This window comes from Nelumbo lutea, chromosome 2 (assembly GCF_056320005.1).
Source record: "Nelumbo lutea isolate HS-2025 chromosome 2, American lotus-T2T, whole genome shotgun sequence".
Taxonomy (NCBI): Eukaryota; Viridiplantae; Streptophyta; class Magnoliopsida; order Proteales; family Nelumbonaceae; genus Nelumbo; species Nelumbo lutea.
Genome location: NC_142685.1, coordinates 106,795,355 through 107,083,712, shown reverse-complemented (window position 1 = coordinate 107,083,712; position 288,358 = coordinate 106,795,355). Strand labels below are relative to the sequence as shown.

Below are 288,358 nucleotides of genomic sequence, written 5' to 3'. Positions count from 1 at the left end.
GCATGGTTAGCCCAAGTGTTGGGTGCACCACGCAAATCATAGCAAAAATTAACTGTGTGCCCCTCTAAACCACAATGTGTACACTTTCTCTGAGTATTACTCCTTCCTCTTCCCGGGCCTCCCCCTGAGTCTCGGCCTTCCGGCCACTAGCCCTGCTAAACATGTAACCACCACGGTTACTTGGGAATCCACTCCTGACACTACCACTTCTATTTCCACGACCACCCCCTTTAGTCACTACCAAACCAGATTTGTCAATGAGAGAAGAATGTTCTCCCGACTCAATAGATATCCTCTTAAGACGAGCAAAGACTTCTTCAAGTGAGGGAAGAGTAGATCCTCCCAATATTTGTGCTCTAATAGGCTCATACTCAGCATTCAACCTCACAAGAAACTTTGTCACATCAAGCTGCTCACGTTGCTATTGTTGGATCTGAACATCTGATGTTAGAGGATGATACACATTAAACTCCTTACGAATGTTCCTCAAACTTGCATAGTACTCTTCTAAGCTTTGACTCCCTTGCTTTAAATTGAAATACTCTTGGTACAATTGATACACCCTAGTTGTATTGTTTTGTCTAGAGTATGACTTCTTAGCATGATCTCAGATTTCTTTAGTTGTATCTAGGAACATGAAGTTCACACTAATCTTTGGTTTCATGTTGTTCCAGAGCCATGTCATTATCTGTGCATCTACTTATTCCCAGTCACTAAACCCAAGGGTATCAGAGGGAGGTTTCTCCTCTCTTACATGTTTTACCTTCCTCTTGGCTTTCAAGAACACCTCAATAGATTTTGCCCATGGTACATAATTCTCACCATTCAATTTGATGGATGTCATTTGAACACTTAAATAATCTGGAGAAAGCATGACACCTATTTTGTTATCATCCCCATTTTCAAATGAAGCCATCTTAATTATTTCACCTTCAAATATATAACAAAACCTCACACTCTTTCACAAGACTTATCTCACTTATAACACCACCAATTCCAGCTTCTTTAAATACATATTACACACCACACACTAAGGCTGAAATCACTCAGTCTTCACATCAAACACCTGGGCTGCACACTACAGGACTATTCACCACCAACACACTAAGACTGAAATCACTCAGTCCTCACATCAAACACTTGGGCTGCACACTGCAAAACTGATTACACACAAGGTATAGGAGATCACTTTTAAATATTTTGAAACATAGATACACCAATCACCATGACACAACCACCACCAATCTACTGCTGTTGTGAACTTCAACAGTCGACAACTCTTCTTTCAACATACATACGAAGAGAAATGCAAAGAAACACGATTAAGATCCATATCAGTCACACTTAGCATCACCACAACCAACTTTTGAAACAAAAGGAAACATTCGCAGTTCCTTACTTGGACAAACAACAATAGTGTTCATACCTGTACACATTTAGCCCTCTTCGATACTGAATAGAGGGTTTAGTATACCACTCCAACGGCCACTACAGGAACGACCGGAGGCATCCTCACCTCCAGGCCCACAAAACGACAACTCCTTTTCAGCCCCTTATTGAACCTCCACTCAGGTCAGTCAAAAAGGAAGAAGATGACTGTGAAAGTTGGCGGCGAACCCAGAAAGAGAACAGCAACAAGAAAGAAATGAGGATACGACCTTACAGCTCTGATACCATGTTAGTAAACCCTAGCAGATTCTAGGTTGAAGTAGAAAAGAAGAGAAAGAAGAAGGAGAAGAAGAAGAAGAAAGAAAGGTTCGGCCAGACTAGAAGAGAGTCTAAATCTCCCTTCCCTAGCTGACCCACTTGTATTTATTCAAAAACTTAGAGTTATAGGAAAGACCATTTTGTCCCTCATAGAAGATGGGACACATTACTTAAGCACAGATACAATAAACCTTTCACTCTCAAGAAGATAATCCAGAATGACCAAAATACCCCTGACTCAAGCATTCTAACACCAATAAAAAAAGTCACATGTTTCTTACATCCACATTGCTCTGTGTAGAACCATAACAGACTAGTATGATCCATTTACTGATTTTTTTACCTCCAGAACTCCCTGCTGCTATGGGTGAATTTGGTGTCTGCAACAACATCATTTTAAAATTCATCATTTCCTTGTAGAAAAACTTCATAGTAGTGATGAGAAATTATAGAATGCAAACCAACCAACTTCTTTAATATAAGAAATCACTTCTGTAAAATATAAGGACAAACACTGAAGTCTAAATTCACTAAGTTTAACTCATGTTCATGTAGATATCCACAAGTTTGGCCTATATTCATTCCCATTGCTGACATAGATGGTTGAGATACTAACAAACTAGATTCCTACCTTAAGCTATAATTTAATTGAATGATATAATTTCTATTGCCTTGCAATATTTAGTAGATTCCAAGAATGAAGTCTATTGTCACCATGACAACTCCGACACAACAGATTGTCAATACTCTTTTGCAGTCTCTGTACACATGGCTCTTCATTCTTTCTCATCAATGAATGTTATTAAATCAACTCAAGGGATGGGTGGATAGCAATTCATTAAGGCAAATAAGAGAGTTGAATAAGTGTAAATTATTCAAAAAAACTTAGTGATGACAAAACAATTTGTTAGAGAATATCGGAATTATCACAACCTATAGTATAAGATACTTATTCTTTCTAAACCTTAAAACTTGGTAAATAAACACCATATTAGCACTAAAAAACATGTTTCCAAACTCACATTTGGTTGGAATTCACCAAATTGGTTAAGAATCTCAAAGAAGATGCTAGCAAAATAAAAGGTTTTCACTGTATTCCTGTAAAAAGTATAACATACTTAGTAACAAAAAAAAGACAATTTCTTATAAAAGGATTATCAAAGGTTTCATCTTATAAAATGCATTTCAGTGGACATTAAACCATCTTCAACTAACAACTCACCCTTAATCTCAACTACTCGATCGGCATTGTTCTCTATCGAGAGCCATCCTATCCCAGGATTTTGATGAATCAATCACCATTTTATTTTATTCTTTGCTGTATAACTACATTATGTAAGCTCCTACTTAACCTAACAATAATGTAATTGGGATCAATATAACAATGCTAAGTCAAGGGCACAGAGTGCCACACACCTTTAGATTACAAAATATGAAATATAAGCAAGTATTGTGTGCAAATACAAATAAGATAATGAGTGTTTAGTTTTGTCCCTATCATGGGACAGAGTGCCACAGACCTTTAGATTACAAAATATGAAATATAAGCAGGGATTTTGGGCAAATATAAATAAGATATTAAGTGCTTATTTTTGTCCCTGAGCTCCATGACAAACACATCCTGTGAATATTTATGATTCCCAACATCCTCCAAAACATGCTTCTTGGGACCACAGAAGTCCAAGATATGGTCCCATTATACTGCCCTTAAGAAAATTTGAAAAAGAAATTTACCTACTACCTCGAATTTGTATTGACATTATTCATCTTATCGACTTATCCACAATTTATCAAATTCTATTCAATGTTGCTTTCAATGACAAAAAGCAACTTAGACAAGACTTCTTACCAGTTCAGGCATCAATTTAGACAAGACTTCTTACCTTGTCATTTTGTTTTAGAAAGCATTCTGTAGGACAAACTTGCTCTGATACTAGTAGGTCAACCAAACTAAAATAACAATTTTCAAAATGTGGTGGTGTTGCAATAAAAATCAAGATGCAAAGAATCTTTACTGGTTTAAATCCAGCTAGTCTACTAGATTCTGAACAGATTCAATAAGTTGCTTTTGGCTAAATATGGATTGTCAAAATATAAATGAGACTCAAAATTAGATTTAGAGTTGACAAGTGAATTTTTTAGAAGATGTATATTGTTGTAATAAAAAATTAAGTTGAAGAATCTCTAGTTATGAAAATTCAACTATCTATTGGATGTCCAATATATTCAATAAGCTGCTATTGGCTAATATGGGGAATAAAGGCTATACAGAACAACCAAGGACTGAACATTGAATGAAATAGATAGAAATTAGACTTAGAAATAAATGTTGAGTTGGCTAGTGAATCTTCAGGTGGATTCGACAGCAGCTCAGTAGTACTAGAGATGCTAAAAGAAAGGTTATTTCCAACCTGGGGGGTCTGTTAATCCAAAAAAATGAAGATGGCTTGACTATCTACCATATTAGATTCACCCATAATAGATAAAAACTTACCAGATATTTATACATGCAAATATGAAGATATTGGATTAGATAAGGTTTCCCGAAGGTTCAATCCGACCCAATCCAACTTGACTCTGGGTTAAGTTTAGGTTAACCTGGCCGAAATTCGAGAGAAGCAATTATTACAGAAATGAGGGATTAGATAGCTTTGAATTGTAATATCTTCCGTTATCTCCTCAATTGAAATTTCAAATTAGCCAACATGGTCATTGTCACTCATCAGTCATCACACCCTCATCCATCCAATAAACCTGAAAACTGCTCTCCCACCTCAATGTGAGAGTAACCCAACAAGAGCATCAGATTTGAGAGTTTGAGTCCCTATAGCAGTGCCATAATCTTAATGCAAATGGAATCTCCATGTCTAGTAGGACCTAAGAAGATCAAGTCACACTATAGCAGTGCCATAATCTTAATGCAAATGGAATCTCCATGTCTAGTAGGACCTAAGAAGATCAAGGTATTGACCCAAGTAATGGTTCCCCAGGACTTGATTGGATCATAGGTCAATTTGCTCTAGTGCAGATGCTCACACAGTTCAACGACAAGGTTTTGTTTCTTTATAAACCTAAGGAAATTTTGATTCTTAAAGCGGAATAAAGCTTTTCTGTTTCTCAATAAAACCAACTAGACAATTTTCAATTCTTAAAGAGGAATGAAGCTTCTCCTCAGCAGTGTGTGATTCAAATATAAAACTTAATTATAACTGCGGAAGTTCTCTCTTCCCCATTGTTCACAGAATAGCAGCTACAAATCTAATTAACTCAGCAAGAATCTTTTTTATCACTTAATTCAGCAATTACCTATACTTAATTAATTTATGACACCTACAATATTATAAGAAAAACATAAAATAGTCTCAGACTCCCAGACTCTTCAATCCCAGGGCCTAATATATAGTGGAATCCCAACAATAATTCATTTTTCTTTTTACTGCAATTCATCTTTCTAGTGAGTCTACCTGGCTTCGCCATACTCACAAGCCTAGTACTTCTTTCTTCAAACACTTCTGTGTTGAAGCATTTTTGAAAGTCGGGAAATTGATTAATGACATTTTTTCTTTAAATGACAATAGTTGATTCTCAACTATCTAAAAACCTGAAATAAATCCATGCATTTGAACCCAGAGACAGCCCAACAGAGGGCTGACCCCTTAAACTTACCATAACTCATAATGTGTAAAATAAAATATTAACCAGATAAGTATTTGGCAGATGTATGACAGTCATTGTTGTTCATATTACTTGAATATTCTACTATTACATTTACAAGATCTCTGTATCCAGTAAACCAATGATGTAACACTCAGAATCAAACCCTTCCCCAGCTTAAACTTTAGAACCAAATAACTCCATGTACTTGTTTCAATCTTGTTTGGGTGTTATTTCAAAGAATATCTATTTCATTGGCTTTAGAAATTACCATGACCAAATATTAGCAATTAGAGTTGTGTTTAAATGAAGCACTATAAACCATATATAGAATGTAAAAATTAGGTCTCAAAATGTGTTGAAGCTTATTCAGATAAGAGGCTCAGAATAATGAAAAATGTGCAGAATCAGATGAACAAATTAAACCCATAATTGCCATTAAAAAAATCACTTGCTTGAATCCAGTTTACTCACTCAATGTATGCAAGAAAGAAAACCTAAAGAAAGCTGTAACAGCTAGTTGAACAGGTCTGCAGAACTAAAAGAAGAAGAGTATATTTTCATATACAATGCAAACATTAGTAAAGCATATACAGATACATTATACCAAAAAACCTGCCCAAATCCATTAGCGTATGCATCACTCAGGCGGCGAAGAGAGAATGGCCTTCAAAATCAGCCTAGTGTGAACATGAATCAACTTAAACCGCTTAGCATGAACCTCAGTTTCTACAATCTGTTGCAATCGCCATTCTTCGTTGAAAATCTTCAGAAGTGACCCGTCCAGATACCGCAACCCCTCTTTCGTGATTGCCCTCCCGGGAAAGCCAGACATCTCTTGCACCAAATACGTGAATTTCTCCAAATTTACAGAAGAAACGGTTTCTCCATTTTCAGTTGGCCTAACGACCGTTTGCATATTTACAGAAGAAGTGGCTTCCCCGTTTTCAGAGGACAGAAAAATACAAATAGTAAAGTTCAAAAAAGGAGCAAAACTCAGAGAGATTGAAGATCAAAGCAATGTAAAATGTACCATGAACAAGCATGTAATACACGAAGAACAAAAATGGCATCTGAGCTAAAATTGAAGAGGTCAGGCTAGACATCTAATTCACAAGATCCTTGAGGACTAACAAGTTTCTTCCATCGCTCAATCAAGTTATTGCAACTAACAGTGAATGTAGTGGAGGGCCGGTGTAGTTGGATTTCGAGAGCGCGCGCAAGAGAGTAAGAGGGCGGGAAGATAATGGAAAAAAGGAAAAAGGAGGAGGGGAGAAAAACCTTAATTTGCGGATGATGTATTAGAGGCAGTCGCTATACTCTATAGCGGCAGTTTTAAATGAATGCCTTCTAAACTATTAGCGGCTTTTAGGCCCTTTCTAAACTACCCTTATTTTTTATTTTTCCTCGACTATACATTTCAAATTATAAAAGCCCCTATAAGCCATATAAGACTCTTAACCCATATTGGACATAAAAAAAAGTTTATATCGAAAAATAGGTTTTTAGTTTCTCTATCGCTCCCTCCCTTCAATCACTCAACATTAAAGGGTATTTTCAATATAAGTTTTTTATTGTGTCCAACATGGATTAAGAGTCCCATATTAGCAACAATTACATAAGCCTCCGATAACATGGTAAGGTTTATATAATTTGAAATTTAGATTTGATTGTTAGAGTTTTGTTGGTTTTTGGATTAACCTATAGCCTAATTTTCAATGTACAACCGACTTTGATTATAATTTCTTTACCTTAAAACTAATTCAAAAGCAAAGTTATTTTCTTATCTAGATGGTGGGTTAATGATCCAACTTTTCAAAGAAACCCATGATATCATAATTGAATTATAAATATTAAAAAAAGATAGAATACCCAAAATGAAAATGCATAGAATTTTGTCAAAAAATTTGAGAACATTTCTAATGTTATAAAAAATGGAAAATAAAATTTAACAATAAATAATAATAATAATAATAGTTGTTATTTGCTAGAAACATTTAAATTTATTTTTAATCATATTGTTACTTTTGCTAATTTTCAATTTGTATCTTAACTATGAGATATGTAAAATTCAATTACGTAAAGAAAATTTTCTCACATGTAACACGTGCTGATATATATGTGTGTGTGTATGTATCATGTAGACATGTATTTATATATCTATACATGAATGTGCATGTATATTGTATGTTAAAAATTTTAAATTTAAAGGCAATTTTATTTTCTGGAACATAATAAAATGTTTCTTTAGACATAAGAAATAATAATGACAACAGGAGATGTTCAGGGCGGGATCATATTCTCTATCCCTGGACCCTGACCACGATTTTGAAATAAATCATTATCCCCGACCTCAATCCTTTCTAAGAGTCAAAGCTATCATCCATCCCTAATCACTAATGGAGAAAGGTCCCCCATGGGGAGTTCCTAGATAGGAGGAAATTACTTGTAACAAAAGGAATACCCTTTTCTCCAACAGAGACCATCATCAAGCTAATATTGGTTATTTCTGGAGTTGAAAGGAGACTCTCACGTTGCTGGTGTTTGCTGGGAAAACAACTAGATTTTAACAGTGGCACTGGCATCTGGAGTGATCCATATGGCCAAGCAACATTGGAATCGATCAGAGCAGGTCCTCCTGAGTCCTCACCAATATTGCTTGTTAATAAGATAATTGTGTGTAGTTTTATACCTATGCTAGTGGGTATTGGCAATGCTAGATGTCCCAACATGGTTTGGTTGTAGGTTGTATGCTTTATACCCACCATCCTTAAATTCAAGAGATTTATTTCAAATTTTTTATTAATTTTCGTCGTCTTTATTTATTTATTTAATGCTGGAGTTGTTTATTGGGTTCTATATTTAAAATACCGATTTTGGATGGCATTAATGAAATCTAACAAACCATATTGGTGGAAGCAATTAATCCCACCATTAACATAGTGGATTATCGTAATTTAATTATGCTTTGTGAAGATCATCAATTAATCCCACCATTTCTACGTGACAGCACCATCACGTGCTAAGAATTGGTCACAACGTGACCTGTTGAGGAGTGTCCATCATGGGCGTTTAATCACCAATCACCATGACTAACGCTAAAATCCTCCATTCACGTTTTCCACGGATGGAATATTTTGATAATCATTATGGCTTCCGTTTATTTTTCGGAAAATTATTTATTGGTCCAAGTGTTGGTAATTTTGTCCCTGCGTGGGTGGGAAAGTTATTTATTTGGAGATGATTATCAATTATCCTTATAAGTGATTCTATAAAATCTATATAAATCTGAAAAAAAAAAAGAATATCTTAGTTAATGGGAACCAAAATTCAATTGATTAACTTTCACCGATATTAAAATCTAAAAAAGAATGAACCCTATATATTATATTATTTGTTGGTATAGGACAATGTCAATTCGAATTGACAGATTTGATGTTTGTGGCACCACCAAATTAATCTTGGAGAAACATGGAAGCTGCTTTCTCGATTTCTCCATCAGATGAGGTACACTTGAACCATTAAAAAGTAGATTGCAAAGCATGGTCTTAAAAACTAAATCAGACACGAAACTTTTTTGGGGATCATTCCCGGGTTAAACGCTTCGATCATCTAGTTTGAACGGATGGTACTTTTTAATTAAAAATTAAAATAATAATTAAAATAAAAAATGATCAAACCTGTTGTCTAGGTCAACGGTTTAATCACCTGGATTAATTAGTGGTTTTAAGGTTAAACAAAACTGGTTCTTGGGTCAATTGGTCTGGTCCATTTTCAAAAACCATGTTGCATGGTACTAATTGTTAGAGAACAAAAACCCATTCAAGGAACTCACCTGATAGTTTCAACTATCAGCTCGAACTCGCTTTTTGAAATGGTATTAGAGCCTATTTGACCAATTAATTAATTTACTATTAATTCAATACTTATTGCTCCATTATAATTAATTACATTTCAGCATAAGGTATGAATTGTGCTTGTAAGCCTATTAAAGTTCCCTACAAGCAGGCGTGTTAATAATATAAACCATTCCTCACATTTCCTAATGTGCAACTTAAGCTTCTAGGTTGAATGGGTCTTTGAAATGGTACATATTAGAACCTGTTTGTACAAATTGTTTAATATTCTATTCTTGTTGGCCCCATTATAATTAATTAAACTTAAGCATAAGGTATGGATAAACCTGTACTTTTTATTGTAATTCCAATAGACTTCCCAGAAAGGGGCGTGTTAAAAAATAGGGGTGAGCAAACAAAAATAAAAAAATCGAACCAACCAAAAAAACCGACTGAAATTGAACTGAAAAATCGGTTAATCGAAGGTACCAATTCAGTTTTGATTAACCAATATAAAAAATTGATGATTAATCAAACCGACCGGTATACATTTATTTCTATATATTTTATACATACTTATGTATATTATATATATTTTATATATCATAAATTAATAAATATGCATCATATAAATATATACTTATAATATATTATTTATTATTTAAAATACAGTATTTTATATATATTTATAAATTTTTATTATATATTTATATATATGTTTATAATATATATTGTAAAAACTAAACAACCGAAAACCGATAGTTAATCGAACTGGTCAACCGATTAACTGACTAGCTTCGATTTAGTTCCAGTTACCGGTTTTCTAAATACCGATACAACCGGTTTGGTTCCAAAAAATGCCCCCATGGTTCGGTTAATAAAAGCCATTCAACCGCATCATGTAACAAAAATGCATCTTATTATTTTTCACTACGACTTTGTCTGGAAAGAGTACAAATACAAATATGTAGAGTGTAAATATGTGTATATATATATATACTCACACACACAAATATGGAAATGAAATATCATAGGCACACTGAATCATTCGATGTTTATTTGGGGTATGTTTGGTTTGTAGTCGGAGTTGAAAGCAGAATCAGAATCAAAATGGTTTATTCCTATAATCTATTTGGTTTAGACAGAAATGGAAATAGGAATTCAAATTAGTAGAAATGAGATTTCATTCCCAAGGGAGGGGTAGGGATTGGCAATTCCCTCAAATGGGGAAATGCCATTCCCCATAGGAATGAGAATGGGATTCTGATTCTGCCCAACTAAGCGGTTGGAATTGATATAACCCATTATGATTCCAATTCTAAGCCCCTATTTCTATAAGCCAAACAGGGCCTTAAACCCCTATTCTAAATCCAATTTTTCCAAGCCTTGATTAGTTGGAGACAAAATGTTGCACACTGGGCTGGGTTATTTATCACGATTGAGCATGCCGACATTTAGTATAAATGGGGCCCAGATGGAGCCCACATTGAACACTGGTGTGTTCAACCGTGATAGCTAGCCCTGCCTGGTATGTATTATTTTTGTCTCCAGCTCATTCAGACTGGTTGTAGATGAGTCCAGATCTCCTACACTCGAAGTATGTGGGTAGGGGTGAACTTCCAATAACAAACGAACACGTCTTGTGTTTAGAGTGTGGATCCACCCACATGCGTGGAGTGAGACTAAATGGTAAAACTTCCATTAGATTAATATTTTATTTTTTTAACTTAAAAAAACAAGAGTAAAAGTAAACAAAAAAGGAGTGAGAACCGATCCTGGACTCCATATGATGAAACCCTCCTTCGAGCTAATCTTGAAAGATTCAAGTTCGAGATGAAGAAAAACCTATGACTTGGTTATTTGAATCTTGCTCTTGACCGAAGGTGGAAGAAGAAAACTCGGTCTTGACTGAAACTAGAATAAGACTCAGATTTGTCTTGAATGTTGAAACCTCCAAATCCCGCTCTTGATCTTGATCGAAGATGGAAGAGGAAAAACCAGATTTGAAGAAATATTTAATCGCACAAATCAAAAGGTTTCACCATTAAGATTCTAGGAAGCAACTCATAAACGAGTGCTTTTATATAGATTTCTCGCCCTTCGCTGATGCTTGAAAAAGGGTTTTCTCGTTTGGAGTCCAACTTCTTTTTGTTCACTTAAAATGTTTTAAAAAATAAAATATTAATTTAACAGAAGTTTTACCGTTTGGCTTCACTCCACGCATGTGAGTGGGGTCCACACTTTGAACACAACAAGATGTTCATTTGTTATGATTGCACCCCCGCCCACATATTTCGAGTGTAGGAGATTCATACTCGCAACCGGGATCTCCATTTTTTTAGAGCTTTGGAATTTGAAAATGTTCAGGATAGTCTCCGCACAAAATACAATGCATAATTTTTTATTTTTTATTATATATTAAATGCAAATTAGTTTCTTGAGACTATTCTTACTTTACTATCGGTTTTTCAAAATGTGCCATTAATAAACTCTTTAAAACTATCAATTTAGTCCAAAATCGTTAATCAAGCTTAGATGACATGTGAATTGATAAAAATACCTTGAGTTTGGATAGGCAATAGAAGCATCATTTTGAAATGGCCAAAATAGTCATGTTTAAATCCCTTTTTTTCACCATGATTGAGCATTATTATTCACTTTATGCCCTAACCTTTCTTCCTCTTGAAGAGGCTAATATGAAAAAACATTGTTAGAGAGGACGATGTTGTTGTTGGGGAAGAGGGATTAGACTGTTGTCATGGTAATCATTTTTTTTTTAATTATTCAATCCATAACAAAGATGGGTTTAGATTGTTGTTGTTGTCGAATTTGAATATGCTAGTGCAGTAGGAAGTTTGATGTATGATATACTTTGTATTAGACTTGATATTGCATTTGCAGTAAATAAACTTAGTTGATTTATATATAATCCCAATGTAGAGCATTGGAAGAAAATTGGGAGAATTCTTGTGATTAACAAACTATACTAGAAGGGTACATTGATGCAAATTGGATTGTCTGTAATGAAGATAACAACTTCACCTCTGGGTGGATTTTCGTCCTTGGTGGGGATGCAATATCTTGGGCATCCAAGAAACAAATTTGTATATTTCACTCGACCATGAAATCTGAATTCATAGTCTTGGTAGCTGTTGGAAAAAAGATTGAATGTATTAGGAATTTATTATTGGATATAAAACTTTGGCCTAGTCCTATGCATCAAATTTCCATTACTGTGATAGTGAAGCAATTCTGTCAAGAGCCTATAATGGTACATACAATGATAAGTCCAAACATATGAGTTTGTTAGGCAACTGATTCAAGATGGAGTCATCACTATAATTTATGTGATGTCAAATAAAAACTTGATTGATTCTCTAACCATTGGTTTTCCTAGAAAATTGGTAAGAATGACAACTAAAGAGATGAAATTAAAACCTTTTACTTAGTCACTTGTAATGGTAAGCCGACCTGAACTGGAAACATCAGCATTGGGTTTAATGGGTAACAACGAGTTACAACAATGTGACTATTAGTAGACTTCGAGAAATTTCCCATCACAATATAAACAGTGTTGTCCGTTATATTGAGAGGTTGACTTAAACTCTTAATGAAGTGGTGTCACTTTTCCTGAAAGTTTGGGTTTGCTTTCAGGATTGTTCATGAAACCAGGAAAGAAGCACGAGGTCGCAACAATGCTAAGCAAAATTTGAAATTCATGTAAAGATTGAACATTTTTTATATGTATCTCCGGTTTGTCTTGAGTGTAATTGGTTTAAGGTTTTATCACCAATAACTTTGACAAGACTCTAGGATATCTGTACTAATAAAAGGTTTAAATTATAAAACTTATATATGCATAACTATATTATATTAATTTGAATCGAGAGAGGCCTATGTAATTGATCAATCAAAGTGGGGGATTGTTAGATTTTAATCTCATTAGAGATTAAATCCAATAGGTTTTAGAGGAATGTCAAATGGAGATAAGTCCTTAAAATAACGAATGTCCAATGCCCCCAGTGAATACCGAGTTTTTAACTGTATAATTGAGATAAATCCTTAAAATGTCAAATGCAGCTTAAATCCTATAGGGGAAAAGGCAAAGTTGAAAGAATGGACAGTCCAAAGCTGGGTTGTGATTCCTTGCTGTGGTTAGAGGATTCCAGTTCAACTATTGCTTTTTCTTTTTTGTTGTATTTTTATTGGGTGTAGGGGATGAGGTTTTAGTTTATGTAAAAGTTGCAGAGTATGTAGTTCTGTGAGCGTTATTTAGCTTGTATTGTACTTCTTGCTTTTTAGTTTTAATAATTTTTTATTTATCTTCAAATTAAGAAAAAAAAAATACTTTGAAGAGACTTTCACCGGGTGAGATGATAAGTATACATCTTATTTCCGGATAGCTCTCTCAAAGTATTGGGTGGATACTGAAACGGAATCTCCAAGACACACTCAATCCGGAAGGATCTCGGCTCTTATTTAACCTTGCCTTTATTATAAAAGACAAATTATTATACATCAGTTGGATTGAATCTCTAGACCATGGTTTTTAAAATCTGACTGGGCTCGATGGTCGGACTGGAAAATCTGGGAACCGATTTCCATTTCACCCTAAAACTATTTTTCACGAAAATATTGATTTAATTAGTGACCCGCTTACCCAGACACTTGAATCATCAATCTAGATAACAATTTTGGCTATTTTTTATTTTGTTATAAATCAAAATATATTATTCATTTGAATTGAACGATTAAACCATTTGATTTAGGAATCAATTCCTATAATGATTCTCTATCCGGTCTAATTTTAAAACCTTGCACCAGATACATTGATTCGTGTGTCCCTCTCTCTACTAAACACCATTCATTTTCTATCATAACCGCTTTTTTTATCATCCATGTACGTATTATAAAATCAAATGATACAAAGAAAATACCATAGAAAATTGTTTTCATACAATACTCCTGCTGCCAATCTTTTTGCTTTTGTTTACATTAATTGTTCATTTCTCATCCATTCCAAACCTAATTTCATGACACCATCTAAACAGATGAAGGTTATAGATTTCTGCAAAATCGGTCGATCCACCACCTGGCTGTCTCTCCAGCATCACTCCCTCTAAAACAATTCCTCTACTACTGTTAGAATTAAAAAACAAAAAATAAAAAAGAAAAACCAAATGGGTAGGATCTGGATTGTTGCCCATAATAGCAGCCATGATCTATATGGGACGATCCTAATTTCAACCGCCCTTAGAAAGAGCTCATATGGTAGGCGGTAAACATTAAAACTCCCCCCACTGTAAGTTCCTTAGGGGATTTTAAATTGGAAATTTAAAATTTAAAAACATCTCCGTTCGGTTGAGATCATGGGAAAGGCTACAACTTGAGCCGAGTTACCTCAAACCCTACCCAAAATGGTAGGGTTGAGTTGGGTTGGGTTGGAGTTTGGATTAGAGTTAGGGTTGAAAAATACAAACCTGACTTAACTTTGGGTGGTTTAAGGTTGAGGCCTTGACCAACCCAACCAAACCTGAACCCAACTTAATTTCATGTTTGCATTTATAGATATCATATAAATATGTATTTATGCATGTAAATACTCATGCATTTGTGCAGTCATTGTTCATGCAAGTATGCATATGCAACTATGCATCCATAAATTAATATATGTCACTTTGCTGCTCCTTATTCCATTACCCCAACCCTGCATTCTCTTTGACTCTTTCTCTTTTTCCCATTCTCACCATTCCCAATTTGTCATCTCAGCACCCTCTCTCTTCATTCTTCTCCTTTGCATTGGTTCTCTCTCTCTCTCCCCAGCAACTCACTTGTCTCACTTTCTATAACAACCTAACTTATTTCCTTAATTATCTCAATGTATGTTTAATCCTTTCATTCACTTCTATCTATAATTCCCCTCTATTCTCTCTGTTTTCCCATAAAAATAGGGTCATAATTTATTAAGATTTGGTTTTCCAAATCAAACAATATTTATATCTATAGATGTGATTTCAAGCAAGGAGAGGGGAGTTAGGGGAATTTGATGTTTCCTATATATTCATGGAATATTCCATTATTGTTAAATAATATATTCTTAAATAATAATCTATTGTTAAATAATCCACTAGTTATGAAAATTATTAAAAATTTCTGGAAAAAATTCTACCAAAAATTATGAAATAATTATTTCAGAAACAATCAATTATTTAACAAATATTGAATACTTTAATAATCTACTAAAAATTAATAAACAATCCATTATTTAATTAATTTTTGTTATTAATAAATGTTCAAAATTCAATGTTGCATAATTTACATTAATCATTAAAATTTAAAAATTTTTCATTAAATTTTTGCAATAATAATTTATTGATAAAAGATATTACTAATTAGCATAATTTACTAATTTCTATAAAATCAAGAATTATAGTTAACAATTATCAAATAATTTAGGGAAACTCATTAACTAATAATCCATAATTATTTTTAAATAAGTAATTAAAAATTAAAAAAATAATCTATGAAAAAAAATCTCCAAAACTATTTAAATAATAATCCATTATTAACATTAACTAAATAATTACTAAAAAAATAGGATATTAATCTATTTAAAATTACCCCAATTGGGGATGGGGTTTGCATATAATTCCCTGAACATGATGTAATGTAATAAAATATCCATAGATTTAATATCGATTTTTAAAAAGGTTTCTAATAGATAAGGGCAACTTTTTGCCCTTAAAATCAATAAAAAAATAATATTTTTATATATTAATCTAAATAGGATAGCTTTTTTAGAAAAATATCAAGAAAGGGCAGTGTGACATTGTTGCTTGTCTTCCTCCTCTTGCCTTTGTATTCATGCAAATGGATAGTAAGATTCCGGTCAAATAATAACCGAAAACGCTCTTCACGTCTTAGAAAGCAATCTGGTGGTGGGGCGTCTCCATCGTGACGTGGAGGAGGAGTCGAACTCTTCGTCTGCACAGAGCAAGACAATCAAGGGTCTTCCAGGTTTAGTATCGGAAGCAATTTCAGAAAGATTGAACCCTTCGCTCATGAGAAAAACCCGGTGAGGCTTGGGCGGAATGCCATGACGGCATCGAGTGGCGATGAGTCCTCTGCTCATGTCCCATTTTGCACCACCGACATGGGCGAACAAGAGAAGAAAGAGGAATGAAAGGACAATGGATTCATAAGGAATGGCCAGAATCTTATGTCATAGAACCTCCAGAGGTTATGTGAGTCCTTGGAGATGGACACTTGGACATGGCTGCTAGTTTAATTTCTGGGACACAGAGCATTTTTTGTTATTACTTGCTGAAATCTTATGATTCATTTGGATGAATACAGAGGCAGAGGAGGAAGACGAACACCACTGCCCTTTTTTGATATTTTTCTAAAAAAGATATCTCATTTTAATTAATATATAAAAATATTATTTTTATTGATATTAAAGGCAAAAAGTTGCCTTTATCTACCATTCTCCCTTTTTTAAATATTTCTATGTTTTCTTTATATTCTTATAATACTAGGGTCTCATAATTTCATTCATAATTTCATTTAGTTGATTGTCTTAGGTGGAGAAAATTTGGAGATTCCCCATCCTGACTGGAAATAGGGGTTTTTCTCAAACCCACCTTGCCACTAGGGTCTGGGTGGGGATAGAGTAGAATGTCTTGACTTAGAAGTGGAAGGAAAAGGAAGGGTGCCCCATGCAGTGCAAATGCACGGGTCCTGCTAGTATGATATAAAGAGAGAGAGAACCTATGTCTAACCCTTGAATATTACATATAAATACAATCATCCTTCCTCTCTTGATATTATGGTAAACACCAAGCTCATGTTAATCACCTGACATGAGATACACTCAAAACAGAGTGATTACTATATTCACCTAGGATTAATCTATCTATCAACTCCAGCAAATGCTAATTTGGGTGCTTTTGAACTCTTTGGGTTTCTGGAATAGAATATAAGGAATCCTTTGGTAGGGACTACAAATGCCAACTGCAAAGCTTTAAAGCCTAGAGAGGTAGAAGGCATTATCTTCAGCGCCAAGACCATTAAAGAACATAAAAGCAAAGAGATCCATTTCGTGCTTCTTGAGTGTCAAACTGATCTCAGCCCCACCCCGATCGTTGGTCCACGGAACTAAGGGTTCGCATCTGCCCACCACAGATTTGCCCCCCAAATACATCCCACACAATTGGAACTCAACGCGTGTCATGAAACACGCGCACTAGGCGAGACATGTGCAAGTGGGGTTGACGCCGTTTTCAGCATCCCCGTTAATGAAACATGCGCGCCTAAACGGGGGTTTCTTCTCCATTCACTTCGAACCCTGACCCTGAAACCTTTGGCGCCCTCATTCTTCTCCGTCCACCCATCGGTCGAGTTCCGCCGGCCGACGACCATACCGGCAAGAAGTAAGTAGTCTGTAATGTAAATTTTTATCATATCTTTTTTTTTTAATGTTTTTTCTCATTCGTTTTCTAATATTCACAGATCTGAACCTACCAGAGTGGGAGCCCCCTGACGCCGCTTTATACCCCTTCGGTGACCCACCGCTTGACGCCGACGACCATACCGGCAGGAGGTAAGTTTTCTCATTCCTACACTTTTTTGGAGAAAATATTCAATCCAGTACAGATGGAAATGGTCCACGAAACACCATTCCTTATCTTTGGAATTGGCAACAAGTAACCACATGCCATCACCACATTGGCTCATGTATAACCACTATAGTTCTTTTGTAAACAATCTTCCCATACAAGTAAGCTGTGTACGGATTTTTTTTTAATATTTTGTAAAATCATATTGCTTTATAATTGGAAATTGTTTGTGTAGGTAGAGGTACCCAGGAATGTGTCTAGCCAAACCATGTTTTTTCCTGTTTTGATGTTCCATCAACTGGAAAAGTGGAGTTATCATTTGCTGGGTTATTATTTTTTCATACACTTTTTCTGTTTTGACGTTTTTTCACATTGAGATTACTTTTCATCTTCAGATTAATCTTTCGGTTCAATAAGCTTTCAATCGATTAATGTATTATCTTTTTTTTCATTATTGTTTTAGTAGTTATTTAATGTTCAATCGTTTATCTCTATTTGTTCAATAGTTATTTCAATCTCTGTTTCTCTATATGTTAAATAGTTATTTCAATCTCTGTTTGTTCAATAGTTATTTCAATATCTGTTTGTTCAATCGTTTATATAGGTATATGCTATTTCAATCTTTGTTTTAATGATTGCCCACCACCGGCGATCATTTATGGCCAGCCGCAATGGCGTGGTGTTAATAGGATAGAGTCATTTATGTTTGGTCGGATGAAAGCAGAATTTCAAAAGGTGATGAAGTGAAGTATCAATTTTTTATGTTAAGTACAAAGATTGAAATAACATTTATGTATTGCGTGGTATGCTTTCAAGTGACCAATGATTTAGAGGACGAAGTGGAGAACTTTTGTCGGATGAGGATTTGGATGCCGAACTGACTAGGCCAAGTTGGGGGTAGTTTGGGTGCCAAGCTGATTGAGTCGAGTTGGGCAGGTTAGGTGCCGAACTGAAAGGGTCGAGCTAGGCAGATTAGGTGCTGAACTGACTGGGTTGAGCTGGGCAGATTAGGTGCTGAACTGACTGAGCCAAGTTATATATTAGGTGGTGAGCTAACCAGAGTGTCGAGCTGACCAAAGTGCAGAGCTGCCTATTAAGTGACGAGCTGCCTGGTGGCGAGCTGGATTGATTGTCGAGCTTCGTAGTTTTTTAGAGACCTGCAAGAAACCAATGTCAGAGGACCCGGGTTGGCTAACCCGGCAAAGTCGCTCCGATGCTTAAGTTAGTACTTTTATAGTAGATTGTGAGCTAAAAACCACAAAGTATGAGAACTGGAATATGCTTACTTGCCCCCTATGCCATTGGGGTTGGTGCCTTTCTATAGGCATTGTTTGGCGTGGGTTTCACGCACTGCATTCCAGATTTTCAAGAGGTCGCCTAAGTGGTCCGAGATTCCCTGAAGCAACTGCCATGCACATTGACCACCCTCCGGATCGCGGGAGTGTTATGATATGCATATCGAATTCGTTGGCGAACACATCTTGCAGGTCGCTAGGTCAACGCCTATACCAGGCCGCCAAGTCACGCCTGGGTTAGGCCACCAAATTGCACTTGGGCTAGGCAGCCAGGTCGGCATTTGTGCCAGGCCGCCAAATCGGTGCCTATGCCATACCGCCAGGTCGCACGTGGCCGGTCGAAGGCGTTTATTTTGTTCTTCATTTTTTTTTACCTTTTCTTGGCAAAGTGTTTGGAGATTAAAGGGATTCCCCACTAAGTGCTTATCACACACACATTCAATATTCATCGAACCTCTACTTAGTACGTCTAACTTAAATTCATGGCATTTGTACACAACTTTTTTCCCTTCTCTATTTGAATGCAAATCTTGGCTTCTTTTTTTTTTTTCAAATGGGTGATACCCATTTGTGGCCAGTCGACGGCTAGCCAATTAAGTTTTCAATTCGCTGCTCGATCGACCGACAACCTACTATGGTCGGGTTAAGAAGGTGACTCCATTGATTAAGTGGTTCGGGTCGGGTTGACCCGGGGTATAGTGTTTCACTTTACAGAAGTATCCCGATCCGGTTTGTTTCAACCCGGGTTTATTTCATTTAAACCCATATCAGATAATTTTAGTTTATGAAAAATAATAATAAATATTTAATATTCTTATTAATTAAGATTATTAATTGATAATTAACTATTACAACTAATGTTAAACAACAAGTCGGTTTACATTCCTAAGAGACCCAAAATTTAACTTTTAATTGATAATTAACTTTTAATATCAATTTACATTCCCAAGTGACCCAAAATTTAATGTTTTGCTACATTAATTACTGCTAATTAATAACTTATACTTAACAACAACAATTAATTACTGAAAATATTTAATTACTGATAATATTGATACATATTAATTCTGACCGATAATTAATAACGATTTTAATAATGACAATTGTTATTTCGGATATATTCATTTAATATTTATAGTAATTCATAATAAATATTACATAATTATATAAGTAACGTTAATTATTAGTACTATAATTACCAGTAATTATAACTAATAGTATTATTATTTTCCATTAATTATTTGATGTAGTGAAAATTATTAAACTATCAATTATTCAACATTGTTAACTTAATTAAAAATAAAATAATTTTTTATTTCATTATTTTACAAAAAATAATAATTATAATAAATTTATTACTTTATAATTATTACTTCATTAATTAAATAAAATATTTAATTACAACAAATTAATTACATAATAATAATAATAACATAATTATTATTATTACTATTACTATTAAAATTATGAATTTAATCTTATAATTATTTCTGATTTTATAATTAGTATAATATTAATAATATTTTAATAATACTGATTTTTATTAAAATATCATAAGAAAAAAATTTAGTTAATTAAAATTAATTGCCGAAAATACTGATATCAGCAATTAAAATATTATAAATAATTTACCTATTGTAATTGACAATGTTATGCTTAAAATAGTACACAAATAGTATAATTACTATAATTAATTATTATCATATTAATATTATTTCATTGTAATTAATATAAGTAACTATGGCTAGCAAATGTGAATTCATTGAATGAATATTACTATAATTACTATAACTAATTAATATTTATTTTTGTTAATAAATGCTGTTAAATGTAATTTATTACACTTTATAATTAATTTCTGTTAATTATATTACTATGAATTAATAAATACTTTATTTTTAATGTATTTACATTAATTTATTTAAATACTGTAATTATCATAAATATTAGATGTATTTTTCATTATACTGTTAATTACGTTTTGCTTAAATACTATATTTATAATTACTGCTAATTTCAATTTAAAAATAGTTTCTTTACAATTGAATTACTGTTAATTGTTGTTAATTAATACTATCTTTATAGTTTATTACTGTTAAATTTAAGACCAATTTAAATATAATTACTGTTAATGCTTTTAATTACTGATAACAGGTTTTCGGTTTGATCTCCTAATTAAACTGATTTCGTTTTTTACTGTTAAATAGAGTAGTTATTTACTCTTAATTACTGTTAAATAATTATGGTTTTTAATCAATAATGTTAATTATTTAAAAATACTGTAATTATTAAATTTAATGTTAATTACTGTTAATTATTAAATATAAGGTTATTTATTTAAAAATGATTACTGTTATTTATATTACTGTTAATTAATAAATACATTAATTTAACTCATACTAATTATTTTAAAAATAAACATTTAATGTTAATTGTTTATATTATAATTATTATCCGAAATTATAATTCATACATTTATATGAAATAAATAATTTTAATAATATTATATTAATTATTATAATTATATTACTATCAAAAATTATAAATAATTATTACTAATGCTAATGATGATAATTATTACTTTAGATTGTTAATTAATTAATGATAATTAATAAGAATTTTAATAATGTTAATTATTAATTGGGATATAATCATTTTATATTAATATTAATTCATATTAAGTATTTTATAAATATATAATTAGTTTTAATTATTTACATTATTATTTTTACAAGTAATTATAATTAATACTATTATTACTCTCCAATAAATACTTCAGTTAGTGAAAGTTAAATTATAAAACTTTCAATTATTCAATATTGTTAAACTTAAAGAATTATAAAAGCAAATATTATTTTATGAATTAACTAAAAATCATAATTATAACAAATTAATTACTTAATAAATGTAATAATAATAATAATAATAATAATAATAATAATAATAACGTACGGAAAAGTCAAAAAAAAAACTTCACCCACCTAAAAAGGAAAAAAGCGGGACCCACGCCACCAGCCATCGAGATTTGACCGTCGAGACGCGCAAAAGAAAGAAAAGTCACGTTGATGCAGACCCGACAACGTTTCGGTACGGGAACCCCCAGGGGGTCCACCATCCCCAACGAGATTTGATGTATCGGCCGCTAGGATAGGGAAACGTGGGAAGAATCAGCGGGGGTGAGAGTAGTAGTAGTAGTAGTAGTAGTAGTAGTAGTAGTAGTAGTAGTAGTAGTAATACTTTAATATTACTGAATTCATAATTATGAATATAATGTTAATCTATTAATAATATTGACAATTATTAAAAAAATTTAATTACTTAAAGCTATTAGCTGAAATTACACGTTTTATTTTGGACAGATAATTAATTATTAATTTGAATTTCGTAAAATTTATTATTTACTGAGTAATTTTAATTACTCTTTGATTTAACAACCTTATTTTTGAATAATTGGTTTTTTATATTCAATAATGTTTTTGTAAAAATCCAAATAATTTTTCATTTGCAATGCTAACCGCTTTATTTTTATCTTATTCAGTTTTCCAAAAGATAAAAAAAAAATAAATTAATGATATTTACCTTTTTATCAAATTATGTATTTGTCAAGTTGTTGTCATTGATGATAATGATGATTGTGAGCCAACTTTTTGAAAGATAGGGGTACTAATAATAATTATAATTAATTACTAATAATAATAACTTACTAATAATAATTAATAATTGATAATAATTTCTTATAATAATTACTGCTAATACTTAATTACTAATATTAAATAATTACTAATAATTTTCTCATTATTAATTCGGAATGATAATTAATAATGATTTTCATAATGGTAATTAAAAAATCGGAAATAATCATTTTATATTTATATTAACTCATATTAATTATTTTGAAAATAAATATTTATTGTTAGCTATTTATATTATAATTATTATAAGAAATTATTATTCATACATTTATATGAAATAATTAATTATATTATTGTTATCAATAATTATAATTAATACTTATATTAATTAATATAATTATATTATTATTATCAATAATTATAATTAATTATTACTAATAGTAATGATTTTTGATAAAAATTAATTACTGATTATAATTACTTATCCTTAATTAGAAAAATGATAATAATTACTTCAGAATGATGATTAATTAATAATAAATAATAAGTATTTTAATAATGTTAATTATTAATTGGGATATAGTCATTTTATATTTATATTGATGCATATTAACTATTTTATAAATATATAATTAGTGTTACTTATTTACATTATTATTATTGCTACTGTTATTATTATTATTATTATGAGTAATTATAATTAATACTATTATTATTATTATCCAATAAATATTCATTTAGTGAAAGTTAAATTATAAACTTTCAATTATTCATTATTGTTAAACTAAAAGAATTATAAAAGCAATTACTATTTCAGGAATTAACTAAAATTCGTAATTATAAAAAAATAATTACTTCATAATAAAAATAAAAATAAAAATAAATAATAATAATAATTTAATATTACGTATTTCAAATCAGCACATACATAATAAGAATATAATATTAGTAAATAATAGTTTATTGATTTCATAATTATTAATATATTATTAATCTATATTACTCAATAAAGACATGGAATAAAAAAATATTCAAATTACCACTAAATGAATGAACTAAAAATCTATGAGTATTCTAATTGACTTGAATTTGACACATCAACAAGCACAAAATTATAATTTCAACCTACATTTCCTATTTCTATCTCCCAATTCCCATAATTCAAACATACCATTAGGTTATGTACAAGTTTCCCTACATTTTTCCTAAAGATAAATTATAGCAAGGCTATGTGCACCGTGGGGAGATTAGACTTAAAATCCATAAGCATGATTGACCAAAAGAAGTGTTGCCACCTAACTTGGAGGTGACTTCCATACTCGGGATGGTTCCATTATTCTCCTTTCTTTCGTGTTTCTTCTGTTGGGTGGGCTTTGGAGTCCTGATTATATTATCAGTTGATTGTAGCCGTACATGATGATGATTTGATTGTAGTAATATATTTTTCATCTCTAACTTCAGAGGATGGATGCATCTGCAAATGTTGTTTGGCATGGATTGTTTTTCTTAGCAATTGTTTGAGTGATTTTCTTCCTTCTTTGCCTCTTTAAATGGATATCATTTAAATGCTTTTTATCCATTCATATATCCCTAAATATTAAGCAGTGTTGGTGATATTGTTGTGAACATCCATCTAATATTACTATTTTATAAATAGATTAATGATTTCAAAGTTATCGATACTTTTTTGGGGGCGAGTTGCTCAACAGGACATCAATTTTTTGTTGTTAAATAGTAAATTTCAAATTAAATGATACCGTAGTTGCCCCTTAGTATGGGGCCATTGTCTAGATAAAGCATGGTAAGTCTCTTAAATCAAATAAAGAGCCTACCCTAAATGTCTATTATAAATAATTAAAAAAATGAAATAATTCAACTTAAATCAAATAATTACTTGCTGAAAATTACTAGATTAAGTAAATGTTAATAACAATCAATTATTTACAGAAATAATTAATAATAATAATAACAATCATCAAGTACTTAATTAAGTAAATAATAAAAAATGAAATAACAATCATCAGTTATCATTAATGTTTATTCAAAGCATGCCCCATAATAATTACCAAATATAGTCATTAAACCTTAAATAAGAAACAATTTTTATTAATAGTCATTAAAATTGTTAAGCCAAATCATCAATGTTTATTCTTAAATGCAAAATATGAATTAACAAATCTATTATATAATAATTATACTCGATTGGAAAAATTTATTACAAGTAAATATTTAAATAATTATAAATTTGGTTTTTATTATTACTATATAACAAAAATTTAAAATTAAATACTAAAATAATAATAATAATAATAATAATAATAATAATAATTGTTAAATTAAAGTAATAAACGGTTCAAGTTGAATTTAATGACCCGTATAATTTTACGGGTTTGACATTTATGGGTCAATTTATATGGACCCGTAGACTGTATGAATGTCTTAAAAATTGGTAGCTTATAAATAGTAATAAAAAATAGTGATAAAAATCATTAATGTTTATTCATATATATATATATATATATATATATATATATATATATATAACTTCCCAGTACTTAGTACGGGGTCATTCACTAGTTGAAAGTAAAAGCAGAGATAAAGAGAAACAAGCACAAAGAACACACATGGATTTACGTAATTCAGCTTATAGCCTATGTCCACGGACGAAGGAGGAACAAAAATCCACTATGAAGTTTGCAATGGAGAAGAAATACAGAGTTATGCCTTCACAAAGAAAAAAAAACTAAGCCCCAAATGAACCCAATGTCTCACTTGTCTCACACAAGTAGAGGTGCTCATGGTTCGGTTAACTGAACTATGGGATATTTTTTGGAACCAAACCGGTACTACCGATTTTTAGAAAACTAGTAACCAAAACCAAACCGAAGCCAGTCGGTTAACCAATTGATTAGTTTGGTTAACCATCGTTCGGTTCATTGTTTTTCGCTTTTTTAGTTTTTACAATATATATTATAAAATATATAATAAAAAATTATATATTTATAAAAAATATTATTTTAAATAATAAATAATGTATAATATGTTATAAATATATATTTATATATAATGCATATTTATTAATTTATAATATATAAAAAATATAAAATATATATAATATACACGAATATATATAAAATATATGTATACCGGTCGATTTGGTTAACCACCGGTTTTCTATATTGGTTAACTGAAACCAAACCGACTGGTTCGGTTAATTGATTTTTTGATTTTTTTGCTCACTCCATGTAAAAGAGAAAAAACCCCCAAAATACATAACTCTTTGTATTTGATTCGAACCTATAAGATGAATATAGATTGGGTCCATAGTGCCATGGTACGCTTTCACAACAAAGCACTATAAAATTGGGAGAATGACCATTCAGCCTATACTAGAATTTTATAGCCCCAAAGTACAAGGGGAATGCATCCTAATCGTGAATTGATGCCAAATTCACGGGTAGAATGTGGTTTATAGGGGGGAGAGGGCTAATAGTAGGGGGGCTGGAATTCAGAATTCTGCATCATATGTATCCGTAGTTGTCCCCTATAAAATTTTGTCTTTTTCAAATTAATTTGAAGTGTATTCATAAAGCGGGTCACCACAAAAAGTTGAAGGCACAAACATAACAGATGTTGACTCAATCAGCATCGTAAAAACCCAACCGGTTTGACCCAACAACTACAATCTTGAGGTTGCTGCTCCCTGCAGATAACAAACGTGAAATCCAGATCTCTATCATCCAAAACTCCACTCTCCAGCGGTCCAGTAACCTCATCAATCAATGTCGCAGCTATAGCAAGCGCATCGTGTCTGTTAGTATTCTATCGACATTACTATCCTAGAATTAAGGAGAGATAATTCTATCAAAAGTTGGTGTACCTATCCTCCTTGTATTCTAACTTAAAGCCGACCTTGTATCCCTGCCCTATTATAAATAAGGGCTGTAACCTGGTTGAAACATAGAATGAAGAAATATTATTTTCTCTTGTCTTCTTTATTGCTTTGTATCATGGTATCAGAGCCCATAGAAACCAGAGAATCAATCGTCCGTGCACTGTACAGTCTCGGGTGATCACTCTCCAACCCGTAATCCATCATCGGACAGTACTCCAGCTCCTTGTCGTGATCATACACGAAGTCAGGGATCTCGATTTCATTTCTCAGGACGTGTTCCCACAGAAATCCCAGCCTGCTAACTTTTTTTCAACTGACAGCGCTCCGTAATCAAAGTGGTTAGGATGACTCTAGCTGCATAGATGAACAACATAATCTGGAATGAACCCATGAGGTAACCAGTGACAAAAGCCACCGTGGCAAATAAGACGAGCAAGATCTGCATCAGCTGTTCCAAGAGCTTTTGTCCTTGCCAATCCATCTGGTTTGCGGTTGTCAATCTCTATTCTAATCTGTTACTCTATTGGCTACAACTGATAGCTGCCGCAAGCCTTACCAGCTCTCAACTCGTTGAACGGTTTTTTCCCGATATTCCAGTCTCAATGCCGAAGATCCATACTGGCTGAGGCTTGGGATGGTGCTCGTCTTCAATAGGATCCAACAACTAGAGAGGATGTCGGTTGAAGAGAACGACTGAAGGTAGCAAGGAAGCCTGGAATTCTCTTTGACATTGACAGGGAGAGCCTCGTAGACTGATCGCAGAGTCGAAATTCTAAGGAAGTGTTCCCTCCTCTGAACATTGGTGTGCACATAAAAGCTTTTCCTTGCAGCTTTTCTTTGCAACTAAGGAAAGATTTTCTCCTCCAGATACTTGTTAAGAGCTCCTCTCTACAAAAGCTTGTCAGTATTAGGTTTTCCCTGATTCTTGTTGCTGCAAAGTTGTGTCTCTCCTCATGGATTCATTTGAAGCTGCTCAACATATTTATCATCATATCACTGCTATCTTCGATGACTCAAATTTTGATTTATGGTCCTAAGAGATGTGCAGTTTTCTCAAGGGACGATTCCTATGGCGATGTGACTGGTGAGATTCCTAAACTTACTAAAGTTGCTGATGAAACAGAAGATAAGTTTGCTGAACCCGTAGAAAGATGGGACGGAAAAAATCATCAAATATTGACCTGGTTTTGCAATACTTGTATTGCAAGCATCAAGTTATGATTTTGCAGATATAACTCTCCTAAAAAGGTACGGGATTTCTTACAAGCTCGTTATTCTATTTCTGGTGATGTACAACAGTTTCAGTTCTATAGGCGTCTTCACCGTATAAAGCAGCAACCTGAACAAACCATTCATAGTTATGTCTCTGAATTACATGTTCTTTAGGATCAGTTAGCACAGTGTGAACTTGAATGGGATAGTATCTCTACAGCCATTACTTATTCTAAGCTTTGCGATCGCCAACATGTTTGGCATCTTCCGATGACTCTCAGGGATGAGTATGAATCTATTAGTGGTATTCTACTTCATTGTAGCCCAATGCCTTCCCTTGACGTTGTAATCAAAGATTTGCTCTCTGAAGAAACCCGACTAAAAACACTTCGAGATGAGCGATCCTTATTATCTACTGATGCCGTTCTTGCTACTTCGGGTACATCTACTGCTTCTTCAACTTCCTCTAAATCTTCAAAACGGACTTTCTGCAATTACTACAAAAAGACTGGTCATACTATCTTCGAGTGCCGCCGATTGCAAGCCAAAAATGCGTATGAACAGAAGTCCTCGTCCGTGGGTTCTCAGGCTTCGAGTTTTACTGTAACTACTGCCGCAGATGATTCTTCTGATAACACCTCTTCAAAATTTTCTCTTCGAGAACTCCAAGCCCTTCTTCACTAGCTACAACCTACTTCTGGTATGACTTCTGATTCAGTCTTGTCCATCATTCCAAGTACTACCTTATCATGGTATTTTGATTCTGCCTGTTGCCATCATATGACATCCAATTCATCCCTCTTTACTTCCAAGTCACATCCCTCTATTGCACCAATTGTTCATACTGCTGATAGTTCCACCTTAACTGTCAAAAGTGTAGGAACTATTTCAACACCTCGTTTATCACTTCCTAACACCTTTTTGGTACATCAATTATCTCTAAATCTTATATCTGTTGGACAATTATGCGAACTTGGTTTTGAAATACATTTATCAAGTCGTGGTTGTATTGTGCAGGATCCACGGACAGGGAAGATCATTGGGACAGGCCGTAAGGTTGGGAGACTGTTTGAGCTATCATCTCTCCAATTACCATCCCTTGCTGCTGCTGTCACTTCTAGTGTCTGGCATGCTCGTCTTGGTCACATTTCTACCTCTAGGTTAGGATCTTTAATTTCTAATGGGTGTTTGGGTCCTGTTAAAACAACCTATTTTGATTATGTTTTATGTCATCTTTCAAAATATCATGCTTTGCCTTTTAATGCAAGTGATTCTATTTCTTCTGCACCTTTTGATCTTATTCATTCTGATATTTAGGGACTTTCGCCTCATAATACTATGGGTGGTTCGTGTTATTTTGTGATTTTCATTGATGACTTCTCTCGATATACATGGATTTATCTCATGCGTAATAAATCTGAACTACCTGCGATTTATATTCAATTTGCCACCATGATCAAAACTCATTTTTCCTCTATCATCAAATTTTTTTGCATTGATAATGCCATGGAATATTGAGATTCTACCCTTATCCAATTTGTTTCACAAAATGGGACTATCATTCGTAGGTCTTATCCCGATACCTCTCAACAAAATGGACGTGCATAACGAAAATATAGGCATATTCTTGATATTGTTCGAGCTCTTTTAATCTCTTCCTCTTGTCCTGAACGATTTTGGGGGGAAGGAGCCCTCACTATGGTTTATACCATCAACCGCATTCCCTCTCCTGTTATTGGTCACATTTCTCCTTATGAACGTTTGTATGGCCATTGCCCTGATAACCAATCTCTTCGTGTGTTTGGTTGTGATTGTTTTGTTCTATTACAATCTCTTGAACATACCAAGTTGGAACAAAAAACACGTCTATGTTGTTTTTTCGGGTATGGTATTGAACATAAAGGATATCGGTGTTGGGATCCTCTTTCCCAACGACTTCGCATATCTCATCATGTTACCTTTTGGGAACACAAAATGTTCTCAAGTCTCTCCCCATTTCGAGTTACCACGACACCTTCACATTTTTTACTAATCCTACTATTTCGCTTTTTTCTAATGATTTGCCTACAGGTTCGACTACTTCTTCTTCTGATAGCTCTAACAGTACTGCACAACCTGCAACCTCTTCGACTTCATCTACCTTGGTTGTGGATCCTCCAACCCTACCCTCTTTTGAGCCCTTGATTGCTCCTGACGAGTTCAACTCTGACCGTTCTGATGCTCCATTCCGTCGTTCTGGTAGGGTCACTAAACCTTCCGTTCTTTTGAGCCCTTCATTGTTATTCTACCATTGTATCTTTATACAAGCCTTGCACCTATTGCAAGGCTAGTACTGACCCTCTATGGCAGAAAGCAATGGCAGACAGAATTCAAGCTCTTACAAGCACTCACACTTGGGACTTAGTTGACCTGCCTCTAGATAAATCCGTGATTGGTTGTAAATGGGTCTACAAAATCAAGACCCGGGCAGATGGTTCCGTTGAGAGGTATAAAGCTAGATTGGTAGCTAAAGGGTTCACACAGGAGTATGACATTGATTATGAGGAGACTTTTGCCCCAGTTGCTTATCTCACCTCTGTTCGCAGTCTTATTGCAATTGCTGCAGCGAATCACTAGCAGCTATTTCAGATGGATGTTAAGAATGCTTTCCTCAATGACGATCTTTCTGAAGAGATTTATATGCAGCCCCCTCCTGGTTATGATCATCTCCCTAATCAGGTTTGTCGTCTTTGTAAGGCTCTATATGGACTTAAGCAGACACCTCAAGCATGGTTCTCCAAATTCAGCACTATTGTTTGTCAGTTTGGTTTTAAATCTAGCACCTATGATCATACCTTGTTCATCCATAAGACCTCTCAAGGTTGTGTACTTCTCCTCCTTTATGTGGATGACATGATCATTATTGGCGATGATTTGTAGGGCATTTCCGCTCTTAAGACTTTTATTAGCAAATAGTTTGAAATGAATTCTTTCTTGGAGATTCTCTTATATCTTGGCGTAGTAAGAAGCAAACAGTTGTCTCCCATTCTAGTACTGAAGCTGAATATCGATTTCTTGCTAACACTACCTCAGAGCTGTTATGATTACGATGGTTACTCCATGACATGGGACTTGCTCATTCATCTGCAACCTCACTTTATTGTGACAATCGTAGCGCCATACAGATTGCCCACAACGATGTCTTCCATGAGTGCACTAAACACATTGAGACTGATTGTCACTTTATTCGTCATCATGTGCTCGAGGGTACTATTCGCCTTGTTCCTGTCTCTTCCCAGGATCAATCTGCCGATATATTTACCAAAGCTCACCCTCCTCTTCGCTTCCGTGCTCTAGTTGGCAAACTCCAGATGACTGACACATTACCATCTTGAGTTTGAGGGGGGATGTTAGTATTCTATCGACATTACTATCCTAGAATTAAGGAGAGATAATGTTATTTCCTTAATTCTAGGAGAGACAGTCCTATCAAAAGTTGGTGTACCTATCCTCCTTGTATTCTAACTTAAACTAGCCGACCTTGTATCCCTACCCTATTATGAATAAGGGTTGTAACCTAGTTGAAACATAAAATGAAGAAATATTTTTTTCTCTTCTCTTCTTTATTGCTTCATATCAGTGTTTTAGTAGTTCTGCCCTCTCTGCATTCACCATCCTAGTTCCAATGTAGTTACCAAAGTAGGTTGCAAGAAGTGGAGGATCGAGACGAGATCTACAGCCCACGTTAATCAAGAAATGAAATCTTTTATTCCCCGCCTGAACTAAGCAAACCTAGGTTGCTCCTTCTAGCGCATTGACCAGATCCTTTCACTTAGGTGGTGTTTGGGATCCATACCATTTTCTGAGACCTATTTTCTCAGAAAATGGTATTGTTTAAGCTTGTTATTTTTCTAGTTTCTTAGCTTTTTTATTTGATATTATTGTTGTTGCTGCCATGTAAGCTTTTTTAAATCCACATCAACACACCTTACTATCAACAATAAAAAATTAGGATTGGTATTTTCTCATACCACACCTTTTCCCATTTCTAAGATGTGATGTGGCGCTGATGTAGCACCATTTTCTGAGGAAACCGTATTAATCTCAAACACTTAGTATGTGTTTGGTTCCGTTTATGTTTTTTCATTCAACGTTTGTACTTTATTTTTTTGCAAAAATGAGAAAGGTACGTAATAATTATAACCGTTTATGACAACTAGGTGCCATTAGACACCACATCAGCATAACAGTGAAAAACCGATTAACCATTAGGGGAAGCTTTAAAAAATAATTTCCCCAAGCGGCAAGCGTGTAGAGAAACTGAAGTCACCTTTTACTATTCTCGATGCATACGGAAGAGCATGAGAGAGAAACTACTGAAGTGGCACCTATATGGTAATGTTTATTGAATAAATACCCATAGTACCAAACACCCTCTTAACCTTGCAATATTGGCTCCATTTAACTGTAACGTGGCTTGTAACGTGGCTCGGACTACGTTCATAAAACGGTCTTTTGTAACTCTTCTTTCTCTTGACTGAGAATTGGTCTCAGAATGGAGGAATTTTACTAGATGGCTCAAGAATGCCATCTCAACACCATTTGGGTCCTTGATCAGAGTCCTATCATAGATTGGGAGAGATTTAGATGGCAAAGATGCCTCTCTTAGCTTGCAAATTGAAGCCCATGACTATAAAATAAGTCTCGATTCAGTAGACCCTTACGTTCACGGGTGCGTGAACCCTCCAATTGGAGGTGTGCTTCTTCTACTCTCTGCCTCTCTATTCCGTTACTCTAAATAATGTTAAATAATCCGTTTAATTTGTCAACTGGTTCAACCGTCACCCAAGCCCTAGTTCAAGCACACAAGACCATTGGAGGTGTCCTCATTGTTTGACTAAGCTCCGACGGCTTTTATTCAACTAGAAACAAGATTCAACCTCCAGTAAGCATCCCTTCTCCTTTTCCTTGAAACATTGTTATTCATCTCAAATCTTATTATCTTCCTTTCTATAGACCACCAATGGTATTCTTCATTGTTTCACCAAGCTTTGACAACGTGCAATCAACTGGCAACAAGATTTAACCGTCGGTAAGCACTCAACTCTGCCTTTCTCTTCTTCTAGCAACAGACAGACTTTCGGCTAGATAAATCCATCCTTTTGTCTACTGTATTTGTTTCTAAAAAGAAAAAATATAATCGATACATTTCAAACTTACTAGTTCTTATGTATAAAACCAAAGCTTTTCTGGTTGATTCTCTCTTGTCTGTTTATTCATTGAGAATTCATATATATATATATATATATATATATATATATATATATACAGCCATCGAATCTCCTAAGTTTATAGGGACTCAAACCTATCTTTCCTATCTGAACTATACAAGACAAGGATAAGAAGATATATCGAACGGAGACTCCTAATTCAATCCCAACACCCCCCTTAAGTTGGAGCATGCAGATTGTGAATGCCCAACTTGCAGAGAAAATACTCAAATTCTTTGCGACCCAATGCCTTTGTAAAAATGTCAGCCAGTTGAACGGTAATCGACACATAAGCAGGATGAATGCAACCATTTTGAATCTCATCACGTACAAAATGACATTCAACTTCAATATGTTTCATACGCTCATGAAACACTAGGTTTGCTGCAATATGCAAGACTTCCTGATTATCACAATATAATCGCATTAGGGTTGAATGCGTAACTCCAAGAGCCAATAGTAATCCCTTTAGCCATTTCAATTCACATGTGGTAGTGGCCATAGAATGATACTCTGCTTCCGCTGAAGAACGAGCCATAGTGTGTTATTTCTTAGTTTTTTAGGAAATAGGCGATTTCCCAAGTAGAATAAACCATCCAGACAGAGAACATCAGGACAAAGGATAGCTTGCCCAGTCTGAATCACACAATGCATATAACTGTAAGTAACAATTTGAACGCAAGAGAATTCCTTGACCAGGATTTCCTTTCAAGTAGCACACCACCTGCAATGCAGCCTCCCAATGACTTTCTTGCGGTTGCTGCATGAATTATGATAGAACATGCACACAATAAGACAACTCTAGAAGGGTTTTTGAGAGATAAATAAGCCTGTCCACCAAGCGCCTGTATCGCTCAGGATCGGATAAGAGAGGCCCATCTGTCAAGGTGAGATTGTGATTCTGCTCTAGAGGAACAGGAGCAGGTTTTACACCAAGTAATCCAAGTTCAGAGATAATATCCAAAGCATACTTACGTTGATGCAAAGAACATGCTCTAAAAAAATAGCATCTCTTGATGCAAAGAACATGCCGGACTCTAAATCATACAAGCTCCATCATTTCTTTCCAAAAGAATACCCAACAAAAACACTTCGTCTGCTTTGACTGACAAATTTATCCCCTCCATGTCCATGATTGTGCGTATATGCTAAGCAACCAAAAACTCGCACGTTATCATAAGAAGGAGGTCGCCCAAATAACATTTCATAGGGAGTCTTTCCCTTCAACAGAATGGATGGTGTCCGATTGATCAAATAACATGCGGTCAGGACACATTCCCCAAAAAATCAATAGGCAAGCTGGCTCGAAAGCGTAGGGCTCAGGCAACATTGAGTATGTGGCGGTGCTTGCGTTCAACCCTCCCATTTTGTTGAGAGGTCCCGACACAAGTGGTTTGATGAATAAATTCAGTCCCATTATCAGTACGGATCACCTTTACTGGTTTGTTAAATTGCCTTTGAACCATAGCAAAAAAATTTCAAAGAACTCGTCCCACTTCCGTCTTACCAACCAGAAGATATATCCAAACATCTCTAGAAAAATCGTCTACTATGGTCAAGAAATAATGAGCACCACAAGAAGCTGCAATTCTATAAGGATCCCACAAATCACAATGAATTAACTCAAAAATATCGGATGCCTTATTATTTCTAGAAACAAACTCTTCTCGACATTGTTTAGCTCGAAAGCATACATCACAACCCTTAATACTATCATCATTATTATTCTTAGTACTAATAAAAAGGCAACAATTTAATAGTTCTATAAGAAGGATGCCCTAACCTTTGATGCCAAATATCACACGTCCTACTCTCTGTAGTCTTTATTGCTCTTATTGATGCAATGCTCCAGAAATAATAGAGCCCCTCTCGTTGCTCACCCGCTCCAATCAGTATCCTCATAGTGTGGTCCTATATCACACAAAATTTATTAGTGAACTAGACAATACAATTCGATTCCTTAATCAATTGTGATACAAAAAGTAAATTGCAATTCAAATTAGGCACATATAAAACACTAGTCAGTTTTAGATGATCGTCTAGTGTAGCTGTGCCTTCTTTCTATGCTATTGTCGCTTTCCCGTCTGGTAGCCCGACAGAGCACAAAATGACATTCTTTATGTCTCTCATCGACTCGAGGCTTCCTATCATATGATGAGAGGCCCCTGTGTCTATTACCCATTATGACAATTTTTGCTTACCACTTAGTCGTTGACTCCCCTCTTTCTATGTGTTCAAAAGGTTGAGTAACTTGTTCCATTGCTCACTATTTAGTCCATTTAACCCAGTCTTGGCTGCATCCATTGGTTCTCCTTGAGACGCATTGCTTTGTGCAGAGGCTTTGGCTATATTGGCCTTGACTTGGCCGCCATGACCTTTTTCTCTTGGCCCTGCTCCTTGTTTCTGTCCACCACACCCTCGGCCTATTCCACGGGCATTATTTTTTGGCCGATCACCCCACCATTTGGGGTAGCCGATTAGTTGGAAACAAGACCCTACAACGTGGCCATGCCTTGTTGTAGTGAGTACATACCACGTTCTTGTCTTTGCCTTCGCATTGCCTCTTCCCTGCGTGGGCTGCGAAGGCTACAACTTCAGTCTTCTCTTCCTTTGTGCGAGTCATGGTTTGAACTTGCTCCTCTTGAATCACTATGGCATAGGCTCGATTCAAACTTGGCAAGGGTTCTATACTTAGTATATGCGAACGCACACCTCCATAGACCGTGTCGTCTAGCCCCATAAAAAATTGATGAAGTTTCTCTTCATCTCGCTTCTTATCCCATGCCTTGCTTATGTCACAGCTGTACTTACCACATTGACAAGTGGGATATTGCTCATAATTTCCCAATTCCTCCCCAATTGTCTTGAGTTTGCCATAGTAATTCAGATTCGTCATACCTATTTGTTTGCAATTCACCAGCTCTGATTTGAGTTGTTGAACTCATGGTCCATTACCAACAGAGAATCGCTCTTTTATGTCGTCCCAGAGCATCTTCGCAACCTCAGTGTACGTTACGGTTGAACGCAAATTCGGTTCAATCGTATTTAGAATCCATGACACAAGCATGGAATTCACCATCCACTAATCTTCCAATTCCGCCGAATCGTCCGAAGGTTGTTTCACCGATCCATCGATGAAGCCGAATTTCTTCTTGGCTCACAACGCCGTTCTTATTGCTCGAGCCCATTCATCATAGTTGTCACCTCTAAGTTGGATCTATGTGATAATGCTACCTGGATTGTCATTGGTTGATAGAAGGTAGGGCGAGATCACGTTCCTTGTCAATTGACCGCCGCCTTGCTCTTTTTCTCTTTTTTTAGCCATGCCGACTATTGTGTCTGAAATCCCACGATCGGTGGCAGAATCGCCACAAACGATAAAAAAACCGATCTCTGGATCTTCCGTAGAACGTTGACTCGCCGGAGACTTGAGCCCTTGTTAGGAAGGTTGTCCGATCAACAGTTTCATCCAAACGAAACTTCTGTAGAAAGAGAAGAAGACCGAAGAACTCTGCGAAAAACACAACTCATAATGGAACCGTCGGTTGCAGCCTTGGTAGGATGAAGGCGAAGATCGAACTCTACAGAAAACGGAGTGCCGAACTGAAAGTTTGTCCTTTGCCGGCGGGAGAAACCGTTGACATTCTGCGGAGAAGGCCGAGAAGACCGTAGCAACAACTCCTGTAATACCAAAATCAAAATGGGAGAAAATAGGGATTTGGGTGAGCAACCAATATTCTCACCAACACAAGAGAGTGTCTCATCGATCCCGTTTAAGTCTCCAGCCAGTGCAACAGCGTCAGAGACAGAGCCACCACCTCCGTGACTTGCAGGGTTGAAGAGGTTTGCATCGGATTTGAGATCCGAAACGTGGGTCACTGATGACCTGGATGAATCGTTCGGTCATGAGAGTATATGGAAACGACGAAACCTAGACCAACCCAAGGAGGCTTGATTGCCGTCGAAAGTGGGATTTGTGGGACCCGCTCCATCTGATAATTGTGCTGATTACGCGGCAGCAGCGTTGGATGAAAGATTGGCTCTGATACCATGTAAAACCAGAACTTTTTTGGTTGATTCTCTCTTGTCTGTTTATTCATTGAGAATTCAGATATATATATGAATACAACCATCGAATCTCCTAAATTTATAGGGACTCAAACCTATCTTTCCTATCTGAACTATACAAGATAAGGATAAGAAGATATATACAAAGAAGATATACTGAACGGAGACTCCTAATTCAATCCCAACATTATGTCTGCATTGTTTTTAATTTTTTTTTTTATCAATAACAGTTAAGATTCTACAAATGAAAGGGTGAAATCTCACTTCCCACGTTTTGTCTATGTTTTATCTACTGCATTCCTTTCTTAGTAAGTGAAATCTTATCATTTTCAATTATCCAAAACGAGGAAGGTTGAAGGGAAATTGGGTGGAGGATATAGAACTATCTATGGAAAAGGAACAAAAGGGAGATATTTACCTAAAAATAAAAAGCGGTGGATGTAGACTACAGACCCTCCTCTAATTGAAAATGATGAGACAAAGATTATATATATATAAAACTATAAACCAAATAATTTTACTTCACCCCAAGCAACAAACACCAATTTGATGTTTTTGGCTATCAACAACCTCTCAAGACAGACCCTCCTCTTAAGCGATGCCTATTTCAACTACAAACAGCCTCAAATAACAGTTGTATGCCAATTTATATCGATCAACCCAAAATGTTTTGTGTAGAAAAAATAATGATACAAAACACAGCCTAAATCGTATAATGCATTTGTGAATTGTGAGACACGGCTCTTGTTTTTCTTCATTGAATTTTGGTTTACTTTCAAAATGTTCACTCCTCTGTGATAAGGTTACATTAATATATTATACAGATTAGTTTTCATCTGGTTCTTGCTTGATCATCTCAAAGTAACTAGGGATGGCAATTTCTCTATCCCCATTAGATACTTAGATCAATTCCCCAACCCAATGGGGTCAAGGATGGAGATTGTCTTGGTGGGGATGAGGATTGATAGTGATATCCAATCGAGGATGGGGAATGAATTCCCTACCTTGCCCCTCCTCGACCCAGATTATATGTATTGAATATATATAATATTATTTATGATATTATTTATATCAAAATATATTTAAAATAATTTTATATTTAAAAATATCCCATATTTTAAGTAAATCCATTTTTAAAAATAATTTTAGTTTAAAATTTATGGATACTGTATCTAGCGGGAATCGGTGATGGAGGGTCATTTTTATCCCCGTCTAGGATCAGGGTCAAGAACAAGGATTTGTTTCAAAGTGAGGATTGAGGATCGGGAATATGGTCCCTGCCCCGAACATGCACCAAACCTACCTCATTGCCATTCCTAATATTAACTATTAAGGCTAAGTTTGGAAAGAATACAAATGCAAATACATACAAAATAATACAGAATATAGGGATTTGCACTCTATATATTTGTATTTGTACTCCTTCCACACTAAGCCTAAAACAAAAATTAGTAGAGAAAAACTTTTAATTCAATGAATGTCATGTCGCCATTGAGAGAATTCAAAGAAATGTGAAAGACTTTTTTTTCAGAGGAAAAGTGACTTTGGGTGGAAGAAAGAAATTAGTAGAGATTTGACGCAAATTAAGATATGGTGGAATTTAATTAGACCCAACCAAGCAAGTTAAGAGATGGTACGGGATATTCTTCCCGTGAGTCATATGTATCGTAGTGATACAAATCTGTATCGGTCTGTATCACATTGTATTGGCAGACACGCATCGATAAACAGTGTTTCTTTACAAAAAATTGCAGCCCCAATGATTCAAACTCTGGTCACTAAGCGCACCCAAAGCTTGCACCTTAAATGCACTTACAAGCCACTAATCCATGTTTATCCTTGTGACAAAAAGTAAAATAAAATAGACTTCATTAACTTCTCTCTAAATGCGATTTTGTCAATCTCTATTACCAAAAAAAGAAAAAAAAAGACTCTAACTAAAATTTCAAAAGAATAGTATTCAAAAACAGTATTTTATAAACTAATACAATAAATAATCTATCAAATCCATGTTTATTTAAAAAGATGATTTTTAATATCAAGAAAATTATAAAAATAAAATATTAAGATTAGAATAACTACTTTAATCCTTAAAATTTATAAATTTGCAAATGATATGCATATTAAAATTATTATAAATTTTTACCAATTATAAATAATATTTCAATTTATATCAATAAGTAATAACAACATATTTATTACTTATACAAAAGAAAATTATTGTTTATAAAATATTTAAGACTATAACATTAAATTGAATTTATCAAATCCATTAATCTACATTTATCTCAAAAAATTATTTTTCATATTAGAAAAATTATATAAATAAAATATTAATAAAGGAATAATTGTTTTAGTAATTAAAAAGTATGAATTTTTATATGATATGTATATTATAAATTTTAACAAATTTTATATACTTTAAAAGTTAAGATTAGATTTTTATAAATTATTAATTAATATATTAATTTGTATTTAAGAATTTAATATTAGTTGACTTTTTTAATGTTAAAAAGTTAAAAAAATAAAAATAAAAATAAAATAATTTATATAATAATTAAAATATAATAAGTCCATATGTTTAGTGCCTTGGACTCATGATTGATGCATTATAAATAAAATTATATGATATATGTGATCCTGATATATTAATTATAATATATTTCTTCATATATATATCACTAAAATATACATTTCGTATGTATTTATATACTATTTGTGATTATTTTGATCTTAAATTTAATGATATTATTGTATTTATGAAATTTATATGTATTTTCCTAGTATATCCATTCATTTTCATATTTTTCGTCCATATCCATGCGTTTCCAAAGTGTATCTGTATCCGTATTTGTATTCGAATTGTCCAATACGATATCCGATACTAATACTTTAATCATTGATTTGGAGTTTGGACTCATTGGACCCAACCTGAGTTGCACCCCAAGTTTAATCTACTAATTATTTTGAACCATTAAATTCGGACCGGACCAACCCAATTCATTATACTGGACTAGTACAATCTATTTTAATTGGATTGTATTAAGATTGGGTCATATATATCCTACTAGAAAGAGCTACCATACAGCCATTCCTAAGCGTAGAAGGCTCCTCTATCACTTTGGTTCAATTAAAGTCTCTCATACATATCTTAACCTTGTCCAATTCAAACACCCCATATCTTAATCACACAATCTTGTCTCTTTACAATGTTTCCCTATGGCTAAACAAACATGCCATAACCTAGCTAGCTATTATTAAAATATATATTAAGGTGAATTGTTGAAACCTCCCTTAAAGTTTTTAGTTGCTGAAACTTTTTTGAAGTTTGGTGATTGTAATTACCTCATATAGACTTTCTAACATGGTTTCAAGTAGACCCTCTTTGTTAGAATTCTCTAAAAAGATGCATGAAAATCTCCAAAATATCTATGTAATTACTTTTGATGAAAATATTTATTTCCCAAATTTTCTTTTCAAATTGCTAGCCCAAACCATTCCAATATCTTTTCAAAAATTGATTTATTTTTCAAACTTGTCATTCATATCAACGATTCAAAGGTAAAGCTAGTACATTTTAACTGAAAAAAGGGGTTTTAACCGTTCAATCCACCCCTAGGGTGGAGCTAAGATTTCTAGGGGTGGACTGAATTCTGACCATGGATTGATGCCAAATCTATGGGTAGGATGCAGTTTATAAGGATTGGGGGGGGGGGGGGCTACTAATAGACTAGGAGGTGGCTGTAATTTCAAATTTCTGAGGGGATATACAGCCTACTTATCCCAAAAAAACTGCAACTTTAATTATTTTTGTTTATTAATAAAGAAACCAGTCTCAATAATACTCATGAATATTTTGGACATTTTTGTACCTCTTGTCAGAGGATTTTAATAAAGGAGATCCACTTACAATTATATCATATAGTTTAGGGGAAATGATGGAGATTACAACAATTTACCCTATATATTAATTTTTATGATTTTTTTTTCTGACAATGAGTGATGTTACTATACAGCAGGAGCTAGTGGCGGTTTCACCACGGTTTAGAGCTATAGTCACTTGATATATTGGCTGAACTATAGTCAGGAAATGAGGAATCACTAACTAGGGTCAATTCTCATGCTAACTGGTTAGGGTAATAAAATTTTGGTCTGGAAATGAGATTCTAAGTACGCCAAACACAATGACAACAAGACCTAATTTATCTTAGGCTCGAAATTCATTCTAGAATTTATTCTTAAAAGTTAAAAAATTTAGCTCCAAAAAGAATTAATTTTTGGGTCAGAGCTCAGTCACATGTCTATTAAAGGGAGTCCACTTGTTAAGATATTAGGTAGTAACTTTGAATAAAGGGATAAGATTTGAAGGTGGTTAGTTCGAAGTTTAGTATTTAATTTCATGTACTTCGAGGGAGACGAGAGACCTCCAATAAAATACCAAAGGTAAATTTCTTTAATTCATATACTCAAAACAATACTTACATATAGACTCCGATTAACTCTCAAATCTCATATTACCATGACTCCCTGAACTAACTAACTCCCCTACAAATAAGGCATTAAACATTAAACTCAGCCATGCACTAACACAATTATTATAGATGTGTTTCACATACAATTATAGAAAATCAAATTAATCTCTATACATCACTAACAACGTGTCCCACTTAATTTGTCCTATTTAGGGGTGCAAGTCAGTTGGTCCGAGTTAACAGTTTACAATGTTTCAGGCTTGGGTTTTGGGTTAGGCCTATTGAAATTTTGACAAAATTCCAATTCTAAACCGGAAAAGTTGCACCCCTAGTCCTACTTTTACTCCTCCGATTTTACTTACCCACTAACCACCTCCAACTCTCATCCCATCATTCAAAGGTACTATCTAATATCTTGACATGTGGACTCTTTTTAATAGACACTAGAGAATGACCCTGTACTAAGTACGGGGTAACTAAATGTGTTTATAATTTAGGTTGAAGTTTACTATTTAGTACTTATCAAAAATTAAATTAAAGAAAAACTAATATGGGTCTTGCATCTTTGTAATTGACAATCTATTCTGGCCTATTTTATTTGAAATCCACTATTAATTTATATTTTTTTAATTTGATTTAAGACATTAAATGAGATCTTATTGGTAAACAATAACCCACCTTATTTGGTATTTATTATTTATCTAATAAATCTATTTTGAGTTATTTATTATGTTAAATTAGGTTGCTTCCTAAAAGTTAAATCAAGATTGTAACTATAAAGTATTTTCTTTTTGGAAAAAATTCATTTAAAAACAAAGTGAGTTTATGGTAATGTTTTAATGGGTCCCACCATTTGTATTTATTAGATTATGAATAAACATGTGTTAAGTTAATAAATAACTGTCTACCGAGAATGTTTAGGAGTAAAATTATTAATGTTTTAAATCCTATTTCTTGAATTAATAAGATGCCATGTGTTTGAATGGTGGTAGTGGGTTGTGAGATTTAACATTAATTTATTAGAAAATGACACATGTCTAACTTTTCAGAAAAAATGAGAGGCCACATGTTTGAATGGTGGGGGTTGTAACGTAGTAGTGGACTATGGATTTTAACATCGTAGCCACACATGGAGAATATCATATCCTCCTATATAGTATTATAAGGGGGAGATGTTTCCAATTCACAGGGGTAGTATATATTATGAGTAGACGTGGGGAGAGTTCTCGTGCACAGGAGATCCAAAGTCATATAAAAAGGCTACGTATCTGAATAGTGCTGGTGGGTTGTGGGTTTTAACAATTTCTCAGAAAAAAGCCATGTGTCTATGTTTCTATAAAAATGAAAATGCCATATCTCTGAATGGTAACTTAACACCTTACCATAATACATATTAGATTAGATTAGATGTGACAAACTCATTCAAACAATAATTTATTAGAGCTCAATTTTAACCAAACATGGCCTTCTCTTCTCTGTCAAAAAGAAAAAAAAAAAAAATCTAAAAACAAAAACCATGTCCGGCTGGCTGTCGCTTAACGTGAATGGCAAATCCGGAGTTGGCAAGCAGAGCCAGCTATAGCTTAACGAAACCAATGCAGCTTCGCCGAACCAAAGTATGGAAGACAAACTTGAGTTAACATATCAAACACTTGGGAATTTGTGATGCTTAGGAAGGGTCTATTTAGTGGACAGAGATTCGATTTATTTAAATTGGAAAATAGTATATAATATATACATCATGAGAAAGTAACATATAAATCCATGTCATCGCACAGAAAACAAACTCATTTGCAAGCTTCAAAGTCTAGAGGGGTTAAATTCAGTACCCGTAGCCCTAAGACCATTAACGAAAACAGAAGCAAAGGCATCCATTTCCCCCTTTTTGAGCGTCAAACTGATCTCTGCCCCACCTTCTCCATTGGGATTCTCTGTGATAAAAATGGCTCCTGTTCTGTCATTGGATGTCAACTCCACCTTCTTAGGTCTCCCCCATCCGAAATCTGCTTCGTAAAAGCCCAACCGATTTGACCCAGCAACTGCAATCTTGGGGGCGCTGCTCCCTGCAGATAACAAACGTGAAAGCCAGAGCTCTGCATCATCCAAAACTCCATTCTCCAGCCGTTTAGTAGTCTCATCAATCAGAGTTGCAGCTATAGCAAGCGCATCGTGTCTTAGTAGATCAGCCCTCTCTGCATTCACTATCCTGGTTCCTATACAGTTACCGAAGTAGGTTGCAGGAAGTGGAGGATCGAGACGAGATCTACAGTCCACGTTAATCAAAAAACGAAACCTTTCATTCCCCGCCTGAACCAAGCAAACCCAAGTATAAGCGCAGACCACCGTGAAGGTCGACAGTCGAGGTTGTGGTAGTTGCTCCTGCTTCTTGCGCATTGCCCAGATCCTTCCCCTTAGCCTTGCAACATTGTCTCCATTCAGCTGGAACGTGGCTCGGACTACCTTGGGTGGGCTCATAAAATCCACCACTTTTAGTCTTCTTTCTCCTGACTCATGAGAATCGGTCTCAGAGTGGAAGAATTTTACTAGCTGGCTCAAGAATATCTTCTCGATGCCTTTTGGGTCCTTGATCAGTGTCCTGTCATAGATTGGGAGAGATTCAGTTGGCAAAGATGCCTCTCCTAGCTTACAGATTGAAGCCCACGACTTCATAAAATGGATAATTGTTTTAGCGTCAGCAACTGAATGGTGCAAAGCGATTCCAAAGCATATACCGGAATTTGGGAAAACGGTGGCTTGCAATTCCAGCAGCGGGACGACCGGTCCAGTTACTGACAACTGAGGGACAAGAGGATGTGATTCATTTGCATCTCTCACCTGGTTGCCGGAGAGACGGTGGAAATCGTCGTCGGACTCGGCGATAGTTAACGAGACTGCGTTGCCTTCCACATAGTGGAGCATGGGCTCGGGAGAACCCAGCGGCCATGACAGGCTTCCGGCTAATTGGTAGAAGTGCCGGAGGGTGAGGGAGAGCGAGTGTTTGATGCGGGGAAGGAGAGCATATGTGAATTGAGTAAGTGGATGGGGGAATTCGTAGAAGTAGAGGAGCTGGGGAGGTGGCAACGGTAAAAAGAATAGATCAAAGAAGGTGGGAGGAAGGGATGCCGGAGCGACTGAACCAGGTGGTGGAGCGACTTTGCACAACTCCATCACCTTCACTTGCTTGGATGGCGCCATGGGGATGGGAGTGAAGGTAATGAATGAACTCCGGCAACTGGGGTATGATCAGATCAATGGTTTCCAATAATACTGTCACTGTCAGTATTATTGGAGTAGGTGCCAATTCTGTCAGATCAATGGTTTCCAGCTTGGAATTGATACTAATCCACCGAATCACTGGTGGACTATTGTGGAAATCAGAAATCTACTTACCTTTCCCTACATTTAACCTGTTCAACCTTTGCCACTTGTCCCTGTCATCTATCAATACATTTAAGAATTTATTTTTAGAAAGGGCATTCCCAATTGAATTCATTCAATTGAAGCCCAACAAAAGCATTTATTTTTGGCCTATAGTCTTAGTGTGCTTGCCTCAAATATAGGGACCAGTAGTGCCTTAGATCATGATGGTTCCTTTAAAATATTGAGTGGACTGTAAGGATGAATATAATAAGGCTCATACTTGATAAGGACTAGTTTAACATATTTGAATGAATAAAAGGAAAAAAGTTGAGATAAATAGAGCTTAGGAAAAGCAATATATTTGTGATTCCACTTGGGCCTATTTTGCAACTGACATGTAGAATTTGGATGGTTCAAAGTTAGATTCCATGTTTTTGCCCTAATTCAAGCACAACTCATGTGGTGCATCAACCAAGTGATCTCACCATTCACTACTCTTCCAAGATCCTCCCTCTTCTCGTTCACATGTTCTAAGGTCATTAAAGCAAAAGGTCAAATTGAGAGCGTAACCCATAAAGAATTAGAATAAGAAAGATTATAATATTCCAAACCTAGTGAATAGAAAGGAAGATCATAGTATTATTATGTTTCACTTCAAAAGAATTAAACACCCTATCAACAAACCATCCCAAATATAAATTAGAAAAATTCAAAGTAGAGCTAGGGCTGTAATCGGATCGAACTCAGATCTGATGCAACAAAATCTGCATCCGATCCGATTACTATAGCATATATATGAATCCAGTTTGAAAATCGACTGGATTTGGATTTGGATTTAATCTGCTACAAATTTTCTAAAATATTATAAATGATGAAAATTTATTTATTTTTAATCTTTATAAATAATAAATTAATATAAATATAATACACAATTTATTATATATATAAAAGTTCAGATATAATATAATATAATATATAAAATATATTTTTTATAATTTTAAATATAATTATATAAAATTTATATATTAAAATTAATAAATGTTATATTATAATCGAATTCGGAATTTAATCGAATCGGATGGGATCAAATCCGAATCTGAATCGATCTGATTATTAATTGAATGTAGATTGTATCATCTGAATCTGATCCAATTAAATATATACATCATCCGAATTCAAGATAATCAGACGATATACCAGATCGGGGCTTGGATTTTCAGGTACCAATGATAGCCCTAAGTAGAGCTAAGGACTAAGTAAGAGTTAAAAGAATCACCAGCAATGCCCAAGTTTCATTTTTCTTTTTTCTCTGTTGTTAAGGGGGTCCTCCAAGGTTTTTAGAATCAAACTGGACAACAAATCGTTTAAGGGTCTGGTTCTCGAGTCAACCTGTCTTACTATTTGAACCGAATAGATGACTATTTTGACAAAAAAACAGCCAAAAATCATTGAACGGTTTGAACACCCGGGTCAGCGATTTACTGACCAAATCGACAGTTTTTTTTTTTTGCTAAAAGACGATTCTGGAGTGAAATGGAATTGGTCAGATGACCAATTACTGTTTTTTCCCGTCCGACCATCCGGTCTGATCTGGTTTTGAAAACCATGGATTCTTATAGTTCTTTTTCATGTATAATTACATATACATTCAGCTGTTGCTTGGGAATTTCTCAAATTTAGGATATGTCTAGAAACATCACATGGCCATCATTCGGCTAGGCCAAGCATTTTGATAGTACAGATTTATATAATAGCAATCGCCGTCAAACATAGAAAATTCAGAACCTAGAACCGAATAAAAAAGAAGAATAAACAAACCAAGCATCTCATACGGCTATAAATTAACAAAATATGCAGATCCATTTATAATTGTTAATACTATAATTCAGTATTCGGTGGATTCATGTCAAGAATCAAGACATGTACTAGATGCCAAAATCCACAACCCCAAAACAATATTTCTTAGACTGTTTTATCCCTTGTGCCGTAAAAGAATATTAAACTATAATTGATCTTATTGCTTCTTAAAGTGGAAACAAAATGTTTCATTCAGTTAAAAAAGACTCACTTTGTTTCTATAGAAAGGAATAAGCTCTCTCTCTTTGTTCACCGAATCTATTAAGCTTTATTCTCTAGATCTGGTATGCAGGTTTCCAATAAGGAAGAAAGAATGTCTTATGTGGTGAAAGTAGGGATCTATTTTCCCAAAAGATTAATGCATAAAAAATAGTTTAGTTATTTAAAAAAATTAAAAGTTAAAAAAGGGTTAACCTTTGTTAGACCTTTGTTGGGAGGTTGGACCGGTTAAATGTATTGACAAATGGATAGGGACAGTGGTCTGATTTAGGTGGCTTAGTAGAGAAGAGAGGAGGAAGAGGTTAGTGGGAATTCTGAATTGAATTCTCATCTCTATGAAAATTTTTAAACCCTCCAATAAAAAACTTCCACGTCTTTATTTAATAAACTTAACGGAATTTTTACATGTGGACTAAAAAATTAAATTTTGTTGTTTTTTAGAAGAAGGTGGAAATCTGAAATCTCTATTTAAAAAATAAGAATAAATTAGAAAAAAAGTTGAGGCTAAACTATTGACTTCTCTACCAACAAGAAGCTAGCAAACTAAACAAGAAAGGGGCCATTTACTAGAATACCCTTTATAGTTTCATGAATTTATTTCAACCTACCTTATTCATTTTACCAAAACACCCCTTATAAAATGCAACTTATTTATTTGATAGACATTTCATTAAGGAGTGCTTGTTTAGCCATTGGGCCCATTATTGTTTACTTAAAAAAATTCCTAACACTTTTTTGGACGAAAAACAAATTGACCAAATAGAGCCAACAGAGAGGTTGCTTGTGTTTTATTAGGGGTAAAAGTGGCATTTTCATTTCAATTTTCTCTTGATTAAATTTATTCAAATGGACATTAGGGTCAAAACTGTCATTTTCCACTATCATCTAATGGAAGGTCGATTAAAAAAATCCATTGCAAACTATAAGGGGTGTTTTAGTAAAATGTAAACTATATGATAGGTTTTAGTAAATCCATGAAACTATAGGGAGTGTTTTAGTAAATGACCCAAAAGAAAGCTACTAGCAAAAGAGTTCCAAGTATGCAAATCCTCTGAAAGAAAGGGCAAGGGCTAGGTAGGGGTGTTGTAAACAAAAGCACCAGAAGCCACAAGACCTTGTTTTGCTAGTCTATGGGTTACAATGTTAACCTCTCCTCCAACCAAGGTTTCAAAAGGCTAAAGGTGTAGTTGAGGTATAATGAATGTCCCAAGAAGGAAAGGCTTAAGCCTAAAGGTGTTGTGAGTGTAAGCCTGAAAGTTAAGAAAAAATTAATTAAAGTTCATAAATTATAAAAATAACATGTAATATACCATGTTAGAATGATAGAGGGTACAAATATCCATAAAATAGAAGTTTATAAGCAATACGTTTTAATTTTAAACATTAAATAAAATAATAATTAATCATCTAACAATTATAAGCATTCTACGTTTTATGTTTTAAAATGCAATCTTATGAAATTATTCATATGAAGAATCATCTATATAGTGGACATTAGATTTATGGTCATCCAACAGTTGGGAAGAAAAGAAACAATTTAGTTGATTTGACCTATGAAAAAAAATCAATAAAAAGAAAAATAAATACATTAAGAAAAGAAATGAGAAAAACAACAAGCTTGGAATGTTAAATTAGAATATTAAGAAAAAATTCCACTTGATTTATCCAAGAGAAACAAATAACTTGATTGGCTTGATTGGCCCTTTTTTTGCTTTGGACTCTCTTAGGCTAAAAGACTAAGAGTTTAATAGAACTCAATTTGCCTTATGGTTTTTCATTTTTATTTTTTATTTTTATTTGGCCCATAAGTATTAACTAAATAATGTTAATACTTGAGGCTTACGCCTTTGAGGCTTGAGGCTTATGCCTCATTCTTACAAAGGCTTAAGCCTCAAATCAAAGCTATTAGACTTAAGCCTTGAGACAAAATCTGTCCACCTTGCCTTAAACGCTTTCTCTCACGCCTCAAGGCTTAATCTTTGAAACCTCTAAACCATTGCATAGAGCGTGCCTAAGCGAACAGACTACACAATCACCCTGACTGAGTCCAGCTACAACACCAAAAGCAGCCTTCCCTTGGCTGACAAAAGCACCACTAACAATGATTTTTATAGAGACTTAGGCTTTGGCGGCTTCCAAAAAGGCTTTCCTTGACTTGAGACTTCGGAATGGAGCACTATTAATTGTTCCTTCACCGCTATTTCCTTCTACTCTGTCACCAACCTGTTTAGTTTAGACAACAAAGAAAGCATCATTGTGAATTTCACTCTTAAAAATGCAAATGCTTCCGAAAAGCCAAACACTCCATATCACCAACATACTGCATTAATCGCCCACACCACTTCTGGTTTCAGTAGTGTGGCTTGTTCAAGTCAATTGATAAGCCTATTTCACAAGCCCAAAAAATAATGGTAAGGTTGAACTGTTGAACTATGTTCTAATAATAGCCATTGGAACACCTTAATTTTTTACAGGCATTTGATTTTATCAATGCATTTGATGGCCATCAACACATTAGTGTCCACTTCTCTTTGTGAGTCAAGAGATATGTACGTGGATTTAGGGGTTAGGATTCCCTTAGGGGTACCTCCCCAAACTACTTTGTGTTCTATCTCTTGGTTCAGAATATGAATTTGCCTTTATTTGATCTACCAAATCATTGGGCAAGAGTCTATATATAGCATTCATGTGATCCAAATATGTCGAGAATTGAGCACCTATGAAAACCAGACACATACCACCAACTCTTGAGACCAGCTTCAGTTAGTGCAACGTCGATTCCAACAGCCTTTACAGCCTTGCATTAGCAATATCTCCATATTTGTGTGAGCATGGACTTGCGCTGACTAAAGCCGAACTCAGCTCAAGAACCACCCTGTCCATGTCGCCCTAACAATCTCCTCAAATCTTATGCTAGCAAGACCACCTCAGTGCCCTTGGGGATTCCAGATCTCCTATCCATACAAACTCTGCCCATGTCTACCCACATAACATCACAACCACACATGGAGTGAAAGAATGGTAGGATCCATCTAATGGATGCCATAAAAGTTGCGGAATGGGTGGGTGAATTTCAAAAATTTCCTACCTTCTCCCAACTGGGAATCATATTCCCTAAATTTAGAATACAATATTCAAGGATCCTACTTGAACCATAATCAAACCAGATCTGTACCAAAAGATAAATGGGAGGAATATACCTGATCCGGAGAAGCAGTATCTCCCAAAATTGGTGTTCACGCCCAAAGAATGCTCCAAAATCCGTTCCTGCTGAAGATGACACAGCTGTGGATGGAACAGAACCAGCAGGGTGCGTCCTACACACTGGATCCTTCACAAGAATCCTCTGGAAACACTAAACACTGAATCCTTTTAGTCTTTGTTGCAAGACTAATGTCAAGAACAGATTTCTTGACTTTCTTTTTCTGCAAAGATCTAATCTTGCAAAAAACAGATGGCGGCGGCAGGAGGAGAACTCTAAAGGCGAAAAGGCTGAACTGCCTTTTTCTTTTCTGGAGTATGAATGAGATCCTATCTCAATTCGCAGGAGATATCCTATATCTCTTCAAGGTGGTTCGAAATCTGATATTTCTCTTTCTTGGTTAGGGTTTCTCCTCCTTTCTTCTTGATTAAGAATCCTCCTAATTAGGAGTTATCCCAATCCAAATCAGTATTTGGATAGGGGATAATCTTAATCCTATCTGCAGATAAAGTTAGCTTACTCCTGATCTTATCAGGAGGTTACCAGATTCAAATCTAATTTGAATTTGGTCTCCAAGAGTGGATAAGGCTAAATGTCCAATCCTTTTACTAACATTAATCTCAGATTCGCCCCAAGGATGGGTGATCATATCAGCCCACCTCGAAATGGGCTTCTGGCCCATTAAGTGTTCAGTGTCTAATTACATTCCAATCTGCTGCCCAGTTGGGCTTCTTTGTATGGCATGGGGCCCAAGCATTGATCTACACACCAGCCACATGGGTTTGGCCCAGCTTTTAATACAAGGCCCAGCCGAATTCACTGAAAAACTCAATGAACCCCTTGAGTCCATCATATGGACCCTATGGGCCCAACACTTACATTAAGTGGTCCCTGGGCCAAGCCATCTTATAAAAACCCAGGGACTGTGAGCAGGTGCAAGATTAGCCCATCAGGTATTATCCTCAATGGTCTTACACTTAACCTCTCAGCCCTTAATGATCAAGCACTGCTCGACAAGAGAGGACCTCTCCCTCGGCTGCAAGGAATAGTGCCGCACTCTCCTCTCACATGGATCCCGGGAATTAAAACCATTTGCAAACAATTTGAAACCGTACATATATATAAATATATTAATTTTGCAAAACAAAATTCCAACGATTGAAATCAACTGCCGGCAGTTTGGTTTCCATCAGAGAGAGTGCATTCCCGATCATTACCCTTTGTCCGACAAAGTGGCTGATTCTGTCACTATGATCACCCACTCAGATGAATTCTCAAACTGCCCCAAAATACCTAGGTTTTGATCCCCGCTAAGGATCTCACTGAATGGCATATCAAAGGCAGCTTGATCCAACACCTAGTGAAGTGTCATAAGCGAGTTTAGGGGTCATGTGTAACTTTCCAGTTTTTGCCCATCTATCTCCAAGGTCCAGGGCAATACTGGAAATCTGGTCCGGTTCAAGGATTCAAGTAATCCCACACTGCATGTGCCTCGGGTCTTACCCTGGTGGCTGAGACAGGCCATCCCAACACTTGGTGGCACACCAGTATCAGCCTTGGCAGGATAAATCTCCCCAGATTTATCCAACGGCTGTGAACATTTAAAACTAACACGAGTCTCTATAAATGTCCAGTTTTAGGGTTTTACACAGAATTAAACCAAACAACATGAATCAAACATGCACTTTATTTATTTCCACTAAATAATAAAAGCACATCAAATCAGATTGAAGCTAAGGGCATACAAAAACTATCTAACAGCTCCCACTTGCACTTAGGTCCAATCTGGTACAAGCCGGAGTCCCATACTTTCCACGTGTTTCTCAAACACCTTCTGTGTCAGTGGCTTAGTCAATGGGTCTGCCACATTATCCGCTGATGCTACCTTCTGAATCAGGACGTCCCCTCTACCAACGATCTCCCGCAGTACATGGTACTTTCTCTCGATGTGCTTTGACTTCGAGTGAGCCCGAGGCTCTTTAGCCTGGGCGATCGCTCCATTGTTGTCACACAACAACGGGATGGGAGATGTGCTGGATGGAATCGCTCCCAATTTGTGTATGAACTTCTTCATCCACACGGCTTCCTTGGCAGCTTCACTTGCGGCAATGTACTCGGCCTCGGTTGTGGAGTCTGCAGTGGACCCCTGTTTGCTGCTTTTCCAGCAAACAGCACACGATCCTATCGTGAAAACATACCCAGATGTAGACTTTCTATCATCTGGATCCGACTGGAAATCGGCATCGGTATACCCTAGAACTTGTAGTGAACTACCATCGAATATCAGACAAAACTCTTTTGTCCTTCGAAGGTATTTGAGTATGTTCTTCACAACAGTCCAATGTTCCTGCCCTGGGTTTGCCTGGAATCTGCTTACCACACTCACCGCCTGAGCAATGTCCGGGCGAGTGCACAGCATGGCATACATGATGCTCCCTACGGCTGAGGCATAGGGAACGTCCCTCATGCTCTCAATCTCCTCAGAAGTCTTGGGAGACATCTTCTTGGAGAGAGTGACTCCGTGCCTGAAAGGAACGTTTCCTTTCTTGGAGTTCTCCATGCTGTACCTCTTGATAATTTTGTCAATATAAGCAGCCTGGGATAATCCAATTATCCGCTTCGATCTATCTCTATAGAGTCGAAGACCCAGTATGTATGAAGCTTCTCCAATATCTTTCATGGAGAACTACTGTGATAGCCATACCTTGACCGAAGTCAACATTCCTACATCATTCCTAATGAGTAGGATATCGTCCACGTACAACACCAAAAAGGTGATCTTATCCCCACTGTTCTTCCTGTAAACACAAGGCTCATCCGGATTCTGCTCAAAGTCAAACGTTTTGACTGCAGATTCAAAACGGATGTTCCAACTCCTAGAAGCCTGCTTAAGTCCATATATGGATCTATTAAGTTTACATACCATGTGTTCCTGACTAGCAGCAATGAAGCCTTGCGGCTGCTGCATGTAGATATCTTCACTAAGATCTCCATTTAGGAACGCGGTTTTGACATCCATTTTCCAAATCTCGTAGTCATGGTACGCTGCTACAGCTAGCATGATCCTAATGGATTTAAGCATGGCCATGGGCGAAAAGGTTTCCTCATAGTCGATGCCTTCTTTCTGAGTATACCCTTTCGCTACCAAGCGAGCTTTAAAGGTCTCAATCCTGCCATCGGGGCCCTTCTTTCTCTTGTAGATCCATTTGCAACCAATTGCTTTTACCCCGGGGGGCAGATCCACTAGAGTCCAGACTCCATTGGTCTCCATTGAGTCCATTTCAGCTCTCATGGCCTCCACCCACTTCTGGGAGTCTATGTCTAACATAGCTTCCGCGTAAGTCACGGGATCCTCTTCACTAGTCAAGGTTTCCACCAGGTAACTATCCTGGTCATAACCATATCGGACTGGTGGTCTAGATACCCGGGTGGTTCTTCTAGGTTGGTCATTACCTGGAATTTGTGGGACATCTCCCACTGCTCCTGAGCTCTCCTCATCAAGAACTATTTCCTGACGATAGGTGTCCAGGATGTAATCGGATTCTAAGAACTGGGCGTTTCAACTGCAGAACACTTACTCGGGTCATAGAATAGATAACCCACCGAATCCTTTGGGTAGCCTATAAACAGGCAACGACTGGTTTTAGATTTCAACTTGTCCACACTTGTTCTTTTAACGTGTGCAAGACAACCCCAAATCTTCAAGTGTCTTACACTTGGTTTCCTTCCGGTCCAAAGCTCATATGGAATTTTCGGAACTGATTTGGTTGGAACCCGATTCAGCACGTAGATAGCAGTCTCTAATGCGTATCCCCAAAAGGATGTGGGTAATTGTGAGCGTACGAGAAGCGACCGGACCATGTCCAACAAGGTCCTATTCCTCCTCTCTGAAACACCGTTGAGTTGAGGTGTAGCAGGAGGAGCTAATTGTGACACTATCCCATTGGCCTTTAAGTAGTCCCTGAATTCGTCAGAGAGATACTCACCACCTCGATCTGATCGAAGGGCCTTAATTTCTCTCCCTAACTGTTTCTCGACTTCCTGTCTGAACTCTTTGAACTTTTCAAATGATTCAGACTTATGTCTCATTAGGTACACGTAACCATATCGTGAAAAATCATCTGAAAAGGTGATGAAGTACACGTGTTGATTGCGTGTCCTAACACTCAGGGGACCACATACATCAGTATGTATCAGGTCAAGTGTGCCTTCAGATCTTTCAGGCTTATCGTCAAATGGCCGCTTAGACATCTTACCTTGAAGGCAAGGTTCACAAGTGGGTAGATTTTCTACGGTTAGAAAATCCAAAGGACCATCCTTTACCAGCCTTGTGATTCGGTCAATACCGATATGGCCAAGTCGGTAATGCCAGAGGCACGTGGGATTTACTGTATCACGATTCCTTTTCTTGGGATTTTCGACTGACGTAGTTTCGGTTAAGTTAGTTTCCAGAGAAGGATGTAGAACATAGAGACCGTTCTCTAGTTCCCCGCATGCGATGAATTTATTATTCCGTTTAACAGTAATCATATTACTAAAATAAACAGTATATCCATCAGGACACAGTTTTGGAACAGAAATTAAATTTCTTCTCAAGTTCTGTACATAAAGGCAATCTTTAAGTACAAGTATTCCTTCTTTAAAAAACTAATTCTACGGTTCCTATTGCCGCCACTGCAACACTTGCAGTTGTTCCCAAGAATAGTGTCACTTCACCTTCACTCAACCTTTTGCTAACTTTGAACCCCTGCAGTGAGTTACACGCATGAGTTGAAGCCCCAGAGTCAACACACCAGGACACAGAAGTAACTAACATGTTAGTTTCTATGACACAAGTTTCGATGTTACCTTTCTTAGATTCTAGGTAGGCAAGACAATTCCTCTTCCAGTGGCCGGTCTGCTTGCAGAAGTGACAGACATCAGATGCCTTGTTCTTCTTCTGCTTCTTAGGTTTGGCAGCCTTCTTCTGAGGCTTCTTTGCCTTTCTCTTTTTCTTGCCCGATTTGTTAGCTTCAGCAAGCATAACCACAGGCTCATCCTTCATGAGTAGATCCTCGGCTCTCTGCAACATATTGCTGAGTTCCTGGACGCTGACATTCAGCTTATTCATATTGTAGTTCATTGTGAACGCATTGAAGGAAGAGGGCAAAGAATTGAGGATGGCATCCACTTGTGTGCCAAGATCTAGCCCGGATCCAAGAGCTTCAAGTTCGTTAATGTATCCCATCATCCAAAGACAATGGTCATGAACTTTCTGCCCTTTGGTCATCTGCGCGGTCATGAACAATTTCAGGACCTACTGTCGAGTAGAACGGTTCTGCTCTTCATACATTGTTCTTAGACTGTCCAATATGTCCTTGGCTAGTTCGATCTGATCGAACTGCCTCTGTCTTGAGTTGTCTAATGAGGCAATGACAAAGCAACGGGCTAGGGAGTTCTCATCCTCCCACTCTTGGTAGTCCCTCCTACGGGCCTCAGAAGCCCTATCACCCGGACGTTCCGGGGCAGGATTTTTCACCACCTTGTCTAACTTTTCAAAAGTTAGGACCAGCATAAGATTTCTGTACCAGTCAGCATAGTTTGGGCCCTTAAGCTTGTTATTGTCTAGAAGCTTTGCTAATTGACCGTTTGCCATTTTTTGATAAAATAACAAAATCATTAGTCCACAACCTTAGTTTGATTCATGTTACCTACATAGATATGGCTTTTAATCTATGTTCCATTACCATTTGTTCATCTCTGAGATTTCCCTCCTTTCTCAGTGACGGAGACGACGAAATGTCTCTGAAAATGTGGGAAATCACATGGGGTGCGTGAAGCCAACTGTTTCAGCTGCAAAACCCCACCACCTTTCTGTGACGGATCATATCCACTCATCAAATGAGTTTCCTTTTGGCCTCTGTCAGACAAGGTTTAGAGCTGTTTTCAGGTAAACCTTTCTGTCTAGTGAGTGCACACCCATCATATTCAGGTTATGCCAAGGTACCGTGAGAGAGTTCCCATTTTTTGGTGAAGCCCCTCCCACATCGGTCTATGACGCCCCTATCATCTTATGAAACACTCTAATAGATCCAACAGCAAATGGATAGCCCAATTTTATGGTGCGTTTCCTCATTACTGAAGGACCCATCATTGTGCTAATGACGGAAGGCCTTTAGAGAGTCCATCATATGGGTCTCCCTATCACATGCATTCATATTTGCTGGAGGGAACAAAAAAAAATGCCCTAGTTTTAATTTAGGTCAAACCAGAGTGGCTCCCACCGACTTTCATAAAGTTAGATTTGTGGTGGGCCTTAATCGGCTAGGGGTTCCGTACGCATCCCTTTTCAGGGTTGTGGGGCCCACCAAGCAATGAGGGGTCATCCAATGACCTTGAAGGACACCATGGCAATGATGTGCATTTAGCCATGGTGTGCGCAAGAGCCACTAACGAGTCTTCATGGGCCAAGTACTTATGGCCCATGGGCGCAGCACATCAAACATCCAAACATCACATGTAAAGGAGGAATTGATCCAATCAATTAACTGCTGTAAAGCCCATTGAATAGCCCATTTAAAATCTAAGTCATTAACAATTAATGACTACTAGGTGTATGGGCTGAATCGCAGATAGCAGTTCGGCCCATACAGCTTATCTCACAGTAATGGGCCTTTTGCAGTTTTAACCCTTTAAAACTGGGCTTTACAGGTGGGCCGAATTAATCCTTGTAATTGAACATCAGATTTGGAACAGCAAGTGTGAGAAATACAGACTGAAAAACAGTCCCTATCGAACCCCAGATTCGGTCCAAATAGTTTTGGTCCAATCTAGTCCGAGAGGATCCAAAACTGATTTTCAATTCAAGAATTAATTCATGAAAGATCTGAAATTAATAATTTTGATTTCAAACAATCACAAATCAAACTATGGACTGTTCGCACCACCTGCAAAACAGAGGTTAATCACAAGGGTTGCAGTTTCACAAACTGCAAATCGCAGAAAGCGATTTCTCCAACTGCAAATCTCCAGCGCCGCCTTCTTCTTCCTTCTTCTTTAATCAAGAAAAAATAACAGAAATCCTATTTCTATTAATTACATTCTTGATAAAATCCTATACATTTAGTCTAAAAACAAAAAAAATTATTTACAAACCGAATTAAATGAAATAAAAAAATAGAAAGAAAAGGGTGCGCAGACTATCTGCGCCAAATCTGCACTGCGATCTCCAGGTTCGAACAGTCCATTAAATCAAAATAAAAAAAGAACAATTCTAAATAAATTTTGGATTTAATAAAAATTAATTTCAGATCAATCGCCCTTAACAAGAAACGGTTTCTTGAAAAAAAAAACAATCTGCGCAAATCTTGAAAGAACACCTTCTATCCATCTGCGCAGGGTCAGATCTGATTTTCTTTTGGTTCAAGATTTGAACCTGTGGCTCTGATACCACTGAAAGAATGGTAGGATCCATCTAATGGACGCCATAAAGGTTGCGGAATGGGTGGGCAAATTTCAAAAATTTCCTACCTTCTCCCAACTGGGAATCATATTCCCTAAATTTAGAATACAATATTCAAGGATCCTACTTGAACCATAATCAAACCAGATCTGTACCAAAAGATAAATGGGAGGAATATACCTGATCCAGAGAAGCAGTATCTCCCAAAGTTGGTGTTCACGCCCAAAGAATGCTCCGAGATCCGTTCCTACTGAAGATGACACAGCTGTGGATGGAACAAAACCAGTAGGGTGCGTCCTACACACTGGATCCTTCACAAGAATCCTCTGGAAACACTAAACACTGAATCCTTTTAGTCTTTGTTGCAAGACTAATGTCAAGAACAGATTTCTTGACTTTCTTTTTCTGCAAAGATCTAATCTTGCAAAAAACAGATGGCGGCGGAAGGAGGAGAACGCTAAAGGCAAAAAGGTTGAACTGCCTTTTTCTTTTCTGGAGTATGAATGAGATCCTATCTCAATTTGTAGGAGATATCCTATATCTCTTCAAGGTGGTTCGAAATCTGATATTTCTCTTTCTTGGTTAGGGTTTCTCCTCCTTTCTTCTTGATTAAGAATCCTCCTAATTAGGAGTTATCCCAATCCAAATCAATATTTGGATAGGGGATAATCTTAATCCTATCTGCAGATTAAGTTAGTTTACTCCTGATCTTATCAGGAGGTTACCATATTCAAATCTGATTTGAATTTGGTCTCCCAGAGTGGATAAGGTCAAAGGCCCAATCATTTCACTAACATTAATCTCAGATTCGCCCCACAGATGGGTGATCATATCAGCCCAGCTCATAATGGGCTTTTGGCCTATTAATTGTTCAGTGTTTAATTAGTTTCCAATCTGCTGCCCAGTTGGGCTTCTTTGTATGGCGTGGGACCCAAGCATTGATCTACACACCAGCCACATGGGTTCAACCCAACCTTTATTACAAGGCCCAGCCGAATCCACTGAAAAACTCAGTGATCCCCTTGAGCCCATCACATGAACCCTATGGGCACAATACTTACATTAAGTGGTCCCTGGGCCAAGCCATCTTATAAAAACCTAGGGACTGTGGGCAGGTGCAAGATTAGCCCATTAGGTATTATCCTAAATGGTCTTAAACTTAACCTCTCAGCCCTTAATGATCAAGCACTGCCCGATAAGAGAGGACCTCTCCCTCGGCTGCAAGGAACAGTGCCGCACTCTCCTCTCACATGGATCCCGGGAATTAAAACCATTTGCAAACAATTTGAAACCATACATATATATATATATATATATATATATATATATATATATATATAAATATATTAATTTTGCAAAACAAAATTCCAACGATTGAAATCAACTGCCGGCAGTTTGGTTTCCATCAGAGAGAGTGCATTCCCGATCATTATCCTTTGTCTGACAAAGTGGCTGATTCTGTCACTATGATCACCCACTCAGATGAATTCTCAAACTGCCCCAACATACCCTGGTTTTGATCCCTGCTAAGGATCTCCCTGAATGGCATATCAAAGGCAGCCTGATCCAACACCTAGTGAAGTGCCATAATCGAGTCTAGGGGTCAGGTGTAACTTTCCAGGTTTTGCCCATCTATCTCCAAGGTCCAGGGCAATACTGGAAATCTGGTCCGGTTCAAGGATTCAAGTAATCCCACACTGCATGTGCCTCGGGTCTTACCCTGGTGGCTGAGACAGGCCATCCCAACACTTGGTGGCACACCAGTATCAGCCTTGGCAGGATAAATCTCCCCAGACTTATCCAACGGCTGTGAACATTTAAAACTAACACGAGTCTCTATAAATGTCCAGTTTTAGGGTTTTACACAGAATTAAACCAAACAACATGAATCAAACATGCACTTTATTTATTTCCACTAAATAACAAAAGCACATCAAATCAGATTAAAGCTAAGGGCATACAAAAACTGTCTAACCTGGAGAACATCTCATCCTCCTACATAGTATTATGGAGGGGGAATGTTCCCAATTCACTGGGGTAGTGTCTTGTGTGTAGACGTGGGCAGGAGATCCAGAGTCGCCCTTCGGTACTATAACTTGGTGACAGCAACACAGAAATCCCATTTAGCCAATAGTCCAACATGTGAGACTATGAACAAGGCCCATCATCCTACTATGTACACCAAATGTGTCAATGTGTGGAGAAACAAGTGTCTCAAGATCTTAGACACATATTATAGATCAATACAATGTTTTTAAAACTGGACCAGATAGGGAACCGTTTTGAGTCTGGTTCCCAGGTTGAACGGTCTGACCATTTGGACCAAATGGATGACCTACTCTGACAAAAATAAAAAGAAAAATAAAAAATGACCAAAACTCGTTGCCTAAGTGATTTGTTGAGCAAATCAACGATTTTTGACGAAAAAGCGTTTTTGGAATGAAACAGAACCAGTCAGATGACCAGTTTTCAATTTTTCTGCTCCAACCATATGGCCTGGTCTAGTTTTGAAAACACTGGACCAATCAGTATCAAGAGGCAATTATTCTCCCTATAAATATAGGTATGCATTTACTCCTTTACCCGGATTATTAATTACACTTTCACTTCACCACCTTGTACCTACTCACCTCATCTGTAGACATATATGACTTGATTGTTGGAGTTCTCATGTCAAGATATCACCTTGGGGGCCTTTGACAACTTAATTGTGCTTGCAAGAAGCGACTACGTCTGAGGTGTACACCAAATTATCTTCCAATCATTGGTGACTTTTTGAATGTTACCAAAACCCTACTTTCTATAATTGTCATTTTGGAATTGAAGAGGAAATGATAGAGTTTCGGTTGCTACTTCTTCAAACTTCAATAATTAATAATAATTGTTGAAAGATGTAATTATGTATCAGAGAAATTGAAACAGCAACCTTAGATTATTTTTAAAATTTGATCAACCTCAAACTCAATTTTCTTTTTCGTATTATGCTGAATCGAATTGTCAATTATATGCACTGTCATGCACAGTAATGGTATTTTGTGTCTTATACATTATTATTTTTTATTTTGATAGGTAGCTTACTTGGTCTTGGTGTGTTCTTTACTTTTAACTATGGCTTCAACAATTCATTCCCTTTTTTACTTTTAGGTGTGATATGGCTGGGCTAGACCACTTAAGGTTTGGTAGTGTTAAAATACCATGTTCAGCTAAAATACATCCATAGTATTATATTCTCATGTTGTGCTTAAAATCATCTTAGTTGATAGTGTTAACATCATCTGTGGAACAAAGAGAAACCTGAATGAGGGAAGAACTCAAATGATTTTGTTTTGAGTGGCAAATATTGGTACAATACAAAGGATAAAAAAATAGAAATATAAGTATAAGATTATTCGGCCACGTACCAATGTTTTGTGATGTAAATTTTTTTGGCAAAGTACCTCGTTATTCGAACCGGTGGTGGCGTGCCTTAGTGACGAGCTACTTGGTGGCGAACTCCCTGGGGGAGAACTGCTTGGTAACTAACTACTTGGTGGCGAACTGTCTTGGTGGCGAACTGCCCGGTGGTGAACTGCCTTGGTGGCGAACTGCCTGGTGGCGAACTCCCTGGTGGCGAACTGCCTGGGGGCGAACTGCCTTGGTGGCGAACTGCCTTGGTGGCGAACTGCCTGGGGGCGAACTGCCTGGTGGCCAACTCCCTGGTGGCGAACTGCCTTGGTGGCGAACTGCCTGGGGGCGAACTGCCTTGGTGGCGAACTGCCTGGGGGCGAACTGCCTTGGGGCGAACTGCCTTGGTGGCGAACTGCCTGGGGGCGAACTGCCTTGGGGCGAACTGCCTTGGTGGCAAACTGCTTGGGGGCGAACTGCCTTGGTGGCGAACTTCCTGGGGGCGAACTGCCTTGGTGGCGAACTTCTTGGGGGCGAACTGCCTTAGTGGCGAACTGCCTGGGGGCGAACTGCCTTGGGGGCGAACTGCCTTGGTGGCGAACTGCCTGGGGGCGAACTACCTGGGGGAGAATTGCCTGGTGAACTCCCTACTAGGCAGTCGATGCCTTAGAGAATGTTGGAGCTCCTGGTGCGGCGCAATCCGACTGCCCTCAGCATGAGGTGGTCTTCTTTCCTTTGTAGGCTGCGGGAGATGAGGGACCTGCGAGAACTTCATCTTTTCCTCCTCTTTGTAGGTGACGGGAGCTGAGAGACCTACGAGAACTCCATCTTTTCCTGCTCTTTGTAGGTGGCGGGAGCTAAGGGACCTCTGAGAACTCCATCTTTTCCTCCTCCTTGTAGGTGGCGGGAGTTGAGGGACCTCCGAGAACTCCATCTCTTCCTCCTCCTTGTAGGTGGGGGGAGCTGAGGGACTTCCGAAAACTACATCTTTTCCTCCTCTTCGTAGGCGGTGGGAGCTGAAGGACCTGCGAGAACTGAATCAGAGGTCCCGGGGGTACTTTCCCGGTGGGGGCTCTCCGATGCTTAAGTTAGCACTCTTATTGTAGAGAGCTTTGAAGATAATATGAGAGAGCTAGAGAGTAGGGTTACTTCCCTTTCTTTTCCATCCCCTTCCCCTTTGGGGGGTGAGGTCTTTATATACCGAAGTCTTCGCGGGTTAGGTGGGTGAAAAGCCTCCAAACGGTAAGACTCGTCGCATCCTGTTAGAATCGGGGTACGGTGGTCAACTCCTCGAGGTCGTCAGGCTGGCGCTTGTGTCAGGCGGCCAGGTCAGCGCCTGGGCCAGGTTGTCTGAGGAGTGCCTGCATCAGTTGGCGGGTCAATGTTTAGGCCAGGTCGTCAGGTCGGCGCCTGTGTCAGTCGGCGGGACAGTGTCTAGATCAGGTCGTCAAGCTGGCGCCTGTGTCAGTCGGCGGGTCAGTGTCTAGATCAGGTCGTCAAGCTGGCGCCTTGGCCGGATCATGCGCTAGGCTGGTCCAGGTTGGCCAGGTCGCGCAGGCCGTGCGCAGTTCGCGTAGGCCGCGCAGGTCGCGCCAGGCTGGCCAGACAGGTGCCCGGGTGGGTCACCAACTTCGTAAGTTTGTTGGCTGGGTGTTTTCCTAGTTGTCACGAGGTGCCACGTGTCACAATTTTACTGGAGGGCCAAATCTTCCCTCATCAGAGATGATAGAGTTGAAGTAGATCAACATTCTAATTCTCCAATTGTGATGGAATTCAAATGCGATAAGGCTTATCTTTGTTATGAGCTTTATCAGCCCCCCACAAGTTGACAAGGGATATACACCGTCAACTTGGATTTTAGAGTAGAGAACGGGAGGCCTATGAGAGGCTTGGTAAAAATGTTGGCCAGTTTATCAACCGAGGAGATAAATTTCATAATAATATTCTTCTATGAGATTTGTCCTATACAAAGTGAGTCAATCTTAATGTGTTTTGTATGCGCATGGAACACAAAATTCACTACAAGGAAGGTAACACCTAGATTGTTGCAACACAAGACTAGAGGATTATCTATACGAATACCAACTTCACAGAATTAAGAATGAGCAAAATCAATTCTTAGGTAACAAGAGCAATGTTGTGATACTCCGATTCCATACTGGAGTAATGAAGAGGAAGGGAGTAATACTAAGCCATGGTGTATTGTACCCTTAAGGTAACCCAGGATATGCCATGGCCTCATTGAAAGAAGGGTAAGATCCATCTAATGGACGTCATGAAGGGTGCGGAATGGGTGGGCGAATTTCAAAAATTTTCTTATCTTCTTTCAACTGGGAATCATATTCCCTAAATTTAGAATACAATATTCAAGGATTCTACTTGAATCATAATCAAACCAGATCTGAACCAAAATGAAACAGGAAAGATTATACTTGATCCGGAGAAACAATATCTCCAAAAATTGGTGTTCACGCCCAAATAAGTTGTCAAGATCCACTCCCACTGAAAATGACACAGCTGTTGATGGAACGGAACCAGCAGGGTGCGTCCTACACACTAGATCCTTCGCAAGAACCCATTGGAAACTCTGAACACTGAATCCTTTTCAGTCTTTTTTGCAAGGCTGATGTCAAGAACTGATTTCTTGACTTCTTTCTCCTACAAAGATCGAATCTTGCAAGAGGGGTTGGCGGCGGCTGGAAGAGAACTCTTGGGACGAAGATGGCTGAACAACTTTTCTTATCTCTGGAGTTCTTGAGATCAAATCTCTGTTGCAGAAGACTTTCTTCTCTCTCTTAGAGAAACTTAGTTCGAAATCTGGTATATTCGAATTAGATTTCTCCTCCTTTCTTCTTGATTAAGAAATCCTCCTAATTAGGAGTTATCCCAATCCAAATCAATATTTGGATAGGGGATAATCTTAATCCTATCTGCAGATTAAGTTAGTTTACTCCTGATCTTATCAGGAGGTTACCATATTCAAATCTGATTTGAATTTGGTCTCCCAGAGTGGATAAGGTCAAAGGCCCAATCATTTCACTAACATTAATCTCAGATTCGCCCCACAGATGGGTGATCATATCAGCCCAGCTCATAATGGGCTTTTGGCCTATTAATTGTTCAGTGTTTAATTAGTTTCCAATCTGCTGCCCAGTTGGGCTTCTTTGTATGGCGTGGGACCCAAGCATTGATCTACACACCAGCCACATGGGTTCAACCCAACCTTTATTACAAGGCCCAGCCGAATCCACTGAAAAACTCAGTGATCCCCTTGAGCCCATCACATGAACCCTATGGGCACAATACTTACATTAAGTGGTCCCTGGGCCAAGCCATCTTATAAAAACCTAGGGACTGTGGGCAGGTGCAAGATTAGCCCATTAGGTATTATCCTAAATGGTCTTACACTTAACCTCTCAGCCCTTAATGATCAAGCACTGCCCGATAAGAGAGGACCTCTCCCTCGGCTGCAAGGAACAGTGCCGCACTCTCCTCTCACATGGATCCCGGGAATTAAAACCATTTGCAAACAATTTGAAACCATACATATACACACACACACACACAGATATATATATATAACCAATGATTGAAATCAATTGCCGGTAGTTTGGTTTCCATCAGAGAGAGTGCATTCCTGATCATTACCATTGTCCGACAAAGGGGCTGATCCTGTCACTATGATCATTTACTCAGATGAATTCTCAGACTGTCCCAACATATCCAGGTTTTGACCCCCACTAAGGATCTCACTGATTGAATATCAAAGACAGCTCGATCCGACACCTAGTGAAGTGTCATAATCGAGTCCAGGGGTTAGGTGTAACTTTTCAGTTTTGCCCATCTGTCTCCAAGGTCTAGCGCAATACTGGAAATCTGGTCTAGTTCAAGGATTTAAGCAATCCCATACTGCATGTGCCTTGGGTCTTACCCTGATGGCCGAGATAAGCCATCCCAACACTTGGTGGTACATCAGTATCAGCCTTGGCGGGATAAATCTCCCCAGACTTATCCAATGGCTGTAAACATTTAAAACTAACAAGAGTATCTATAAGTGTCAAGTTTTAGGGTCTTATACAGAAATATACAAAACAACATGAATCAAACATGTACTTTGTTTATTTACACTAAATGTCAAAATAACATCAAATTGGATTGAAGTTAACGACATACAAAACTGTCTAACACTCATGTCATTTCAGAGCAGCAATTTCCTCCTTCATGGCCTCACGCCATTTTAGGTGCTTGTTAGTAGAGGAAATGGAACTTGGTTCAATAGTGAAAGACAAAGTATGGGTAGATGTAGTGTAAACCTTTGGTTTGAAAATACTATTTTTCCCCTTGTCACCATGGGATGCGTATTCTTAGGTGAAGAAGGAACATCATTAACAATTGAAGGAGAGCAGCACTATTATGAGAGGAGAAATTACAACTGATTTTGGGGAAAAATGAGAGGAAGAAGTGTTTTTATCACGTAGTAGTGATGATGTGGGAGTAGCAGGAGGAATTTGTAGCGGCACACTAGAATTGAGTGGAGTTCTGGACTGAACTATAGAAGGAAGACCCACCATGGATGAAGAATAGTGCAGTAGTAATTGCTTAGATGGAAAACTCATAAATAACAACAAGGGGAAAATTCTCTTCATTGAATCAGACATGACGTGATATATAAACTCATCTAGTTGTCATATCTAAGCAGCAAAAACCACGATATTCATCCATGTATCCCAAGAATACACAACTGGTATAGAACAAAAGTTCAGCTTATGCTTAGAATATGTGTGTATCAATGGGAAACAATGACACCCAAACACCTTTAAAAATTTGTAATTTGGTGCAGAACCAAAGATAACCTTCCAAGGAGAACGCATTTGAAGGATTCTCATAGGTAATCTATTTGCAAGAAATGCGGCTGCATGAAATGCTTCCCATCAGTACTTGTTGGGTACAAAAGATTAATGTGCCAAGAATCTTAACCCAATTTCTATTATTTGGCAATAACATCATTCAACAAAACCATATTGTTCATGTGTATCAGGACAGGAGAGACGGTGAGTAGTAATTCCTTGTTCAGCCAAGAATGGTTTAAATTTAGTGTATTGCCCACCACCATCAGATTGGAACTGCTTAAGTTTGCAATCAAATAATGTTTCAACTTGTTCCGTGAAAGAATAAAGACACTCTGTGCAACTGACTTCTTGAATAATGGAAATATTCATGTGAAAAGGCTGAACGGATCAATAAAAATTATAGTATTTAAATCCATTCACTACTTAAGTTACAGGTGTTGGATCCCATAGGTCTGAATTTATCAACTCTAATGGATGCTTATAGATAGTGATACTAGTACTAAGGTCTCATTTGCTTTTTGGTAAGTTATTTATCCGGGTAAATGCAATTATCTAGGTAAATTTTTCCTGAAAACACTTATTCAGATAAGTGCATTTACCCATGTTTTTTTTATTTCTCATGTAAATAATCCAATGACCATTTAAACCATAAAATTCCATTATTGAAAAGGGCAATTTTATCCCATTTAAGTGCTAACAACTTTTACCCCTAGGTGGAAAAGTTATTTACCCACTTAGGAGAAGGGTATCACTTACCCAAAAAAATAAACTTATCCTAATCCCTACATAAATTCGAGAAAAGAACATAGGATTCTTGGTCAGTGGAAACCAAAATCCCATTGCCCAACATTCCCCCTCTCAAAATCCGAAAAAAAAAGAACACCCCCTAAGTGGCAACTTGTGTGCCTTGCCAAGAGCACACGAAAAACAAAATGAGAGAGAATGACTAACTAATAATCTATGTTGATGTATGACATGTTGAACGATAGGAGAAGTTGAATAGCCCAATCGTGCATGCTAATTATTCATGGAAAACTTTTCACCTAGAAAGGCTGAAGGAGATGAAGATAATGAGGGATCTCGAGGAGCTGGAGAAGACACTTGTAACATGTAAAGCTCATCTTCACTTGGTCCTGTCAACATTACTTTCTTTGTCTGTAAATCCATAAAAAAAAAATCTAGAAGTATAAAATTCAAAATAGTAGTTATTATCTCTTGTAAACTTGGCAATAGAAAGCAAATCTTTTGTAATTTCAGGATCATAAAGAGAAAAACTTCTAAAAGAAGAGGAAGAAGAAAAATCAGAAGTCTCTAGTATGTTCTATGGTCAAACCTATGACGTTCCCCACTTTAATTTGATCTGGGCCAGTGTAATTAGAATAGAGATGAAGATTTTATAGATCTTATGTCATATGATAGTTGGCACCTGAATCGGGATACTAGCTATTATAAATGATTGGAGATGAGGATGCTATGTATGCAACAGGTGAGGTGATCTCAGGGCGAAAATCTTTGTCATAACGTGTCTGACATTTCAATGCCTTGTGATTGTGTTTGTGGCAAATGTGACATTGCATTTAACCCGGGGTTAGGTTTAAGGTGCTTAGAGTGATCATATTGTTTCTCCTTATTTTTGAAATTTTCAATCTTCGGAAAACCAAATTTCCCCCGAGCAGCTATATTATTTTTGAAGGTCAATAGGTTTAAGGCGGAGTGCCTCATAACTAAATTCATTAATTCAACTGCTCATGATTACAATCTTGAAGATAGCAGAATGGAGAAAAGATGGACATAAAGACCATGCATGCATGTGATTAATAGTTAAGGCATGTTTGGCCAACATATGAGCGGCCACATTACTAAAATGAATAATCCAATTTATTGAGTAGTGAAGGAATTTTTTAATAAAAAGTCTGCAATCTGTGATCAACATGTGAATCCACCAAGGAGCGTGAGAGCCAAACTCCAATGGACTTATAGTCACAATTCCAGAATCTCCCTCAAGAATGATGGAAGAAAACCCCAAATCTAAAGCAAACAAAAGGGCCACATGAGCAGGTTTAGCTTCTAGTTCTTCTGGGGAAGCTTTAGGAACTTTAATGGATCTGCCATAAATAAAAACCCTTGAGTGATCACGAATCACAACACCTTACCCCCCATCTCAAGATGAGGGATAGGTTTTTGCCAAAAGTGGGAGGAGTCATCCAGCCTTGAGATGGTAGTATTAGAAATATCCCCATTAATCGATAAAGAGCACTGAATCTCCTCCATTTGGGATTGGGCCTTGAAGATAACTGTCATAGGTTCAAATGCCCGATTTTCCATGATTATATTACATCTAAATTTCCATATCCGCCACATGACAATGCTTCCAATAGTAAAATAGGATAATTGGCTTTCATTAAAAGGAGAGTCAAGTTTAAACCAATGAAATAGCCAATCCTGTAGACTCCAATCTATATGTTCATCAACTTTTAAGTTTAAACATGATGCAAACCAAACTGATCTTGTCATTGAACAACCAAATCATAGATGGTGAATGGTTTCAACAACAGTGCCACATAAGCGACAAGTAGGGTCAATACCAATAATATAGTTAGCTAATCGACCAGTGGTAGGAACATCATTCGTTAAGCATCTCCAAAGAAAGAATTGTACCCATGGTGGCAAATGTTTAATACACCGAAAGCTCTTCCACGTTACTATGCCAAAAGCATAACATGCATTAGAATGGTGTGCATCATCAGATGACGAGATTGCATATGGTTGAAATGATTTAAATCTAACATATGTATTGAAGGAAGATTTTCAGGCTACAATCCCATCATTTATATACATGGCATTTTCAAATTTAGACAATTGGTCTTTTCTTAGAAGTTGTTAAAGTCCACGATTTGTTTCTAAGAAATTCCTATTAAAGTCTATAGCCACCACCAAACTACAGCCCCCCACCATTCAGATATATGGTTTTTTCATTTTTTCTGAAAAACTAGACATATGGCATTTTCTGAGAAGTTACTACTAAAGGCACAACCCATTATCACCATTTTTAATTCATTCCTAAAGAAATGCAGAAAATGCAAAATTAGTTATCCGCAACCAATTCTACCTACATTCTATGAAATCTCAATTAATCATTAAACCTCTACATATCATAATAAAGGATAATTATCCATATTCTAATAATTATTAAAAACAAAAAAAGACCAATTATCATCCCATTTCCGGTAATGGTTGATATTCTCTCCGTTTCATCGGTTCTGGAACAATTAGAAAACAAAAATATAAAGAAAAAATTATTATAAGGGATGCAAAGAAGAAGAAGATGATGATCAAGATTGTCTCTGGTGGCCAGTTGCTTTGGCTACAAACTGATTGAAGGAAAAAGACAAAGGGGAGAGATACAGTTCGATAAATAACATCTCAAAACTTTAGGAACAGGGGCCAAAAACGAGGAACTACCGTGAAGAGGTAAGTTCCATTAATTTTTGAAAACTATAGAGATTAAATGATGTGGCGAGATTTTAACGGAGGGTGCCTATATCCCGTGAACCAATAGGCAACAGGTCATGCAAATGCAAGTGTAATTCTTTTAAAGATGAATAACTTGCAATGTTGTCTCGTGTATGTATAATGTTCGATCTAATTTCGGTTTTAACCAAAACGGCTAAAATAACACAAAAAAAAAAAAAAAATCGGTTCGGTTTATTCGACTTTATCGAAGTTCGGTTTTCCAAATTGATGAATTCGTTTTTAATCGATTTGTTAGGTTCGATTTTGAACTGAATAAATTGAATGCTAAGAAATGAGTTCCAATTTGTAAAATGAATGAACGCCTCCATCCGACCTCTTGTTAGGGCTGTTCATGGGTTGGGTTGGGTCTGCTTAACATATTTTGTTCAATTAATCCAATCTAATCGGGTTATTAAAGGAGTAAATCGAAACCGATTTGCCATTAAACAAAACCGATCTAAACATGAAGAGTTGGTCTGGATTCTTTTATTGGCGTAATCGGTCAGTTAATCATTGGCTTAATCAGTCAGAAATATATATAAACCAAAGTATATATATTTATATTTTCTAGAAATATATATTTTGAAAATAAATATCTGATATATATTTATTATTTAAAACTGTAATATCTATATCTAAATAATTATATATCTATGTATATTTAAGTTTATTTCTTTTCAGTTTTTATGCAAAACCCAAATATCTATACTTAACAGTTTTAAATATAAAATATATATTTAAAATAATACCGAAATATATATTTAAATAGATTAGGTTTTTCATACAAAACTAAATTTTTTGTGCAAATTTATCATAAATAACCTGATTTTTTCAAAGCTTAAACAAGACAAAAATAAAATATATCAACTTTTAACATGCATTAAAATTTAAAAATATTAAATGAAAAAACAAAATACTAACTTATGAATGTGATGCTTGAGTCTTGAGAAGTTGGAAACTTCATGGAATGAGAGTTAAGAAGATGGGAGACTTGTAGTTGTAATGGTGGTGGATGAAACTCGAAATAAGCCTTAAGAGTGCTTGAGGAGGCAAAACAAGAAAGGATGAAGATTGGAATTTAGAAGAACCAAAGAAAACTTAGGATTCGAAACTCTAGACTCCTATTTGCTTATTTAGTCAAGATGCAAATGGATCATATCGGATTCAAATCAAGGTATATTTGAATCGGATTTGACATTGTTCATGTCAGATCCGACTGGATTTGATAACTCGATCTGAATTCGAATCCTATCGGATCTTCTCGGATATGATTTTATCTGACTTGTTTTCTTTAAAAACTAATAAATTATTAAAAGAAAAAAATAAAATATACCAATTTAAATAAAGAAAAAACAAAAAAAATACAAGTATTTTTAATTATTTTTATCATATATATACATGGTTTTTATAAAAAATAAATAATATAAAAATTTTATAAAAATACAATATTTCAATGTTTCCTATTTGGTGTAAAATTTTCAATTTAAAAAAGGAAAACAATCCTAAAGATAAAAGTGATTCCCATTTAGCTAATTTTTATTATTTTTAATGTTAAAAATAAGTAGATAAATAGAAAGAAGAAACTAGGATAGGGGTTTCTTAATTAGGGAAAGACTAAGAAATTAGAAAGTAACTAACTCAGTTTGGTTTGGTTCGGTTTCGGTTTTCATAATTATGAATTATCGGTTTATTTCTCTACACAACTCAAAATTGATCGGTGGTGATGAAAAATAAACCAAATTGGATTGGGTCGAGCTGGCATGCAATTATATAATATATAATATATTATATAAATTATAATTATATAATAATATATAGTATATAATATATTAATAAAATAAACAATTGTTTTCAAATTTATTATATTAATTTATTTAATTATTGCATATATAATCAATTATATATATCAAAATTCATATGAAATTAAAATTTTAAGATTTTTTTTTTAAATAAATAACTTTGGTCCAATAAACAGCCTGTTCTGGCCTAAGGCATGGCCCATGGCACGGCACGACACGGTACAGACCCGCATGGGTTGGGCCGTGGACTCTGCCGGGTCAACACCCCAAATTATCGCAGGGAGAGCGGCACGCCGGAAATTCTGATGGTTGCACTTGCAGAGAGTGAGTTTCCTGAAAGCCATAACAATGTCGATGGAGAATAGAAAACACTGTTCTTTCTTGGGAAGCTATTGCCGGGAAGAGCTTAATGGATTTTCTCCAACTGAGAATCGGGTGAAATTTTGCAGGGGTTCATTCATAATGTGCGTCTGCTTTTGTCATTTCTTAGTTTCTGATTTCATAGATGGAGATCCATCATCTAATTGATTCCACTTTTTCTTCTCCACATAGCTTTACATCTAAGCTGCAAAAAAGGTCAGCATGCTTGCAAAGCTTCTCTCTTCTCCTGCTCCAAGACAACTGAATCAAATCCGTGCAATCGTCATAAAAAACCCTAAGCCCCATAAACTAAATCCCCTAGTAAGATCACTGGCTGTGTCCAATACCCCAGAGATTGCCCTTCTTCTCTACAACCAAATGATCTATGATCCAACCTCACACGACCATTTCACATACACCTACGCCATTAAAGCCTGCTCTCAATTGTATTCTATTCAAAAGGGTCACGAAATCCATGCGCGTGTTATTACATCCGGCCACCACTCCGACGTTTTCATTCAAAACTCTTTGATTAGCTTCTATGCAGATTGCGGTGACATTGCCAGCGCTCGCCGGATATTCAACTCCATCGTTAACCCGGAGGTTGTGTCCTGGACTTCAATCATATCAGGGCTTGCCAAGAATGGGTGTGAAGCGGAAGCTATTAAAGTCTTTGTGTCCATGGATGTTAGACCTAATTCAATGACACTTGTTACTCTTCTATCAGCTTGTTCTCAATTGAGAGCTCTTCACTTGGGAAAGGCTGTTCATGGGTTAAGTTTGAGGAATTTGACTGATTGCAACATCTTTGTTGACAATGCTTTATTGGACATGTATGTGAAATGTGGGTCTTTGGGCAGAGCGCGCAACCTGTTTGGAAGAATGAGTAAGAGAGATGTGGTCTCTTGGACTACTGTTATAGGTGGTTATGCACAAAGAGGCTGTTGTGAGGAGGCAATTAAAGCTTTTCAGGCCATGGTACAAGGAGGTGAAGCTCAACCCAATGAAACTACTATAGTGAATGTATTGTCTGCATGTTCTTCACTTGGGGTCTTGAGCTCAGGCCAATGGGTGCATTCTTACATTAATGGGAGACACGGCCTTACAGTTGAAGGTCATGTGGGGAATGCTCTGGTTAACATGTATGCAAAATGTGGAGACATGGGCATGGCCCTTCAGGTGTTCAATTGTCTATCATGCAAGGATTTGGTGTCTTGGAGCACTATGATAGTGGGCATGGCCATGAATGGGTCTGGCAAGCAATCTCTGCAGTTGTTCTCCCTCATGCTATGCCATGGTATTGTACCTGATGGTGTAACCTTCATCGGCTTGCTTTCTGCTTGTAGCCACTCCGGCCTGGTTGATCAAGGATTGGCCTTCTTTAAGGCCATGAATGATGTCTATGGGATCACCCCTGAGATTGAGCACTATGCTTGCATGGTTGATATGTACGGGCGTGCTGGACTGTTGGATGAAGCAGAAGCTTTGATTAGAGGCATGCCTGTGGAGCCTGATGGCCCAATATGGGGGGCATTGTTCAATGCCTGCAAGATTCATGGAGATGACAAGAGACATGAGCGTCTGTGGCAGTGTCTTCTTAATACCAGGGGTGTAAGTGGAGGTACTTATGCACTCCTATCAAATGCATATGCTACTTCAAACAGATGGACTGATGCCCACAATGTGCGAAGTATTATGAGATTCATGGGGTTAAGAAAGACACCTGCATATAGTCGAATAGAAATCGATTCACTCATTCATAGATGACCATATCCCTGTAAATTAGTTAATTGGACACCATTCATCTTAATTTTCTTCTTGGTATTGTAACATGATCAAATTTCAAATACAATGAAAGGGCAAGGGTCCAATGGGTTTTTTTATTTATTTATTTTTTATTTTATTTTTTTATATACTCATTCATAGATGGCCATATACCTGTAAAGTAGTTAATTGGACACCACTCATCTTAATTTTCTTCTTGGTATTGTAACATGATCCGTTTATTTGTACTGTTTCACTTTAAGCATTTATTTATACTTTTCACTTTAAATGTTTTTTTTTTTTCTTTAAAATTTTCTTGTTTTTGTTGTTTGGTTGGACTTCACTTTAAACGTTTTTTACTCTCCACCTCAGATTAATACCCACGGAACCAAACACAACCTATAACTTGTCTGGAGAAGGTGTGGAGTATGCATGATATGAGAACTACTGGGGATATTTTCAGAATAAAAATCTCTAAACCCATTTTCTCTCACTTTTTTCATTCTTTTTGAAATACCACATGACCATTTCCGGATGGAAATGCAAATGGTTCCTGACTAGGGTTGCAAGCAACTCAGGTTGGCCCATTCAAATTTTGGCAAAATCCCAACCCTAACCTGCCCAAGTCGCACTCTATTCATAATGGGAGGTTGACTAAGTAGTTGTATAACTAAATATGTGAAACCATAGGGTGTCCAACTAAAAGACCCTACATCAAGCCCGTCTAAGGATTAAGGCCCATCAGAAAATTTAACAAATTTCCAACACAACCCGACCCAAGTTGCAAGCCAGTCCCTATCCATTATATATCTTAATTCCAGCTTTTTCTTAAATATTATTGACCTAATTTAAAAGGTCTTTTTCTTATGGGGTTGCAAACCATTTTATAGAGAAATCGACTGTTTACTTTGATTTTACCTGAAACCAAACACAGTGTTAGTCAATACATAATGTTTTAAAATATGGTATATTTAAAAAATAAATCTAAATTCAGCCTTAACCATAACTATTTGGGGTTGGTTATATGAATCTTGCCCAACCGTTTTTCTTTATAAAGAGTATTTGGCTTTGGCAACCCCTGAATTTTGTGAAAAAGGCCAATTTTGACCCAAAAGAATAAAAAATGTCATTTTCAACCCTAGACTTTGGTGAAAATGCCAATCGTAGCCAAAAATAGATGGCGTTCGAAATGACATCAACGGATCCACTAAACAATGTTATGTGGCACCGCTAAAATCTGAAAAGGGCCACATTCAACCCACTTAATTAATTAAATTAAATAAATTACACTAATTAAGACAATTAAGTGAATTAAGTAATTAATAATTAAGTTAAACTAAATAGGGAAATGAAGTTAATTAATTAAATTAAATAAACAAAGCTAATCAATCTAGATAAGTGAATTAAGTCAATTAAGCAGGGTTTTAAAAATCAATCCAAAATGGAACCACTTTGGCCACCAATTTTTTGGTCAATGGTTCGACTATCTAGTTTGAACGTATCAACCTGCCATGATGTTTTGAAAAATAAAAAATTAAATTAAAAAATGACCTAAAAACTATTTACTGGATCAAACAATTTAGTGATTCATCCATTGGGATCAATGGTTTTTTTTACCAAGTTAAAAATTCTAGGTAGTCAAACCATTCAACCTTGGAATCGGTGAATCATACAATTCCATTTTATACCCGGATGGTTGAACCATTCAACCTAGGAAACTGGTCAATTGTGTAATTCCATTTTATACTACTGTTCCAAATGGTTGAACCACTAAACTATTTAATCCAAGAAATGGGTTACGGGTCATTTTTTATTTTATTTCTGTTTTATTTTTTATTTTTAAAAACATCATGGGTTGATCTATTCATGCCGAACAATCATACTTTTTAGGTGAATTCTTAAAATCTTTCTTAATTGGCTTATTTTACTTATTTAGATTGATTAGCTTTATTTATTTATTTAATTTAATTTAATTAATTAACTATATTTCTTTAATTATTTTAATTTACTTAATTATCTTAATTAGTGTAATATTGATATCATTTCAAACGCCGCGCCTGTTTTTTCCTACCAATGGCATTTTCATTCTTTAGGTACAATCGATTTTTTTTTTTTGCAAAGTTTAGGGGCTGCAAGAGTAAAAAAAAACCTTTAAAAAATTCTTTTAATCAATAAATAAGAAGTAATTGCATAAATTCATATAAAAAGAGAAGAATAAATTGCACTTTTGAACAAGTAATGTTTAGAGTACTTCTATGTATGTATATTTTCGTATTAAAAAATGTAAAAATTTGTGTTTTCACATATTATTCATGATATAAGCTAATTATGTATTTTCTTATATTTTTATATAAGAGTCAATTAAACCATTGGCGTTAATTTTGTTTATGTATTTATAAGATTTTATAAGGGTTTATTAAACATATAATAATGTCCTAATAATTCTCCATAGCTTTCCAAAAAAATATTCCCATATGTCTTAAGATTGCCTATGCACAACTTTTTGCCATACCTTTGAGTTTTGACCTTGCTTGTGGTCTATACTCTATAACCAAAAATAAGCTAAAAAAAAAGAAAGAGAAAATGCCTTCTAGATAACAAAGTAAAACTATTCTAGCCAATAACTATAATCCCATCATCATCATTATCATCATCTAAATCTTGTCCCAATTTTAAGGGGTCAGCCACATGAATCCTATATCTATTTCACCATTTGGTTCTGCTCAATGTTGTATCCATCGTTAAATTATGGGTGCTTAAATCATTTCTAATTGCTTTCATCAAATCCTCTTTGATCTACATCAAACTCTTTTGGCCCCTTTCAGCTTGTAACAGATCACTTTTTATGACAGGTCAACAATTATAATATATTCACCACAAATATATATATAATATAATATTTTAAAAAGAAAAGATAAGTTCCACCAATGGGTCTCAGACGTGAATAGGGAGCTTTCATGCCAAATACAAGGCGGAGCATTTTTCTTTTAACGATAACTTCAATAAAATCAGAGAAAGCTCCCCTTCATATGGAGGGCCCTCCACGGTCGTAGATGAAAAGGAAAAAGCAAAATAATGCCCTACAAAGAACAGCGTGAAATGGGCTCTGGATCTAAATCTAAATTTACATTTAACTGGGTAATTTGGTATTTTGGGACTATGGATCAAAATTCAATTGAAAGACTCTATATCTGAATTACTTTTGACAAGTCAACTAGAATTATAAACATGATAGCCAATTAGGTGTTATTTATCAAAATTCATGGGTGGGTTTTGAGTGGTCAATACTCTTTTCATACCATGTGTTTCCCGCATCATAGATTTTCCCCTCCACTCTCCATCCACCTTATATTGATAGAAAAAAGTTTTGACCCACAACTCCTCCTAATATATGCAAAATAGGCCCATATTTTAGATAAATCTTATATCAAAAATTAAAGTTTAAAATCACTAATATTAATTATAAAAATTACCAATAGAAAGTGGACCATATGAATGATAAACTGTGGGACTGTAGATGTGGCCAATCTAGGGCACGTTTGGGAGGGCTGAGCTTAAGATTCTGCTAAGAAGCTTTTCAAAGAGATTGAAGCAGACAACCCTTCAAATGACTGACAGCCCATTTGGGCTCTTCAGTATTTTCTCCCTGCCAGCTAAACACATTCCAACTCCCTACCAACTTGATCCAATACCGCACATCACACCATGAGACAGGGACCCACCATAAAAGTAGGATCCACTATGTATGAGATGTGCAGGGTCAGATCAAATTGATAAGTTGTTGGAATGTATTTTATTGGCAGATAATCCGGACTTATAAGATCCACCTCAGAAAGCTAGAAGCCACTGCACTTCAGCCCTCCAAACAAAGGGGGCACCCAGTCTCTCTCTATCATATGTATATATATATATATATATATATATATATATATATATATATATATTGAAATGGGCCTGGGCCAGATATCCAATATCATCCACTCCATTTCGTTCAAGAAATGACATAACACCTGGATTGGTCTGGGGCCCTATAATAAATAACTTAGGGCCCAAAAGAGGAAGCCCAGTGAGATAGAAAAAGGAAACTTTACAAGTAGTGGGCCTAGTGACCAGTTTTATCTACCTTCTCATCTAATGGCAAATGATGGGCCTAAAAACGAGTGACACGTGGCAAGTTAAGAGTAGCTCAGAGCCATCCACGTGTCCTATCCAAACACCCAATACAAAATCCCCCTACCTTAATTGGGAGCTGCAAATTTATCTTATGGATAACACCTCTCTCCAAATTCAAGCACTTGTCAATGCAATACTTCCAGAACCTCCCAGGGCTCCCCATTTCAACCGACTTACCTAACAGCCAACGAAGAAGCTGACTCCAAATCTACCAGTCAGATTCAGACCGTATTCAGTATGAAGCCAAAAATACGTATAAAAACCCCACAGAGCCACAAGAAAAATGCATCCATCCCACGACCAAACGGTACGACGCGATGATGGATTGATGTCTTCTTTATAAAAAAACGCGGAAGTGTGAACTTGAATCAAAGTCGTCAGTCATCTTTCTTTCTTTCTTTCTCTGATTCTCTCTCTGTTTCTCTCTCTCTCTCTCTCTGGTTTGGTTCGTCGTTCTATCAGATGCTGCAGTTGTTCTTCGCCGTGGCCTTCTCGGCGGTGCCTTTGACACTGTACCTACCGCCTTTGCGGAGCTTGAATCTGTTCGTAGAGACAATAGAGATGTTTCTACGGGAGACATCTGTTTACACGGGGAGGGTTTATCCGCGGCTAAGGCTCGCCTGCTCCAGGGTCATGGCTTCTTTCGCTGGAGTTCGGAGGTAGATTATTGGGTTCAGAAATCAGATCTTTAAGTTTTCTTTTTTTTTTCTTCTTTGTTTTTGGCAAGTAGTTTTTTCTGGGATTTTTTTTTCTTCATTTTTGTTTTCTGGGTGGAGAGTGTTGGTTGGATGGGAAACTGTAACTATGAGATTTGAGACGTCTCTGTATACGGTTTATGTAAATGGATGTGTTCCTCTAAAAGAATAACACAAAATTGAGATCAGACGTGTTTTTCTCCTTTCCTTGAGATAGGTTTCTGGAATGGGTTGTTGGCTGTATCTCTCTATTCCCCTGTTTTTTAGAGGATATTAGAGATGGGTTCATGAAATTTAATGGTGGGTAGTGTTTAAAATTTCCCAAACTTGATCTTTGGTTGTTTCTCTGATTTGGGTTTTGGTTTCTCCCCTATATTTCTTGTTCAGATTACTTCGTTTGGCGATTTGGGTTGGTGGATTGGCATGTTTATTAATTAGATAATTTTCCTTAAAAAAATTGGGCATTTTTATGAGATTTAGCTCTAAAATGTTGGTACGTGCTTTGTTTTCTTATCTAGCTAGCTCCAAGTCTCTAACTTGTAAATACTGGTTTGTTTGTTAATCTTCTCTTTTGTGATCTCCCCTGTTGCTGGTATGATAAGTACTGGGGCTAGAATATCTTTGAGGTGTAAATGGGCTGTGCTGTAATCCTTCTCTCTCCCCCTAGCTCAATTCTACTTTGGGTTGAATGTTTGTTGAATCTTGAGGCTGAGACAACAGTGGTTCTGATGCTGTATTGGGAACTCTAGAATTGCTCAATATCATCATCATTAAGTAATGGTCCTCTCAATCTCTCATATGCAGTATTCATCTATTGATAATCTTACATATTAAGCATTGAGTCTGTTTTTTGGCTTGGATTGCACCTGGTCTCTGGGCTAGACACTCGATTGCCCTTGCCTTTCTGTTCATAAAAATTTGCAGGTTTTTGTTCTCTTTCAGAGCAATGTATTGAATTTGATTAATTGGAGAAATAGGACTAACGATGGTTATCCACTGCTCATGGTTGTCTCCATTGTGCATTAATGTGAGATTTGACCCACCCAACCATTTCATAAATCATAACCACATCTTAATCTATTTCAGTTTTGTGTTTAAATTTGACCATAGAAAAGTGGAGAAGTATACGTACGTGGGGTTCGACCCAACAAATGAATTATCTCTCACACACACACATCAACCCTGCTGATTGATGTTGCCATTTAACTAAAAGGAATGTATGACAGAAAAACAAAAAGACTCCCTGCCACATACTGGAATGGTTTATTTAGGCCATCCATCGAACACTGAATCCTCACTACTAGTCGATCTCATGGGTGCGGCTTGAGTCCTGAATTTCAGGGAAAATCAAATTATTCGATCTGATTGGATATGTTAAATGTTTTGAATGAAACAATGTTGGGCGGTGATGTAGTGTAGACTGTGTAGTATCTTTTGGATTAAGGCAAAATTAATGGAGCTTCCAAGTGAGAAATTGGTTTTACAGGTTGAATCTTTATCTGCTTGGATAGTGAGTTAAACATGTCGACCTATCATTGTTAGCACACATTGATTGAACGTTTTTTGGGCAATTTTCCTTATAAACTGGGTTTGTTGCAATTTCTCTCTCTATATATATAAGAAAGAGAAGGACGATTCGGGCGGAGGGAGACCTAGGGGAGCCATTTCTCACCCGATGGTTGCCCCCTCTATGGCCCATCCATAAGTTTTGAGTCCCCTCATAAAAAATTTTTGGCTCCGCCCCTGATCACACCTGTGGGTCTTACTCTATCTGTCTCAAACCATTAGGAAAGTTGGAATGGCAACGGGGCAAGGCAGGGTGGAGTGGGGATGCCACTCCCCATCTCCATCCGTTCCTGCCAACTGGGACAAAGTTTTCCCTTCCCTGTCTAGGCACGAATAATTGTAGCATTGTTTTATGATGTCAAATTCATTTTATTTTCCATTCTTTTTCATTCTAGATTTTAGAATAAAATAGTTACAATTTATAAAAAAATATATTCAAAAATATTTTAAAAAATACTAACATATTCATAATATATATTACTAGGTGGGAACCTCACGGAGCAATGCATACTCTTCTGTACCCTTCTATCAGGGGTAAAATTATAAAAATTCTCCTCCATTATTGTCCCATAGGGATCTGCGAAATGGGAAAAATTGTTATCCCTACAAACCATTTTTTTTGTTTTCACTACAAACCATCAATCGAGAGCCAATGACCCACTAGTAACTAAAATGATCGCTTGCTATCCTTCAGAATGTGGAGGTGTGGAATCAAACACTCATGTCTATAGGCTCTCTGGGGTAAGGTCAGGTGATCTCACTTACTCATAGAGGAATCTGAATTTTTTCTTCCGAGTGCATCTCCAACTAACGTCACAGTACATCCTACCATATATTGAGTATATCTCCCCATAAATAATACACAAACGTAAAAGATGTTCCAAATGTGCGACTCATATGTGATGTGAGGATGGTGTGAAGCCCATAATTCAAGTTGATTTCATTTAATTTCATGGGTTCCGAACTTCCAATCCTTTGAAAATGGGATAATGAAGGGTCCAAATTATTCTACCGTTCGTTTGGTCTGAAAAAAAAAAAAAATTCTTTTCCATGTGATAATCTTATAATAAAAATAATTAATTTATATTGCTATCCGTCAAGGCTATGATGGGTCGCTGTCTCTTTCCTTCTATCTTTTATCCAATGTATTTGTTTTCTTATCCCCTTCTCGAGTCTACAATTATTCCATCCATTCACACCAGAGACAACCTTTTCTTGGGAAATAAAGATGAGAAATATGTAAAAAGGTGTATCAAAAGCTATAGCTTGGTTCAAAATATGGCAATTGTATCATTTACATATCGATTTTCAAGGTCATTGATACATACAATTCTGTACTAGAATTAAAATCTTCACCTCAATAAAACCGTGTTGACCCAGACGGTTGGACCTTTTGGCCCAGAAACCGGGCAGAGTATTGGTTTCAGAAAATGGTTTTCAGAGAAATTGTTGATTCAGGATGTCGAACTGTTAACCTATTCAACCCAGACAATGGTTTTCAGAGCAATTTTTTATTTTAATTTTTTAAGATGTCGTGGGTTAATCCTTTTGGATTGGATGGTTGAACCACTGACCCAAAAACTTATGTTCAAAGCTATTCAGTTTTGGATCGATTTTTAAAACATCGTATCACCTTACAATTGAAAAATAAAATCAAACTTGTAAGAAAAAATAAACTTTTTTCATATTCTTGCCAGAGAATCTCTTTTCATATTCTTTTTCAATTGAAGCTAGTTTTGTAATTTTTATATAATATGATTTTGGTACTTTCTGAGTTTTTGAAACTTAACTTTATTTTGGAGTCTTAGGAACAATATCAATTTAGAGGGTCTAATTTGTCCAAACAGTCTTATTGAAAAAATGTAGAATTTTGTTAACTATGGGTCAAATGTAATCGCATTTAGAATTTTCTTAGGAGTCAAATTTTGCTCACTTTGCTTGATTATGGGGTTCTTAGGAGTCTTTAATGGTAATACACCTTATGAAAAGTAAATAAGCCATGTGCCATCTTTAAATTGAAATTTTGAATTATTATTTAAGAAATAAAGTGATTTCATCCATATTAAATTAAAAAAAATGATAATAATTTTACATGCAGCAAATATTTGAAATGCACCACAATTAGACTAAATAATAATAATTATCTATAGTCATTTTAAAAGTCTTGAGTCCTTATTTTAATGACGGTTGTTTTTGGAGTTGGTCTTAGGTTTAAAACAATTATTAATTGTTTCTAACAAGTTTATTCATTACAAATGGACCTGGTTTAATTTAGTCTAATGAATATTTTGGACCATTTTGGACTGGTTTAGAGACTATCCATTTTAGACCTGATTTAATCTAATCCAATGAATATTTTGGACCATTTTGGATTGAAAGCCAAATTCATTGACCAGTTAACAGAAAGGATGGCAAAGCAAACAATGGACCCTAGAAGGGGGAGTGGTTTCTTCGGTGATTGATTGAGGGTGAAACCTGAAGAAGACAGTTTCAAATCATTAACAGGGACCAACCAAAGTCAAGACAAAGACAGGCCAATGCCTGAGAAGAAAAACCCAGGCAGTCTTTTGGATGCGATGCTTATGAGTCTAGCATTTTTATTAATTAGTGGTTAGTTAGCCTCCAAAATTCCGAGTTTTACAAGTGATTAGCCCCAAAAATTTTGAGGAATTTTAATAGGGAAGGAAAGTTGGACTCCAACTTGGCTTTTGTTGTTCAATGAAACTCAATCAAAATAAAATGAATTACCTTTTTGTTGACAATTTGGTAAATCTTCATCTGAATAAAGTTTCTCATGGACAAAAATGAGATTTTAGAACATTACATCAAGTATATGTCTAGCATCGATGCTGTAGTTGCAGCACCGTTTTCTCCCTTTTTTTTGTTTGGAACTGTTGATGCCAGGTAGGACATTTCCTGGAGCAACAACCACTTTTCTGTTTGGTACCAATGCTCCAGAAAACGTTTTCTGCACTGATACCTATTATGAGAAAAATGGAAAAAAATCTGAAAATTATATGGAAAAAAGCCAAAAAATTCATACATTAATATAAATATATATTTATATAAATAAACATAAATTCTAGACAAATGTAAAAATATAGAACAAAGTATGAAAATCAGAAAAATTGAATGAAATTGCATGGAAAAACAGAATATATATATATATATATATATATATATAAATTCTAGACAAATGTAAAAATATAGAACCAAGCATGAAAATCAGCAAAATTGAATGAATTGCATGGAAAAAAACAGACTATATATATATATATAAGTATAAATATATATTTATATTTATATAAACATAAGCATAAACATAAACATAAATATAAATATAAATTCTAGACAAATGTAAGCATATAGAACAAAGTATGAAAATCAGAAAAATTGAATGAATTGCATGAAAAAAAGAATATGTGCATATATGTAAATATATTTATATTTATATAAAATATATATAAACATAAACATAAATATAAATATAAATATAAATTCTAGAAAAATGTAAAAATATAGAATAAATTATGAAAATCAGGAAATTGAATGAAATTGCATGGAAAAAGCAGAATATATATATTTATATATAAGTATAAATATATTTATATATATTTAAAAAATGTAATAATTTAAAAATAGCACAATTTCGCAGAAACAAATGAACAAAAATTAATAGATGTTGCATGGATTAATAAGGTTGACAGTGCCATAAGAATTCTGGGCTGCAATGATACCTTACACACCTTTCTCCGAAAGCAACAAAACAAAGTCGGATGGAATCTCTGACTGGTGCAGCTACTTTGCCATTTCCCATTTCGATCCTAATCCAGCTGATGACCATGAAACCTTGAATTTTTATTAACAGGTAATTAAATTTCAGTATTATTTTCAGACCCAGCTTTATGAATTATGGTAGCTTCTATTTGACATTCTCTCATTACATTTCAGTCTTTTATAGAGGAAGATAAGTGGGTTTTGACTTTTGACTCAAGTAAGCTGTTAGGATGGAGAGAGCTAGCCCTCAAACAGGTTGTTGCCTTCTGAAGGTAAAAAGCAACCAACTAAACTAAACGCCCAAACTTGAATTAATTCGAATACTAGCATTGAAATCAAAGTCATGAAACCATTAATTTGTTGCTTCTTCTCTGCCATCATTTCTTTCTTGGGTAAGGTCCATTGCTTAATTGATCAGGAGTATATGGAAGGATGAGAAGAATAGGTATCCTTCCTATCTATGCACATGGGATTTATGTAGAGGAATCTGAATCAGGTTTTAACCTGGGAAAAGACCAGACCCACTATTTGGATGAGCATTTGGGGTATGAAGGTTTTAAGAGTTGGGGTATGAAGGTTTTAACAGTTCCACATCCTCAGTTCAAAATTTAGACTGGTATCTCCACCAAAACAGAGCAAGCATCACACTATTCGACCCAAACAAAAAAGAACAGAAAAAAAAAAAAATCAGAATGCTTGAAGAATACAGACCTGGTATCTCCGACGAACGAACAGACGGTGACTGAAAAAAGGGGACTACAGGTGACCTCGGTGACTACTTGCATTCGACCTCCAACTCCAACGGCTGACTGCTTGCACTTCGGTGACTGGCTGTGCGGATAAACCTCCGGTGACTGCTTGCACTCGACCTCCAACTCCAACGACTGACTGGCTGCACGGATAAATCTCCGGTGACTGCTTGCACCAGACCTCCAACTCCAACGGCTGAAAAATTGAAGAAGAGAGTTTAGGATTCGTTTAAAGCAGATAAGAAACATTATTGATATGGTGCATTGCGATGCACCATATCAATTCAAATTAGAACATATAGGATGCCACGTCACTGCCATTTTAGCGCCCTGTTGGCAGCAGCAAACTGCAGCTTCAAGAAACGCCAAATCTGGCATTGCACCAAGTCATGGCTTCCGGATTTCTGAGCCATGACTTAGAGCACCGTTTTTATTAAAAAAATGTTTCCAAACAAAAGGCCATTTACTAGAGCACCACTTTTCCGACGAGGTGCTGATGTGGCATTCGTTGCTCTAGAAAACAGCATCGATGTCAAACAGTTGCCAAGTGTTTTCGATTAAGACAAATAAGGGCAATGGTGCATTTGCATATTTATTTGAAACATGAATTGAAGATTTTGTAGAGCTCAAAATGAAGAGAAGATTTAAGCATTTGTCAGAGAGCACAAGAGCACAAGGGAGGTTTAAATAATTTTCCCTTATTTAAAAGTAAAGACCTTCCTTGCCTTAATTAACGACAAATCTAACTTGCAAAGAGATACTTGGCTAGTAGATTTGGTTAATAAAAGCAGGTTGAAATGCTTATAACTAATTCCAAATAAATTAAAGGTAAATTGCTGAAATCTTTCCGGAAGTTTGGTAAGTGCAATTCTCCCTTGAACTTTATGACATGGTTGCAAGTAAGTCCATTCTTTGAAAAATTATCTAAAAAGAGGCATGAAAATATCTAAAATACTCATACAAGTAATTTTGACAAAAACATTTATTTTTCAATTTTTTTTCATATGAATAAATACCCTGCTAACTTTTTTTTTTCTAAAATTGATTTATTTTCCAAATTTGCCCTTCACATCAATCACTCAAAAGTAAGTAAAGCTGCAACTTTAAGTTCTCTTTGTTTTTATTGTTCATAAAGTTTGTATTGATTTTTTTCCTCCCATAAAAACCAGCCCTAATAGTAAGTTCAGGGGAGGTGATTGTAATTAATAAACTTGTGTAGAGGTTTCAGCAACACTCCAGAAAAGGGGAGGTTTGAGCAATTTACCTTAAATTAAAAAACACTGTTCAGGTACAATTCACTTGCTACTAGGGAAACCAAGCTGAAATATAGGGCCCATTTGGGAGGGTTAGCTCAAGATTCAGCTAAGGTACAGTTTCATGTTACTGGATTTTGTCTTTCTGGCAGGAGTGCAACTTAGGTGGGCTAGAATTGGGTCCTTGTGATAATTTGAGTGGGCCAGGCCTAACGCCTAAGCTCAAAGCAGTATAAAATGCAAATTTGCATCAACCCAAGTTATACCTTTTATTTACAGTTTTTCACCAAACCTAGCTTATAGGTTGTTCATTGGGGCCCACTTTGAAAATCTAAACGGGCATGTCTTTTAAGAAGAGGTGTAACTTGGGTGAAACTGGGGTTAAGGTAGCTTCAAGTGATAGTTCATTGGCTCCCTGCCCAAGGCATGGTGGTATGCTGGCAATAAATTGAAGTTAATATCTTCTGCCAACAAAACACATTCCAACCCTGATCTACCAACTTGATTTAACACCATATATCTCACCATGAGACTGGGACCCACCATAAAAGTGGAACTAGTCATGTATGAAATGTGTGATGTAAGATCATGTTAGTAGAGGGTTGGAATGCGTTTTGTTGGCAGGTGATCCAAATTCAATAAATTGAAATGCTTACATAACCCAAAGTAGAATCCTTGATTCGGCTAAATCATGCTTCTCGATTATCATGGGGATGTTTTCCAATGTAAATTGTTTTCCCTGCTGCAAGTTGCAAAAACAAAACAAAACCAGTTGGTTTGAAAATAAATTGGTTTTTAAAACAAAAGAAAAAAAAAAACACACAAAATTAGTTTTTAGCTATATACGCGTTCTTAGTTTTCAAAACTGAAATCTAGTTTAAAGAACATGTTACACTTTCGTTTTTCATCTGGTTGTTTAATATTTTTCATCTCAAAGGCTTATAGACTATGGCATATATAGAGGAAGAACACAAACAATTATATATAATTAGAAAAAATCAAGTGTTAATCCACACATAATGGTGTGTAAACGGATGTGGCCTTGGAGTCAAGGACAAAGTCGATCAAATTCTGTGATTTTATTTATTTTTCAAATTTTTATTCGCACCTCTCTACTACGATGTCAAGGTGGAGATCACATCTCCACCCCACAAATGCTCCACATGCACATCTCAGTGTGCATTGAAAATATCTCCCAAAGTTATGAATGGAAAATATTCCCAATATATAATTAGAATATGCTGCGGGGCACAGATGTGAATTCCATTCTTTTATCTTTTTATTGGATAGACTTGCTATGAAGATATGCAGGTGGTCCAAAATAAATAAAGATAAGCAGTAAGGGGTGACCTTCTTGTAAGTTTGGGCTGCACCCCTAACCCAATCCACAGTTTTGAGTTGGGTTGGGTTGGGATGCTCCAGCTTTTCTAATTTTAATTTTAACATGTCAAATGTTCTTTTATCTTTCTTCAGCCAATAATGGTTCAGGCCAATTTCATCTTCACATTATTATATACAAAATGACATAATTATCGTGCTTTAAAAAAAATTGCCTAAATTATAATTGGCATAGTCATAAACAATCGTAGATACATGCGTTCATACATGCATTATTATTATCTACGATTTGCTGGTATGGTCAGTGGGCCTTACATATTATATAGGGAAAATTCCAGGTTAGTACCATGTATAATCGTAGATACATGCGTTCATACATGCATTATTATTATTATTATTATTATTATTATTATTATTTTGATGCGGCACGATCCGGGCACTCCTTGTTGGCTGCTGACTGGCTCCTTGCTGGCAACGAACGATACCTGAGAAGATGAAGAAGAAGGCTTCCCGGGGACTTGCCTGACGGGAATACTCCGAAGCTTAAGTTAGAATGCTGGGGAGGAAGAAGAGAGAGTATAAAAGGCTAAGAGTTTAGATCGCGCTAGATCACTAGGTCTCGAGATTAGCTCGTGAGCAAGTAAGAGTGCAAGTTCATATCTAATTTGAGAGAGAGAGTCTGTCTCTCTGCTTAAAGGGCTTTTATAGGGCCGTTCTTGTCAAATCAGGCGTAACCGCCATTGGGCTCCTATCGCAGCCGTTACCTGCCAGGTCTGCGCAGGTGGTCGTTATAGTGTACTATTCGCTTGGATGGATGACACGTCCTAAAGGAGCAGGCACGCCTCCGTCTGTCGAGAGACGTGGGTGCAGACTTTCGAAAGGACATGGACTATGCCGTCAGTCGAGAGACGTGGCACAGTTGCTGACTTTCGAAAGGACATGGACTGTGCCGTCAGTCGAGAGACGTGGCACAGTCTGATCAGTATGGTCTGGTCAGACAGAAGCTTCTTGAGAACATCGCGTCACTCAGACGCAAGTTATTTCGTAGCGAGCTATCCTTGTCGCGAGCTACTTTGTATTAAGCTCTTAGGGGTACTTCGAGGTGACCCTCATCAAGGTTGGTCTCTAGGGCAATTCTTCTGCCCAGGTGCTAGAGTGAGCTAGTTTCCCTAGCTCACGAGCTGAAATAATCTTGGAGTATTCCCTTCTCAATAGCTTGGGGGACCTGGAGCTCGCGCTGTAGCGAGCTTCTATAGAGAGCTATGACGCGGCGAGCTGTTCTATAGACTCGTTACTTGGTCGCAGTCAAGCCATGTTACTGAGCTATTGCTCATGCTGAATCAGGTCCACGTGTCATCATCTCAATAGGTCGGGTCAAATCATCCTCCATCAATTGCCCCCCACTCCTCAAGTTAAGAGTGTTTCCTTAGCGCGAGGAGTTAATGGAGTGTGACGGATTGATTCGACCGAAATTGAAACTTCATTGACTGCGTTCCCCATCACTCTGCTCATCATCACTTAGCTTGGCAATGAGGGCATTCAACTTCGCTCGCTTTGGGCAATTCCTGGTCAAGTGCTCCTCCCCACAAATGTAGCAAGTAGGAGGACGACTAGGTCTTCCTTGATATCTGTTGTTGTAGTAGCTTTGACTTCCTTGTGGCTGCTTCCCTTTGTGGTGCTCGACTGGTCTTTCGGTTGAAGTGTTGCTTCTTCTTTGGGGGACTCGGTTGTCTATCTCCCCCACTCGAATGTGTGGTATGCGGGCTGGCTGGTCTGCTTCCTTCATCATTCAACAATCTTCGTTCACTAAATCGTTTGCCATGGCCATGGCGGAGGCAAGGTCCTGAACATTGCATCGTTGGAGCTCGAGCTCGGCCCAAGGCTTTAGGCCATCCATGAAGTTGAACAATAAGTCATTGTCTGACATATCGGTGACTTCCAATGTGAAGGCTGAAAACTCTTTGACATATTCATGGAGGGAGTCGCCGTGCTTGAGAGTCTTCATCTTGCGATGAGCGAGGTACTCCACGTTCTCTGGGTAGAATTGTCTCTTCAGCTCTCGTTTAAAGTCATCCTAGGTACGGATAACACACATACCACGTTCCATGTCAACACACCTTCTACGCCACCACAACATAGTGACATCAGTCAAATACATAGTAGCAGTACGCACCTGAGTCATTTCATCAGTCACATTGGCGGCGATAAGGTACTGCTCCATTTTCCACATGAAGTTGTCAAGCTCTCGTGCATTGTGGGTGCCCGAATAGGGAGTTGGCTCCCTAATCTTGATGTGGGAGGGAGTATGTGCAAATGAAGTGCTGGATGGGTTGGCGACGACCCTCTTTAGGATTGCACATTCGGCTTTGAGTTCCTCTAGTTGAGCTTGGGTGTTGGAGGAGGCACATGCGGCTGCCTTCATTGAGGCCCACTTTGCTCTCATTTCATCTAGTTGGGCCTGAACGGCCATTGATGTGGAGATGGTTCTTCTCCACATTGCCCACTCTTTTTTCGTCTCTTCGAGCTGGGCTTCAAAACTGTCAAGCCTGTCTTGGACCTGCGAATTGGAGGAGCTTGCTTCTTGTTGGCGCACATTGCTGCAAATTTCCTTGAGTGTGCTATTGATTATGTCACGGACCTCGTCCATGACTCCACTCAGGCGACCTTCTATCTTGACTAGTGTACTGTCCATGGTTTCCATATTTTGATGCATCTCGTCTATCGAGTGCCGCATCTCACCTACGGTGGCTTTACAGCGCAGCATGCGCAAGTCAATGGTTGCATGCTTGTTGGAAGATTTCTCCCATTTGCTGGGCTTCGGTGCCTTGTCCTTGCCAATGTCGTCGGCGGGCGCATCATCGACCTCATGGGCTATAGAGAGTCCATGCTCGATCTCCTCCACGATGTCCCTATTGTGCTTCATGCTGTAACTCGTGCCGCGGGTCAAATGGTTTATAAGGAGCTCTTGCTCTGATACCAATTGTTACGGGGCTAATCGTCAAGGCCCCGTGTGGCACTTGGATGGGGTGAGTAAGCCTAAGCAACAAAGCAAACACACACAAAAGGCAACAAAATGGCACACGAATTAGCAAAAGGCTACTTGTATTGTATTAATAGGCGGCAAGCACAAGCACACAGTTCAATGTCGAGGGGATCTCGTGCTTAACCTTTACATGCTTATAAACTCACTCGACTACCTACCTCCCCTCAAAGAGTACGTTAAGCTTTTGGGGGAGTAACAATAGGAAACATCAAAAAGATGAAAAGTCATACTACAGAATTACAATAATGCCATTGACAATCCCCCCATACAAAATACATGCAATGTCCCACCGAAGACACACAGATGGACACTCAGATGGTGGCATGTGGGCATGGTGATGGCACTTGAAGGCGCGGAAAAAGTCCCTTGTGACAACTTTGTCAAATTTTCCTTTTAGCCTGAGGCCTGAGTAATTCTCCTAGGACATAGGATTATGGATACATCCTCTATTTTGCCCATTCTACTACTTAGGAGACGTTCTTTTTTCGAATTTTGAGAGGGGAAAAGTTGGTCAATGGAGTTTTAATTCCCAATAACCATTACTATTAATGAAAATTTTGTATTTTCATTACTCTTTCCAAATTTAATCATAGGTTTAGTTTGAAAAGAGTAAAAATACAAATTTATAGAATGTAAAACCTTATATTTTTTATTATTTTGTATATATTTATACTATAGATATTTATATTTATATTTTTTTCTCCTTCCAAAACTGAGCCATAATGACAAAAGACAGCAATGCCAATCATCCTGTAACTCAACTCTGGAAAACAGTATATAGTCAAAAAAAACAATCTGACACAAACTGCAAGGCCAACCCTAAGTGTGAAAGATCCAGGCCAAGTTGAGTCTATCCGGACTAAACCCACGTAACATCCGTAGACCTCACGTGCACCCTTTTCTGTCCGCACCCCTTAAGACAAACTTCAAAAGAAAACTAAGGATTAGTAAGATTAATTTAATCCAAAAGATAATTTGACGCCTTGGTATTGAACCAAACTAGTCGATCCGACCTTAATGATCGAATTGGGTTGATTGGGTTTGGGTGGGCTTAAATCCCTATCTTGTATCTTAGATATGGGCATCATATAGGGTGCCGACGGACGCGTTTTGGATTGTACTCCATCCAAATCGAAATCAATTTGTATCAATTAATAAGATATATTGAATTGGATCAGTTCAAATTTAATGGTCAAAGCATGGTATTTAAAACCGACCTAGTGACAAAACTGGTCAGGGGTCTGGTTATCGGGTTGAATGGTCCGACCATTTGAACGCTCGATTCGTTCTGACAAAAAATAAAAACGGTCAAAACCATTCAAATGGTTTGAATGGTTAACCACCCGGTTCAGCGATTCACTAATCAAATTCAATGGTTTTGGGGGGAATCCGGTTTTTAGGGAAAACATACCAGTTCCCGGTTTTTCCAATCCAACCATCCAATTTGATTTGGTTTTGAAAACCATGGTTCAAAGTATTTATTGAATTAGATTGGCCATGGTCTGTCCATAATGAATTTATATTAGATTGGGTTGGATTGAGCCAATAGCTGATTCATTGATAAGTTCTTATAGGTGTCAATAAATTAGGTTTTATTTAAAATTAATTTAAATTAAAATAAATTTAAACAATTTGAATGGTCTAAACATTAATTTGAACTGACTCAAAATATCATTAGATTGAATTGGACTTGATCCATTTGTCACATTAGACTGAATCGGATTAGACTAAATCCAGTCCAATTGACTGAGAGAGAGTCTCTCAGTCACTACGTAGTGCGTATTGAGGGTGAGAAGGGCCACCTCACAACATTTTCCATTTTCACGAGCCTTAATTCACATGTATTTTCTGACATTTCCAACCTGATTCCCGGGTCACCCATTAGCTTTATCCAGTTTTTATGAGAAACGCATGTGAGGAATCCTATGTAGCAAGTTGGTAGGAAGAAAGAGGGTGAGACGTGAGATCTTCCATGGCTGCACTAGAACTACAAGATTGGAATCTGAAAGTCAAGTCTGTGGGCCCATTCTTCTTAACTTTGAAACATTCTTTCATGGATACAATACAACAAAGCCATATCCTTCCACGTGGCAATTTTTGTGGGGCCTGGCACACAAAGGAGAGCTAGCATGGCTTCTTGCATCGTCTCCACTACTAATCCACTTAATAGTAGGATATCAATGTAGAGTTCAAATGATCTGCTAGTTACAGCACTAGGCACCTATCCATTTTGACTTTGTGCCACCTCTCATCAACGCATGCACGAGAAAATGCATTTATGCATATTATTTTTTTTTTTCTAAGTTGAAACATGCGTTGAGAACTACAGGTGTCGCAATTTTACATGCGTATTCGAATTTGGAAATGGGTACTCACTACCCAATGTAGCAATGATTGGCCGGGTCTGGGTCGACAAACCCTGGACCCTATTGGATCTACATTTTTTTTTTTGTAAATAAACAAATTTAAACCTTGATAAAAAGGTTTTAAAAACTTAACTGTACGGTCCTCGGGTCAAACGATCCAATCGTGTGTCACGTTTTGATTTAAAAAAAAAGTTCCCACTATGATATGGAAAAAATATGATAATTGAAAATTTTTTGATCACTCAATTGGATTTACTTAATCAGTTGTTATTTATCAAAACTTATGGGTGGATTTTGATTGGTCAAAACTCTTCCCATACCATATCTTTTCTGCATCATAGATGTTTTTTTAAAAAATAATAATAAAATAAAAAAAACTATTGTCTGAGTTGATAGGTCAATGGTTCAATCACCCAAGTCAATAAACGGCTAACCAAATAAATGGTTTTTGGTCAAAGAATAGTTTTAGGATGAAATAAAACCAATGGTTGGTAGGATCGTAGAAATGCAATGTGGCATTCCCCGTAAGCAAAAGCTCTCTATAAACTATGGAAACATGGGAGTCCCATTGCACATTGGAAACATCATCATTATCCATTCATTAACCCAACTATATGGAATCGATTACATGAACCTGCTTTTTCCAATCTATTCTATTCAATGCCATATCTACCGTTAAATTATTAGTGCTGAAATCATTTTTTAATTATTTCTATCCATACTTTTAAGGTCTACCTAGAGTTCTTCTAACCTCTTCTATGCATGTGCCTAAATCATTCTAGTCTATTTTATTACTTTATCACCTATTGGAATTATTCCCTAGGTTACTAGTGACTATTTCATTCATAATCCTATCCTTTTTATTTTTCCCATTCATCCATTTTAACATTCACACATGGGAACACCTCCCTATGATTTAATATAAATGTATGAGAGATATTCCTAATATGTTATTGAATGATATATAAACATATTTTTTACGTGTAAGTATGAATATGAATGGCAACGGGGCAGGTTCGGGGCAGGTGTTATATTCCCCATCCCTAACCCTGACCCTTAAATCATCCCCATCCCCATTGAGGAAAGGAATCCTCCTCCATCCCCGACCTCGATGGGGAATTCCTCCGCGTCGAAGACCCGAATCCCCGAGACTGAGAGAAAGAAAGAGAAAGAGAGGACTGTTGTGAGTTGAGGTTGGCGATGAGAGAGTCCGACAGGCAACGGCGATGGCAATCGATGACGATAGACGAAGGAAGATTGAAGAACTGAGTTTTAGTTTTCAATTCTTTCTTCTTTGAGTATTTATGTCCTCTATCTAGTGGTAAACTAGTAGTCAGTGACGATAGGCATCCGACGACGTCCGATGTCCAACGAATGATTGGCAACAACAACGGCGGTCGGCAAGTCAACAATGAAGATGATGGAAGAAGAAGAGTTGGGTTCAAACTTTAGAGTTCTCTATCTGTAGACGACTCGAAGTGTCGAGTGTTTTTTAAGTTTTAATCTTTAAAAAATGAATAATATATAATATATAATATTATAATATAAATAATATATAATATTTTATATTATATTATATATATATATATATATATATATATATATATGTATATATTAATCGAAGCCGGGGTGGGGCAAGGATTGCATTCCCCATCCCCGTCCTGAACCCAATCGGAGATTCAAGGATAGCCCCATCTCTGACCCCAACCCCACCAAAGTATCCCCCATACCCGACCCCTTCGGGTCAGGGGCCTAGGTACCTGTTAGGGATGGAGAAAATTGCCACCCCTAAGCAAGAATTAGTGAATCAAACTTGGTTAGTAGGTAGGGAGTGCAACTCAGGTTGGCCCAAGTTAGCATTTTACACTGCATTGGGCTTTAGGCTTTAAAGCCTACTCAAGTTACACCCATAGTATCAACAAGTAGGGGTGTTCACGGGTTGGGTCGGGTCAGTTTGAATCATTTTCTTCAACTGACCCGACCTAGTCGGTTTACTTATTGACTAAATCGAAACCAACTAACCTTGAAGGAAAACCGACCAAAACATGAAGGTCGGGTTGGGTTGGCTTATCAGTTTTTATATATATTTTAAACTAAAACAACTATTTATTTTTAAGTTTATTTCTCTTTGGTTTTTATGCAAAATCAAAATACATGTTTAGATCGATTAAATTTATACAAAACTGAATTAAATATTGTACCATTGTATTATATTTGTATTGGTTTTACGTTTTTAGTTTTTATCATAAATAACCATTTTTTTTTCAAAGTTCAAACAAAACACAAATAAAATATATCAACATTTAACATATAAGGTAGGGACTAATTAATAATTACTTAAACATATAGGATTGGTTCGATTTCAGTTTTCATACATGAAAACCAAAAATGAACCGAGTTATCAGTTTATTATTTTATACAAACCGAAACCAACCTGTAGTTTTGAAAAACTAACCAACTCAGGTTGGGTCAGGCCGGTTTGGTTGATTTGACATTTAATGTGAACACCCCTATCAACAATCATTCATTTACACTATGTTTAGTTTGAAGGAAAAAGTAGGGAAAGGAAAGGTAAGGAAATCTTTACAAATCATATATGGTTTTCTTATCTTTCCCTACCTTCAAATGAGCATTGCCCTAACAAAATCTGAACTCATTAGGGACTCACAATGACACAATTTTCAACCATGTCTACAATTCACATATACTAAAATAACATTATAGCTGGTATCATTAGTGAACAATATTAGATATGCTAGGACTAGCATTGTATCGTGTCAGTCGGGTGTATCAATACAATATGGTGTTGTATCAATGTGTATACTGATCATACGAGTTGATACATGTCGATATATATAAATGGATGCTTGCACAACTCCAATATTAAAAAGGCAGCTGACACAATTTAGACCCGCTTAAACGCTAACCACTTAGCATCTTAAGCCACTAAGCCACTAAGGCACTCTTTAATTTATGATAATAAGTGAAATATAATTATTTTTTTTTTATTTTAATTGTAATCATGCAATCTAAAGAAATATCATATTAAATATTAACATGCTCAACAATTTTAATTTAAAATTAAAGAGAATAATAAAAAAATTAATAGTTATATTTATAAATGAAATAAAAAATCTGTCAATTTTATATTTATATCAAAAATTGATTTTTCACTCTCAATAAATTTATACAAATAAAAATATTAATAATAGAATAATTATTTTAGTATTTAAAATTCATACATTTGTACATGAATATATATTATATTATATCATATTTATTTTAGTATTTAAAATTGATATTTTAATTTACACTAGATAATAACATATTTATTATTTATAAAAATTAAAAAAATTGTTTACAAAATATTCTAGCATGCTATATTATATTATATCTATCAAATACAATGATTTAAATTTATATAAAAATGATTTCTTATTTCAGAAAATTTATGGAAATAAAAATGTTAATAATAGAATACTTATTTTAGTAATTAAAAATTATGAATTTGTGTATGATATGTATTTTAAAAATTTTAATATATAGGAATGAAATATTTTAAGTTAAGATTATATATTTTATAAATTACTAATTGATATTTTAATTTACATTTTATAATCAAATTTATTATTTACAGAAAGAAATATATTGTTCATCAAACATTTCAAAATTTAATATTTAGTTGATCTTTTTCATTAATGTTGAAAAGTAAAAATAGTAAATTAAAAAATAATTGATATAGTAATTAGAATATAATAAGTTTATATGGTTTGAATGGTTTTCAAAGCCAGACCGGACCAGACAGCCTGCCCAGAAAATCAAGAACCGATTAGGTAACTAGTTCCATTTTTCTCCAAAATCGGATTTTTTTTTCAAAAAAAAACATTGATTTGGTCAACAAACCACTGACTCAGGCAGTTGAACCATTCGAACCATTCAACGGTTTTGATCATTTTTTTTTATTTTTTTGTTAGAGCAGGTCGATCGTTTGGTTTGAATGGTCGGACTATTTGACTCGGAAACCAAATCCCTAACCGGTTCGTTATCTGAGTCAATTTTAGAAACCTTGATGTTTTGTTTCTTGAACTTAAATAGAATATTACATAATAATGGTTTTATGCATGTCTTAATTTGTAAAGATCTATATAGTATGAGTCTTGGAATCTTGATTGATGGGTTATCAACAAAATTGTATGATATCTATACATTAATATATTTCTTTATATATACCATTAAAATATATATTTTTTATATATTTATACCTTATTGGTCTTTATTTTGACCTTAAAATTAGTGTAATTGATATAGTTATGAAATTTGTATGTATTTTTTAGCGTATTAATGTATTTTTATATCTTTTATCCATATCCCTGCATTTCCAAAATATATCCGTATCCATATTTATATCTAAATTATCCGATACCAATACTTTAATCCTTGATTACAATCATACATTGAGAATATATCCTATGTTTAGATGTTATCATTTATGGGTCCTTTGGGTAGGAGATCCCGATTGGTGTATAATGGGTTTGGTAACCAATCACAAATAAACACGTCACTATTCCATAAACATGAGACCCTCAAACAAGACATATCTATTATTTTGTTCATTTTATTTTACTGTAGCCATGCAATAAATTTTGATTTAAATGTACTTTTCAATAAATTTTTTCTAATTTTCATTTAAACATCCAATTAGCTCCGACCATTTGATGGATCTGGGTTTGGGTCTAGATATATAATGTCCCGGCTGAACCAATCCGTTTGCTTTCTGTTCTGAACTTCAAATCAGAGGTCGAAAACAGTTCACATATGAAGACAGTGAGATGTGAAGACTGAAGAGTCCACATCAGTTAGGAACCACCAATCTGAATCCACACGTGATGACGTGACCCTTCGAGATCTCTCTCTCTAAGCAAATCCATAACCCTTGACTGTCTGATGATCCTGATAAATGGGACCCATCAGATTCATTGAACAAATCACAAGATTACTTCTATTGTGTGGCCACAACTCACAAGACGCCTTCCTAATCAAGGTGGATCAAATTTTCCCCTGTACCCAAAACAAGATGCACATGACCATGTACAACGATCCATGCAGCTCAAGCATGCATACAAGAAGGTGGAGGCACTCTAATTCCCAAGCACCGATACTTACAACCAAAATTAATGGTAGTTCACGTGATTCTTAGAACTCTCATCCATGGTCAATGCTTACTTCATGCATGCATACATCGATACATCGATACATCCATACACATACACACCCATAAACATTTCAACATTTATTTCATAATAAATAAACTATTATCAACAACACAAAATCAAACGTCTCAATTAGGGGAAAGGTTTTTAAACCGTTATTGACCCAGATGGGTGGACCATTCAATCCGGAAAATGGCCAAACTATTGATTCTACTTTACTCTTGAACCTATATTTTCACAACAGTGATTGAATTGGTCAGTGACTCATTAACTGGGCGGTTGAACCATCAGTCCATTTGATCCAGACAAGATTTTTATGTCAAAGTTTTATTTTAATTAGTTTTTTAATTATTTTAAAACATCATGGGCTGATCTGTTTGGACTGAACAGTTGAATCACTGATCAAGAAGCTGCTGGCCAAAGTGGTTCCAGTTTTGAGTGGGTTTTCAAAACATTGATTACGGGTGTTTATCAAGGTTCAAAAAATCAACACGTATCAGTCCATACAAGCTAATACGTATCATGAGCTTCCCGATACGCCCCTACAAAGGATGTATCAAGGTTTTACCGATTCAGAGGGTGTGTCAAGATTTTGACCGGTTCAGGGGTGAATTAAACCAGTTCGGTTTCAAATATGTGCCCACAGTTGGTTTACCAAACTGTGAGAGCTATCTTACATAATAGCATCCTGCATATTCACCAACGGTCACATACTCACATGTGCTTGAAAATCCTGCGAACGTGACAACAATTAAACCAAACTGCATTCTTACTCGTTACATATCCCGCGCCTTTCACACTCCACCAATGCACTCTCCAGTCTCACCCATCCACACTCCTCTTCAGCTCTCTCTCTCTCTCTCTCTCTCTCTCTCTCTCATCCAAATCCAGTATGGAAAGTTACAGAAAAGGTCCACTGAAGCCATGGAAGAAAGGCCCCGCAAGAGGCAAAGGCGGCCCTCAGAACGCCTCCTGTGAGTATCGTGGAGTTCGACAAAGAACTTGGGGCAAATGGGTTGCAGAGATCAGAGAGCCCAAGAAGAGAACCAGACTCTGGTTGGGCTCTTTTGCCACCGCCGAGGAAGCTGCCATGGCCTACGACGAAGCGGCAAGGAGGTTGTATGGCCCGGAAGCTTACCTCAACCTACCACACCTTCAACCCAGCAATTGCTTCAATCCTCCTGATAAATCCCAGAAGTTCAAATGGTTCCCATCGAAGAACTTCCTTTCCATGTTTCCTTCATGTGGGTTACTTAACGTAAATGCCCAACACACTGTTCATGTTATTCATCAAAGACTGCAAGAGCTCAAGTGGAATTCTTCCACTCTCAATCAACTGCCTTCGTCATCTTCGTCTACTTTTGACATGAAATCTGAACCCTGGATCACAGACGATAAGAGCTACGTAGAAAATTCAGTAGTCAATCAAGAAGAAGTCGTGCTTTCATCGGAGAATCCAGTACTAGTGAGTCATGAAGAGAAGCCTCAGCTCGATCTAAATGAATTCCTGCAGAAGTTGGGCATTCTGAAAGAAGAGAGAAGATTGGACAGCAGCGACACCCCCGAGAGTTTTCCGCTGCCAGAATATTTGCCGGAAGATGACGAGCAAGCAGCTTTTGGTGAACAGACTTTCAATTGGGATTCACTGGTCGAGATACATGGACTAGGTGGACATCAGGGAGCTGTAGACAATGGGTTGCAGGTTGACATACACGAAGAGCTGACAGTCCCTAGTTCCATTTGGAACTTCTGAAGTGTCAACTAGTTTTGGCGGAGTATGGTTCAGCTTTAGCAGGTAGATTTCAGTAGGGAAAAGCAATAGGAAAGAGAAAAAGAATACTTTGACTAATCTCAGAGTAGTATGTATGTAACTTGTCATCTAATGCAGCTGATTTGACAGTTGCTACTACTTATACTAGTTCTATTTTCCTTCGATGGTTGTAAGACATGTTTATGATAGTTCTGTCGGAGGAAAGCAAGAGATCTGTACTGTTTCTAGAGGGTAGCCATGTGTACTTTTCCAGTATAAAATCCATGACTTCATGCATGAATGAATACTGAGTAATTTTCAACTGGAACAGATGATTCTGGTCATGGCACCAATTTAAATTTCTATGAAACATAAAACATCTAATTAAGCTGCTGAGCTTGGGTTCAAATAGGAAATAGCTAGCCAGAGAATTACCAGCTTCGTAGGAGAGTAAATTAAGCTGAGGAAATGAAGATCTACAGTAATAAACATTCTGATTCTGTGCCTGAAAACGACTCCACCATCTCCATTGGCAAACTTTTTCTCTTTTTTTTTTTTTCTTATTGCAGAGGTTAAGATAAGGCATACACTAGGATTCTTTGAACTTTTTCTTTCTTAATTTCTGTACCAAGTAGCTCAAAAGTCACATCTCGTGAATAACTCAACCAACTGATAAGAAGCATCTCTTTCTTGGAGGATCAAAGAAATTATGGCAACAGTCGAGAATTAAGAAAAGTGCACTAAGAGGACAGTTGCTTTTTGCCAAGATAGTGACTTCTGGAACGAAGCTAATACCATTTTTAAGTCTCCAAACACCTTATATAAAACATGGGAATCAAATCCTAAGAAATGGAAGCAAGAAGCACAAAATTCCTTAGTTTCCTATGATAAGATCAAAACCTGAATAAAAGTTGTGTATTCCACTTGCAAGTTGAAGGGGCTAGAAGACCTAGAGGCATAGAAAAATACTTAGCCGGTGATGACGATGATCTGATGATCTCGACCAAGATCTCTGCTTGGCAGCAGGAATTAAGTCTTTTGATGAGATCACTAATCACTATATACAATTATCCTTTTTTTTTCTACCATGATAAGGGAACCACGATACAGCTTCCTAATAGTTATAACAAAACAAGCTCATCAGCAGTTTCACCTAGTATACATATCCCATGAAAAGAACAAGGCACAAGATGCGGAGCCAGTCTGAGCAACTACTGATGGAACAGCTAAGAGCCTTCACAAGTAGCAGAATGGAACCTAAACTCAGTCTTGTACTAATGCCAGTTATGTTCCTTGCTCATTGAATTCCCAATGGTATTGAACTCAATATACTCACCATGCTCCTTGGAACACTTGATTAATTGCTTCAATAACCAATCACCATTGACCATTCACAGTTTCAGTACTGTCATAGACAACATTGTATTTCTGCCTATGTTACAGCCACATTCATTCGCCTATGGCTGCTTAGAAACCTCACCTGAATTTTAAGTGGAAACTTAGGATTCAAGCTTGTTACTAATTTAACAAAATTTCATTTCTACCACCTAATATAAATTGTCATAAATACCAAGAATGAAATAGCTACATCTTTCGAGATTGATCGGACCATGGATAATGATGAGTGGTAATTTGGTCCTCCAATGATATCATGACAAATGGCATCTTAGAACAACTAGCTGACACCTTAGCACCACGTAAGCATATCACCTCAAACACTTTATAATTGCATTAGTAACATTCTAGCCACCCCAGGAGACCAAACTGCAAACAGCTAGATGGGACCTCAAGTCGATGTAAGATATGACCAATTTTCACCAAACTACCCCGGTCCTGTCAAAATGTCAAGTTGGCATGAGAGGCAACCTGCTTCTACCGGCCTGACCTGAGTTCAGCTAGCAACCTGTCGGGTCTCCCCTTGAGCGAGTTAGTCTCCGACTTCTCCAGGATCATAACACTCGACCGTTAGACCCGTCAATCCACATCACCCGCATCAGAGTTGACCTTATCCCTTTGTATTGGATAACATATCTGGCTAAGTGATCTCCTCTGGACTTGGTGGGCATGATTTCTTAGGAATTTCAGCCACGTTATAAGAAGGTTCTGGTTCCTTATGTCTATATAAAGGTATCCCCTCCCTTAGAGAAGGTACACGCGATTCAACTCTCTAATACTCTAGCTATCTTGCTGTCTAACTCTCTCCTAAATCTCCAAGTCACTGACTTAAGCATCGGAGTGCCCACCTCAAGCAAAGCAGCAGGGAGTAAAAGTCTTGCTCTCGCATCCATATCTCCAAATGGCATCCTCTAGCAACCCTCCCATCAACAACTCAGCCACAGGGCGGTAGGACCAACTTGTAGTACATCACGAGGTCCCCTTTGTGACTACCAATCAATTCATAGTGCCCCTAACCTTGTCAGGCATCCCCGTTATGCCAAACCCCACTTTTCCCTACACCAAGTAAACGCGCCTCTCCCTCCAATCAAGCCCTCACTGGCTCCTGTTGGGATCAATGTGTGCTAGTTCAATGAATTGGTGTAGTACGTTTGTGAAATGAATTTACAAATGAGGACATGGGAAGAGCGACTCACAACCTTGGTAGGGATACAACATCAACAACAGTAGAACTAGAATGCTGGCCAGAATCAAAATGCCGAGCAAAATCAAAATTAGCATCCCACCAACCAAAACTAGATTCTTGACCCACCACATTGCTCTGATGGCCAAAACCAAGCCTCGATGGAAGAATTGAGCCGAGCCATAGAAGCAATTGGGACCGAGGCCACTAGTTCAATTGAAGGGTCCTGAAGGAGGCGCCGCAGACACATGCTGCACCACAGGAAGGAGCCACCTCGCTCCAAATGCAAATGAAGAGGAGAAGAAACGAGAAGAGGAGGCTAGCCAAATTGACAATTCGCTGACATAGCCGGTGCCTCGCACCTCGCCATTGGCTGCCGAGATTCTCATGGCCCCGTGGCCTAAAGACTTTAAAGCCCTTGCCTAGAATCCTAGAACGAGACAACTGACCTCATCGACCACCTCGACAGTTTCTAGGCCCTAGTGCAACTACACGGAGAAAATGACACAAGCCTTTGCATGAACTTTTTGACCACCTTCCGGGCCACAACTCGGATGTGGAACTAGTTCTCTAACCTATTCACTATGCACTTCGTGATGAGTAAGAAGTGTTCGAAGTCGGTGACTTGTCTACAAAGTGTCATCTAGCGACCAAATGAAAAGCTCTAGGACTACATCGAAAGATTTAACCTAGAGCGGTTACAGATTCCTAACCTCAACCCAGCCATCCATCTCACCATAGTAGTCAACGACATCCGGCATCCAGACTTGCACTAGGAGGTTGAGTTGAACCCGCCAGCCTCGATGGAGGAGTTCCTTAACCAAGTGACCAAGTTTATGAAGGCCAAAGAGGCAATTGGATCCTGGTTAGAGTTGAGTAGCAAACAGAAAAGGACAGAAAAATAGTCGGGAAGCAAGAAGCAATATCGGAAAAGTAAGTCACCAAGGTGTAGTAGGTCTCCTTGGAACCGGTGCAGTAGTTAACCACGGAAAATCAAGTCTCCACACAAAAGCAGCCGGTCTTCTAGACAGCATTTGTGCACTCCCCTTATCCAGAACAAGAACTACACTGCGTTGAATGCAAAAAGGGGGGAGATATTGATGCAAATCAAAATGACCGAGTATGTCAGATGGCCACTGGATGAGAGGAGACCCTGCCAATAGAAATCCCAACAAGTACTGCCACTTTCATTAGGACATTGGCCATGATATAGAGAACTATCACAACCTCAAGGATGAGACCGAGGAGCTGATCCGCTGAGGGTATCTAAAATAATTCATTAAGAGGGAAGACAGAAGCTAACCTGTTGAACAACCCTGAGATAGTTGAATAGGGACTAGGATAGAAACAAGGATCAGCCTCCCTGAGACCCACCACCGGTAGAGCAGCCCATCTGTCGTATCATCAACATTATCACAGGTGGGTCTATAGTAGTAGAGTGCACCACCTCAGGAGGCATAAATTTAGTTCAGGAGCTCGAGAACAGAGACGAGAACCCGCTGAAGTGCCCTCGTATGTAATTTACTTCACCAAGAATGACGCTTGTGGGATACAATATCTGCATGACGGGGCCCTCGTGGACAAGATGCTTATAAATGACTTCAAGGTAAGGCAGATTCTAGTCAATTCTGCAAGTTTGGCCAACATCATCTTCTTGGAGGCATTTAAGTGGATGGAGCTCAAAAGGAAGGATCTACAACAGATCAACGTCCCCCTGGTTGGCTTTAGTGCAGTAGTCCGGCCCCTAGGCCGGGTGAGGGTGCCAGTAACAACTTGCTCAATGCCAAATTCAGTCTGATTCCACCATGACTTCCTAGTGATCACAACCCCCTCACCCTACAACGCCATTTTGGGCCAACCTATCTTGTATGCCCTTCAAGTCATGGTATCAATCTACAATTTAGCGAAGAATTTCTCAACTTCTTATGGAGTAGGAGTGGTGCAAGGAGACCAGCTTGAGTCTTGCAAGTGCTACATGGCCGCACTGAAAGACAAGGGATTGTAATATTGTTAAGAATTGTAACGAAAATCTTGTGTGTCCATACTCTTGAAGAGAAGCTTGTTGATTAGAACAAACCTACAATCTATGATGAAGAACCAATTACTAAGGAGGAATATGCCATCATTCATTATGAATTTCAATATGATGCTTATCATCTTGGGGATTATGATCAGATTGTCTATATACATGTCTATGAAGATCCTTATTGGCAAGCACTCTTGCAATGTTCAAAAGGGTCAATAAAAGAAGATTCAGGTTCTGTGAAGTGCAAGAAATATACTTCAAATTTTAAGATATACAATGAAAAAACCTCAATTTGTATTGGAGGTTTACATCACCAATTATCTATCAAAGGGTTAGAAACAAAGAAGTACTATGTAAGTGCAACAACATATGTTGGTGGCCTCTTAAATGGTAACATGAATCCGATGTTAGATTCCCTCCAACCCAAGGAGGATGATGCAGTATAGGATTCGAACCAACTGAGCAAACATTTACATAGTTGATTTTCGAAAACCCATCTTAGTACATATAGGAGGAAAGTAGGATTTGATATAGGAGACTATGTTTGGGCCATTTTAATAGAAGAACGCCTATTGGTTGGGCAACATGGAAAGCTGGCACCAAGGAAAGTTAGACCATAAGAGATGGTTGAAGTCATCAATGAGAATGCTTACAGACTAAAACTACCTATCTATATACATACCCATGATATTTTCAATGTCAAACACTCAGTACCATATGTTGGTGATCAATCAAATGATGATTTGAATCCGATGACGGATTCCCCCCCCCCAACCTGGGGAGCATGGTGTAGTACAGGAGAAGGCTAATAAGTTATATGCAAGTTGGGACCACTCTAAAACACATAAGAATCTTGGATGACATCACTAATCCAATCGAGACATCAATAAATGAATTAGCACCACCATGAAACTTCTTAGTTCGAGATTACTTAGTGCCAATGCAGAACTTCTATTTTGGTTCAAATTTACCCAGTTAGTGCTAGCACAGAATTTCCATCTTTGTTCGAATTTATCAAGATAGAACCAGCATGGAATTTCTATCTTAGTTTGAATTTACTAAGCTAGTGTCAGCGCAAGACTTCTATTCTAGTTCATAATTACCAAATTAGTATTAGATCATGATTTCCAAGATTTTTTTCAATTAGGATTTTCTTTTTGAAGAGTTTTAGTAGGATTCTATTATGGAGTATTTTCATAGATTATGAAGCTTTCTTGTAGGAGCCATAAGAGTGTATGCCTATATAAATAGTACTAGGGGAAGGGTAAGACAGTTTTTTATATTGAATTTTCTCTTAATTATTTAGTGAAGAATTCTTCTTCCTAGTAGTTCAACTTCTGCTCTTTTCTTTGAAGCTTTTCTTAATGTGTTTTGTTTCCATATTGTGGCACTCTAGCTCTAATGAGGTCCTTTTTGGCCAGTCTCGCTCGACCAAGTCGATGACAGGTACGACCTCTACAGTTTGCTCTATGGTCTTCGAAGCTACTACTTGAGGTGCCTCTTAATGAGACACCCTCTTCTTCTTCTTCATGGCCTCAAATAGCCCGAGAGTTGGCACACCCGACATGTCTCCTACACAAGAAATTCAATGATGAACTAAAGTGTAAGAAAGAGAGAAAGGAAAAAGAAAAATACCCAAGTCTGAGGTGACAACCTACCCAAAGTACTCAACCCCGACTTGAATCAACTTCTCCTCGGCTAAGTACTTTCTTAACATAGACTTCTAGTCCACTAGGACCTGCACCCTTTCCAGCAACTGCTCACTCAGAGTGTCCTCCCCAGAGTCCCTAACTCCCTCTCTCCAAGTCATCAGGAACGGTCATCCGCCATTCAAGTCAAGAAAGAAGTACTTCCTCTTCCAAGCTAACACCTTGGAAAGGAAGTTGTTCAATAGTTTTCACCCAGGTTGGTAGGACAGGTAATAACTATAAATCCTAAGAGTGCTCGAAGGGTTCTTTATTTGGCACAGGTCGGCGAAGGTCTTTACATTTAAAGGGAAGCCAACATGGTGACAGAATGAAATGGATGAATGGATGAAGGGAGAGATGATCTAAATTAATGTTATAGTAATTTAGCACCTCAGGAATCAATGGATGAAGGGAGAAATGGAGACCTACTTTTAAGGCATCCTTGAAGACAGCTATCTCATCGTCGTCATGCTCCAATGGGTACCTCTCAAGAGGAAGAGAGTAGCCGAACTCATTTGGGATTTTGTACCGAGCAGTAAGTTCATAGGCATTATCAATAAAAAGCTCAAATGGACTAAAATAATCTAGGGCTTTAACCCTACAAGAAGATGAAGCCCTCTTATGAGAACCTCGCCGGTCTTGGGCCGAACTATGGATGATTGAGATTAGTCGAATCCAATGGTTCGCAAGGGTGGGATGGTTCATATTCCGAGGTGAAATCAATTTAATGCATTTTTTACATCCACGCAACCTAATAGTTGCATGGCGTCTGCATGTCCCTAGTATGCTACTTTGCTTCTACGTCGGACTGACTGAATCGACTTAATCCCGAGTCATTAATCAAATTGCGAGCAAGGATGGAGAATGGACCAAATCGCCTCAAGTCACAACTACTCTCTCATCGGATTGACCACCCTGTACTCAGAAATGGGGGGCAATTGATGAGGGATAATTTGGTCCTCTAATGATATCATGACACGTGGCATCTTAGAACAGCGAGCTGACATCTTGGCACAATGTAAGCATATCACCTCAAACACTATAATTGCATCAGTAACCTCGAGGCCACCCCAATAAATCAAACTACAAACAACTAGATTGGACCTCAGGTCGATGTATGATATGGCCTACTTCCATCAAACTACCCCCATCCCGTCAAGACGTCAAGTTGGCATTAGAGGCGACCTGCTTCTGCTGACCTGACCTGAGTTCAACTAGTGACCTGCGGTCTCCCCCTTGATTGAGTTAGCCTCCGACTTCTCTAGAATCATAATTCTCGACCGTTAGACCCATCTATCTGCATCATCTGCATCAGAGTTGACCCCATCCTTTTGTAAGGATAACGTATCTGATTGAGAGATCTCCAAACTTGGCAAGCGTGGTTCCCGAGAATCTTGGCTGCGTTAAAGGAAGCTCTCGGTTCCTTATTCCTATATAAAGGTGTTCCCTCCCTCAGAGAACGTATGCGCAATTAAGCTATCTAATACTCTAACTAACTTGCTCTCTAGCTCTCTCTTAAATCTCTAGCTCGCTGACTTAAGCATCGGATTGCCCTCCTTAAATAAAGAAGCCCGTGCACTTTCATATTCTCTCTTTGCAGGTCAACCTAGCAAACTAGCCGGCTCAGCTTTTGAATCACCTTCCAACAAGGAACAGCCAAATCGTGCATCATCACATACAATGACTTCTTTCTGCCGATATAATATTTCAGAAGATCAGTCTATAATAAGCTCATGCATGCAGTACTGAATGGTGAGCATAGATGTGACTTCATCTCTGTAGAATTCAGCAAGACATTCAAAAAGGTTTCTGACTGCCATTCATCTCAACTCCAACACTTTGTATGCCATTCATCTCACCCTTTGAAACATATACATCTCATTTCTTACAAGACATATAGTTAATCTGTTTGTGTATACATGTTCATCAGCTCTGCCTCTAACGACGACAGCCCATTACTAGACAATTGGCTTTTTCTTCTTTTTGTCAAGGACAAGGAATGCACTGGCCCTCTAGTATCAGCATGACAGTGTTTTGATAAAATATCTAGGGGCATATGTTGTATCAGAATACCATTTTGGATTTGGCATGTCAGTAACAGAAAGGGGAAGAGTGAGCCTAATATATAAAAATATGCATGGGAAATTAATATCAAAGATTAGATCTCACTCAGCTGCAAGAACATTTTGGAAAGAGAATCAACCAAATAGTAGCCAACCTCAGAGAGTGCAGCAAAGAACAAGTACTGCACCAGCAGGAATGGTCACGAGCAAACTGAATCTTCTAGATGGACAAGGCAGGGCAAGGTTATATTGAAACAAAAACTTGTAAACTTTGAGTTAACAGAGAACATGAAACAGGATGTTCACATGTGGAAAAGGAAACAATGTACCTAACACAGATTTCTAGATAATGCTTAGAGAAATAGAGCTTCTTTTGGATAAGAAGAGACTGTTAGTAAAATTGACAGAATAATAAACTTTCTCCCACCCTACAATATGGTTTAAAATAATCAGATTAAGGTAACCAAGGTTTTTAAAATAGAATCGGACAACCAATCGCTCAGCTAGTTTCTGGGTCAAACAGTCCAATCCTTCAAATCGAATAAATGGCCCATTCTAACAAAAAATTAAAAAATAAAGAACGGTCAAATCGTTGGATGGTTGAACGATTCAACCACCTGGGTCAGCGGTTTGCTGACCAAATCAGACCAAATCAACGGTTTTGAGATAAAATGGAATTGATCACTTGACTGGTTCTCAACTTTTCTACTCGAACCATCTGGTCCGGTTCGGTTTTGAAAACCATGAGGTTAAAAATCCAAAAAAAAGAAAACAAGGTTACAAATTTTCAATAATGTAAAAATTCATGCACTCCCCATGGACAGATATATTTATTTACAGAAGAAGGTAAATATATTTTCCATGCATGCAAGTGTTGACATAATACGTGGACACATATCCAAAGAAAAGGGAAAGCTATTTCGAGTGCTTGGGCAGCTTTGTTAATAATAAGCAAATCAAATTAAGGTTGCCAGGCTTCTGAAAAAAATGCATTGGTTGAAGTAATCACAGTTCACAATTTCCTCTAAATACAGTAAAAATTCCCCATTTCTTATATATGGGGCAAAACAAAAACATTCTGAAATATATAAAAAAAATCCAAATATCTCTCAATAGTTTCCTAGTGTTTCAAAAAATAATGGTAAATCAATGTCTTGAAAAACCATTCAACTAAAAGCTTTAGCTAACACAATGAAATTTTCATTTTGTCATGTGAAAATATTTCCAAATTCTGACAAAATATCAGGGAAAGCTCACCAGTTTGCCAAAACCAATTGGAAATAATCATGAGATGAGACATAGAAAATTCTCAAATTTTTGCATAAAATTAAGAAAAAGGCATTCGGCTTTATTGATTTCACTTTTGAATCAACAACTTTAATTAGGTTTTCAGACTGTAAAGCTCTACCTAAAATTTTTAATTAAATAATTAATTCAAAAACTAGTCAACTCTTTATAATAATCAGAAACTAATATAAATTATAGTAATACTTATTTTATCTTAATTCAAGAAGTAAATAAAGTTGCAAAAACAATAAAGAATGGAAAAATAAAATGTAAGAGTCAGAAAAATGTAGAGATAATGTAGAAGAGAAAAGAGAAAGATTGGTGAAAGATTATCAGATCTGGGCAGCTGCCCTTTCATTCATATATTTATAGTAGTCATTGCAAAATTGAAAATGACAAGTTTGCCTTGGCATCCAGCTCTCAATAGTAATATACTAATATTTGATAAGGAGTCACAATTTAGGACAGTAATAAAATACTATTCTTCTGAACTGCAAATATTCCAAAATAATCAAATCCCCAACTTTAGCTTAAATATGGTTATGAAAATATTTATTGCATTAGTTACACTTGAATCAAAGAAGACGACGGAAAACATACATGTGAAAGTTTCCAAAGTTAAGTAAATTATATACCAAATGGGCTCCCATTAAAATAAAATTACGAGTATTTAGCACAATTTAGACTTGAGAAATTAAAACGTTGCACACCTCTAATGCTTTTGAAAATGGTCAAGAAGCCCTTCTTTTAAACATATTCAAGAACCATCCAGGACTTCTAGGCAGTTCAATGTGACAGAATAATTTAAACTGAATTTATGAAATGATGGTACAGCTACAACATGATACAAAATATAATGCAAGAGAAAGAAACCAAGATGCAATTTTTTTCCTTTTCCTTTTCCTATTTCAGGTTCAGTGAATTATCAAAGGCAATGCCAAATGCACCTTTGTCTACAATGAATCAACATATTTTACATCTCTTCTAGCTTCGGTTTCTACGTGCCATCAAAACCAACGCTATATATCTCATTAACAAAGGATTGGATGACAATGGGTGGTAGGTACATAATCTTAGTAAAGATTGATGGTAAACAGATCGAGATGGTGGCAGCTCGCCTAGCTCAATAAACCAACATTAGCAAATATCTACATCATGTGTGGGCTCCTTTTTTCTTTTTTGCTTCAACCAGGCATCGCAGAGCCTTGCAGCATCCAAGTTATCCCTAACATTATGTACTCTTATAATGTTTGCACCAGCCAAAATCCCAGCAGTGACAGCAGCAACAGTTGCAGGGTCTCTCTCAGAGGCATCTGGACGATTGCAAATCTCACCTAAAAACCTCTTTCTGGAAGGTCCAATTAAGATAGGAGCATGAGAAATGGCCAAACTCTTCATTGCAATCTCTCCTCGAATGGTTGGTAGACCCATGAGAATTTCCAAATTGTGTTCAGTTTTCTTTGAGAATCCAATTCCAGGGTCAATAATAATCCTCCAAGCTGGCACACCTGACAACTCTGCTTCTCTAGCCTGCATATATAACTCAGAAGCAACCTGCTTACAAAGGTCTTTATAATGTAGATTTTCACTATTCTGCATGGTACATGGATCCCCTCTCATGTGCATTACAACATAAGGAACCCCAAGAATTGCAGCAACGTTAAGCATGCTGGAGTCTAACTTCCCACCAGATACATCATTGATAAGATGAGCACCTTTGTTGACTGCTTCAGATGCAACTTTTGAATAAAAAGTATCCACAGATAATAACTTCCCTTCTATCTCGGGTATTTCCAAAACAGCTTCTAGGACAGGTATTAATCTATCTAGTTCTTCTTCTGCTGAAATCCTAGAAGCAAATGGACGTGTAGATTGGGCACCAATATCAATAATATCTGCGCCTTCTGAGATCATCAAGCGAACCTGAGAAACTGCTGTCTCTACAGACTGAAACTTTCCTCCATCACTGAAACTATCCGGAGTCAGGTTGAGAACACCCATGACATGGGTTTTCTTTGACCAGTCCCACAACTGATTTCCAATAGGTAAAACCCGCCTCAATCCTTCCTTTCCAACGAGGGAGTCGCCACCAAGTTTCTTCCATAATTCAAAAAGCCCTCCAGTTTGTTTTGAAAAAGAATGCCAGCTCGCAACCATATCACTCTCTATGGCAGAACCCAGTAGATCTATTAGTGGGGCCACTACAAAGGGTCTTTCCCAAATTCTTTCATGTGGAACATTAAGAACCTCAGAAATGATATTAAATTTTCCATAGAACAGTATATCTAAGTCAATTGGCCTTGGACCATACCTTATTCCATCAACTCGACCCATATCCTTCTCAATTTTCTTAAGCACACTCAATAGTTCATGGGGCCCAAGTTTTGTTACACCTCTAACTGCAGAATTGAGAAAGAGGGGCTGATCGGTCACATATGCAGGCTCTGTTTCATATAAACACCCATGTCTTGTGATCTGAATCCCTGACATCTTCATTAACTGTATAGCTTCATTAAAATTATGAAGTCTATCACCCGCATTGCTTCCCAAGGCGATTACTACTTCTTCCTCTGGAGTATGGACTTCCACTGCAGCATCTGACGAGAAATGGAGAAAAGGAGAAATTGCTGCAAAGTAGGAGGAAATAAAGATGTTAAGAGAATAGCTTGGAGATCTCTTTTTCTGCTTTCTAATATTGCTTTGCTTCAATATTTCTACAAATTGTCAATGGTCTTCCGCATCTTATGTTATCATGCAGTAAAATCCATAGACAAAGCATTGGAGCAAAAACTCCATTTCACATGCCTCACCATTGATGGGTCCCATCTGCAGATCTTATACCAAAATCTGCAACCTTCAGATGATTCATGACTGTACCATCTATTAATATGGAACCCAGCAACTGGTATGTCCTGTACATCTGAATGATTGCCTCATAAGTGATTTGCAATCAGTTAAATGGCCCCTTGCAATCAAGTAGACTTGCTGCCAAAAATTCCATATTATATTCTGAGTGTTAATAAAATGATATAGAGATGACAACTTTCCAGGGTCTAGGTGTCTAATACATCACACTTTACATTAAGATACACCAAATCATTAAAATAGAATGGAGATTACCTGTACAACACTTGGTGATTCCTTTAAACCCATATTTAATGGGATTTAGTTGCTTGAAAACATTCATGCTGCTAGTGGTTCTCTATGTCCTGAAACAAAAGTAATAGGAGTTCAAGATTCAAAACTTACTCAGTGCTGCTACTTGCACTTTGGAAATAATGCATTTAACTCAAACCTTAAAAAATTGTTCTGATATGATTATAACAAGTATTAAAAATCATGTAATACCCAACTTGAGGATGCAAAGAACAAAGGGATTAAACCTTCATTCACAGACAGAGATGGGTTGCTTAAGAACTGCACCACTTTCCAGAAAATCATAGATACTAGCAACATATTTAAGCAAAACAATGGAGACTTTGGGTGTTTTAGATTCTATTAGTAAGATGAGGAAAGTGAAAATATTATGACCTGGATGACCAGGGCTCAAATCTTGGAAACAGACTCTCTGTGTATCTGTAGGGGTAAGGCTGCATACATATGTCCCTTCCCAGAACCCACATTAGTGGGAGCCTTGTACACTAGGCCGCCTTTTTTTAGGAAAGTGAAAAAAAAATACCAATGTTATGATTTTCCACAAATGACATTCTAGAATACAGAAATCCATTTAATAGAAAATTAACCTTTTGTTTTTCTGTTGACGCTTTGGAAAATGGCTAGGAAAAACCTTTTCAATTGTATGAATTTGAGAGAAATAAATTAAGGAACCTAATGTATAAATAACCTGAAGATTTGTTGTCATGCTCACACAATTGGGCTTTTTAAGTCTGACATATTCATTGGTGGGGCCTGCATTTGGAGAATCCTACTTATTAAAATGCTAAACTAAAACCATCATGAAAAGAGAATAAAATTAACAATGACTTAATACTTTAATTGGGTATAACCCGAATAAGGCACCAAGAAGATGGCCATAAGCATCAGCCAATCATTTTTCCATAAGTTGTCATTTCACTTCCTGGGTATTATCAGATCACAGGGGTGTTTCTTGAAATCCATGCAAGTCTTCTTTAATAGTTGGCAGATAAAAAATTGAAATAAGGGAGGTAAAGCTCTTTCATCTAATGAAGGTCCTATTGGCTCTTCTAACAATCAAAAAATTTACAGGGAAGAGCAGGACTTAAGGAAATGAAAATGGTCCAAGTCCAATCAATTTTCAATTAGCTCACCTCATTCTACCATGGATTATTGGTTAAGCAGGACATATCCATTCCTTCCAAGGCCATGTGGGGGTCAGCAGCACCATCAAAAGTTAAATTCTTTGCATGGATAGTAGTATGGGTGAGGTGTTTAACTAGAAAGGGAGTCAGTCTTCCAGATAATGAATGCCCTCTCTGTAATGGGGAGATAGAGACAGGGAATGCTTTTCATGTTTTCAAATTTTCTTGTGAAGTGTGGCACCATTTCAGAAAGGCTACCCCTGTATATGCTTGCTTGCCTGCAATGGCATTTTTTCAATCACTGCTGCTTTTGATGATATATCCCAGAAGAGGGATTTAATGGATATCTCCTGAACTAGCTAGCTAGCTAACCTCAAATATGTGAATTTCCTCCATGCCATGCTATCCAAAAGAACAGCAAATGGAATCATAGACCAAAATTCTTTCTTTCTTTCTTTCTTTCTTTCTTTAATAAGGTAAAGTATGATGTATTACTATTAACTGAAAAAAGAGTATACATGTATGGTCCTGTATAAGATCAATGTCCTCTCTTGTCGATCATTTTCACTTGCTGCCATATTGAGTGGTATATATTGTTCAATCACTGTTGCTTTTGATGATACCCAGAAGGGGGATTTTAATGGTCCTCTCATTATTGAAAAAGTTGCAAATGAGGTAATCTTCTTTTTTTCCCTAGTTCATTCCCTTATTCTTGTTCAAGTAAGTTGATATTATTTGAATGAGCAAAATACTGAACTGGCAAAATCACTGATCCAAAGGGCTTTTTGTATATTGACAGTTTCTTTACCTTTATAATGTTGTCTAGGAAGAAATGCTATTTAACTTTTCTTTTGTAGCTTCGTACATCCTCTAATTTATACTTTGCCAAGTACTTGTACAATAAATATTGCACTATTGTAAAGAACAAAAATTATGTATATTTCTTAAATTTAGTGGAACCACTAGTGGTTTGCAACATTTTGTTGAGAAGTTCATTTTGTTGGCTAAGACCGACAAATTCAAGTGATAGAGCTTCATTGACATTCCAAAGAAATAAGAATATGATAGTCACTTGATAGCAAAGTCTTCCTCCCTCATATGTGCATGACAGATATTGTAGATACTGTAAATAATAATTCAGGAGAGAATTGGTTATATTTGTTTGTCTATCAGATCCTTGCATCCTTCTCCAGGATGGGAAGCTTTATTTGATTTTCTAAAATATCACTAAAATAATAAGAGCGAAATAATATGCAGATTGCAGATAATACATCCATCAACACTTCCTTTTAATTATTTATTTATTTTTCTTCATTCATATTGACTACCACTGTTCATACTTATAAAAAAATGCTGTGCTCTTCCAATTTCATCACCCCATAGCTCGTGTATCATAGGATGAAGGATGCCTTGCACAACTAAGCAAAAGTGTACAAAAGGAGTCTGTTGCTTTGGAAACCGTTGGAATCGGAACTGCTTTGGCCTCTGATTTTCGGGTCAGCAGTTCAACCATCGGGTTAAACGATTCAAACCATGATGTCAGAAATAATTAAATATAATAATAGAGATATAAATATTCAAATATATATATATATATATATATTTAATAAGTTAAGAGGGAAATTGTCCACAACCCACCATCACTTTTTATGAATTCTCTTAAACTCACCATAACTTTTCAAAACGTCCAAAACTCACCATGTCAGTGAGATAACAGTAACTTGACTAACGGGCATCGTTAATTTACTATTTTACCCTTCTTCCGTCACTGAAATCTTTCTTTTCTATCTTCGTAGTTTAATGCCAACATTATTTCCCTTTCTTTTTCTCACTCCAACTCCACCCTCTCTCTCTCTCTCTCTCTCTCTCTCTCTTTTTCTCTCTCTCTCTCTCTCTCTTTCCATCTGCAGCATTACAAGTTTTGAAACCATGGTGATATCTTCAAACATGTCTCCTTCTCCCATTTCAAATAGAATTAACCCTAACTCAAGGACCTAGGAAAGCAGCTGTGGAGTCAGGAGGAGTTTCGGTAGAAATTCTTTCACAAGACCCTCAATCGTTCCTCATCAGAGAAACTTCAATCCGGCCACTCCAACTAACACCACCACCACCGTTCATATCTCCAAACAGGGGAATTCTCTTTTTCGCTTTTCTAGTGGTGTGGCGACTCTTCTAAAAGCCGTCTACTCTCATTCTCAATCTCAGACACATAGATAGAGTTCATCTTCTTTTCCCAACTTCAATATATCATATCTTCTTCTCTCCCTCTATCTCTCTCTCTCTCTAGTTTCCCTTCACCTCTTTTGCCCCCCTAAAGAGAATTGCAACTCCATGTATGATTACTTCCCCTCCTTCACTATTTCTTTTGTTTTCATTTCAATCTTGGTGAATGACAAGATGGCTAGTTGTATTGGGTTATTTTCCCTCTGTGGTTTGAGTGTCCTTTGGGCTCAATCTGTATAGCTTCCTTTGTCCCTGTAGATTGTTTTTTTATCGACTGTGGGGGAAATGAAACACGAAAACTCAATGATGGTCGAACAGAAGGAAGATGATGGAATGAAATCTCATGAGCTGACAGGATATTAATAAATAAAGCTTGCAAATCTTGCTACGGTTGTCATTCCCTATGGACGAAACCAAAGATTAATATCCTATGTTGAAAGTGTTAAAATAATTGATTTTATGTTTGTTAGGGTCTGTTTTGCTGATTAAAGCCTTTTTTATTTTAATCTATTATTGTACTTACTTAGTAGGGGCACAAGGGTCATTTCCCTTCTTATTTTTTCGCCCAATATATTATAATGAAGTTGGCACCGCAAATACTGTCCCATTGCCTCAACACTTCTTCCTTCTACTCTACTCTTCTCTTCTCTTCTCTGGTTGAAACCTTCAATCAGATTTACTGTCAAGATGGTATCAGAGCGTGGCCATCGAATCTGGGCGATCAAGTGTCTTCTCCAAGCTGCTGAATCTGGGCGGAACAGAGGAGTACATCTAGGTTGTTCGAATCAGACCTGCAACTGGTACCGCCCCATTTTTTTTTCTTTTCTCTTCTTCTCTTCCCTTGGTCGTGTAACAAGAGGAAAATGAATGGACCTGAACCACTGAATGTTGGCACACCCTTGTGAGGTTTTTCCTTTGCTTGTTTTGGATCGTGTGATCTTGTACCTGTGAAGGGCTGTTGTAGGTCACGTATGACCTATTTTCTCCACTTGTTGGCTTGATGCCTTGTGTGCAAGGATCTCCCCTTGTGATTATTGCTTGTAGACCTATTGAGAAAACTAGTAGGCTGGGACTGCTACTCCGTACAAGCTGAAAATCAGATCTGTCATCTTGCTTATCCTGGAAATTGGTGCTGGTCTTGTGCTCAAATTAAGTCCAAAAACTGCAATGTGGGTAGACTAATCACTTGTTGTGTGTGGAGTTTTTTGTTCTGATATAAGGAGGGATACTAAGTTGAAGTTTTTTGATAAAAAAATTCTGTGTTGACCATGTCTTCTGAGAATTCTGCTACTTCAGGAATTTCTGGAAATCAAAATGGGGTAAGTGGGGGAATGGATATGAGTTTCCCCATGGCTGTCATTCCCTTTGATGGTCTGAATTACCTTGAATGGTCCAGGGGAATAAAACTCTACATCACTGCTAAGGGAAAAATATGATACATCAATGGGAAAGTGAAGGAACCGAAGTGCGGAAGTGCTGAATATGATAGATGGAACCAAGAAAATAGTATGGTGATGTCTTGGCTCTTGGTTTCCATGCTGCCACAGGTGAGAAAAACTTTTATGTGGGCTGAAACTGCTTGTGAAATATGGGAACAAGCAAAGTTCACCTATTCAAAGCAAAGACACTATGCCAAGATATACCAACTGCAAGCTAAATCGTCCACTTCTAAGCAGGGAGAAAGGAGTCTCTCGGTGTACTATTCGGATCTGACATTGATATGGTAAGAGCTTGATCACTATCAGAATGTTAACTGGAAGTGTGATGAGGATGCAAAGGCATACAAATCACTACTATCTCAGCAACGGGTATTTGCCTTCCTCTTGGGGCTAAATCCTTCATATGAGTCCATTAGGGTGCAAATCTTGGGAAGTAAAGACTTGCCATCAGTTCAAGAGGTTTATGCCTTGGTTCAGTCAGAAGAAAGTAGAAGAAATGTGATGAATTCTACAGAGGGGGAGCCAGTTGATCTAGCTGTCCAAGGACGTTCAAATACCAATGTTGGAGGTGGTTCTAAGAAGGGTGGCTCTCAGAAGAGAACAGATGACAAGAGTAAGCTTTGGTGCACTCACTACCAGAAGGCAAGACACACCATAGATACCTGCTGAGATACCCATGGAAAACCTAAATGGGCATAGGATTTGAGTAAGAAGTCAACAACTGATCAGGACAAGAAACCAAGTCAGCAGAATCAAAAAAGGAAAACTCAGCTAATATGGCATCTCAAGAGACTGGTCCCATGGTAACTCAGGAAAGGCATCCCAGTTCTGACCCTAAGGAAGAGATCATCAACTCCATCCGTGACCATTTGGAGTTATATGGTAGGACTCTTCTCCAAATGGATATTGGTCCTACTCCTTCTGCCGCTTCTGCATCTGCTTCAAGTAACATTGCCACTGCCTTCCATGTGTCATCTCGTACCTCTAATTCCCCTTGGGTAATTGACTCTGGAGCCTCAAACCACATGACCGATAAGTCAAACTTATTTCAGGCATACAATCTTCTCTCTGGGAGAGATAAGGTGAGACTAGCTGATGGCTCTTTCTCCACCATAGCCGGCCAATGAACCATATCTCTCCCATTCGGCCTTACCCTTTCTAACGTACTACATGTTCCTAAGTTAGATTTCCATTAGTAGTATTACTCACTCCTTGAACTGTTAAGTTACTTTCTATCCGTCTTCATGTGTGTTTCAGGATTTGGCCTCGGGGAAGACGACTGGTAGAGGAAGCATGGTGGAAGCCCTCTACATGTTGGAGAATAAAGCTGGTTTTGTGGCTACAGAATCTTTGAGTTCATCCAATGAGAGTCAAGCCTATTTATGGAATAGTCATCTTGGTCATCTTTCTTTTGAGTCATTAAAAGTTATGTTCCCAAAGTTGTTTGAGTCTTTGTCAGTGAGTCAATTGAGTAAACATTGTAGAAGCTCTTTTCCTTTGAAAAATAAAAGATCTAAATTTCCATTTCATATTGTTTATTCTGATGTTTGGGGTCCTGTTACTCTACCTACTGAGGCTGAATATAAGTACTTCATTACCTTGATCGATGATTACTCTAGATACACCTGGGTTTACCCTATGCAATCTAGAGAGGAAGTGCCTAAAATTGTGAAAGACTTTCAACGGATGGTGTTCACTCAGTTCAAAATTGAAATCCATATTTTCTAGTCAAACAATGCAAAGGAATACTTCCATAGTGATCTCACATAATTCTTTGCTTCGAGTGGATCACTTCAACGAAGCTCTTGTGCTAGGACACCTCAACAAAGCGGTATTGCTGAAAGTAAAAACTGTCATCTTCTTGAAGTAGCTCGTGGCTTGTTAATCCATATGAATATTCCAAAGCGCATTTGGATGGATGTTGTTCTGTGTGCTACGTACATCATCAACCGCATGCCCTCTCGGTTACTAGAGTATAAGGCCCCACATTAGCTTTTGTTTACTACAGCTCCGTTGTTCCCCATTCCAATGCATGTTTTTGGGTGTCGTTGCTTTGTTCATAACTTGTCACCTACTCGGGGCAAACTTGATCCTCGTGCTATTCCTTGTGTCTTCCTTGGTTACCCTCTATCTCGAAAGAGGTACCGTTGCTATGATCTCGTCTCTTGTAAGTACTATGTCTCAATAGATGTGTCCTTTGAGAATCAACCTTTCTTATCGATTTCTCCTCAGGTGGAGAGTAGGGTTGAGGAGAAACTGGCTCAGATTCAACTACCTCCTCTACCTGACCCTCCTCCATTCTGTGTCTTTCTTTGTCGCCACAAAAGCCAATAGAGTTCAAGAGCCGTGGAACCTGACACTATGCAACCAACATCATCAGCTCCACCGGAGGTTGATCCTTCCCATCAACCAGGTACACTTGCTTCTATTGATATGCCTGCTCCTCTCAATGTTGATTCCCCTGTCATTAATGATCTTGATGTTCCTATTGCTAAGAGAAAAGATGTTAGATCTTGTACCACTAACCATCCTATCTCTCACTTTGTGTCCTATGATCATATTTCATCTTCATATCGTGCATTCCTCTCCTCTGTTAACAGTATCCCCGTTCCTAAGAATGTGGCAGAAGCTTTATCCAAACCTGAATGGACAGATGCAATGATGGAAGAAATTGATGCATTACACAAAAATGGCACTTGGGAGTTGGTGGATTTTCCTGAAGGGAACGAACCAGTGGGGTGCAAGTGGGTGTTTATAGTGAAACACAAGTATATGGAGTGGACTATGCAGAGACTTTTGCCCCAGTAGCCAAGATGAACTCTATCAGAATTCTCCTTTCACTGGCGGCAATTTTTGACTGGGAACTTCACCAATTGGACATCAAAAATGCTTTTTTGAATGGTGACTTAGAAGATGAAGTGTACATGACCCAACTTCCAGGTTTTTGTGCTAAAGGCAATGAACAAAAAGTATGCAAGTTAAAAAAATCTTTATATGGGCTAAAACAATCTCCTCAGGCCTGGTTTAGTAAGTTCCACTCAGTAGTTCAACAGATGGGGTTCAAACAATGCCAGTCAGATCACACATTATTTGTAAAGAAGGGTAAAGGGAAAATTGCAACTCTAATTGTGTATATGGATGACATAGTGATCATAAGAGATTGGGAGGCTGAAATACAAAGATTAAAAAAATTCTTAGCCACTCAATTTGAGGCAAAAGATCTAGGCCCCTTATGTTATTTCCTTGGAATTGAAGTTGTTCGCTCTCATAAGGGCATCTTTATTTCCCAACGGAAATATGTACTAGATCTACTAGAAGATATAGGCAAACTAGGGGTGAGACCAATTGACTCACCAATTGAACCTAACCATCATCTAGGAGATAGTTAGGGAGAGTTCTTGAAAGATGTGAAGAAGTTTCAAAGACTTGTAGGGAGACTCTTGTATTTGTCTATGACTAGGCCTAATATTGCTTATGCAGTGGGTGTCCTTAGTCAATTCATGCACAATCCTAAGACAATTCACCTTGAAGCTGTAGAGAGGATCCTCAAATACCTCAAGAAGTTTACTAGAGCTAGTTTGTTGTTCCAGAAACATGGACATTTAAAAGTGGAGGTATATATTGATGCTGATTGGGCAGGGGCAGTTGATGACCAAAAGTCTACCAGTGGATATTGTGCCTTTGTAGGGGGAAGCCTAGTCACATGGAGAAGTAAGAAGCAAAGTGTGGTGGCTAGGTCTAGTGCTGAAGCAGAATACAGAGCTATGTTTCATGGAGTTGCTGAAATCATGTGGATAAGAAGTTTGTTAGGAGAACTGGGTTTTACAGTTAGCAACCCTATGTCACTCTATTGCAACAATAAGGCTGCTATCTGTTAGACAGTTTTGTATGCCCTTAGTTTCAATCAAAATTGATGTACTTTATGAGTTTATTGTAAATGAATAAAAGTACATATTTGATTCATGTTCCCTTGGTATGTTTCTGTGTAATACCCTTAAACTAGACACTTAATGAGACTCGTGTTAGTTTAGAATGTTCACAGCCAGTGGGTCGGTCTGGGGAGACCTATCCTGACAAGGCTGACACTATGGTGCCACCAAGTCGGTTGGGGTGGCTTGTCTCAGCTACCGGGGTGAGACCCTAGGCACATACAGTGTGGGATTAATTGAATCTTTGAACTGGACCAGATTTCCAGTATTGCCTTGGACCTTGGAGATTGATGGGCAAAACTGAAAAGTTACACCAGACCCCTAGACTCGATTATGATACTGCACTAGGTGTCGGATTGGGTTGTCTTTGATATACCAATCAGTGAGATCCTTTGCGGGGGTCAAAACCTGGGAATGTTGGGACAGTCTGAGAATTCATCTGAGTGGGTGATCATAGTGACAGGATCAGCCCCTTTGTCGGACAAAGGTAATGATCGGGGATGCACTCTCACTAATGGAAACCAAGACTGCCGGCAGCTGATTTCAATCGTTGAGATTTGTTTTGCAAAATATATTTTATATGAGATATAAAAAGCATATATATATATATATATATATATATATATATATTATGGTTTTGAAATGTTTGCAAAAGGTTTTAATTCTCGGGATCCATACTTGAGAGAGTGCAACACTGTTCCTTGCAGTCGAGGGAGAGGTCCTCTCTTGTCGGGCAGTGTATGATCATTATGGGCTGAGAGGTTAAGTGTAAGGCCATTGAGGATAATACCTGATGGGCTAATCTTGCATCTGCCCACAGTCCCTGGGTGTTACAAGGTGGCTTCGCCCAGGGACCACTTAGGGTAAGTGTTGGGCCCATAGAGCCCATCTGATGGGTTTCAGGGGGTGCACTGTCCACAACAGTGTATTTGGCCAGGCCTTGTAACAAAGGCTGGGCTGAACCCATGTGGCTGATGTGTAGATCAATGTTTGGGTCCCACGCCATACAAAGAAGCCCAACTAGGCAGCAGTTTGGAATGTTTAATGAATACATAACCCTAAATGGGCCTTAAGCCCATTTCGAACTGGGCTAATTTGATTAGTCTTTAAAGGGCGAATTCTGAGATAAGATCAGTTGATAGGATTGGGCCCACACCCTATCCACTCAGAGAGTCCAAGATCTAAATGAGATTTAGATTTGGAAACTTCCTAATTAGATTAGGAACTGGCTGATCTAATCTGCAGATAAGATAAGGTTTATCCCTTATCTTAAAGGGACTTCTAATCCAAATATGATTTGGGTTAGCAACTCCTAATGGGATTAAGAGTTGATCCCTTTAAGTCTATAAAAGGAAGAGGGGGCGGCAGTCTTTAGACACACAATCACCAGCAACAGTCTTGTCTTCAGAGTTGAAATCACAGAGGAAAGAACTCTGCACCCTGCAAATTCTCCCTAGCCGCCTCCTTCTTGCAGCCGCCACCTATAGCAGTTCGATCTCCATTGCTTGGGAGAAATCAAGATCAGATCTTGATTCCAATCTTTTGGAGAAAAGATTGGTATGAGTTGTATTCACAAGCCATCCAAGTGATTTTTGGGAAGAATCAAGTTCTTAGGAAGGACACTGCTGATTCTGCTCCACCTCGCACTGTGCCATCTTCAGTGGGAGCAGATTTTGGTTTCTACCTTAGGCGTGAACACCTCCGTTGAGAGATATTATTTCTCTGTATCAGGTATTATCTCTCTCTCCTCCTTTTGGTTCAGATCTGGTTCAGTTTATGGTTCAAGAATGATCATTGAAAATATGATTTTCTAAATAGGGAATTCGATTCCCAATTGAAGGGAAAGAAAAATTTTTGAAATTCGCCCCCCTTTATTCCGCAATCTTGGGCGTCCATTCGATGGATTTCCTATCCCTTCACTATCAACATTGTAGCTAATCTAATCCTCCATTATAGGATGAAACACATTGAAGTGGATAAGCATTTTATTAGAGAGAAACTTGTAAGTGGAGAAGTGTGTACCCCATATGTCAACTTAGAAGAACTTGCAAACATCTTCATCGAAGGCCTTCATCATGTGCGGCATAATGAATTGTGTGACAAGTTGTGCATGATTGACATCTATGCTCCAACTTGAGGGGGAGTGTTGGAAGTGTTAAAATAATTGATTTTATGTTTGTTAGGGTTTGTTTGGCTTATTAAAGCCTTTTTTTATTTTAATCTATTATTGTACCATCACTTAGTAGGGGCACAGGGGTTATTTCCCTTCTTATTTTTTCGCCCTACATATTATAATGAAGCTAGCACCGCCAGTACTGTTCCATTGCCTCAATACTTCTTCCTTCTTCCTTCCTTCTTCTCTTCTCTTCTCTCCTCTTCTCTTCTCTTCTCTTCTCTTCTCTTTGTTGTAACCTTCAATCAGATTTACTGTCAAGATCCTGCAACAAAGAAAGCACTTGTGATATCCTTTAAATGTTGAATACAAGATGTCAATATCATATAGATCTCATCGCTTTGGATATGTCTCTTGTCTCCATTAACAAAAAAATGAATATTGTTCTTGACCTCAATCCAACTACTACCAAGGTCTCTCTTCATTCGTTTCTCTCTCATCTCTCTTCTTATCATCGACACACTCTCCCACCTACCAGTGGCAGAATGCGCATTTGACAGCATGACATACGATGAAACGTCTTTAGGATCCAAGGCCAGTATCTTACGAGATGCGAGCTCAACCAATTATGTCTTAGAGTGGGTTTGGCAACCACCAAGCAATGCTTTCCAAAACCCAACTCTCGGGTCGAAGGGAAGTTCCTCAAGGAACCTCTCTACCCGGAGGAAATGCCCAGAGCAAGAGTGTAGATCAACCACACAGGCATAGTGTCCAGGTCTCAGAAGGCTAGGATTTTCCATCCTTATCAAGTTGAAATACGAATAACCTTCATCAACAAGGCCTACGTGGTTGCATGCCAACAAAAGACAGAAGGGTGACACTGTTGGGTTTAAACCCCGAAGCTTTCATCCTTTGGAAACAGTCTATTGCTTCTTTCTCTCTCCCATTTTGTGCATAACCGCAAATCAGAGAATTCCAAGAAACAATACTTCTTTGAGCAAGTCTGCCGAAAGCTAAAAGACTATCCTCCATGCTCCCACATTTGGCGTAGAAGTTGATAAGAGAATTACCCACAAACACATTGTGCTTACCCAAAGACTTGATAGCACAGGCGTGGAAGCTCTTGCCCATTCCAAGAGCAGCGATATTGGCAATTGCACTTAAGACACAAGGAAAAGTCGATTCATTAGGCCTTAGGCCTTCTCTAATCATCTCAACGAAAAGGTTTACGGCCTCTTCGTTGTGGCCCATCTAGCTATACCCACCAATCACCGCATTCCATGACACCACATTTCTGTCCGGCATCTCCTAGAAATATCGGAGAGCATCCTCGAAGTTCTCGTGCTTGAGGTATGCAGAGATCAAAATTGTATAAGAAACCACATTGGGGTTGTCAATATCTTGGAAGGTTCTTTGAGCTTCTTCGGTTGTAGTCAACTTGGCGTAGCTGTCAAGGAGCGAACTACCCACAAAGACATCTGAATGCAGACCCATCTTTGTCGCGCAAGCGTGAAGCTGCTTGTCTGTAATGATATTCCCTGTGGCAGTAGAGAAATGAATGACTGCCGAAAGTGAACCCATTGGATCTGATGTTGAGGTCAAGCATGCGAGAGAAAATATCAATGGCCTCCTTATGGCGATTGTGCCGAGCAAAGAGACCAATTATAGAGGTGGCCGAAATTAGGTCCCAGTGACACGTTTCGTCGAACAACTGCCGAGCATACGAAAATGCCTTGGACTCACAATAGGTGGCAAGAGGCCCGACTCGACAAGGTTTGAACTTCCTAGTTTGAGTAGACGGATGTGAGCTTGCTGGGCCTCAGCGGCGATATGGATTGAAGCTAAACTGTGGACACGCTGTCTACGTAATTTTCGAGTGAAGGGCAAGATATTGGGCAAAACGCACATTTACATAAGCTACTACTGTTTCTGCTTGGCGAGGGTGTGCGCAAAACGCACATTGAGCAGCTTAGAGTCAGAGACTACCACCACCACAAAGAAAATTTAAAAACCATCAGGTGGTCGGACAATGTAGGAACAAACTAAAACCCGGTTTCCTTCTTACATTCTCAGGTTTTGTTTTACGATTCACATTCAGTTAAACATAATATTTGGATCACAACTACAAGTTTAATTTGGTTACTTGGATCCATCTAGAACTCAGGAATTACACTTCAAACAAAAAATAAATAAAAGAAAAACTAGCAATCATAAAGTTTTTAGATGAAATGGGAAAGGGGTGAATCATCTATCTTCACACTATTTGAAAAATCTAAAGAGTCACCTGGTGGTCGCCACTGCAAATCATGGTAGCTGCGGCAAGTGGTGGCCGCCGGCGCTAATCCAATAGCCCTCAACAGAGAAAAAAAAAACTTGAGAAACAGAGAATGCTAAACTGAAAAAATCCAAGTGGTGTTTGCGGTCTCACCGCTACAAGTGGGGGTCGCCGGCACTACTCTCCCAAGACTCAAGGAGTAAAGTCATTTTTTGTCGAAATAGGTCTTAGCCAGTTAGGACAGAATATAATCCAGACCGAACAGGCTCACAGCATGTCCCAGCCCAGCCGCACATCGGTACTTTGGCCAGTTCCCGAGCCGACTGGAAAAACGTCCGGGTCAATGACGGTTTTAAAATCTTGATAGAACCTTGATAAAAAAATACTAAATTATGTATATTTTAATAAATTAAGACTTTAAATATTATTATCTTATATACTATTTATCAAAATTATTATTTCAAGTATAAAATATGATAAGAATTATAAGAATTTTAAAAAAATCTAATATATTTAATAAAATAATCAACTCTTGATCTGAATCAATTCAGAATGGGCAAGAACCGAAATTGACCCAATTATAAATCAGAACAAAATCGTGAAACCAGAATCGTTATAACCAGTTCGGTAAGTACAGGTCCGTGAGATAGACCCAACCCATTGTCCATCGAAATTCATCATATATAGTTAGGGATATAAACGGATTATATAGCAAAATCTGAATTCAATCCAATTATTTAAAACATCTAAATCCGATATGAAATCCAAATGGGCTTGAAGACCTTATATTCAAATTAAAATCCTAATGTATATTGGATGGAATTTGAATTTAATCCAATTCTACTTTAATTTTTTAAAATATAAAAAGTTAAGAAGTTATTTGTTTTTTAACTTTTGAATATAAGAAATTAATATATATTATAACATAAATTTTAAATATAATTTTATAAAATTTATATATTAAGATCAATAAATTTTATAATATAATTAGATTTGAATTTAATTGAATCAGATAAAGTCAAATCCAAATCCAATCTGATTAAATAAATACATCATCTGAATTCAAGATAATCAAATTGGATGTGAGATCAGACTTCAAATATTTAAGTATCATTAACAAGCCTAATCATGCTAGGAAAACTAGGTGCCTAACTAGAACATTTAAGCCTACAAGTCAGACTCAAATGAGTTGGTAAAGATGATGCATATTGGGAGAGGATACATGACTCGATCAGATAATATACAATAAATATCAAAACAAACCAAATGCAGGTATGAGTAGTCATGTAGATACATTTGACAATTAACAAGGGTTCATTCAATTGGCAGACAACCAGCATGAAATTGGAATCAAAAGTAAAATCTCCTAGAACCATAATTGTAATCATTTACTAAAGGTGATCTAGGGTTAGACCACGAATTTTGATGAATACCATCTGATTGTTACCACTTTTATGATACTAATTGACTGGTTATAAGTTTTTTAGATATTGTGCCTTTTTGGTAACATAATGAGATTTGCATCTATACCCCGATATCCTAGGTTCAAGGTATTGATACACCCCAATACGGCAAAAGGAGTGTATCGCTATTTTGAACCCCACATTTATATTTTTTTTTGTAGTTTTTTTCAAAACCTTTTCAGAGGGGTTGGTTTGAAGGAAAACCTACCCCCTTCAAATGGGGTTTAACCCCAAAACATGTGTATTTTTCGCATATCAATAGGCCACTTATACAATATCGAAATTTTGAACCCTGTCCCTATTTTTCTGACATATTCATGTAAATGTGCATCTGATGTTGCCACGAATAGCAATGAGGTTAAAGTTGGAATTCACAAGGTGATGAGGCCAAAGGTCCCACCTATAAGCACAGAAAAGTTGTCAAAGTCCCTCAGGGTGTAGTCCCAAGGGCAATGACTCCAACGGTCAAAGTTATCTAAGGACTCAAAGACGCCGAGGTGGTAAGAGTGCAAGAGTAGTTAAGTGTGTTGAAAAGTGTAAGAGAGTTACCTGAGTGCTTGAGTCCGTACTTATAGTTGAAGTCCCCCTTGCATTAGTGCAATGTGAGCTGGTAACGCCTCTAGATGTCAGTGCCATTAAAAGAGGGGTTATTAAGGCAATGACCACGTGGCCGAGTGTTATCCTACCATAAATGCATCAAGAGGGGCTCAACCAAGGATGTAATGTTAGTTATTAAGGCTCAACACGATGATGCCCCCATGGGTGTGCCACGTGTCCTCATATGGTTGTGAGGATGATTTTGGCTACATCACAGTCTTGAGATCGGCTTCGAGCATTCGAAGTAGATGAGTCAATTGGGTGTGTTCACTACTTCATGTGAGTCCTACTACAATTTTATTTGTCGATAATGACAGTGATTCAAGGCCTGTGGGAGCATCTGGATCGTAAAGGGGTGATAGATTAGGATCATCTCACTTTGCATCATTTCAGTTTTCAAGATGCACACCATGTAGTCCTCATCGATGTGGAAATTTGAAGAAACACGATAATGACCATTAGATGGGGAAGATCATAGTCATTGAAGTTTATTATAAAAGGAGAGGTTGAGGGACTATAGGATTGTCATTTATTACTTTAGTTATTGCTAGAGAACTCTCAAAACATATCGGCCTATGCTTCTACATTCATTCTTTGAGGCATTCGCCATCTCTGTCATCCTTGTCTTCCTTTCATACTTGTTAGTAAGTTCCCATCTTCCTTACCATGTCTTCCAATTCAAGTAGAGAGGTTTATGATCTCCCTTAGTGGTCAACCCATAATGAGATTTTTTTTCTTCTAGTGAGTCTAAATCGAACTCCAAGGACTCTACTCAACCTCTAGAGGTGGAGGTCTTACAAAGAAGAGATACAGCTTTGTAGGGCTAAGTGCAATGTAGTAGCCAACTTGTCTTTGGAGTAGAGAGAGGGAATCGGTATGTCGAAGGTTGAACGGGTCAAAGCCTTTGGTAGACCTGTTCATGGGTCGGATCAGGCCGAGCTTTCACTCTGTATTAATAGAATTTTCTAAGGCCCAAGCTTGAGCCCGGCCCGACCATCGGGCCTACAACTTGGGCCCGAGCCTAGCCCTCATAAAAAGCCTGAAGCTCGGGCCTGGGCCCGAACCCGAAATTTAGCCCATACTGTTAACGACTGAATAGAGAGAGAGAAAGGGAGAGAGAGAGAGAGATTATAAAGAAAAGAATAAAAATGTATATATTAAATTATAAATATATATTTTAATAAATATTATATTATTTATATATTTTATATAATATATAAAAATATATAATGTTGAGTCAGGCCGGGCTATTTTGACAAATCCCGAGCTCGGCCCGAAACACACTCGGGCTTACTGTGTTAGGCCCGAGGTTAGGCCCGTGGGCCTAATTACATGACCAAGCCCGATCGGGGTGTGGGCTGGGCCATCGAGCTACCCGGCCCTTGAACAGGTCTAGCCTTTGGCCATGTCCCTAGAAAATTTCCTAATGAGGTTTTCGAAGGTGAGGGGTTTCCCGATGCTAAGGAAGTGGTATTGGAGTTAAAGTGTATACTACGTCCTTCAACTGTAGAAAGGCTAGGCCGCAAATATCACATTCCCAACCACTTTACTATTAGGGTCCCCAAGGTTGGTGAGAGGCCCTAATCGATCGATAAGGGTGAGATTTGTGGTCATGATCATTGCTTGTAATTTATGTTGTATTTTCATATGTATTTAGTCATGCCTAAGGTCTTGAACCATTACAAAATTACCCTCTACAATTTGCTCCTAATACCATTAGAACCATCATTGGTGCTCCCTCTATGGCTTGTCTTCGAGGTGTTCATCCCACCTTAAACTTGTTTAGGAATCTTTTCATCTTAGACATCATCTCTTTGGTAAAGGATGGTAGTATTTTCAAAGCCGAGAGCCCTGGATAATCCATCTTTTATGCACTTCTAAAAGTGCAAATACTTCTTCTTGTCATGTCTCAAGGACTAGCCCTTTAGCACACAACGGAAAAATCCATCTTCCACTATAAAGAATGCCAAGCCATTTTGTTCTAAGGAAGGGGGAATACTATTGAATTGCCTCAAGCTTGGCAGGTTTTTCAAGGTCAATAATCTCTTAAAAGAGGAGGCTCTAGTGTAGGCTGGTCTCAGCCCAATAAACCTTAGCAAAGACATCTCCTTAGGTAATTTTCATAGGTTGTAAAGTATAGTTAGATGACTCTCTTTTCCTTGCATAGATACGGATTCAACTCAGAGGAAAAGGGTTGCTCTTGCTCAAAAAAGGCTGAGGGGGAGGTTGTGGCTAAGAGGGCAGTAGCTGAGGCTAGGATGAAGGGGCATGAAGTCTAAAAAGACAAGATAATCATGGTGGAGACATGTAAGAAGAATGACGTTGAGGTCAAGGTTGCCCAAAAGAAAAAGGAAATTGCAAAAAAGTGGCTCACCAAGGGTGTAGTGGAGGACAAACCACACAAAATATAAGCAATGAAGCCTACCATTCAAGGAATCTCACACTAAGGGGAAGGCCCTCTACTGTCACCCCATAACATCCTCTCTAGCTTGTCCTTCCCTTTAAGAATGGCAACAGGGAAGGGCAAGGCAGGGTTTTGCATGCTTCCATGTCTCATCCTCAACCCCAAACTCAAATGCCCCACCACATCCCTGCCCCGAACCCCATCAAGGCTTAAAGTCCTAACCCCATCCTTGTCCTTACGCGGAATGGGGCTCCCCAAATTTGTCCTTAACCAATCATTTATACTTACATACTTACAAATTTACATTTTTTTTTGAAACTTACATAGAACTATTTTATATTATGTAATATAATATAGTATAACATAAAATAAAATATTATAATATATATTGTCATATAATATAATTGGGAAGGGTTTCCCCGATCCCTAGTGTTTTGGGTTTCCCCAAAACCCATCCCAAACCCCGATTAGTGGTCAAAAAACCCACCCCAATCAAGGTGGGGTCTCATAAGAATGGGTCAAATTGCCATCTTTACTTCATTCCTACTAGCTCAGTTAAGAGTTGGATAATGAATTGCTCATCCGACATATGAGTTAATCAATGAAGGAAGAATATTCGGTCACCATGGACGGAATTGGCTAATAGCTTTCCATGGGCATTGTGCTTCCAAGTGATCGGAAATCATTAGCAATGGAGCTAAACTCTCCCATCAAGAACTTGGCATTGAACAACATAGTCTTACATCTAGGTGAGTATTTACTCTATAGCTTTTCTTTTTGTTGCTCCAACTTTTAATGTGTTGTTATTGCAGTTGGTCTTGTAGTTGGACACCTAGGAAAGGATGTTGGGGCAAAGTGAGACCAAGGTAAATCATCTAACCCAGGAGAGGGTGGAGTTAAAGGAAGAAGCACTCCAAATGAAGGGTCGTGCCAAGAGAGCGAATGTCGAGCATCGTAAGGCCTTTTTTGCCTTGAAGGAAGTAAAGTCTAAGATGAAGGTGGCCAAGGCCAAGGTGTCTACTATGAGGGGCCATTTGAAGGAATTGAAGGTAGTGGTCCAAGGGCTAGAGAACAAGTTGGAGGAGGTCATGGTGAAGGATGTTACAGAGTACAAGGCACTAGAGGATGAATTGGTTGAATTTACAAACAAGTCTTTCATTGAAGGGTTTTCCTTGTGCCAAGGGCAACTTTTAGCCATTGTCCTAGACTCTGATATTGGTAAGCTTGAGCGATTCATGAATATCCAAGAGGTAGAGCCAAGTCAAAGAGTGGCTAAGGATGTGAAGATGATGGTAGAGACAAGACGAAGTAACTGAAGGCGGTGCCCAGAGGTGAAAGTGGTAGTAGATAGGGCTGAGGGGGAGATTGAGGGAGCTTAGTCTTGATCATAGCTGTTGTTGGGCCTTCGTGCTCTTAAATGATGTCTCTTCTTGGGTTGAGGGCCCTTTCCACCCCCACTTCTTCTCATTCTTCCTTCTGATTTCTTTTATATTTTTTGTTTTTACATAAGGGGCTGAAGTGCCCCTCAATCCTTTATACTCTTATAACCAACACAACCAATGAAATTTATTTTTTTTGGAAAGTATGATATCGTTCTTTATTTTGAGCCTTTGTACTAACTGAATAGTAAGCCAAGGTGATGAAGTGTTTGATTTGTTATGCTTAGAGGAGTTTAAGGCCTCGATTCACAAAGTCCATTCTCTTTCGCTTAGCTTAGCCCATAGGTGGATAAGGTATCCAACTTGAAGTGTATAAGGGTTGCTAAGTCATTTTCGCTTATTATATTAAAATTTGGCCAAGTCCTCTACGTCTTATGTCCAATCAAGGTGACCTGTTGTGCATGTAACCAATTAGAAAGTATGCCTAAGGTCTTAGTCGAGGTTAGGTGAGGTTTATATTCAAGGCTTAAAATAACATGTGTGACAAAATTTGCAAGACAAGTGTGTGGCAATGAGGAACTTTTAATTTCATTATACAAGTGAGTACACTTGCCTTACGTCAATGGTAGTACATACATAGGTTGTTGGAGTTTCATGTACAAGGCACTAATCTTTTTGCAAAGGTGTTATAGCCGATGAATTCTTGGCCCCACCACCTCGATTACTTTGTATGGCCCTTCCTGTTGGGGTTGAGATTTCACAAGTTGGGTTCTAGGATAATGACTTTTCTAAGAACGAATTCACCTTCCTTGAACTAATGTCGTTGGACATGAGATGTGTTATACCAGGATACCCTCGAGGTGTGGTCACATGGGTGAAAACTCTAACAATCAAGTCAATCTAACGATCAAGTCAATCAAAGACTCAAAGAAGCCAAGTTCATTGGTGCAATTGAGGTGTGGTAAGAGTGCAAGAATAGTTAAGTGCATTGAAATGCGTAAAAGAGTTTACCTAAGGGCTTGAATTAGTTCTTATAGTTTTAGTCCCCTGCATTGGTGCAATGAGCTCTTGGTAATGACTCCACACGTTAAGCACCATTAAGAGAGGGGTCATTAAGGCAATGACTAGGGTTGTAAACAAGTCAAGCTAAGCTGAACTTTGGCATGTCTTGGTTTGACTCGACTAAAATACTACTAGGTTCAAGTTCGAGCTCAATTTGATTAAATATTCAATGAGCTCAAATTTAGCTCAAAAACTCGAAAATAAATATATTTATATATTTATGTATGATATTTTTTATAATATAATGTATGTAATATTTTATAATATATATGTATATATTTATGTATGTATGTTTGTTTTAATCAAGCCAAACTCCAAGCTTTCAAGCCAAACTTTTTATTAGTCAAGCTTGAGCTCAAATATCTAATCGAGCTTACTCCAAGGTTTGAGCTCAAATCGAACTTAATCGAATTTGATTCCAAACTGTTCAATTAAAGCTCGATTTCATTGCTGGCCTAACAATAACCACGTGGGAAAAAGTTATCCTCTCATAAATGCATTATGAGGGGCTCCACCAAAGTCATAACATCTATTATTAAGGCTCCGCATTAAATTGAGAAGGAAATAGCGAAGATGCCCCTACATCATGACAATGATAACCCACGTCGACATGCCACATGCCCTCATATGTTTGCGAGGATGATTTTAGCTGCATCAGCATCTATCTCTAACTTTACCAATACAATGTATTTGAACCTTGCCTTTTTGCATTGTGTTTCATCACACAACATGATACATTCCAGTCCCAACATCCAAAATTTTAAAGAGTTCTAAGTCTGCACAAAGAAGCTATTAACATTAACCAAAACCAAGCTCACACAAGCTCTCACTAATTGTCACTTTAGAGAATTTTTTATCGCAACAAATATTTTTAAAGTGCCTTTAAATACCCAAAAACCATATATCATTTTTGCTTGAATGGACAATGGAATCCAAGTCTCAATTTAAACCTTCTTTTGCGAGCAAGTCTTGTGGCCTTCTAGACTCTTGTGGGGTTTTAAATGTATTCTTCACACAAGTTTTTTTTTTCTTTTTTTTTTCTTGAAAAAAGAAATGCCTAAAATTAGGATTATACTTTGCGAAGTACAAATGGTATTTCAATGGAGCTATTCAAGAAACAACAATAGATCTAATACCACAGTAAAGAATTGGAACCATTAGTTTTCATGTTTAATTTCATCAAACCCACAAGGAAACTCAAATGGCTCTAAAACTCCAAACCTCATTCTTATAGTGCTAGATATGTAAAAAATGCAAGAAAAAAGTGTGAATCATTAATGCTTTTTGAAGTATTTTAAGTTTTGAAAAATATGGCAAAAATAAGCAAGATTTTTCAAATTTTCATAATATCTTGTGATTTTTTCTTGAATTCCTGAAAATGTTTAAATCTATGTTGATCTATATTTCTTATATTAAAAAATCACAATTTTTTGTGTTATGAGTAGATTTGTGGAGATTTTATGAAGAGATTTGGGAAAAATATAAAATAACAAAAAAGTTGAAAATGTAATTTTTTATTTGCCTATAAAGACTTAATATGTTTTAGATTTATGGATTATCTAACACATCCACAGAGCAAATGAAATTTCTTCTTCAATATTTTTATATTTTAGAATTAAAAAATAAATAATAATCAATTATATTTTATGATTGAATCACAATGATTGAATATATTATAAATCTATGGATGATCTATCATATCCATAGAGCAATTGAAATTTCTTCTGCATTTTTTTGAATATATTGTACAATGTTTATTTCTTTTTTATTTTTGTAATTTTTAAAATAAATAATAAATAATTATTATTTAAATAATAAATAATTATTAACAATATTCTCACTTTGAAATTGTGCCAATGCATGTTTTATGGTTGGATAAGATAATTAGATTTTTCCATTCCCTTAAAACTTAAGAATTAGAATTTATAAATTATAAAGCTATATAGGGTTTTTTAATGAAATTATAATTAGGTACAATGTATTTCTTCATAAAACCATGAAAATATTAATTTAAATTAGTTAATGAATGTATAACTCACTAAAGCTTTATATTTAGTGTTATTGATATACCTTTTATGATTTATTTAAAAATTTAATTATTTACAATGTTTATAATGTTTCAGTATTTCCATATGTATCTGTGTATCTTCATTTTTCTCCGATACACATGTATTCAAGATGTATCCCGATACATTTCTTAAAATTGTCTTTCCAATACATTAAAACGCTGATGGCATATATAAATTTTAATAATCAAGTATTTTTTCTTTAAGGCTCAGGTTGTAAGGAGTACAAATACAAATATGTACAGTACAAAAACTTACAATATAATATAAAATGCATAGTTTTGTACTCTACATATTTGTATTTATACTCCTTCCAAACTGAGCCTATGGTTTGATGATAATAAGAAAATGCTGGTAAGCATGAACTTAGTATAGTACATATAAGTTAAAATTTAACTCACATAATTATGACAAATAATCGAGTTCTGGTAGATAAGTTGCCTAGAATCACCTTTGTAAATTTAATGGCAAGTTAAAGAGCGGATGTGTATGAGAAAGCGAAATATGGAAGTTAATGAGAAAATAAGAGTTCATATTGGAGAGTCAAATGGCATGATTAGTGAAAATTAATGACATGAATTAAGAGGGAGAGATAATGGCCAGTTAATGAGAGGAGAGACTGAGAATTTGAATTTGATTTAGAGAGGTCATAAAGGATGGTAGGACTATATCGGACCACAGAAGGAGTAGGAAGTGTATTTGGCTGATACAGACTTGAAACGTATCATTAGTTTAAACCATGGCTTTGGTAGAGCCGTGAGGCATGAATACTATTGAGATTTGAGAAATATTACATACTAGATATTACAAACAACACAGAATCATGTTTTTTCAAAACCCCATTCGGTTATGAAAATTTCATCTTTATTTTCAAATCTTAACCCCTCACTGAAGCTCTGTTACCCCATCAGTAGGTTCAGATTCTGTCACTGAATCAATCATATCAACTACAATAGTGAATCAATTGGCTGAAAGGAAGGGGCCTACGTTTTTCAGTATTTTTTTCCCTCCTACCTTTTCCATTTTTTTGGTACAAGGAGAATACAAGCAGCTAAGAGGCCCTCATCAGGGTTTTCGATTTTCATAGACCTTTGCCGCAGCACAACTCAAATCACACCATAGAAAGCGAAAGACAGAAAACCCAAAACTAGCATACACCAACTCCCACAGTCCATCTTCAGTTTCCTCCTCTCAGCTGCTTTTTTGGACAATACCATTCTCAATTAAATATTCAACAAATTCATCGATGAGGTAGGGCCAAGCACCTTCTGCATCATAGTTCGATAGAGTGGAATCCACCGTCTGCATGAGCCAAGACAAACATCAGTGATGTGTTTGCACTCAGCATCCTCCAGGCAAATACAAAAGACATCCGCCCTTCTTACAGTCATATCTACGCTCCGAGTTTTCCAGATTTTACAATACTCCCGGGTGTTCAAAACAATTCCTAGTTAGCAATGACAAAATGTGATATCTAGGGCTCTCCTTTTCTTCCCTTCTATTCTTCTGGTTTTGAGGCTTAACTTGGAGTTATATTAGGGGCGGGGGGTTACCAACAACAAATGAGCTAAGCAGCTAGTCAACTCATTTTTCTATAAGCCATAATTTACTTTGCTCCCCGAAGCACCAAAAAGTTGTCCCACTTGAACGTTACTGAACAAAATCAGTCGGTTCAGTTAGAACCAACCGGTTGGAACCAAGGACTTAACAGACTATTCGGTTTGACCATCTTCCCCAACCAAACCTAACCAACTATTTGGTTTGACCATCTTCCCCAGACAAACAAAACTGAACCAAAACTTGAATTAACCAAACTGAACTAGCTTATTCAGTTTGGTTTTTGGTTATTATCCAAATTCGAACACCCATACAATTTACCTTATATATGAAATAAAATAACAAGTTACAGAAGAAAATTGGGCTGAAACATTGAAAGTAGAAGAGCACACAGAAAACAAGAGTGCATATGGAGAAAGTGAGGTGATGGGATTCAGTCACTGCAAGAACCGTTCAAACAACCATCATAGCCTTGCATTGGGAATATCTCCCCATGAAATAAAACATAAAAGTACAGAGATGTTCCCGATGCAAAGCTGAAAAGGCTGTTCGAACAGTGTTCGAATGGGCCTTGCAGTGACTGAAGCCGATCTCGAAAGTGAGAACTTTCCAGAGTTGACTTTTGAAATTTGCAATTTTAAATGTGTATTACCAATTATGGCAACAAAGCATTTCTTTCTCTCATATAGGATGCATCAATTTCTGCTTGAGAATGCACACAGCAAAAACAAACCTAGGATCTTATGCTGGTGAATATACCAAATGCGCAATAACACATTTGTGCAGCACATGCAGTTATTGAATATCAGCTGTAATACTCAGCATGGCCATGATACTCATGGTACATATTTATGAATCCTTACCCTAGCAAACTCCAGTAGTTGAGACCAAGTATCCCTTGGGATTGCTTTGTTATGCCGGGCCTAAGTTCAAAGGCATAAAAAAATTAATAATATGAACAACTGTATTGAAGTCAAAGAGACTGGGCTTGTCAATGAATCAAACCCAAAAATTAAATAAAGCATATACTATTAAGACTGACTGCTATAAAACACCAAGAAAATGCACATTCAGAAGCAACCAGATTGAAGTGATAATTCTTAGGACCAGTAACAATGAAAAAAGACCCATCACACGTTCAGCAAAATGCATTACTTTGATAAATCATCAGTGTTGAGAAATATGTAAACAGGAACATTAGTATGTTTTTATATAACATGTCTTATTAGTAATGATACAGGTCAGTCCCCACATTAATGCATCTGTCCATACTAATTAGGTGCAGATTGGTCCCTGTCTATTCATTCTACTAACTTCTAGTGTGAGTGCATGTGCGGAATGGAAGTAAAGATGAAAGAGTAAAAATGAAAACTCTTATACAATATGATGCTAGTAAATATGTGCTTTAACTTCTTTTATAGTATGCATGGGAACCAAGGAAAATATCCACTTTATATAGTATAGATAAATAGATCTGACCACCAGGGGGAGGGGATTCTGTCTTTTTTTCATCTCTCAGTTTCTCTTTCATGCAGGTTGATACTATTCACATGGTATCAGAGCAGGTCAGATTACTCCAGAAGAGATGGCAGACCTGATGGATGCTATTAGGACGAGTTCTCTCCATTGTGGTCAGGTGTTTTTAGTTCCCAGGTACTGCAGATTTGCGGATCTTAGGGTTTAAGACTGCATTTTTTTTATCAGCAAAAAAACTTTCATTAATAACAGAGAAATTAAGCTACAATAGATAAAGATTGCAGAGGAATAAACTGCGATCTCCAGCAATCAGTTACAATTCTGCCCAATACAATGAAGATCTATTTTCTTGTTTTGCTAGGGTTTAAGACTGCAATTTTAGTTAGAAGCATTCTTCATTGAAGTTCTCATCTTGTGCAAGTAGTCCTTACTGCATGTTTTTTAATTAATAGAATGACATCATCTGTTCTGCATAATAATACTCCCTCTGTTTTGTTCCTTAACATTTTCTCAATATCTTTTTCATTTGACTCCACATATCTTTGGTTGTGTCTAATTTTGTTCAACTCCTTGGTCCAGGTATAAATTGGATGTCAAGTGTGTAAAATTTATTTTTCTTGGCTATCCTTGTACCCAGAAGAGAAACAAGTGTTAGAAACCTACTTTAAGAAAGCCCTTTGTCTGTTACAATGTTACTTTCTTTGAAACTATGCCCTACTTTGCTCTTGATATTGTTTCTGCTGACGATTCTATGGTGTCGTTTCCTGTTTCTCTATGTACTCTACTATTCTTATTTCTAGCACTTTTCCTACAGAGAATCTACCAACTGAATGAGTGTATACACAACACAATACTCCAGCTCTTTTCCATCTAATTCTCCACCAAATGGTCCACCTTCCCCACCTAATCTTGATCTTCGTATTGCTTGCTCTTTGAAAAGGTAAATGCAGTTGTACTGCCCATCCACTGTCTAGTTTTCTTTGTTATGATCATTTATCTTTTGCTTTTCATCACACGATTTCCTTGTTATTATCTTCTATTCATGAAGCCCTTCAATCAAATGGTTTGAACAAGCTATGCAAGAGGGATTTTCTTGCTCTCCACAAAAATCCAATGTTTTAAAAGCACAAGGCGTAAAAGAAGTGCAGAGGTCATTTTGTGCCCAAGGTGCAAGGCAAGATACACACCTTTTTGAAGCAAGGCACAGAATTTAAAAAAAAATATAAAAAATGCAAAGAATGAAAAAAATCTAAAAACTCAAAATAAATTAAGAAATTACTAAGAATAAAAAGTCAAACTTTAATTTTAAACTAAATGCTTTGAAAGAGCCTATTAACTCAAATTTAAAACACAAACATAACATATAAAACATATTAAAGCATGTTAAATTTTTAATTCTTTATTTCTTTCTCTGCTGCATTATTTCAAATAGTTTATGTGATGTTACATCTTTCATTCCTAATTCTACAAGTTGCCTTTGTACCAAGCCCCTTGAGGCACGCCCAAACAAGTCTATGTTAGGGTCTTAAAATTCTTAACCCCTAAAAAAATGGTTTTATAATTTTAATTATATTTTTGAAATATTTTTTATTAGGACGAATGAATGAACAATGCCAACAAATAGGGGGGGGTCATTGAAGCTTTGTTGAGTGGGTGAAGTGAGCGAATGACACCAAAAAGCGCAAAAAATAAAGTGCACACTTTTCGAAAGTGGTGCACTTAGGACATAGCCGAGGTGCATAACTTAAAATGCGCCTTGCTATGTGCCTAGGTGTGCATTTTAAATAACTGCAGAAGTCACACATGGGATCTTTTGTAGGGCCCACTAGCGATTGATTTGTATAGTCATAGTTGTGTTTAAAATTTTAACATCATTGATTGAAAAGTTTACAAGCTATTGACTTTTTTGATGATAGTGGCAGTTCTGTATTTTCATTTAGTTCTAATAGGATTGGCCACCGCATCATTGCAAAATAATCACATACCATATAGTAGCACCCCTACAACCCACCAAGATCAAGAAAACAACTCTTCAGCATGACCTTGTGAAACCAACATGCAACAAATTGCAAATAAAGGTAATCTGCAGTTTCTCCCAAAAAAATATAAATAAATGATCAAAGAGAACAAAGAAGCCAGCAATTCATCACATAGAATTCATACATGAGCAAAATGATAATATTTCTTCAATAACCGAAAATGTACTAATCATGTCTAATGTTATGGAGCATTAAAGAAGAACTGAAGTCACCTATACTCATGGAAACAAAAACATCCACAATTAAAACCAACAAAAACCGGAAAATTCCCACATTTAACTCCTTAGATAAAACTACTATAAACTTGGTAAGTAGAGATCAGACATCACTTATAGACATATTACCTGCAAGAACTGGCACCAGTGATCGCCCACGCTTTTCAGCAAACAACAGCTGCCACATCCCAATGGATGTATCCAATGCCAACGATTTCTGGCCCTGCAAATAATTAGCAACCAAATTTGTGAATACCCTGCAAATAACCAAATCTCTGACAGGGTAGCAGAATTCTGAAGTTACTTTGCTAGTGACAATAACAGTGGGGAGGTAAGGGAAAGGTCATTTCAAATAAAAGTACATAAAATATTTTATTAGCAAGATTTCTGTTCCAAGATGAATAAATGTGCATAAAAACCACTAAAACAATTCTTCCATTTTACTTGCATTGATTCTGTGCAATCAAATATGTCAGGAGCTTGAAAATAGAATTTCTACAACTACGTCATATTATAACTAGAAACCAAATGTAACATCCAAAGAACCATACTGAGATATCCTCATTCTCCAATATTATTTTGAAAATAAATAAAAAAGAAATTTCATTAATCATTGGCTATGTTAATCCTGTTTCACTAATCCATTCTATTTAAAGCCATATTCACTGTTAAGTTATCAGTACTTAATCATTTCTTACTACTACTACCCATGTCCTTTTTGGCCTGCCCCTAGCTCTTCCAGCCCCTTTGATTTCTAACAAATCACTTCTTCTAACTGGAGATGTTGATGGTCTTCTATGCATGTGGCCAAACCATCTAAGTCTACTTTCTCTCATTTTATCACCTATATACAAAATAAATTACAAGATATCAAAATGACAAGGCATCACCTAATACAAGATAGAAAAACATAGCAAAAAAGATAACAAATAACTCTTCACTTAAGATCACTATTCTAACCATAAAGTAGACCAAAACTGGATACAAAATCCTCTTTTTGAATTCCCTTAAATTCAGGTAATATCAAAATCCAATCCAGCAGCTTGGAACCAATTCCCACGTAAAGCTTCTCCTTAGATCTTGATTTTCCTTCAAAACCCTTCTGTTTCTTCCTTCCAAACCTCCCAACACACAGCTCCAAAAAATTATTGCCTTTTTATTCCCGTTAAGAGATGGCCAGTAAGCAAAGATGTCATTAAGACTTCACCAGTGACCACATCTCCATGTTGACAAGCTAGTAGAAGAATCCCCAATCTCAATAAAAAATAAATATTGATCCTTCAATGCATGATAATTTCTTTTTTAAGATAGGTGATAGTTATATTATTAAGATTCAAAATAAGAGATTTTTTTATACCCCAAAGTTAACTCCAGGTGGAGGAGTGGCCACCTAAAAATTTTATTAACCATTATCAAATGAGAAGTAAATCAAAACAGGGAGGGTGTAGCCCGCCTTGCCCACAAACCCAACAACAGAACACACAACCTCACCCTCTCATTCCAATCCAATACAAGGCTCAAAAAGCAGAAAAACAAAAATAATCACGACCATTAACCTATACAAAGTGACGGAATCCCAAAACAGTCCTCTTTAAGCAGTAATCTCGCCTCTCTTGGAACCTCATTGGTGGAATTGTAAGCATAGTGGTTTCCTTCATTAATACCCTCATAAGCAAAGAAGTCGGTGCATTTGTTCCCTTCTCTTAATGTATGAGAGAAAGAAAGGTGCATAATATAACATGTTTTCTCTATTTTACGAAGGATATAAGTTAGATGCCAAGGGTGGGGAATTTTTCCAAGGGGAATATCAAACAAACATGATTATCACTCTCAATCTCTACCTCCAAAATGTTGTGAGATAGGCAAACCTGAAGGCCATCATAGAGAGCATTAAATTCAGCTCTGATAGAGGTGCTCTCACCATAAAAATGTTGGGAAGCAAAGCAAACCCCCCTGTAAAGGCTTCCCACAAAGAGGCATGGGATGTGGCCTCAAAAGTAAAAAAACAAAATTACAATTTAACCCAAAATAACTGATTCTTATGCATCCCTTGCTTAGACAAACAATCTGCCAATCTTCTTTCCCATTGAAAACTATCATATATGTGGTCAGCCACTTGATCCTTCAGAAAGCCCCCTATAGGACCAAGCTACTGTCTCTGGTTACTTCAGCCACCCAATTACCAGTTTAGAGTCACCTTCAATTAGCAATCTCTCATAGCCCAGCTCTCTAGCAATCTCTTGCACCCTGTAAGACTGCATAGACGTCCACATTACATCCCCCACTCCAATGGGAGCAGAGAATAACACAATAACCTACCCTCTTGCATTTCTGAACACTCCCCCAATACCAGAGGGCCCAAAGTTTCCTAGACTACTGCAATCAAAATTTAGCTTGATAAAGCCTTCTTCAAGGTGCCTCCAATCTACAACAGACTTGTCAGTGATAGAAGGGCCTTTTGCCACCAGTTCCCAATTCTGCAAATGTCATCAAAGGAGAAATATGAAAACAAGTCCGAGGCTTTATCCCAATTTATAACCCTGTTAATTATACAATAACAAATAGAAGCCTCATCCCTGTCCTTTAGACTACCAATCTACAGAGGCTCATTCTACTTGCATCCAAAAAGACCCAAAAAATTTCCCGAAAGCCTACAACAAAGGGGCAGGAGATTAGTAAGTGGTAACAACTTAGTCCATTAGCTTTGTAGAGTATACACCAGTTAGGAGAAATACTAAATCTAGGCCTTCTCTTTTGCAAATTGTCCGAAGTGTTTAATTTTCCAAGAGAGGCTTCCTAACAAAGAGCTCCATCTTAGGAAGGATGGGTTTTGATCAAATTTCCTTACAGTGGAAAGGCTGAGGGTTAGGAACATAACACAAAGAAGAGAATAAAGAAGTACAAGAGAAAAAGCCCAGAGTTTAGGAGTCCAAATGCTAGCATCAGGTTTAGAAGGGTCCAAACAAACAGGGTCAAGAATTTTAAGGAGCAAGGCAACCCAATCGAATTCAAGTCTCCCCCAAAGCCCAGGTTCCAGTTGATACTAGAAGACTATGAAAAAGAGACAAACCTTTGAATGTTTATAGAAAGAAATAGAATACAAAGAGGGAAAACAGTCCATGAGGGTGGAGTTACCAATCCAAATATCTTCCCAAACAGAACCCAATCTCTAGAACACACCTCATACTTGATAAGGCTTGAGAATTTGGGAAGAACACCAATTATAGTCTTCAACGGAGAGTTTAAAGTAGCCCGCCAAGATAATACCAACATCCCAACCATTATCTACGCATCCATGGATACTTCCTATAATCTTAATGTTAGAGTCTCTCCCTCTCCAAAGGCCATCTCCACAACCATTTACCCAAAACTGGGTTCTTCCTCTCTCCTTTGCAAACCCCCTTTCTTTTCCTTTGCTACAGCCTCTACTTGTTTTGTTTTCAGCTGCTGAATAAAGTCACTCAGTACCTGTGCCACTGCCTTCCAACCATTACCCCTTTTACTTTCTGGGAAACAGACCACCTGCTTCTTTCTTCCTCCAAAGAATTCCTGCAGAGTTATGTAACAACCTTTTGCATTCCTTTTGCATTCCAACCCATACCTCTTTCTTCCATCAAGGTTGAACTTCGTAAAGTTCATTTGTTTACCTTTAGAACTTGCTTCTTAAACAAACTTCTGCATCCATTCGGTCACTTCAAGACTTTCCAGCAATATTGTAGCTCTCTTTGCCTCCCTAATCATCAAGCTCTGCTGGCCTCTGATCCTTATCTCTTCAAGAATGAAAACTTGTGCTCCAATCATTATCTCTTTCCTCCATTTTGCAACTTCCACAAACCTGTTCTCCATCTCTCTTCTCTCCTCTCTGGGATGCCTAAAATGATTTCTGCTGCGATTTCGACCGCTGGTAATAGATCACCACTGCTGGAATGACTCCTGCCTCTCAATGTTCGCTAAAGGGGAGCAACCGCCGCTTCCGCTGGTTGCAGAGAAGATTGTGTTGATGGGCAAAAGTATAAAGGGGAGAAACCGCCACTTCTGCTGATACAAGCATCCCTTGCATAGGCGTGAGCTGCGACTTCTCCTGGCAAAGTATAAAGAAAGCACAAAAAAAAAAATAATAATAATAATAACAACAAACAACAAAATACACCTGAGCCCAAGACAAAAGTTCCCTATTTTCCCCTTGCTTGGCTAGACAATGAGCTACTGCATTTGCTGATCTCCCCCACCCATTGTATTCTTACAGATATATTATGTGTTAGCCACTTGAACGTTTTGACTTCATTCTTGTAGGACCACACATCAGTGTTTGGGTCCTTCAATCAGCACACTACCACCTTGAAATCCCCTTGAATCAAAAGCTGCTCCACACCTAAAAAGGTTGCAAACTGCACTCCTTGAATGGCCGCTAGTAATTCTGCCCTACTAGAGTCTCCAACACCCAAAGAACCCTAGGTAGAAAAGCACAATATCTCCAAGCTCGTTCCTCACAACTCCTCCCAAACAAGAGGGACTTGGGTTGCCTTGACTACTCCCATCAAAATTCGGCTTCAAAAATAAACCTTCAGGAGGGGGTGCCTAGCTTGATTCCACCCTAATTTTTTAGAGGAAAACACCTTGCTACTACTGACCAATTCCTCCAAATATCATTAAACGAGAGTTGGTTAAATAAATCCATCATCTTTAACCAGTATATTACCTTATTCAATACACACTCCTTTAATTCTTGGCAGCTTCTCTCCTTCTCTTGGAATATTCTCGCATTCCTCTCTTCCCAAATTGTCCAAAGCAAAGCTGTATCTCCACATAACCTTTCCTCTTTTGTTAGGTCACGTGAATGTAGAAAGATTAAAGAGCATGCTTACATCTGCTGGCATATTCTACCTGCACCCAAACAATAAAAAAGCCAACCCCACAACTCTGCAGTAAAGGAGCAAGTGACTAGCAGATGGTAGCAATCCTCAGCATAAGACTTGCAAAGGATGCACACCAGTTTGGTGAAATACAAAGGTAAGGTGGTCTCTTCTGTAAGTTGTCCAAGGTGTTTACTTTCCCGTATAACACTTCCCAACAAAAAGCCATAATTTTTGGGGTACAGTCTGCACCAAACTTCCTTAATAGGGAAATCTTACTGAGACAAAGATTGGCAAAGGGACTTGAAAAAAGAGGTACAAGAGAAGGCTCCTTTAAGCTATGGAAACCAAACCCATTTATCTGATTCAAAGGCATCCAAACAAACCTTATTGAGGCGGCAAAGCAAATTAGACAAGCAATCAATTTACTCATCCCTTAACCCTCCGTGGAACCCAAAATCCCAATTTGGAGCCAAAGGATTTATAGGACAGAGAAACTTTGAAACCACATCTTTTTTGTACAAGGAGACAAAAAAAAGGAATAGGTCCTTTAAGGGGCTATCCCCAATCCAGACATCCTCCCAAAATCGAATAAAGTTTGCAGAGAAAATATCATCCTGACAAACCTAAGGAAAATAGGAAAAATACTGCAAATTGCCTTCCAGGGTGTTGCCAAAGTAGCCCTCTGAGATACAACAACATCCCATCCATTCTCTAAATAACCATCAATGCTTCCTACCACTTCATGCCGCAGCCACTTCCCCAACAAAGCAATATTCTTTTGAATCACACTACCTAACCCCAAGTTCCCTCCTTACTCTTGCACACAATCTCCCACTTGAGCAAATGGTCCTTTTTACTTTCCTCTGGTTCCGAAAGAAATCTCTCATTATTTTTTCCAACTTCTTTTCTTCCCTAGGTAGTATTCTAAAAACAGACAGAAAATAGGTGGGCAGATTCAAGAGTGTGGCTGATCAAAGTGATCCTACCAGCCAAGGAGATGTAGTTCTTCCACGAGCCTAATCTCTTTTCATTTTCTAACATTGGGTTCCAAAAGCTACTCTCCCTAGGGTTAGAAGCCCTAGATAGGTTAAAGGATAAGAAGAAATAGAACATTCTAAACTCTCAGCCACAGTCTCAACCTCCCTCACCTCCAAATTGACCCCTTCTATACAGATCTTTTCTAAATTGATTCTCAAATGGGATATTCTTTCAAAGCTTCTAAGCAACAACTTTAGATTTGCTACATTCCCCACATCAACCCCATCTTTACCCATTCTTTTTTTATCAGTAAAGAATGAGCAATTTTATTGACTTCCAGTGAAAATTACAACTGACTGGGAAACCAACAAACCAATCAGCACCAGATTACAATTTTCCCCAGAACAAATACGGTCTTTCAACTCCCTACTTTGCTGAAACATCTGCTATTTCTACCTATTCTCTAACCTCTTACAACATCTTCTCTATCAGCCTTGGAGATCAACTCGCTAAGAAAATCAACTAATAGAGTAAAGAGGAAGGGCATAAGCAGATCCCCTTGCCTAACCCCCTTACAAATGGGAAAGAAGTCCTTCACTACTCCATTAACTAGGATAGAATAGTGGCAAGAACTAATGCAACCAAATACCCAACTACAACCACCTTTCCCCAAACCCATAGTTACTTAATACACCAGATTGTAGGCTTTTTTCAAGACAACTAACACACAAAGCCTTTTTGCTTAGATATCCTCATTTCATGGACACACTCATTGGCAATGAGAATCTGATATCCTATTTGTCTCCCTTGTATGAAAGCCCCTTGGGATTGGCTGATGATAGAAGTTACAACTTCTTTAAGCATCAAAAAAAGAACCTTAGTTAAGATTTTATAGATACTTGTCACCAAGCTAATTGGTCTAAAGTCCTTAGGGTGGCTAACCTCAAGCTTCTTTGGGACTAAGGCCAAAAAGGTAGCATTCACTCCAGCATTTACCATGTGCTTATCTATAAATTCCTAGACACCACACAAGTCATCTTTTATCACTTCCCAACAATCTTGAAAGAAAGCCATCATAAAGCCATCCGAGCTCAGAGCTTTAGATTTGTTCACCAGAAAAATTGCTTGTGTAATCTCCTCTTAAAGTTTCTTTCCAACCAACTTACCTTCTCATCACTCAATCTAGGCTAGTCCACTCCTTCCACTAAAGTTCTCTGATTCAATGGATGCTAATAAGAAGGTAATTTCACCATCACAGGGAGCCTTTCTGGATGGTTGCAAAATACTCGGTGATCCTTATTAGCTAAGCTAATGAATATATTTAGTCAGGCATCAACGCAGGGTGTAATGCAAGTTAGACATGGAAAAAACATATGATTAAGTCAAATGGAGATATGAGCTCCCCACCATAATGTCATTGTATCCAAGGTACAAAATATTGATACAAGCCGATACACCGGTAGGGGTGTATCGGCTTGTATCGTGGCTCGGTTTTATTTTTTTTTTAGTTTTTCTTCTGCAACTGGTTCAGAAGGGTTGGTTTAAGGCCCTTCTACCCCCCGAACCAGATCAGACCCCGAAACACCTTCTCTGTAGGGGTATATCGCGAAGCTCCTGATACGATACATATTAGCCGATATGGCCCAATACGTGTCAAAGTTTTAAACCTTGATTGTATCCATCCTCATAAGTCATACCTAATATTAAGCCATCATTTTAAAGTTATATCTATTTGTGCTTATCGTAATTACTTAAAATATCACATATGCTTTTATTTTGTTATATGCATGCTACTTAAAGCAATGAGGATGGCACATGGCTGGGTAATGGTATACAAAATAAAACAAAGCATAAAATGAAAGAAGACAGTAAAATTTTAAACCTTGATTGTATCCATCCTCATAAGTCATACCTAATATTAAGCCATCATTTTAAAGTTTTATCTATTTGTGCTTATCGTAATTATTTAAAATATCACATATGCTTTTATTTTGTTATATGCGTGCTACTTAAAGCAATGCTGATGGCACATGGCTGGGTAATGGTATACAAAATAAAACAAAGCATAAAATGAAAGAAGACAGTAAAGGAGTTCTTTTAACTTTTCCTTCCAATCAGTGTTATACTCGTATGGAGTTGCCACAATCAATGGACCAACATTAAATAATCAAGCTTATTTGAAAACAAAGGTTGTAACTCTCTATCCCAGCGTATCCAGCCTTCAATTTTGTGTTTGCAAAACAAAGATTGCTATGATACATTCTGTATCATTTTTTTTATCGCAAATTTCAATCTATACTAACATGAATATGAGGTTGAATCAATATGTCAAAACATTTTTTTTTTATTTGTGGTGAGCTGGTTAACACCTAGGGACTAGTCATAACATCAACTAAAGAGGCTATGATGACTAGTCATTGCCTAACCAGATTGATAAACCAAACCTAAAATTCATAGAAAGGCCTATTACAATCTCTATATCACACAGAAGCCCCCAGATAAGTAACATCATGCAATTTGTAAAAAGTCATACCAACTGCAATCAATTCTTTTCCAAATTAGAAACAAAAGCAAGCATCCAGAAAGTTATCAAAGAACAAACTAACAGTTACCACAGCTGATAAATCAGACATACCTTTTCTTTAGCCCAGCCAAAGGCAAAGTTGTATATCTTACGGAACTTTTCTGTGCAAGCATAGTTGAAGAGTGAACATTAACTCAGCAAGAGTAACTACACTTAAACCTACTACCTCCAAAATGTTAATAAAAACCTTGGAGTTCCAACATTCCCCCAAAAGTTGCAAACTTACAAGTCTATCCCATATAAAGATAAATAAAAAATACAAAACAATTTTCTGAATACAGGATGATCATTTTGTATTTCCCAGAATAAAATAAACATACGCTCATCCTTTAGTTCTGATTGCATAAACTGTATCCTTTCACGGAACTTCTCAAGTGAATCTACCCTGTCATCACAATATTCAACCTCAATATAACTCAGAAGAAACCATGTTTCAATCCTATATACAACAAAAACCTAGAACATAATGAAAACGATAACAGTAATTAATTAATACTTGCCCCAATGACTGTAATCCACCTACGAACTCCTGCCTTGAAAATTCACACAGGGTAGCAGCCTTCATATGCCAGGAAACAACCAACTGCAGAGAAGGTAAAAATCCATGGTAACAAGAACCTGGACACAATTAATTGACATTGACGATTATAACAAATTAAGACAATAATCACAAGTGCATTGACTGTTATTGACCAAAAAAAAACATCTGACCAATCAACTGGAATCATAAACTTGGTAGCGAATCAGGTGTTGTTTATCAAAATTCATGGGTGTGTTTTGATTGGTCAAAACTTTTTCCATACCATATCTTTTCTACATCATAGATTTTCCCATTTTTAAAAGATAATTAAAATTATAAAATCAGTTTTTAGGGATTAAAAATTTTAAGACCACATGGACTTTGTTTGGACTTGCTTCAAGGGAGTTGGTTGAGGGTCCAGGGGCAGAGCTCCTGACCCAGCCACCATGTTTTAAAAACACTAAAAGCACAAAAAATAAAAAAGCACATCTGGAACCTAGGGCAAGGCACATACCTTAAAATGAACCTCACTTTTTTGCCTAGGCACACCCAAGGCAGGCCTTTTAAATCACTGATCAAGTGGCATTAAGACAATATCCCCAAATCCATTAGACCAAATTTATAGCTACCTCAAATATGAAATTTTAATTAGAAATACCCTTCCTTTTCAATTGGAGCCAATTAGGAAGGAGGATCATCCCACCAAGAAGCCATCTAAATGTTAGGGTTTTATTTGAAATGCAATGTACTGTGATATTAACAAAAAATAAGGATACAACTACTGACCATGTATACCCATGTTGTGTATGGGACTACACAGTATTTCTGTAAATTCTGTTAGCAAGCAATTAACAAGAAAATATGTACCTGTCAATTATAATCTTAACTTCTGAGTTTCTTGTGCACTAATAACCAGGAAATAGTTTTCCTTTGATTCCTCCCAGTATCACTTGATCAGTGGAACTAGTGTTCCCAAACAAGGTTTGAAATGTCAATGTTAATGGAAATGTCAATCGTCCGAATACAAGAAACATGTTGGAAATGTCGGAAACATTGTAAAAATTATAGGCCTGGTTGAAACATTGTACGCAAAATATAGAATGATATTTTATGAAATGATAAAAGAGAGCATAGGCACACCCTTTTAAATTATTATCTTGTTCCAAATCACTAAACAAAGCTAATTAAGGTTATGGACAAAATAATACATTCAGGAGTTGCCCTATAAACCTTAAGATTCAAAGCTTATAGAATGAGTTAAAGCAAAATTTAAACTGACAGAAAATGTAAATGGTTGTAATAGATCAACCAAATAACCTATTAACAAAGAAAAATTAATATTTAATTTCATGCTTGAAATGAATATTTAGCTAGCTCAAAGTGGTAATCATGTAAGTTAGGTAGGCAATAACATTGTTACTCCACATATCTACAATATTATCACCAACTTGTGTTTTAATACTATCTCTTGTACTTCATATAGTGCTGGTTAGTGTTCACTGGGGAATATGCATGCCATGGAAACTATCTCTTGTACAGTTGTACTCCACATAGTGCTGCTACTGTTCATTGGGGAATATGTTGACTCCGGTACAATTTCATGTCGCTACCCATGGAAATGGAAATATGTCGTGGAAATATTAGGGAAACTAGGGACTCTCAAAATTTTAAGTATTCCTCTCCCCCCAAGCACACATTAATGTTAGCTTTAACAATAATCTAATCAAAATGACCTAGTTTCCTACACATTAGCTAATTATCCATGGTCCAGGAAAAAAGTATTTGCTTAAAGAACGGGCACATACCATTACAATGTCCCCAGGATCGACCTACCAAAAACAAAGCCACATAAATATGTCAACAGGTTTCAAGGGAGAAATGCAGGTGGTAATAGAAAGGTAGAGTCTAGATAATCTTGGAAAAGGAAAATGTAGAGAAATTTTTCATACATATATTCAACTGGGAATGCCATATATATTCAATCCTTCAAAGAATCATGAATAATATAATTTAATTGAGCCAAGATACCTGTAGGTCATTGCAAAGAAGAGAGATACCATCTGCTAGAATCATATCAACATAAGGATCTGCACAAAATATCATCTTTTAGAATGCAACTTACTAAGCAACATAATGTGATACACAAATAATTAACAAAGGAATGAGCAACCAAAGAAATGTATATATCAAATATAAACCCTCCCTTTTCTTTATCGGTACAATAAAAGTATAGAAGAGTACAAAACGACCCAAAAAAAGTATATAAACCCTCCCTTTTTTCCTTCCTTTTTTTTTGTGCTGCTGGTGGTTTAATTTTGTTTGTCCAAGACCATGTACCATGTTTTAACTATGTCCATCTCCAACTAGTCATACAACTTCAACATAGATAAGACATCACTTGGAAACTGAATCCCAAATGTAAGACAAAAAATGACAAATACTGCAAATGTAATTACAATAAAAAACTAACAATTACCTTTATACCTATTGTAAAGCTCTTCAAGATGCCTAGAATCAGGAATGGCTTTAACCTGAGGCTGACTGTAGAATATATCAAAGGCTCCTTCAAGGTGCCAATCACTGGCCTTCAAAGCCTGGAGAGCTACTTTTTCACTGCAAAGATGATGTCATGATATGAAATTCTAAAGCAAGAAATGTATTTACGTGATCCAAGATGACAAAAACAAGTTAAAGATGTGTATAATATGGAACTCTGATGAATGTTTTTCATGATGCCTGGAAGACAAAACCATGGAAAGCTACAATCGCCAAAATAAATAGGCAATCAAACATATTCATGAGGCAAATAAAGTTACAAATACAAACCTCCAGATGATATCGCTTCTTGAAGTATATTGGCACCAAACCTAGGTTATCATTGGGAGGCAGAATTGAACTAAATAGATACTTTCTGTTTTCCAATCTGTCTACTTCATTCTTTTCTGTCTCTGGTGCTTCTGGTCTTATGGTGGCATTCAATAACTGCTGAAATAAGAAAGTAGAATGCTGAAAAAGTTCCAAATTTAAAAACGTGTCATTCAGCATTCCAGCAACTCAAGGTCTACTTAATTGTTGAATGATAAAGTCAATTTTAAGTTTGGGTTTGTTTCTGCATAATTTAGAATCATTTCAACAATATGCCTAAATTTATGCCAATTTTAAATTTCAAATCTTTTAATATCTCACTTTTTCTTGATAAATCCAAAGGGGCTACACAAGATGAGGGGTAGCACGTCCCTAAGAACCACAAAAGCAGATATAATTCAGACAGCAGGGAAGACTGAGAACATCAACAGAAAGAGCACAACAAACAGCATTTTGAATCTCTCACACCAGCCAGTCAGCTGCCTGATTAGCTTCATGATGGATATGATGCTGGTAAAGAACTCCCTGCTTGAACAAATCCGATAGCTTCAGACAGTTGTCTTTTTTTCTTTTTATAGATAATGATAATTTTATTAAATAAAAAAAAAAACATAGTATACATCCTACAACTCCCCCCAAAGAGGCGTGAGGTGCAGCCTCCAAACTACATCATAAAGCTTGCAATTGAGCCCAAAAGATCTAATTCCTATGTACTCCTTGTTTGGCTAGGAAATCTTCCAGCCCATTTACCAATCTTCTTTCCGATTGAACTGTGACTGAAATATTTCATGTTAGCCACTTAAATCTTCTCAAAGCCACATTCAATAATTAAATGCTCTACTGCCAACTCTTTTGCAATTTCTGCTCCTTGTATCACAGCTTGGAGTTCTGCATTGACTGAATCCCCCATCCCTATAGGACCAGAAAATAGGGCTACAATCTGGCCCTCAGCATTTCTAAAGACTCCCCCTAATCCAGATGGCCCTGGGTTGCCCAAACTAGTGCCATCAAAATATAATTTTATGAAGCCTACATCAGGAGGCTTCCAATCTACCACTGACTTGCTTCTGACTGCAGAACTTTTGGCTAGTTGTTCCCAATTCCTACTTATATCATCAAAAGTGTAGGATGAGAACAAGTCCAAGGATTTTACCCAGCTTTTGGCCCTACATAAAATACTTTCTAATACACATGCCTGATCCTTCTCCTCGTTATTCAAGACTCTAGCATTTTGTTCCCCTCCCACACAGTCCACACCAAAGCAGCTCTAGCACACCTCCACAAAACTCTTCCTCTTCTCTTTGGTCACCTGAAAGTTGTAGGGTCAAAAAGATTGCAAATCTGCTCCGGTTCTTTCCACCTGCACCCAAAAGGATCAAAAAGCTTTTCCCAAAGGCCCACAACAAAAGGGCAGGTGATTAGTATATAGTAGCAACTTTCTTCATTTGCTTTGCGTAGAGTACACCAGTTAGGAGAGATACAAAGACTAGGTCTTCTTTTTTGCAAAACACCCAACGTGTTGATTTTTCTAAGGAAAACATCCCAACAAAGGGCTCCCACTTTTGGAGGGACAGGTTTGGACCACACATCCTTTTTATGAAAAGGTTGAGGCAGCGGATAGGCGCACAAGGAAGTAAAGAAAGAAGAACAAAAAAAGGATCCTGAGGGCAAAGGCTTCCAAATACGGGTATCTAGACAAGAAGGGTCCAAGCAAACAGGATCAATAGCTTTAAGGAACAAAACAACCTGGTCAAGCTCAGAATCTCTCAAATCTCTCTTCTAAAACCCAGATTCTAGTTTATACCAAAAGAAAAGGAGGAGGACATAAACCTTTGAATTGGCTCGTTTTTAAAACACGGGATGGAATACAAGGAGAGAAAAAGGTCCTTGAGGGTGAAGTCACCAATCCAAACATCCTCCCGAAACAAAACCCTATCTCTAGTACAAGCGTCATACCTGATCAGGTTCAAGAAAACAGGAAGAATACTATGAATAGCCGTCCATGGAGATTTCAGCATAGCCAGCCGAGATACACCAACATCCCAACCATTGCCTGCAACACCATGCACACTCCTTACAACTTTATGCCAAAGTCTTTCCCTTTCTAGAGGCCACCTCCACAGCCATTTGCCTAGTAAGGCTGTATTTTTTTTCCTTAGATTGCCTAATCCCAAACCCCATGCTCCTTCCTCCTAAGCGTATTTTCCACCTAACCACATGATCCTTCCTTCCCCCGACTCCAACAAGAAATCCCTCATGACTTTCTCTACCCTGAAAATCACCTTTTGTAGCATTCTAAAGACCGAGAGAAGGTAAGTTGGCAAGTTCGCAAGAGTAGGTCTTATTAAAGTAATACGACCCCCAAGGGAAATGTAGTTTCTCTTCCAATCTACTTCAAGCTTCTTTGTGCATTTTTCTATAATTGAATTCCAAAATCTTCCTTCTCTTGGACTATCTCCTAAAGGCACACCCAAGTACTTCAAAGGCCAGCTAGAGGTAAGGCAATCTAAGGACTCTACTACTTCACTCAACTCCTCCATCTCCAAATTTACCACAACTACACAACTCTTTTCAAAATCGACCTTCATCTTCGACACTCATTCAAACAACTTTATTACTCATTCCAAGTTCCCAGCCATTACGGGTTCTCCAGTCTCACAAAAAATGATTGTATCATCCGCAAATTGCAAGTGTGTCACCACAATACCTTCTCTTCCTACCCTCCATCCTCTAAACATGTCCAAACCATCAGCTCTCAAAATGAGCCTACTAAACACATCAGCTACCAAAGTGAAAAGGAAAGGAGAAAGGGGATCCCCTTGTCTCAACCTTCTAGAGGCTGGAAAGAAGTTTCTAACCACTCCCTTAACTAAAACTGAAAAATGGAAAGTTTTTAAACAAGCATCGATCCAACCACACCATTTCTCTCCAAACCGAAAGTTCCTCAGGGACTCCAACAAAAAAGACCTGTTATGATTCGACCTGCCTTAGAATTCTATCTGTCTAAGATCGGTGAGGTAGAAAGAGGTAGAAAGGTGGAAGAAAGAGAGAAAGAGAGAAGGGGAAATTCTGGTTCGAACTGGAAGTGTCAACCTAACCTACTCCCAGTCGGCCAGACAAAACTTATATTATTAAAACTGATTGAAAAGACATATGTGCCCTTATTTAAGTTAGGAGCACTGGTTCCAACACAACATTACAGATCAACAACATTAATCTAGGTAAAAAGACAGAAATACCCCTACGCTAACACTCCCCCTCAAGCTGGGAGTATATGATATACTCCCAGCTTGTTACATATGTAGTCCACTCTTCCCCGACTCAAGCCTTTTGTAAATAAGTTAGCCCATTGATTTCCTGTATTAACATGTGTAGTGTCTAGTTCTCCATTCAGCACATTCTCCCTTACAAAGTGGCAGTCAACTTCAATGTGCTTGGTTCTTTCATGAAACACCGGATTAGAGGAAATATGAACTGCAGCCTGATTATCACAATAGAGCTTCATTGAGTGTTGATGTTGTACCCTACTTCCTGTAAAAGGTTCCTTAGCCACACTAATTCACAAGCGGTGTGCGCCATAGCCCTATATTCTGCTTCTGCACTGCTTCTTGCCACAACAATCTACTTCTTACTTTTCCATGTCACCAGGTTACCTCCCAGGAAAGTGCAATAGCCTGTAGTAGATCGCCTATCAGACATAGAACTGGCCCAGTCAGCATCAGAATACCCTTCTATTTCAAGTTTTCCACCACTCTTGTATATCAGACTGCGACCCGGAGCCCCTTTTAGATACTTCACAATTCTCGGAACTGCATTCCAATGAGGAATCAGAGGTTTTTGCATGAACTGGCTTACCACACTAACCGCAAATGAGATGTCTGGTCTAGTAATGGTTAGGTAGCTCAGTTTGCCCACAAGTCATCGGTATCTGCCAGGGTCTTCAAACACTTCACCCATATCACTGCTTAGCTTGGTATTTGTGTCCATGGGTGTTTCAGCTGGTTTGGCACCCAACAAGCCTATTTCTTCCAACAAATCAAGCACATATTTTCTCTGGCACAGGTTAATACCATACTTGGATCTTGCTACCTCTATCCCCAATAAGTATTTTAGTTTACCCAGATCCTTTGTCTGAAAGTGATCCTGCAGATAAGTCTTCAGCCTGTCAACACCCATGATATCATTTCCAGTAATAACAATATCATCTACATACACCACCAACAGTATTTTTCCTCCTGGAGAATCATGACTAAATACAAAATTGTCAACTTTGCACTGTTTCATACCAAACTTCTTTACCACTTCACTAAACCTACCAAACCACGTTCAAGGAGACTGTTTAAGCCCATATATAGCCTTCCTTAGTCTACACGCCTTACCATCCTCCCCTTAAGCAACAAACCCTGGAGGTTGTTCCATGTAGACCTCCTTGAGTAAGTCACCATGCAAAAAGGCATTCTTGATATCAAGCTGATATAGTGGCCACTCATACATGGCTGCAAGAGAGATCACAACACGAACTGACCCTATCTTAACAACCAGTGAGAAGGTCTCTGTGTAGTCAATACCATAGGTTTGGGAGTACCCTTTTGCAACCAATTGCGCTTTCAGGCGTTCAACACTACCATCAGGTAGATACTTAACCGTATAAACCCATTTACAACCAACAACATGCTTCCCAGGAGGAAGAGCAGTGAGGTCCCAAGTATGATTATGATGAAGGGCAGAGAGTTCTTCTTCCATGGCTCGACACCACCCTGGAGAGGCAAGGGCTTCTTAGACATCCTTAGGGGCAACAACTGATGATAACAAGGTGACAAACTGACGATGGGAAGCGGAAAGGTGAGTAAGTGAAACATAATTAGAAATAGGATGAAGGGTGCAAGTGCGTTTACCTTTCCGCAAAGCAATTAGAAGGTCAAGCTCAGATGCTGAGTGCGGGTCTAGTACTAGATCCGTCGACAAAGATGTAGCCGGAGGAGTAGTAGCTAGTACGCGTGGGTGATGTGTATACACATGATGGATAGGTGGGCATTCAACAGGTGGTGGCACCGGAGGCAAGGGTTTGGTCATGGCTGGAACCAAGGGAAGAGGGTCAACAACGGGAAGTGGAAGAGGAGGAGGTGATGAGGAGGAAGAAGCATCACCGAACCCCAAAAAGAACGTAGTACACTCAAAGAAGGTGACATCAGCACACACAAAGTACCGTCGAGAACTAAGATGGTAACACCGACACCCTTTCTGGGCCCGAGAATAGCCAAGGAAGATGCACTTAAGAGAACGGGCATCGAACTTGTCATTCTCGGGACCCAGATTATGGACGAAGCAAACACACCCAAATACCCTCGGCGTAAGAGGAAATGAAGACAAAGCGGGAAACAAGACCTGGAACGGAGAATGACCATCAAGGATGAACGTGGGCATCCGATTAATCAGAAAGCACGAGGTAAGCACTGCATCACTCCAAAAGGGTTTGGGAACATGCATGTGATGCATGAGGGATCTTGCTGTTTCCAGGAGATGGCGATTCTTTCTCTCAGCCACCCCATTTTGTTGTGGGGTGTAGGTACATGAGGTCTGATGTATAATGCCGTGTTGGTCTAGGTATTCCTGAAATGATGAAGATAAATATTCGCGGCCATTATCAGAACGAAAAACTTTGATGTGGGTACCAAATTGGTTACGAATCTCAGCATAAAATTTCTGAAAAATGGTAAACAATTCACTTCTTTCTTTCATTAGATAGAGCCACGCCATCCTTGAAAAATCATCTACAAAAATGACAATATTTGTATCCATTATATGACATCACTTTATAAGGACCCCAAACATCTGAATGAATTAAAGAAAAATGACTCGACACATGGTTATCAACCCTAGAACTAAAGGGAACACGATGGTGTTTCCCAAACTGACACGACTCACAATCCAAAACAAAAAGCAGACTCAAGGACGGAACCAAAGACTTAAAGACTTTTAGCGACGGATGACCAAATCGGCAGTGCCACTAGAGAGGAGAAAGAGATGACTACCACCACCACCATCAAGATAATACAATCCACTAGTTTCATGCCCTCCACCAATCTTCATCCCCGTCTTGAGATCCTAAAAAACACTCATAGAAGGATAAAAGGTAATGGAGTAGTTAAGTGATTTGGTCAGCTTACTGACAGACATAAGATTAAAAGGCAATTTAGGAACATACAAAACTGAGGAGAGGGATACAGGATCTAGGTCAACATTACCAACACCACAGATTGAGGATATGGAACCATTAGCAAGGGTGACAGATTGTGATGTTGAGCAATGAGATAAGGATGAAAACACACTTGGAGTTCAAGTAATGTGATCGGAGGCTCCAAAGTCAATGATCCAGGGATTGGGTGTGGATGCCAGACAAGCCATACCTGAGTGAGCAAAAGTCGACGTATTCTGTTGTGATTGGATAAACTTCTCATATTCATCACGGGGAACACTCACCATCTCCTTCACGGGACCATCTGTGGGTGTAGGAGGTATCTGATCAGATGAATGATTCTCCTATCTAAAGCTGGAGCTTGAGGGTGGACCATGTAGATCATAACAATAGTTAATGGTATGTCCATCCATACCACAATGAGTGCACTTCCTCGGGCTTGAGCCACGCCCTCTACCACGGGCTCCCCCTGAATCTCTGCCCCCAGTACGACCACCACCACGATTATAAGTAGGCCCACCATTACCACTTCGGCAATACACAGAACCACTACCACCACCACGGCCAGACTGAGCTCCCCTAGCTCCACCTCGAGTACCACGACCTCTCGATACAGCAAAGGTAGATCTATCCAAGATATTAGAGTTCTCAGTAGATCCGATAGAAATCCTCCGGAGTCGAGCAAATACCTCTTCCAAGGAGGGAAGAGCTGATTCTCCTAATATCTGAGCCCGTACTGGTTCATATTCAGACTTTAGTCCCACCAAAAATCTAGTCACATCAAGTTGTTCTCTCTGTTGCTGCTGAATCTTGACATCAGAAGTGAGAGGGTGATAGACATTCAACTCATTACGTATGTTTCTCATGTTGGCATAGTACTCCTCAAGACTCTGATTACCCTATTGCAGGTTAAAGTACTCTTGATACAGCTGATACACTCTGGTTGTATTGTCCTGACCCGAATACAATTTCTTCGCATGGTCCAACACATCTTTGGTAGTGTCAAGAAACATGAAGTTTACACTAATCCTAGGTTCCATACTATTCCACAACCACGTGATGGTCTGAGCATCCTCTTGCTCCCAGTCTTCATACTCGTGAGAGTCAGTGGAGGGTTTCTCCTCTCTTATATGTTTTACCTTCTTCTTTGCCTTCAGAAAGACTTCGACGGGTTTAGCCCAAGGCACATAAATCTCTCCATTTAGTTTAATGGAGGTCATCTGAACATTCAGGTAGTCTGTAGGCACCATCACACTAGGTTTACAATCACTGTTATCTCCCATTATGTTCTCACCGATTCTGCACACTTGCCGAATCCTATTACCACTGAATTCTGCACACTGCACACAACTAGATCACACCTGTCGCACTGGTTTCAGCACTTGTTGTTGCTGAAAAGCGTGTTCATTACACCACAAACCCTACTCCTACGACTACCTGAAATCTCACCACTATATGATTATAACTCTTCCTTCGAAATACACAAAAATCAGCATAAACCCTAGCGCATTACTGTCTGAAACCCTAGCATATGGTCTGAAACACACTTCCTATTTGATCCCTAACAGATATCATGCACTGAGATCTCTTACCTTATCATTGAAGTAACAACCACACGAGCAGGAAATCAGTCCACACACGACAGCCAATGCACCACACAGATCGGCCCTCTATTCTTCATCGATTAGGGGAGGGCGATCTTAGAAACCACAGCAACCGACCACACATGCCCTGACTAGAGGCACAGAATCCTCCAAGGGAAGAGGGCGATCACTCCTTTTCAGCCCTTTCCCTTATCTCCAGTTGAATGCAGAAAAAAAAAGGAGAAACCCTAGATAGGGTGCACAGAGAATAGAAATCTAGGTAGATTCAATTAGCTCTGATACCATGTTATGATTCGGCCAGCCTTAGAATTCTATATGTCTGAGATCGGTGAGGTAGAAAGAGGTGAAAGGTGGAAGAAAGAGAGAAAGAGAGAAGGGGAAATTCTGGTTCAATCTGGAAGTGTCAACCTAACCTACTCCCAGACGGCCAGACAAAACTTATATTATAAAAACTGATTGAAAAGACATGTGTGCCCTTATTTAAGTTAGGAGCACTGGTTCCAACACAACATTACAGATCAGCAACATTAATCTAGGTAAAAAGAAAGAAATACCCCTATGCTAACAAGACCAATCAACCATGTCCTACGCTTTCTTCAAGTCTAGTTTACATACAAAACCTTTCTTACCCCTTCTCTTGAAGCCCTCCACACATTCATTTGCTATCAAAATTTGATCTATAATCTGTCTTCCTTGAATGAAGGCCCCTTGTGATTGGCTTATTAAATTAGGAAGGGCTAGTTTTAACCTTAACGACAACACTTTGGCCATAATTTTATAAATGCTAGTCACTAGGCTGATGGGCTTAAAGTCCTTCGGTTGGACAGCATCTCCCTTTTAGGTATCAAGGCTAAGAAAGTGGAGTTGATCCCTAGACTTATAAAGTGAACATCCACAAACTCCACAAATACTGCCAACAAATCTAACTTGATGATATCCCAACAATCCGGAAAGAAAGCAATAGTGAAACCGTCAAGTCCAGGTGCTTTAGATCTATCCATTGAAAACACAACTCCCTTTATTTCTTCCAAGTCAAAATCCTTTCCAGCAAATTTGCCACCTCAGGCTACGAACTTGGGTTTGAAACTTGTATTTTTTATCACTATTCCATGCAGAGAAGGCTTTGGAATCCAACAAACCAGAATATGCTACCTGCAGATCCATGTTGCATTCTGGTCCTATGGCATCTCTACGTGTAAATATTCGAGTGATCCGAACAATGGTGTTTGCATTGTTAAAGAGAAGGAAGAGGAAAAGAAAGAAAGAAAGAAAATGGGTTTGTTAATAATGTGATGTGAGAAACTAATATTTTGTAGTGTTGTCTGAAGCTGAAATTTGGTATTATTGCATTGGGAAGGATTTTCCCCCCTTTATCAGTTGAACGAATGGTAAGGAAATGAGAGGTGGGGGGTAGTTTGAACCAAAAGGGAATGGAGTTCATGCAGGTAGGTCAGTGGAGGAGATCCTTGAAGATAGAAGCAAAAAAATTCCCGTTTGAAGAGATGAGAATCAAGGGGAAGGTAAGCCTAAAGGCAAGGGAAGCGAAAAAGGGTACAATGTTGCTGGAAGAATTAGAAGTGATCGAGTGGCTAAGAGAGTTCATAGCTGGAGCCTGTTCAAAAGGTAAGCAGATAAACTGGCAAGATTTTAGTACATTAGAAGGGAGAAGATATGTTGTTGAATGTAAGAGGAATAGAAAAGGCTTCTTCATAGCTTTGGCTGAATTTTTTGGTAAGGGACAAAGGCAACTGGTGTGTTTACCAGTAGGAAAACAGAGCCAAGAATGGGGGGAAGTTGACTGGTTGCTCAAAGAGTTTTTAGCTTAAAGAGTAATAGCAGGGTAGAACAAGAGCCAGTGGTCATGGCAAAAACAAAAGGCCAATGCAGAATGGTGGGAGGTCTAGAGAGAGAAGAGTGGGATAGTAAGTTTGTGATACAAGCCAAGAATAAGGTTAATGATTGGAGGAGGGTACTGACTTACTGGCAACTAGGTTGAAGCTGAAGAGTGTCTTCATAGTAACCCCCTTCGATAACTGTAAAGCCCTCCTAGATCCAGTAGAGAATGAATTGGAAATATTGATTTCGGATCATTCACAGTCTTTAAATGGAATCCAACATCCAATTCCAAGGATTTATTTGTCGAAGATGGTGTGGTGGTGCGTGTAATAGGCTTGCCATTTAATCTGTGGAAACAAGAAGTAGCAATCTATAGCAGTATTGTGTGGAGGAATCTTGAAAGGAGCTTTCTGGGGTGATCTGTATTCAGTAGCAATCCTACTAAGTGGTGTGAAACCAGAAGACATTCCATGAAAGGTAGAGGTACGAACAGAGGGGAGTTTTGTCTCTGTGTGGCTAGCATCCTCCATTGAAGCATGGTTGTGGAAGGAGGCTCGTATGGTAGGAGGGGAGAAGGAGGAAGAAGAAGCATTACGTGGACTTGTGAGATTGGTTAATTCAAATGGGAAGGAATGTTTCACTAAAAAGGGCCAACAAATTCTGGGAAGCCAAAAAGCTTTGAGGCAGATGGAAGGTCAAACCTGTAGAAAGCAAGAAAAGGCTATGACAAATGGCAGATCTTTTGCGCGAGTAATGTCAGGGGAATAGACAAAAATATACCAGTGTCTCAAGGGAGAGAGCTGAACCATCAACCTCAGACAGGGAGGGTTGCTGGTTCGACCATTAAAACAGGGGGGCGTGACTTGTTAAGAGGTCATGAGGGAGGAAAAGACTTAGAAAATGGGCCCAATCGAGTGGATCCCTTTTCTGGTGGGCCGGAGAAGGCAACTCAAGCAAAAGTTTTAAAGTCGGGTTCTTATATTACAAGTTTTGAGCCCAAGGCCCATTACAAGACAGATGGGCCAAGGGACCTTTTAAGTAAGCACGTGACTGGGAGGAGGGATGAGCTGATAGACGAGATTAAGGGCTATCTTCTTCTACCCCGAATCCCTCCTTTTGGTCAAACAGTTCAGGTGCAAAATCTCAAGACTCTCAGTCTCGAGGCTCTCTACAGTGGGTCCCATCCAACCTAGCGAACCGTCTCTCACCAGATAGGCGCAACCTGAGATACCTGAAGCCTAGTGATTTGAACAAAAAAGGGTCTGAAGTTTGGTTGAGTGAACAAAACAGCAGTGACGATTCTGATATAGACGAAACTATAAGCTTGGGAAGTTTGTCTCCAAAAAGCAACAATGATTTACTTGAAATAGAAAGTTTGCATACAGAGCTGTTGTTTTTAGAGGAAGAGATTGAAGAGGCAGATGGCGGGAAGACTAGAAATGGCGACGAAAATGGTCCTAAAGCTGTGAAAACTCCTCTTCCCTTCGTTGAGGGAGCTGACCCTGAGTCTAATGAATTACAAGATGTTGGTGGAGAGGGACAAGAATCGGCCGTGATGATGGATGTGGGTATTTTAGTGTTAGAAACACAGAGAGAGGATTTCCAATTGGGTAGGTCGTCAGAAAGTGATTCTTTCACTATGTCTACTTCACAACTGTCCAAAAAGGGGAAAGGCCTTAAAACCATTTGTCACCTGCCAGCAACTAAATTCTAGTGATTCTAGTCCTACCCTCGTCCCACCAGGCATGGGTGTCAATTCTTTTTTAGGTACTAACTAGTGTGCTATGCCTGTAATAGATATGCCAACTTTCCATCCAGGAGGTTCTGATGCAAGAGAGAGGGTGATAGTGGAAGAAGGAGAGAGGGTGCTGGAAGGAAGTAGTAAGGGGGAGGCGGACAGAATTTGGGAGTTGATTTGTACAATGATGGAGGAACTTAAAAAAAGGAAGGATTCTTAGAGAGATGTTGTAGCCAAAATAAGTGTGAGCAAGGTAAAATTCTTCCTCAGACATTGGTTGGAAAGGATGGAGAAAAGAAAGAGGATGATTGTTGTATTAGGAAGGGAGGGGGGGAAGGAACAAAGAAGAAAAAAAGATCTGAAGTGGAAAGGCTAATCTAAGACATTGAGGGAGATTTAGAATTTAGTGGTAGAGGGGATAGGAGGAAGGGCCTAAAATGAGGATATTATGGCCTTTTCATGGGTGTTTTTGCTATTTTGTCTCGATGAAAATTATTAGCTGGAATGTAAGAGGGTTAGGGAGTGCAAGAAAGAGAAGGGTTAGGGAGTCCCGATATTGTGCTATTACAAGAATCCAAAATGATGGAATTAGATGGGAGATGGGTGAGGAGTTTTTGGAGGTCTAGAGGTTTAGGTTGGAGCTCATCTCCTTCTTGGGGAGCCTCGAGGGGGATAGTAACATTGTGAAGGGAGGATGTGGTGGAAGTAGTGGAAGAATTGATAGGCAGATTCTCAGTTTCCATTAAGTGTAAGAATGTGGAGGATGGGTGTGTATGGGTATTAACCAATGTTTATGGCCCTAATTCCTATAGAGAGAGGAATGAGATGTGGGAGGAACTAAATGCAATCAAGGGGCTATGAGATGGCCCTTGGTGCCTGGGCTAGGATTTTAATGTCACTAGATTCTCTGATGAAACCAGTAATCCCCAACAGGTAATTACAACAAGCATAAGGAAATTTAATGGTTTTATTGAAGAATGTGAATTGAAAGAAATACCTTTGCTGCAAGCCAGTTACACTTGGTCCAACCTTCAGGAAACCCTTTTGTGTTCGAAGTTGGACAGGTTCTTATTTAACCTTGCCTGGGAGAATAGTTTGGAAAACTGCGTTGCTAGAGCGTTACCCAGGGTCACCTCTGATCATTGTCCTATCCAGATAGGTACCGAGTTTTTTCCTACAGGATCCAAACCTTTTAGATCGAAAATGTGGCTTACCCATCCAAATTTTGTGAAAAAAGTGAAGGAATGGTGGGGTGAGGAGGAGAGGAGGGTAAGATGGAAGGGGGTCAAGTTTTATAAGAAATTAAAAGGTTGAGATCCAAAATAAAAGAGTGGAATAGAGATCATTTTGGTAGAATTGAGGAGCAAAAATTGTGCCAAATCTTTCGAATAGAAAACTTGGATGTAAAGGAATCTCAAAATGGATTGACTAAGGAGGACAGAGTGTTAAGGAGACAATTGAAAAAGGATTTGGAAGAGGTGTTACTAAGGGAAGAAATCAGTTGGAGACAAAAATCTAGACACAAGTGAGTTACGGAAGGCGATGGGAACACTAGATTTTTCCATGATTTGGCAAATGGGAGATGAAGAAAGAATCTTGTGACCAAGCTAGAGATAGGAGAGGAGGTGATTACCAACCAGAATGACATAGCCAAAAAATTTGTGGACCACTTCAAATCGATTTATAGAAGACCTTTGAGTGAGAGAGCAGTCGTGGAAGAAGTGGAATGGCCAAGAATTGATGACGGAGTGGCAAAGTGGTTGGAAAGGGACTTTGAGGAAGAAGAGATTAAGAAAGATGTCTTTCTAATGGATAGATCCAACGCACCAGGTCCAAATGGCTTTACAATGGGTTTTTATCAAGACTGTTGGGAGGTGTTGAAAGAGGATTTAGTTGAAGTCTTTAAGGAATTTGCAGACAATTACTTTATAAGTCCTGGAATTAATGTCACCTTTCTGGCCTTGATACCTAAGAAGAATGATGCCAACCACCCAAAAGATTATAGGCCTACTAGTCTGGTGACAAGCATCTATACTAGTCTGGTGACAAGCATCTATAAAATTCTGGCTTAAGTGCTCTCTTTGAGGATCAAAACAGTCCTCCCTTCTATCATTAGTGAAAACCCAGGGGGCTTTCATTCAAGGGCGACAAATAACAGATCAGATCTTAATTGTGAATGAGTGTGTGGAGGAAATGAAAAGGTCCAGGAAGAGAGGTTTCATTTGTAAATTGGATCTTGAAAAGGCATATGATTTGGTGGACTAGATTTTTGGGTGTATCAGTACTTGTCACTACTCTATTCTAGTAAGGGACTTTTTTCCAGCTTGCAAGGGTGTTAGGCAAGGGGATCCACTCTCACCCTTCCTTTTCACCTCCTCAGTAGCTGATGTGATTAGTAGATCATTACTAAGGCTGACAGTGAAGATGCCATTAGGGGTTGGAGAATAGGGAGATACCAAGTCCCCGTCACCCACCTTCAGATGACCTAATGATCTTTTGTGAAGGAGGTTATAGCGAAAAGACCTAAAGGAGCTAATCAAAGGATTTGAAAGTATTTCTAATTTGAGAATAAATTTGAAAAAGAGCTGCATAGCAGGTATAAATTTGGAGGTAGGGGAGATCGAGGCTATTGCGGAGTGTCTTGAGTGTTCCACTCTACTTGGCCTATGTCATACTTAGGGATTCCTTTAGGGGCAAATCGTAGGAAGAGTAGATTTTGGACCCTAGTGATAGAAAAGTTTGAGAAGAGATTAGCATCATAGAAGAGGAACTATGTCTCTTTAGGAGGGAAAATTACCCTAATAAGAGCTACCTTGGATAACTTACCTACCTATTTTTTGTATGTTTTTAGAATACCAGTTAGGGAAGCTAGGAAATTGGAGAAGTTGATGAGAGATTTCTTATGGGAGCCGAGACAAGAAAAAAAGGACCACTTGGCTAACTGGGAAACTATGCAGAAGTAAAGAAGATGGGGGTTTAGGACTTGGGAGGGTAACTAGAAAAAATCAAGCTCTGTTAGGGAAATGGTTGTGGCGATGGTCATTGGAAAGAGAGATATTGTGGCATGAGGTGATGGGAAGCATTCATGGGAGGTCAGAGAATGGATGAGATGCTAGTTTATCAAGGCAAGCTAACTTAGCAGCACCTTGGAAGGCCATTCACAACACCCTTCCTCAATTCCTCAATTTTATCAGGTATGAAGTTTGTTCTAGCAACACTGTTCATTTTTTGGAGGATATTTGGGTAGGAGACACACCTTTAAAGGATTTGTTCCCTTCGCTATTTTCTGTTTCTTTGTACAAAAAAGAGGTGGTCTCAAAATTTGTCTCACCTTTGGGAACACCCTTAGATTCTACTTGGGATTTTGGGTTTCGTAGAGGACTTAGGGATGATGAAATTGAATCTCTTTCTGTCTTGCTTGATTGTCTTAATCAGGTTTGTTTGGATCCCTCCAAGCCAGGTAAGAGGGTATGGACTCCTAGACCCAATGGAACCTTCACTTGTGCTTCTTTCTTCAAGTCCATCTCTCAATTTTCTACTCACCAACCCTTTCCGTCAAAAGAAATTTGGTGCAGGCCAATTCCCCAAAAAATTATGGCGTTTTGTTGGGAAGTATTTCATGGGAAAGTAACCACTCTAGATAGCCTACAAAAGAGAAGACCTTTCCTCTGTATTTCTCCTAATTGGTGTATCCTATATAGAGCTCACGGTGAGGACTGTTACCACCTATTAATATCTTGTTCCTTTTTTGCAGACCTTCGGGCTTGGCTACTTTTGTTGTTTGGGAGTAGTTGGAGTCTACCAGCAGAAGTTCACATGCTTTTCAATCATTCTACCTTTTATTGGCCTACAAAAATAGAGAGAATTACGTGGAGATGTGCTCGCACTGCCTTGATTTGGACTCTTTGGAAAGAAAGGAATGTTAGAATTTTTCAAAAAAAGGAAAGGAGCAGTCAGGAATTGAAAGACTACGTGTTAAATAGGGCAATACCTTAGGTGAAGACCTTGGAAATCTTTCATCAATTCTCCTTTAATGACCTTTGGAGAAATTGGTCAGCAGTAGCAAGGTGTTCATCCCTAAAGGACAAATCAATTACAAGTTGGTCTCCTCCATTTGAAGGCTCACTGAAGTTGAACTTTGATGGAAGTAGCATGGGTAATCCAGGATTATCCAAAATAGGGGGTGCTTTGAGAAATGAGAAGGGAGAGATTTTGTTGTTGTACTTAGGTCCCTTGGGAATTGGGGACTCCATCAAGGCAGAACTTTTAGCTGTTGTACAAGGGGTGCAATTTGCAAACCAGTTGGGGGTACAACACCTAACAATCGAGGGGGATTCCAAAGTGGTGGTGGGTTGGTTGAAAATTCCTAAAGAGGCTATGTGGCGTTACAAGAATGAAATGAAGAAATTTAGTTGGTTGACAAGGAATATGTTGGTCACTGTATAGTGGGTGGGGAGATCAGCAAATACTTTGTCAGATGTGTTAGCTAAGCAAGGGATAAATAGGGAAGAATTATTTTGGGCTCAGTTGTGATTCTTGCTTTTCTTTCCTAGTTTACTTGTAAGATTCAAGGAGGGGCTGCAGCTCGCGCCTCTCGCTGGGATGTTGTATGAACTCACTCTAAATCTGCTTCTGAATTAATAAATTTATTATCATTCATCAAAAAAACATTTGCCACCTCAGGGTCCAATCTAGGCCACTCTAACCCTTCCACTCTAAGCCTCACATCCCCTTGTCTTTTGTAGACTGCTTTTTAACCACCATGGTGGAAAGAACTTTAGAGGGCACAAAATGACCAACTTGGAGCTGCCCATGCTTCTACAAGGTTGACAGTGGATATACCCAAATAACAAGCTTTAAGGTTAAGAACCTCCCCCAAATGATTCCTAGCAATACAAGCTACTGAACAGACCTCACAATTAATATAGGATGCATCAAAATTGATTTTAATGGACCCCACTTGAGGATATTTCCAAATAATGGCTTTCCATGGCTTCATATTAGTTTCCTTAGACTTACATTTGAAGCTTCCCTGACATTCCAAGAAATAGTTTAAAGCTTTGGTGGTGGGGGAGCGGCTTGTTGTCCAAAGAGACTAGAGAAAAATGCACTTCTCTTTGCATATATTTACAATTGATTCTAGGGCCTCCTCTCTCTCTCTCTCTCTCTCTCTCTCTCTCTCTCTCTCTCTCTGAACTTTTAATTAAATTTGAAAATTTTCTATATACACTAGACAGTCCTTGAAGCACCTTCCATATGGAGGTTTGTAATGTTAAGAGACATTTTGAATCTTAAGCCATATAGTAATGCCAACATTTGCTTTCACCAAGTTCTCATGGCCTATAGGTCCTGAATAGATGAGCACGATAGCACCTTCATGGTTCCTAAAGATCCCCCCAACTCCTAAAGGACATGGGCTCCCAAGGTCCTGAATAGGGACCCCTCTTTTTTTATAATTGGTCTTATTCAATTTTAGATATAAGATTTTTTTTATTAGTCAATTTTAGATAATAGGATTTTTTTATCAGCAACACAAAGAAAAGAATTTTATTAAAGAAAAGAAAGTACAGATTACAACAAGAAGCTGTGAAGAAAACAGTGTTTTAAAAGCGCAAGGTGCAAGGCAAGGCGTGCACCTTTTTGAAGCAAGGCACAAAATTAAAAAAAAATGCTAAAAGATAAAAAGATGCCAAAAATTCAAAAAAATGCAAAACAAATATTAATAAAAAATATAAACTTAAATTTTAAAATAAATGTTTAAAAAAACCTATTATCTAAAATTAAAATACATAAAAATAACATGTAAAGCATATTCAAATGAGAACTTAAAAATAAAAGAAAACATATAAAACATTTCAAGCATGTAAAAACCACAATCTCTTTTTTTTCTTCAATTGCATTACTTCAAGCAGCTAATGCGATGTAAAACATATTACATTCCTGATTTTACGAGCCGCCTTTGTGCCACGTCCCTCAAGGCAAGCCCAAACAAGTCCATTTTAGGGTCTTAAATTCTTAGTTCTCACACAAAAAATAATGATTTTGTAATTTTAATTGCTTTTTAAGAAGATATTTTATTAGGATGAATGAATGACCAACATTACCAAATAGGGGGTTGTTTGGGCTTGCCTCAAGGGGTATAGCATGGGGATCTGGGGGCGAAGCCCCCAACCCAACTACTAGGTTCAAAAAAAGCAAAAAAACATCAAATTTTCAAAAGGCACACGCCTGGGCTGAGGCACAAGGGGCATCAGGTGCACACCTAGGGAAAGGGCTGCATCTAGGACCTGGGTGAGGTACCTACCCTAAAATGCGCCTTGCCTGTGCTCCTAGGCATGCCTTCTAAATCACCAGAAGAAAAGCAGTACAAAACAAGACTAGCCCCCCATAAGTATTACAATTGTGCCTAGTACAAATTTTGTTTCTGAACTCCTTGCTTAGCAAGATTGTCTGCCAAGCTGTTAGCAGATCTTCTAATCCATCTTACTTGAATATTCAGATATTTTGAGAGCCATTTGAAGTGCCTGAATTCATTTTTGAGCTTCCAAATCACCCCTTCACCTTTTCTTGGCCAACCTACTACAATCTTTGAATCATCTTCAATGATTAGCCCTGCCAATATGCATTTCTTTGGCTTTCTCCACCCCATAAACTGCTGCTAAGAATTTTGCTCTTACCAAATCCCCTGCTCAATTGGGCCTGAAAACAAGGCCTGGATAGCACCATTTTCATCCCTGATTACCTCTCCAATACCTGAGGGTCCCCAATTACCCATACTACTGCCATCAAAATTCAGCTTCAACTATCCCCCTCCAGTGTGCCACTCTTTAATTGTTTCCCTCCTCACCTTTTCCTCAAAAATTCTCATGGTCTTCCCCAACTGTCCATATCACTGCTACTCTTGTATATCTCCATAACAGCCTACCCCTTTTTTCTGCTTCTCAACCACTCCAAACTGTCAGGGGGTCCCACCTGCACCCAGAAAGAGAAAAAAAAAAACTATTTCCAGATACAACAAACAAAGGAACAGGAGGAGATCAAGAGATGGAAAACAGTCCCGCCATTCAGCTTACATAAACAACAACAATTGGGGACAAAGACCAATTTGGTCTTTTCCTTTGCAGCCAATCACAAGTGTTAATGCTACCATGGAAGACTTCCCAGTAGATAGCACTGACCTTCAAAGAAATAGGGAAGCACCAGATTTCTTTAACAGAAGAGGGAGGGGGAGGAATTGACTACAAGAGACTTAAAAAGGATTTACAGGAGAAGAACTCGCTCATATTAAGAGACCACACATGGTTATCTCGTCCCTCAACATCAAAGAAGACTGAGCCCAGAATGTTCAACAGACCAGACACTGAAAGAACCTCCAACTCTCTAAGGTTTCTGGGAAAGCCCAAGTTCCAATTCATTCCTGAAGGAGAGGGTAGGGGCTCCAGGAAATCAGCTACAAGTCTTTCTTAAAGGTGGAAAGAGTAAAGAGGGAAGGAAAAACATCTTTTGGAGGGGTTTACCCAAACATCTTCCCAAAACCTTATTCTGTTACCTGAAGCTAAAGCATACCTCACATGATTAAAAAACTAGGAAGGATATCATGTATAGCTTTCCAAGGTGAAGCAAGAGTAGCTCTGTGCAAGCAACTGGCATCCCATCTATTCCTTGATAGCCCATGAATGCTAGCCACCACCTTGTGCCACACCAATGCCATTTGCCTAAGAGAGCCAAATTTTTTTAACTCACATTGCCAATACCCAAACCCCCTTCTTCCTCCCTTCTAATTATTACATCCCCCACCTGATCAAGTGATCCTTCCTTCCCCTGGCTCCCAGAGAAAATCCCTCATAAGCTTCTGAATTCTTTTTACAACTACTTGAGAAATCTGAAACACAGACATGAAGTAAACTAGAAGTATAGATAAAGTAAACTTAATCAAGGTTAATCTTCCCCCCAAGGAAATATAATTCCTTTTCCAACCAGTAGGCCTTCTCTCTACCCTTTCCACCATTGGATTCCAAAAGCTAACTAACCTAGGGCTGTCACCTAAAGGCAGCTCCAGGTATCTAAGTGGCCACTCCCCACTCTCACGGCCCAAAGACTCTACCTTCTCCCTAAATTCAACTTCATCTAAGTTAATACTTGCCACCAAGCTTTTATTCCAGTTGACTCTCAAATTGGATAGGGAAAATCTTTTATTCCATTATTATTCCTCCTGAAGCTCCCCAAGACAGGGCAAAGCTCTAGCTGATATTCCTCTCTCCCTAGAAACTTCTTACCCATCTGCTGTCCACTTCCTAAATTTTAGACTCCTTAATTAGCAGAATATCAGGTTTTTCCTTTTTAAGAATTTAGCAGTTCTTCTCCTTGTGGCACTCCCTAATCCCCTCACATTCCAGCTAATAATCTTCATAATGACTACTATGGTTTGATCCCTCCCTTTGCCAAATTCTAGATATAAGATTTTTGCAACTATTTGAGGTTCCCAGTGTTAAGGCCAGTCTCCCTTTGTGGTATCCTAAAAAAAAAGCTTTGGAAGTGCTTACGATGTATCATTATGTCCTTGCTTCCACAAGAAGGTTAGCACTTGCAATATGCCTCAGTGGTGGCACAACTTGGAATCTATATCCCTATCAAACAAAGAGTCAGTCAATCATTTTACCAAATGTATACTCTAGCACGGTTGGACATGTTTACACCATTCAATCCAATATCTTATCTCTACTCCATGGTCTCAGATTTCTTTTCTCACTAGAAGTATTGAGGGTGGAGATAAAGGGAGATTCTAAATATGCCATTGGTATAAATGATGGATCAATTTGTCCCTGAATGCTGTGGATAGAGAGGCGAAAGCCTAGCCTTCCAGATTGAACAGCTTATTCAGATTGGTTCCAAGATCATCTAACTCCTTTTTCTTTTTCTTTTTTTTTTTTTTTGAAAGGTGGTGAATTATTAATTTTTTTTGGATAAAAGATAAGGTAAATTTTTATTCAAATAAACCAAAAATGGCAGATTACAACCAAGGCTGCCAAGACAAGGAACCAAAACTCACTTTAACAACTACAATACATCATAACTCAAGAAAATTCCTAGATCTCAACTGAGAACAGAGGACTGAAGCTTGAAGGTCCTTCACCACAGCCACCCAGGAAATTAGCTTGCCAAAAGCAAAGGCAATCAAGCAATCTATGCTAGAGGCCTTATTTTGAAAGATCCTTCCGTTTCTTTCCGTCCAGACTGTGCATAAGAAGGCTACAGGCAGGACACTCCAAATGCACTCGGCCAATTTTGAACCACCCTTCAGCTCCCAACTCCATATCATGTCCAGAATGGAATAAGGCATACACCATTGCAGCCCTAACCCCGATAAAAAGTGGTTCCATATTGCAGCTATAACCAAACAGTGAATGAACAAGTGCATGCCATCTTCATCCACATCTCCACAAAGAACACACAGCTGGTCCTGAATCGGAAAACCCCTTTTAACCAGGGAGTCTTTCGTAAGGCATCTATTGAGAGACAGCCCAAACCAAAGCATTCACTTTTGAAGGCACAGAAGGGTTCCAAATCTTCTCAGCTGGAATTTTTGAATGCACAGCTTCATTCAGAACCCCCGCAAAAGAACTAACCGAGAAACTACCATCCACACTAAACTTCCAGTTCCAAGAGTCCTCAGAAGAAAAGTCAATGGACTGCCTGTACAGCAACCCCAAGAGATCAGCAACTTTCCCTATTTCCCAGTCCTAGAATGACCTTCTAAAAGAAGGGCTCCAAGTAATAGTGCCCCCACTCACTTCAAACTGACTAGCTACCGATCCATTCTGATTTTCCACAATCTGAAACAGCTGAGGGAAGACTTCAGCCAGGTCTACTATCATACCAAGTATCCCTCCAGAACCGCAACCTATTCCCATTCCCAACTTTGGAATTATCCCACTACTCATCCAAGGGAGAACTTCCATGACTTTTGTCCACAGAAGCAACCTAAGGAATTCAATTGATTAGTGGTTACCCAGTCCCCGCTGTCAGTACCATATTTTACTGCAATTAATTTCCTCCACCATCTGTCTTTTTCTTTCTCAAATCTCCAAATCCATTTTCCCAAGAGAGCTTTATTAAACAACTTTAGTTTTCTGATTCCCAACCCCCCATTCTCCTTAGGGCCACATGCCTGATCCCAGTTAACCAGATGAAATTTCTTTTCCTCCTCCCAACCCCTCCAAAGAAAGTCTCTCTGGAATTTCTCAATTCTTTGGGCTACTTTGACTGGAATTGGGAATAAAGATAAAAAGTAGACCGGAAGATTAGAGAGTGATCTTTTTAGTAATGTGAATCTGCCCCCAGCAACAGATACTTGGATTTCCAAGACATAAGCTTCCTCTCCACTCTCTCAACCACTGGATCCCACACCACCGCAGAGGTACATTTAGCTCCAAGAGGGAGGCCGGGATAGGAAATAGGCAAATATCCAATCTGACCAGGTAAAATCTCTGTGAGCTCTTCAAGATTCTCCACTTTGCCCACCAGAATCAGTCTACTTTTGGTCCAATTTACTCTCAAACCCAAAACCACTTCAAACCAACTAAGCACCCCCAAGAGAATCTTCAGTTGATCAACATCCGCATCAATGAAACACAGTATCATCGGTGAACTGTAGGATCTTGTTAAAGTGTGCCGAATAGGGGTAGTTTAGTCTTCTTATGCTTGTTAAGTAGCTTGCTTATGTGGCAGTGTTATTAGAGTCACTCTGCCTCACACTTAAGGGCATTTTTGTCTTTGTAAAGATCATTAGAATCTAATGAAGATTAAGGGGGTCGACTGTAGGGGTAATCCAATAGATTTCGACAGACCCTTATTTTATTTCTTCTTCTTCTCTTCTTCTTCCTCTTCTCCTTCCTTCTCTTCTTGGTTCGGACTACTGTAGCAACATTCGAAACATGGTATCAGAGCCATGCTCCTGACCTACTTCAGTTGGTAAAGAACCTCAGCAGTGTTCGTGATTCTCCTCCTTCGTTTCTAGTCAGTCTATGGAGAGAACTGGTTCGCCCTAGGTCTGAAACATCACAGGTCGTCTCTCTCTGATGCGCATAACCTTCTTCATCAAGAAAAGTGACTTAAGCAGTGGTTGGTTGGTTGATATTCTCAAAGGAAGGTCGGTTATCTCTTCTTCTTGTGTTACTGATATTTCTGGGTAGAAACCCTACAAGAAGCTGCTAGTATCGATCAGAACCTAGAGAACTAGGTTCATTGTTGCCCTAGAAAGGGCCGTGTGTGCAGTAGCCGAATGGTATAGGGGCTGCTGTTAGTTGTTGAGTGGTGTTAGGGCTGCTGTGAGTGGCCGAGTGGTGTAAGGTGTAATGCTGTGACCTAGCCGATTTTTTTTGCGGGTGTGTAGTGCCCTCTTAAAACTGTTAAACTAGTCTGAACTGGGTGTAACAGATTTAACTATGTTGTGGTGCTTATGTTGCACAATCCCTATTGAGTGGATGTAAGAGGGCTTACATGTGATTAGCAAGAGTTAAATTGATGCCTATGTGGTCAGTGGTGTTGTGAAATCAGCAGTAGTGTGAATAAGAACAAGGCGTGTGTACCCACTGTTGTGTTTAGGAGTTGCTATAGGTGCTGGAACATCAATTTTTTGAATAACAACAGTCAGCTTGTTGTTGAGAATTCAGGTTAGAGGCAACTGTGAAAGAGTACAATGGCAGCAATAGGAGATGGGTATAATGATCAAAAACCTAGTGTGGTGGTTTCCTCTGACTATCTAGGTGTACAAATGACCTCAATTAAACTGAATGGAGAGAACTATGTTCCATGGGCTAAATCTGTGGAAGTTTTCCTCAAGGCAAAGAGGAAAGTGAAGCACATAAAAGATGAGAAACTATCAACTGACTCCCCAGGGTTTGATGATTGGGAACAAGAAGATACTCAAATCATGACTTGGCTATGGAACAGTATGGAACCCAAAATCAGTGCCAACTTCATGTTCCTTGATACAACTAAGGATATATGGGAACATGCTAAGAAGTTGAATTCTGGACAAGATAATACAACAAGAGTATATCAACTGTATCAGGAGTACTTTGATTTGCAACAAGGAAACAAAATGCTAGAAGAGTACTATGTCTGCATGAAGAATATAAGGAATGAACTCAATGTCTATCATCCCCTCACTCCAGATATTAAAGTTCAGCAACAGCAAAGGGAACAACTAGATGTAACAAGATTCTTGGTGGGGTTGAAATCAGAGTATGAACCAATTAAAGCCCAAATATTAGGGAGCTCCACCCTTCCTACACTTGAGGAAGTATTCTCACGGCTTCGCATAATTTCTTTGGAACAGACAGAGAATCCCACACAGTCTGATAGATCAGCACTTGTGACTGCTAAAGGAGGCGAACACAGTACAAAGGGGGGAGGACATGCTTCCCGAGGAGGCTGTGGCAGTTCCATGATTAGTCGGGGTGGCTGTGACTCAGGGAGAGGTCGTGGCAGAGGGAAGAATAACTCTGCAAGGAAGTGTACTCATTGTGGCAGGGAAGGACACGCAGTGAATTTCTGTTATGACCTACATGGCCCTCCCTCTAAATGGGCTAATCATGCTGTAGCAGGTGAGATTGGCATCAGTGACTGTAAACAGGCAGACCAAACTCCTCCCACATCTGCATCTACTTCTAGGAGGGAGATGGTGAGTGTACCGCATGATGAGTATGAACGGTTCCTTCAAACTACTTCACAGCATACCACTGTCACACTTGCCCATTCAGGTATTGCTTGCATGTCATTTAAAACCTCTCCCTCGATTATTGACTCTGGAGCCTCAGATCATATGACTAGGACTCCAGGTGTGTTCTCTTCTCTTTCTGAAACCACCACATCACAAACTGTTACACTTGCCAATGGGTCCTCATCTCCCGTCTATGGTGTTGGTAATGTTGACATGGCTTCTTACCTAAGTTTCCATTCAATCTTATGTCTGCTAGTAAAATAACCAAAGCTCTTAATTGTTCTGTTACCTTCTTTCCTCCCACTTGTGTTTTCCAGGATCTCAAGACGGGGAAGAAGATTGGTGGGGGGCATGAAGCTGGTGGATTGTATTACCTTGACGGTGGTGGATCTTCAATTTCTCTTCAGACTTCACTTACTCCTCTACAATGGCATTGCCGACTTGGACATCCATCTCTCAAGGCTCTCAAGATGTTGGTTCCGTCATTGAGTCAGTTGCCAGTTTTGCAATGTCAGTCATGTCAGTTTGGTAAACACCGTCATGTGTCCTTCAGTCCAAGCGTTGAGAGTCGTAAGTTGAGTCATTTTTCTTTGGTTCATTCAGATCTTTGGGGTCCAATCAAAATAGAGTCTTATAATGGGTACAAGTATTTTGTCTCCTTTATTAATGATTGTTCAAGAATGACATGGATTTATTTAATGAAAGAAATAAGTGAATTATTTTCCATTTTTCAAAAATTCCATGCTAAAATACGCACACAATTTGGTGTTCCAATCAAAGTTCTCCATTCAGATAATGGTCGTGAATACTTTCTCACTTCATTTCAACAGTATTTAGAATAGCATGGCATTATTCATCAGACCTCATGTGCATTCACCCCTCAACAAAATGGAGTAGTTGAATGGAAGAATCGTCAACTTCTTGAAACTGCTCGATCTATGCTTCACCACATGAATGTTCCTAAACGGTTTTGGAGTGATACTGTACTCACTGCATGTTTTCTCATTAATCGAATGCCCTCTTTTATTCTTCACGGTCGTTCCCCATTCTCTATCTTGTTTCCAACTTTATCTCCATTTTCATTAACTCCTCGTGTATTTGGCTGTGTGTGCTTTGTCCACAATCTGAGTCCTGGAATAGACAAACTAAATGCACGCTCAATTAAATGTGTCTTCCTTGGCTACTCTCGGACTCAAAAAGGGTACAAGTGTATAATCCCATTACCCGAAAGTGCTATGTCTGCCCTGATGTCACCTTTTTTGAGTTTGTATCCTTCTTCTCAAGTCTTGATGCATCCTTGTCTTCACCCTCACTTCCTCTTCCTCTTCTTGTCAGTGATCCAGTTCCAGATGCTGTTGTGGGAGTAGACTCATCACCTCATCCAGTGCAGGTCACCACCGAACGACCACCGATCCGACAAGTGTATACACGTCGAATGACACCGGCCCCTCCTCCAGCTTCTACCTCATCTGCGGATCCTCTCATGGCTCCTATTGTTGAACCTTCAGACCTTGACCTACCCATTACCTTACGGAAAGGTAAACGCAATTCTACCCTCCAACCCATTTCCAATTTTGTTTCATTATCTCGTCTGTCTACCTCACATCGCCAGTTTGTTTCACTTTTGTCCTCTATTTCCATACCTAACAAGGTTCAAGAAGCTCTTTGTTCACCTGGATGGCGGCAGGCAATGGAGGATGAACTCTCTGCTCTTCAACATACTCAAACGTGGGAACTTACTACTCTCCCACCTGGTAAGCATGTTGTGGGCTATAAATGGGTGTATACTGTGAAATACTTGCCAGATGGTAGTGTGGAGCGTCTGAAGGCCAGACTTGTTGCTAAAGGTTACTCACAATTGTATGGAGTGGACTACATGGAGACATTCTCTCTGGTGGCTAAGATTGGTTCTGTTGTTGTACTAATCTCCCTGGCAGTTATGTATGATTGGCCTCTCTTTTAGCTTGACATAAAGAATGCCTTCCTCCATGGTGATCTGGTGGAGGAGGTATATATAGAGCAACCACCTAGGTTTGTTGCTCAAGGGGAGGATGGTAAGGTGTGCAAACTGAAGAAGGCAATTTATGGGTTGAAGCAATCTCCACGTGCTTGGTTTGGGAAGTTCCGCGAAATGGTGAAGAGTTTTGGAATGAAGCAATGCCAGGTTGATCACTCGGTGTTTAGCTATGACTCAGAAGCTAGGAAGATTTTATTAGTGGTCTATGTGGATGATATTGTCATTACTGGTAGTGATAAATTGGGGATTGGCAAACTAAAGGTATTTCTGCAAAATCATTTTCAAACAAAAAACCTTGGAACATTAAAGTATTTCTTGGGAATAGAAGTTGCCTGGTCAAAACAATGTGTAAATCTGTGCCAAAGGAAATATGTTCTTGATCTATTGGAAGAAACAGAACTGTTAGGTGCAAAACCGGCTGAGACCCCTATGGAATCAAATGTTAAGTTGAGTAGTGATACAGGAGAAGTATTTGAAGATCCTGGAAGGTATAGACGACTAGTGGGAAAGCTGAACTATCTGACTATCACGAGACCCGACATCTCCTTTGCAGTCAGTGTGGTGAGCCAATTCATGCAGAATCGTCGTATACCTCACTGGGATGCAGTCCTTAGAATTGTGATGTATCTGAAATGAGCTCCAGGTCGTGGGTTATTGTATAAATCAGGAGGAAAACTTGAAGTAGTTGGGTATACAGATGCAAACTGGGCAGGCTCAGTGAATGACAAAAGATCTACTACAGGCTATTGCACATTTCTTGGAGGAAATCTTGTGACATGGAAGAGTAAAAAACAGGCGGTTGTGGCCAGAAGCAGTGCTGAAGCCGAGTATAGGTCCATGGCACACACTACCTGTGAATAGTGTGGTTGAGGAATCTCCTACAAGAAATTGGATTTCACATGGATAAACCTATGAGATTGTACTGTGACAACCAAGTTGCACTCCATATCTCATCCAACCTTGTCTTTCATGAGAGAACAAAGCACATAGAGGTTGATTGCCACTTTGTGAGGGAGAAGGTCATTGCTGGAGAGATAAATACAGAACATGTGGGATCTAATGACCAGTGGGCAGATTTGTTTACAAAAGCTCTAAGCTCAAGGAAAGTGAACTACCTATGTAACAAGCTGGGATTATATGACATATATTCTCCAGCTTGAGGGGGAGTGTTAAAGTGTGCTGAATAGGGGTAGTTTAGTCTTCTTATGCTTGTTAAGTAGCTTGCTTATGTGGCAGTGTTATTAGTCACTCTGCCCCACACTTAAGTAAGGGCATTTTTGTCTTTGTAAAGATCATTAGAATCTAATGAAGATTAAGGGGGTTGACTATAGGGGTAATCCAATAGATTTCGACAGACCCTTATTTTCTTTCTTCTTCTTCTCTTCTTCTTCCTCTTCTCCTTCCTTCTCTTCCTGGTTCGGACTACTGTAGCAGCATTCGAAACAGATCTGAACACTTTCCCCACCTGGAAAGGTGGTAAAATTTCATTGACAATCAAACTAAAGGCAGAGAAGGCTGCAGAGCAAGAGGTTTCCTCTACAGCAAAGTACCATAAGACATTCACTGCACATGCATCACAAAACAAAGGATTCATCCCATAGGATACAATTTCATTGATCAACAAAGGTGTTTTTTGGTAAGAAAATAAAATTTATTAAAGGAAAAAAGAAAATTATAGAGAAGAGTGACCAGAAGTCACTCAAGAGAGAAGACAGACAAAACAGAACTTCAAGACTCAATACAAGCACTTCAAGCCAGCCTAGCCTCAAAAAGACCAGCAAACCCACAAAAAATGAATAGTAAAAAAGAAATTCAATAAAAAGAAAAAGCAAATACACCCTAAAGAGGTGATAAGGCAGCACCTCCAGAAAGAACTAAGAACAACAGGCCCCCAAAGCCCAAAACAAAAGACCCCCATACAACTTACAAATCAAAAACCTCCAAAGACTAAAATAGACCAGAAACCAACACTTGAAATATCGCCTTGGAAAAACCAAACTCAACCCGATAGCCAAGAAAAGGATAAAAAACACAGACAACCAAAACTCCCGCTCACCTTCATCAATATAAAAGACTCCAGTCACTCTTCATCAACAATATCTAAGACCTCTCTTTCACCTTCCTCCCAAGCCTCGCCCCCTTCCCCAACTGCATTCCTCCTTTGAATTTCCTGTCTTCTATTCTGCTCAAAATGTTTGATTGCCTTCCTAACCACCACTTCTCCCCCCAAGAAAGAACAGGCCAAGAGATTCCCAACTGCAACCTGTCCATCAACTATTTTATCAATGTCGATTTTTCCTTTCTTAGAAATAGTTATCTTGGAGAATTCTTCAGCTTTATCCCTTCCTGTCTCCCTCTCCCCCTCTCTACTTTCCTCTTCGATCTCAACCTCACCTCATTCTTTTCTTTCATTCTTCCTTCCTTCTCCATACACAAGCCCCACAACAGCAAAGGGTCCCAAAAACAGCCCAAAGACAAAACTCAAAATTCAGCCAACAAAGACAAGAACCACTTCAAAAACCCCACCAACAAAACAACACCAAGACCACAACCATCTCAAAAAAAAAAAAAAAAAAAAAAAACCTTTTAGTCTAGCGAAAGCCTTTGAAACCAAAATATTTCTATGTTTTCTATGTTTTCCTTGTTTTTTTAAGTCTTTTATTTGCTGCATCAATCTTCCTGGACTCCAACAAGCAAGAAGAGTTTTCATTAATCCTTTCCTGCTCCAGGACTGTGTTCTTCTCAAAAAAACTGAGCATCAACCAATGCTGTAGTTCTTTCATTATCAGCTTCTTTTGGTCTAAGTGTACTCAAGTCATTATAACTCTAATCAGTCAAAAAGTGGATGTGCTTGAAGGTCTCCATCATTCTCCCTTACAGGCATCTCATATCATTCCTCTAGCCCTTTAAACATCTTCCCTGATGCCTTATCAACCACTTTGTTTAAGTAAATGGTCTTGTTGATGTAGTGTGTTTCATCCAAATAAGCTTCCTCCTCAGTTGCCTCACTTAACCTCTCATCTTCATCAGAAGAGTCATCACCTTCCTGCATTTTTCCTATCAAAATCTTGTTTGATAAGGTCTATTCCTTAAGTACACCTTAGAACCAAAATAGCCAGAAAAACCCTTTTTTTTCTTCTGCTTTCTTTCTTTCCAATTTCTTCTATAGATTCAAGGCCAACCATAACAGGGTGGAGCCCTTCTTCTAAAATTTCCTCTGTCCTTTCGAAGCTTGAAGAGTTTTCCAGAGTCACCCACTCACCCAACAAAATAGAGGAAAGTTTGGCTGCACTAGACTCTGGGCTAATCCTACACTGGGGCTAGAAGTGGGATCTGGAACCCATATGCCCTCACCAACTTCATCTTTCTTTTGGTCATCTTTGAAAATAAAAAGGGGTCAAGATCATAAACCTCTGAACCAGAAGCTTTGTCTTCCATGACAACTCGGTTTAAAAGTATACAGTCAATCAACTCCTTTTCTGCCTCAAATCTCAGGACAATATCTCCCTTAGGCTCCCTTGATTGAAACAGGGTAAGCTCTGCATCGTTCGACACAAAATGAACTATCAAGGTCGAGATGGACCTTTCCCCTTCTCCACACAATCCCCATCTGTATTCTCCCCTTCCAAAAACATTTGTGACCTCCTCCTGGATGTTTCTCAAACATTCATCCAAATTTGAGCTTCCAAAATTTTTTTCTGGGGCCCTAATCTTGTTAAAAGTAGAATCCACCCCATGTGGATTTTGAGCTGGGTCAACCCTAAAAATACTCGGTTTGAAATTAAAAGACCCCTAATTTAAAACTTTTTTCCATCACTCCAAAAGGGTTTGGGAACATTCATGTGATGCATGAGGGATCGTGCTATTTCTAATAGATGTCAATTCTTTCTCTCAGCCACCCCATTTTGTTGTGGGGTGTAGGTACATGAGGTCTGATGTATAATGCCATGTTGGTCCAAGTATTCTTGAAATGATGAAGACAACTATTCACGCCTATTATTAGAACAAAAAAAAATTAATGTGAACACCAAATTGATTGCGAATCTCAGCATAAAATTTCACGAAGATGGTAAACAATTCACTTCTTTCTTTCATTAAATAGAACCACGTCATCCTTGAAAAGTCATCAACAAAAATAACAAAATATCTATATCCATTGTATGACATCACTTTATAAGGACCCCAAACATCCGAGTGAATTAAAGAAAAATGACTCGACACACGGTGGCCAACCCTAGAACTAAAGGGAACACGATGGTGTTTCCCAAACTGGCACGACTCAATTTAAAACAGAAAGATGACTCAACAAAGGAACCGGTGTCTAAAAGGTAGGAGGCATCTGATTAGCTGAACGATTCTCCTGTCTAAAACTGGAACTGGTGTCACTAGTCATGGCATGATTGGCCCAGGTTGAGGGTGGACCATGCAAGTCATAGCAATAATTAATGATATGCCCATCTATACCACAATGAGTACACCTCCGTGGACCCGAGCCACGTTCTCTACCACGGGCTCCCCCTGAATCTCTGCCTCCAGTACGACCACCACCACGGGTATATGTAGATCCACCACTACCACTCCGGCCATATACCGGACCACTACTACCACCACGGTCAGACTGAGCTCCTCGAGCTCCACCTCTAACACCACGGCCTCTTGACACTGCAAATGTTGATCTATCTAAGACATTAGAGTTCTCCGTAGATCCAATAGAAGTCCTCCGAAGTCGAGCAAACTCCTCTTCTAAAGACGGAAGAGCTGATCCTCCTAGTATCTGGGCTCGTACTAGTTCATACTTAGATTTCAGCCCCACCAAAAATTGAGTCACATCAAGTTGTTTTCTCTGTTGTTGCTGAATCTTGACATCAAAAGTGAGGGGGTGATAAACATTCAACTCATTATGGATGTTTCTCATACTGGCATAGTACTCCTCAAGACTCTGATTGCCCTGTTGCAAATTAAAGTATTCCTGATACAGCTGATATACACTGGTTGTATTGTCTTGACCAGAACACAATTTCTTAGCATGGTCCCACACATCTTTGGCAGTGTCAAGAAACATGAAGTTTACAATAATCCTGGGTTCCATACTATTCCATAACCACGTGATAATTTGTGCATCCTCTTGTTCCCAATCTTTGTATTCATGAGAGTTAGTGGAGGGTTTCTCCTCTCTTATGTGTTTCACCTTCTTCTTTGCCTTCAGAAAAACTTTTATAGATTTAGCCCAAGGGACATAATTCTCCCCATTCAGTTTAATGGAGGTCATTTGAACATTCAGGTAGTCAGTAGGTATCATCACATTAGATTTGCTATCACTGTTATCTCCCATTGTTGAATTCTGTTATCACTGAATTCTGCACACTTGCTGAATTCTTTTATCACTGAATTCTGCACACTGCACACGACTTGATCACACTGATCACACTGGTTTCAGCACTTATTATTGCTGAAAGTTGCACTCGCTACACCACAAACCCTACCCTACGGCTACCTGAAATCTCACCACTATATGAACACCACTTCTCCTTCGAATCACACAAAAAATAGCATAAACCCTAGACACTACATTCTGAAATCCCACCATACGATCTGCAACATACTTCCTATATGATTCATAACAGAAAATATGCATAGAAATCCCTTACCTCATCACCTAAAGGACAACCACACGAGAAGGAAATCAGTCCACACAAGACACCCAATGCACCACACGAGCCAGCCCTACATTGATTAGGGGAGGGCTTAGAAACCACAGCAACTGACCACACAAGACACAACCGAAGGCATAGAAACCTCCAAGGGAAGAGAGTGATCACTCCTTTTCAACCCTTTCTCTGATCTCCAATTGATGACAAAGAATTCAAGGGAAAACCCTAGATTGAGTGCGCAGAGAATAGAAATCTAGGCAGATCCAATTTGCTTAGTTTGGCTCTGATACCATGTTATAATTCGGCCTGCCTTTGAATTTTCTTTGTCTGTTAACAGTCAAGAAGAAAGAGAAAGAAAGAAGAAAGAAAGAGAGAGCAAGAAAAGGAAGAGAAAAGTCTGGTTCGAATTAGGGAAAAGTAAACCCTACCATTCGGCCAGACATGTTTTTATATTATTAATATAATGGAAAAGACACAAGTGCCCTTATTTAAGTAAGAGACACTAGTTCTAACATAATAATATAGATCAACAACCTCAACAAGTATAAAGACAGAAATACCCCTATGCTAACAAGGAGGAATTAGTTTACATCAAATTTCTTTTATAGGAAAGTTTACCTCTCCCCCCTAGTCGACCGAGCAAGTATGTTGAAGAAAGATGAATAGGAAAATAAACCATCTAAATCTAGAAGCCAAATTCTATTATCACAGTAACCTTGGTCCAGGTAGACCACTTCCAACTTTAACAAAAGGACAAGGAAAGTATTAGAGTTCGGCCTGCCTCTTAGACTAATAACAGTCAAGGAAAAGAGAGAAGAGAGAAAGGAGAAGAGTAGAAGAGAGGACAAGGAGGAAAAGGACTGGTTCAAATCAGAGAAAAATCAACCCTCCCATTCAGCCAAATCTATTTTATATTACTAAAAATCTTGTGGAAAAGTCACATGTGCACCTACTTAAGTTAGGGACTTTAACATAAACTTACACATCAGCACCTAACCATAAGCACAAAGACAAAAATACCCCTACATACTCGACACTAACCTCCCCCTCAAGCTGGAGAGTATATATCATATAATCCCAGCTTGTTACATATGTAGTCCACTCTACCCCGACTCAATCCTTTAGTAAACAAATCTGCCCACGGGTTTCCTGTGTTGACATATGTAGTGTCTATCACTCCACTCGGCACCTTCTCTCTAAGAAAGTGACAGTCAACCTCTATGTGCTTGGTTCAGTCATGAAACACCGGATTAGAGGAAATATGAACTGCAGCCTGATTGTCACAATAGAGCTTCATTGGAGTATCAACAGTGTATCCCATCTCCTGGAGAAGGTTCCTTAGCCACACTAATTCACAAATAGCATGTGTCATAGCTCTATATTCTGCCTCTGCACTGCTTCTTGCCACAACTGTCTGCTTCTTGCTTTTCCATGTCACCAGATTACCCCCAAGAAAGTGCGAAATATGAACTGCAGCCTGATTGTCACAATAGAGCTTCATTGGAGTATCAACAGTGTATCCCATCTCCTGGAGAAGGTTCCTTAGCCACACTAATTCACAAGTAGCATGTGTCATAGCTCTATATTATGCCTCTGCACTGCTTCTTGCCACAACTGTCTGCTTCTTGCTTTTCCATGTCACCAGATTACCCCCAAGAAAGTGCAATAGCCTGTGGTAGATCTCCTATCAGATACAGAACCAGCCCAATCAGCATTAGTATATCCTTCTATTTCAAGTTTTCCACCACTTCTGTATATCAAACCACGACCAGGAGACCCTTTAAATACCTCACAATCCTTAGAACCGCATCCCAATGTAGAACCAGAGGTTTCTGCATGAATTGACTTACCACACTAACTACGAATGAAATGTCTGGCCGAGTGATGGTTAGGTAGTTCGATTTACCTACCAGCGGCCAGTATCTACTAGGGTCTTCAAACACTTTACCCATATCACTACTCAGCTTGGTGTTTGTTTCTATAGGTGTTTCAACTAGTTTAGCACCTAACAAACATGTTTCTTCAAGCAAATCAAGAACATATTTCCTCTGACACAAGTTAATACCATGCTTAGACCTTGCTACTTCTATCCCCAAGAAATACTTCAATTTACCAAGGTCCTTTGTCTGAAAATGTTCTTGCAGAAAAGTCTTCAACCTGTCAATGCCTATTTTATCATTTCCGGTAATGACAATATCATCTACATACACCACCAATAGGATCTTCCCTGCTTGAGAGTCATGACTGAAGACTGAATGGTCAACTTGGCACTGTTTCATACCAAACTTTTTTACCACCTCACTAAATCTGCCAAACCATGTTCGAAGAGACCGTTTAAGCCCATAAATGGCCTTCAGTAGTCAGCACCCCTTACCATCCTCCCCCTGAGCAACAAACCCCGGTGGTTGCTCCATATAGACCTCTTCGAGCAGGTCACCATGCAAGATGGCATTCTTTATATCAAGCTAATAGAGGGGCCAATCATATATCATAGCAAGAGAAACCACAACAAAGATTGAACCAATCTTAGCAACCAAGGAGAAAGTCTCTGTGTAATCAATACCATATGTTTGGGAATACCCTTTGGCAACTAGTCTAGCTTTCAGCCGCTCTACACTACCATCAGATAAGTACTTAGCCGTATAAACTCACTTACAACCAACAGCCTGCTTACTAGGAGGAAGAGTGGTGAGTTCCCGTGTATGATTATGGGCCAGAGCTGAGAGTTCTTCTGCCATCGCACGGCACCATCCTGGAGAGGCAAGGGCTTCCTGGACATCCTTAGGGATAACAACAAAGGATAACAAAGAGATAAACTGGCGATGGGAAGCGGAAAAGTGAGGCAGTAAAACATAATTAGAAATAGGTTGAAGGGTGCGACTGCCTGATTAGATACTAGGTTTGGAGCTGGTGTGGGAAGGGCTGTCTGATTTATCGATGATGATGGATCTGGAGGAGGAGTTGATACATGTGGGCAATGTGTATACACGTGATGGATAGGTGGTCGTTCAATAAGTGGTGGCACCAGATCAAGGACTTGGTCATAGTTGGAACAAGAGGAACAGAATCCACAACTAGAAGAGGAAGGGGAAGAGGTGATGAAGAGGAAGAGACATCACCGGACCCCAAGAAAAATGGAATAGACTCAAAGAAGGTAACATCAGCACACACAAAGGATCGTCGAAAGCTGGGATGATAACACTTATACGCTTTCTGAGTTCGGGAATAGCCAAGGAAGATGCACTCAATAGATCGTGCATCTAACTTGTCCTATCCTGGCCCCAGATTATGAACAAAAAAAAACACACCCAAAAACCCAAGGAGAAAGAGGAACCGGAGACAAGGTAGGAAACAATGTGGTGAATGGAGATGACCATCAAAGATAGACGTGCGCATCCGGTTAATCAAGAAACAAGAAACAAGCACTGCATCACTCCAAAAAGATGGGGACATTCATGTGATGCATGAGGTGGTAGACAGTTTTGTATGTCCTTAGCTTCAATCAGAATGATGTACTTTATGAGTTTATTGTAAATGAATAAAAGTGCATATTTGATTCATGTTTCCTTGGTATGTTTCTATGTAATACCCTTAAACTAAACACTTAATGAGACCCGTGTTAATTTAGAATGTTCATAGCCAGTGGGTCAGTCTTGGGAGACCTGTCATGATAAGGCTGACACTATTGTGCTACCAAGTCGGTTGGGGTGGCCTGTCTCAGCTGCTAGGGTGAGACCCTAGGCACATACAGTGTAGGATTAATTGAATCTTTGAACTGGACCAGATTTCCAGCATTGCCCTGGACCTTGGAGATTAATGGGCAAAACTGGAATGTTACACCCGACCCCTAGACTCGATTATGATACTGCACTAGGTGTCGGATTGGGCTATCTTTGATGTACCAATCAGTGAGATCCTTAGCGGGGGTCAAAACCTGGGTATGTTGGTACAGTCTGAGAATTCATCTGAGTGGGTGATCATAGTGACAGGATCAGCCCCTTTGTCAGACAAAGGTAATGATCGAGGTTGCACTTTCACTGATGGAAACCAAGACTACCGGTAGCCGATTTCAATCGTTGAGACTTGTTTTGCAATGTATTTTTTATATGGGATATAAAAGTATATATATTATGGTTTCTAAAATGTTTGCAAAAGGTTTCAATTCCCGGGATCCATATAAACAGAGAGTGCAACACTATTCCTTGCAGCTGAGGGAGAGGTCCTCTCTTGTCGGACAGTGTTTGATCATTATGGGTTGAGAGGTTGAGTGTAAGACCATTGAGGATAATCCCTGATGGGCTAATCTTACATCTGCCCACAGTCCCTGGGTGTTACAATGTGGCTTGGCCCAGGGACCACTTAGGGTAAGTGTTGGGCCCATAGAACCCATTTGATGGGTTTCAGGGGGTGCACTGTCCATAACAGTGTATTCGGCCAGGCCTTATAACAAATGTTGGGTCGAACCCATGTGGCTGACGTGTAGATCAATGCTTTGGTCCCACGCCATACAAGGAAGCCCAACTGGGCAACAAATAGGAAGACTAAGTGAGCACTTAACCTTAATGGGCCTAAAGCCCATTTCGAACTGGGCTATTTAATTAGTTAAATATGGGGCAAATCCTGAGATGGATTAGCAGATAGGATAGGGTCTTAACCCTATCCACTCAGAGAGTCAAGATCTGAATGTTATTCAGATCTAGAAACCTCCTAGTGAGATTAGGAGAAGGCTAATCTAATCTGGAGATGAGATAAAGGTTTATCCTTATCACCTAAAGGGATGCCTGATCCAAATATGATTTGGATTAGCAACTCCTAATTGGATTAGGAGTTGATCCTTTAGAGTTACTGTTAGACAGTCTTGTATGCCCTTAGCTTCAATCGGATTTGATGTACTTTTGTTATTTAGTGGAAATAAATTAAAGTGTATGTTTGATTCGTGTTGTTTGGTATAATTCTATGTAAGACCCTAAAACTGGACACTTATAGAAACTTGTGTTAGTTTTAAATATTCACAGCCATTGGATAAGTCTAGGGAGATTTATCCTGCCAAGGCTGATACTGGTGTGCCACCAAGTGTTGGGATGGCTTGTTTCAGCCATCAGGGTAAGACCCAAGGCACATGCAGTATGGGATTGCTTAAACCCTTGAACCGGACCAAATTTCCAGTATTGCCCTAAACCTTGGAGACAGATGGGCAAAACTGAAAAGTTACACCTGACCCCTGGACTCGATTATGACACTTCACTATGTATCGGATCGGGCTGTCTTTGATATGTCAATCAGTGAGATCCTTAGTGGGGGTCAAAACCTGGATATGTTGGGACAGTCTGAGAATTCATCTGAGTGAATGATCATAGTGACAGGATCAGCCCCTTTGTCGGACAATGGTAATGATCGGGAATGCACTCTCTCTGATGGAAACCAAACTGCCGGCAATTGATTTCAATCATTGGAATTTTGTTTTGCAAAATTAATATATATATATATATATATATATATATATATATTATATATATATGTACGGTTTCAAAAACATTTGCAAAAGGTTTTAATTCCCGGGATCCATGTGAGTAGATAGTGCGGCACTATTCCTTGCAGCCGAGGGAGATGTCTTCTCTTGTCGGGCAGTACTTGATCATTAAGGGCTGAGAGGTTAAGTGTAAGACCATTTAGGATAATACCTGATGGGCTAATCTTGCACCTGCCCATAGTCCCTGGGTTTTTATAAGATGGCTTGGCCCAGGGACCACTTAATGTAAGTGTTGGGCCCATAGGGTCCATGTGATGGGCTCAAGGGGGTCACTGAGTCTTTCAGTGAATTCGGCTGGGCCTTGTAACAAAGGCTGGGCCGAACCCATGTGGCTGGTGTGTAGATCAATGCTTGGGTCCCACGCCATACAAAGAAGCCCAACTGGGCAGCAGGTTGAAAACTAGTTAAACACTGAACACTTAATGGGCCAAAAGCCCATTTCGAACTAGGCTGATATGATCACCAGTTCATAGGGCGAATCTGAGATTAGTGTTAGTAAAAGGATTGGGTCTTTGACCTTATCCACTCTAAGAGACCAAATTCAAATTAGATTTGAATCTGGTAACCTCCTGATAAGATCAGGAGTTAACTAACTTAATCTGCAGATAGGATTAAGATTGACATCTATCCAAATACTGATTTGGATTGGGATAACTCCCAAAATATTGGGAGGTTTCTTAATCAAGAAGAAAGAGGAGAAAACCCTAGCAGAAATATCAGATTTTGAACTAGGGGGTTTGAATAAGCAAGAAACACATCCTGCAATCTGAGATTTGATCTCTCACAGACTCCAGAGAGAAAAGACAATTCTGCCATCTTCGTCCCTAGACTTCTCCTCCTTCAGCTGCCGCCACTACCTGTTGGAAGATTGGATCTTTGCAGCAACAGGAAGTCAAGAAAACAATTCTTGACAATAGTCTTGCAAGAAAGACACTAGGATTCGGTGTTCAAGGTTTCCAGAGGGTTCTTGTGAAGAATCCAGTGTGTAGGACGCATCATGCTGGTTCTGTTCCATCCACAGCTGTGTCATCTTCAGCAGGAGCGGATCTTGGTTACTTCTTTGGGCGTGAACACCAACTTTGGGAGGTATTATTTCTCCGGATCAGGTATAATCCTTCCTGTTTCCTTTTGGTTCAGATCTGGTTTGTTTATGGTTCAAGTAGGATCCTTGAATAATGTATTCTAAATTTAGGGAATATGATTCCCAGTTGGAAGAAGGTAGGAAATTTTTTTGAAATTTGCCCCATTTCGCACCTTTCTTGGCATCCATTAGATGGATCCTACCATTCTTTCAGTTACAAAAGAAGGAAGGGGCGGCAACCTTTAAGAGAACAATTATTCACATCCTCTTTAGTACTGAAATCACAGAAGAAAGAAAAAAAATCAACCCTACAGAATTCTTTCGTTTCGCCCCCATCTTCTTGCTGCCTACCTTGCCAGTTCGATCTCCAGTTGTGGGAGAAGTCAAGATTTGATCTTGATATCAGTTCTTTGTGAAATGACTGATAGGAAGTTGTGCTCACGTGCCATCCTACTATTTCTTGCGAAGGAATAGGTTCTTAGAGAAGAACAATGTTGATTCTGCTTCATCCTGCACTACGCCATCTTCAGTGGGAGCAGTCTTTGGATCCTTCCTTGGGCGTGAACACCTCCATTGGGAGATATTATTTCTCCGTATCAGGTATAATTTTCCCCTACTGTTTTTGTTCAGATCTGGTTCAGTTTATGGTTCAAGATTGATCCTTGAAAATACGATTTTCTAAATAGAGAATTCGATTCCCAGTTGAAGGGAGAGAAAAATTTTTGAAATTCACCCCCTTCATTCCGCAAGATTTGGGCGTCCATACAATGGATCTCTCATTCCTTCATGAGGGATCGAGCTATTTCCAAAAGATGATGGTTCTTTCTCTCAGCCACCCCGTTTTGCTATGGGGTGTAGGTCCACGAAGTCTAATGGATAATGCCATGTTGGTTTAGGTATTCTTGAAATGAAGAACACCAAATTGGTTGTGAATCTCAGCATAAAATTTTTTGAAAATGGTAAACTATTCACTCCTTTCTTTCATTAAATAGAGCCACGTCATCCTTGAGTAATCATCAACAAAAATGACAAAATATTTATATCCATTGTATGACATTACTTTATAAGAACCCCAAACATCTAAATGAACCAAAGAAAAAGGACTCGACATACGGTTATCAACTCTAGGACTAAAGGGAACATGATGATGTTTCCCCAACTGACACGACTCACAATCCAAAACAGACAGATGACTCAATGAATGATCCAAAGACTTCAAAACTTTCGATGAAGGATGACCAAATCTAGAGTGCCACTAGAGAGGAGAAAGAGACGATTGGAGAGCTGTTGACATACTTCCACCACCATCAAGATAATACAACCCACCAGCTTCATGCCCTCCACCAATCTTCATCCTCGTCTTGAGATCCTGAAAATTACACGAAGAGGGGTAAAAGGTAATGGAGCAATTAAGAGACTTGGTCAACTTACTAATTGACATAAGATTAAAAGGAAATTTAGGGACATACAAAACTGAGGGTAAGGATACAGGGTCCATGTTAACATTACCAACACCACAAATGGAAGATGTGGAACCATTAGCAAGGGTAGAAAATTGTGATGTTGGGCAATGAGAGAGGGAAGAAAGCACACATGGAGTTCCAGTCATGTGATCGGAGGCTCCAGAATCAATAATCTAAGGATTGGGTGTGGATGCCAAACAAGCCATACCTAAGTGTGCGAGAGTGGTCGTGTTCTGCTGAGATGTGGCCTGAACAAACCTCTCATACTCATCACGGGGAACACTCATCATCTCCTTCCCAAAGCTCGCTCGCCTTCACTTCAACAAGACCCCCCCTTTGAACCACTGTTATGCATCTTTATTCTTCTTAATATAAAATATTTTTATTAAAAATAAAGAAAAAATGAGATCCCCCCTTCCTTTTCATCCTCCTCATAACCCCCCTCCTCTTAAGGAGGCTTATGCCTCCTTGTGTTCGGGAGGCTTATGCCTCTTGTGTTCTGAATTATGCCTCACGCCTCTAGGTAGTAGAACGCCTCGCGTCACGCCTCCGCGTTTTAAAACACTACATGAAATTTACACTAATCTTGGGTTCATACTATTCCATAACCATGTGATAATTTGTGCATCTGCTTGCTCCCAATCATCATACTCATGAGAATCGGTGGAAGGTTTTTCGTCCCTTATGTGTTTCACCTTCTTCTTTGCCTTAAGAAAGACTTCTACAGATTTAGCCCAAGGTGCATAATTTTCTCCATTCAACTTAATGGAAGTCATTTAAACATTTAGGTAGTCAGTAGGAACCATCACACTAGTCTTGCTATCACTATTGTCTCCCATTGCTGAATTCGGCACACTAGACCACACTACACTGATTTCAGCACTTACCATTGCTGTAAACTGCACTCTTTACACCACAAACCCTACCTCACGACTACCTGAAACTTCACCACACTGTTTGAGGAACACTTCCCTTTCGAATCACATTGAAAGCTGCACAAACCTTAGCACACTACAATCTGAAATCTCACCATACTATCTGAAACAGACATATCATTTAATTCACACCAAGAGAATGCATAGAACCTCTTACCTGATCACCCGAAAAATCAGACCACATAAAGCACCCACTGCACCACACGAATCAGCCCTCTTCTCTTAATCGATTAGGGCTTCTTAGAAACTGCAGCAACCGACCACAAACACCACAACTGGAGGCATAGAAACCTCCAAGGGAAGAGGGTGAACACTCCTTTTCAGCCCTTTCCCTTATCTCCAACTGATGGCAAAGAAAGCAAGAGAAAACCCTATACTAGGTGCACAAAGAACAGAATTCTCGGCAGATCCGATCTGCTCAGTTTAGTTCAGATAACATATTAGAGTTCGGCCTACCTGTTAGGCTGATAAGAGTTAAGAGAGAAAGAGAGAAAGGAGAAGAGTAGAAGAGAGGACAAGGAGGAAAAGGTCTGGTTCAAATGAGAGAAAAATCAACCCTCCCATTCGGCCAGGTCTATTTTATATTACCAAAAATATTGTGGAAAAGTCACATGTGCCCCTACTTAAGTTAGGGACTTTAGATCTAACATAAACTTACACATCAGCGCCTAACCATAAGCACAAAGACAGAAATACCCCTACATACTCGACACTAACAAAAAGACTCAAACTCATTATCTCTCAAACCACTTCTAAACTCTAAATCCCAACTTAGCCCAGATTCTAAGACCTATTCATGGGCCAGGTAGCCCGATGGCCCAGCTTGGCTGTAAATGGGCTTGGACATATTATTAAGCCCATAGGCCCGAGCTCTGGCCCAATGATCTAAGCCCGATTTAATTTCGAGCCGGGCTTAGGATTTTACATGATAGTCCAGCCCGGCCCGAAAATATATAATACATATTATTAAAAATATAAATTTATTTTCTTAAATCTTAACCCTAATTTTCACTCCATAGTTGATACTCGATACTCTCCCCCAACCTCTTCAGTTTTTCGATAGCTCCCTTCTACACAATCGGCGGCGACTGACGAGCATCTACCAAGAGATCAACGGCAGCGATCGGCGACTAGGAAAGTGGTGACCCCATCCTCAATAGCGTCGACTGGCGATTCACCCCCAACAGCGGCGACCGGTGACTAAGAAAGCAGCGACCAACAACCCATCCTCAACAATCAATAGCGGTGATTGGCAGTTCTTCCTCAACACTCAACAGCAGCGAGCGATGACTAGGAAAGCAGCGACCGACAACAATGACAGAGAGAGGTTACTCTCTGAAATCATTATATTTGATTCTTCCTCGGGCTCTTTTTAGGGCCAAGCTCGGGCCTAAGATCCAGGCCCGAAGGTTGGATTGAGCTCGGGCTCAGGTCTACAGAATTTACGTTGACAACAGGTGAAATCCCGGCCCGGCCCATGAATAGCTACCCTTGCTATAGGTTTAGCCTTTAGGTTTGACAGAGCATAGACCACAAAAACATCCTTGTCCCTTAAAATTGTGTAATTTGATCCTTACATTGATTGTGGTTCTGGTGTTGCTCATCTGCATTTTGTGATACAGTTAGCTTTAATTATACACTTTGAGAGTTATATTCTACTTTTCCCTTAGGCAAATGGTTCTCTAACTAGCATTCATGTTTTCTTGCCTTTTCAGGAAAAGCAACTGTTGGAATGGCTGAAGTGGAAGCAGCCATACAGGAAATGTTCCAGACGCCTCATATACAAGTAAGTTGGTGTCAATAAATGAAAATCCAAACATATGCACAAATATATATACCTTAACCAAATCAGAGGGATGGAAAAGAAAGACCACCATGAGTATCTGGTTTAGAAATCCTGCTATTAGTCTATCTATCATCAATCATGTTATAATGTTTGTGTGTGTGTTTTGTGGTGGTTGGACTGGGAGGGATCATATTCTGCTATTAGTCTATCATCAGCATAATGGATGCATTCACTTGAATCTGCTGGGCCTGCCTTTCAATCTTTTTTTTTATCAGCAACACAGAAAAGATTCATTAAATTTATAGAATGTGTACAACAAGAAGTTGTGGGTAGATAAAAAGTGGCCTTCCTTTCAATCTTTGGAAGAGATATTCTTTTTTTTTATCAGTAATCAAAGTAGATTTCATTACTTAGAGAAAAAAGATAATACAGAAACATGGGCAGTGTTGGTTCGGCTGGTTTAGTGTTGATATTAGTCATATTTGTGTCTTAAGTTCTTAGTTATTGGGCCTAAACTTGTTTAATGTTTTATTTGTCTAGGTGTCCCATCACTAATCAGGGGCATTCTAGTCCATTCATGTAACATTATTTTATAATCATCTATATAAGATTGTAGGGCCGGCTGAAGAGTGTATGTCACCTTTCTGAAATCTTCTTCTCTTCTTCTTATTCAGCTGTTGTGTTCCAGCAAACATGGTATTAGAGCACTAATCCATCTGTCTGGTTACAGCCACCACTTTTTTCTGCTCTTCTCTATTCTTTTTTTTTTCTCTCTCTCCTATCTTGGCCGCTATGAAGAAACCCTAGGGCTGACCATAGAACACAACAAGGCCTGTATCTAGGGTTTCCCTTGATTGTAGGGCCCAAGGGGATTTTGTTCCAGAAGTCGATGCCCTACTAGACATCTTGCAACAGGTAGTAGCCATTCGGCTGCTAAGAGAGATCTGTGTGGAACAGATCTAGGTGGAAGGACTGACTTCGACAGTCCTAGTACAGATCATAAGGGTGATCACTGTCTACGACAGCAGAAGTCAAAGCCCAGTCTAGTCCATAAGAGTTCAGCACAGTACAGAGGAGTGTTCTTGGTTTCAGACCTGTTACAAGAGGTTCTCGGACCTGCAACAGCTTCGATAAGTCTGAAATAGTGTTCTTTGTACTGAGTTTTCAATTGTGATCACTGTAAAAGGAAGGAGATGTCTTCAATATCAGGAGAAGTGTCTTCTAGGGATAATAGAACTGGTGAGAGGTCTTCTAATCTGGAAAATCCAAATATGCACAGCTTGCAGATCACCAGTGTATTGTTGGATGAATATAACTTCAAAGAATGGTCTGTTTCATCCATGCTCTTCATTACTTCCCAGGAACTTACGGGTTATTTAGATGGACAGAAGAAGGAACCTGTAGTGGGTAGTGCGGAGTATGTAGTATGGCGAAAGGAAAATGCTACTATTATGTCCTGGCTGCTTGTTTCGATGATTCCAAGAGTGGCCAGGACTGTTCAACACTTTCCTACTGCTGTTAAGATTTGGGAGAAAGTCTCTAAAATTTATGGATAGAGAAAGAACAATGCCAGAATTTATAAGCTAAACCAAGACATTGCTGCATTGAGACAAGGAGATATGACAGTTGCAACGTATTTTGCAACCCTAAAAGGACTATGCGAGGAACTTGATCATCATCTTATTCTTGATTGGGAGAATGCAAAAGACAAGGAGAGGCATGATAAACAAATTGAAGAGGGTAGAGCTTTTAAGTTCTTGGCTGGTTTAGACCCAATGTATGAGAGCATAAGGTCTCAAATTTTGGGAATGGATGAAATGCCAGATTTTCACTATGTCTATTATCTAGTAAGGAATGAAGAGGTTAGGAGAAAAGAGATGCAAGTTGAAACTCAAATACAACCTATTGAACATTCAGCCCTGATTTCTTCAAACCAAAGGGGAAGCAAGCATTCAGACAAGAGGCATCTTAAGTGCTCTCATTGTGGAGGTGAAAGTGCTCTCAATGCTCTCATTCAGACAAGAGGCATCTTAAGTGCTCTCAGTGCGTTAAGGAAAGACAATAAGCCCCAGAAGAATCAAACAGCAAGTGGGAACCTTGTTACTAGTCACAGTGGTGATGGCTCGAAAAACACATCTACAGTTGCATCTTTTCCCATGGGACAGACTGCTAATTCCTCCACATCTGGGTCCTTGGGTTTCACTGCTGATGAGGTAGAGGTCCTTAGTCGGGCCCTAACCCGTCTAAGGACTAATTCCCTTGCTTCCACCTCTCTTGCCAGATCAGGTATTGTCTCTACTTATAGCACAACTAGTTCTATAGACTCTACTTCTTGGGTTATTGATTATGGTGCAACTGACCACATGACACATATGTCCTCTTTATTTTCTTCTTACCAATTGATGTTTAGCCAAGATAAGATGAGAGTTGCTGACGGTTCCCTCTCCACCATCTCTGGGAAGGGGGTGTTGACCTAAGCAAGAACCTCTCTTAAATCTATTCTACATGTTACCAATCTTACTTCCAATCTCTTATCTGTTTTGAAGTTTACCAAGAATTTAAACTGTAGCTAAACTTTCTTTCCTACTCATTGTGTTTTTCAGGATAGATTGACGAAGAGAACGATTGGGAGCGGTCATGAGTGTGGAGGTCTCTACTATTTTGATGCAGACATCAGTTCGGCCTTACAATCATCTGCTACCAGTAGTCAAAATAATGAGTCAATAGCTTGGTTACACTTGTGGCATGCTAGGCCAGGTCATTTACCTTTTTCATCATTGCAAGTGTTGTTAAGGGTATTTCAAGTCCAAGTTTGGTTTGTGAAGTGTGTCAGTTGTCAAAACAATGTACAACTCTATCCAATTTCTAGTAATGAAATTCAAGCTCCTTTTGATTTGGTCCATTCTGATGTTTGGGGCCCTTCACCTCTTGTTTCTGTGGATGGCTTTCATTACTTTATCAGTTTTATTGATCACTACTCACGATGCACATGGATCTACTTGTTAAAAGGACGTGATGAAGTGCCATAGATAACCATGGCATTTTGTAAAATGATTGAAACTCAATTTGACAAGAAGATTAAGCAATTCCATTCAGATAATGTTATTGAATATTTTGAAAGATCTTTGAACCTATTCATGGAGGATGCCGGCATGCTACATCAGTCATCTTATGCTAGTACCCCTCAACAGAATGGGGTTGCTGAGTGCAAAAATAGACACTTATTAGAAACCGCTCGAGCTTTATTATTTCAGCACAAGGTTCCCAAGCACTATTGGTCTCAAGCAATCCTTACCGCATCATATTTGATTAATCGGATGCCATCCAAGGTGTTGGGTATGAAAACTCATTTCTCTGTCTTTTGCCCTAATCTTCTAGACTTTCTCTTCCATCTAGAGTCTTTGGTTGTGTATGTTTAATACATGTAAAGGATCCAAAGAAGACCAAGTTGGATCCTAGGGCTACGAAAGGAATCTTTCTAGGGTACTCTCCTACACAGAAAGGTAACAAGTGTTATGATCCCATCACCAAGAAGAAATATGTCACAAAAGATGTATTTTTTGAGTCTCACTCCTATTTTCATTCTTCCCAGAATCCTCTTCAAGGGGAGACTAGTGGGATGGAAGAGGATTCTTCTTCCCCCTCCTTTTTTGTGTCCCTTTCTGCCTTGGGCCTTCCATTTTCTCCTCCTGATCCTCCTAGTTGTAGCATCCCGAGTGAACCTAGTGAGGCTCCCATTGCGCCTGATGCTGCAGATGTAACTGAGGACACCAATAGGCAACAAAAAGATATAAGAATCACCTACAATAGAAGGAAAAAAGACCCTCTAACTCATGGCAGCAACCAATCGGACTCGGATCAATCTGCCTCAGCAGCCCTAGGTAATCCTATCACTCATACTTCTTATTTAGATCTCCCTATTGCTCTTCGTAAGTCTATCCGTTCTTGTACTATCTGACACCCCATTGCTGAATTTGTTTCTTACTCACGTTTATCTCCTCATTATTATTCTTTTGCATCTGCTTTCTCCTCCATGCATGTTCCTACTGGATACTCAGAGGCAATGTCTAATCCAATATGGAAAGAGGCTATGAATGAAGAAATGAATGCCTTAATGAAAGCAAGGACTTGGGAATTAGTGTATCTACTAGAAGGGAAGAGCACTGTGGGATGCAAGTGGGTGTTCACTATAAAGCATAGGGAGGACAGATCCATTGAAAGATACAAGGCCAGACTTGTGGCAAAGGGGTTTACTCAAAAGGAAGGGATTGACTACAAAGAGACCTTTGCTCCAGTTGCGAAGCTCAACACAATCCGGGTCTTATTGTCATTAGCTGCAAGTTTCTCATGGGAGCTACATCAGTTGGATGTGAAGAACGCTTTTTTAAATGGTGATCTACGTGAAGAGGTATTCATGGATCCTCCACCAGGTTATGGCTTTGATGGGAAAGTATGTAAACTAAGGAAAGCATTACATGGCCTTAAGCAGTCTCCTCGGGCTTGGATTGAGAGACTTTGTGGGGTCATGAAGAGAGTGGGATAAACTCAAAGTGGTGTAGATCATACTTTGTTCATAAGGAAACAGAATAACCGACTTACATTTCTCATCGTCTATGTGGATGATATGGTGATTACAGGGGACGATCTGGAAGAGATAAAAAGATTAAAGGAGTTCTTGGCTTCTGAGTTTGAGATCAAAGACTTGGGCCATCTGAGATACTTCCTTGGATTTGAAGTTGCTAGATCACAAGAGGGCATCTACATATGTCAGCAGAAGTATGTCCTTGATCTTCTAGAGGAGACAGGTATGATGGGGTGTAGACCAACAGATACTCCAATAGAACAGCACCATGGTCTACAGGAATCAGTTGGAGAGGACTACCTTGATAAAGAAAGATACCAAAAATTGGTAGGGAAGTTGATATATCTATTTCTCACTCGACCAGATATTGCTTATGTTGTACATGTTGTCAGCCAGTTCATGCACTTTCCAAAGATTCCTCATATGAGAGCAATGGAAAGAATTCTTAGGTACTTGAAGACTTGCCCAAGAAAAGGAATTATGTTCAAAAAACACAATAAAATTGAAATTGAGGCATATACTGATGTTGGAGATAGGAAGTCTACTTCTGGGTATTGCACATTTGTTGGAGGAAATATGGTTACATAGCGAAGTAAAAAGCAGAATGTGGTTGCTAGATCAAGTGCAGAGGCTGAATATCGAGCTATGGCTCATGGTGTTGCTGAACTACTGTGGCTTAAGACCCTTCTTGGTGAGCTCGGGATAAAGGTCGAGTGTCCTCTCAGGTTGTACTATGACAACAAGGCTGCCATCAACATTGCAAATAACCCAGTGCAACATAATAGGACGAAGCATATTGAGATTGACCGACACTTTGTTAGAGAAAGAATCGTCTCAGGAGAACTCTGCACTCCTTATACTCCTTCCGAGATGCAGATTGCAGATGTGTTAACTAAAGGACTAGCTTCGACGAAATTCTCAGACTTGGCAAGCTAAACATGACTGACATCCATGCTTAGCTTGAGGGCGAGTGTTGGTTCGGCTGGTTTAGTGTTGATGTTAGTCATATTTGTGTCTTAAATTCTTAGTTATTGGGCCTAAACTTGTTTAATGTTTTATTTGTCTAGGTGTCCCATCACTAATCAGGGGCATTCTAGTCAATTCATGTAACATTATTTTATAATCATCTATATAAGATTGTAGGGCCGGATGAAGAGTGTATGCCGCCTTTCTGAAATCTTCTTCTCTTCTTCTTCTTCTTCTTCTTCTTCTTCTTGATGAATGATAATAAATTTATTAATTCAGAAGCAAATTTAGAGTGAGTTCATACAATATCCCAGCGAGAGGCGTGAGCTGCAGCCCCTCCTTGAACCGTACAAGTAAACTAGGAAAGAAAAGCAAGAATCACAACTGAGCCCAAAATAATTCTTCCCTATTTACCCCTTGCTTAGCTAACACATCTAACAAAGTATTTGTTGATCTCCCCACCCATTGTATAGTGACCAACATATTCCTTGTCAACCAACTAAATTTCTTCATTTCATTCTTGTAACTCCACATAGCCTCTTCAAGATTTTTCAACCAACCCACCACCACTTTGGAATCCCCCTCGATTATTAAGTGTTGTACCCCCAGCTGGTTTGCAAATTGCACCACTTGTACAACAGCTAAAAGTTCTGCCCTGATGGAGTCCCCAATTCCCAAGGGACCTGAGTAGAGCAACAAAATCTCTCCCTTCTCATTTCTCAAAGCACCCCCCATTCCGGATAATCCTGGATTACCCATGCTACTTCCATCAAAGTTCAACTTTAGTGAGCCTTTGGATGGAGGAGACCAGCTTGTAATTGATTTGTCCTTTAGAGATGAACACCTCGCTACTATTGACCAATTTCTCCAAAGGTCATTAAAGGAGAATTGATGAAAGATTTCCAAGGTCTTCAGCCAAGGTATTGCCCTATTTAACACACAGTCTTTCAAATCCTGACTGCTCCTTTCCTTTTCTTGAAAAATTCTAATATTCCTTTCTTCCCAAAGAGTCCAAATCAAGGCAGCACAAGCACATCTCCACATAATTCTCCCTATTGTTGTAGGCCAATAAAAGGTAGAATGGTTGAAGAGTATGTGAATTTCTGCCGGTAGACTCCAACTACCCCCAAACAACAAAAATAGCCAAGCCCAAAGGTCTGTAGAAAAGGGACAAGATATTAATAGGTGGTAACAATCCTCACCGTGAGCTCTACAGAGGATACACCAATTAGGAGAAATACAAAGGAAATGTCTTCTCTCTTGTAGGTTATCTAGAGTGTTTACTTTCCCATGGAATACTTCCCAACAAAACGCCATAATTTTTGGGGGAACTGGTCTGCACCAAATTTCTTTTGATGCAAAGGGTTGGTGAGTAGAAGGTTGAGAGATGGACTTGAAGAAAGAAGCACAAGTGAAGGTTCTATTGGGTCTAGGAGTCCAAACCCTCTTATCAGGCTTGGAGGGATCCAAACAAACCTGATTAAGACAACCAAGCAAAACAGAAAGATAATCAATTTCACCATCCCTAAGTCCTCTACGAAACCCAAAATCCCAAGTAGGATCTAAGGGTGTTCCAAAAGGTGAGACAAATTTTGAGACCACCTCTTTTTTGTACAAAGAAACAAAAAATAGCGAAGAGAACAAATCCTTTAAAGGTGTGTCTCCTACCCAAATATCCTCCCAAAAAAGGACAGAGTTGCCAAAACAAACTTCATACCTGATAAAATTGAGGAATTGAGGAAGGGTGTTGTGAATAGCCTTCCAAAGTGCTGCTAGGATAGCTTGCCTTGATACACCAACATCCCATCCATTCTCTGACCTCCCATGAATGCTTCCCACCACCTCATGCCACAACCTCTCTCTTTCCAATGGCCATCGCCACAACCATTTCCCTAACAGAGCTTGATTTTTTCTAGTTACCCTCTCAAGTCCCAAACCCCCCTCTTCTTTACTTCTGCACACAATTTCCCAATTAACCAAGTGATCCTTTTTTTCTTGTCCTGGCTCCCATAAGAAATTTCTCATCAACTTCTCCAGTTTCCTAGCTTCCCTAACTGGTGTCCTAAAAACAGACAAAAAATAGGTAGGTAAGTTAGCCAAGTAGCTCTTATTAGGGTAATTCTCCCTCCTAAAGAGATATAATTCCTCTTCCATGAGGCTAATCTCTTCTCAAACTTTTCTATCACTGGGGTCCAAAATCTACTCTCCCTAGGATTTTCCCCAAAAGGAAGCCCTAAATAAGACATAGGCCAAGCAGAGGTGGAACACTCAAAACACTCCGCAATAGCCTCGACCTCCCCTACCTCCAAATTTATACCCGCTATGCAGCTCTTTTCCAAATTTATACTCAAATTAGAAATACTTTCACAAACTTACTATCCCACTCTTCTCTCTCTAGACCTCCCACCATTCTGCAATGGCCTTTTGTTTTTGCCATGACCACTGGCCCTTGTTCTACCCTGCTGTTGCTGAGATATGCCTTCTCCTCCCTTATGGAGGCTTTTTTATCATTTGCTACTCTTTGAGCTAAAAACTCTTTGAACAACCAGCCAACTTCCCCCCAACCTTGGTTCTGTTTTCCTGCTGGTAGACACACCAGTTGCTTTCAACCCTCACTAAAAAATTCAGCCAAAACTATGAAGAAGCCTTTTCTATTCCTCTTACATTCAACAACATATCTTCTCCCTTCTAATGTACTAAAATCCTGCCAGTTTATCTGCTTACCTTTTGAACAGGCTCCAGCTATGAACTCTCTTAGCCACTCGATCACTTCTAATCCTTCCAGCAATATTGTACCCTTTTTCACTTCCCTTACCTTCAGGCTTACCTTCCCCCTGATTCTCATCTCTTCGAACAGGAAATTTTTTGCTTCTATCTTCAAGGATCTCCTCCACTGACCTGCCTGCACGAACTCCATTTCTCTCCTACACATCCCTCTACCTTCTTCTCACCTCACTTCTTCCAGAAACTAGTTCTTCTTCTTCTTCTTCGGCTGTTGTGTTCCAGCAAACAGGCAGCCTCGGCTACCAACAATAGAAAACATAGACAAATTGATGATCAGTCTCACAATTGAGCCCAGAAGCATTCTGCTCTATTTATCCCTTGCTTTGCTAGATGGTCAGCTAAGCCATTTGCTGACCTAGAAGCCCATTGAAATATCAGCTGTATATCCCTTGAGAACCTCTTGAACTGTTTGAAATTGTTTCTGAAAAACCAAGGAATCTTCTCGTTCCGCTTAAACCAACTTATTACTATTTTGGAGTCACCTTCAACTATTAGCTTCTGGAACCCCATTTCCAAAGATTTCTGCATCCCATAAAGTACTGCCTTCAATTCTGTTGTTACAGAGTCACACACTCCAATGGGACCTGAGTACATTCCCAAAATCACTCCGCTTTCATTCCTTAGAACCCCTCCAGTTCCAGAGGGCCCTGGGTTCCCAAAACTACTTCCATTGAAATTTAATTTCATGAAACCTACCTCTGGGGGTTCCCATTCCTTTAGTGTCCTCCGCTTAGCTGAAGTTGAGGCTGCAATTGTTCTCCAGTTCCTTAATATATCATCAATAGAGAAATCTGAGAACAACTCCAAAGTCTTTATCCAGAAGGCCACTTTTGTCATGATCCCTTCAATTAATGCTTCCTTGCTTCTTTTCTTTTCCTCAAATATACACTTATTTCTTCCCTCCCATAGGGTCCATGTTATTGCTGCTCTTGTGCACCTCCACATCCGTCTTCCCCTCCTTTTTGGCCAGCTGAAAGTGGATCTATCAAACAACCTGTCCAATCTGTCCAAAGTATCACCTGCACCCAAAAAGAGAAAAGAACCGATCCCAAATACCACAAGCAAAAGGACGGGAAATGAACAAGTGAAGAGCAGATTCACCATTGGATTCACACAAGCAGCACCAATTAGGGGAGAGGCACCATCCAGGTCTCTTCCTCTGTAAAATATCACAAGTGTTGATTGCACCATGGAAGACCTCCCAACAAAATGCACTCACTTTGGAAGAGATATATTCTTGAGCAGATTGTGACGGCAATGGGAGGTGATTGCACCATGGAGCTCTGCTTTCGTATAACAAACGTGATCTGAGAGCATTACGCTTGAGGGTTGCTGGAGCAAGGTAGAGGTGATTCCAAGATCCTTCTTGCTGCATGTCGGAGGCCTATGGAAAAGGGTGTGGGTGGCTTTGGAAGTGGAAGCGGCATTCTGGTTTGGGAAGACAAAGGAGGAAGATGATGACATGGCTAGATGGGTTACAAATGGCAAGGCATGTGCAACTGAATATGCACATGTATGTAGTGGCATGGACGTTGGAAAGGATGCAGGGAAGACATCTGGTAAGACGTTTTGAATGCCAAAGCCAAATGCAATAGGGGAAATGAATGCTGTTAATAAAGATAAGGCTTGCACGGGGAAGTAGCAACGAAAGGGGCTGAGTGGGTTAGTTGGTGGAGTCCATCAATAAAAGAGAAGAGGAAGTGAACCGGCTGGTCCGCCAGCAGTTCAAAAGATTAGATTGCATGGGGTTGGGTATAGAGCATTGATAAACTCGAGCAATTGGGACTTACCAAACATAGTTGCCACTTGTGTTGTGTCTTCCTCAGGTGGGGTAGAGCTAGAAGAAAGAGAAGAATCAGTGGGAGAACTCAAAGAAGGGAGGGAGGAATCCAAGGATGATGAATGCTTTCAATCGGAAAAAAGAACCTTCAAAAGAAGATGACAGGGTAAGAGAAGTTGATATCAAAAAGATGGAAACGTTGGCGGTAGAAAAGAAGGGGACAGAAGGGAGAACAGTCGGGGAAGAAGATAAATGTAGAAGAGGGAGAGGGGGCAGTATTCAAACAGGGCCTGAATTGGAAGATGCAGAAATCAGGAAAGATAGTGAAGCAGCAGAGAAGAATGTTGAGAAGGATGATGAAAAGGGTGAAAAAGGAAAGCCCTTTTCAAGAGTATATAGAAGGAAACAAAAATATAGAACTAGACTCTTATAAGATGATGATGACTTAGGCAATGAGGATGGTGTAGAATCAGCTAAAAGGGGATAGAAGTAATTATAGATGCGACTCACAAAATCGAGAGAGTAGCGGATATGGAAATGGTGCTGAACAAAGAGGTGGAGATTAGTAAAATCTTGGGTTTATTCTTCTTGGGGAGGGGGGGATTTTGCAAAGGAAGCATTTAGGGAGGTGGAAGAAGAGCCTAGAGAGCAGTTGAAGGAGAAGAATATGGGGACATTTATCTCAGGTACAAAGGCAGCTGGTTCCGGTTCTCAGATGGCTGAGAAGGATGTGAGTTTGAACGTTGACAGAGACATAGGGGAGGGGAACACTAGGAGAGTAAATTGGGTGCAGCTCAATTTTTTGAGAAGAATGCAATGCTTGAATTGGAAAGAATCAATTCTAGAAGGGAGACCTCTTCGATGATGGAGAAAATTCCTAATGCAATAAGAAAATTTAGAAGACAGAAAATGAACCAAATAGTGCAAGTTTCAAAAGTTTTTTCTAGATTAAAGTTGGTAGTATTTGGAATGGGGCTAAAGAAGGGGAAGAAGTTAAAGAAAGCCTCTCAAATAAGAAGTGAAAGCTCTATCTTAGACAATGGATGTGCTTAGAAAATGGATAAAGTAGGAGATTTGCCTCTCATCGGAAATGTATTTTGGGATCAAGGTGACTTTTCATTGTATTAAGGTAGGGGATGGATGGGTTGGATGGATTTGTGTTTTTGTTTGATTATTTTTGTGTTATGTGGTAGGGATTTTTGCGATATTTGATTTAGGTTTTTGGTCGTGGTAATTGGGATGGGATTTTGTTTAATACTGTACAAGGTTTGTAAATAGGACAAGTTGAAGGGAGATAGTATTTCAGATCCTGCTTGGTCCTCCACTCTGTCAAACTTACAAGGGTAGAAGTCTAATCAATTGGCTTGGGTGAAACATCCTCCCTCTCTCCAAGACAAACCCAACCCACGGTACACTAGACCAAACGCGGATTGGAGAGATAATCTGATGATGAAGGGTGGAACAGCTACAATGATTCCGAAGAGGTTAGTGCTTCAAAAGAAGCTTCAAGTATTGGTAGTGTGGAGAAATAGTTCAGGTCTGGTTGGGTGTTGAACCGGTGGCAACCAAGACACATCAAGTGTGAAGGGGGAGGGGAGGCCTCTACAAGAGCCTCAAAAATTGACTAAGACGGATAGAGTGGTGTAGCCTCGAGCTAGAAGTGGCCTAAACAAACCTTGGCAGTTGTAGCAGGGGTCAACTGGTAATCAAGAAAGTGAGGAACCATTCTAGTACAACAGCAAGTATAGGGCTTCCAATAAATGGAGGACAACCTATTGGCAGTGTTTTAAAAGGCATGGGAGGTTACGCCTGGAGCACTCCCAAAACGCCTTGAGGCGTATGCTAGAGGCCTACCCCTCTTGTGCCTTTTTCATGAGGCGTGCTAGAGGTGCACGCCTCTTACGCCTCATGCACATCTTATATAAAAAGACAGAAAAAAAAAAACAAAAAAGAAAAAAAGGAAAGGAAAGGAAAAGAAAGGGAAGGGAAGGGAAAGAAAAAGAAAGAGAAGATAAAAAAGAGAAAAGGAAAGAAAGAAAAGGAAAGGAAAGGAAAAGGAAGAAAAGATAAGGGGAAAGAAAGTAGTTTGCCCCTTGCCCCTTCGGCTAGGGGGCTTCACCCCCCAGACCCCCCCTTTCAACTACTGTTATTCATCTTTATTCTTCTTAAAATAAAAGATTTTTGTTAAAAAAAAAAAAAGAAAAAATGAGATCCCCCTTATTCTTCATCCTCCTCCTAATCCTCCTCTTAAGGAGGCTTACGCCTCTTTGTGTTAAGGAGGCTTACACCTCTTGCATTCTGAACTATGCGTAACACCTCTAGGTAGCGGAACACCTCACGTCATGCCTCCGCGTTTTAAAACATTGCCTAAGGTTGAAGGTCTCTGACTTCGTTTCCTGGAGGACAACCTCTGGTTTGAATCGTCTGATTAAATTCCTGACCACTGCTTTTCTTTTCCCTCAGACCCCTAATGTTCCATCCCAAATCCTCATCCTCAAGACCCTGTCTGACCCCTACAAACAAATTGAGGCCCAATTTCTCACATATCCTCCCCCAGAACCTCTTCCTCTCCCCCTTCTTCATCCCAGCCACTCCTCTCACTTAGTTAAAGGTGTAGTGCATCATTTCCAAAGGACACCCTAGCATGAGCACGAAAAAACAAATCAGGATCCATGATCATGAGGGTTTGGCAAAAGTTTTAGTGCCAGCTGCCAACCTTTTACCCAAGGTTCAAAGTATTGATACAATACATCCAATACAGGGTTAACTGTATCAGTTTTTAAGGCCACCAGAACACCTTTTACTTACATTTATGGTATTTCATTGTTATTAAATGAAAACAGACAACCTATCACATCAAGTGACAATTTATCAGTTCAAAATAATAACAGACAACCTATCACATCAATTTTAAATATCTCAATTTGACTACAATTTAGATCACCTAAAAATTATAAAATTGCCACCGATGCAGGAAGCCACAGTAACTTGACTTATTCTGCCATGGCTTCTTTCCTTTTTCTTTTTTGTTATCAGTAAAAGTGATTTTTTTAAGAATTGATAATGGATTTAGTACAGAGAATGAGTAGCCTCGGCTACCCCAATAACCTTTAAGATTCCACCTAGGACTTGCTTTACATCCTTACACCTGAGACCAGAAACAGTGTTCCCTATTAGGCCCTTGCTTCGCCAGCTGGTCCACAAATCCATTTGCTGCTCTTGGAGTCCACTGATATAATATTTGCATATCCTTTGTAATATGAATAATTTTCTTCATCTCGTTTCTGAATACCCATGGCTTCTTTCCTTTCTTCCATGTCTTTATCAGATTGTCTAATAAGAGGCACCAATTTTCATCTGCTACTATTTCATTTATTTTATCCCATATTGGATCTCCACCTCTGGCATCTCTCTTTTTTTTTTAGTTTTTCTTTTAAGAATTGATGTATGAGAAACTGTTTGCTTCATGCCATCTCTGAAAGTAATTAAAGCCACACCAATTCTTCTTGTATAAAGAAAGAAAGAAAAAGAGGCACTAGAATGCTCTTCAAAACTTAAATTTGAAGGTACCTGATGAGATACAAATTTTAACTCGTTAAGTAGACTACCAAATGAATTATTTAAGAAGCTTGATGAGGTGGGATCCTCCATTTCTTATTGAATTTTTATGTGATTATGTCTTGACATGTCTTTGTATTACTAACATCTGGATATGGATCTAATATCAACAACCCGTAGAGCTGCATCAGTACTTTGTGACTAGAGGATCCAGAGAGCATGTATGAAAGATAGAAACAGGAAAATGAATGACTGAGTATTTATACTTGAAATGCTGCAGTTGTCTGAAAATATGCACCACAGAATTAGTGTTCTTGTCTCCTTTGTTCTTTTGGAGAGTTTGTTGGTGGTAATGGTGCAAATGCATTATGTTCAGCTAAGAAAAAGGAAAACATGCTGCTTAATAAGTTATGTTTCTGACATAATTTACTTCATGGTACTATGCAATATAAAGAGACTGTGCCTTGTATATAATGTAACTGAAAAATATTGTAATGCATGCTCTCCTTGATTTTATTTTTGTGGGAGGCCTTCTGTACAGTCACTGTATATTTGCTAGCTGTTCTCTTGGGGTTCTGCCTCATAATAATGAAATTATATTTGTATCTTAAAAAATATGTAATGAAAGTTATATCTAGTGATTGAATGTGTGTGCATGGTGGGAAAGCATGTGCATGTATTTACGTACATATTTATGTGGTTGTTTTTGTCTAACAGGAGCCAGCATGTCTTACAACTGCTGCATATAAATATTTAATTGGTTTCTAAAATTTCTTTTTCAGTAGAAATTACAACTTATATATTTGTGTGGAAACTTGATTGTCACAGATATTTTCATAGATGGTTGTTCAGTCCTGGCAATACTTTTCTTTGTTTTCTTGTTTTTTTCTTGGATGCACATTTTTTCCACTTCCTGGATCACCACGTACAACTAATTGATCCTTTCTTTTCTTGGCAAACGACTTTCGTTTTTCTTTTTGCAGGTTATGAAAAACTGTTCCAGACTGAGTAAAGTCTTTCTGGTTGCTATGGTGCATGAGCTCTACAAAACTGGAATGGGTGAAACCACCTTTGAGAAGGTACATATTTTCTGTCTCTGCTTATCTGAACACTCAATTTCAAGGTGTAACTTTTAAAGCCTGCAGTATTCTGTTATTTTCCTTCATACAAGATAGCTTTGTTATGCAATATTACTGAGATACTTGTTTGGCTGATGGTTTATCTAAGCAAGGGACAAATTGGGAAGTCTTGTTTTGGGCTCATTTGGGAGAGGCTCCAGCTTGCGCCCCTCCAAGGGCTGTTATATGAGTTTTAAAGTTCTCTATTAGCTTCTGGAGTAATAAAATTTTTCTTTATTCATCAAAAAAATATATATTGCTGAGATACTTGATTTTCAGAATATATGAGGTTTGCTTGCTTCTCAGGCATACTGAGATTTAGCAACAAATTACATCCAAACAGGAACTTGTCATTTTTCAATAACATCTTTAGATGCAAGTACTTATGATGATAATTAATCTTGATGAGATGGTTCCTGTTCTAAAAGGCGAATTTCAATTTTTTTTCTAATTCATTTCAACCGTTGCAGATAGCGACAACCATTTCCTGTCTCTGTGCAAGCAATGGTGAAGCATTTCCTGGCTGGGATGTGCTCTTGAGAGTTGGGCAAGACATGTTGACAGTTATTTTTTGTTTGGTCAATTACATTCCATTTCTGTCAGGTTGAACAGAGTAACAAAATGACCAATCCAGGTTTTCCACTGGGACACCCTCTGGATTGGCCACATCAATTATCAACACCCCTTGAATTTGTAGCTTGTCAAAATAAATTTGGTATTTTAGATTGGCTTCTAGCACCGTATTACATATCTCAATGTGTAAAAAACATAAAACTGACCTCTTTTGGCCTCTGCAATGGTTGTCGTGTGTAACAAACTAGGATTGTCTAGAAAAAACTTTACTATTTAACAACTCTAAAATGATGAATATTGAGTCTTGCATACGCCTTTTTGCAGCTTTAAGCTTGGTGAATGCAGAGTTATATTGTGCGAGGCTGGAGCTAGGCATAGATTACAAAAGTTGCAGCTTAACTTCCCGAGGTTAGTTCCTTTTACTGAAGAATTCATATTTAAGTATCCAAGTATCCTAACTGATCAGACTGATTCGACTGCATATTTCTGCACATATATTATTTATGGACTTGTCCAAATAACGTGTGATCATACTTGTCGGTCTGCAATCTGCATATCTCCGCTTGTTCTGTAGTTTCTAATCATCTCGATTAAAATGTTAGCATCAGATGACAGCAATTGACTAGAAAATGTGTTATGACATGGCAGTGATGATGTGGCATTCGCACTGAAAGACAGCAAAGAGATACCCTGGTTGGCAAAGTACCTGTGACAGATGACTTGAGAGGAAAAAATGATAACTACATTCTTGGAATTATTTATTGACTTTTCCTTTTTCACCTTCTCATCAAAGTATGGATTGAGTTTCCTGGATTAAATGATATTTTTTTTATCAATGATGTTTTTTTCACACAATTCTTTTTTGAACTTCACATTCAATTTTTCTAGACAATGAATGCCAATTTTTAGGACCATGTATTTAAACCCCCCCCCCCCCAAACAACACACGAGAGAGAGAGAGAGAGAGAGAGAGAGGAAATTGTGTACTGGGGTAGATAACATCATGGATGACTTGACTCAAACGAGGATCTTTAGTCCATTTGACAAATATGAGAGGGAACGTTCGTCCCTTTGCTGGTGGATGCAAATGAAAATGCTCCAAGAATCATTGGTTAAAGCATTAATTGTAAAAAGGTTTTACATTTGCGCTAGGTTCCTAGCGGTGATTGTTTCTAGGGTCAGTATTTCTATTTGTATGGAGTGAATTACAGGTCAAATGGTGGATTCCTTGTGCCAGAAGCAAAGCCATGGTTGGCACAAATAGAGAATCGGTTTATGGCCAAAGGAAAAGCCAGGCTCTTACTAGTGGCAGGTAAGTAGAGATGGCAATTTGACCCATACCATGGGCCCCACCTCTCCCCGCCCCAATCAGGGCGAGGTTTTTTTTACCACTGATTGGGGCTTGGGGCAGATTCGAGGAAAACCCAAAACTCGGATTGGGGTGGGGTCCGATTTGATAGTTTTAAGTAGATTTCAAAAAAAAATAAATTATTAAATATATAGAATCATCATCAGGGTGGGGCGAGGTAAAATTGGGATTCCCATTTCCTGCAGGGATGGGGATGGGGTTAGGATTTTTAGTTCCATTGGGGTTCGGGGCAGGTACGGGGTGGAGATTTTAAATTTGGGTTTGGGTACGAGGCAGGAAAAACCGGCCCCGCCTTGCCCCTTTGCCATTCCTACAGGTAAGTACTAGCCCAAAAGTGCTTATGCTTGCCACATCATCCTCTCACGTGGCAAGTTTGGACCGGTAACCCCATGCTATGTTGCCAAAAGAAACCCTTTTGAGTTTTGAAAAGCATTCTGTAATGGTTTGTCAAACGAGAGCTCTTACTCGTGACTCAAGTTCACTCATTGAATCGACATCAGCAATCGTGTATTGAGAACATCAACCAATGTCAAGTACGATAAATATTCCTGATGCACGCTGTGATGATGTTGCATGTGGAATGCAATGTGAATTCCTGATTATTACTCTTCCAGCATCTATCTATTGCTCGTGGGATTGTAGGCTGTAGCCCCACATTATTTGTGCCCTTTGAGAGGGCTTTCCTGTGGCGGCTTTTGGCTTTGCATGCCAGGCCCCATCCGAACAGCCTAATAGTCAATGCTGGTAAAAAATCTGGATTATGGAAAGCTCAAATTTGCTCTTGTTCAGACAGAAAAAAAAAGATGGCTATAAGTAACTCAGTGAAAAGTTCAACCAACGCTTCAGCCCTTCCAAATGAAGCATGAATTTGTCTTTTTTCTTCAGTCGTTTGACAAGTCTTTTTTAAAGCAGTCAAAAGATTGAGCTTTTGCGTAAAGATCTTGGTAGCTTATACTTATAGACCGTTTGGTAGAAGTACATCTTTTCATGCATCTTTCTGCATGAAGACGAGGCAAAAGAAAAGTGAAAAGATCTATTTGGAGCTTCTTGAAAATAACTCGAAACAGGCTTTTCACATCTTTTCGGGACTGCATCTTTCGGCAACTAGATCTTTTCCCAACCAAATGAAAAAAGACGAAAAAGTAGGCTGTTGGGCTTTTAAAAAGCCGACAATTTGGACAAAAAGATGCACCAAACTTTTATTAGACGAAAAACTTGGCTTTCTAGATTGGATGATTCCTCAAAAGCTATCCCCTCTTGACTTCCTAGATAAATGCTAGGGGATGAAACTGATCCGATCCAAGATTCAATCCTATTTGGTTGAATTTAGATCACTCCTATCCGATCCGAAAAGATTTGATTCGATATATGTTATATATTTATTTATATAAATATATATAATATATAATATATATGTTATTTATTTATTTACTTATAAATATATTATTTATTTTTTTATAAAAACATGTATATATGATGAAAATAATGAAAAAATAATTGTATTTTTTGTTTTTTTATTTAAATTGGTATATTTTATTTTTCTTTTAATAATTTATTAATTTTTTAAAGAAAACAAGCCAAATCGGATTAGATCCGAAGATCCAACTTGCCAATAAGATTCCAATTTAGATCGAGACATATCAAATCCACTAAGAATAATATCGGATTAGATTTGAATCAAATCCGCTCCAATCCGTTTGCATCACTAGTAGATGTTATGAGCTATAACAGTGCTCTTCAGTCAATGGCTCCAAAATAACTATTAGCAAGTTTTTTAAATCCCACCAATGTGCATGGTGGGATTCACCAGTTTTATTGACGTGGCTGCTGAGTGCTCTCTCATGATCACTACTCTAAAATAGTAATAGAGTATTGCTATTACCAGGTCAGCGTCATATGGCATAGCTATTGTGTGATCTATTTGGTTTTGGTTCAATGTTTTGCAAAAACTGGTGGTACCAGTTCAGTTTTTGGTCAACAGTTGACCTAAAAGAAAAGATAGTGGTTAACTGAACAGATCGGGCTAGTGGGTATATATATATATATAATATTTATATATTACATATTATTTAAAATATAATATTATATATATAGTATTTATGTTATATATTTATATTTTTATAATATATATTGAAAATATGAAAAAACAAAGCAACTGAAAAGCCAAACTGATCAACCAATTAACTAACTGGTTTCAGTTCACCAGTTTTTCAAAAACCTGAGATGCATTTTCATCCAAACCTGATGCAAAAGGATTTAAGTTATGAAAAGAAGCTCTACCAAATTACGGATGAATAAAAATGGATGAAAAGAAGATTAGTTTTGTTTGCATCCTTCTCTCCCAAAACAAAATTAATACTCCCGCACACCTGTTACTGAGGATAATATTCACATTTTCTCTGCCCTTTCTTCATAGGGTAAAATTGACCAGAGGTTAATAAATTAGTTAGGAGTTGTACTTGAATAAGATAATTGTTACAACAAGAAACTTGTAGCTCTAAACTTGAGACCGACACTTGCAACTATCACAGTAGTTCTCTCAATTGCAATGGCAGGCTGCAGGGTCGATCTCGGTTGCTGAAAATGATAAACGTTGCTTCTGTTCCCTAATTCTTGAGCTACTGCAATTCCTTCCAAGTACTTTCCAGTTGACCTATAACGCATTAGTTGGTGCCTAACAAGCACTCTGATGGTAATCCAAAATCCTTTGTCAAATAACCAAGTTGCCGCCTCCAAGGATCATTATGTAATTTGTAGTGCAGAACCTTGTTACACCAGAGAAAACTCAGCTAGATCAATGGGTTAGAACTTAAAAATATAAATGCACAGATATATAAGCATTAAATCTGTTGAACACTAATACCTTTAAAATAGGAAATTTCACATTATAAGCATTCTTAAAATTTGATCAACAGTAAATGGTATTATGAAAATGTCATGCCACCATTTACTTGTTTGTTTGTTTGTTTTGAAGCCGTGACGACACTTGTTGATTCGCAGTTCTCACTAAAAAGAGGCTTATTCACATAGGCATCAAAGAATTCAAGAAGATACCATTAAGTTGGTATGAGTGCACAAGTTGATACCAAAGACCTATTCAAAGCTATCTTCTATTCATTACCCATTGCATATTAACTAGCTTAATGGTGAAAAATAATTGGATTTTATGAGGTGATAGGGATATAAGAGATACAAATATGTGGAAGAATAGTAATGGGCATCCTGATATTCTCAATTTACACCATTATCTGATCTTAGTAGCAATAGTATACCAAAGGATTTGAATGGACAGCAGTATATTTTCACATACCCAGTAAACAAATTTCAAGGCTCTCTTGAAGTACCTTAAGATGTCTGATATTTAACTGAGATTGAACATTACATGCAGGGTGGGAACCTATGCAACCTAACACTAGACAGAGATTACTACTTACTGTCATTCTATCTAGTTGCACTACCACATAATTTTTTTATACAACAGAAAAATATTAAACACAAGCAAAGAAGCAACCTAAAGCATCTATCCTAACTAGGAAATGTAAATCCCAACCACTTGATCGATCAGAGTCTAGGCTTTTATAATGACCATTCTCCAACCAATCAGCAGCTTGGTTCTCTCCTCCCTATGAATGTGGCTGTAGGAAACTTTAACCCTGGCCTTTTCACATAATTTTCTTGCACTTATCAAAGTAGAATGACACCTCTGCGCTGACAAACTTGATCCCTTTAGAGTCTCAATTGAAGTCTTTGAATCTCCTTTGATGATAACTCATCCCACCCCCCAAAAGACTTCACTAGTTTATGGGCCTCCAGACTCTCTCTCATTTCTGCCACTGCAGTGGACGAGATACCAATTGGACCAGCTACTACTTTTATAATTTTTCCATTTGAGTCTCTTGCTATGCATCCAAAACCATATCTTCCACCCTTTTTGAAGCATGAAAGTTGATCTTTATGATATTGGGTTCTGGCAGGACCCACTTTATCCAAATGGTTTTTCTTTCTACTTTGCAGTCATTACCTGTTCCCCCTTGGGCTTCCAAAAATTCTTTGACCTTGTAAGGTCTTAGTTACTATCTGCAGGGGGTTAAAACTTTTGTTATTGAAGACTTTTTCATTCCTGTTTTTCCATAGGTACCATAGTAAGTAAGCCATTCTTTCCCAAAGAAGGTCAAATATCTTATCACCTTTCCTCATTTTTACTTCCAACCACCGATCCAATATGAAGTGGGAATTCATGTAACTAGGTTTTGGCAATTGACCATAAGCACTGTCCATATTTGAGAGGCCAATTGGAAATTAATAAATAAATGGCTTACATCTTCTGGTTGTCCACAAAATGGGCTTGGATTTTTATGGACTAAGAAGGACCTAGCTTAAAGTTCCTGCCATCCAGTGGCAACCCACTGATCCAGATGAATTATTGTCAATGGCATAAGCAGGTTACATTGCTAAAATAAGGAAAGAGTTCCCTTAAATGATCCATAAACTCAATAAGCTACTATCAATGTAGTCCAGTTTCCAATAGAGATGTTCTTTCCGGCTTCTTCATCTCACCAAAATTAACCTTTTCCATGTCAAGGCCTCCTGGGGGCAATGGCCAATTGCTGTTGTCTCACTACTCATTAGCAAGATCTTCCAAATCGAACAAGATATCCAATATCAACTCTTCTTATTGATTGGATACCTCCATCAGTTTATTAGGAAGAGAAGAATAAAATGGATCAAACTCCCTATTCATTATTCAGAGATCATAGGGCACCAAAAGCAGTAGCATCTTATGGACCTAACATAGGTTACATCCCACATGACATAAAATTGAAAGATCCACATCTTCCTCTTGGAAGTGGAACCCCCTCTTCAAGGCTCCCCCCCCCCCCAAATCCAAACCAAATAAAAAAGAACAAAAATAACTACTGATGCTCAATTGGAACAAATAAGCGTAGAGCATTTCAATTTTCAATTCATCCTTCAAATCAGATAAAATTACAGTAGTAGAATCCTACAATTTTCCATTGTATCATCCAAATTATCTTTATTGTATGACCAATTTAGGAGATAAGTGTTGGAATTTTAATTGTCTTATATGTATATAATCCAGAAATCTAATGTTTGAGTCAAGTTATTACTAAATATGGTGACTTGGAAAAAATATCCAACAGCTATGACTGGCATAGACTTGTTTGATTGATTACTAATCTAAAGAGTTACATGTGCTGATTTAGAAAAGAAAGTTGAAGAATGTATTAAAAAGAAGAAAAGAGAACACATGTTTAGAAGAGGAAGTATAAGACATGAGCCTCTTCTATTATTTATATCACTTTATACCACCAGTAGAATAACCAGCTCACCCCTGGTTGTCTGTCTCTATAACAGCACCCAAACAGAATGAAAATAACTTCTAAAGGCCCTTACAAAAATTGAAGTATTTCAACACATAGCAGGTGCATTGAGTACCTGTATGAATGTGGCAAGGACATCATCTTCACTCAGTCTCAGGAACTCCTGTGCCCAGTCATCCACACGACCAGAAGCACGTTTTTGCCTCTCAGCCTCAAGCAAAACAGAATCACGATACAAAAACCTCTGCCAGATCCTTTGCACGTTTGCCAATTTGAAATCTATTTCCGTCTCATTGAAACCCTGTACGATGAAGGAAGACCAGTATCAGTCTGTAGTATTAATTGCTGTCATCTTGCAGTAGAAACTTTTTTTAATTAAAATACTGCAATGGCTCAGCCAACCAAAGAATGTTAGGGAGCAGGTACCCGCAGAATCTTTATCAAGCTTGGAATCTCATCCTCACAAATTCGAACAGCAAAGCTTTCATAGTTGAGCACATTTTCATATGGAAGGAAGATCCCATCCTGAAACCATAGTAACAAAATCAATAATAATTCCAGGTTATAAGAAAACAATAAATACTTATGCTACTTGCTGACTCATGAATGTCTAGAACAAAAGGTACCCAGGGAAATAGGCTGCTCATGATTAATGACCAGAATAGTAATTGCCAATATCTGGTCATCATAGGAAACTAATCTGTGCAATATAATCTGCCATTTTTCCTGATGGGGGAAATATAAGATTATAGTATGTAAGAAAAGGAGTCCACCCACAACTGCATTTCCTGAAACAAATGCAAGTCTAGAATCCATCATTTGATGAGACCTACCTAAGAGAGACTCCATTGTAACCATCAGGTGATCATCAAGATCCTATACTATAATTGCTTCTGAACTGTCAATGCTACTCATTCATCAACCAGCATGTAATAGATTGAGTGGTTAGGATTATCAGATCAGGTTGACTATTGGTTAAAGAGACCTTGTGGAACCAATCTAGTGTCTGGTAATTTCCTATCTGCATGGACTCCACCTCTTATTCTACTATTGCTAAGCTATCCCTACCTGGCAGGTATCTTATATTCTTCTTCTTTATGTTTGTCAGGAGACATGTGAAAGGTCAGGTTACCTGGATGACAACAGGTATGCACCCTTGCAAGATACTATCTTCCATCCGACCACTCCAACCATCTCCAGGTAACACTCCACAGAAAATGGAGCTGGCCAAATCATTGTGGTAATCTGCAGAGCGCAATGGGGTTACGATGACATCTTCTGCATGTTGCCTCCCAAGCTTACCTTCTTTGTCAGGGCTTGATCCAAATTCTTCTGCCAGCTTCTGTCTGATACCCATGCTATACCTGGATAATAAGGGCCAAACCTAAATGTTTGTTCTGTAAAATTAAGTTTCAGAGGAAAAGGTAAGACCCCAATTAATAAAGAATGTATCTTGGTTTACATACGTATCTTCAGGTCTGCCATCTATATAAGCTGGTCCAAGATTTCCATTAAAGTAGAACAGTGTCTTGCGATTCTTACGGGACCTGAAATTAAAAGGCTCAATTGATTCATTGTGATTGTTTTCTTGTCCTATAAAAGTTGAGTTAGCTAAACAAATTTTTTTATGAGATAAATACCTTGACCATAACTTCAATCCTAAGGATTTTGGATCAGGTTTTTTCCATGCAGGAAGCACCAGATCTTTATCAGGGTCAAAGCATGGATGATTGCCTCTTCTAAGAGAGGAAATTTTGTCCCAGTTGTCTGCCCAATATGCTGTTGTTGAGTGGTTATGCTTTGAATTTGTGTTCCCCCAGTGGACCAACATCATGCTGTTCCAAATCTCCTTGGGAGCATAGCAAGCACCTTCATCCCATGAAAAAAACTGCCTTCAGATACAGAGGCGTCATCATTAGGAGCATGGAAAGGTAAAAGATAACAAATAGGAAATAATTGGCATTCACTCTTCTGCTGTATCAATGAAGGTTCTCTATCTATATCGTACCCAAATATGGTCTCTTCCAGAAGAACGGTTCCAGTAAGGATACTGCTCAACTATGTAATTATATGCCTTCTTATAGAAATCCAGAGTCAGAGAGCTCCTCAACCCCATGTGGTCCTGAAGTTTAAGGTAAAATAAACATTATAACTGGGTGGAAATATGCACACATACAAATACACATATGCAAGAGATAATATAGCTAAAATCTCTGTTAAATAATCCCAAGATAATTCTTGTCATATGAAATAAAAAAGTTCTTTGCTTATATATAATTATAATGAGTAGGTAATGCAATTCATATAAATAGGGGTGCAACTTGGGCGGGCTGGGATGGGTTTAAGTTCAATCCAGGTAGGCATAAGGCCTGAGCCCAAGGTTAAGCCCAACCTCCCAGTCCAGGCCCAGCCCAAACTAAAACTTGACAGAGTCGGGCTGGGCTTGGGTTGGTTAGGTGGCCTACTGGGCCCAAGGTGTCAAATGCAATCCTTGTATGATGGATGGATGGATTAGTGGATGGTTGGTTTGGATTTAGATTGGATCAAAGTTGAGCTGTGGTCAATCCAGGCTAAGGCTACCCAAGTGCTAGGCCTAGGCCAGCCCAAAAAATATAAAAAACAAAATTTTGGGGCCAATCCTAGCCAAAGAACCAAAATGGCAAAATCCAAGCCCTTGCCCATTTAAAATTTCAAGTTGGTCTGGTTCAGGATCAGGTTGAGCACACCAAATTTGCACCCCTAAATTGAAATTATTAAACCTGCAAAACCATTAAAGTGGAATTTCATGAGCCAAAGAATTTACCTGCATACTCAAGTGAGGTGCATCATCTGCACGAGTTATAATGCATGAATCAAGAACTGGAACATAAAAATAGTCTGCTTCTTCACCATTTAATGTTCGATAAGGGCTAGCAAGAATGCTTTCATAGAGTGCTATCTGCAAAGGAGCATTAGAAGAAATCAATTGTAAGCTACTTCTGATACTATTATTTTTGCTGTTGTCAAATAGAGGTCAAGTTATACCTGTGCACCATACAACTGATCTGTCCACAATGTTGCATTCTGATCATCATAGATTCTGTTTACACATTCAAACTTGAAATGTCGACCCTGCATCACCCAAAAGCTATAGATAAGGAATATCAAAAAGACATTTCCCTATGGTTATCAGGTATAAGGGCTAATTCCAACCTCAAGGAGCAGACTATTATACTCTGGTGGCAAATCATAAACATATACAAGAGGCCTTTTCTTTGTCACCGTAGCTTTCATGTTGATAAGATCTCTGCTGGGATGTGCATTATCAGGTAGATCAACTGTGGCTGGTCGAATCCATTGAGGCCACTCCCTGAGGGATGATAACACAGAGGGAATACTGCAATCTGTTCCATACCAACCAATATCACACTGAACATGAACAATGACCTGTTAGTAGGTTACATTAAGGAACAGAACAATAAATGGTAAATAGCTCGGTGTGATGGTAAATCTTGGCTGACAAGTGCAAGAGTCCAGGTTCAGGTCTGAAAGCAACCACTTCATGTGAAAAACACTGGAGGTTAGGTTTGTATCCAGTTGATTCCTCTCAAGCCCAAGGTTTTAAAAGGCTAAAAGAGGAGGCAAGGTGTAAGCCTCAAGGCATTATTTGCATTTAATGAAATTGATAATGTACTCCTACAGCTTAGTTTTTTGTGGCACATATTGTACCTTTTTGATTCCCCACTCTCCTTGGCCATCCCTCTTGACATTGCACTAACTCATGAACAGAAATAAACATAATAATACAAGCATATGAACAAAACCAATTTAAGTAACTTATACAAGAGAGCATAAATTACCGGGAAAGGGGGAATCTTAATATGGTTAATCTATGGATGCAAAATAAAATAAAAAGTCGTTTCCATCACTACAATATAATATAAGATCCATCCTCTAAATGAACTGAACAGGTATTACTAAATTGGCAGGGATGTTTTAGGCATGTCACACTTTTTGTACGAGACATATCCTTTTAGTAAAGAAGTATGTGTTTTAAAGGAGAGTAACACCCTTGTGTATTGTTCTATTGTTTTAATCCTTAAGCAAATATCCTTCTATTTTTTCAAAAATTCTTTAAGCCCATTTTGAGTATCGTTGTATTAGGATTTAGGTGAAAAACCTTAGGAAGTAAAGTTTTATTAGCTTTCCTCTACCATATCCTTTGTATTATAGTTATACTGTTATATTCTTTTTTTAGAAGAGATAAAGTGTCATTTCATTAAAGCAGAAAAAACCAAGTACAACCAGTGGCTGTACAGTGGGAGACTACGAAGTAAATTAGACCACTATCCTATTTGAGATTACAAAAAGATTTTCAACTTCCAAAAGAGAACTAAGGACAGGTCCATCTAAAACTATCTGTGCTTGTTTTAGAGAGTTTTGCTTGAATTAGAATACATGAGATTGCCCAAAATAGGAAATAAGGCTGCACAAGTTAAGGTAGTAGTATAGTTCAATTTTAAATTTAAACGAAAAAAAATCTAATACAGATGCATGTTTATTGGTTGAAAAGAGATATGTATCTTATGACCCCTTTGATAAGGTAAAAATTTTTGTTCATTTCTTTCCCTTCATGATATTCTTTTATAAGAGGTTTACACCTCTGCCTAATTAAGGTGAGAGGCGAGAAGCACATGTGCCTCAACATTTGGGGCATATGCCTTTGGTGCATCTTATGAGGCCATAAGGGCAAAAAAGTTTTGGGTTTTTTTTGGCCTGCCTTGCTCATAACCTTTAAAACACTGCTCAATACCCCATATAGCTGGGACCAGAATAGGATCACAGCCCCAATAATAGATGGTAAAGTTCAAATTCTATAATCTTTACACAGAATTTTTCACTTAATTTTAGTAAAAGATTCAACAATTGTGCAAAGAATCACTTGTACAAATACTAATCCTCTAAATTTATCCATCTACAGAATGAAAAATCCAAAAAGATCCATATATTTTGTCTTCCTTTCCTTGTCTTTAAAAAAGGACAAACAGAACAGGTAGACAGACAAGAAGAATGGAGGACATCCTAGACATAGAAAACTTCCATCACCTACCTGACAAAATCCACCACGGCAATGCCCATGACCGGAGCATTGGTTGATACACGTGCATTGCACAGGCACCTCACAGAACCGCCCCCAGAGACCATCATATTTACAATCACATTCCTCTTTAAATTGTACCTCTGAAGCATAGGCTTTCTGTGGGTCGACATTGCACCACCCATGTTTGCTACTATTTGTTGTAAAGACATCTAGATCAGCCTTTGTCCAGTTAGTCAGCTTGGGCCCACCAGGTGTAGAAGGTAAGCTGAAAAGTGGTTATGTGCTTCAGATCAATTTTGTGTGGAGGAATTCAGGGATCTTCAATTGAAGTTTAGAAATGAAAGTTGGGAATCCTTACTCTATTTGAAATCCACATGCCTCTGCCAGAGGACGGTTTGGATATTTTGTGCCTTCCCCACAGAAGCACATTGCCCTCGTTTTATCACAATATCCAGGACAAATTGAGACAACCCATGTCCCATATGGCATCTCTGGTGATCCTGGATAATTGCACTCCAACTGCAATCTTTCAGAGCATCCTTCTCCTGTTTAATGAGTAGATATTGTGGATCTTAGTGTATAACTGATTAGACAATGTTACTACCTAGACATCCCGTTTTCTGTAAAAAAAAGAATATAATTGTACTGTGAAAATTAAAAAAGGAGCTATAAGATTTTACAAGAGATGACTAGTTAAATGAATTAACAACATATTTCTAAATATAAAAAAGTTCATTAGCATTTGGAGTCAAAATTGGCCCCAAAAGAAGGCAAACAGGTGACATAGAATATGAAAAATCCTGTAAAAGGAAAAAGAGAAATATACTACAGAGAATAGGGTTTTCTTGAAGAAAATCATTTCAGAAACTTCATTAGTTACAAGCATAATAACATACATCTGGGGTTAGGGTGCTGGAAAAGATAACCCCATAAATAATGGTACATTTCTGAGACAAAAATGCAAGAGAAAAAAATGATATTCCCTAACATAATTGATCCTGAATAACATTTAGGTATTGCAAATTCTTCAAATTTGCCTCCCCTGTGACCCATATTTGACAAAAGTACTTAACTTAACAAGAACCTCCAGGTTACAGGAACCAGCTTCATTATGGCCCCTCACCAGAATATGGTTAAAATCCAATATTCCTTGGCTTCAAATGGAGAGCACTAAAAGGTGTAAGACACTCTATACGTTTATTAGACTATAAATTTTAAACCTTGAATTGATTGAAAAAAAGTTTTAAACCTTGAAGGAAATGAAAATAACATATACATTTAATATTTAACTTTAGTGAAAGTAATTTCCCCAAAACAGGAAAATAACTTTCACTAGCTTTTATTAAGAAGAGGTATTGCAAAGCCCATTGCTTGGGCTTTAACATATGCTTAATAGGCTGAGGCACATGCTATGCACATGCATGAAAAGGCTGGGGGAATTCTAGGTTGCAACATACTTCGTTCATGGGAAACAATTTTTATTTTTACTGCCTGTCTAATTGGGTCAAATTATAGAGAAATTTGAAAATCTACACAAACTCAAAATAAAAAAGGCTCAAGAATTATGTCAACACCAATACCCAAGAGAGTAGGAGGGTGGGTTCTCTTCATATGGTATATATAAGAGGCAACATAAATGCTAATAAGACTCATGAAACAAATAAAGTGATAATGTTAATGGGCTAAATGTTGAATAGCCAGATATCTTACATAGTTTTTGAATTCAGTGTTTCATAATAAAACAAAGCGAAAGGAAGATAACACTCACCAGCATATCCATGAAAACACCTGCACTGTCCTAGTCCCCGGTTACAAATGCCTTGACCACTGCAATCATTCTTGCAGGCCTTGCCACCTATTCTCTATTAACAAAGTGATTATAAATTACAAGCAAGAAAACAAAAACTGGCATTGGGCATTCTTTAATCCTTTTCACAAGCTAAAAGGTTGACAAATCATATCCAATAAGCTAGCCTCTCTTGAAGACTTAGATCTTAAGTATGATTAACTGAGTGAAAATTATGATACCAACTAACAATCAAAGAGACCCCAACAGTTAAAAGTTGCAACATTTAAGTCAACATCTAATATACAACAAAGGATCTTCATAATAAGATAGGAAAATTTTGAGAAAGACAAATCTGATGTGTTGTTGGGAGTCAAAAGCCAACAAAAACCCGATCATAACTTGAATTTGAAAAGAGACCAGTTCTGCAGGGCTTGAACCATTCTTCAAAAACCGTACCTCAATAATGTTTACTGCCTTGGTAGTTGAGTCACAACCAGAAAACCATCGTCCTATCTTGGCTATCCATGGTGCACCACGATAAACCACTGCATTGTGCAAATCAGCTGGAAACCGACTACTCAAATCCAGAGGGGGTTGCTGATTTTTAGCCACATTCGCATTGCTTTCAGTTGACCCATTAAATGGGGAACAAGAAGTCTGAACTTGGCGGGTACTGAAGTAATCAACAGAAGAAGGCGCCAAAGGAAACAAGAACAGATGAACTAATGAAACTAATACCACGATAGAAGCAATGGTTGCTACCAGAGACCACGAGCATTTCCATGTCTTAACAGAGATCATCATCTCAAAAACTTTCACACCAGTTAAAAAACGTAATCAGTTTCATGAATTAATATGATCAAAACTCTCCCTATGTAACATAAACAGGCTTAAAAAGATCCCCAGAAAGAACCATTGCAAAGATCAGTCAGAAATTTTTGCAAGACCACGATACGTATCTTTAACAAAAGTTCAAAAAATGGAAGACAGAAAATCAGAAACCCATTGATAAATTTCTCTTAAAATTGTTCAGTGGCAGGTTAAATAACAAATTCCAGCAAAGAAAGATAGTAAGCGAGTGAAAATAATTTCACCTGTAAGGGAACTAACCATAAAGTTCCGGGACAAAATTAGCAAACTCTGCATAGAACACCAAAACTTAAACACACACACACACACAGAGATTTTCAGCAGAGAGACACGAATATCCCGAATAATTCAGAGAAGATTTCAGATTATTAAAAATATTCATCTGGGTCTGATTCAAAAATTTTGAAAAATTCAGCCAAATTTAGAATGAAACTGAGTAGAATCCAGAAGAATACTGACCTTCAACAAATCTAAGATGACAGCGTTTCAGACGAGACAGCAAAACGGAAGATCAAAAGGATGAAATCAACGAATTTGAAGATTCTGAATGCCATATGGCCATTGAGAGGGATCAGCCAATGGAGAAGAGCTGACTCCACCCACAACACTAATAATAAAAAAATTAATAATTCAATTATGAACAACAATAATGAACAATGCAGAGAGAGCGAAGGTCAATAAAAGAGCCGCCAAGGCCCTCGCTGCAAGAATTTGAACAAACTGACCCTCATATTTTCATTAAATGACGAGATTACCCTTCTCGTTCTCCACAACCAGTACCAGAGTTGGAATTAGTTTGATCAAGACGGAAGAGATGGAAAGGAGAAGAATTTACCCAAGAAAGAAAGTAAAAAAGCAAAAACGACAAAAAGCCCATCACAAATCACAGTAACCAAACACCCTCAGCCCCAAATGAAATCCACGTGTTTACCAAAAATAAAGAAAATCCATGTGTTAACAGCAACATTCTTTGTCGTTTTGTACTTCAGAAGTCCACGCTCTCCATGGGTCCTACCTCGGCATCTTGGTTTTTGCCCTTTTAAAATCCCCTATAGAGGTGAGGTGAAAATAATCAAATATTTGAGCTTTGCCTTTTTTTTTTCTATTTATTTGGGGTAACCAAAGATTTTTAGGCCCGTTCGGTTCGCAGAAATATGGGTTTGGAATGGAGTCAAAATAAGTTATCCCATTTCAACTGTTTGGTTGGGTGGAATCAGAATATTGTTTTCATTTCTGTTGGAATGTTGCCCCTTCTTTGGTAATGAAATCTCATTCCTATTAATTTTAATTTTCATTTCCATTCTTGTTTGAACTAAACAAACTATGAGAATATACTATTTTGATTCTAAAGGATTTCGATCTTGATTCATACTAAGAATCAAATGGACCTTTTTGAGTTTGAGAATTTTTTGATTGTAATTCCTTATTACTTTTATTTAAAAAAAAAATCTGTAATGCTAGAAAGACATGATAGCAAGAAGACTTTCTTTTTTTTTAAGCCAATGGAAAGGATTTCACCAATCAAACCCCCCACCCGGTGAACTGTTCCTACCTTATAGAGAAACATTAGAGGTATTTAGGGGCCATTTGATTCATAGAAATAGGATCCAAATGGGCCATTTTCAATTCCAACTGTTTGGTTGAATGGAGTTGAAATCCCATTCCCATTCTGGGTGGAATGGCACGTCCCAATTTGAGGGTATGGTCATCCCCTCCCCATCCCTTGGGAAGGAAATCTTATTCTAACTTATTTCAGTTCCCATTCTAATTCCTATTTAAACCAAATGGTTATAGGAATAGACCATTCCAATTCCGATTCTAATTCTAATTGTAAACCAAACACTCTTAAATCATCGAATATGTGTATATTAATATTGTAATTTATCATATCAAAGAAAGTCACATCTAAATTCAACCTAATAAACTAAATGGTATAAATTTTGTATCCAGATTCAAACTAGTAAGGGTCCATTTAGTTCCTAGTCAGAAATTGGAATGGAAATCAGAATTAGAATGGTCTATCCCCATAGTTTGTTTAATTCAAATAAGAATGAGAATGAGAATTGGAATCAGTTGGCATGAAATTTCATTCCAAAGAAAAGGGGGAGAGAATGCTATTACATCAGGAATGAGGATATAATTCCAATTCCACCCAACCAAATAGTTGGAATTGAAATGGTCCATTCCAACTTCGATTCCATACCCCTATTCCCATGAACCAAATAGGCACTTAATGTATTTCAATTATCCAAATTCCATTAGATTAAATTGAATTCTTGAATCTCACATTTGGTATCAGATTTTTGGACTCGTTTACACCCCTATTTGGAATGCTTCAATGCAAATGAGACCAAGTCCAAGTTAAAATACAAACAAAGCGACCATGTACTATGTTATCTCATTTGCATTGCAAACTTTGATTTCAAAAAACTGGATGCAAGGTTTATTCAATTGTATTCCTACCTTATTTCTCTCCCATATAAGTGGGTGCCCTCATTATATTACCCTCTTTTTCATTCCCAAACAACCAACATTTACTTGCCCTTCATCCTGAACAAACAAAGACAAAATTATATCTAAAGCTAAAGTAAATTAGAATTTACAATGACTAGATATGTATTTTCATGCATTTATGTTGCAAACGAAAGGAATCTTATAGTAACAAAATCATCTATATATTAAGCCCCATTTGGTTCACAGGAATAGGGGTCTGGAATCGGAATTAGAATGGGTTATTCCGATTCCAACTGTTTGGTTGGGTGAAATCGGAATCCCATTTCCATTCCTGCTAGAATGGCATTCCCCTATTTGAGGGAATGGTCATTCCTTGCCCTTCCTTTGGGAATGAAATTTCAGTCCTGCTAATTTTAATTCTCATTCTCATTCTTGCTGATTTTCATTCTCATTCACATTCCTATCTGAACCAAACAGATTATGGGAATGGACCATTCTGATGCCGATTCTGATTCCAGTGGACTTCAATTATGATTCTGATTCCGACTACGAACCAAATGGACCGTTGTTCTTTTTTAGATTTTGTAGGGATAATTTTCCCTAGGAGTGTCTAGGGTTCCTCTGTTTTGCAATCCCTTGCTATCAAAAAATAATTAATATATATTAGTGAATATCCCCTTAGGTTTTATTTGGTACCATTGCAGTTCCTACCTGCAACACTGGAGGTTGATTTATATAAATTGGCATAAAATTGTTATTGTTATTTGATCGAGGCTATTTATAGTTTAAATAGGCTTTACCTTAACAATATGATTCTTTTGTTGTTGGTTTCAAAAATAGATCAAAACCATCTGATATAAAAAAAACATATTATTTTTCAAAACAAAAAGCACACAAAAAAAATTGATTTGGTTGTGTGTACTTTCCTGTTTACAAAACTGAAACCAAGAACATGTTATTGAATTTCTAGTTTCAATGACATGTTTTCATTTGGTTATTTAACATCATGTTCTATAAAACATAGAATTTTTATCTTTTAAAAATCATTATTAATTTCAATGGTCCCAAAACACATGTATTGTCTTTTGAAATAAACCAAATTGTTTGAAAACAAAAAATGAAATCTAAGAACATTTTCTTTCTTTCTTTCTTTTTTTTTTTTTTTTTTGCTAATGTGGTGACTTTTAAAACAGATGGGAACAAAAACATTTATGTTATAGAACACCCCCTAAAAATGTGTATGTGGGAGGTTGTCCATACAATACATATCTCTCACAAAATTGCATTGAACAACACAAAATGTTTCACTAGAAATAGCAATGCTATCAAACACAACCTTAATAATCACACTAACATTGTTTTCACCCAGGATTGTGTAGCAGCAATGTGAGGGCAATTATCAAAAAAAAAAAAAAAAGGCAAATCTCTTAAAGTATCCCTAAGTTTTAGGAAATTAACTTACCCCTACCGTTAAGTACCTCAATTTTTTTTTGACAATTAATTAAATCCTCCAATGCCGTTAATATCCATTAAAAGAAAGACAAAAAAAAAGACTATTTTATCTATCATTTTTCTTTAATTTTTCAAAATGAAACATTTGAATAACACCTTGCTAGTCTTCTCCTCATGGCAAACTTCCTCTATCGGCAAAGCTTCCCAACAGATAAAGATAGCTAACAAAACCATTTGCAACGCAAAAAATTAGATTGGATAATCAAGACCTCTAAACAAGTGAACAAGAGGGATCATCTTTCACCCCAAAACTAGATTCTGAGGATGCCATCTTTGCTTTAGCTAGCTTCATGTGCACTTACTATAATATCACAAGAAACAATGGATAAATTCCCTTTTGTGTTCTTGACCTTTAACCGAGTAAATATTAGAGAGCAAAACCAATCACAAAAGGATAATATTGAGTTTTAAAAAATTCTATACGAATGGATTGTGATGGAATGATAATAGACACTAATATCACTGAAAATCTAATCAACTGTTAGAAAAAACTCTCTAATAATAGGGATAGAAGTAGTCAATTTCCTAAAATTTCAAGATATTTTAAGAGATTTGCTAATAAATGTATTTATTATATATAAAAAGTTAAACAGAGATAAATAAATGGACAATGACGTAAAGGCAATGCAAACATATTAGGGTAAAATGAATTTGAACATGGATCAGGAATCTGGATTCTGGAGTTAAGAGGAGCTGGGGAATCTTCCGGTGGAAAACTGGGGAAACTGACGATGCAGTGCTTATCAGTTGTGCTCGTGCGTTGCGCTGTTAATTACTTCAAGACTCAAGAGTAATAGAGTAAAGAGATCTGACCCATACAAAATTTAATGCTGTTTTAAAGTAATGGCAGGTGGCTCTGAATCCAAAAACCGTTAAGTTGGAATCTTTTGTTCCAAGAGATTCGATTGGCTGTTTCTCCTGTTCTTCCGCCCCGAAGTCCGCAAAAACTTTCGGGGGTTGGTCGGATGATTCAGATTCATTCCAACAAGACCGGATCGAGTCCCAATACAATGTCCGGTTCAACTGGTCATTGCAACTGTTGGTTGCGACGGTTGGGAAATGCAGGTTTGTATGGTGAGGAAATGCAGCTATACGTTTCAACCCCTACGAACTTGACACTGTACATCTCATCATGAAATTTGGGAGTTGAGGCCCATCATATATGAATTCTGTTGGCAGGTGTACGTTGGAAATCTCTCGTTGTAGAGGATAAAGAAGATGTTTTCATTGCACGGGGAAGTCCGTTCTTGTCTGTCTGGCATGGAAATAATTTTTGGCCTGCAGGCCGGCAAGTTTTCTCAAATCATATTGAGATATTTCAACTTTTTTGGATTCTAACATCATTTAATGTGAGGCCTGCATGGACCTAGTCCAACCTAATCCATAAACAAAAAATAATTTAAATATCGAAAAGTATGGACAGGCCCAATGCAGATTTTTAAATTCCTCTTTAGATTTATAAACATTCAAAATATCAAATACCCCCACTTTATACCTATAAATTGGCATCAATTCCGATTTGGCACCTACCTCAACTATACTTTGGGCCTAAAAATTCTGACCCTGTTCTAAGACATAGGTCCCATCCCTTCCATCATTTACCTATTTTAGCATATTTTTATAAGATTTTCATTATTAGCCTATTGTATTCTAGAGAGAGAGAGAGAGTTTTATTTTCATCCTATTTCCATTTATTTGTTTCATATTCAAATTTTATTTAATTGGTTAGTTGTCAAAAATTATAATTTGAAATTACTAACTAGAATTAATAAAAAAATATTAAACTTTATCAAGTTTTTATCTAGTAACTATTAAAATTAAGAAATTAATAAAAATAGTATTTTGTAAATTAAATACATTTGAATTATCTTTACAAATAGCTAATATTAATATGATAATTAAATTAATAACAAAATAGAATATTAAAAGTAATAAAATAAATCATTTAAATTCCATATAAAATTATAAATAATAATTAAAATATTAAAACTAATATTTATAAGTAGACTCCTTCTATTTAGGGATTATCGTTTATAACTTAACCGAACCTGAATAGACCTATAATTTTCGAGCTAAAGCAATTATCTTATTTTGAGCTAGGATATCCACCAAGCCCACACATAATGCGGGCATTAGGCAAGACCTAAACTAAACAACCCTTAAGCTCGACTTAAAAGTTATATACATATATGGTAAGTATTATTATATAATATTTATATAACAAATTTTATATTAATATATATATATATGATTTTTATATATTTTTTAAAATATACTAAAATTAATTAAAATTCTGGATTTGTAGAAAGTCATAGTCTTATGTTTAACACAAGTAATCTTTGTGCCTGTCCCAAGCCTAGACAATTACACTCGGGTGGTGAAGGTTGGGTCGGGCTAAGTGGCTTTAAAACCTGTTAATTCAGTCAACTACACAATAGGGTAGCCCATCCCCCAACCTTATTCAACTATAACATTAATAATTTTAATCTAAAAATAGTTAAAAACTAAAAAATAATGCATGCATGGGTTGTATTTGGTTTGGTTCAATCCAATTACAAATATCACATTGCTCTTAGGAGTGTAACTTAGGCAAGTTGGGTTAAGTTCAAAGATCAACCCAATCCCAACTTGAAGTCTTAAACCTAAAGCTCAGGATTAGATTAATTTAATTATGATTGCAATTTAATTTTATATATTTACTAATATTTATAAAAAAATATAACATTTAATCATTAAAAAGTAAAATAAATAAAACAAAACACTAATAGATCATATGGAAAAATAATTATTTTATTAAGTAATTAGTAGTAATTTATTATTTTTGTTAAACATCATTAGTATAACTAATCATCATTTTAAATTACTAAATTATTTTTATAACAAATTATTAAAATAAAGATTAATTATTTTGAATAGGGTGCAAATGGATCAGATCATGATCTGATCCGATCTGAAGTCTAATCCTATATTCGAGCAACCCCATCTCGGATATTCGGATTGGATTGGATCGAATAATAGGATTCGATAAGAAATCAAATCAGATTCAATTCACCCCTGTCTGATTCGAGAAGATTCGATCCGATATATATGTTGTTTATTTATATAAATACATAACACACACACATATATATTATTTATATTTCATTTTTGTAAATTATTACATTATTTATTTTTTTATAAAAACATGTATATATGATGAAAATAGTTTAAAAGATAGGTTGTTGTTTTTATTTTTCTTTATTTAAATTGTTATATATTTTTTAATAACTTATTATTTAAAAAAAAAAACTGATTCCGGGTCATTCTCCCTAAAATAATTGATTCCGGGTCTGATTCGATTCAAAACCGTCAAGAACCGGAACGGACCTAAAATCGGGATAAAATCGTGGAGGTGGAACCATAACCGTTATAATGGGTTCGATAATTCGGATGTCGCATAAATCCGACCCATTGACAGCCCTAAAAATTACAGTTCGCTATAGACTAGAGCATAGTATAGAGAAAGTTCTGTAACCTCTCGAGGGCGGCACGGGACAGAGCAAAAGAGATAGTTCAACCTCGTCGCTCAGGTGACAAACCTCGCCATTACTTCTCAGTTTAAGATTGTTCTTTATCCTGCTCTTCAAGAATAGTTAGCTTCCGGTTATACCCTTCAAGTATGTGAAGATTTAGGGTTCTCCGACTATGATACCCACAAAGCATTACAACTGAAAAACTGATAACAAATCATTGGTCCAGTGTGTCAATGGCGTTATTTTACGCTTGTTTGAGTGGATTTTTTTTTTTTTTTTGGGCATGCTCTTCTTCATCTTGGTGATACTCTTTAATTATTTGTTTCGGATGAACAATGATTGCTTTACGGTTTTTTTTTGTTCATTTTATGCGGTTACTTCATGAACTGAAATACACTAGGTTGGCATTATTTTAAGAAAATTTCTATCTGTTGCCTTGGATGTTATGGGTGATATCTTGGAAAGAAAGCATGGAAAACTGACTGAACTCGGTGTTGATTGAAAAAAAAAAAGAGTGATTATGGAAAGGTGGTGATTAGTGCAAAGGTTTTCTGTTACAATCCATTTGTCCAATGCTGGTAGTATGGGATGCTAATGTGTGGTATCCCACATGTTGTTGTGGGGTATATATGTGCTTGGTTCCCTCCCTCTAAAAGTTAGCTAGGGAAGAGTTCTCCTAAGGCACATAACAAATGGTATCAGAACGTACAATATGCCTCCCATTTGCAATCACACGGCGGCGTAGGTGGTGGTGTCAGTATTGCAGTGTTCGGCTGGAACTAGGTGGACTAGTGCAAAGCCAGCCTGTGTGGGCGCCAGGACTACGGAGCATGGTGGAATGTAATATCCATTTGTCTGATGTTGGTAGTATGGGATGCTAATGTGAGGTATCCCACCTCGGTAGTATGGGATGCTGTTGTGGGGTATATATGTGCTTGGGTTCCCTCCCCTCTAACAACTAGCTTTTAGGGGTGAGTTCTCCTAAGGCACATAACATTTTCTTCAGTATCATTTTTTTTACAGTATCGGTTGGTAATTGATGCATGTATTTAACTGTTCAATTGTTTATTTGAACCTAGAGTGAAAAACTAAGCTAATGCTTACTCAAACTTGATATATGGTCTGTTATTCTTTTATGCTTGGTTTTATTGGATTCCCCCCTCTTATCTAATACTTTACCTTATTATTTCTGGCACCAGGAAGGAGATTTTAAATCTGAATTTCAACTGTAAAGATGTCAGGGTAAGTAAATAGTTATTCCTTATTGTTCCATTGCTTTTGATTCTGTTCTACTTTTGAGGTGTCCACTATATTCATCTTTTTGTAAGTGTTACAGGTATATTCATGACCACCTGTGCCTCCTTAGGTGGTAAAATTATTGTTTGTTGTATAATTTGTTGACCATCCATGTTCATTAAAAGAAGTTAAGCTTGTTTTCTTTCTGTATTTTATACATCATACATATAAGTAGAGGGGCATGATTTCCCAACTTGACTATCTAGATAGTTAGGCTTGTACCGTCAACAACCTTTATGAAGGGAATTTTGGCCAATACAAGTTCGATTTTGGGATGGTAATTGATGTAAGTCAATATGGTGTGTCATTCCCTTAAAAGTAGTAGCTCATAATTTGGAGATCGTGGTATACCCAATCAAGTATTTTTTAATAAGGTAAATGAATGCATATTTAAATGAATATAAACATATTTGTGAGGCAAGCATTGCCGGTCAAAATGTGTAATAAGTTGGTTGCAGATAATGAGTTAGGACTTAGGACTGTGGCAATAAAATCTTGATCTTTTTGTTTTCATGTTTTGTTAACCTTTGAGCGGCCTTTGTAGTATGGGTGGTGTCTTGCTTTTGTTTGGAGTGTTTTCATCTGTATTAGGTTAATGATTGGAAGTCAAAAACATGCATGTTGGCATTGGTGATATTTAAGAAAAAAATAATGGCATTGGTGATAAATTGTGGCTTCAGGGAAGTTACACAAAGAACATCCCTGGACACCTCCCCCGGATGTGGACTTGGTTCTCTCCTATCTTGGTTGTAGGTGGACACCTCCCCTAGATATGGCAAGCCTTTTTGACCCAAGCTTTTTCAGGCAATTGAAGAGGCGTGGAAGATTAATGTGGAGAGCCACAAGAGCAGCTATCTTTTGGTCAGTTTGGAAGAAAGGAATAATAGAATCTAGGCATGGAGAAATCCAAGGAGGCAATTGTAGAAAGGGTAATTATTATGACTATTCATTGGTTGAAAACTTTGGATTTATTTAAAGACATCTCAGCTGAAGACATTTACAGGAATTGGGAAGTGGTGGCTTCTACAACTTCCATGAAACCTATTGTGCAGGAATTGTGGTCCCCACCAACACAACAAAGAGTGAAATTGAATTTTGATGGGAGTTCAAGAGGTAACACAGGCCCTTCAGGTAGAGGAGGAGTTTTCAGAGATGAAAATGGCAGAATTGTAGCTTTGTTTTCAGGACCAATAGGAGTAGGGGACTCATTGAGAGCTGAGGTGATGGCCTTGCTTCAAGGTGTAAGATATGCAAAACAGTTGGGGTTACACTAAATTGAGATTGAGGGAGACTCTAAATTGTTGATCGAGTGGCTACAATCTAGTAAGTTGGGAGCCTGGATTTATAGACAGCCCAGCCCATAAGGGAAATCCACAATACAACAAGAGAGATCGGTGCATGCTTCAAATGGACAAGGAGATCAGCTAATGGTTTAGCTGACACGTTGGCTAAACAAGGGACTGTGAGGGAGAGTATGTTCTGTGCAGTTTTGTAAGAAAGACAACTGGGGCTCAACACCTACTTAGGGGTTGACAGCTGTACCTAAATATGGAAAGTTATTTTTAAGTTTTTTAATGAAGTTACTGTTTCCAATAAAAAAAGTTACACAAAGAACTTGGAGGTGCTCGTTTATTGTCTTTGGTTTGAGGAGAAAAAATCCTGTGTATTTGGTATGACAGTTACAGTGTTGGAAGTTTGCAGTGGGGGCCATGGTGCTTGAAGAGTTTGAAGTTAGCCTTTTGTTAAGAACATGTAAAACTTCTTTTGAGTTGTAACTTGTAAACAAGTTGTATGGGCCTATTGATTAAAAAATAATTTATTTGGATGGAACTGGAGGATATGCATGTCAGTCAAACTGGAAACATATGCATTTTAGATGGCATTTCTTACTCTCATAAATGGAGTAAAGGATGCTCAAAAGCAAGGTGGGCTTTATTGATTGATTATTTGTGATGATTTGGTTTTGCTTAAGGGGATAGCTCTTTTTTTCCCCATGGCCATGCAAACTTATCAGAGAACAGAAGTCGTTCCATCGTAGATCTAGCTAATCCATTAAGCCATACAGTTAAGCTCCTTGGGTATCCATCTAAAGCTGCTAGAAAATATATGATCTTTTTTATTAAGAAGTACAGTATCCAAGGGATTCTGCTACATCTGATAGCATTAGAAGATCTCCTTTTGCCTATGAAAGGCTTCTTGGTATTAGCCCAAAAAGGACCATCACATCAGTTCTGAAACTTGAAAGAGTAGTCATCTCCAACCGGATTGCTATGAGCCTACATGGTAAAGTCCTTGTTCCCTGAAATTCCCCCACCATTGAGTCATGGATTGCTAGGTGAGCTGTTGTCAAATCTTAGATGGTTATGTAGTGGTGCTACCAATGAATTAATTCTTTTACCAAAAAGTTTTTATTTTGTTATTTATCAAAAAAATGTTTTTATTTTGTTTTTAGCTTTCTCAAGAAGGCATTGTAATTTTCTCCAATAGCAATCAATTATATGTATGAAAAGTATTGCATCTCTGGTCTTGATGTTGATTTCAGTTAATAGGATTTGTTACCATTGTAAATTAAGAATATCTGCTATCTCTATATCTTATGATTCATTCGTTTTCATGTTAGAAAAGAAATCCTCTACTTGTGTGTCTTATTTGCTCCTTTCTACTGCTTTTGCAGTGAAGATGGTGCTGCTGCAGTTGAGGCTGCTGCCCCAGCTCTAGGGGAGCCAATGGATGTCATGACAGCCTTGCAGCTTGTTCTGAAGAAATCATTAGCCAATGGTGGGCTTGCACGAGGGCTTCATGAAGGAGCTAAGGTGATTGAAAAGCATGCTGCACAGCTCTGCGTATTGGCTGAGGACTGCAACCAGCCAGACTTTGTTAAACTGGTCAAAGCACTTTGTGCTGATCACAATGTAAGCTTGATATCAGTGCCAAGTGCTAAAACACTTGGAGAGTGGGCTGGTGTAAGTACACAAACCCTTATCACTTAAGTTTGTTTGTGATTAATTCTTTCTACTTCATATGTTTGTTTGAGCTATTATATTGGTAGTTTGGCTAATAATCTGCTCTGGGAGCATGCCTTCTGGTCTGGTTGTTTGCTTAGCGGAAAACTTATATGTCCCCAGAGTTATCCATGTAGCATGATGAACTTGTTCAGGGTTGGGTATAGGATTGATATGTGGACCAGAAGGTTGATCATTTGGCCTATTATTGGTCCCTCATCCAGTGGATGAATGTGATAAGCAGTGAATTTCAACCTGCCGTTGACCCAGCTAGTTGAACTGCTCGAACTGTCACCCAGTCAAGATTCTGGGTCCGATTTGAGTAAAACCCAGAGAAGGTCAAAAAAACGTTGACTTGGTCAAAACCTGTCTGACCTAGATGGTTGGACCGTTGACCCATTTGACCTGGTGACCGGGTCGCGGGTTGCATACTAATTGTGTATGCAAAATTCAAGAGGCCATAACTTTGCACCCCAATGTCTGATTGAGGTGATTTTTTTATTTATTTTGGGTAACTCTTTGAGATATATGCGTCCCAAGGCACCTACGGCACCTTAGGCTAAATCTTCTTTCCATGTGATGTGATCAAAATTAGGGCCATGTACTGAATAACCCTAATTAATCTAATTAGTGACTTCATTTGATTTTCGCCTTTTTTTATCAGCTTCATTTGCTTTTCACCTGTTAACGCACAATTGTTTTTATTGTTCCATGGAATATTAATAGGAAAGAGAACATGGTGTTTACAACTATTCCTTTTCTCCTAGTAGTATTCACACAGTTAAAATTGTAGAAGTACCCATATACATGATGAACATAGATTGCTTTCCAGTTTACATTCTAGTGCTTTTCTAGATTTCCTTAGGTTGAGGACAAGAAGCCTAAAAAGTCCATTGGTTCAATGGTTTGACTTTTAGATTTCCTATTTGATATATAACTATGCAACTGGAAACTGCCATTTTGTAGGCCTGGTTCAATGGTTTGACTTTTACATTCTAGTGCTTTTCTATCGTGCCTATTATATTCATGTCCGCCTTTCTTAAATAGGTCATTTTTTATTGCAGACAATAATCTAAATGTTTACCCAGCCCTCTCCCTCTCCTATTCTCCCTCTCTGGTTTTTCATGTTTTCTCCAGAGATCCTAGGACATTTCCTTGACTTCTGTTTTTTCCATACAGTTGTGTAAAATTGATTCAGAGGGCAAGGCAAGGAAAGTGGTGGGATGCTCCTGCGTTGTCATCAAGGTATATATAAATGGGAAAATTTTGGTGCATCTGTTTTTTATCTTTCTTAAGTAGATTAGCTGATGAATCCTTTTATTATGAATTTTTGCAGGACTATGGGGAAGAATCAGAGGGTCTCCATATTGTCCAGGAGTACGTGAAGTCTCACTGAGTGAATAGTTGATTGAAGAGTTTGGAGTTTAATCTGTAGGGACATTTTTTCCCTTTTATATTGGTAGCTTGAGGGATACCCCCTTCTTTTTGGGAGTTCTTTTTTTGAGTCTTGATTGATTGTCATACTTGATTTAAGTATGATTGATTATATTGGTAGCCTGAAGTCTTGATTGATTATCGTTCCAGTCACCTACTGCGAAATCAGTATAATATAGTTTCTGGTTGGGACCAGTGTATCATTTTCCTATTTAAAGTGGTCCAAAGTCGTATGGCCTTGTTTAGACCATGTCATGTTTGCCTCCAAAGTGGTCCAAAGTCGTATGAATTCATGAGGTGTCGAAGCAACAAACTCGGAGCTTTTGCTCTTGTTATATTTTTTCTTTCGAAGCTTGATGTGGTGAAACCTTCATTGATCAAGTGCTCAGGCTACGTAATGAATGAACCACCTTATTGGCTGATCTAGGGGACGTAATGAATGAACCATCTTATTGGCTGATCTAGGGGTATGCATAACTGAGCACTGGATGATGTGGTGGCTGATTCGGGCACATCCCGTTTTTTATTAACCTGGCACATCTCCGGTGAAAAGACAAAAACACCCCATGAATTCTAAGGTATAACAGTGCACTAACCGAGGGCTGACTCGTTGGTGTGTTAGCTGGTTTGTTCCAGAGTTGACACGGAATCAAATTCCATTTGTAGTGCATATTTCATTTACACTGGCCTAAATGTATAGAGTGAGGTGGTGCCCACCTTATACTATTCACACATAGTCTGAGTGTAAATCCTGGTATACTGTTTTCAAACTCGACATTGTTTCATTTGTTTTAAGAGAATGAATATTGATTTAAGAGGGTTATTTATTTGAGAGTGAGGTAAGAAAGATGATGTGATCTATTGCATGTTATGCTCAGCTTAGAAAGAGTATGTGGAAAGCAAAAAAACCTTTTATTTTGTATTATTTTATATGTATTTGTAATTTATATATTTGCTATTTATATTTTTTTTTTCAAACTGAGCGCATATGAGAGAGGAAGGAGGTGCAGATTTTGCATCATTGATGGGATGCAAATTTTGCAATATTAATAATGAGATAAAAAACAACCAGATGCAAAGACTGAAAAAAACTATGAGAGTTTATTATTAAAGCAGTATTCACGTCCGGTACACTTTATTCACCAGCGTAGTGTATTTTTGCATCCTCTACACCGACCCTATTTTCCCTCATTTTTCAAATAAAATATGTAGTAAAAAATAAATAAAAGAATTATTGTGGGTATTTCAAAAAAATAATTATTATATACCATAGAAGAAGAAGGTTTAGTATTCTCTGTTAGAAAGTGTGCAAGGCTTCAAGAACCAAAACATGTCCAGGGGTTTTAATTCTGTCCTAGCTGCAGCAGCAGCTGTAGCAAGCCTTCTATTTCTATCAGCACTGCCTCTATCTCCATGCTCCTCTTGTTTTGCTTTATTGTCCTGCTGCTTCATTTCCTGAAGAATTCCCCTCTCCTGCTGTGCCTATTAGATCAAAAAATAAACTAGTATCAGCAGCCGTTGATCATGCATAACCACATTTTATATCGTCATGGGATGAGGATCTATGGATGTGTTAATAGACCTGGCAGGCTGGCACATTTCTGGTCAAAAAGACATAAAACTTACTGTGTTTACAATGATTTTATTCTTATTATTCAGGGTTATTTTTGCCTTTCTAAAGCATCCATTTGTACTCATTACCAGGAATAGGATTTGGCCTGTTCTCTTCTCAATCCGACCCATAATTAGGGAATTGGAATTTCCACGTCATACATCCACTCACAGCCGTGCATTTGGAACATCTACTATCAATGAAAACATACAAATACGGAAGATGTTCCCAAAATATGTGGCTGCAACTTACTATGAGGTGTGAAGACCATTCGGTACAGAAATTCATAATAATCTGGGCTGAATTGAGATCTGTTCCAACACACAGGTCATATGTTGGAATAGTTTTTTATTGGGAATAGATCTGCATCCGGTTTCTCTTCTCAGTAAGTGAATTTAGATCTGTTTCCTCACAGAGCGCACCTCACACCGACCATAGCACGTATAGCCATGTGTATCTATAGAACATCTCCGTACTTGAAAATGTTTATTTATAGAAAGATGTTTTCAAGTAAAAATTTGAGAATCTAGCCACACATCGGGAACATCTCCCCATAAATTTAACATACCGGAGGTGTTTCCGATGTGCAGCTGCCGGATGTTATATACGATAATATGAATAGGTTTTGCTTACTGGAGATCCGGGCTTTTAATGACCCATTCAGAACTTTGTTCCTGTAGGCTTGTCAACCTACCGTGGGTTTGGGCCTGGAAGGCCTGAGTGGAGTAATGACCCATTCAGAACTTTGTTCCTGTGGGCTTGTCAACCTACCATGGGTTTGGGCCTGGAAGGCCTGAGTGGAGTGGTGGCGATTGGTTTGGTGGGAGTGGAACAGTGGGGCCCACGAGCACGAGGCGTAGAAAAACATTGAGGAGAAGGAGGGGACGTTCGAACTTGCAACGACAAGCTTTCTTCTCCGCGCTTAACGTTCTTCACATCCACGGTGATTTGTGGGACCTTTTCATTCTCATCAGTTTCCCTGCGAACAGCAACAATAATAAATTAGACTCATCTTAAGATTACCCTGATCGGATGGTCACAAATGGCGCATCAGCATTGATTAACTTCGACACTCGCATCACTAAGCAATGGTTCTAACTTCTGACTTCTGACCTGGCGGACTGTATACATCGGATCCACACAGATTGGATCAGGACCAGTGCAAGGAATTACGAGTTGTGACTCATCATCAGATCGGATGGTCAGTATCATCGGATCTTAGTTCTTTTAACCAGTTCAACGGTAACTTACTTCCTTGGCCTCTTCTGTTGTTTCTCTTTGCCATCTGTTGCTTCAGAATTCTTCTTTTCAGCCCCAAGCAGAGGCTTCTTTTCTTCTTTCTCCTTCTCGCTTTCCTCTCCTCGGCCACCACAAGTCTGATCGGATTTCTCGCCATCCACTGCGTTCTTTTCTGCATTCGATTTCTCCAATTTCTCTCTCTCCTTCGCTCTCATGGCCAATTTCTTCAACTCGTTGCAGAACTCCGTTATCTGATTCAATATATCCCGTCCGGCGAAGAGATTACGAGCTGAAAGGGTGCTTTTCAGCTGCGGATGTCGATCGTTTTGCGATGTGTCTGCATGGGAAGGAGAATCATCTAATAGTTTCTTCCTTTCCGTGCTCGATTTGATAGCCGCTTTCTTGATTTTGGCTGCATAGTTCTGAAGAGGAGAAGAGAAGTTCGGATTGTTGTTTTCGATATCTTGTTGGAATCTGCGTGGAGGCTTAGATGGTGTAGTCGTGTCGGATTTTAGAACACGAGGCGAAGAAGCTGAAGAGGGAATGAGTCCTCTCCTTTTTAGATTTACATCTCTAAAAGAAGAAGAGAACACTCGGATCAGTAGTGAGATAGAACAAAATGGAGCTCCATTGAAGAACTGAAAATGTTGGGAGTTTCAATATTACTTGCGATTTCGATCGCCTAATGGAAGGATTTCAGAAACGCTTATTGATCTCAGATGCTTCGCCTGTTTAAAGAGGAGAAGACAAAAATTAAGACAATGAACAAATGGGAGAAGAAAACCTCGAAAGGAGACAATGAAAATTCTGCAAATATCGAATCCTGGAATTTATTATTTCGTTTTGGGATCAGAGGCTCAGAACCTTTGAAGTAGGTGTCGATCGAAGAAAATCTTCTGCGATCTTTGGATGACGACACTCTACAAAATCGAAAAGAAAATTTTGTTGAAAGAAACGAAACATGCCAGTTCTTCTTGTTCATAGAAACCGAGCAGAAATCTTACCGGGCCTACAGAACCAGGCTTCATCATCTACATGTTCATCGGGAGCAGATAAATCGACCCATTTGGGAGCATTTATGTGCTCGTACAACTCGTCCTCGACGAATCTGGAGTCGATGTTCTTCCAGTCTATTTTTGCTGGCTCCATTTCTACGAAGTACCTACGAAAACGAAACAAAAATGAAAACCAGAAAAAAAAAAAAAAAGAATCGATCAAAGGAGAGAGGAATACAGAGCAGAAATGAATGAGATACCAAACTTTCTCGCAAAGCAGGAAATCGAGCGAGCTGTTCTTCAATTCGAGATGCCTCGGAGCTGCGGATGCTACAAGAAACCCAGAAAGGAGATGGATATGAACAAGGAGATCAATCGTTCTTTGAAGATTTTGTGCAATGAGACAGTTGCGTAGTTGCAGAGAGATAGAGAGGGAAGGGTAGAGCCTAGAGTCTTGGGAATGTATTGTGATTTTGTAACGTTGGAGGAGACTGGAGAGAGTGAACGTTGGAGTGTGTGACGCTTTTCTGACCGTTAGAGGTTCATCAATTTTATTTTTTTCTCCCTTGGTAGTCCCTTGTTGGCTGGACCAGGAACGATCAGGTACGTACTCATGTGAGAACCGTCAGATATGAACTTTTTATCGAGAGATTAGACCGTCAGATATGAACCTGGGAGCAAGTAGGAATGCAGGATCCAGCTTGGCTAGAGTTTTCCTATTAAACCTGGAAATTGGAAAAATAGATAGTTGACCTCGAATCACGGAAATGAAGCTCCGTAAATCAGGTGTATCAAAGGATGGCGCACTTCGAGTTCGCATCTCCGCCCCACCGCCTGTCGCCCCACGGCCGTTAGCCCCAAAATGAGTCCAAGTTTCTTTCTCCCATATTCCTGCCCCTTTAATCTCAAATCAACATTTTAAAATACCAACAAAAAAACGAAACCGTTTTGGCTACCGTTTGTCGACAGTCCGATTGTCCGATTTGAACGGATGGGCTATTTTTACAAATAAATTAAAAAATAAAAACGATTAAAAATAAAAAAAGGTAAAAAATTATTGAGTGAGTTGACAAGTTGAAGGTTCGACCGCCTAGATCAACGGAACCGATTGCCTATACGGTTCAATAGGCAGAATGGTCCAACCGTCTGCATCAATGGTGGTTAGAAAACCTTACCTCAAATCGTGTTTGATCCCATTCTACTCCCCTCCGCCCAAGCTTGGATCCAACTCCATTTCTGGCAACAACAATCGCTCCGACCAATTTATCGTTACCAGGTACATTCTAACCCTCGTATTTTGTTTTGATATTTGGTACCAATTCATCGTTACCAGATACACTCATTTCAAATCAAAGAAGCCCTCGTTTAATATTTTATTTTTCATTTTAATTTGGATAAACTTTTTTCCCCTCTTCTAACTCCCTCTCTGGCACCAACAATTGCTCCGACTAGTTCACCATCACCAAGTACTCTCCAACCCTCGTATTTTGTTTTGATATTTGGTTTCTCCATTTTAAATCAGGGGAGCACCTTGTTTCTTTGAACTGGACGAAGCAATCGTCGGTGCCAGAGATGGAGTTGGATCCGAGCTCGGGCGGAAGAGAGTAGAATGGGGTCAGACATGATTTGAGGTTGGGGGTGGGAATATGGGAGCTAGGTATTCGAACCGCCATTGACCCGGATAGTCAGACTGTTCGGCCCAGGAACTATCCAAGCAACGAGTTTCATTTTACCCCAAACTTGGTATTTGGCCAAAAAACACTAAAAAAGTCAACAACCCATTGACCCAAGCGGTCAAACCATTGACCTGTTCAATGATTTTTTACTATTTTTAATTTGTCAGAATGGGCCATCCGTTTGAACCGAATGGTGAGACCGTCAACCCAGAAACTAGTGGCTAAAACGATTCTATTTCTGGGTCATTTTTTAAAATGTTGTATAGGAGAAAGGAAGTTTGGGCTCGTTTTGGGGCTAACGAGATGAGCTAACAACCGTCCCATTAGCCCCGCATGCGGGAACGCCCCACCACGTGTGACTGGACATGTGGCAGGCCCACATTGTGTGGGGCGTTTGTGGGGCAACAGGCGATGGGACGGAGATTAGGGGTGATCATTTCAGCCTAGCCCGGCTTGGCCCGCACAAGCCCGGGCTGAAAATTCTAGGCTTGGGCCTGGGTTGTGTTCAGGCCTGGGCCCATATCAGGCCCACAAATTTTAGGGTCGGGCTTGGGTTTAATACTTCAAGCCCGGCCCGGGCCCAACCCGCATATATTTAAACGTACACATTTTGTGTATAATGTATACATATATACATGTTATTTTATATTAGATTATATATTTTATATATAAATATTATAACATGATATGTATAATTTATATTATATGTAATACTTTATATTATATAATATATAAAATAAGTTTATATGCATGTTATGTCATTTAATATAAAATATTATAAATATATAATGTTTTATATATAAAAGACATTAATCCAAAATCATGTTTGACCCAGTCCGACCCGGGCCCATATAAACCTGGGTTAGAGCTTATATTTCAAGCCGGAAACCCCAGACCAGGCCGAACCCAGGCCTAGTGTACAGCCCTTATAATAAGTGTAAAGCCCAGCCCAAGCCCAACCCATCCCACCCTGACCCCTGATCACCCTGGCGGAGATGTGAACTCGCACACTTCGGATATCGCCCTTCCCACATACTTACCAGACATCACCGCCTTATTTCCAACACACAGCTGTCATGCCTCGTGGGTAGAGATGTAGGGCGGCGGATCTGAGCCCCTTATGATAACTTCTCCGCAATATCTACCACCAACAGAATATATTTCAATCCCCTACCAATTTGATCCTAGACCACATAACTCTCATCATGAGATTAGAACCCATTATAAAAATGGGACCTGCCATGAATGAGATGTGCGGTGTGAGATGATATTGGTAGGTTAGAATGAATTCTATTGGCAGGTGATGGGGACTCGTTTCTCTCACATCAAAATGGGACCCACCTTTTCCTGCCAACAAATACGTTACAACATCTTACCAACAAGGACCACCACTGCATATGTCCTCACCTTGGGACTGAGACCTATCACAAAAGTGGAACCCATTATGTATGAGATGTATGGTATCAGATTATGCTAAGAGGATGTTGAATGTATTTTGTTAGTAGGTGATCCCAATTGGTAACAATCAGATTTGTGAGGAGTTTGGATAGGGGAGAATGTGGCCATTGATGTGTTATGATTAGACCTGTTCATGGGCTGGGCTAGGTTGGGTTCGGGCTGGGCTTTGTATATGTGTCAACAAAATACATTCAAGCCTAAGCTCAAGCCCGATCCTACCATCGGGCCTAAGTCTTGAGTTCGAGCCTGGCCCTCATATAACTTATGAACCAAAATGATGGTTAACCGAACCGGTCAACCAGTTAATCGATCGGCTTTAGTTCGGTTTTGGTTATCAATTTTCTAAAAACCGATAACCCTAGTTCAATTTCAAAAATAAGCCTACGGTTCGATTAATCGAACTGTCAGCACCCCTATATATTATAAGTATCAACAAAGTTGGTTTAAATGTCGAATTTTCACTACATTGTCATATGTTCAAGTTTCATATACATACTTTTTAATTCATTTTGTTCATAAAAATATAATATTAAAGTTGTTGCTGCCAGTGATGGGGCCGAGGACAACAAGGTAATTTTACTCTTTTGGCCAAGGCCAACGTGTCCAACATGAGAATAAGAGAATATACGTTAGAGGCCCCGGGTGTTGTCTCAGGGGCAGAGACTCCAACAGTCAAGTTAGTCAGGCATATGAAAGGAATCAAACGAGGCTTGAGACAAGGACTCAAATGAAATCACTCTAGAACAAGAGCAGTAATGAGCAAGATGATTTTATCTTAATCTAGGCACCCCCTTTTATATTTGACCTTGCAAAGGAGTGGTTAAGGGTTGTTAGGGATGGATGGCCAGATCTCATCCGGTTGATGCCACATGGCGCAATCCTAGGCCTTGCCATATGCCCCTATATCAAAAGTCATTTTAGATCATTTTGTTAATAAAACGTAATACTTTGATTATTTTTAGTCTAATTCATTTATTCAATTTAATATCCAATTATAATTCAAATTCGATTTGAATCAGTTATATATCCAATGGATATAATCTGACTCTAATTCGGACATAAATGAATCAAATCTGTATATGTCTATATAGACTCGATTGAATCCATTTTCCTTCGTACATGAACTCCTAACAAAGAACATTTGAATTTGAAGTTTTAGGTAACCATCATATAAACATTTTGATTTTACACTATGAAATATGATAGTATGTTTATTTGTATGTAAATCAATTATGATATTGGAAAGATATTATGTTAGGAAAACCTATTACCAATCAACCAGTATCTTTTGCAATCAACCAAATGATATTCGACAAAATTCACGGAAGGGGCAGTGTTTTGATCGAAGCTCCTCCAGTATCACAATTCAGAACTTCATCCTAAACTATCATGCCAAATGCTAGTATGTGGAAAAGTGCGGGCCGTGAGGGATTGAATGTTGTATTTTACCCTCTATTAAAAGATGTATTTAGAGGGCCCGTGGGTGGCCTGCACAAGGTGCGGGCCATCCCGGGCATGGTGCGGGCCATCCCGGGCCATGTCACCCTCCTCTAGGATAACTTGGGGGTCGGCCCAGCAAGGCCCATGGTCCAAGCCCATGTGGGCCCATGCCATGCCATGGGTCAGATTGGTTCATGGGTCAAGCCTTGGATCAGGCTGGGCTGTGGATCGAATCAAAGCTATTTATTTACAAAAAATTGAAAAAAAAACTTAAAATTTTAATTATGAGTTTTGATGTATATAATAATTAAATAAATTAATATAATAAAATTGAAAATAATTATTTATTTTATTATATATATATAGATCGTGCCAGGCCGGGCCATAGATAACATGGCCCACTTGGTTGTGCTATGTTGACCCCACCCACGAACTTAAAACTCCGGGCCCAACACGGCCCACATGATTGTATCAAACCTGACACGATCCACAGACCATCATGCCAGGCCATGGCGGCACGGCCCAATTTACACCTCTAGTTAGTATTTAGGAAAGATTCATAGGCTCAAGTTTCATATAATTTAAATTCATATTTCAAATATCAGTCATTTTTTATTCATTTTGTTCACAATATAATACTTTGATCACTTTTGTTTAACTTGCTAATGTTATTTAATATCCAATTATAATCCAAATCCAAAAATGAATCCGACAGGACAAAACTCAATTGATTAAGGTATATGCAACTCGATCCGTTTGCAGGTATAGCTTATATGGACTCATCTTCCACATGTTTTCCTCAGCTCGCTCTAACAAGAAGCAGCAGTCCATTGCACTTCTAAAGAAAAAGAAAATAGAAAAGCAAACTTTTGTCAAAGTTTCATCATTGATCAGGTGAAACCATAGCTATTGTATGAAGTTTAAAGGCAACCAAACTAACCAAGGAAATTGCAAGATATGGAGTCAGGGGTAAAAACACTTCTTTGTTTTCGGTGCCAAGGATAAAAGCACTAAAACACTGTCCAACAATGAAGACTAACCCAACCCTATGAATATGTGATGGTCATAAAAAGGCCGGTTGCTTCAGATACATGAATCAACTGTTCATTATCCATTTTACAGTCACCTCATGTAATGGACCTGGAAACAACTTTCAGTGGTTGAGAATGTAGCTGTCTTGTACTACAGTTAGCCAATTGGGCAAAAACACTTCAATTTCTTATGAGAAAGCTTATGGCTGGTAAGGATCCCACATTTCTACCCAAAAAACAAGAGGGCTATCATTTCTATTATATGGATTTGGATACAAAATTTACACTAAATATTGGAAGTATACCCTTTACAGGTATACGGGTATCATAGGTTCCCTTGTTAGTTAAGCATTGACTCATTTCAGAATCAACCTACCTTGAAGTAGGACAACAACAAATTCTAACCTCGTATAGGTATATGACCATCCAGATCGGCATCCAATACAAGGCAAAACTGATATTATATAAAGAATGAATGTAGTGTTGTGTCGTTGATAGTTAAAGCATGGTATGGATATATTCATTCCAAATTCCAATATATGGAAATATCAGATCTCCTTGGGCATTCATAATTCACAGGGTTCAAAATCTGAATCTTCATAAACTGTGGCAGATTATCAAGTCCCAACTTTCCGCATCCTAAACATTGATCTCCTTCAAGTATTCATTTCTCCCTACTCAGATCACATAGCCTTCGTTACGTTCCACTCCTGGTTTACTGGTGTCGCATTTCTCCATATTCATGAAAGCAACAAAGCAAAAGGGGGAGAATCAAGTACTAGCACAGGAAGCTATGCTAGTTGTGAGAGTTCTGATGTCTTCAACCACAAGGGGTGGCCCACCATAGCACGTCCATGGATGGCAAGGTAAGATGCATTTAACCTGGTTATCAGAATCAAACATCAATAATGAATCTACAAACAAAAGTTCATTAATATACGAGAAATATATTATACAAGAGTAGGCAACTGACTTGTCAACATCTGGTGTAGCCAAAGGATCATAGGGTTCCTCCTTTTGTTCCACTGCTTGGACAACACCGGTCACATTTGCCATTTCTTGCGTGCCGTCAGCCTGTAAAGCAAGTGTATAAGAAGATTATAATATAACAAAAGTTCATTTGAACCAATTTTCAATGAATATGCATTATATCAAGGAAAAGTTGTCTAGTCACATCACAAACATCAACATAATAACTGTTTTAAGAGACTGTGCAAGGGAATCAGAATTTGGAGCAATAATAATCCAGGCAAAGGTGCACAAATGGATAATATTAAATTGGGTTCGAATATGATACTGGAAATATATATCTGAAAATTTTGACCAATCAACCGGTATCATAAACATGTTACTAATCAGGTGGTACTTATCATAATTCACGGGTGGGTTTTGATTGGTCAAAACTCTTGCAGCCGAGTATACCACTTGGCTACTAGCCAAGCCTTGTACCTCTCACTGGTGCCATCAGCATGGTATTTGATAGTGAACAGCTACATCCCACCGATTCCTTCCCATGAGGCAAATCCACAATACCCCAAGTATTGTTTTTGCACAGTGCCTCTATTTTAGTTTTCATAGCCCTCCATTCTGACTTAGACAAGGCCTTTGTAACTGACTTGGGTATATAGGCTGAGAATAAATAAAGGCTAAGAAAGAATAATAAGGTGGGGATAACAAACTGTAAGATTAGGTGTTTGGGAATACAATGTGCTACATTTCCTCTTACCTTTTCTCATAGCAATAGGTAGGTTCAAGTCTGGGAAGGGAGGTTTTGGAGCAAGTGGTGAGGGACTTGTCCTTTCTTAAGGAGTTAAGAGTGTCTGAGGCTTAGTTATAGATGGGAGAACAACCTGTTCATGCCATAGTCTTTGTCTGTTGTACCACCTCTAAAGAATAGGATGAATAGTAAAAAATGGAGGGCTAGAAGGAGGAGGAGGAGGAGCAGGAATGGAAGAGCCGAGAGACGAAGGTTCTACCATTGGAACAAAAGGATCCATTGATGACTCCGCCCTAAGATCAATAGGAGAAGGCAAAGTTAAGTAGCGAAGCAAACAACTCAATGGAATGCCCCCCCTCAGGAAGATGACCATAAAAAGAAAGTGACTCTGCAAAGATAACATCAGTGATTTAAAAGGCACGCCTAGGCGCACAGGCAAGGCGCATTTTGGGGCATGTGCCTCGCCCAGGTCCTAGGTGTGCGCCTTGTGCCTCAGCCCAGGCATGCACCATTTTAAAATTTTGCACTTTTTGCTTTTTTTGAGTCTAATGGCTGGGCCGGGGGCTCTGCCCCCAGTACCCCGGTCATGCCCCTCGAGGCAAGCCCAAACAAGTCTATGTTAGTGTCTGAAATTCTTATTTTTCACATAAAAATAATGATTTTATAACTTCCATTGCCTTTTAAGAAGATATTTTAGAATGAATAACATTAGCAAATAGGGGGTTCTTGGAATCAAGAATGCAATATGTTTTACATCACATTAACTACTTGAAGAAATGCAATTAAGGAAAAAAAGTGATTCTGGGTTTTTCATGCTTGAAAATCTTTTATATGTTTGCTTTTATTTTTAAATTTTCATTTGAATACACTTTACATGTTATATTTATGTATTTTAATTTTAGATAATAGGTTTTTTAAATCATTGATTTTAAAATTTAAGTTTATATTTTTATTAACATTATGTTTATTATTTTTTGCATTTTTTTTTAATTTTTTGGCATTTTTTAAATTTTCTAACTTTTTCTTATTTTTTAGCTTTTTTTTTTTGTAATTTTGCGCCTTTCTTGAAAAGGTGCACGCCTCAAGTGCAAATTGGCCCTTGTGCTTTTAAAACATTGGATAGCATCCATGGAAACAAAACGAGTTCCACTAGTGGGATCAAAACAGCAATATGTGTGGAGGCATACTCTAAGAAAATGCACTTTCGAGCCTTAGGTTCAAACCCATGTCTCTGAGTGCTAGGAATTTGAGCATAACATGTGTAACCAAAGACAAGAAAGGGAATAGGGTACATTTCACTCTTAGGGAACAAGACGACAAAAGTATATTTGAACCCCAAGACTCGAGAAGGCGTGTAATTAATAATTAAATCAACCCAAAATCTCATTGGAACATGGGAGGCAAAAAGGATGCTCCTGGCTACTTCAACAATATGTTGATTCATTCTCTCTCTGCTCTAGAGTACGCAAACAAGAACTCTAATGTATAACCCCAAACCTCTCAAAGTATGAAACAAGATCCTTCTCAAAATATTGATTAGCATTATCTGATCAAAATATCCTGATGAGGATTGGATAAGCACAAATTCATGAAACAGCTTCACAAGTTTGGGTACTTCAGCATGGGATCACATAAGGTAAAGCTAGGTTAATGAGAAAAGTCATCAATAAACAGAATAAAATATTTATAACCACCCATGCAAGGTAAATGGTATGCCCCCCACACATCATACTTGTAGAATAAGGACTTCTATAGTGTTTTGGCAACTTGCATACCTCACAAAGTAAACTTGACACCTTAGTTTCCAAAACACAGCTAGAAACAAAAGACTCAACGAAGAAAACGAAATATTACCCAAACGATAGTGACATAACAAAATACAACTGATTGACTTTGACACATTTGAACCAAAAGTTGCTCTCGGAGGTAATATTGGACTTTATCTAGGCATGTCTAATAGGTATATCCCATTCGCCTCATGGCCACTCCAAATCATTTTCTTTAATCTAGGAGGTATAAGCTCTGGATGTAGTTTCCAACAAGTATCCCTTGTGTGCTTAGGTTTCTTGCAATACTCACATACTACATCTTTCTTCTCAATACTAGTCCTTGGCTTCATTTCATCCCAACATTTGCAAAATGATCCGTTGAGGCCTTTGTAACCTACACCTGTCTTTGACTTTCCTCACTACTAACCATGGCATAAGCTTGAGACAAAGTAACTTCATCTTTTGCTAGAATATTTCGTCTGATAATGTCATACTCGGGATTGAGTCCAATGAGGAACTCAAAGACCCGATTTCTCTCCACTAACTTCCTATGAGTCTCAGCATCTTTAGTACACCCCCACACAACAGTCTCCGTCAAGTCAATCTCCTACCAAAGAAATTTCAACATAGAAAAATAAACAGCCAAAGGTTTCTCCCCTATCTTAAATTATTAACATCACTCTTCAACTTGTAGTCCCCAGCAACATTCAACTTGTAGGAATAGGTCTCCGCAACACTACCCCCCACCTCTTTTGCAATCTCCATCCACAAGTAATGTTGATTGATATGAGATTGCAAGGAATTTATTAACCAGCCTACTAATATTTAGTTCTCCTGCATCCACCTCTCATAGATAGGGTCACCCTCCGTAGGTTTCTCCTTGGTTCTAATAATACACCCCCCATTTCCCTCTACTACAAACATGAATCTTTATAGACTGAGACCAAGCTAAAAAGTTGGTTCCATCCAACTTTACTGAGGCTACTACCCCTAATAGAATCTCCACAAACCCTCCTGGACCAAACCTGAAATCGGTCAAGAGTTTCATCTCACCTCCACTTCGCTCCATTGGCCAAACGGGGACAAACAAAAATCAAAATAGGGTGTTACTAGTCAAGACTTGTTGTACTAAGTCAAAAAAAAAAGCTCTTCAAATAGCCAAATTAGGGTTTTCACCGGACCCGACAAAATGGGATAAAGGGAGATAGTCTGCTAACTCCTACCAAAGGCTTCGGAAACCTTTCCAACTTGGGTCAATCTCAAAGATAGTTATAATGCTTCTTTTCTATCCCAAGTGCCACTTCCAGAATCCCTCTATACCCTGTAATCAAAAGGCTCTTTGCACCACCCTAACTGTTATAACTTGAATGATATATTCTTTATTCCTTTCCTTCTCAGAAAAGGTACTTAAATTCCTTTCTTCCCATGTACAGCATATGGCAGCTCTCACACACCTACACATAATTTTACCACTTTTCTTCAGCCACCTAAAGAAGGAAGCAGCAAACAATCCTTGTATACTTGGCGGGGGGTCCATCTGTAACCAAACAAAGACAAAATCCACTCCTAAATATCAGAAACAAAAGGGCAAGAAATTACTAAGTGGTAGGAGCTTTCACCATTAGCCTTGCACAGGATGCACCAATTTGGAGACAAGCACCAATTTGGCCTTTTTCTTTGGAGTAGGTCACAAGTATTGCATCTTTCCAAGAAGGTTTCCCAACAAAAAGCCCCAATCCTCGGAGGGATCGGTTTACCCCATACTTCATTGCTATTAGCAATGAGCACCAGGGACTTAAATAAAGAAAAACAGGAAAAATAAAAACACCAAAGGGGGATTGAGTCAAAGTTCTACTATCCCTTTTTGAAGGGTCCAATACTACCCCATTCAAAATCTAGATTAGATCCAAAACATTTATAAATTCTTAATCCCTAAGGCCACTTCTAAGACCCAAATCCCAATCAAACCCAAAGTTTGACTTAGAAGGGACCAAAAAGTTAGACACAAGTTCCCCTTATTATCGGGAGAGAAAAAAATAAAGAGGGAAGTTGATCTTTCAAAGGCACATCTCCCACCCAAAGGTGCTTCCAGAACTTCACCTGATTCCTAGAACAAAGATCATACCTGATGTACTGCAAAAAGGACAAAGAATAGCATGTATGGATCTCCAAAGGAGAGGATCAGGTAGTCCTTGCCAAAACCCCAGAGTCCTAGCCATCATCTACCTGACCATAAATACTCAATGTTACCTTAGCCCACAACCTATCCCTTTCCCCTGCTAGCCTCCACAACCACTTCCCAAAAAAGCTTCATTTCTCTTCCAAATGTTACCTAATCCCAAACCTCCTTCAGCCCTACTCCTAGAGACTATTTCCCATTGCACCTTATGATCTTTCCTATTCTCCCCTAGGTTCCCACAAGAAATCTCTCATTAATTTTTCCAAGATTCTACTTATTCTCTCTGAGATCCTAAATACAGATAAATAGTACACTAACAAGCTAGACAAAGTGGACTTTATCAAAGTATTCTTCCACCCAGAGATCAATAATTCTTCTTCTTCCAAGAGGCTAACCTTTTTGTGAATCTATCAATTACAGGGCTCCAAAAGCTGTTATTCCTCAGATTATCCCCTAATAGCATCCCCAAATAATTCAAGGGCTACTGTGATACCACACATCCCAGAATTTCAGCCCTCTCCAACATTGCTCTCTCATCCATGTTAAACATAGTGCAAGAGAGAGAGAAAACAAGAGAGCAACCCTAGAAACAGGAGTGAAGGATCAGAGAGCAGTAAATCCTATGAGAACGATCAGACTACTGCTTACAGGAAGTAACCAGGAGTGAAGAAAAAGGATCAGAAAACAACCTACTCTTACGAGAAAGAGAGAGAGAGGGAGAGGGAGAGAAAGAGAGACAGAGAGATATTTGTACTGGTGGTTCTGATGATGACCTCACCCAAACAAAAGAATATTTGTATTATTGTAAGGACAAATCTGTTCTTACAAGAATAAGATAGTTCCAATATGGTACAAGAGCAGTTAAAAAGAATAAAAGAAGATAAAATTACAATATTAACCTCCATTATCTCTACACTCACAGGGTATTCAGATTCCTAAATATAGAAAGAAACCTTCTTAACAGAACATCTAAGGAAAGATGAGAGGGTTGTAGACTATGATTTGGAGATTGAGAACAGGGGTGTTGAGGAGGGGGAAGGGATGAAAAGAAGTCCTTTTTTGAAGTTAGAAAAGAGAGAGAGAGAGAGAGTAGTTTGTGGTTTCATTTTTCAAGGCTAAAAATATGAAGGATCTAGTGGTTTGGTGGGGGATAACCATAAATCTGACTTAAAATATTTGTCAATTTGTTGGCTCTAGATAGGATGATGAGTCCAAGAATTTCAGTACTGCTAATGTTGTCTTTTGAAGAGTTTAAAGTGTGACCTTTTTGTTTGCTTATTTGTATGGGACTTCTTGATAATTTTGTTGGGATGGTGTACTGGTGCAGTTGACAGGAATGATTTCAGTGTTTTTTTTTTCTTTTTCTGGGTGATTTCTTATAAGCTATCCTCGTATTTACTTCTCTCTTTCTTCTATTAATGAAGTTTATTTTGTTATCAAGAAAAACTAAAAAGATAAGCAGCATATAATCAAGTATATTAAACTAAAATCGGGGGCATTTTGTGCCAAGCCAATGCATCCTTACCTGAGGGTATTGTGCATATCCAGCATAAGCACCATAGGCATATAAAGATGGATCATGAGTAGCCCCATAAGCATAAGCTTCATAACCTTGTGCATAACCATAATAAGCACTGCTCCATTGGCTGGGGTCGACTTGCTGACTCCAAATACCAGGTTGGTCCTGCAATAGGGTGGGTGGGTGGGTGGAAGAAAGCTTGTCAAGGCTGCTACAAACTTGATATGATAAATTATTTTCTATATAAGAAGCAATAGAGAGTATGCATAAATTTGCAGACACAGTCTTAAGTTTAACCAATAGAGTGCTAGTTGAAATCTCAAACCATACTAATCAGTTGTAGTTCGTGAAGAACTTCAGTCTCCCAAACAACTTATTTAACATTTTCAGTACACAACATCCAATGTCACTTACCTATTTCTTCTCCTAAGTAAGATGTTAATTGTGGGGTGAACTTCACCTATCCTTTCAGGTATTTTGACTTAATAATAAATTCAGAACCAAAAGAAGACAGAAATTTTCCATAAATAAATTTACCTGTTTGGTTGCAGGACTTCTACCCCATGAAAGGCGAACAATTTGTTGACCAATCATGGTACCATGTAGCCTTTGTATTGCTTCTTCAGCGGCTGCCCTGTAAGCAGAGATCAAAGGAGACGAGAGATTAGCCAATGTCAGTCCCAGCCATCTGGGGCCTTGAGACAAAAGATTTATTCTTTTTTGTCGAGAGCATAGCAAATTATGGAGTCAATATTAAGTATACTGCTTTACAATATTCAATATAATAATGACACAAACCATAAGCTTTACAAGTTTTAGGGCGGTAATCGAATCAGATTCAAATCTCATCCGATTATCAAGTTTTCAAAATCCAAAATCCAAAATCCAAAATCCAAAATATAGTTAGTACATGGATCGAGTTTAGGTTTAATACAAATATGCTTTATTTCATTAAAATAAATAAAATTATTTTTAAAATAATTATTTCATATAAAATATTGAATTTATTAATTATTGACTTTATATAATTATTTATTATATTACATAGAAATAAATTTTAATCGAGCTTAGATCTTAATCGGATTGGATGGGTCAAATTCACGGGCATATTTTGATAATTCATTTTGCATTTGATTAGATAAATATACAAATCAAGTGAATAGAGGTTTTATTGCAGGATAGGGCATACCTAGTTCCAAACTGCACAAAACCGTATCCATTACCCAATGAAATCTTCACATAGACAAGTTCCCCAAACTGAGCAAAGATTTGCCTTAGCTCCTCCTCTGAGACATTAGGATCCAACCCACCAACAAATATCTATAGTAGAGAAACATAGCAAGAAAAGTTATAGCTCCTGCAAAGGAATCTCAAATAGAAAGGAAATCGATGTCTGACTTACAGTTGTGTTATTTGGATCAGTATCTGCTGGAAATGCCTGCACTGCCGGTGTGCTGTAAGCAGGGGTTGGGTAAATAGCTGCTGAAGGAATCATATGAAAGAGTGCAGTTACAAGCTTTTCAAGGAGAAAATGGTAAAAAAAGAGCCACTAGGAATGAGAAACATAACCTTGGGCCTTAGCTTCTAAGCCTATCTATGACATAATCAAGAGAGAAACATCCTTACAAAAAGCAAGTAATTATTAAATTCATCGAGCCATTCAAAATAAATCCGAAATACCAATCAGTTTGCTGATCATTCCCTTTAGGATCAGTAATCCAGTAGCTCATCTGTTTACATCCAGTTGTATCTTTTACAAGTGCACAAAATACACCCAGCATCCAACTACATATGATTCAGGAAGTACACTTTTGGGTAACTTACTTATACAGCAAGTTAAGCCACTTTTGTTTATCTTGATTGACTAGTATGTCATATAAACCAACAATACCAGCTCAACAAGGCTTTACCACTCCAACATACTACACTAGAAGTTCATTTTCTTTGCCAATCTGCCCATAGATCAGGTTAGATGCTACAGTGAACCACACAGAGTTTGTCTCTTGTTTTTATTATAAAAAAACTTGTTATAGGGGACATCTTCCTTCTTATCATCTCTTTGAAAGTTCATTTATATGTTACCCTTTTGCTGGACATTTCACATGTTTCTCTGTCACTATACATTTGAACTGCATCATCTAATCTTGGACCTTTCAACTTCTGAACAATTTTTTGACATGGAGGAAGTAGGGTAGACAACAATGAGGAGATATCAGCTGATAAAAAAAAAAAAAAAAGCAACGAGGAAATATGTAAATGGTTTTCATTTATATGTTATCCTTTCGCTGGGCATTTTACATGTTTTTCTGTCACTATACATTGGAACAGCATCATCTGGTCTTGGACCTTTCAAGTTTTGAAGAATTTTTTGACAACAAACGTTCAACTTTCAAGTCATGGAGGAAGTAGGATAGACAACAATTAGGAGATATGTAAATGGTTTACAAAATGCAAATAATGATAATGGAAAGAAGTAATATCTGCAAAAAATTCAGCTACATCAGCCACCCATACCATATGCGTATGTTTTTTTTTTCTTCTTTTTTGGATTTGATCCGAAGTCTCTGCCACAACCAGACAGGCCTTACCAACTATGTGTATGGTTACACGACAAATTCAGTGTCAAGCTATGGTAGATATTTTTGTAGAAACAATAAATTTTGCACCAAGATGACTAAGCTCAATATCAAACAAAAAAAAAAAAGCACTGGCATCAACCATGCAAAACAATAAATTTTCATTTTTTTTGTTTGATAATTGAAAATGATTTCATTAAACAATAGGAATAAGATTTTACAAGAATCCCTTGGAGAGGCACGAGATACAGCCTCCCCTAACCGTTACAAAAGATCAGAAAAAATTACAATGCTGCCCAGAATAAATGGTCCCTAGTAGCCCCTGTCTATCAAGATGATCAGCCAAAGCATTTGCCTCCCTACCACCCACTGATATCTACAATAAATTTTCATTTAACACAAAGCAAATAAGCACAAGTCAAATTTATCTTTAAAAAGAACACAATTACTCAGTATACTTTTTCAAACAGGTATGGATGATTCATTGATAGCCAAAATAGTGGCTGTGATGGAAGGAACTCAAAAGGCAAAGGAGCTGAAGGAAACTGGGTGGTGGAACTTTGCTAATGAAGAAGAAAATTCAAATGTTTAACACAATATGTATAGTTTTCAAATGTTTTTGTTGATGCTTTGGCAAAGCAAGGGGTGGGGAGGGATTATCTCTCTCTGAGGTGCTCCATTGTAACTTTTTTCTATAATTAATGAACATTTCCTGTTATTGATAAAAAATGAACGAATGAATTTCTGTGTTGCTTATCAAAGAAAAAAGGCGCTTAGAATCACTTCAGGGCTTGGAATCACTCACCACTCTTAGCGTTAGTTATAAAAACTTGAATAAACGGAATTCATTCATTCCTCCATGTTTTGACACTTTATACACATATAAAGTCACAACTGGTATGGCCAGTCCCACTAGAATAGGAAAAACAAAAAGTACAGAATTCACACTATCATAAGAAAACTGAACACCTCTTTAGCTACTTAACCAATGGCTATGAAACAGTAAACACAACTTTTTTTATTAGTCTGCAAAAACAACTAAACTGTGATTGGACAATTCAAACTCAAGAGCTCAGAAAACCAATAAAATGACTACCATCTAAACTACAAAATACAAAAAATGTTCAAAATTTCCAATTGAGTTACATGTTTTTTTCTGATAAATGAGAATAGATTTTATTAATTCAGAAGGAATAGGCATTACAAGCATCCCTTAGAGAGGCACGAGATGCTACCTCTCTATAAACAAAAACAAAAAATATTTTTCCTTGAAGTAATATGAAAAAATAGGAAAAAGCAATAAATGATAAAACTATTAGAAGAGTGAAAATATCATTATCCTATTAAAAACATGCTTCTAAAATATTCTTATGAAAAATCACATATAAATCAAATAGCATAATTTGAATGTTCTGGGTGGAAAGCTAAGATGGTTTAGCAGGAAAATTTTGAACAGTATTTAAACAAGTCAATGGTTTTCAAGGACTTGTTAATGGAGGCGAATTTGGTAATTGGTTAGAAGCCCAAATGATTCAACAGTCTGATTTGATCAGATCCAAACTTTTAAAAAGCCGGTCAGATATGAGAAAAAAATGAACCGAAATAATTAAGCTTTTCCCATTCTCTGAAAACAAAAATGCATATTTTTTCATTACCTTTAGTTGCTGCTGTATATGGCTGCTGAAAACTAGTGGTCTTCTTTGGTGTTGCTGCACTGATACGCATTGGCCTGGTTGAGCAATAAACACCATTCATTTCTGTCATAGCTCGGTTTCTTTCTGTCTCATCAGAAAATTTAACAAAACCATAACCCTTTGAACGGCCAGTGTTAGGATCTGTCACAACCTTGGCACCTCTTACTGATGGATATTGAGCTCGAAAAGTCTCCTGCAACAAATAATCAGTAACATCTGGTGCTAAATCTCCTACAAAAATGGAGTGCTCAGGTCCAGCATCAGGGCGCCTTTCCCCAATTCCAAAAGAAGCCCAATTCAGCCTAAAAGTTTGTTCAGTCCCAGGCATTTGTGTTCCATTGTATGTTTGCAAAATTCGTTCAGCTGCAGCATGGGAAACAAACTCCACAAATCCATAACCTTCAGGCTGGCCAGTGATCTTATTACGTATAATTTTTATTGAAAGGACCTACAAATGCAGAAAGCTTGTTTATTAAACTTAGTAAATCCAACAATGTGCAGGCAGTAGTAGTTCAAACTTGCAAATATTAAACTGATAACCAATGCCAACATAGCATCCTGAAATTGATATTTCAAATTAAGGAATACTCAAGTGTGATCAGTTTAATGTAGTTAACAGTGTTTTAAAGGCGCAAGGGGCTTTTTGCACCCAAGGCACAAGGTGAGACATGCACCTTTTTGAAGCGAGGTGCAAAATTACAAAAAAAAAAAACAAAAAATGCAAAGAAATGGTAAAACTGCAAAAAAAGTATTAAAAATAGTATTATTTAAAAAAGTACATATATATTAAACTAATGTTTTAAAAAACCTATTAGCTCAAATTTAGATATATAGATGTAACCTATAATGCATATCAAAGTGAAATGCAAAAAAAAAAATTAACTATAACACATACAAAACATCCATGCATTCAACAATTCAAGCATGTGAAACTTTTAATCTATTTATTTCTTTTCAAATCACATTACCCTAATTTACGAGCTGCTTTATACTGCACCCCTTTAGGCAAGGCCAAACAAATATGTGCTAGTCATAAATCCTTAATTCATGCACAAAATTTTGATTTTGTAATTTTAATTATAATTCCTTATCTTTCAAAATTGTCTTGTCTTAAGAAGGACAATGTATAAAAAAAAAAGGTGCAACATTTAGTGAAGGCGCACCATCAAGGGTGTGCACCTCCTACTAGATTCTCATCATAAATTAAGAATTAAGTAAAAATCTGTTTCTTTTTATATTTTCTAAACTAAAAATTAAAGGCCCATACCCAATGTTGGTTCCATCTTTTCTAGGGTCGTGGGGAGGGATAGGCAAAGCATGAGAGTGCTGGTTTATATGTGAAGGTGGATTTATACTAAAAAAGTTGGAGGATATCCAGTCCACCCCTCCCAAAACCTCAAATTGTCGGGACCATAATTGGGTAATAGCCTTTTTGTATCACTTAATAAGCAAAATAATAATTCTTTTCAATGTATAACTTGAAGAAAAAACACATTAAAAGAGGCCACTTCTTTCCTTGACTCATGTTTTGCCTTCCAAAGCACTCTTCAAAGTAAGGTTTATCCATATTTTATCCAATTATGGACGTATTCAACTCAAATCACCTTAGTCAGGTTGCAAATAGTATCTGTTTGTCCAAATTTGATTTCAAATGCAATCCGATTAAGGCGATATGAGTTCAATACGTTTATGATTGGATAAAATAAGAATCCACCCCAATCCAATCCATAAACCTGATCTAATAATATTTACATAATGTGTATGCATCTATCTAGTAAAGTTGGTTTGAATATCATTATTTTCAAGTCTAATAGAAGTTACTTTGAAGTCATTTTATTCATCATATAAGTCAATTTTGGTACATTTTATTATAAATTTTACAATTTTTCATTTAATTTATTAATTTTATTCAATATCTAAATCTGATTCAAGTCTGATCTAAATCGAATGGATAAGATTTTGAGTACAATTATTAACAAATCAAATTTGGATATAGGTAATATCTTGTTTGCTCAGGTCCATTTGCAGTGCTACATGAAACTCCTTTCCAATGCCTACTGATGCCATATCCATTGTTAAATTATTCTTTTATCAGCAACAAAGAAAACTTTATTAAAACTAATTAAGAAAAAGGTTACAAGAAGTTGTTAAATCTGAACACCCTTTTACCTGAAAAAAACCCTACCTTCCCATTACAACTAAGCCAAATACAAGTGATTTCTATACAATCCTTGCTTAGCTAATCCACCCACCAATCCATTAGTGAACCTTCTTTTATTTTTATTTTTTGATAATTCATTAGTGAACCTTCTTACCCATCTAACTTGAATGTTCATAGTTCTTGACAACATCTTGAACCGCCTGAGATGATTCCTGCATTGCCAAATAACCCTTTCTCCTTTCTTCTGCCACCCGATTATTATTTTTGAATCCCCTTCCACAATCAACCTTGTGATTCCCATTTCCCTACCTTTTTGTACCCAAAACAGCAGCTATTAACTCTGCCCTTACTGAATCACATTGTCCAATTGGCCCCAAAAACAATCCATCATGTTGTTAAACTATGAGCAGTTAAAATCATTTCTAACTACTTCAACCAATGTCCTTTTCGGTCTAGCCCTAGCCCTTCTAGCCCATACAAAATGCAATAGACCAATTCTTTTTACTGGTGCTGTTGGTGGTCTTCTATGCATGTGACCAAACCATCTTAGTCTACTTTCAATGTTTTCAAAGCACATGGGGCAAAAATGGCGCAAAGGCCATTTTGCATCCAAAGCGCAAGGCAAAGCGCAAAATTTAAAAAAATAATAATAATAACATGTAATGCAAAAATGCAAACAAATTTAAAAATTCAAAATAAATTAAGAATATATTAAAAATAGTATTATTCATGGGACGGTTGCTGCTTGGTTGTTAATACCTGAGAATGGTGGAGAGGGTTCGGTGACTGCTAACTCCGGTGGCTGCGGGATGCATTACAAGGGTGTCGGCTTTCTCTAGAGTTGGAGTAGGAGGTGATTGCTAGGAGTTGAGACTTCTTGTTATGATGTTTCATAGTTCCTCTTCCAAGTTTCCGCCTGGAGGGAAGCAGAGATGGGAAGCCAAGACTTGGTTTCGGAAAGGGGGGCGAGATGTGAGGAGCATATCTAATGTGTCCTACAATAAAGCGGCAGCGGTGGTGCTTGGCCGGATTTTGGCATATCGGAGCTGAGAGTGATGGAAGATAAGTTGGAGGTGGTTACAGAAAATCAGGCGGTAGAAGCTATTTTCTGCGTAAATGTCTGGTGGGGAGATTTCGGTGGCGGGTGGGAGCTAGTGAGGTGGAATCTTGGGTGACTAGAATGTGGAGGGGGGTGCGGGGAGCTAGAGTGAAAACAATGGTAGATGATTTGTTCTTGTTCAACTGTCCCTTGAGAGCTGAAGCAGATTGGATCTTGCATAATGGGTCGTGGCAACTGGAAAGGAATCCTCTTCTACTGGATTGGTGGGGTGCGAGTGTGGGGTGTTTCTACCTGAAATCCGGCTCTGATACTGATCGCTTGGATTCAATTTGGATTAGGGTTTTTGGTCTTCCCCTTCTTCTCTAGTGCCCAAGTGTGATTAAAGCTATTGGAGACGTGTGGGGGGGTTTTATTGAGATTGATGATTCCCCTTCAGAGGTTGCAACTTGCAAATGGGTTAGAATGAAGGTTCGTAAGAGAGAATCCATTCCGAATAGGGTGGAGGTTGCGGCTGGGGAAGTCTTGTTCTCAATCCAAATTTGGCCTGAGCTCTTGTCAACAGTGAACAGATGAAAATGGGGAGAGTGGGGGAACGAAAAGGTCCATAAGCAGGGGAGAGTGGATTCGGAGTCTTCAAAAACTTTAGTGTTGGAAGAAGTTGATGAAGTTCCTCAAAAGCAGAATCATTGTAATGAAGTTCAAATTAATCTTGTTTCACCGGCAATCTTTCCCGTGGTCAAAGAAGGTGAAGGAGACAAAACGTGCTTGAACCTGAAGCGTCCGATCTTGGATGATTTGGAGGGTCAGGATGTACCCTCCAGAACTAGCATCGAAGTTGGAGTTCAAACCACAGAAGATGGAGGGTTTGGGAGGGAGTTGGGAATTAATGATTTGAAAATTTTCATTAAAGAGTGCTTAGTGGAAATGAACATGGCTCCCTTGGCGAATTTGGCGTCGAACAGCCATAAAGAGAAGAGCCAGAGTCCAATTCTCGAGTCCTATTCGGGTTAGGACAATTTAATAGGGGGTCAGAATTCCTTAATAGGGGGTCAGAAAGCCCCTCTAAACCATTTAAGTCTGAACAGGGGCCAGCCGCAGAAGTATAGAAATGGGCCTGGGCCGAAAGCTAAGTGAGCCCAAGGCCCTTTTCCGTAGAAATGAAGGTAGTAGCCCAGGCCAAAGGGAGCCCACCCAATCCAATCAGCTCTCTATTGACGTGGATTATGGGCGAAAGCAACTTTCTCAGTGGGTGGATCCTAACGGTAAGGATTGTGCGCGAAAGGGAATTCGTCAGCCTCTCAGCCCTTTGAGCTTACTATCTTCCCCATTGATGGAGGATTCAAGCCTGGAATTACAAGATCTAGCATTGGCAAGGATGGAAGAGAATATTGTTGAAGCTGATCCTATTGTGGTGGTGGAGTCCACTGATCCAGGGGAAGATAGGGGAAGGATCTTCTCCAGAGAAGCGGCCAGGAGGGGAGGCAAAGAGTAGGTGAGACTCGAAAGACATGGAAGCTCAGCCCAGATGAAAGACTTTAGAGGAAAGACCCCCAACCTGTTGCTACAGGAAGGTATGTAGTCTGATATCCCTGCGTCTTCTTCTTGGGTCTCGTCTAAACTTCTAGGATTAGGCAAGTTTCTTGGAGTTTCAATGGAGAGGATGGAGGATGAAACAAATAAGTTCCTGGAGGGGATTGAACATAGGGTCCTTTTGGAGAGAGGGAAATTCGCGGCTAAGAAAGGGGGAGCTACTTTGAAGAGGAGCAGGGAGATGATGAGGTTGACTTGGGGGCTTAACGACAAGGCTGGTAGCAATGAGGGGACGATGTGAGGAGGAAAAAAAGTTTAAGTTCAAAGAGGGTTTTTCTGTTCTGTTCTTGTGTTTCAGATGGATTTGAAAATATTATCATGGAATGCCAGAGGTTTGTGTTCGGGAAGAAGACGTGTAGTGGTGTGTGCATCTCTGAAGAAATCTGGTTTGAAGATAATATTGCTTCAAGAAACCAAATTGGATTATATGGATGCTGCTACTGTTAGAAGTATCTGGGGGGAGGGTGAGGTTAGATGGAAAGAAAAAAGGGCTGTGGGCAGTGCAGGGGGTTTGTTGACTATTTGGGATCCCTCTATCTGCAGTCTTATATCCTCTCATGTTGGAAACTTTTCAGTCTCATTGGTGCTGAAATTTCCTAACGATAAGGTGTCAAGTTACAAATGTTTATGGTCCTACAGATAGGAGTCGTCGGGATGAGTTTTAGGAGGAATTGGCCGGGGTGAGGGGTAATATGTCTTTCCCTTGGGTTATTGGAGGTGATTTTAACATTATTTTATTTGTTGAAGAAAAGGATACTAGAGGTAGGAGATCTAGAGAGATGCTTCAGTTTGCCAACTTTATTAACAGCTTTGAACTGATGAATCTTCCTCTTCAAGGTAGTCGGTTTACCTAGACGAATAACCAAGAAACTCCTACCTTAGTGAGACTGGATAGATTCTTGGTCTCCCCAAGCTGGGAGGAGCTTTTTCCTGATTTTAGGCAGATTGCTCTCCCTAGACCAGTTTCTGATCTGTCCAATCCAGTTGATTTGTGGCTTTCAAGACAAAGTCAAAGCCCCGTTCAAGATGAAGAATTCCTGGTTTGAAGATGTGAATTTCAATCAATTATTGACGGCTGTGTGGAGAGAGTTGCAGGTGGAAGCTACTTGTTCTTACATTTTAGCAAGAAAACTTGGTGCAAATAAGATAAGCTAAAAATCTAGAAGAAGAAAAATAACTTGAAGTCAAAAACAGAAAAGAGAGCCCTTCTGAGTATTATTGAGGAAATTGATTCAGCAGAAGAGGTTGGCCCTCTCTCCGAGGAAAGCAGGCTTAAGAGAACCCAAGCAAAGCTAATGTATGATAAATTGGCAGTGGAAGATGAAATTAAGTGGAGGCAGAGGGCTAAAGTGAGGTGGCTGAAAGAGGGGGACAAAAATACCCACTTTTTTCATAAAATGGCAAATGCCAGAATGAGAGACTCTGCTATCTCTAAGCTGGAGTGGGAAGGAAGCGTGGGGGAATCTGATGCTGAAATGAAGGTGGTGGCAACTAATTTTTATAAAAAGCTCTAAACAAATTCTTGGACTTTCAGACCTTTTCCCAGAAATCTTCCATTTAAGCAGTTAAGTGGAGATCAGAAATCATTCATTGAGAGGCCTTTCATGGAGGAGGAAATTAAAGCTGCTATTACCATGTTGGCGGTTGATAAATCACCTGGACCGGACGGTCTTACCAATCTGTTCTATGTTAAATGCTGGGATACTGTGAAGCAAGATCCTGTGAATGTTTTTCAGGCTTTTCATGCTAATGCCTCTTTCCAAAGAAGTCTAAATACTACTTTCATCACTCTCATCCCAAAAATTGAAGGAGCTATTAATGTAAAAGATTTCAGGCCAATTAGTCTCCTTCACAGTTTTTACAAGATCCTGACTAAAGTCCTTGCTGAGAGAATGAAGGGGTGTTAGGAAGTGTTATTTCAAACAATCAAAGTGCCTTTGTCCCAGGGAGGCAGATGCTTGACTCGGTCCTCATTGCAAATGAACTAATTCACTCAAGAAGAAGAGAAGGGGTTCCAGGTTTAATTTGTAAACTGGACATTGAGAAGGCCTATGATCATGTTAACTGGAGGTGCATTGATTTGGTGTTGCAACATATGAATTTTGGACAGAAATGGAGAAACTATATCAAAGTTTGCAAAACATCTCCTAAGTTCTCAGTATTGATTAATGGTTAGTCAGTAGGTTTCTTTGAGAGTTCAAGGGGGCTGAGGCAGGGTGATCCTCTTTCTCCTTTGCTCTTCATCTATGTTATGGAAATCCTTACCCTGTTTTATAAGAAGGCAGCCGATGCTAGCAGTTGGGAAGGCTTTGCTATCTCTCCGTAGGGGTTAAAGGTCAATATTCTCCAGTTTGCAGATGATACTCTGTGTTTTGTGGACGCTTCTCCTACACAATTGGAGCTTATTCTTGGAATCTTAATCTGGTTTGAGGTGGTTTCTAGGTGTAGAGAACACTGATGTGGGCACCACAGCTGTGGTCCCCACTGTGTTCATAGGACAGTATGTGTAATTATTTGTTTCAGTCATGGTAGTGTCAGTTGGGGTCAGTTTGTTATTTTAGTTGTTATTTATTTCAGTTTTTATTTACTTTATTTGTCATATAAGTACTAAGGGCAGATCTGTCCTTTTCTCTATGTACTGAATAAAACCTATAAATACTAAGAGAGTGGCGGCGGCAGATGTGTTAGAATCTGTCCCTTCTTTCAAACCTTTGTGTTTTCCTGTTCCTCTTCTCTCTTTTCTCCTTCCTCTCACTTTTCTTCTACTTTTCTTAACCTAAAATCTATTAGGGTTCAAGGCTGATTGCAGTCTTGATCTTCTACTCTAGGATTAAAGTTAACTTGAACAAAAGCCAAATCATTCCAGTGGGGCAAGTATGCAACTTAGAGAAATGTGTTGTGGTGTTGGCTTGTAAGACTGAATTTCTTCCCGTGAAATATTTGGGTTTGCCTTTAGGTGCTAAATGGCTATCTTCTTTAATTTGGGATCCAGTCATTGAAAGATTGGAGAGGAAATTATCATCTTGGAAGGCTAAATACCTTTCTTTTGGGGGAAAGGTGACCTTGATTAAAAGTACCCTTTCAAATTTGCCAACTTATTTCCTTTCCCTTTTTCCTATCCCCAATAGAGTAGCTAAAAGATTGGAGCAGCTTCAAAGGAATTTTCTTTGGAAGGGTTGGAAGGAGGAGAGCAGGATTCACCTAGTTAATTGGGACCAAGTTTGTCTTCCTAAAGCTGAAGGTGGATTAGGAATAAGGAAGTTGAAAATTTTTAATACTGCCCTTTTGTGTAAATGGATTTGGAGATTCTCGGCTGAGAGGAGTGCTTGGTGGAGATCCCTTATTGCTGACAAGTATGGGGTGGAGTGGGGAAACTAGAGAACTAGATATCCTTCTCCAAATTGGGGCAACTCTCTTTGGAAAGGCATCATGAAGAACTATTCTATCTTTTGGGATGGGATTTCAATGAATGTTGGTCAAGGGGGTAGAACAAAATTTTGGAAGGATACTTGGTGTTCGGATGGCCATCTTGCTGTCTCCTTTCCTCTCCTTTTTAGGTGTGCCGCTAACCAAGATGCAACTGTGGCTGAGTACTTCTGTTTGCATGAGGATTCTGTGTCATGGTCCCTCCTCTTAAGGAGGAATCTGTTTGATTGGGAGTTGGAAGAGTTCTTGGAGCTGATGGTTCTTCTTCATAAGCAGAAGATAAATGTGCTCAAGGATGATAAATGGTGCTGGAAATGGAAGCCGGATGGAGTTTTTTCTGTGAACTCCATGGCTTCTAAGTTATGCAGTATGGGGCCCACTGATTTCCCAGCTACACAGATATGAAATCCTATAAGCCCCTCTAAATCCAATTTTCTGGTTTGGATGATGGCCCTTGACAAATGCCTTTCCAGGTCCAATCTGTTGAGGAGGGGCATTCAAATTCTGGATTCAGCTTGTGTTCTTTGTGGGTCTGCTACAGAATCTACAGATCATTTGTGTCTTCACTGTCCGTTCTCCTCTCAATTGGGTCATGCCTAGATCGGTTAAGGAGCACCTTTGTAGCTGGAGTTCAATAGGTCTACGTAAGAAAGGGAAGCTGATGTGGAAGACAATCCCTGCTGCTGTCTTGTGGTCCATTTGGGCAGAAAGGAATAGTAGAATTTTCTCTTTTTTTATAAATGAATGAAATTTATTAATCAGCAGAGGAGAATAGTACAATGTCCCAAGGAGAGGCACGAGATGCAACCTCTCCTATTTAGTTAAGTACAGCTTCCACTATATTATAACAACTTACAAAATAGCACAAAAAAGGACCTCTCTGGATACCCCCTGTTTAGCCAGAGAACCAGCCATAGTATTAGCTGACCTACTTACCATTTTACCTCAAATCTCATATTCCTAGTTAACCACTTTACTTTTTTGATGAGGTCTTTGTAGCCCCAAATGGTAGCATCCGGGTTTAGCAGCCACCTTGTTACCACCTGAGAGTCCCCTTCAACTAGGAGATGCTCCACCCCAAGCTGGTTAGTGATCTGGATTCCTTGTACTGCAGCTAGTATTTCTGCCCTCATAGAGTCCCCCATTCCCACCAGTCCTGAAGGAACAGTAGAATTTTCTATAATAGATCCAAAAGTCTTGATGATGTAATTCAGAGAGCAGTGGGCAAGCTGATTTCTTAGATTTCCACTTCTGGGGAGTTCAGAAATCTAAGCTTGTCTTATTTGTTTCAGTCTTGCTCCTGGTGGAGGTTGTAATCCGGCTGTTTTTCGGACTGCCTTCTTGGGTCTGATTTCAGTCTGTAATTGAGTTTTTGTTTTGAATAAAGTTACACTACCTTTCAAAAAAAAATATTAAAAATAGTATTAATTAAAAAAATCAAACGTCAAATTTAAACTAAATGTTCTAAAAAAGCCTATTAGCTCAAATTTAAATACATAAACATAACAATCCCTGCTGCTGACTTGTGGTCCAGGGGCACACCTTTTGAAAGTGATGTGCTTGGGAGTTGGGACCTAGGCACATTCTAAGGTATGCACCTCGCCTGGGTGCCTACACACACCTTTTAAATCAATGTCTACTTTCTCTCATTTTATCACCTATTGGAGCTACTCCCAGGATCTTTCAAATGACTTCATTCTTGACCCCATCCATTCTAGTTTTCCCACTCATCCATCTCCACATACACATTTTCGCCACATTCATTTTTTGGACATGTTTTTGACTACCCAACATTCCGCTCCAATACAACATAGTTGGCCTTACGACCATTTAATAAAATTTTCCTTTCAATATAAGTGGCATTCATCTATCACATAAAACTTCGGATGCACCCCTCCATTTGGCCCATCCTCCCCTAATTCTATGGGCAGCATCCTCCCCAATCTCTCCCTTGTTAATTATCGAACCAAGATACCAGAAAAGGTCACATTCTGTTTTCCCCGAACTCTTGATATCCAATTCTAAGTTTATCCCCCTTTGCATTAGTAGTCAATCAAGACTACAATCAGTCTTGAATCCCAACTGATTTCGGATTGAGAAAAAATAGAAGGAAGAGGAAGAAGGAAGAAGAAGAAGCAGAAGTGCACAAGGGTTTTGAAAGGAGGGACAGATTGAATGATTCTGCCGCCGCCACTCTCTTAGTATTTATAGGTTATGTTCACTACATGAAGGAAAGGACAGAACTGCCCTTAATACTTACATGGCAAATAAAACAAATAAAAGACTGAAATAAATAACGAACTGAAATAACAAGCTGACTACCAACTAACACTGACATGACTAATAAAAGTTAAACATGCTGTCATACGAACACAGTGGGGACCACAGCTGTGGGGCCCACCTCAGTGTTCTCTACAGCATTCTTATTACTATTAAAATTACAAATCATACATTCTGTTTTAATCCTACTTACTTTGAAACCGCTTCTTTCTAGGGTATGTACATATACTTAATTTTGCAGTTCAATTTTCATCCTCCATTAGTTTCATCAATTAAAACAACGTCATCAGCAAACAACATGCACATAGGACCTCTTTGTGAATATGTCTAGTCAATTCATCTATGACAAATGCAAATAAATAAGAGCTAAGTGCTGAACCTTGGTGAAGATCCATTATAACTGAAAATTCTGATGTCCCTCCCACAAGTGTTCTAACATTGGTTATTGCACCCACATGCATATCCTTAATTAGATTTATATACCCAATGGGGACTCCTTTCTTTTCCAAGACCTGCCATATATTTGTTGATGAATAGACCTGCCATATTATCTCTTTAGGAACTCTACATTATATGTTTTCTCTAGATAAATGAACACCATATGGAGATCCCTCTTTTTCTATTATCTCCAAACATTTTTTATCAATAACAAAGACAATTTCGTTAAGGACTAAGGGGAGAGATAAACTCTCTCAGCTTTTCCCAAAGACAAATCAAATTACAACATAGCCCAAGATAAACTCTCCCTTCCCACCCCTTGTTTAGCAAGTGTTTCAGAAAATGCATAAAACTTCTTTTCTCGCCCAATTGAATGTCACCTCCATCCCCTGTAATAACCTCTTCACTTTCCTTTTCTCATATATGTAGCACCACCACCCATCCTCCTCATCCTTTTGAAGCCAATGAATCACCAGCTTCAAATCTCCTTCAATTGACAACTCCGAATATTCAATTCCTTAGCCTTTTGAGTACCTTCCATTACAATCATAATTTCAGCCCTCAATGAATCACCTACGCATAATTGTTAAGGTGGTGCCTAGGCGACTAGGCACTTTTCTAAGAACGCCTTGCCCAAATGCCAAGTGGGGATACAAGTCGGGCGGGTTGGGCTGAGTTTATGGTCAACCCAGGTCCGGCCCTAAAATTTGGGCTTAAGGCCTGAGCCCGAGGTCAAGCCCGATTTTCCTAATCCGAGCCCAACCCGCCCTGTAATTTGATGCACCCGAGTAGGGTTCAAGCCTGGGCTACGCTTGGGTTGGTCAATGACCCACTCTAAAATTATACATATATAAATGTATTTATGCAAATATATATTCATATATTTATGTATGTATATAAATATGTATGCAAAATATCTATACAAATGTTATATATACAAATATGCATGTATATATATGTAATTATGTATGCAACACTTGTAATTGGGCAGGGCTCAGGCCGGGTTTGGGCTACCTAAGGGCTAGATCCAGGCCCGGCCCAAAAAATTAAAAAAAAATAAAAAAAAACCAACTTCTTGGGCCCGAGCCCAGCCCGTGTAAAATTCCGGGTTGGGCCGGTTCAGGCCCAGGCTGCGCCTGCCCAAGTTGCACCCCTAATGCTAGGAAAAAATATGTTCGACACATGCTTAGGGGGCTGAAACAAATATATAATATATAATATTTACTAAATAAAAATAAACATAAAATATATAATATTTTATTGGTTGGTTTCAGTTTTTATAATAGAACCTGTTCCATGTTATCATGTTTTTGTTGTGAGGAAAGTAAAAACAAAATTAGATCTTCGACGGAGTTAATCAGTTTCTTCGTTTTGCTCTCCGTTTCCTAGTTTAAAACAGTGGTTACACCCCATTTTTCTCCTCTTCATTTTTGTATCTTTTCCCCAAGCTTTTTGAATCATTTTATTGGACTAAAACAGGGGCTCCACCCCGTTCTTTTGTTCTTAAATTTCTTGCATGTTTTCAGCTTTTTTTTTTCTCATTACTGGTGTCTGAAACAGGGGCTCCGCCCCTTCTTTTATTCTTCATATTCTTCTTTTATTTTAGTATTTTTTCACCAGCTTTTCTAAGTCTAGAACAGGGGCTCCGCCCCCTTCTTTTGTTCTTACTTTCTTGCATTTTTTCATCTTTTTTTGTTCTTGCCATTGGTGTCTGAAACAGGGGTTCTGCCCCTTCTTTTCTTCTTCATATTTCTTCTTTTATTTTAATATTTTTTCACCAGATTTTCTGGGTCTAGATATCTTCTTCATATTTCTTCATATTTCTTTGTCACTGGTGTCTGAAAGCTGTAGCAGTAAAAACAATGACAGGGATGTCATCCCCGAGAGCTCATCAAATTACAGTTACAAAGAATTCCCAAAAGGCTGATGAATTCCCACCCAGCATCCCAAAGTGCATCACATTACGGTTTAGCCCAAAACAAGCCATCTCTATCAGCTCCTTGCTTTTCCAATGCATCTGCTATTCCATTTGCAGATCTTATCCACCCAAAAGCGAAATTGAATCTCTTTGACAAGGTGTTGATCTCCCTAAAAGCATGTCTGTATTTCCATGGAGCTGATCTGATATTCTTGGACCAAGACATGACTAACTGAGAATCTCCTTCCACTTCTAATTCCCTTACTCCAACATGTACAGCAAATCTTAATCCATGTAAGAGAGCCATTATTTCAGCTGTACTGAATCTCCAAAGGCAGTTGGACCTGAAAATAATGCCACCACCACTCCTTTGTGGTTTTAAAAACACCTATCCTGCCCTTCCTGGATTACCCAATGAGTTACCATCAAAGTTAAGCTTCAGTTTATTGAAAGATGGAGGTTTCCAAACCATTTGTACACTTTCTGCAGGTCTAATTGTTCGTGCCACTTCAGTCCAGGACCGTATATTCGTATTATGTCATTTGTTGAGAATTCTCAAAAGAGATCCAAAGTTTTTACCCAATGTGCTGTTCTTACTGTTATGGCTTCAAACAGTTCCTCCTTTGATTTGCTCTTCTCATTAAAAATTCTATGATTTCTTTCTTCCCATACAGTCAAGATTGGCACTGCTCTCACTGTCCTCCACATAACTCTTCCTCTCGTCTTTTGTTGACTTAAGAAACTGGAATTGAATAGGCCTACCACATTCTGTAGAGGATCCCATTTGCAACCAAAGCGAGAACCAACGTATTTCCATATACAAGACACAAAAGAGCAGGTAACAAGTAAATGAGGAAGGGTCTCACCACTTTCCTTGCAAAGGATACACACATGAGGAGAAAGGCACTTGTTTGGCGTTCTTTTTTGTAGCAAGTCATAGGTGTTGATCTTCCCAAGGAATACTTCCCAACACAAAGCTTGTACTTTAGAAGGGATAGATTTACACCAGATTTCTTTAATCGGGAAAGTTTCCCCCAAAGACTTTGACAAAACAAGAAGGTTAAAAAAAAGGAAGCACAAGAGAAAAGGCCATCAGGTGAAGGGAACCAAATTCTTCCATCTGGAGAGTTAGGGTCCAAGAAAACATTTTCCAGCTTTGATAATAAGAGGACAAGGGAATCAAGCTCAGAATCTCTCAAACCTCTCCTAAATCCAAAATCCCAATTTATACCAAGTTCCGTTGCAAAACCAAATTTTGATATGGGTTCAGCCTTGAGAGGAAGAATCAGCTATTGCACCTCAAGACCTGAAAAAATCATCAATCTTAAAACCAGAGAAAAGATGGCTCTATCTTAGTGTGCCACTCTAAGGCTATTACCTCTATCAAAACTTCCTTGCTTCTTCTTTGCCTTCAAAGATACTTAGATTTCTTTCTTCCCAAACTTGACCAGACCACCACTGCCCACCTACATCTCCACAAGGTCTTGCCCTCATCTTAGTGCAACTAAAAGCAGACAAGCTAAACAACCCTTACAAGCTAACAAGAGGGGACCACCTACACCCAAAAAAGAGAAGTCAACAAAAGGACATGAGATTAAGAGATGAAAAACAATCTCACCATTCAACTTACATAAAAAACACCAGCTAGGGGACAAGCACCAATTTGGTCTTCTCCTTAAGATCATATCAGCAGTGTTAATACAACCATGAAACACTTTCCAACAGAAAGCACTTACTGTTGATGTAATGGGGGACACCAAACTTCCTTCATAGGGAAAGAAGGAGACAGGTAGGTGGCTACAAGGGACTTGAAGAAAGACTTAAATAAGAAAATCCCAGCAAAAGTAGGAATCAACACCCTAGTATCCATACCATCTTCCCTCAAAACCACTGAATTTAACAAGCTTAGCAGATCTGACACACTGGATATTTTAGACTCTCTAAGATTCCTAGTAAAGCCAAGCTTCCACTTAAGCCCTAAGGGGGAAGAGTGCTTGGAAATGAACTTAGACACAGCCACACATGTCTATTTTTAAGGATGGAGAGTGTAAAAAGGGATGGAAAGATCTCAAAAAGAGGATGTTCCCCAACTCAAACATCTTCCCACAATCTAATTTTTTGACCCAAGGCCAAATCATAACTAACATGGTTGAGGAAGGCAGAAGTATATCACAGATAGATTTCCGAGGAGCATCTAGAGTAGCTCTATGCAAGCAACCAGCATCCCATCTAGTGGTGGAGATCATTGAGAGAGTATAAGAGGGGAGAGAGAGAGAGAGAGAGAGAGACAGACAGACAGACAGACAGAGGGAGGGAGGGAGGGAGAGAGTAAAGAGAGGAAGAGGAGGAGGCATAGTTTTCAAAGAGCCAAGGCTAGGCTAGGCGAAAGGGGTGCCTTGTCTCCTAGGCAATGGATTTTTTAAGTAAATAAAAATCATATATCCTAGGGTAGTTCCCTAGGTTCCAAAGCAACTAGCAACCCTATTTCCTTAATAGTTATCTATAATTTTCGTAAGCAAAGTATAAGCTTCAAGTTGAAGTATAGAAAATCAACATATTTTTTATAGAAAATCAGCATATTCGTGACAAGAAAAAGATGAAAGAAAATAAAATTCAGAAAATATAGGGGCTGAACCCCTATTTCTGTTATAAGAAGATAAAAAAAGAAGAGGTGGAAGAAGAAGAAGAAAATGAGTTGATTAGACAAAATTTTAAGTTCTTCATTACTTATTGGTTCAGGACCTTCAAGTTTTGAAGTCTTTGAGGGTTCAAGACAGCATTTAAAAATGTGTGTGTTGATTAAACCCTAAAAAATTAGAAAATAATAAAAAATAACATACTGACACACAAAAATGGATATTTTAGTTTAACAATATCTATTTTATAATTATAATTATCATTTAAAAAAATTATAAACTATTTCAAAACACCATGTACAAATTTGCTTGGTGATTAGGTGAGGCGACCCTCCAACTCCAAGGGCACCTTGTTGCCTACATAGTTGTCAAGGCAACACCTAGGCAACTAGGTGATTTTTAGAGGTCACCTCACCCAACACCAAGATGCTTTTCATATTAAGCACTCACCCATATACATATTATAGCATTTTTTTTTAATGTGGATATGTATTATATCATTTTAGTGGTTGGTATTATTTTATTAGAATACAACCGGTTGTATCTTACAATTTTTCTATTAAGATAATTCTTTTTTTATTAAAGCTACAAAAGTTTCTTTGGGTTTGAGTTCTGAACCAAGGGTCCAAGACTGAGAAGTTTCCATTGTTCTTCTTATTATTATTAAATGTTCCAAGTCGTTCTGTGATCCTATTTTTTTCCTACACATTAAAGAAATATTTTTGGGACGAAACAGGGGCTCTGTTTCCTTCTTCTTCCTTAAATCACCCTGGTACTATATATATATATATATGGGAACGAAGCAGGGGCTCTGCCCCAACTTTCTAAAATTTTCCTGTATTTTTTGAACTATTTTTTAATAATGCATTTTCTTCTTTGAACAAAATAGGGGCTTTGTCCCTTTATTTTTCTCTACTTTTGCCCTACATTCTCCCTTTTTATTAGCCTGGAACAGGGTTTCCACCCCCTTAAACATAGTCCAAGGCATCCTCTTGGACGACTTTTTTTTTATCAATAACTCTGAAAATTTTCATTAAGTAAGAAGCATTAATATGCAACAAGAAGTTACAAAGAAATCAACATAGAAGCTAAGCCAAGACAGAATTACAAAAGTGCCTAAAACATATCTGTTCTTTGAACCCCTTGCTTTGCTAAGCTATCAACCAAGCTGTTGACCGATCTCCTAACCCAACCGACCTGAATAGACATATTTCTAGACATCCATTTGAACCTTCTGAAATTATGCTTCAGCTGCCAGGTCACCCATTCCCCTTTTTCAACCATTTCATCACAGTTTTTAAGTCTCCCTCAATGACTTATTTTGGGAACAAACCAAGGGTTCCACCCCCTTATTTTTCTCTCTCTTTTTCACTGTGTCCCCCTTTTTGTTGGCCTGAAACAGGTATGATGTATATATGATACCATTTTATGTTTTATTTGAATGGTTTTATTGCTCATAGCCAGTACACAGGTATGTTGGTTAGCATCAAAAACTAATAAAGTAGCTTAAGAGGGGTAGGGATCTTTATTTTATATTTTCAAATTTCACCACATAAGCATCACCTAGGCACCTAGGCGACTGGGCGCCCTGTGGTTGCCTAGGTGTCTCCTTCACAATTATGGGAGGAAGAGGAGAGAAACAAAAGCCTTGGGCCTGCAGCCCAAATCAAAAGCTTTTTTGTATACTATGATTGTACAGGTACAAGAAAAATTACTCTTTAAGCAAGAAGACCGTCAATAACAAGAGTGGTTTAAAACTTTTATTTTTTTTGATAGATGAGTGGTTTAAAACAAATTGAAAGATTTATATAAATTAGGAGGGCTAAAATAGCATGGATTAAGGTAGAATAAATAATACGAGGGCTAACAATCGGACAATGAATTTAGCCCTAAATAGAGTGGAATGGTGAAATAAGAACATGTAGCCAAACCCATATAACCGGAACAAAGCTTTGTTTACTTGAGTTGACTTGAGTATGATGGCACAAGCCTCTTTTGGGCTTAACAACTACTCTACATTGTTGTACTGATGTTAATAGGCTATTCTTGGGTTCTCCTATTCCTAATAGTTCTTTCTTCTGTTTGCTGAGTTGGGTGAATACTTGACAGAACGATGAATCCTAAAGGCTGACCATCATAAGACCTTTAGATCAAAGATGAGGATCTAAGAGGGTGTCGTTATTTTAAGGATGACTATTTATCATGCTTCAGAAATTACAGAGAATTTATTCTAATGAAGAGTGTTCGATTCAGAAACCATTTATCTAAAATTTATGTTGTTTTCGAGCTAAACTGGTTGTTCCTGTTTGTTTCTGTACACAAATGTACACTGCAACAAGAAGCAAAACTACATTTCCCCAAGTCTAACAAACCACGGATATAAAAATACGGACGACTTTGGACAGGGAGGAAACGTTGTGGAGGCACCAACCTAAATGGGATTGGAAGTGATTGTAAATTTATAATAACTTCACCCACGCGTTGGGGGATCTGAACCTAGTGTTCTCTTGCGCAAAATTATGTCATGAATAGAAGAGTAACCATACAAATCACTTCCCATGTCTAAATTCCCGTATAACAATTAGAAACGACGGCGGCACATATAAATTATTTTTCTGAAGAAAACCCTGAATGGAGATGGTCTATTTAGACGTATACTGACCTCGCCAGTGTGGGCGAAGCAGCTATGGAGGTAGCTTTCGTCGACCCAGTACTGCAAGTCGCCAATCCAGAGAGTTCGAATCTCGTCGATGGAGGTAGGCTGGCGGTAGGGTTGAGAAGAGGCGTATGTCGAAGGTTGGTGGGTTTGAGGCTGTGCGCTCATCACCCAATGTTGTTGCGCCTGTTGATGCGCGTGTGACTCCATTAGTCTTTGGGTTCTTTCGTCGTTTCGCTCTTCTGCGAGGATTATTTTCAGTTGTTTTGATACTTCTGCAGCTGCCGGGCTAACTGGCGGACTGTTTTGTCCGGCTGGTCTGATGGAAAAAGGTTTTTACGCCTTTACCTTCTCGTAGCGGAGACCAAATCCCGCCTTCGTCCGGGTTGGGTCGTTGTCGGCTCTGAGTCGGGGGACTGACTACCGCCTTTCCGCGAGTCCGGATCTTTTTCCAACAAAATAGCTTCCAACATACGGGTCGCAGACTCGTAGTTAATAATGTGTTTTGGTGAGATGGAGTTGGGATTTTCTGCCAACAAAACACTCCAACCCTCTATCAATTTGATCTAACACCGCGCTATCTCACCATCAGACTTGCTCCACCATTAAAGTGAGACCCGCCATCTATGAGATGCGAGGTTTTTTAAAACCGACCCGGAGAATTAACCAGTCAGCGTTCGATTTTCAGGTTGAACGGTCAGTCCATCCTGACAAAAAAATAAAAAACATTAAAAAAATAAAAATGATCAAAACCATTTGAACGGCTAACCGTCTGGGTCAACAATTTGCTGACCAAAATCAATGACTTTTGGGAAAATCCGGCTTTTGAGAAAAATGGAACCGGTCACCTAATCGATTATCGATTTTTCTGGTCCAACCGTTCGATCCGGTCCGGTTTCAAAAACCATGATGAGATGTGTGGTGTGAGACCATGTTAGTAGAGGGTTGGAACCTATTTTATTGGTAAGTGATCCGAGATCAAATCAGCCCCCCACAATGTCCCACAGCACATCCCCGCTGTGTATTGGGAACATCTCTCTCGATGACATCATCATTTTTATATTATCATCGAGAGATGTTCCCAATACACAGCGGGGATGTGTCGTGGGACGTTGTGGGGGGGCTGATTAGAACTCAAGTGATACAAACTTGGTGAGATGTGTCATGTGCGGTGTTACATTTGGATGTTGGAACATCTTTTTGTTGGCCCATTGCCGGTCCATATCTCTCTTACAAATGAGAATAGGCAAGATAGGAGTATAAATATTTTGCGGCAAAACCTTATAAGATGGATTTCTAGTTGAAATGGTCTATTCTCATTGAAATCAGCTTATTTTGCGGCAAAACAAAGTTATGCACGGAAGCAAATGTTGTTTCCAAAGCAAGTAGAAAAATAATGGAACCTCTAAAAAAAATCGTTGGAAATCCTTAAGCATTGGAAGGAGTATAAATACAAATATGTACACTACATATACATATGAAATAATATAAAATATAAGGTTTTGCAGCCTACATATTTGTATTTGTACTCCTTCCAAACTAAGCTTTATGGAAGATGAACATTGATCCAAAGATTAAAATGTTTATATGGAAATGTTGTTTGGGTGCAATAGTTGTCAAGGAAAACCTAATAAATAGAGCTAACTGGGAGAATGACACATGTCAGATCTGTTCAAATTAGAAGGAATCAATAATCCATGTGTTATTTATATGTGACCATGCTAAGGTCACTTGGTTTGCAAACATTTTAAATCTCTAAACATAAGTCTTTACAGCTTTTAACTCTTTTAGTGATTGGTTCAAATGGTGGATTGATTTTTGTTCAAATCAAAAAAGAGAAAAAATAATATTTATTGATTGTCTCTACTATATTTTTGTGGTCAAATTGGAATAGTAGAAATGCTTATATTTTTTAAAACACTAAAATAGATCATTCTGCTACTTTGATTGTTATTAACAGGACGATAAAGGAGAGGAAGTTGACTTCCCCACAAAAATGGCAGCCTTCTTCTCTAGTTCTTAATCAGGTTAGCATAAACTCTTTTTAGGTCCCTCTAGGTTTTGGTTGTGTTAAAGTCAATGTGGATGGTAGCTTCATTACTCAAGGAAAAACATGTTTTGGGGCGGCGACAAGAGACCACTCGATTAAAGTGTTAGCTGCTATTTTTGGAAGCTGCAAAGTGAGTTCTCCCAGTAATAGCAATCAAGGGTGTTGCATTGTAAAGAAGGTAGAATGGAACTTATTGATAATTGCTTTCCAAACCGATGACTTGAGAATCTATAGCGTTGTAGAACTATGAAACTATGAACTTGTAAAGAGAATGAGGGTTGAGTCGTGCCACTTGGCCACTCTCCTTAAAATCGCATTTGCCCCTACGATGCAGCCGAATGATTGCAAAACGATTGCTAAGATAAAATAGCCCACAAGACACTAGTAGGCGTACACTCACTTACCATACATCTACGAACCACCAAGGGTGATGCTCAAAAAAATAACACTTGACAAAGAGAAAAAGTTGTGTTGTATGCAATGATCTATGTTTCTGGGTCGACCAACACTCCTTTTATAGAGTGTTCATAGTCACCCGAATGGACGCATAATTGTCCTTCCAGAGAGAAGTCTCTTATGAATAGTGTGCATGTTCGAAGAGACACAAAATAGGAATAGAAAACATTTGAAAATAAATTTGAAATTCAAATGTCAAACCGATCAAAACCAAAATGATTCGGTATAGCACATGTATACACATACCCGCACCCTAACCTATCCCGGTTAGACTCAATGCGCGCATGTGAAAAGCACCCCCAACCCCCCTCACATGCATGTGAATATCTATAATGATTTCGTCATATGGGTCCCTACCCATAGAGAGAGCAAATCCATCTATCTATATATATACTCCAACTCAACTCCTTTCCAAAGCAATATGGGATAAAGAGTCTTCCCATGCATTCAAAGGTGGGAAAGGGAAAAGACAAAACTCAAAAAGCACAAGGGAGGGAGGTGAGATTCTTGAAATTTTGAATCTCCTTTCAATAATCCCCCACAAAATTCAAAGTTACAAGAAAATCGAACAATCTAAGCATCGCGATGAGAAAAAAATATTCGTGGTGATGTCATTTGGATTTCAATCAACTCTTATGAATGACAGGTTATGTTACAAGTATGAGTGGAGTTAGACTCATTCAACATTTCATCTTTGTTGTTACTAACTAACCTGCCAACCAAATCAATTCATCGGTTCTTTAGTGATTCTTTTGTTTTGGAATACTTCGGCATTGTTCTCCTCTTAAAATCATGAGTGTTTTAGAGAGTCAGCACTAGATCTCTCTTAGAAGCGACCATACTTCACACTCATTTAGGTCAATTATTTAGCATACATTACACACACTGAACTGATTAAGAGCCTTATGCTCAACCTCCTCAAACTATAATAAGCACTATTTTACTTCAACATCTGAAATGGGACACATAATGATAGTGCTTTCCCAAGTCATCTAGAGATTCATTTTTACCCATTCAACATAATTCCAAGGATCTCCTTTTCACATAAGTTGGGTGTCCATCAATAATGACTTATGTAACGAGCTTCGGCTTCATTCCTATCGATGCCTCATAAACCACTTTAGAAGTTTGTGGTTTTGTTAACGAATCTACAAGATTTTTTTCAAACCTCACAAAATCTAGAAAAATTTTACCTTCGCTGAGGTATTGTCTTACCAGGTTATGCCTAAAGCAGATGTGTCTTCTTTTACCGTTGTAAGTTTTGTTCTTGGTTCTAGCTATTGTTGTTTGGTTATTACAATGGAGATATATAGACGGAACTTGTCGTGGCCAAAGTGGTATATCTGCCAATAATTTCCTTAACCAATATGCCTCGGACCCTATCAATTTTAATGCGATGAATTTGGCCTCTATTGTTAAGTTGGTATTATAAGATTGCTTTACTGATTTCCACGATATTACTCCTCCACCTAGGATAAAAAAATATCTATGGGTAGAAATACTATTATTTGAACCTAAAATCCAATTTGCATCAGTAAAGCCTTCTAAAATAGAGGAAAACCTGAGTAATGTAAACCAAAATTTATACTTTCTTTTAAATATTTTAGTAACCTTACTAAAGCTTCCTAATGTTCATTTCCATGATTACAAGTATGTTGACTTAATTTCCCAATAACTATATCTATGTTTGGTCTTGTGCAACTCATTAAGATACAGATCCAATTAAACTTGCATATTCCTTTTGTAGAACAGGTTCCCCTACATGCTTCCTTAAGTGAATATTACACCAAGAGGTGTTTTAACAAGTTTACAGTCATAGTGTCCAAATTTCCTAAGAATATTTTCTATATAGTATGACTGAAAGAAAATAAAATTTTCTTATTGTCTATGGATTTTAATCTCCAATATCACATCAGCCTCACCCAAAACTTTGGTGTCAAATTTTGACATTAGAAATTATTATGTTTCTTTTACTACCACTAGACTTATTCCCATTATCAGCATATCATCGACATATAAACAAATCACGATTCTTTTATCATTTAGAAACTTGTTATAAACGCATCTATTGGAAACATTTATGTTATATCAATTTGTTATTAATACACTATCAAATTTTCCATGCCATTGTTTGGAAACTTGTTTTATGCCATATAGAGATTTAATTAGTTTGCATACTTTATTTTCTTGTCTCGACATTATGAATCCTTCATGTTGCTTAATATATATTTCTTCCTCCAATTCCCCATTTAAATAAGTTGTTTTTATGTCCATTCGATGAACTACTAGTTTGTAAATAGATGATATAGCAAATAAGACTCTAATTGTAGTTAACCTTATAATTGGGAGTAAGTGTTAAAGAAATTTACATCTTTCTTTTGTTTAAATCCTTTAGCAATTAATCTGATTTTAAATTTATCTATTGTATCATATGATTTTAATTTTTTCTTAAAAATTCATTTACAATAAAGTGCCTTAGTTATAGAATGGAAATCTACAAGTTCTCAAATGTGATTAGTAACTAAAAAATCTATTTCACTTTTTTATGGCTTCTTTTCAAAACACTGCATCAAGTGAGGTTACGGTTTCCTGATAGGTTATTAGGTCATTGTCCACCAGAAATGTGAACATGTCGTCACCCATGTTTGTTTTTCTTTCGTTTGTCTTTTACTTCTCCTCAAGTTTGATTCTTTATTCTTAGAATCAGTATTGTCTTCACTAAGTGAAGTATTGATTCTTTGAACATTCAATTGTTTTTTGTTTCTGTTATTGAATTGGGAGGGTTCCCTATTTATTGTTTCTTTTCTCCATGAAAAATGTGCTCAAAGAATTTTGCATGTTATGACTCAATTATTATGTTGTTTTCTACAACATTATCAAGTGTTTTAATTATAAGTAACTGATAATCCGCATTATTTTGTGCATATCCAATGAACACATCTCAATTGAAATCTATGGAACGAAAGCAAACTAATATTTTAAAATATTTCATTTTCTCTCAATCTCTCCAATAATTTAACCACTTCCCCCATCCCTCCCCCAATTCCCCTAACCCCTCCAATAGTATACACTTGTTAAAATGTCTTAGGGGCCATTTGGAAAGTCTTTTTTCAAAGATATTTTGAATGCTATGATAGTTAAAAGACGATGTGAGCTTTTGCATCAAGATCTTAACAGTTTAAAGACCGTTTGGTTAAGGTGCACCTGTCTATGTGTTTTTCTGCACGAAGATGAGTTGAAAAAAAAAGGCAAAAAGCTCTATTTGGAGCTTCTTGAAAATAGCCCAAAATGGGCTTCTCATGTCTTTTTGGGGCTGTGGCTTTCGGTGACTAGATCTTTTCCTAATAAAACGAAAAAAATACCAAAGGGCATGCCAAAACATGGCCTTACTTAAATGTATTTTTAAGAATTTATTAATTATTTTAAAGTTATTATTTATAATTATAAAATTATTTGTTTTAAAATTTGAGTAATTAATGTAATTTAAGTATTTAATTATATTAACTAAAATAATAATTAATTGATTTATCATAGTTAATTAATTAAGTTAAATTAACTAATTAAATAACACGAAATTAATTTGTTTCATTTATTCAAATAGTTAACATTAAATATGCCTATATGAATAAAATTATTAAATGTGTTGTTGTATTCTTATTAGCCCCTACTACGCAGGGGCACCCCGCTAGTATATAAGTATTAACAAAATGATATGAGTAAATATTGGAAAAGAAAATTTTGATCATTGATAAAAAAACAAAAGCAAACAAAGAGCATGAAACCATCTCTTTTTGTTATAGGTATAGATGACAGCAGTAGTGATGGCAATGGGTTATATATAAGCATAAACAAAATGATATGGGTAAATATTGGAAAATAAAATTTGTATCATTGATGAAAAAACAAAAGCAAAGAGTATGAAACTAGTGGGTTTGAAGTTTGTGGTGGTGACCCCACCTTTTAAGTAAAAGCGATGAGGTCAAGAGTTATAAAATATTGAGTATTGGGTCATGTGTAAGTATTAACAAAAGATATTGAAAAGGAAAATGGAATATTGGAAAAGAAAAATTCCCAACATTGACAAAAAAATGAAATAGCAAAGAGTGTGAAACTTTCTTTTTATTATGGGTATTTGGACATGGAGAATTATAAATGTGATCTAATTAAATAGTCACAAATTATATCATCGATAATGTTACTATCAATACATATCATTGATTGGAAATTACAATAATAGCATGTTTGAATTTGATTTTCAATAATAGTAATTTATAGTTCAAAACTTAACAATATAATTTAAATTTTGTAAATATTATGTTCAACGCTATTTATTATATACATTCAAATATTAGATTAAAGAAAAAATCAACTTAATTGGCTTAGTGGTCAAGTGAAACTCTGGTATTTGCAAATATTAGTACTTTGGATCAATTCTTCAAATTCTCAATGTATTTTGTAATTTATTTGAAGACAAGTTTGATTTATTCGATAATAGATTGGGTAAGGTCAGTTCAATGCTGGCTTAAGGTAGAACCGACCCATTTACGTACTCCACACTAGCATGCTCACTTGTTATTGGATATATGGCCCATTTTACAAATGACTAGCAGCATTGACTTGACTATAATGAATAAAAATGATACACATTCTTGATATATTATTGTTTTGACGATCAATGACTTTTGTGTTATGCAAGTGATCCTAGAACATCACTAAAAATGCCTACAATCCAATGAGAGTAATGTTACAGTTTGGACATATCCTTATAAAAAATGTTGATTTTATTTTTTTTTCATGGACGTCACTTTTTTAATTTATTTTCCAACAACAAATAACTTATTAATTGAATCTGTGTTTGGATAAGTTTAGGGATTTGTGATTTTTAAACTCAATAAGCACAAAACCATAAATTTTTTTGGCTCAAAGAGGGACTTAAAAGTGTTTTGACATTGGATTATTATGTTTTTAACACAACTCTTACCAAATACCCAAATAACTTTTTTGAAGGCAAATATAGGGATGTAGAACACTTTCCATTTTCTACCTTGCATACATCATTGATTTTCATAACATACCATTTTAATATTTGATTTTTTTACCTAATGAAAACCTTACTTCCTTCACATTAAACCATTTAATACATGATTCTTATCCTTTTTTGTTTTTGTAAAGAATCTTTATCTATTAAAAACATGTGCCTTTTGAACTGATACACCAAAACTAATAAATCGACCCAAATTGATTCTTTACAATAGGGTCAGCTGTCACTAGTGGTGACTCGGTTTCAGACGGTCAATTTTCTAACCTGACTAAATCGGTTCAATTGGTCAAATAGCCTAAAAACAAATCGAATCGACCTGTGAATATCCCTACCTGATGTTTCAACCTAAAGGTTTGGTCAAGCCCGAGTTTCCTGACCTAGACCCATCCCAAAACTTGAAAAGTCAAGCTCATCCTGTGCAAATGAGTTTGGCTCACCCAAGTTAGGGCCTAGTTAGTATGCAATATCTGATCCCTTTCTCTTCCACTCTTTACTTAGGCAATGTTCGGTTAGAGAGATGGAGATTTGATGGATAGATTATCTTGTTTTTCTATCAAAGCAAGTATAGTTTTAAGTCAGACATAGAGATACTTATTCTATGTCTAAACTATAAAACTTGTTGCTAAAACCTTTGCCTACATTGTTTTTGATGTAACCGTTTTCGGCCACGTACCAATGTTTTGTGATGTAAAATTTTTTGGCAAAGTACCTCGTTATTCGACCCGGTGGTGGCGTACCTTAGTGACGAGCTACTTGGTGGCGAACTGCCTGGTGGCGAACTGCCTTGGTGGCGAACTGCCTTGGGGCGAACTCCCTGGTGGCGAACTGCCTTGGGGCGAACTGCCTGGGGGCAAACTCCCTGGTGGCGAACTGCCTGGGGGCGAACTCCCTGGTGGCGAACTGCCTGGGGGCGAACTCCCTGGTGGCGAACTCCCTGGTGGCGAACTGCCTGGGGGCGAACTCCCTGGGGTGAACTGCTTGGGGGCGAACTCCCTGGTGGCGAACTGCCTGGGGGCGAACTGCCTTGGTGGCGAACTCCCTGGTGGCGAACTGCCTAGGGAAGAACTCCCTGGTGGCGAACTCCCTGGTGGTGAACTGCCTGGGGGCGAACTCCCTGGTGGCGAACTGCCTGGGGGCGAACTCCCTGGTGGCGAACTCCCTACTAGGCGGTCGATGCCTTAGAGAATGTTGGAGCTCCCTAGTGCGGCGCAATCCGACTGCCCTCAGCATGAGGCGATCTTCTTTCCTTTGTAGGCTGCGGGAGATGAGGGACCTGCGAGAACTTCATCTTTTCCTCCTCTTTGTAGGTGGCGGGAGCTGAGAGACCTGCGAGAACTCCATCTTTTCCTCCTCTTTGTAGGTGGCGGGAGCTGAGAGACCTCCGAGAACTCCATCTTTTCCTCCTCCTTGTAGGTGGCGAGAGTTGAGGGACCTCCGAGAACTCCATCTCTTCCTCCTTATAGGTGGGGGGAGCTGAGGGACTTCCGAGAACTGCATCTTTTCCTCCTCTTCGTAGGCGGCGGGAGCTGAAGGACCTGCGAGAACTAAATCAGAGGTCCCGTGGGTACTTTCCCGGTGGGGGCTCTCCGATGCTTAAGTTAGCACTCTTATTGTAGAGAGGTTTGAAGATAATATGAGAGAGCTAGAGAGCAGGGTTACTTCCCTTTCCTTTCCCTCCTCCTCCCCTTTGGGGGGTGAGGTCTTTATATACCGGAGTCTTCGCGGGTTAGGTGGGTGAAAAGCCTCCAAACGGTAAGACTCGTTGCATCCGGTCAGAACCGGGGTACGGTGGTGAACTCCTCGAGGTCGTCAGGCTGGCGCTTGTGTCAGGTGGCCAGGTCGGCGCCTGGGCCGGGTTGTCAGAGGGGTGCCTGCGTCAGTCGACGGGTCAGTGTTTAGGCCAGGTCGTCAGGTCGGCGCCTGTGTCAGTCGGCAGGACAGTGCCTAGATCAGGTCGTCAAGCTGGCGCTTGTGTCAGTCGGCGGGACAGTGCCTAGATCAGGTCGTCAAGCTGGCGCCTTGGCCGGATCATGCGCTAGGCTGGTCCAGGATGGCCAGGTCGCGCAGGCTGTGCACAGTTCGCGCAGGCCGCGCGCGCGCCATGCAGTTCGTGCGCGCCGCGTAGGCGCGCGTCAGGCAGCGCGCAGGCGCGTGTCAGGCCGTGTGCAGGTCGCGCCAGGCCGGCCAGACAGGTGCCCGGGTGTGTCACTAACTTCGTAAGTTTGTTGGCTGGGTGCTTTCCTAGTTGTCACGAGGTGCCACGTGTCACAATTTTACTGGAGGGCCAAATCTGCCCTCATCAGTTTTGCTCTTGCTTTTTGCTAAACTAGTACTTCAGTACTATTTGTTTAGCTTTTTTTTTTTTCTTCCTCTGCTAACCCTTGTCGAGGAACTTTCTGGTCATAGACACTGGGAGATGGAAACATAACCAAGGAAGGAAGTCACCCATGCAAGGAAACCACAACTCGGTATTAGAAAGAAGCTATGCCAAAGTTTTTTTTTTTTTTTTGCAAAAAGTCTTAGTGGAAAACAAATCACATAGTATCAAGTGGTTTTATGTCTGCTTCTCAAAATCCCATTTGTTGTTTCCACTCAAAATAAATGGGTTCAGGGTCCTGTCCCGTATCAAGGCCCAAGAGCCAAATGAAAATAATGGGTTTGAATTGTCTTGGGTCCACCTTGGCAATTCATGCTCTCAAAGAGACATTGACAAAAGAAAAAATAGATGTTATTTTTTTTCTAATGGAGGCTAAAGCTAACTTAGGCCCCATTTGGCACGTCTTTTCGCGTGGTCTTTCGGCTGCTTACAAGCCGGGAAGACCGAAAATCGGTCTATTCCTGTTTGGCACACGGAAGATCTCGCCGCCAAAAGATGGGGTGTCGAAAAGACACGGGAAGCTCCAAATGAAGCTTCTCGCGTCTTTCACATTTTAATCTCGCGTGGAAAGACCCGAAACGATGCACAGAAAGATGAACGTCTACGAAACGGTCTTTGGGCTGCTAAGTTCTTATGTCAAAAGCTCAATGCATCTATTGGCTGTCAGAGCTATGAGAATATCTTATCGAAAAGACTTGCCAAATGGGCCCCAAGGTAAATTGTAGGAAGGTCTTAAGAGGTATAAGATATTTGAGTTGTTGGGGAGTGGGGGACCAGTGTTGTTCCTTTGTTTATTGTGAACCAAAGAAGAATAAAAGAAACATTTTCTATTGAAATGGAAAATAATTGCTAAAAAAATAGAGCCATTGCTCTATTTGGGTGATTTAAATGTTTTTTTACCAAAAATGAAAAAGGATGTAGAATATGTAGTCAAATTTGAAAAGAAATAGAAAATTTCCTTTGGAGTGCAATTTACACTATAAAGTCATGGTCCTTGGTTAACTTGGTCGAATAAAAGTGAAGGTTCCAATCTCATTTGGGCTAAATTAGATAGAGCCTTCTGTAACAAAAGTTGGAAATGTCTTTGAAGAGGCATCTACTAGAGTGGTGTATTGTTTAGGACCAGACCATTTGCAAATTTTAATTAATACCAGAAGAAATGCTAAATGGAAAAAAAAAGACCATTTAGATTTGAGGAGATGTGGTTAACTCATGACCTATGTGAATTAGTGGTTAGAAATAATTAGACAAAGGATGTTTATGGATCCTATCATTGTTGATTGTGCCAAAATAGGGAAATAAAAAAAAAAAACTTTTATGAAATGAAACAAAGAAGTGTTTGGAAATATTTAAAGGAAAATTCAATAACTTAAATCCAAGCTAAAAATCGAATTGAATAGAAATTGAAAAAATGGATGATCCATTGAAAAGCAAAAAATCTTGAAGAACTTGGGAATCTCCCCAAAAAGGAGGAAATCATGTGGGATCAAAAGGCTATAGTGAATAGGTTGTCTCATGGGGATCGGAATACAAAATATTCCCATGTTGTTACCATGAATAGAAGGGCAATGAATAATATTATGAAATCGAAAGATGAAAATGGGGATTGGCATGACAATTAAGATGAGATTAATCAAATCATGAATCAACATTTTATGGAAATATTCAAAACATCATCTATAACAAATATGGATGATTTCCTCAATTGTTTGGAAGTCAGAATAGATGAAAATGACAATAGGGAGTTGGAGAAAGAGGTGCCTAAAGAAGAAGTGAAGGAAATCCTATTCCAAATGGCTCCAAAGGAGGCTCCAGGTCTACATAGATTTTCAAATTTCTTTTTTTTCATAAACTCTAGTGTATAGTAAGCTCAGATGTCACAAGTGCAATTAAGCAATTCTTTGAAATGGGACACATGTTGAATGAGCTAAACAATACTTTCATGGTTATAATCCCAAAGGTCAAGAGCCTAGAGTTTCCAGCTCACTTTAGACTAATAAGTCTTTATCACACTATGTATAAAATAATTTCAAAAATTATAGTAAACATGTTGAAACCTTTGTTAAAAAAAATAATTAGTGAGCATCAGAGTGCCTTTACACAGGAAGACTTATCCAAGATAATATTGTGGTTGCCCATGAAATCGTCGATTACATGAAGAAAGACAAAAGGAAAAAAATTTGATGGTTGTGAAGCATGATATGAGCAAAGTTTATGATAGGGTCGAGTTGCCCTTTTCTAAAGCAATTGCTTCAAAGTTTGGGGTTCAGAGAGAAATGGACTACTAGGTCATGGAATGTATTACCACTATAAAATAAAGGGGTTTAAGACAAGGTGACCCTCTACCCCCATATTCATTTCTTTTTATTTCTAAAGCTATGTCAAGTAAGATAAAAAAATCTAGAGGGAGTGCCCTACACACACACATATATGCTGATGATAGTTACCTGTTCACCATGTCTAACCCTAGTGAATAGTAGGTCATTCTGAAACACATTTCAAGCTTATGTGAG

The 288,358-nt window shown here is 38.1% G+C and overlaps 8 protein-coding genes, 2 long non-coding RNA genes and 2 pseudogenes across 24 annotated transcripts; 5 read left to right on the top strand and 7 right to left on the bottom strand.

Annotated features, from left to right (window-relative positions):
- Positions 1-26,406: 26,406 nt before the first annotated feature.
- Positions 26,407-30,809, top strand: LOC148872566 (uncharacterized). The gene is made up of 3 exons (XR_016107050.1): positions 26,407-28,549; positions 28,867-29,009; positions 29,920-30,809. It is a non-coding gene; the product is annotated as an uncharacterized LOC148872566 (long non-coding RNA).
- A 12,512-nt stretch (positions 30,810-43,321) lies between these two features.
- Positions 43,322-45,157, bottom strand: LOC148872565 (anthocyanin 5-aromatic acyltransferase-like). The gene has a single exon (XM_088967583.1). It carries the CDS (start codon positions 44,831-44,833, stop codon positions 43,439-43,441), a length of 1,395 nt encoding a protein of 464 aa, XP_088823709.1. The 5' UTR covers positions 44,834-45,157; the 3' UTR covers positions 43,322-43,438.
- A 26,305-nt stretch (positions 45,158-71,462) lies between these two features.
- LOC148872564 (pentatricopeptide repeat-containing protein At4g38010 pseudogene) lies at positions 71,463-73,642 on the top strand (annotated as a pseudogene). The gene has a single exon (XR_016106982.1). The product of XR_016106982.1 is annotated as a pentatricopeptide repeat-containing protein At4g38010 pseudogene (transcript).
- Positions 73,643-82,462: 8,820 nt separating this feature from the next.
- On the bottom strand, positions 82,463-84,541 carry LOC148872563 (uncharacterized). The gene is made up of 3 exons (XR_016108041.1): positions 84,310-84,541; positions 83,568-83,670; positions 82,463-82,801 (listed from the first exon to the last, which is right to left on the bottom strand). It is a non-coding gene; the product is annotated as an uncharacterized LOC148872563 (long non-coding RNA).
- Positions 84,542-98,369: 13,828 nt separating this feature from the next.
- On the top strand, positions 98,370-99,635 carry LOC148872562 (dehydration-responsive element-binding protein 2F-like). The gene has a single exon (XM_088972776.1). It carries the CDS (start codon positions 98,450-98,452, stop codon positions 99,308-99,310), a length of 861 nt encoding a protein of 286 aa, XP_088828902.1. The 5' UTR covers positions 98,370-98,449; the 3' UTR covers positions 99,311-99,635.
- A 10,106-nt stretch (positions 99,636-109,741) lies between these two features.
- LOC148872560 (folate synthesis bifunctional protein, mitochondrial-like) lies at positions 109,742-125,534 on the bottom strand. 4 transcript variants are annotated; one of them, XM_088973950.1, is made up of 5 exons: positions 125,362-125,425; positions 125,218-125,271; positions 112,794-112,858; positions 112,070-112,158; positions 109,742-111,576 (listed from the first exon to the last, which is right to left on the bottom strand). In XM_088973950.1, the coding sequence occupies exons 4-5, from the start codon at positions 112,134-112,136 to the stop codon at positions 110,087-110,089; spliced, it is 1,557 nt and encodes a 518-aa protein (XP_088830076.1). In that variant the 5' UTR covers positions 112,137-112,158; positions 112,794-112,858; positions 125,218-125,271; positions 125,362-125,425; the 3' UTR covers positions 109,742-110,086. The 4 variants fall into 4 exon arrangements, with proteins under 4 accessions (XP_088830076.1, XP_088830074.1, XP_088830075.1 ...); XM_088973948.1 differs by lacking the exon at positions 112,794-112,858 and having other exon boundaries at positions 125,362-125,430; XM_088973949.1 differs by having other exon boundaries at positions 125,218-125,395.
- On the bottom strand, positions 122,477-124,841 carry LOC148872561 (pentatricopeptide repeat-containing protein At5g42450, mitochondrial-like; annotated as a pseudogene).
- An 11,699-nt stretch (positions 125,535-137,233) lies between the features above and the next one.
- Positions 137,234-210,046, top strand: LOC148872559 (origin of replication complex subunit 1B-like). 6 transcript variants are annotated; one of them, XM_088972250.1, is made up of 9 exons: positions 137,237-137,389; positions 138,027-138,152; positions 151,612-151,782; positions 193,097-193,371; positions 193,760-193,830; positions 208,484-208,579; positions 209,089-209,165; positions 209,516-209,599; positions 209,840-210,046. In XM_088972250.1, exons 4-9 carry the CDS (start codon positions 193,359-193,361, stop codon positions 209,901-209,903), a joined length of 405 nt encoding a protein of 134 aa, XP_088828376.1. In that variant the 5' UTR covers positions 137,237-137,389; positions 138,027-138,152; positions 151,612-151,782; positions 193,097-193,358; the 3' UTR covers positions 209,904-210,046. The 6 variants fall into 6 exon arrangements, 4 of the variants coding, with proteins under 4 accessions (XP_088828375.1, XP_088828376.1, XP_088828374.1 ...); XM_088972249.1 differs by lacking the exon at positions 138,027-138,152 and having other exon boundaries at positions 137,234-137,389; XR_016107738.1 differs by lacking the exons at positions 137,237-137,389; positions 138,027-138,152; positions 151,612-151,782 and having other exon boundaries at positions 193,044-193,371; positions 209,089-209,181.
- Positions 210,047-212,865: 2,819 nt separating this feature from the next.
- LOC148872558 (exostosin family protein) lies at positions 212,866-224,346 on the bottom strand. Of its 4 annotated transcripts, none has more exons than XM_088973478.1 (16): positions 224,101-224,346; positions 223,866-223,911; positions 223,228-223,583; positions 222,751-222,844; positions 221,341-221,527; positions 220,992-221,247; positions 219,095-219,310; positions 218,927-219,013; positions 218,706-218,840; positions 217,911-218,024; positions 217,543-217,790; positions 217,369-217,449; positions 217,035-217,266; positions 216,329-216,427; positions 216,018-216,203; positions 212,866-213,325 (listed from the first exon to the last, which is right to left on the bottom strand). In XM_088973478.1, the coding sequence occupies exons 2-16, from the start codon at positions 223,882-223,884 to the stop codon at positions 213,224-213,226; spliced, it is 2,412 nt and encodes an 803-aa protein (XP_088829604.1). In that variant the 5' UTR covers positions 223,885-223,911; positions 224,101-224,346; the 3' UTR covers positions 212,866-213,223. The 4 variants fall into 4 exon arrangements, with proteins under 4 accessions (XP_088829604.1, XP_088829603.1, XP_088829606.1 ...); XM_088973477.1 differs by having other exon boundaries at positions 223,866-223,929; positions 224,101-224,344; XM_088973480.1 differs by having other exon boundaries at positions 223,882-223,929; positions 224,101-224,292.
- Positions 224,347-230,981: 6,635 nt separating this feature from the next.
- LOC148872557 (small ribosomal subunit protein eS12-like) lies at positions 230,982-237,101 on the top strand. The gene is made up of 5 exons (XM_088970593.1): positions 230,982-231,176; positions 232,319-232,361; positions 235,090-235,378; positions 236,597-236,662; positions 236,754-237,101. Exons 2-5 carry the CDS (start codon positions 232,354-232,356, stop codon positions 236,811-236,813), a joined length of 423 nt encoding a protein of 140 aa, XP_088826719.1. The 5' UTR covers positions 230,982-231,176; positions 232,319-232,353; the 3' UTR covers positions 236,814-237,101.
- Positions 237,102-237,933: 832 nt separating this feature from the next.
- Positions 237,934-241,595, bottom strand: LOC148872556 (interferon-activable protein). 2 transcript variants are annotated; one of them, XM_088973637.1, is made up of 7 exons: positions 240,958-241,595; positions 240,707-240,864; positions 240,567-240,622; positions 240,369-240,430; positions 239,715-240,275; positions 239,235-239,442; positions 237,934-238,333 (listed from the first exon to the last, which is right to left on the bottom strand). In XM_088973637.1, the coding sequence occupies exons 2-7, from the start codon at positions 240,849-240,851 to the stop codon at positions 238,136-238,138; spliced, it is 1,230 nt and encodes a 409-aa protein (XP_088829763.1). In that variant the 5' UTR covers positions 240,852-240,864; positions 240,958-241,595; the 3' UTR covers positions 237,934-238,135. The 2 variants fall into 2 exon arrangements, with proteins under 2 accessions (XP_088829763.1, XP_088829764.1); XM_088973638.1 differs by having other exon boundaries at positions 240,963-241,388.
- A 5,140-nt stretch (positions 241,596-246,735) lies between these two features.
- LOC148872555 (RNA-binding (RRM/RBD/RNP motifs) family protein) lies at positions 246,736-276,522 on the bottom strand. Of its 2 annotated transcripts, none has more exons than XM_088969853.1 (8): positions 275,928-276,522; positions 257,718-258,204; positions 254,889-254,965; positions 254,676-254,806; positions 254,024-254,120; positions 253,493-253,651; positions 247,276-247,376; positions 246,736-247,184 (listed from the first exon to the last, which is right to left on the bottom strand). In XM_088969853.1, exons 1-8 carry the CDS (start codon positions 276,129-276,131, stop codon positions 247,094-247,096), a joined length of 1,347 nt encoding a protein of 448 aa, XP_088825979.1. In that variant the 5' UTR covers positions 276,132-276,522; the 3' UTR covers positions 246,736-247,093. The 2 variants fall into 2 exon arrangements, with proteins under 2 accessions (XP_088825979.1, XP_088825978.1); XM_088969852.1 differs by having other exon boundaries at positions 254,889-254,968; positions 275,928-276,423.
- Between the last annotated feature and the right edge of the window lie 11,836 nt (positions 276,523-288,358).

Bases quoted from the DNA above. Each gene is read 5' to 3' on its own strand.
- LOC148872556 (XM_088973637.1), bottom strand. From the start codon at position 240,851: ATGGAGCCAGCAAAAATAGACTGGAAGAACATCGACTCCAGATTCGTC. The intron at 240,276-240,368 runs GTAATATTGAAA...TTCTTCTTTTAG, and splicing joins TTAGGCGATCGAAATCGCAA to AGATGTAAATCTAAAAAGGA. The intron at 239,443-239,714 runs GTAAGTTACCGT...TGCTGTTCGCAG, and splicing joins CAACAGAAGAGGCCAAGGAA to GGAAACTGATGAGAATGAAA.
- LOC148872559 (XM_088972249.1), top strand. The intron at 208,580-209,088 runs GTACATATTTTC...CAACCGTTGCAG, and splicing joins GTGAAACCACCTTTGAGAAG to ATAGCGACAACCATTTCCTG. The intron at 209,166-209,515 runs GCAAGACATGTT...GCCTTTTTGCAG, and splicing joins GATGTGCTCTTGAGAGTTGG to CTTTAAGCTTGGTGAATGCA.
- LOC148872558 (XM_088973477.1), bottom strand. From the start codon at position 223,917: ATGCAGAGTTTGCTAATTTTGTCCCGGAACTTTATGGTTAGTTCCCTT. The intron at 221,528-222,750 runs GTGAGTGTTATC...CTCATTAAACAG, and splicing joins GTGTTTTCATGGATATGCTG to GAGAAGGATGCTCTGAAAGA. The intron at 221,248-221,340 runs GTAAGGATTCCC...ACCACTTTTCAG, and splicing joins GCATGTGGATTTCAAATAGA to CTTACCTTCTACACCTGGTG.
- LOC148872565 (XM_088967583.1), bottom strand. From the start codon at position 44,833: ATGGCGCCATCCAAGCAAGTGAAGGTGATGGAGTTGTGCAAAGTCGCT.
- LOC148872560 (XM_088973947.1), bottom strand. From the start codon at position 112,136: ATGAATGTTTTCAAGCAACTAAATCCCATTAAATATGGGTTTAAAGGA. The intron at 111,577-112,069 runs GTAATCTCCATT...CCTACTTTGCAG, and splicing joins AATCACCAAGTGTTGTACAG to CAATTTCTCCTTTTCTCCAT.
- LOC148872557 (XM_088970593.1), top strand. The intron at 235,379-236,596 runs GTAAGTACACAA...TTTTCCATACAG, and splicing joins CACTTGGAGAGTGGGCTGGT to TTGTGTAAAATTGATTCAGA. The intron at 236,663-236,753 runs GTATATATAAAT...GAATTTTTGCAG, and splicing joins GCTCCTGCGTTGTCATCAAG to GACTATGGGGAAGAATCAGA.
- LOC148872555 (XM_088969852.1), bottom strand. From the start codon at position 276,131: ATGGAGTCACACGCGCATCAACAGGCGCAACAACATTGGGTGATGAGC. The intron at 254,121-254,675 runs GTATGCCCTATC...CTCTGCTTACAG, and splicing joins TTTGTGCAGTTTGGAACTAG to GGCAGCCGCTGAAGAAGCAA. The intron at 247,185-247,275 runs GTCAGTTGCCTA...TCTGATAACCAG, and splicing joins GCTACACCAGATGTTGACAA to GTTAAATGCATCTTACCTTG.
- LOC148872562 (XM_088972776.1), top strand. From the start codon at position 98,450: ATGGAAAGTTACAGAAAAGGTCCACTGAAGCCATGGAAGAAAGGCCCC.